Source organism: Colias philodice, chromosome 1, assembly GCF_061535455.1.
Source record: "Colias philodice isolate Cphi_HAF_F1 chromosome 1, ilColPhil1 Martin Lab GWU primary, whole genome shotgun sequence".
Lineage (NCBI taxonomy): Eukaryota > Metazoa > Arthropoda > Insecta > Lepidoptera > Pieridae > Colias > Colias philodice.
Genome location: NC_143086.1, coordinates 9,417,572 through 9,705,929, shown reverse-complemented (window position 1 = coordinate 9,705,929; position 288,358 = coordinate 9,417,572). Strand labels below are relative to the sequence as shown.

Sequence of the window (288,358 nt, the reverse complement as noted above, 5' to 3'; positions counted from 1 at the left end):
CTGCGATTTTTTTTTGTTTCAAAAATTATCTACCCTGGTGTATAGGTAAATTTTCCACATAAAATGTCCTTTAAATTATGTCGTATTATATTTTTAACCCCCGACGCAAAAAGACTGGTGTTATGTGTTTGACCGCTATGTATTTCTGTGTGTGTGTGTCTGTCTATGGCACCGTAGCTGGCTAACAGGTAAACCGAATTAGATGCGGTTTTTTTTGTTAGGCAGAATATTTTCCGACGCTGGTTCTTAGATAAAGTGTATCAAAATTGGTTCATCCACTTATTATACCTACATAAAAGTGGGAATGAAAAAAATGAAAGTTATAATTTATTTTTAAAGATCGTCGGGAAGTTTATGAAATTATTTATTCCTTTTTCTATACACTTTTCTTCGTCTCAACGGTTTAGTTACGTGCTCTCTCTCTCTTCAGCCTTTAGTTACGTGCGTGAGACAGGAAAGATCTAATTTGGATTTGTTTCTGGATTTGATAAAAACTGAGTATCGATTAAGCTGATCAGTGGCTACTGGCTACACCATAGATTATTAAAACATCCGTTTAACAAAGGAAGGAAATAGAATTTGCTCCTCTCCCCCCCCCCTGGTTCCTAAAAAATAATATGACATAATTTAAAAGAAATTTTACGTAGAATTAGTTACGCATTTCTTTTTTGATTTTCGATATTATATACTAATCATAATTTTTAATTACAATAATATGTAGTAACTATTTGGTATAGGTAATAGGTTAGGCATTTCATTTCTTGATTTTCTTTAATAATTTGGTACGTAAGTTTTTTAGCTCAGTTTAGTAAGAAATTTTAATAACAATTCTTTTAATTATTTATGGTAGTACAACAGTACAGTATGGTTGTACGTATTTACTCAATAATTGTATGTTAAGTAGTAATTCAGCATGGGCGTAGCCACGGTGGGGCTGGGTGGGGCGCTTACCCTGGCTTTGATCTGGTAGGTACTAATTGTGAAGGGGAGTGGGCGTGGGCGTGGGATTAGGACTGAACGTGGCATATGGCGTGGGAGTGCGAGTGGGCGCGGGAGTGGGAGCATGAAAATAAAAATGATTTTTTATTGTTGCCCCACCCTGAGCCCATGGTCATAGGTCCCATAGTCACTATTCCACGCGAACGAAGTCGCGGGGACAGCTAGTAGACAAATATAATCAGAAAGCTTTGAACTCCTAAGCTCAACCATAAAAGATAGACATTTATGATGTCGGGAGATATTTTTTATATAATATGGAGAACATTTCTTTCATACTTGATTTCTGTGTATAGCTTTAACCATTAAGATACACGCATTAAGAACGCACACGCGACGAAAGCTTAAAAATGGAGTTGCTGCTCTGCTCACGAATATGAAAAATAATTGTACCAAGTTTCGTTTAAATCCGTCGAGTAGTTTTTGTTTCTATAACGGTTATACAGACAGACAGACGGACAAACATTTTTGACGTCGATGTCGATCTCTAATCACCTCGTGATAGTTATTTAGGAAATATATTTCATGTGCAGAATTGACCTCTACAGATTTAATATAAGTAGGTATACATATATTTAGATTCCAATTTCCATGTAACGTTAAATTCGACTATACAATAACTAACAGACAACGCAGGTTACTCTCGTTTCCGTAAGTTGAGGCGGCTACATATTCGGTCCTAATAACATGACTTTTTGTGAACGAAACGACAGCGCGGTTTAATTCGATGGCAACACCATCAGAAAAAAGGAAATATTTTTAACTTTGAAAAAATATTATGATTTACACTATTAATACTATTTTAACATTAACACAAAATATAAGACTGTGAGTGTGTAAAAATAAATCCAGCTAGTTTCACATCACACTTATGTTTATAATTAGGTATACGACATGAAAATATATTAATTACCAAGCAATAATCATACAGATAAATACTGAACAAAAGTATTAACAGTCAAAGTATATTTTTACTAACAACACGTAAATGATGAAGGAATAATAATTATCAACGAACTAACCTTTTTGTATTAGAGTCCCGCCTCGTGATCGAATTATTAAAACACGAAGATTTTTAAAAATGTAACCAATGAACACAATCAATATTAGATTAACTGTAATGGTGTCTAGTTTGACTTAAAATAATATACATCTACCCTCACTTTTAAAAATGTAGTATATTCACACGAATTATATAAGCGCACCTTTATAGGGAAGGGAAGATTTATTATGGGTTAAAGAGTTAAATAAATAAATAACATAATTATATTTAAATTATTAATTTTTAACATTGTGTTCAGTAGTGATAACATGTAAATTGATTTGATTTTTACGAAATCTCATAGATGGCGCTGAATCAAATTTGTCTTTATAGTACTAAGATTCATTAAACAGTTTCTCTGCCCAAATTACGTAAATGACGTAGGTTTTATAGTGTAAAGCTAGATAATAGCATGGCTTACTCAAAAACAACATTTAAACATGAGTCTTTAGATTGTACGCTGTCGTAGTACACGGAATACGTAAGAAAAGTAAAGGTTCACAGCTCCTCCCCCGGAGGTGATAGCATGATAATATGTTTAAAAAAACCTCACACGACCTGTTAGTAATATTCATGCAAAATTTGAAGTCAATCTATGCAGTACTTTTCGAGATTAGCTCGGACAAACATACAGACAAACAGACAAACAGACAAACAGACAAACAGACAAAAATTCTAAAAACTATATTTTTGGCTTCTATATCGATTATAGATCATGGATTATGTATTCTTTTAAAAAAATATTCAATGTACAGTTTTGACTTTCCTACGATTTTATTATATGTATAGATACTTATATTAGATCTGTAGAGGTCAATTCTGTACATGAAATATATTTCCTAAATAACTATCACGAGGTGATTAGGGATCGACACTGACGCCAAAAATTTTTGTCCGTCTGTCTGTCTGTATAACCGTTATAGAAACAAAAACTACTCGACGGATTTAAACGAAACTTGGTACAATTATTTTTCATATTCGTGAGCAGAGCAGTAACTCCATTTTTAAGCTTTCGTCGCGTGTGCAACCTTAAGGGTTAAAGCTACACAGAAATCAAGTATGAAAGAAATGTTCTCCATATTATATAAAAAATATCTCCCGACATCATAATTAATGTCTATCTTTTATGGTTGAGCTTAGGAGTTCAAAGCTTTCTGATTATATTTGTCTACTAGCTGTGCCCGCGACTTCGTCCGCGTGGAATAGTGACTATGGGACCTATGACCATGGGCTCAGGTTGGGGCAACAATAATTGTTTTTATTTTCATGCTTCCACTCCCACGCCCACTCCCAGGCCCACGCCAACGCCCACGCCCACTCCCCTTCACAATTGGTACCTACCAGATCAAAGCCAGGGTAAGCGCCCCACCCAGCCCCACCGTGGCTACGCCCATGCTGAATTACTACTTAACATACAATTATTGAGTAAATACGTACTACCATAAATAATTAAAAGAATTGGTATTAAAATTTCTTACTAAACTGAGCTAAAAAACTTACGTACCAAATTATTAAAGAAAATCAAGAAATGAAATGCCTAACCTATACCAAATAGTTACTACATAATATTGTAATTAAAAATTATGATTAGTATATAATATCGAAAATCAAAAAAGAAATGCCTAACTAATTCTACGTAAAATTTCTTTTAAATTATGTCATATTATTTTTTAGGAACCAGGGGGGGAGAGGAGCAAATTCTATTTCCTTCCTTTCTTAAATGGATGTTTTTAATAATGTATGGTGTAGCCACTGATCAGCTTAATCGATAGGTACTCAATTTTTATCAAATCCAGCAACAAATCCAAATTAGATGTTTCCTGTCTCACGCACGTAACTAAAGGCTGAAGAGAGAGAGACGTAACTTAACCGTTTAGACGAAGAAAAGTGTATAGAAAGAGGAATAAATAATTTCATAAACTTCAACGATCTTTAAAAATAAATTATTATATCATTTTTTTCATTCCCACTTTTACCCCTATGTAGGTATAATAAGTGGATGAACCGATTTCGATACAATTTATCTAAGAACCAGCGTCGGAAAATATGCTGCCTAACAAAAAAAAGCCGCATCTAATTCGGTTTACCTGTTAACCAGCTACGGTGCCATAGATAGACACACACACACACACACACAGAAATACATAGCAGTCAAACACATAACACCCGTCTTTTTGCGTCGGGGGTTAAAAATATAATACGACATAATTTAAAGGACATTTTGTGTGGAAAATTTACCTATTAGAAGTAACCATAATGTTAATTTGACCCCGCCCCCCCTACTACCTCAGCTTACCCCTAAGGCCCAAACCCTTGGGGAATTTTGATATGATTATCTGGACATGTAAAGGAATAACTGTAGCGTATAACAGATAAATTACGTTTTATCGTACACTGTACAGTGTACAATAGAATGCCTTAGCAAATGTTCGCCGTGATTACTTATAAATTGTCATAACTTTTTTATTTATGAACCGATTGACATGAAATAAACACTAACTGTTAAATGAACATTACCACAATACATTAGTGAAATTCGCATCTAAATCAGATAAGCCGTTTCTGAGATTAGCGTGCACAAACATACAGACAAACAGACAAAAAAATTTTTAACTACAGTTTTGGGTTCAAGATCGATTTAATAATAACACCTGCTAATTTTTTTCTACATATTTTCATTGTACAGACATCGCTTTTCCACAATTTTATTATATGTATTGATGATGATGATGATTGATGATTATAACACTCTCAGTCCGTTTTAACTTAATTTTTATTTACTCGCATCAGTGCCACCTAAAAAATCTTTATATCGAAATTCGAGCAAAGCTAAGAAAATGAGAAATAAGAGTTCTCAAGGATCGTTAGAGGTAAGAGGCTTACTATTGACCAAAAACAACATATTGTGTTATGCCGAGAACCTGAAACCGCTTCACAACGAGAATTGCGGCTCACAGCTGACCGCGAACGGCATGTACTATCCTGTGAGACCGAAACCTTCACTGAGAGGGTATAACGTCTCACAGCTGATCGAAATTTTATCTCGATAATCTGAAACTTTTACTCAATATGAAGACCGATTGACAAATGATAGGGTGCACCATAATATGTATTATTCGATCTCTTGAAGATGAACATGAGCATAAGCAATGACTACAGTAGGGACGCGAATATTACCATTATTTGAGACAAGATTATTTGAGACAAGTACGATTAATAAGTTTGTTTATCTCGATAATCTGAAACTTTTACTCAATATGAAGACCGATTGACAAATGATAGGGTGCACCATAATATTATTCGATCTCTTGAAGATGAACATGATCATAAGCAATGACTAGAGTAGGGACGCGAATATTACCATTATTTGAGACAAGTACGATTAATAAGTTTGTTTAATGAAATATTAAGAATTGAAACTATTTGGTCTCTTGAAACGGACGAATAGCGAGAGGCCCGTCTTACTGTAGACAGATTTCGACAGTCTTAATGACTTAAGAGGTAAACATAGAAGATCAATCTACGAATTCGGTGGTGTGGTCCGACAAATATAAAAGTGGGTTTGCTTATAACCTCACAATTGATTACAGATCATCTTCTGTATAGGCGATATTAACGTAGTATATTCTTTTTGTAATGCTTTAAAGAGGAGTAAGGAGTCGGCTTTCGTTTGAAGATACACCAGAACCTTTGAAATCACTACTTTTAGAGGAACATGTGCAATCTAAACAGTTCTTAGACAATATTCGCTCTTATAGTATTGCGTTTTAAATGATCCTTTGGTGCTCAACAATTATCAGAGGATCCTTTCATGCTTACTTTTAAGATACAAGGTCAAGTTTATCATTTGATAGGATCCCTTTTGCCTGAAGGCCAACCTAAGTTTCTTCAAATATATTTTGTATTCGACTACAACGAATAGTCGAATACAAGAAATCAATATTTCTCGAATTTAAAATATTACAATTTTTTTTACAGTAGGGCGACGAATGTATTTTCGCATAGTAACGGAGGGGAACTCGCGGGGGGTCAAGTGACGCGGGCCACGTACCACAAACATGCTTAGTTTGTTGTACCGAGCGCGAAAGAAAGTCATCGTGTTTTTAGTAAAATTACTATGTAAACTAACGTAATTTAATACTTAGGTACATATTATATAATGATGCGCTCAAACTGTTAATCTACATTTAATTTAGATTATTATTTGAATTACTAAGCAATGTAGAATTTATATCAAATTCACTCATGTTTTCCTCAGATTTTCGATGTCCTCCGATTTTAAGATTTTCTTATCAGAGTATTCAATTTTAATGTAGTTTATTTTTATAAGAGACAATTAAGAACATTCAAAAATAAAGTGTCACGTATTTTTTTTAAACGACGAATGACGAAAAACAACGTAATCGCGGACGAAGTCGCGGGCAACAGCTAGTATTTTATATTATAGAATCTTAACATAGAATATTATAGTATCTTCACCGTGTGTGATGCGCTTTATAGCAGCAGTATTATTTCCAGTGTGGTAAAGTGATAGCACTAGACGACCTTATAGCGCTGTCATTTTTTCGCAGAGGAAGTATGTAATACTTCTTTAGTACATCCTCTATTCCATCCTATTTTAGTATTAGACTTCTAGTATATAAGATACTTTTATGATCTTTCCAGTTCTTTGTCAAATTTAATTAAAATTGGTCAAGGAATATCCTAGGTACATTTTGTACCTAAAATTATTTTTTTTAATCCACATAAAATACCTTTCTAGCACAGTGAGATAATGTATAAGTTAGTATTCGTATATGCCTAGGTCATGAAAATGGTGAAATATAAAATATTAATTAGAGTCAGTACTTATATCGTTATTAGATTATAGTATAATTAATCTATGTAATATTTATTACCTTAGTATTTATAAGAGGGGTTTTAGAATTAATAATATTATGTCGGTGTTTTTTGCTGTTGGTTTAACTTTAGAGCTACAATTTATTTGCTAATGAAGGTTTTTAATAAAAAATAAAAATCTTCACAAAAAAATTTACAAAAAAGAATTGAAAATCATCAAAAATATTTAGAACGTAGTATGTTTTTGATAAATTAATGAATAGTTTTAGAGATATAATATACCAGACGGAGGACTTGCGCTCTGGCTGGAGTTCACGATTTGGAGCGGGGATGGGGCTCCAAAGCCAAAACTCTGTATGATGTAGGTGACTTTTTGACAGATTTAAATGCGATTTATTCACAAACGCGCACGAAAATAAAATTTTCTGTGACGTGAAAATCCCTTCTTATTTGAATATAGTGTGTCTAGCCTAAACCACTGAATCGATTGGGACGAAATTTGGTACTAACACATGTCACGATATAGGATAGGTTTTATTATTAATATATATTATAATAATCCCTTTAAATAATTGTATAAATGTACAAATAGCTATTAGTTACTATACCTATTAGAAAGTAATTAGAGCTGCACGTGCGAATTGTTAAATAAGGTGTAAAATTGTTAAGTACACAAGGTGTAAGTAATATAAATTATACTTAAGTATAAGCCTAAAGGCATTAAGGCATTAGGAAATGTAATCTTATTTTTAACTGACTTCAAAATGGCCGGCGCATAATTATATCATACGATGTAGTTAGGAAAATTTTGTAGGTTAGAAACAAATTTCCGGGGGACTCTTAACCTGGTTAGGATGGTTGGAGTTCACGTTGGTAAGCGGGGCGGAGCTTCCAAACTGGTTTTATGAACTAGGCTTTTCCATAACACATTGACGATTAGAAAAAATTAAAAACATTTTAGCGCGCTCCATCTTAGGCCAAGCTTTCCATCAGGCGTGTTCGTGGTCAAGCGCTGTTCTAACACCCAATAAAAATGTATTATAATAAAATATGAAATGTAAACCAAAATTCGCAATAGTTTGATGGAAATTTTAATGTTTTGGATATTAACTGTTTATTAAATTTCAATTATACTGGGCCAGCGCTCATTTCAAAAATCAAAATCAAAATAAATATCAAATATCCGACTGTGCCTAATACGTTCCAAAAACTTATGCAAACAATGAAGTAAAACTTTCTTAATTTAAATAGGGAATAAAAAATAGGAAATTCTTTAAAGAAATAGGTATGAGTTTTTTATAGCACCTAGGTCATGAAATCAGTGATAAAGAAATTACTTACCGATATTTCGAAAATAGTCTCGACAAGTAATTTCTTCGTGTGATAGATTGATGTATGGATGAATGCATGGACAGACAGACAGACGAGCAACCGGATAGATACCTAATTAGATAGTTGAATGAATGACAAAAGTGGCTTATGAAGCTATCGTATGATTGTCTCTTATAAAGATGAATGATCTGTAGTTTAGAAAAAAGTGACCAACAATTATCGATAAAATTTAGCACATCTTAGAAAATTTAAAATCTGAGGGAGTGTACAAAGAAAATAGTTATCATTGTAAATATCATAAAAAAAAATAAAAATAAAAAAAAATCAAAAATATCATTGTACATAACCACAATCATTAAAATCTCATCGTAGTTAGATAATTCCATGACATTCAAAATCATTGCTCATTACTTGTGTCCCATTTCTGTACATTGCAATAGTTTCTCACGATTTGACATTAATGTCAATCTCCTACGGGGTTACTGTGACCCCTTATAGCAATACTAGCTGTGCCCCGCAGTTTCACCCGCATTGCTCTGCTTCTGTTGGTCGTAGGGTGATGATATATAACTCTGTGTATATAACCTATAACTTTCCTCGATAAATGGGGTATTTAAAACCGAAAGAATTTTTCAAATCGGACCAGTATTTCCTAAGTTTATCGCGTTCAAACAAACAAACAAACTCTTCAGCTTTATAATATTAGTACAGAGTGGGAAAGTGACGGCGCTAGAAAACTAGTCTAGTGCCGTCACTTTCTAACACTGGGATTAGTAATGCTATAAGAGGTAACGGTAACCCCTTGAAATCAAATAAATCGTATTGAAGTACAGTAAAAGGACATTTCATTACTTTGCAACAAAGCAAATATTAACTATGAATTCGTTCATCTATATATATAAAAGAAAGTCGTGTTCGTTGCCTACTCCACTTATTACTCAAGAACGGCTGAATCGATTTAGCTGAAAATTGGCAGGAAGGTAGTTTAGAGCCAGGAGAAGGACATAGGATACTAAATATGTACCACGGGCGGAGCCAGGGCGGACCACTAGTTTATGTTTATTATAAATATATATTATAAGATGCGAGGTGAGTTTCTGATATATTGAACGTCCATATTAATTAAAAATCCCCCGACTCCATTTTTATTTTCGGACATCTTGAATTTTAAAACATTTAACACATATTGAGGGAGTTGTTATTAAGTCAGATATATTGTGGCGGCCATCTTTGACCGATTTACTAAACACGGCTAAGAACTTCATGGCACCTGACTAAAAAAGCAGCATTCATTCCATCCTTTTGAGAGCTAACAGATCTACAATGCCACATAAAGATACACACACGGACAGTTATTTAGTCAAACTTATATACAACCCTATTTTTGTGTCGGGGGTTATAATGTCAGTATTATACTTATGTAGAAACATAGGTATACATTTTTAAGTTATAATAATTTCATAGAGCATGAATGAGTAATGAAATGTAATTGTATGTATGTCTGTTTATGCGTGATTTACTATGCGTGAGTTCTTATGTTATTTTAACCTTAATTCGATGATAATAAGACGGTGACAGTGAGATTATCATACTTTAAGCGTAAAAATATGGCCAAGTATCATCCTAGTAGCTAGTCATAATATAGCGGATATTTAATACCTAATCATCACAAAAATAATTAATATAATAATTTTAATATAAAAATTAAAAAAAAAACTGCACTACGACTAGGTAAGTATTCATAATATTAACATAAGGTGTCCGACTAACTATGGATAGGAATTTTATTTTGCGAGTCTTCATAGAACATTTCACGCTTCTAGACAATATAGGCTGTGCATTATCATTTATTGTTACTCATTTCCATAATACTCGGGTACCACCAGAAGGACGGTACCCGGATCTTTGGAAGGCTTACGTGGGGACACGGATCCAACACGCAGAGGCCCTTTCGAGAATTTTAATGTGTTGTGGGACACCAGCCGCAGCCTGCCCATGACTGCACTATAGAGATACAGTCCTAGGCAGTCCGCGGCCGATGTACTGACTATTGCAGGGTATGGAAATTTAATAACTGGGCTATGGATTGGGATGCTAAATGGACTGGTATTGGGGACTATGGGAAACTATGGCACCTGCCTTTCTACTAAAAGAAAGTAAAAATATGTTGGCAGGTGGTGACTCGCCCTCTCACTGTATGGGCCCCCGAAATAAGTCGCTGCAATAGTGCTACAAGGGGGCAACATATTGTGAGCAGCTAAGGGTGGAGAGGCGTCCCTGGACTTTAAACTACGATCACGCGCTCCCTGAGGGTCCAGCATCACGTGCCCACTCGCCACTTATGATTCGCATCCACCCTTCGAGCTAAAAGCTCTCGCGACTCCACTCTGGCCGGCCGGTTAAGGCAAGCCAGAGGTGGGGGGTCCTGTCCTCGTCAGGCTTCACTCCGACCGGCCGGTGAAGGCAAGCCGGAGATGAAGACAGGGGCCTCCCCCGGGAGCACTCGGTTCCCGCGGGGTCGCTACTCCCCGACACCCCGCCACAAGGTGTCCTGCGGGTTGACTGATTGCACGGGTGGAATATCTGTTGTCACGTAGACAATAGATATTCCAACCGCGGGCGATGGGGTCGTCACATCCCTACGCCCTTATTGTTACTTTTATTAAGCTTTTCTTATTACATATAATCCATACTAATATTATAAATGCGAAAGTAACTCTGTCTGTCTGTCTGTTACTCAATCACGCCTAAACTATTGAACCAATTTTCATGAAATTTGGTATGGAGATATTTTGATACCGGAGAAAGAACATAGGCTACTTTTTATCCCGGGAAAATAACGCAATCCTGGAAATCCCACGGAACGGGAACTATGCGGGTTTTTTCTTTGACTGCGCGGGCGAAGCCGCGGGCGGAAACCTAGTATGTAAATATATTATAATTACGGTGTACATTGACAGGGTCGAGCTGTGAAACTAATTTTGTGAACCAGGAAAATAGCTAACATACTCTTATAATCTTTTAAAATGAAAGTTGTATATCATTCAAGAATCCCATCCTTATAACATCTGACAGTCACAAATCGATACAACTTTAAACCTAAAATTCAAGTCTAGTTCATGGAAAGAGTGTTAGAGAAATTATTTCTCCTGTTTATTGAATTTGTACAAGTTTCGGAGTTGGACTTGTACAAATTACGATTTACATTGAGCAGTAATTTCTTAGTATACTAATTATGTAGTCTTGTGCATAGTGCGTAGAATTAGATTTCTATAACGCAAGTATTAGTAGATACGACGAAATTTTTTTTGTCTTCGGACACTAAAATTATTAATATTTTGTTTTTCTTTTAAAAAACCCTCTTGAATGGCCTAATGATTTTACCACTTTGCATTTTGTGTACTGAAATGAAATTAATTATATTGAAATAGATGGTAGTGTCTCGACGGAGCAAACCACGAGCAAACATTTATAACAGTGATACTCAAAAATTAACGAATCGATTTTATCTCCGGTGCGTGAAGTAATACTAAACTTAAATTTAAGTAATCCTCTTGGTGAATTATAATTTCAGTTCCTTTGCTAAAACTAACGTTATAGGTTGTATATACATATGTATAGCGGTAAGAATTAGGTACATTAAGATATAGAAAAGTTATTCCCCAACAGGCTACAGTTAGGTTAGGAAACTCGCATAAATTCATTGAATTTTTATTTCATTCATTCACGATCATAACACGTCACTGTTAAACTAAATGCCGAATAGGTTTAACAATAAGCATTGTAAATATCATTACCACGTAAGAATGGTACTTATTTTTCTTTTATATTTTAAAATGTTTTGTGTGCATGGCGAAATCATTTCATTGGGAGGACTCAAACACAGGATGTAGCGTATTGAATAGATTATAATTTACCTACGGATAGAGCGCGTTGTCGCGGTTTAGAAAAATCTATATCTATATATTTATATCTATATATCTATATCTATATAATATAATATATAATAATAATATTATAAAGAGGAAAGGTTTGTAATTATGTATGTATGTATGTATGTATGGTTTTCACGCATAAACTACTGGACCTATTTCAAAAATTCTTTCACCATTAGAAAGCTGCATCTTCACTGAGCAACATAGGCTAATTTTTTCAAATTTTTTAATTTAAAAAAAATTAGAGATCTTTACCAAAAATGCAATAATGTAACCCAAGGTGTAAAAAATTCCTTAATAAAAATTCTGTCATCGCGTGCGCTGCGGAATCTATTTCTTGAAGTACGAGGATGGTTCTTATGAAAAAAAAAACGTAAACATGTAGGTACCACGGGCGAAGCCGGGGCAGACCGCTAGTATATTATAAGTTACGTAAAAGTACCAACAGCAGATATAGGTCGTTTTCGATGATTCAAAACAACACAACCCTTTGGCACTTAACATGAAATATATTTTTCTGAACGGCCACAATGTCCACTACCCGCTAGTGTAAAATTATCTTTTCATTACGGAACACTCTGTATATTGGTTGGAGTTCACATCGGCGGAGCGGGGATGGGGCTCCACATTTGAGAAAAATTGTATAATATATTGTGTAATTGTTGTACATCTATACCTACATATAATAAATCTGTAGAAGGGTCATTTCTGTACATTGAAAATATTGAAAAAATAAATAGCAGGGGGTGTTACTGGATCGATACCAAACCCAAATATGTGATTAAAAAAATTTTTGTCTGTCTGTCTGTCTGTATGTGAAGACATCACGTGAAAACTACCGGTTCGATTTCGATGAAACTTGGTATAATTATACCTTATTATCCTGGGCGTAAAATAGGATACTTTTTATCCTGGAAAAATACGTAGAAAAAAAATTAATCTTAATTTTTCAGTTTTATCCATAGACTTTGTTCTGTAGAACCGCGAACACGTTGCGTATTATTATAGGCCTAGCCATATTTGGGTCCAATAGATATGTGGAATGGTCAATTTTTAGATTTAAGTTTCTCTATTTTATTGTTTTATTGCACCTTTGTTCTTAACAGATGTTTAGTTAAGATAGTTTAGAAAATAATTTGTATGCGTGGGAACGTAAGCATAGATTGCGGGGTGAGAAACCCAGGTAGTAAGTAAAGATTTAATTGTATGGGACTCGAAGAGGCAGTCCCTACTTAACTTCGATGTGCGACAGACGTCTGTCCTTTAACTCTGTCAATGTTTTCTAATAAATACTCACTTTAAATTAACCGCCCCGTGATTCCTAACTTATAACAACTTAATAAACGTTTAGTATCCTATCCTATAAATTACCGATACTACAGATATTTATAAGATGTCATTGTCAGAGTTACTCAAAATGGAGAAATAAACCATCCACGCGAAGACCGACATCCGCGCGGACGGAGTCGCGGGCGGAAGCTAGTATTACATATAAATTATTGTATATATAAAGTTGCTCTTGTATTTATTTATAAGAATGTGCACAGATAGTTATTTTAATATGACTTGAATATAAATTTCTTTTGCCTACGCGCTTTGTTAGTTATTTTATTATTGGTAGTTTTCTCTCAGTAAAGAATTTTGTAGATTACAAGGATATTTTTTCTTCTTTCCATTCATGCATCTGTGCCAATGACTTATGTTATATACTTTTTATTTATAACAATATAAGCGTGATCCGGGGGACTTGTAGATATGGTTGAAGTCCACGTTGGCTAGCGGGGCGGAGCTGCCAAACTAATTTCATGAACTGGTCTTTTGATATTTCTCAAACTAGACAAATTATAAATATCATGATATCAAACTATACAAGTGATAGAAATACTGCGAGCCCACGAAGTCTATAAACGCCAAATTTCTTCAACAGCCTGGCAGCATTAACAACGAAGTAAAATAAACACATGAATTTTTAATCCTAAGTATCCAAAGCCCGATTAAAAGAAAAGTTCATGAAATTATTGATAAAGAAATTAGGTTCATTTAGTGGTCACAACACCTACAGGAGAAAGCTACTATTGACCTGAGCAGTAACTTCTTTCGTAGAGTAGAATTCTTTAGTGAGTATTCTACTCACTAAAGAATTCATATATAAAGTATGTATTAGTATATTGCAAATCTCGAAGTCGTTTCTATAAAGTTAGTAGAACAATTGGCACATATGTCCCATTTTGATTGACACCCAAAACATCGGCGGTTCTGAACGCGATTTTTCTTACAACAAAATTAGAATCAAATTATCATCATCATCACCAGAAGGAAATCATCTCATCCTCACGGAAGATCAGCATGACACAGTAAGCTATACTATGATGAGTGAGGTGGCTGGAGACTCATTCTCCTATAACTGCAAAAATGTAATGATAATGCTGGCGAAATCGCGAATGCTTCGCGCAAAACAATGCGAATTGATACTCCTAGTGACAAACTACTTTAAGATTTACTGCATACTAATGCTGTTTGTAAATAAAATCTGTGAACCACATTATATTTGTAATTGTAGATATTGCATGCGAATAGTGAGTAGTAATTGTATATAAAGCGTGACGAAAACATGTCTAGGAGGACTCATGTACCTACATATAGGTAATGGTTGGAGTTCATACCGATGGAGCGGGGTTGGGGCTCCACGTTAAAGTTAACTGAATAATTCGGCTTGTATATTAATTATTTTGGTTTGTTTGGAACTTCTAGATATGTTTTATTTCACCCATTTGTCGATTAAAATGACATATATTGCATGAATATTTCAATCAAAAACTGTAAAATAGGCTATCAATGAATTTATAAGCATGGCATTTTTGTCTTATTATTTTTGTGCTATTGTGATAGTGGTTATCGAGAGGTCTTGGATTCGATTCCCGGTGAAGGAGAATAACAAAAATAATTTATAAAGTTAAAGAACACACTTAAACTCATGAAATTATTATTATCACAGATCATTAATTAAGTTTATCGAAATCGCGTAGTAAAGATACGGTTACAAATTATAAACTTATTTGTGAAGTTAAAAAAAGCGTGTTAAAAAGATCGTCGCCAGAAAACTGAATTATTAGTTCGCAAAAAATTGATTATTGAAACAAAAGTATACACGTTTGCCCTATATCTCTTAAAGGCAGGGTAAACGGAATTGCAAAAATATTTTTGTCTACTTAACCTTAATTCAAAAATGCGTATGTATGCTTCATTAATTGCATATGGAATTAGTTTATAAAAAAATAATTCCGGGGGACTTATTTTAATGGTCGAAGTTCACGTTGGAAAGCGGCGGTGGAGCTCTCCAAACCTTTTCATGAATTTACTTTCTTCTAGAAGGTTATAAATATTCGTGAAGAGGGAGCAAAAGTTATCAGGCATATTATTAAGGTAGAAGGTAGATTATATTATAAGATAGATAGGCTTAATTATACCTATATAAAATAAACATTAAATAAATTATTAAAAATACGCCCCACTGTTGTGCTATTTAAATCACATGTTATTTTAGACAAAACGGTGAGGTGTAATAAAAAATCACAAAAAAATTAAATAAACATGAAAAACCAAACAAAAAAGATTTATTGTATCCGTAGCGTATTATATAAATTTTAAGATAATTTAGTTACGTATTGCATATAATATGCCTGGTAATATAAAATTAATCATACTCGTAGAAATTATAAATAGTCTTAAATAACCCAGGAAAGAAACCATTTCTTCTTTCATTTAATTAAAGTGATCTAATAGTACTTAATAAATAAATTTAAGTATGTAATCATTTGTGTTTAAACAGATAATATAAAAACAAAATAAAAAGGCAAAAGTAAAAACCAAAAAATCTCTTCTAATTCAGTTCTTCTAATTAAGTTTGTGTATTGTTATATTCCTAGTAGATAAAATAAGTAGTCCATAAATGTAAACAAAAAATAAAATAAAAAGGAAAAAACGAAAACATAAAAAATAGTATATAGCTGAAGGTTTCGGGAGGACTCACGTTGTTTTAATTAGAAAAAATACGGAGTAAGGCTTCTGAATGACGTCTTAAACCCGTATGTTTCTAAGTAAAGCAAGGCATACCATGATGTCTCTATAACTGATTATAAAATGCAGAGTCAGAAATATGTGATGTCTCTCTACAAACTCAGATTTCGTTAGTGACGTCATGGCTAGATGGGTCGGAGTTCACCGTTAGGAGCGGGGCCGGGGCTCCTAAAACTTAATAAAACCACGGAATCTGACACTTAATGTAGGCAAACTACATGTAAACAATGACATAAATTATCATCGATTGCTATTGTGCGAGCAAGACAACAACAAGACGTATTTGTATTATATTATTTATTTGCGTATATTTTGATCTATATGCATATATATCTTTCTATTTTTTGATTTTAACTTGTTTATTTGTATGTATTACTACTAGATATTGCAAATGCGAAGTATTTCATTGATATTTGACACGTTCGAAACATTTAGAACGTACGACATTTTTTGCGATTGAATTAAAAACACTGCGCTGTGAAATGCCACAAACGTCTGTTATCTCCAATTACCTACAAAACATAGCTATAAATGTTTTTAATTGAATCGCAATGACATGAATCAAGCGACTTGAATATGCGAGTTGAATCCTTAATGACATGTGAGCGGTAGCGGGGCTGGCCGTAGTTTGTGAGGAATAAAAATGCGTTGGGGGCGTCGGGGCAAACATTTTTAATGAAGCTAAGATATACCTATGACTGATGTATTGCAGCGCTTTTAACCAAATGGTTTTATTGTACGCTAAGCATGACATTTGACATTAAAGTCAATCTCCTACGGGGTTACTGTGATCCCCTATAGCAATATTAAATCCAGTGTGGGAAGGTGACGGCGCGGACGCTAGAAATACCGTCTAGTGCCATCACTTTCTCACACTGAGACTGTACTGCTATAAGTTTGGCAGCTCCGCCCCGCTAGCCAACGTGGACTTCAACCATATCTACAAGTCCCCCGGATCACGCTTATATTGTTATTTGTTATCAATAAAAAGTATATAAGATAAATCATTGGTACAGATGCATGAATGGAAAGAAGGAAAAATATCCTTGTAATTTAAAAACTGCTTTAGAAGAGAAACCTAAGAGAGAAACCTACGTCACAAAAGAACAAACTACTAAATTATTTATAGTTATAAATAAATTTTATATTGTTAAAGCACTAGTACTTATATAATAATAAATAAAAATAAAAAAGAGTTTATTTTCTCACATTGGTTACATTAAATAAGTAGGTACACATTTCCATTACATATAAATAATAGTCCGGGATACATCGCCCATTTTTGCAAGTGATTACTATCAAGCTAATTTTTCGTGAGTAGCTTTATTTTGATGAGATGCCCAATAATTTCATGTACGAAACTCTCGATTGTGGTAGCTTACAGAGGTAACAAGGATAAAAAATTTTGATTTGACGGTTCTCAAATATTTATTACGCAATTTGTAGGATAATATGTCTGTTGAATTATATAAGTATTAAATAAGTGAAAATAAAAAAATCTGCTGGTTAGTAATCATTTATGATGACTTCGTTGTCGATACACATTGGAAAGGGGGACTCTTTGATCAAACCATAGATTTTGTAGGACAAATATTTTTTCGAATAATTTAGATAATTATCTTGAGATTGAACAAAAAAAAAAACTAGGGATTTAACGATACCGATACCGATACCGATATATCGGCCGATATATCGGCAAGCCGATATATCGGTATCGCCGATAATAAATCAACCGATACCGATATTTTTTTACTAAATTCTTTCTTTTCTTTTATGTTTTTGCATTGTATTCATTCATATTGTTTTATTTCTGTTTCTGTAATAGTGTTAAGGAAGAGCGGAACCTCCTGACACAAGCATTTTATTTGCTTACTAGGAGTGTTCCAATCACAAATTTGTTTATGTAAAGGAAAGAAATAAATAATTTTGAATTTTTTTAATTTTTAACGTGATAACGTTTTTAAAATCGTTTTAGTCGGGTGACATGTTCATAAACTCGTGTCACACCAAAACCTCACGAGCGCGATCGCAGGTATAACGAGAGAGAGACGGACCGATCTCCCGTTTCATCTCGAGCGCTGCCACTGCATTATGTTATCACGTAAACATCTCGATCGTAAACCTACTTTACAAACAACCAATTTTTTTGATATCAAATAATTCAAAAACCCGCGCCCAATGAACGATGCGGGAGGCCGCCCGCGCGTGCGCACTTTGTTTTCTGAAAAAACTCTACCAATAGTAAACTTTTATTAGGTACTGAATACTGATTGTATATTGTGTATTACTTAAACTTTAACTGACTTCGTAAAATAATAATACTAAAATAAATGGTTTTTTTTGTTTTTTGATTTGGCATTTTTATTTTAAAGAATACGATTAACAGTTGTCTCTGTTAAATGTTGGTAACTTTTTATGCATAATTCACTATTTATTTTTCTACCAAGCCATCGATATCGGTATCGGTATCGGTATCGCCGATACATTACTACAAATATCGGTATCGGTATCGTATCGGCAAAATCATGTATCGTTACATCCCTAAAAAAAACATTCAGTTAGTAATTAATATTTGAGAACCATCAAATCAAAATATTTTATCCTTGTTTCCTCTGGTAGCTACCACAATCGAGAGTTTTGTACATGAAATTATTGGGCATCTCATCAAAATAAAGCTACTCACGAAAAATTAGCTTGATAGTAATCACTTGCAAAAATGGGCGATGTATCCTGGACTATAAGTGTGAGACTGGTGCCTAAACTAGGTAATAAAAATTACCTGTATTTTAGGTCACCAGGCCCCCACTCCTCACTTCGTTGGATCACAGAAACGAAGTATGTATTACTTATTCATATTCTTGTTATTTATTTTGTGCCAAAAGTCACAAAAGAACTAACCATATTATTTAAAGTAATTAATAAATTTTATATTGTTACAGGACTATTATATTAATAAGTAAGTATGTATTACTTATTCATATTCTTGTTATTTATTTTGTGCCATCGCGTTCACGTTATCAACATTCCGTGACAACAGGGTTGCATGGAAAAGATTGCTTTTAGGAATTAAAACTTTTATTTTTTTTTAAATTTATGTACCTACATAGAGATAGGCGTGAATAATACAATTACAACCTGCTCACTTCACGTATTATACGTCGGCATACTTGATTAAGACATGGACCTAATAATATATTAAATGCAATGGTGACTGACTGACCAAAGATTGAAAGACCTGAACCGATCGGGCTGAAAGTGATGCAGGACTAGCGACTAAGAAAGCATTTTGATAAATTCTACACCCAAGGGGATATAATGGGGGATATAAGTTTTTATAAAAAGGAAAAAACGAAAACACAAAAAAATAGTATATAGCTGAAGGTTTCGGGAGGACTCACGTTGTTTTAATTAGAAAAAATACGGAGTAAGGCTTCTGAATGACGTCTTAAACCCGTATGTTTCTAAGTAAAGCAAGGCATACCATGATGTCTCTATAACTGATTATAAAATGCAGAGTCAGAAATATGTGATGTCTCTCTACAAACTCAGATTTCGTTAGTGACGTCATGGCTAGATGGGTCGGAGTTCACCGTTAGGAGCGGGGCCGGGGCTCCTAAAACTTAATAAAACCACGGAATCTGACACTTAATGTAGACAAACTACATGTAAACAATGACATAAATTATCATCGATTGCTATTGTGCCAGCAAAACAACAACAAGACGTATTTGTATTATATTATTTATTTGCGTATATTTTGATCTATATGCATATATATCTTTCTATTTTTTGATTTTAACTTGTTTATTTGTATGTATTACTACTAGATATTGCAAATGCGAAGTATTTCATTGATATTTGACACGTTCGAAACATTTAGAACGTACGACATTTTTTGCGATTGAATTAAAAACACTGCGCTGTGAAATGCCACAAACGTCTGTTATCTCCAATTAACTACAAAACATAGCTATAAATGTTTTTAATTGAATCGCAATGACATGAATCAAGCGACTTGAATATGCGAGTTGAATCCTTAATGACATGTGAGCGGTAGCGGGGCTGGCTGTAGTTTGTGAGGAATAAAAATGCGTTGGGGGCGTCCGCGTCGGGGCAAACATTTTTAATGAAGCTAAGATATACCTATGACTGATGTATTGCAGCGCTTTTCACCAAATGCTTTTATTGTACGCTAAGCATGCGAGCGAAGTCAAGATAAGTATAGGAGCTAGTAAGAAAATATATTTACAACTACAACTTTTCATCTATTTTCTTTTTATTTTCAAATCTCTTCTTTCTCTTTTGGTCTATTAAACTGATATTTGATGCCTTCAAAAAAAAATATTCTTGTAATCTTTCCACGGATTTGTTTTTCCTAATTTCTTTTTATTTTCAAATCTTTTCAGACTATTCTTGTCTATTAAACTGTTATTTTATACCCCCAGACAAACAGTTCTTATCACCTTTTCTACGATTTAGTACCTCTAGAGTCCAGACTTTATACTCTTAGTTTTAAATCATCAAGATTAAAGAGGGATGGTAGGGGGTTTGGGAGTCTAATGAATAATTAATGGACGACCCCATGACATAATTTGACATAATTGTGTGTGACATAATTTGACATTAAAGTCAATCTCCTACGGGGTTACTGTGATCCCCTATAGCAATATTAAATCCAGTGTGGGAAGGTGACGGCGCGGACGCTAGAAATACCGTCTAGTGCCATCACTTTCTCACACTGAGATTGTACTGCTATAAGTTTGGCAGCTCCGCCCCGCTAGCCAACGTGGACTTCAACCATATCTTCAAGTCCCCCGGATCACGCTTATATTGTTATTTGTTATCAATAAAAAGTATATAAGATAAATCATTGGTACAGATGCATGAATGGAAAGAAGGAAAAATATCCTTGTAATTTAAAAACTGCTTTAGAAGAGAAACCTAAGAGAGAAACCTACGTCACAAAAGAACAAACTACTAAATTATTTATAGTTATAAATAAATTTTATATTGTTAAAGCACTAGTACTTATATAATAATAAATAAAAATAAAAAAAGAGTTTATTTTCTCACATTGGTAACATTAAATAAGTAGGTACACATTTCCATTACATATAAATAAGTGTGAGACTGGTGCCTAAACTAGGTAATAATAAAACCGGCCAAGTGCGAGTCGGGCTCGCGCACAAAGGGTTCCGTAGCAGCAAATATAATAAATTACAGTTAAATCAACCTATCTCAAAAACTATAAGAGATACTTTGATCAAACCAAAAATCGTTGAAAGAGTTAATTAGCATGCATCACCTCTATTTTTTTTAGAATTTTATACCCCGTAGTTATAAAAATAGAGGGGGGGGGACATACTTTTTACGACTTTGAGAGCTGATATCTCAAAAACCGTTCACTTTAAGAAAAATGTTTTTTAGAAAACTTTATATCATTTTAAAAGACCTTTCCATTGATACCCCACACGGGTATGTACATCGAAAAAAAAAATTTCATCCCTCAGTTACATGTATGGGGGGCCCCACCCCCAATTCTTTTTTTTACTATTTAGTGTCATATTTTTGTAGCGGTTCATACAACACATATTCCCATCAAATTTCATCACTGTAGTACTTATAGTTTCCGAGTAAATCGGCTGTGACAGACGGACAGACGGACAGACGGACAGACGGACATGACGAAACTATAAGGGTTCCGTTTTTGCCATTTTGGCTACGGAACCCTAAAAATTACCTGTATTTTAGGTCACCAGGCCCCCACTCCTCACTTCGTTGGATCACAGAAACGAAGTAGGTATGTATTACTTATTCATATTCTTGTTATTTATTTTGTGCCAAAAGTCACAAAAGAACTAACCATATTATTTAAAGTAATTAATAAATTTTATATTGTTACAGGACTATTATATTAATAAGTAAGTACATGTATTACTTATTCATATTCTTGTTATTTATTTTGTGCCATCGCGTTCACGTTATCAACATTCCGTGACAACAGGGTTGCATTGAAAAGATTGCTTTTAGGAATTAAAACTTTTATTTTTTTTTAATTTATGTACCTACATAGAGATAGACGTGAATAATACAATTACAACCTGCTCACTTCACGTAGGTATTATACGTTGGCATACTTGATTAAGACATGGACCTATTAAACGCAATGGTGACTGACTGACCAAAGATTGAAAGACCTGAACCGATCGGGCTGAAAGTGATGCAGGACTAGCGACTAAGAAAGCAAGCGAAAAAACGAAAACACAAAAAAATAGTATATAGCTGAAGGTTTCGGGAGGACTCACGTTGTTTTAATTAGAAAAAATACGGAGTAAGGCTTCTGAATGACGTCTTAAACCCGTATGTTTCTAAGTAAAGCAAGGCATACCATGATGTCTCTATAACTGATTATAAAATGCAGAGTCAGAAATATGTGATGTCTCTCTACAAACTCAGATTTCGTTAGTGACGTCATGGCTAGATGGGTCGGAGTTCACCGTTAGGAGCGGGGCCGGGGCTCCTAAAACTTAATAAAACCACGGAATCTGACACTTAATGTAGACAAACTACATGTAAACAATGACATAAATTATCATCGATTGCTAGTGTGCGAGCAAGACAACAACAAGACGTATTTGTATTATATTATTTATTTGCGTATATTTTGATCTATATGCATATATATCTTTCTATTTTTTGATTTTAACTTGTTTATTTGTATGTATTACTACTAGATATTGCAAATGCGAAGTATTTCATTGATATTTGACACGTTCAAAACATTTAGAACGTACGACATTTTTTGCGATTGAATTAAAAACACTGCGCTGTGAAATGCCACAAACGTCTGTTATCTCCAATTAACTACAAAACATAGCTATAAATGTTTTTAATTGAATCGCAATGACATGAATCAAGCGACTTGAATATGCGAGTTGAATCCTTAATGATATGTGAGCGGTAGCGGGGCTGGCTGTAGTTTGTGAGGAATAAAAATGCGTTGGGGGCGTCCGCGTCGGGGCAAACATTTTTAATGAAGCTAAGATATATATATTAAACGCAATGGTGACTGACTGACCAAAGATTGAAAGACCTGAACCGATCGGGCTGAAAGTGATGCAGGACTAGCGACTAAGAAAGCATTTTGATAAATTCTACACCAAGGGGATATAATGGGGGATATAAGTTTTTATAAAAAGGAAAAAACGAAAACACAAAAAAATAGTATATAGCTGAAGGTTTCGGGAGGACTCACGTTGTTTTAATTAGAAAAAATACGAAGTAAGGCTTCTGAATGACGTCTTAAACCCGTATGTTTCTAAGTAAAGCAAGGCATACCATGATGTCTCTATAACTGATTATAAAATGCAGAGTCAGAAATATGTGATGTCTCTCTACAAACTCAGATTTCGTTAGTGACGTCATGGCTAGATGGGTCGGAGTTCACCGTTAGGAGCGGGGCCGGGGCTCCTAAAACTTAATAAAACCACGGAATCTGACACTTAATGTAGACAAACTACATGTAAACAATGACATAAATTATCATCGATTGCTATTGTGCCAGCAAGACAACAACAAGACGTATTTGTATTATATTATTTATTTGCGTATATTTTGATCTATATGCATATATATCTTTCTATTTTTTGATTTTAACTTGTTTATTTGTATGTATTACTACTAGATATTGCAAATGCGAAGTATTTCATTGATATTTGACACGTTCGAAACATTTAGAACGTACGACATTTTTTGCGATTGAATTAAAAACACTGCGCTGTGAAATGCCACAAACGTCTGTTATCTCCAATTAACTACAAAACATAGCTATAAATGTTTTTAATTGAATCGCAATGACATGAATCAAGCGACTTGAATATGCGAGTTGAATCCTTAATGATATGTGAGCGGTAGCGGGGCTGGCTGTAGTTTGTGAGGAATAAAAATGCGTTGGGGGCGTCCGCGTCGGGGCAAACATTTTTAATGAAGCTAAGATATATATATTAAACGCAATGGTGACTGACTGACCAAAGATTGAAAGACCTGAACCGATCGGGCTGAAAGTGATGCAGGACTAGCGACTAAGAAAGCATTTTGATAAATTCTACACCAAGGGGATATAATGGGGGATATAAGTTTTTATAAAAAGGAAAAAACGAAAACACAAAAAAATAGTATATAGCTGAAGGTTTCGGGAGAACTCACGTTGTTTTAATTAGAAAAAATACGGAGTAAGGCTTCTGAATGACGTCTTAAACCCGTATGTTTCTAAGTAAAGCAAGGCATACCATGATGTCTCTATAACTGATTATAAAATGCAGAGTCAGAAATATGTGATGTCTCTCTACAAACTCAGATTTCGTTAGTGACGTCATGGCTAGATGGGTCGGAGTTCACCGTTAGGAGCGGGGCCGGGGCTCCTAAAACTTAATAAAACCACGGAATCTGACACTTAATGTAGACAAACTACATGTAAACAATGACATAAATTATCATCGATTGCTATTGTGCCAGCAAGACAACAACAAGACGTATTTGTATTATATTATTTATTTGCGTATATTTTGATCTATATGCATATATATCTTTCTATTTTTTGATTTTAACTTGTTTATTTGTATGTATTACTACTAGATATTGCAAATGCGAAGTATTTCATTGATATTTGACACGTTCGAAACATTTAGAACGTACGACATTTTTTGCGATTGAATTAAAAACACTGCGCTGTGAAATGCCACAAACGTCTGTTATCTCCAATTAACTACAAAACATAGCTATAAATGTTTTTAATTGAATCGCAATGACATGAATCAAGCGACTTGAATATGCGAGTTGAATCCTTAATGATATGTGAGCGGTAGCGGGGCTGGCTGTAGTTTGTGAGGAATAAAAATGCGTTGGGGGCGTCCGCGTCGGGGCAAACATTTTTAATGAAGCTAAGATATATATATTAAACGCAATGGTGACTGACTGACCAAAGATTGAAAGACCTGAACCGATCGGGCTGAAAGTGATGCAGGACTAGCGACTAAGAAAGCATTTTGATAAATTCTACACCAAGGGGATATAATGGGGGATATAAGTTTTTATAAAAAGGAAAAAACGAAAACACAAAAAAATAGTATATAGCTGAAGGTTTCGGGAGGACTCACGTTGTTTTAATTAGAAAAAATACGGAGTAAGGCTTCTGAATGACGTCTTAAACCCGTATGTTTCTAAGTAAAGCAAGGCATACCATGATGTCTCTATAACTGATTATAAAATGCAGAGTCAGAAATATGTGATGTCTCTCTACAAACTCAGATTTCGTTAGTGACGTCATGGCTAGATGGGTCGGAGTTCACCGTTAGGAGCGGGGCCGGGGCTCCTAAAACTTAATAAAACCACGGAATCTGACACTTAATGTAGGCAAACTACATGTAAACAATGACATAAATTATCATCGATTGCTATTGTGCGAGCAAGACAACAACAAGACGTATTTGTATTATATTATTTATTTGCGTATATTTTGATCTATATGCATATATATCTTTCTATTTTTTGATTTTAACTTGTTTATTTGTATGTATTACTACTAGATATTGCAAATGCGAAGTATTTCATTGATATTTGACACGTTCGAAACATTTAGAACGTACGACATTTTTTGCGATTGAATTAAAAACACTGCGCTGTGAAATGCCACAAACGTCTGTTATCTCCAATTACCTACAAAACATAGCTATAAATGTTTTTAATTGAATCGCAATGACATGAATCAAGCGACTTGAATATGCGAGTTGAATCCTTAATGACATGTGAGCGGTAGCGGGGCTGGCCGTAGTTTGTGAGGAATAAAAATGCGTTGGGGGCGTCGGGGCAAACATTTTTAATGAAGCTAAGATATACCTATGACTGATGTATTGCAGCGCTTTTAACCAAATGGTTTTATTGTACGCTAAGCATGACATTTGACATTAAAGTCAATCTCCTACGGGGTTACTGTGATCCCCTATAGCAATATTAAATCCAGTGTGGGAAGGTGACGGCGCGGACGCTAGAAATACCGTCTAGTGCCATCACTTTCTCACACTGAGACTGTACTGCTATAAGTTTGGCAGCTCCGCCCCGCTAGCCAACGTGGACTTCAACCATATCTACAAGTCCCCCGGATCACGCTTATATTGTTATTTGTTATAAATAAAAAGTATATAAGATAAATCATTGGTACAGATGCATGAATGGAAAGAAGGAAAAATATCCTTGTAATTTAAAAACTGCTTTAGAAGAGAAACCTAAGAGAGAAACCTACGTCACAAAAGAACAAACTACTAAATTATTTATAGTTATAAATAAATTTTATATTGTTAAAGCACTAGTACTTATATAATAATAAATAAAAATAAAAAAGAGTTTATTTTCTCACATTGGTTACATTAAATAAGTAGGTACACATTTCCATTACATATAAATAATAGTCCGGGATACATCGCCCATTTTTGCAAGTGATTACTATCAAGCTAATTTTTCGTGAGTAGCTTTATTTTGATGAGATGCCCAATAATTTCATGTACGAAACTCTCGATTGTGGTAGCTTACAGAGGTAACAAGGATAAAAATTTTTGATTTGACGGTTCTCAAATATTTATTACGCAATTTGTAGGATAATATGTCTGTTGAATTATATAAGTATTAAATAAGTGAAAATAAAAAAATCTGCTGGTTAGTAATCATTTATGATGACTTCGTTGTCGATACACATTGGAAAGGGGGACTCTTTGATCAAACCATAGATTTTGTAGGACAAATATTTTTTCGAATAATTTAGATAATTATCTTGAGATTGAACAAAAAAAAACATTCAGTTAGTAATTAATATTTGAGAACCATCAAATCAAAATATTTTATCCTTGTTTCCTCTGGTAGCTACCACAATCGAGAGTTTTGTACATGAAATTATTGGGCATCTCATCAAAATAAAGCTACTCACGAAAAATTAGCTTGATAGTAATCACTTGCAAAAATGGGCGATGTATCCTGGACTATAAGTGTGAGACTGGTGCCTAAACTAGGTAATAAAAATTACCTGTATTTTAGGTCACCAGGCCCCCACTCCTCACTTCGTTGGATCACAGAAACGAAGTATGTATTACTTATTCATATTCTTGTTATTTATTTTGTGCCAAAAGTCACAAAAGAACTAACCATATTATTTAAAGTAATTAATAAATTTTATATTGTTACAGGACTATTATATTAATAAGTAAGTATGTATTACTTATTCATATTCTTGTTATTTATTTTGTGCCATCGCGTTCACGTTATCAACATTCCGTGACAACAGGGTTGCATGGAAAAGATTGCTTTTAGGAATTAAAACTTTTATTTTTTTTTAAATTTATGTACCTACATAGAGATAGGCGTGAATAATACAATTACAACCTGCTCACTTCACGTATTATACGTCGGCATACTTAATTAAGACATGGACCTAATAATATATTAAACGCAATGGTGACTGACTGACCAAAGATTGAAAGACCTGAACCGATCGGGCTGAAAGTGATGCAGGACTAGCGACTAAGAAAGCATTTTGATAAATTCTACACCCAAGGGGATATAATGGGGGATATAAGTTTTTACCATGAAAATTTACTTTGTCAACGCGGGCGACGCTGCTGGCAATAGCTAGCATATAATAAAACAGCAAATAACCAGACCATTTTTGTACAAATTTTATTAATACAGAGTAATAATAGCTACACAAAATTGTATATTTAGACAGACCAATGTTAGGGCTCAGTCTTTAATTTTTTGAGAATTAAATATTCGGGGTGGGTAACCGAGTCAGAAGTTCTTATCGAAAGGGGAAGACCAGCTATCCAAACCTATTCATGAATATGGAACTCTTCAAGAATCGTCATACATAAATTCAAGAACAGAGAGAAATAGTTAATCAAGCCGTCTTTAGGATAGAACTAATAGGTTATCACCTATGTCCGAAAAAAATATAGATATCATGACACAGGTGAATGACTGAAGTTACAGTAAATTACTTTTGCTCCGTACATGGAGAAACAAACACGTGAAAATGGAATCTCGAAATTTTTTTTTTTAATTTAAGAGATATGTACATATATAATACTATATAATATATCTCAAATATATAAAACACCCCACCGCTGCGCTCATCATGTAATTTTAGGCGAAACGGTGGGGTGTACACATATTATTCTAAAATCATGAAGTTAAAAATAAGAATTTCTTCTTTCATTTAATTATTACTACATAATATTCTTATAATGGTTAGGGAGCCAGGTGCAAATTTGGTTAACTATTTCCTCTCAAGAGATAATTCGTCAGACGCATGAGAGTATAGTATTATAAAGCCTCGTGAACGTCAGCTGGCGCTCGGTTGGGGGGGTGAGCGGTTGTAGCCTCCCACGCACATAGGAAAAAAAATACATTCATTCATTCATTTCCTCTCAGCTAAAAATTTGTCAAATTGTAGCTAACCCAATATCTCAACGAAAAAAAATAGTCAGCTGGTTACAACATGGTGTATTATACGTCAGCTGGTGTCTCGAACATGAAAGTTAAATTTAAAGAAAAATTTATTTTCCGTTATTTCCTCTCAAACAAAAATTTACCTGATGATAGCTTATATGTAACTGTGGATAAATATATATGTCAGCTGGCTGTATCTTGGTGAAAAACCGTCAGCTGATACGGGAGGCTACAACCGCTCTTCCCCCCAACCGAGCTCCAGCTGACGTTCACGAGGCTTCATAATACTATACTTTGATGCATTTTACTAATTACCGCTTGAGAGGAACTTGGTCATAAAATCTGCTGCTGGCTCCCGGACCATAACCAAAATGAAAGAAATATTGCATCTCTTTTAAAAAAATATTAGCTAAAGGCTGCATACATTATAATGTGGTGAGTGAGAATAATTATTATTATATTACAAAACAAAGACACTTTGTGGTTAGGAAACTTATGAGGCTCACTTCTGTAATTTTTATGTGTACTACCTATACTATATTTTAGTTTTTTTAATTAAATTACTTGTGGCTTAAAACTACTAATGCTTCAATCGAAAATATGTTTTGTTATTACATACAACAAGATAATATAGTATAAAACTTTAAGAAAAGATCCTAATCAATTTCCTATCCACAGTGTCTTCGTTTTATACAATAATTAGTTACATTCTCACTCACCACATAATTTTATTCATTTGTAAATAGACATGCGATATTTAGTTTATATGTATTTATAATATTATGGAGTAATAATTAAATGAAAGAAGAAATCCTTATTTTCAACTTCATGATTTTAGATTATCTGTACACCCCACCGTCCCGCCTAAAATTACATTTGATTTCATAAATATGAGCACAACGGCAGGGCGATTATTTTATTGATGATTTATACGTACTTTATCTTTTTTACTCCATATTCAAATAAACGTAGGAAAGACAAATAAGGAAAGCGTGTAATTTGTGTTAAATCTTTTTTTCATCTATGCATGCGATCTTTGAAATCATGATTTTTGGCAAAGTATCCTAGGATAGCATCTATCTTGGGATACTTTGGTCTTTGCCAAAGAACAGATTGAAAAATATCCGAGGAAAAATATTGGAGTTTATGCCACCAGGAAGAGTTACCTTATTGTTATTATCCATTCATTGTGCCACACCACCACATTATTTTTTATTCTTACTCCTCCTATTTAATATTTATGTGTATTAAATTTACATCTTCTACTTTTAGTAGCGAATCGAGTGATAATATTTAATTATTTAGTGTTTAGTAGTTAAATGCATCGCGACAATGGCAGAGAAATACAATTTTATTTCTTAAGGTTTCTATAGCAGTGGGTTGTTTCTTCAAATCGATATCTTTCATAACTTTTATAAACAGAAAATGTTTTTGTTTATATGAAATAGTATGTGTGTAAATTATTGTTCATGTCTATCTCTTTTGGATAACCGATTTAATGCCTACGTTAAAAAAACGGGCAATCATAAGCCGGTAATTGGAAAGCTATTTTCACAAAAACGGTATTACTTAATCCTTATTATTCTAAACATGTTTTATTAAATGAATACCTTAGGAAATATCGCAAGAACAAAATATTGCACAACGAAAATGTTGACTGTCGTTGTTCATAAAGTAGCAGTTTTAAAGTTAGTATGTTTAGGTACTGTAATAATTTCAATTTTCAAAAGTACAGACACGGGGTGCCCGCGTCTACCCGTTAAGAAATTTCCTCACTATTTTAAAATCTGGTTCCAAAATAATAATTACGCTCCATGCCCCTTGGTCGGTAGGAACAATACAAACAAAGTGTCTGATAACAACCAAACCCAATAGTAATAAAATATACTACCTATGTATATAAATGGTAGTCGTAAGTATGAAATAAAAAGACGTGTGGCACTCGGGGACTGCCGCGGTAAAGCTATTGCATAGCATGCCTTTAAGCCACACCTCCGTGTCCGTCAGAGTGGGGAGCGTGAGGTTTTTTCGTTACGGAATTTCTCGATTCGGTCCCTGCGCTCAAGGCCCGCGAGAGAAGCTATGCAATAGCTTAAAAATTACGAACCGATAATCAACTTAAACCAGATAATAAAAAGCACAAAATGTCATAACGCTGCGCTACATTCACCAAACATCCGGATTGAATGACGATAACTTCCAATTTCAGCCGATAGCTTAGAGCACGTAAATGATGGAAAACGTCGCCACGATTGGCAGGCGGATTGGCGAGCACAGTTATTGGTGCGGGAGATCATGCATAACGCTACTGTCTGTTTGCATGTAGAAACCCTTAGTCGCCTTTTACGACACCCAAGGGTAGAGATGGGGTGGTGCTATTCTAATCCGGCACCACACGGGAAAATACAAAAAATAATATCTACGTACGTACACAATAATTATATAAATCCGAGATAGAAACTCTCGTCGCCGGTTGTTGATCCTGCTTGGCAAATTCAAAATATTTTAAACCTTATAGTGTAAGCGGCAACCACTAAAAATATATGGACAGGATACCATAACTTTCTTGATAGCAATTAAAACGAAATGAAAAAATGGACTTTATAAATGGATATAACTAGACAAGTACGAGTAATAAATCAAGCGGCCTGATTGTCTGTAACTGGCCAATTTTTAACATTTATTTTTATGTCAAATCTTTTACAATGTACATAGATATAATCTTTGATGACAATTTATATGCAATTTATCTTTAAATTAAAATATATATTTTGAAGAAGATTTGACAAATTATTGTGACGGAAATATGTTATTATGTACTTCATTTCTTATATTTATATAATACCTAAGTAAGGATAATAGAAACTCTATATTTAAGATCAAGTTTACAAGAAAATCATTACAGACCACCAGACTCTTGGTTTATGCTTTGTCCAGTATCCAAAAATTATTAAGTAATTTTTTTTGCTTGTACTGAATCCTCGTCTTTTATAACGGTCATCGCTGGCCCAAAGATAAACAACCCTATTTCAATATTAGGATAGATTCTGTTTCTATACATAGGTAAGTACATATTATGAAAAAAAAGGTTAAAATAATTTGAATTTTCAATTCAATTATTCTTGATGAGTATATTTCTTTCTCACCAATGCCATTGCCAAATTATTAGTTAGTTTTTATAAGTTTTTCCTGTAACTATAGTATTTGTGTTTGTAATTGACGTAAATACATAACTGACATATTTGTATGCTTTGATTACAAAATAAAAGACAGATGGAGCGTTGCCGAACTAAACCGAATAATTTATCGTCATTTCCATAAAGCTATGTCTGCTGTCATTTCGCCGCTGCACTGTACGTACACGGTGCTTCTGTGTGGGTGTTATGTTACCAGATATTGAAAATTTTCCCAAAGAAAAACTTTTGCAGACGACTAGTATTCACATACAGATAACTCTTAAAGTGCAACCTACAATACATACCCTTTTGAATATGGTATATACGAAATGATGCATTTCTTTTATTACACGTATACCAGAGTTCAAACATGTCCTTTTCTTAAGTATAATTTGCATTGCTCTGCCAACGCAAAACTTCGATGTGATATAATTATTATTCGTAGGGACATACACGTAGCAATCGGCTTCGCTGGGTTTGGTTGAAATGCCAGTTATCAAGGAACCATGCAGAATAGCTCGGCATTCTGAAAAAAATGAGGGAACCACAATAAATAAAACGTACGTACGTTACGAACGTACTTTATAAAGGAAGTCATTTATACTCATTTATTACTATGAATCAGTAGTAGTAGTTCTTTCATCATAAGTTATGATAATTATATTTGATAGTAGGTATTAAACAAACACAAATTCTTAACTTATTTTAATTAAATCACGACAACAAACAAATCAATACTTTACATAAAAGCCTGAATTATAGGTTTATCACATAAGAGAAGAGATAGGGTCAAAAATGCAAAATAAAAGGTACCTAGAAAAACATACATTTATTACCTAAACGTTGTTCATTACGAATTTTTATATTATGCAAACAATTTAAAATAAAGCAAACATGCAATCCAACCAGCCAGTATGAACGAAGGTAGGAATCTTTGTATCTAAGCTCTATAATAGGTATAATAAAACTGAATTGCCAAATGCGCTTAGCGTAAAACAATGAAGATGCTATAATGAAGAAAAAACAAAAAGGGGATATGAGGCAAGGGGGCAACCTTGTAGGTATTACATAATATATCAATCCGACACAATATATTATGAAATATAATATCAATCCGACAATATATTACATAATATATTGTGGGAATTCTGTAAATATTAAGATAGTGTTCATGCATAAATTTATACTAAACGTTCAATAAGTCATAAATCATACGGCATCTCCTTATAAAAAAGCGATAATACTGAAACTATTTATTAACTCTATTTCCATAAACAACTGAGGTATTTAATATTTATCGCTATGCAATATCGACACAGTTTCAGACACAGAAGGCTTGTAACATTTATTGATACATATTGAGATTCAACAACCTGGCCAGCCAATCCGCATGACATTTTCCACATCAACTGCAATCTACGAGATCCTCGTTGCTGTAACTGATGGTATTCCTGAGTCTCAACATTTGATGAACGATATTCCCTTCGTAATTTAAGTGAGCTGGGCTAATGGTGAATACTGGAACAATACAAATACTGTTATTCTTCCATAAGAAATAAGTACAATATTATGTGCGGGGTTCTGGATTACAGCGTGACCCTACGGCCACACGGTGTCGCCGTTTTCTCTACCGTATCGGTTTTTTGCAGGTTAGTAGTTTACATTTTATTTCTTTTAAGGTGTAGTAGTAGTAAGTAGGTATTTTTAGATACCGATTACACTTTTATATTCGTTTTATTTTCATTTACTTGCATCAATGCCAGCTAAAAAACGATTATCTATATCTTGAAATTCGAGCGAAGCTAAGAGAATGAGAAATAGACGTTCTCAAGAATCGGCAGAGGCTTACTATTGACCGACGACAACTTCTGCTGTAAGATGGACGTCACAGACCACAGTATTACAATATTTCCTACAGTAGGGCAACGAATGTATGTATAATTATATACGCAGAGCAACGGTGGGGAACTCGCCGGGGTTCGGGATACGTAGGCCGCGTAGGTACCACAAACATAGTTTGTGGTACCAAGCGCGAAGGAAAAACGTGGTCATGTTTTTTGTTTCTACTAGCGTAATTTTATTATATTTAGGTACATATATTCTATAATGTTGCGCACAAACTTTCTGTGAATGGATGTTAATCTACATTAAATTTAGATTATTATTTGAAATATTACGTAATGTAGAATTTAAATCACAGCACTCTTTAATGTTTTCCTCATTATTTTCTTATCAGAGTGTTCATCAGAATGTACATAACGTAGTTAAATTTTATAAGAGACAATTAAGAACATTCAAAATTAAAAAATAAAGTTTTGTATAATATTTAGCAGTGCAACATATCAAGCACTCCAAGACGTGACGGTATTGCCACGACGCGACTTTTAAGTTAGATTATTATTAATCACAATTATTTTGAACTAGCTGCTCCGCGCGGTTTCACCCCCGTGGCTCCACCCCTGTTGGTCGTAGCGTGATGATATATAGCCTATAACCTTCCTCGATAAATGGGCTATCTAACACCGAAAGAATTTTTCAAATCGGACCAGTAGTTCCCGAGATTAGCGCGTTCAAACAAACAAACAAACAAACATACAAACAAACAAACAAACTCTTCAGCTTTATAACATTAGTATAGATTTACATAATATTAATAAATGGCTACATCGTAATAGTAATAATTAAAATTATTTTCTTTCCCATTTAGTGACAACCTTAGAATATGTATTTGCATGTGGCAGTGTAAGCGCATCAAAGGCATTGCCCTACTGTAGGATATATTGTAATACTGTACCAAGGCACAGTATTACAATATCTATACAGTACGGAAACGAATGTACTTGTGCAGGGAAACGGAGAGGAACTGGCAGGGGGTCGGGCGACGCGGGCCGCGCAAACACGCTTAGTTTGCCTTACCTAGCGCGAAAGGACGACGCAATCGTATTTTTGTGTAATAATTTTATTATACCTACATATGTACTTACATATTCTATTATGGCGCGCACAAACTGTTCCGTTTACGGATGTAAATATCTACATTGAAATCCCAGAAGGAAACAATATTTCAGAAAGATTGTATTAATTTATTTAATTGTATCTGTTGAATTAAAAAGCTATGTATATGTTGTCCTCATTATTTTCTAATCAGATTGTACATCCCAATGCGAATGCATTACTTAGTTAAATGTTATAATATACAATTAAGAACATCCAAAAATAAAGTGTCCACATAAATAATATTTAGCAGTGCAATATCTGTAATTATATATTTATGAACAAATAATTACATCAGATTTAATAATCGCAATTATTTTGAATGTACATATGAATAAATGATTTCATCATAATATTAATAATGACAATTGTTTTATTTCCCATTTGTTGCAACCCTAGCGTATTTTCGTGTGGCAGCGTAAGTACCTACGCTGGCGGCGGCATCGCGCGACATCAAAGGCGCTTCCTTACTGTAGGAAATAATATTGTAATACTGTGACCAAGGCTTCATCCACGAATGAAGTTCCACAGCTATCATCTAATATTGTGCGGTTCCGTATTGCGATATTTTTTAACAGTATTGTAGTTTGCCATAATATTATAAGTAATATTTCCCATTTCCCTACAAAAATATGAAAGTTAATCTTTCTGATACATCAAAACCGTATAAACCGTACCGATACCGTGAGGAAGGACATAGGCTAGGTAGGGTAATTGCGCTGGTTTGCCGTCCAGCTTCAGTTTTCGTCCATTTGACTTACCTGCTACAATCAAGTGCGTAAAACTTGAATAAAAACCTACCTTCCCGCGCAAGTTTGCACTTTTTACGGTCCATAATGTTTAAGCAATAGTACTATCAACATGAAAATTTGATTTGACAAGAAGAGAGTTCAAAAAATTAACGTAAAAGTGGCCGCTTCGCATCCGTGCGTTGCAGATGTCATTGCGCGAGAGAAATATTTGCCGGCGAGAAAAGTTCATGGTAAGTTAAATCACTGTTTAGCTAGTTTACGTAATGTTTTTGGTACGTATGTTTATTTATAAGCTTAATAAACGCAATTATAAGCGTTTATCATACTTTTTTTATAATACTCTTCGAAAAATTAAGTGGACGGATACTAGGTTACCAAATTCTCAAAATATTTGGTTTTCGTCCAAGTGGACGGAAACTCAAACAGCTACGTGAATATTTGTTAGGGTCATTTTACTTTATCGGACCTTTAAAATACTGAATAGTTTCTCCCGAAGTGATCTTTATTGCTATTAGTTTAGATTTTTTGGTTTCCGTCCACTGCTTTGTCAGTGCTGCCAAAATAAAAAAATATTTAAAGAAGTGGACGAAAACTAAATTTAGCTTTAAATGTTTTAGTTTTCGCCCATGAATGAGTATTGGAGTGGACAAAAATTAAAAATAGCTATTCTTTTGCATTACTTTTCGTCTTTTTTTACGTATTGAAAAGTTTTCTATTCAGTATCTTCCTTATAAATAATTGGTGAGGGCCAGAGTGTTGTAGGTACCTCAGTCATGTATCATTCTCCTTATGTGAAGTAGAGTCGATTATTCGTAGCATAAATGGGGGTAGGTCAGACATAATACACTGTATTTTTCTTGATTGTCATTCACTTGAGTATCATATTTTATTCTAGGTCTGTTTTGCCAATGCAGTATTTTTTTATTCTACTTACTCAACGTATCCTAAGAAAGATCTTATTGTTTTTAGATGGCCTCGAAGGAGTCTAAGAAATCTAGAAAAAAAACGCTACGTACACTGAAGAATCTTTAATAAAGGCTTTAACGGCAATTCGGAAAAATAAGGCATCAGTAAGACAAGTCTGTAGAGATTATGGGATTCCTAAATCTATGGTTCTCGATAGAATACACGGCAAAACAACTGATATTTTAAAGAAACGTGGGCCAGATCTCGCGATTATTAATGCCAAATAATAATCAGTAAGGCATAGTTTATTTTAGTAACTAAAACTTATTATAATGGCTGTGTTTAATATAGTACATTTCATTTGATAAACAAAGTATAAGAATGAAAATTTTTGTTGTTAGAATGAATATTTCTGTTTTTTGATGTTATTTTTTAGTCCTGTAATTATTACTTTATTCATTTACATTGTAAGGAACGCATTCCTTTCTTTATTACGAATAATTAAACAGTCATCACTAACGCATATAAAGACTGCCAAGTGCTACATAGATCTCAGTGTTGACTAGTTATATTGATTATTATTAGTAAAACTAAACCTGTAAGGTAGTGAGAAATTGTGATGTTGATTAAATAAAAGTATATATTTACCTGTAATTGGTTTTTAACTTAATAGTTGACCTTCCCTCCTTTTTCTACACGGTGGTCGAAAACTAGCTTACACTAGGACGAAAACCAGTTTTTTTGGACGAAAACTAGCATATACCCTACTTTTGCAGAAAATAATTTAAATTAAAAGATACGTCAAAATGATATTTTCACTTTATATTATCTTAAAGAAGACTATATAAGGACTAAAAAAAAATATTATATGTTTAAGGAAGGGTGCTCCAAAATATTTATTTCGCATCACAAAGTTGGCAACTCCTATAACTGGACGAAAACCAGCGCAATGACCCCTTTTTTTAAACGAGGAATGACGAAAAACGACGGTATCGCGAACGAAGTCGCGGGCAACAGCTAGTTCTAAAATACTTTGAAAGTTTTATTAAAACAAAATAAAAAAATTTAATTAACAACAACCTTAACAACAACAATAATGATGCCTGTCAATAAAAAATTAATGTCTGATGGATCTATTAAAAGCAAAAATTTTTAAATTACGCTTGAAAAAATTCTTTAAAAGTTAAGAATTTTAGGTACCTATGCAAATAAGATGCGCACTTATAAATGCAACCACTGCCGCCAGCCAGACAGCCCGGACTCTAACCGAAAGAGCCACCTATTTCAAGAGACCACTTGGTATTTGGATCCTAAATATAAAAAAAAAATTAGAGATGGAAAGGTACTTATGCGCCAATTCGAGCTGGTCTATAAGGTGTTTAAAAATGTTAAATTTTATTTTTTATAATATATTCAATAACAATAATAGATATTCAATTGCCATATTTAAATAAAAAAAAAATATAATTTCTGCAGGATGTAAAATAGTGAAATATCTACTAAAAGAAACAACAATATTTAATTGATCTCTTAAATAATAATAGATTTTTTTTTACTCAATGCCCTTTACGGAAATATGTCGATATAACCCTTAATCCTTTATATCATTTCACCTGATGCTTGAATCTTCCAATAGAAAACTCACCTCTGTTAGGGTTTCTCCTTTGTGGAGGAGGCTTTCCGATGATCTCTTGCTCACAAAGAGTGAGAATATTATGCCCTGCGAAGCAAATGTTATCGGAGGCTTGCAACGCTCGCTGAGCTCCTTCGGCAGTATAAAAGTTGAGCCAAGCATTACCCTGGGCGATCCCCTCAACCCTCAAGTCGCCGAACACTAAGGCGCGGGTCAAACACAAGCGGCGTGGGCGCGGGCGTGCCATAAGCGCACCTCTTGAATCTGTTTTGCACCACGTCCTTCTTATACATTTTGTATGAAAGAATTTTGGAAAGGCGACGAGGCGGCACGCCACGGTTGCGCCGCGGGCGTACCGCAGGCGTACCGCAGGCGCGCTTCCCCCATCGCATCCAAATAGAGGTCAATTCACGGTCATACACAATCAAAAACAAATCGGGTGGTATAGACCGGGAGATACTGACACAAAATTTCGAGTCATTTGTAACAGGATGGCGGTTCTACGGGGGTCTTAGTACGCAATGACAAAAACGAAAATGATGGTGTGAACGCTGGTACCGGTGGCTTAGTCGCGTGGGCGTTAGTCGAACTCGTCGGAAAAATAGCGAAAGTCAAACGATTTGTAACATAAAAATTTTAGAATTTACCGATAGCCCATAAAAAAGAAGTAGGCGGTAGTCTCATGCCATACTTTTCCGGTGTGACTTACAGCCCGCCATACCGACGCGAATGTGTTGATTTAAATAAAACAATTATTCAACCATTTGTACCAGGCTAACTTTTGCACAGGTAACCATCGTCATGCAGCCATTTACGAAAATCGCCATGCCATACTTTTCGGACGATTCCAAATGGTCGCCATACCGCCGAAAATCTGCAAAAAAATTTATTTCGCCAAATTTTTTGTACCAGTATTGCATTTGGATTTTTGGAGAGTATTTGATAAAATGTGACCATTGTTATATTTGCCATACTTCTAGTAGGGGGAAAAAGTGCTGTCATACTTAAAAAAATAATTTATTATTAATTTATATAAGTGAAAATTTCCAACACCTAGATCTTTGAAATTTTATATTTATATTCGTTGATCCTCAAACTTACAGGAAAAATAAGTGCCATACTGTTACAAATCGTTTGACTTTCGCTATTTTCCGACGAGTTCGACTAACTCCCACGCGACTAAGCCACCGGTACCAGCGTTCACACCATCATTTTCCTTTGTGTCATTGCGTACTAAGACCCCTGTAGAACCACCATCCTGTTAAAAATGACTCGAAATTTTGTGTCAGTATCTCCCGGTCTATAGTAGGAGACGGTAGCCTGTCAGTCAAAAATGTGTTCTCTCTGTGTGGAATTATATAGAGCTGCTATTACATACCCTTCTTCGTTTTGTTTTTAAAGGTGAATTGAATTAATCGATGAAATTATTTACACAGGTGATGGCAGTAGGGAAAGTGAAAATGAAGAAGAGCATAATGAAAGTTCCCATGTATTTACAATGTCAGAAATAAAGATAATCCTGATTTTGATTGTGTTTTTTATTTATTTGTAATTGTAATAATATTGTGGAATGATCAGTACTGTAAATACTTTTGAACTGAGATTTTAATGATAAGATTTAGTATATGGTTTAAATGTAAACCTGTGTTTGAAAACCATATTTTATCTATACTAATATTATAAAGAGGAAAGGTTTGTATGTATGTATGTATGGTTTTCACGCATAAACTAGGTACTGGACCGATTTTGATGAAATTTGGCACAGATAATCTTTAGACCCTGAGAAAGAACATAGGCTACCTTTTATTGCGAAATATGTACCACGGGCGAAGCCGGGGCGGACCGCTAGTACAATATAAATTTTGTGTTATTTTAACCTTCTTTTCTTCCATCATTACACCAGTACTACTTTAAAATTACTTTAAAAGTACTATAAAATTTTCCAAGTAAATTCCAACATTTCCAACAAAGATATATTTGCAATCGTGGGGTTATCCTCGCTATTTACTTACAAGGAATTATCAAAACAAAATCGTTACTTTCAAATTAACGTTACTTTCAAATCTCTTTTAGCACAAAAAACATAATTTTACTAAATTATGCATGAAGAAAATGCATTTAACCACTCTATATAAATATCATTTTCGGACGCCAACAGCGCGCCCGATGCGCGCCGGCAGCGCGCCCGAGGCGCGCCGGCTGGCGCGCCCGCGGCGCGCCGTCTGGCGCGCCCGCGGTGCGCCCGATGCGCGCCGCGCCGCTTGTATATGTCCCGCGCCTTAGAATGTCTCCCTTAGTGCTAACGAATGGGCGTTGGTTGCATACGGGGGCAAACCTTTAATTGAAAATTGCATAATGTTGAAAAATATTTCGCATATATTATGTGCATAATATACTTATTTATATAAATGTTAATACATATATAATTACATATTTACATAAAAAATAAGACGCCATATATTTATTTAATTCTAACTATGCGTCTCGTTTTTATTGTTGACATTTCATATAAATCCACAAAAAAATAATTCGCGAAATCAAGTTAAAAGCAATCGCAAGGTTCCTATTTAAAGCAAAGAAATTTATTAATTGCTTATTCAGCCTATACTTTGCTCTATCAATAAATATAATAACATCGCTTGGCATTTTTGTTTATCAAAAGAGTCATAAATATACTTATAGGAGCAAATCACTTTTAAAAAAGCAAAAAGGATAATTACCGTCGACGTATAGGCCTTCACACCTAAATTAAAAGCCGGCTTATCCAACTCGTCCTCAAACTCGATGGGCTTAGAAAAAGCCATCCTTTTTGTTAGTTTCAGAAATCTGAAAAATAATATAAGATAGCCCTAGAGAGTTGAGTAAGAAATTAACTGCATCGTTACTACAATAATATACCTATGCTTCCCCTACCTAGTCCAGTCTCATGTAATGGCCGCCCGATCGATCGGAGCCAAATCTACGAAAGGTATCCAAGTGCGCATGCGTGTTTTATAGCACATGATCAAAAATTAAATGAGTCTCTTCTTTTCGAATCATCATTACCTACACAACTGAAAACTATACCTAATTTTACTAAATGCAATTTTTAACATATGTATATAAGGTAACCTTACAGTATCAACCGGTATCGAGTGCGTTGTAGATTTTTAAAATACCAATATGGATAAGGATTTAATTGTGCCATTACTACATCTCCTCCCCCATTTCCCCACCCTATTGCACAATGTCCAGTCTGACGCAATGGCCGCCCAATCGATGGGGCTAAATTTAAAATACGTAGGTTTTTCATAGTAAATAATCGCCATAACACTTAACACGATTTAAATATTTTTATCGTTAAATATACACTACTGGACGTGCATATAATAATTTATCGGTAGGTCCTGTCAGTATTAAAAATATTGAAAAAAGTAATAAATTTTACGGAATATGGTATTAAAAATTTTGGAAACAGCTTTAAAATTCTTAATAATAATTATATTAAAAAATACATCGCACTGTTAAATCGCAAGCATTCAATTTAGCACATTAAAAAATAACGTTGCAGAAAGGTATTCCAATTTAAACAGAAAACATATTATTAAAGAACTCACTTTGGACTAATATTTTCAAGAAACAGCACCATTATAAATTTTCAAATAAGTTATTAGTAGATGCAAACATGCAAATGTAATTTGGCTCAAAAATTACGAATAAAAGACGACAGCAGACAAGACGACCCTAGCAACCCCCGCCTACTCCGCAGAATCACCGATGGAAAAATCTAGTTTCTAGACTTGCGCAGTAACGTGCGCAAATCGAAGTGTGTACTGTATTGATTTTCCAGAACCAACTCCCATGTTCATTTTATTCAGGCCAAATTTCGATAATTTGGTAAAAGAGACTTCTATAATAACACTTTACACAACACCGATATTACAAAGAAATATACAATTGATTAATAACCCGCACCCCGCTCCCCCTCCACCAGCGTAATCGACCCTGATATATTATAACACCAAAATTTTTCTAAAAATTATTACACCACCAAATACCACCAAAAAACATTTGAGAAATGTACACCACACTAAGGCCTACTGTACAATGCACTATAATATCACGTAAAAATTTAATATAAGGACCGTGAAAATAATATCACCTAAATTTAAAAAAATTACTGACGTACCAACTCGACTTTTTGGTAAATCGTCTAAATTAATCGTATTTTAAGTTTAGAATGCCCTAAATAACCACTTTTCTTACCTGAACTCCAGAGGTCAAGAAGCACGCGCGTAGTCTGCAGCTTCACGAATGCAAATGAAGCGACGCAATATTGCCAATATGTCATATAAATCAAATCATCAGACTTTGCGTGGGCCTGGACGTTAGAGCGCTTGCGTCCATCACAGCATCGATCCAGACAACTTGGATGTTACCTATAATTGACAGGTAACATTTTACAGTTTAACGTAAGGGTACGCTCACATGGTGCCGAGTATTTCTCTACCGAATCGTATTTTTTAGTATTTGGTTTATATAAGTGGTATCAGTATTTCAATGAATGCGTTCACACATGCATTCAGTCTCATGACACGGTAAAAAGTCGAATCTTGCTGGAGTTGACATCCGATTTTGCTACAATACAATACAATACCTACCTAAAAGATTTATTGCAACAAAACAACACAATGATATGATTATACCTACACTATAAGACACAGTAAAAAATACAAAAAATTACAAAAATAAAATAGCATAGGATCACAGAATACTTAATAGTAGATAACGCTAATATGATCACAATCGAATTACATCACTTCTGACAATTATTAATTCAGGCTTGCATTGTGGCTGCAAAAAGGCCCTGGCTCAGCATAATGTTACAGAGGCAAACTCCACAACGCTGATAATTCTGCCAGATACCCACATGACTAGATGCGCCTCTAAGATGAAAGGAGTATGAAATTAGATAATAAATTTAGAATACTAGACTTCCGCCCGCGGCTTCGCCCGCGTTTGTAAAGGAAAACCCGCATAGTTCCCGTTCCCGTGGGATTTCCGGGATAAAAACTATCCTATGTGTTAATCCAAGTTACCCTCTATATGTGTGCTAAATTTCATTGTAATCGGTTCAGTAGTTTTTACGTGAAAGAGTAACAAACATCCATAGACTACAGGCCCATGTTGAAAAAATTATGGGTCATTTGACCCACCACCTGACCTATCTAGAATGATATAAGAGCATAAAATAATAAGATTCAGCACTATGACGACACTCGTAAGCTGTCTCGTAAATTCCGACTTTGTGGTCCACAAAGTCGGAATTTATTTTTATTTTTCGACAGTTGCCGGGGTAAATTTGGTCATTTGATTTTGTATATACCGTACATGTTAGTGTGAGACCCATTTGTAAAAAAGTCTTCAAATAACGATTTTCGTGGGACTCACCTCCGTCATACGGACTACTGATATCCACTTAATCGGCATGTTTTTCTGAACACAAAAAGTGCGGTAGTCACTTCCTAGGGGTATGGAGGGGGGAGCTATGACGTAGCAAAGGTGGCCGTCGGGCCGTTCTATTGTGCGGTATATCTAGATAACTACTGGACCGATTTACTTAAAAAGGGTGTCAATTGAAAGATAATTAAATAAACATTATTTGATTCCTAAGATTCATTAATGTAAAACTAGTACCAACTGAAATATTTTCAAAAATCAACATTTTATGAAATATATATTTTTTTTAATGTAAAAATCCCGGTAACCGTTAGAATTATGAGAATTTAGCTTATTATAAAACATTTAGCTACTTTTATCACCTTTCTAATGAACCTTCAATAATGACAATCGAGCAGTAAACAACGAAACTACAGCCTATTAATTGAGCGTCGGTAGCGCCAAATTAGCCCTTTTTTGGTATGAATCATCTTGAAATTATCTTTAAACTAGCTTTCCGCCCGCGGCTTCGCCCGCGTTCTCAAAGAAAAACCCGCATAGTTCCCGTTCCCGTGGGATTTCCGGGATAAAACCTATCCTATGTGTTTATCCAAGTTACCCTCTATATGTGTGCTAAATTTCATGCAAATACATCCAGGGAATAAAAAGTTTCATACAAACTTCTATCCCCTATTTTACCCCTTTAGGGGATGAATTTTCTAAAATCCTTTCTTAGGGGACGCCTACGTTATGACATCTACCTGCATGCCAAATTTCAGCCCGATACGTCCAGTGGTTTGGGCTGTGCGTTGATAGATCACTATATCAGTCACCTTTGAGTTAAAACTGTACATTGAATATTTGTTTAAAAGAATACTTGGGGTGTGATCTACAATATATACCGAAGCCAAAATTATAGTTTTTAGAATTTTTGTCTGTTTGTCTTTATGTCTGTCCGGGCTAAACTCAAAAAGTACTCAATGGATTTACTTCAAATTTGGAACAGAGATAGCTTGAAACATGAGGAAGGTTAAAGGGTTCGTTTTATCTCGGAAATTCCATGGAAACGGGAATTATGCGTGTGTTTCTTTGATTATGCGGGCGAAGCGGCTGGCGGAAAGCTGAGTAAGGGCCGATTTTTCAATGCTTGGATAAAACTTATCCGCCGTTATTACACGATAATATTAAAATGTCACGTAAACTGTCAAATACGGGCAATTAGAATACGTTTTTAAAATGGCAGTTTTATACATTATTCGACGAATAAATTTTATCCAAGCATTGAAAAATCGGCTCTAAAATAATATTATTCTGAATAAAAAGTAGTTAGTTACGTCAATTTTATTTTTTTTTAATTTCCTGATATGTGAGCAGAAACGTATTACATAGATAGTATTTTTTTGTCCTCAACCTTTCAGCTAGAGTCTATGGGTTCAGAATTCAGAAAGCGTGGGTCTTTCTACGTTTGCATTCTGCCACTAAAATGCCTGGAAGCTGGCTCTTAGCACATGCAGGCGAGACGCATGTTGTGTAATTTATCAAGTTTTCTGATGTTCTGGAACATTGCTGCTCTCAAAACGTTAAGGATATCTAATTCTTTTGTTTGAAGTTCTGATGCCTGAATGGATATTTCTTTTGATAGAAATTTAGATAGACGGTCTTTGTTTTCAGTTGAGTGTATGAATCTTTTCCATCTAGCAGGCAGAACAAGTCAGTTCTAATAACCAGCCTTGGTTTTTGTCAGATAACCTCAACGATTTGCGTTTCGCCTGCATGCGCTAAGAGCCACCTACCAGGCATTTTATTTGCAGAATGCAAACGTAGCAAGACCCACGCTTTCTGAACCCATAGACTCTAGCTGAAAGGTTGAGGACAAAAAACTGTTGCCAATTACTGAAAATCAGTGCTGAGGTATTATGCCTCAGGTATCCTGAGTGGCTTCCTTTTTTAGCGCACGCAACCACACATATATATGTATATTATGTTTTATAGTACCTATTATTTATAATTTACAATGCTATTTTATATGTGTGTTAATTGTGTGTGTTGGAATAAATGGTTTCTTTCTTTCTTTCTTTCTTTCTATGCTATTTATTATGCTGATCTCATCAGAAAAAAAACACTGAAAATACTATCTATGTAATACGTTACTGCTCACATATCAGAAAATTAAAATAAATAAAATTGACGTAACTAACTACTTTTTATTCAGAATTATATTATTTTACACAGCTCTATGCCCTATTATACATTATACTCTTTGGAGAGCCCTCTTGAAGCATATGAAGGCAAAAAGGCAAACCTATTTGACTTTGACAGGCGACAATGCGCCCTCTGGATTTTGGGGTTAAAACTAATTCTATAAACCTACATACATACGCTCATATACGTACATATTTTTATATTTTTTTAGCACTTCTCTTCTGTCATCTGTGACAAACGACGCAATTTAATTTGAACAATCATTTCAGGCAATGTGCAGGCAATATATTTTTTACTTCATAATTGAAATCAAACTTCAAAATATGTGCCTGGAATAAATGCTCACATATATACTTGCGTCGTTATTGAAATAGGAGAGCGATATTGTTTCAGAGAATACAACTGAAATATCACTTATTTTCAACATTTAAGAAATAAGATTAGAAAGATCTAAATGATTACGAAATGGATGATGTTTAAAGATTTAGGTGATTTAAAAAAACTTTTCACTCATAATAATTACAAGATAATAATTAGTATATTATAAATTAAGTTTCATTATATGAATATTACGGAGTCTTTAAAAATAAGATATTTGGAAGTGCTAAATATTATTCAGTCAAATTTATTAAAACATATTGAAGTACTTACTAAGAATAATGAAGAAAACGACAATAAAAGAAATTAGTACTTTATTTTTTAAATGCTTTCACATATTGTAATCATGGACGTATAAAAAAAGACGGACGGTATATCGCCTAAACATTGAGTGAAGCCTAGTAATGGCGGCGAAACATCCATGTGTGTGTGCCATGTTGCCATGGCAACAGCTGTCCTGATGACAATGGCGGCTGTATTTTTTTCTATAAATTTTGCCGTAATAATTTTGTCATTAAAACATAAAAGAAATAACTTGCTTCCCTGTGGAATTTAATCCCTTGTGTTTTGTTATTTAAAATTGTACTGTTGCGACACCATTTTACCACGCAAGACGGCATTTTAAATATTTTTTGTGAAACAGTGACGCAGTTAATCAGTCGGTAGTTCACGACGTAATGGCGGCCGACTAGCTTACTATGGTGAGAGTGTGTGCGTGTTTATTGTCTTTACACGATCGCTAGCTTACTATGGTGGCTTCATGTTGTTTGTTCGTAATATGGCGTCCGTCTTTTTTTATACGTCCATGATTGTAATATTAAATTTTATATACCTAAAACAAAACTGTCCGTGCACATAATTTTCAGTAGAAAGTTTTGAAAGCCTGAACGTAGGGCTCGATTAAACGCACTTTCACTTTCTTTTTTTCGTTTTCGAGAGAAACTTCACACGATTATCAACAAAATGAACTAAATAAGTAAATAAACTTCACGTATCGTAGCCGCCATTTTATGACAGCAATAGGCTATTTGACAGTATAAAAAATAAATTACTTTTTTGTGCAATCCATATATATATAAGGTTTATGAAGCGATTTAAATTAATAGATTATATAAATAATAACTTATTTATTTATAAATCGTCGAGAAAAAACATCATATTTTTTAAAATTACCACGTGACCGAAAACATCCATGATTGGCTGCATCTGCCATGACGTCACAGCGGCGTAAATAACAAGTGATCCCAACGTTTACTCACGTCGTTGCTGAATTTCGCTTTTGGTTTTGTTTCTTGTATAACTTATTTCTTGTGATTCAAGGTGTCTGTAATCAGTTTTGTTCTTTATGTGTTATTTTTGTTTGTCATGGAACCGAATTTCGAAAAAGCAGACAGTAGAAATCCACCTAAAGTGGACGCTATATTGGTTGGCATGTTCTTTAAAAACAACCAAGATTTTTACGCTCCTCAATTGAGAAATGTGAAAACAGCTACGTAAGTTAATATTTCAATCGTCATTCATTACCTTTTTAGTTAATTGTACCTACAAACATGAATCACAATAGCACAATAATTATGAATTATACATTTTTTAGATTAAGTCCTTTGTTTTTCATTTCAGCCATCCAGTTTATAGGATTGACGTGTTTGTATTGATTATTTTCAATATCAATACAAACACGTCATCATCAATTTATATATATCATTATCTTACCTCAAGCAGGTAAGTAATGAGACGATTTATACTATGTATTGCAAATAAAATAAACTGCCTACTAGGTATTCAACACCATACTTACATCGAAGTGGTCTTCACAAAAAAATATAACTGTTTTAATTGATATATTATCTAATATCACTTGGATTCCTGCGAGCTAACTGCAACCACTTTCTACGCATTTTTATATCTTTTGGAGCACATATAAATAGTTTGTCAGGGGTTTTAATAGTTGTATTTCTGCATCCAGGAACTACACACCACCTATAAGAACTCATTTTCTGGTTTTTAAACAGATTAACTTAATTATACTATAATTAAAACAAAAACGAACAATAAGTACTAGGAGCAAGTTGATGTTTACGCCGCTGTGACGTCACCATGGTCGCGAGACGCCATATTCTTCAAAATTGTGTTTTGGCGGCGTATTTGAATATCATGTTTTTATTTTCCATTTTCTCAATGAATAACTACAAAAAATTAAGAAACATGTGTTTTGTGTGCTCTATAAACGTATCTTAATAATTTGAGACAGTTTTCAAAACCTTGTCAAATAGCCTATCAAAATATTTTCAGTTAGTCAATGTTTCCAATTAATAAATCATATTTAACACTTTTCATGTAAATTAATAAAATGTTTTTAATATTTATTTAGCCAGAAACAGTATTTTTTTATGTAAAATATTTTCCTGAATTATATTTCTATATTATGATACTGAAATAAAAATCTAAGATTTAAATTGTTCTAATTCATTTAAACTTTTAATACAGAAAGGTATTCATTTGTCTTATATAATATTTTACTACTTTGATTTCATTATGACAACACTGAGAAGCTTTCAGAAGATGTTGCAAGTTTATTAATTTGATACCATATGAAACGATTTAAATCGCAAAATCATGGCATGGCATTTGAAAAAAGGTAAGCTTCGCATTCGATCCAATAAAAAAAACAATGCTTCAAGAATACCTGCCATTTATTTAAATATCTATAAACAATTTGCAATAACTTCGGAAAGCGCGATGCCATCTTTTGGGGATTTAATATAAACTGATTAAAATACGTTTTTACTCGCCAAAGTATAGATGGCGTCGCTTTCTTTAATAAATGTCAGTTGACAGTTTGTTCCACAGTTTGTTCTAAGTGTCCCCCCCCTGATGACGTCGCATATTTAATATTTTCAAATTTCAAGTGTAAATAATTCCATTGTTAAACAATTGCAGAAACTTGCCGAGCATCAATTTATAACTATAACAGCGAAGCCGATCTGACTGTTTTTCACAAGGGAAACATCAAATAAGTGAAGGTTAGTTGCTCTTTCTTGTTATTTATTATAGTGTAACATTGTAACATCAAATATTGTTGAAAATAGACTGTAAACATCGGTGCAATTCTATGATGACGTGGAAAAATTTAATTATACGCAAATATGCTTTTTATTTATTGTGAGAGGCTTATTAACTAGGTACTTTTTGTTAAGCAAATCATTTTTAAATATAATTTTTAGGCTGCCTACTTCTAATAACTAGTATACTTACTAAACACTTAATAAACAAAGACAAAAGAATCAGAAGTTTATGTATTTAATATAAAAACTATATTACTATACCTACTTAGATTAAAACATACTTATAAATCGCAAACTCTATTATTATAATAATAGAGCTTTGCGAAGATTGATACCAATCTTTTTACGCTTTTTGTTTTTATTATCAATATTGGAGAGAAGTTAGGTAATTCTCTACACCTTTTCCGAGTTTTGCACCTAATTGTGCTTAAAATGTCAGCACTGATAATATTTTATTGATTTTGCCAAAAAATACATTACATTGTAATCTACAAATACATAATTAGACAGTATAGGTATCTCTTTAATAACTATAGTATATAGAACGATAATTTAAACATATTAAGTAAGTACTTACAAGCAATTTTTTTACAATGAAGTAATAGTAAATTATTTAAAAAAAATCTCTAAAAAACTGGGGTGTTCCAAGAAAACATTATAAAATTAATGTTGCTGTTTATTTGATTATAAATTTAAACATGCATTTTTCTTTAAGATGGCTTGGACGGGATATCAGAAGTTTTTAGCCCTAATGATGGTTGTCACTGGCTCCATCAACACTTTGAGTACAAATTGGGCCGATCAAATACATTCCAAAGGTTCCGATGGACAAGAGAGACTATTTAATCACCCATTTTTACAGGTAATGTTTGTGTTTATATATTACTTGGTTATGTTATGTTTTTTTTTATTTTTTTCTTAAATAAAATGCTAGTATGTAGCTACCCTGATCAATTTAAAACTGATCCAACTTATATCATTTGTTCACAAAAAGGTTTCTTTTTTTAGGCATCTGCAATGTTTCTTGGTGAAATATTATGTTTATTGACATTTAAATTGATTTATTTTAAAACAAGAAATACTGATGGACATTCTCTTACTTCAGGAAGTCAGAACTTTAATCCATTTATACTTATGCCTGCTGCTATGTTTGATTTGGTATGTAAGTCCTTTAATTTTGTTGTGTTAAGTATTATTTGTTAATTTCATTTTTTTTAAGTGAAACTTCATTTGTTGAGAGTAAAATTTCAAGGTCGCGTCATGAGAATACCGTCTCATCTTGCCAAAGAAGTTTCACTACTGAAACATGTGCCCGGCACATTCGCTTTTTTTTTTCTTTTGACCCTTCCAAGGAATGTGAATAAATAATAATACTTACCTATTAAAATACGTAGGTATAATAAAAAATAAAATCAAAATCACTGCTGAATAACTATTTTCTGAACCTAGTAAGTAAGTACTTAATTTTAACCATGTTTATATTTTTTACTAGTCCTTCATGTGTTTTTGTTATAAATATAAAGTTTCTGAAGTGATTATTAGAGTATTGATAAATGAATTATTATAGGATTTATTAAGATATAATGGACCCCTTTAATAAGATATGGTAAATATATAAAATTAATAAGATATGGTAAAGATATGGTGATACATAAATAATCATCAAGTATGAATTCCTATTGAATTTTGTAATTACAGTTGAGCTCATTGTTTCTGAGTACAAACTCAAAATTATGAAGACTTACAATTTGTTATTTGTATCAATTTTTATTATTTTTTATCAGATTTTGTACTTAGAATTAAAGGGAATAACTAGCCACTTTGGGAGTTGATATACAATTTATATTAGCTAAGTTTAAATTACTCAAATAAATTCCAGATTGGAACATCAATAATGTACATTGGTCTCAACTTGACATACCCCAGCAGCTTTCAGATGTTTAGAGGATCTATAATTATATTTGTAGCAGTTCTCTCGACAACATTCTTAGATAGATATATCATAAGACGTGAATGGGTTGGAATAGGTAATGTCTTATATTATTATTCTAATTCTAATCATAGTAATTTGTGAAAGTTTATGACGCAATGTGCAAAGTGGTGGTGCAGTTTAACTTAACTTTATAGAAACACTGCATACTTACTTGAGTCTCCACTAAAAAATAAATGCATAACAATAAAAATAAAGTTTAGGTAACTTGTTATCAATTTACATTTTCATTAAATTCATTAAAAAGTTAGTAGTAAGGTACACATTTTGACTAAACAAGTTCCATTACAAAAAAAATTATGTTATTTTTCAACATTTTCCTTGCAATTTTGATTTAACAATATTGCTAAGTAAGAAAGGTTTTCAATAATAATTCTAAAAACTAACATTTATGTTCAATCCCTCTTTTTTATACAGTATAATTTGTTTATTTGCATTTTTTAACATGTTCATCGCTTTGCACTATCAAATTGTTATTTCATGCTAATTAATAATGTGATACATGTTTGCATCCTTATTTCTGAATCAGCAGTAATTCAAAACATACAGTCCAACTGTAAACATATCATGTTATGATAACATTTCTCATTTGTACCGACAATCAAGGTTTATATGTGTGCAAGTGAATACATATTAATATTTGTCCTTTGTATCATTGATAACATTTGCATTCAATAAGCAGATGTATCAAAATGAAAGAAATATTTATGAATATTAATTGATTAAAAATATTTTCTTATGTCTACTCATTTATATATGTAGTTTTATATTTATACTGTCAATGCTTAATCCGAATGATCCATTTACACTGTTTATATAAACATTAACAACCAATAACCTCAATAGTTCCGCACTATGGATATAAACCAGCTGCTATTGAATCATTTGTTTCTATTCTAGATCAAATAAATATTTAAAATGAGTCACTACAAACAGCTGCTACCAAAATGTAATTCATTGATATTTTCAAAGTATGAATTTCATGCACATATCCCATGAATAAGACATAACATGAAACCTTTTATATCAATAAAGTAAGTTCAATCTGTTAGAGAGGATTCCAAATGTTTTATATTCCACAGCAAATGTAACAATAGGCCTTGTTATTGTGGGTCTTACCGATGCTCTGTACCAATCTCCCGGTGAAACTAAAGGCAGGAACAGTCTGATAACTGGTGACTTGCTGATTATCGTCGCACAAGTCGTGTCTGCTTGTCAAATGGTGTATGAAGAAAAATATGTTTCTGGTAAGATTCTGCAGGATAGGTGTGGAATGGACTATTTCAAAACTCAATCATAAATTTCTAGTGTTTTTTCTGTTTATTTAAATTTGACAACGCAGTAAATAACATTTTATATTCACACTAGCTTCCGCCTGCGGCTTCGCCCGCGTGGTGTTTTGATAAAAGGTAGCCTATGTTCTTTCTCAAGGTCTAAAGATTGTCTGTGCCAAATTTCATCAAAATCGGTTGAGAGGTTTAAGCGGGAAAGCGTAACAGACAGACAGACAGAGTTACTTTCGCATTTATCATATTAGTAGGGAAGTAGGGATTGATGAAAGATTAAGTTGTCTATGTTTATATAAATAATCTAATTCTCTATAATAGGTTATATTATCAGCCTTATGTAAATTGGCATTATGTAAATCAAAATAGCTTAAATCGATTATAAGAGAATTAGGTATTATCATAATGTATTATTTAATCTAAATATAAATAAGTAACTAAATTTGCAATAAATCATACTGACAACAGAATAATGTAATTTGCAACAATGTATTTAATTATTTATTGTATTCCTTCTTTATAGTTTTATGAACCTACAAACAACTGCACTTCTTTAGTTGCATTAAGTTCCAAAAAGATTTCAGCGATTTTTGTTTTTATAAAATTGCTTATAAAAATATGTCACAATTTATAAAACACAGATAACTTGATCATGGTTGTCTTTCCCAGGGTTGAACATACCCCCTCTTCAAGCCGTGGGATGGGAAGGGGTGTTCGGATTCTCAGTACTGTCTGTTCTGTTGGTGATATTCTACTGGGTGCCAGCTCCTCCCCACTTCGGCCACAACCCGAGAGGAACTGTGGAAGATGCTATAGACGGTCTCATACAAATTGGTAAGGAGGTACCTCTTGTTCATCTGAGTAAACAATTTTTCTCTCTATGCTCATCTATACTCGTATTAAAAGAAGACATTATTTGTTAGGACGAAACTAAAAATTTACTCAATCTATTTTTATTATTTCCTGAAAAGTTACATCTTACTTAGTAATGTAGGCGTTTTTCTTTACCCTGGATTAAACCGGTACAAGGGACCATCTTACTGTAACGAGAAAAAATGGGTTCTTTCGAATTATATTACAGACTTTTATTATCTACTAGCTATCCCGGCAAGTTCTTCTGCCTTTCTCTTGTCACTTAGGGGTATAAATAGATATTGGCGCAGATCTACCCAATATGCACACAAATTTTCATGAGAATGGGTCCTGCGTTTTTAGGAGTATGATTACTAACATTGTGACATGAGATTTTTTTTAATAGAGATGTATTTTCTTTCAGGGAACAGTCCATTATTGCTGTTTGCTGTGATGGGCACAATCGTGTCCATAGCGTTCTTCAACTTTGCCGGGATCAGCGTCACCAAAGAGATGTCAGCCACTCATCGGATGATATTGGACTCCATCAGGTAAACGTCTTATCTTATATTCGTTCTTCACTTACTAAAATTTTGGCTTTTATAAACGAAAATCTGTTTATAAATTGAGCAATTATAATGCTACAAATTGGGTCTAAACTGTGTGCTTCCATTATTAAAATATAGGCTTTGTTATAAACAAAGACACATAAATAGCTTTTGAAATTGCACTGCACAGTAGAATGCCGATTATACTGGTCTGCAAAAAAATTCAACCTCTGGTGAAATCTTTGAGAGTGGGCACCAGTTACTCTTTTTTTTTAAGTTTCAGTCAGCATAATTTCATTATTAGTCTTACATCATCGTCAGCCCATTATGTCTCCACTGCTTCCGTTTTTTTTTCGTTAATTTTTACGTAGTATGGAACTGTGTGTCTAAAAAAAAAATTTCTGTGCGACAGTTCGTCTTTGTTAAAGTCTGATAATAATTATTATATGTACGTATTTCAGGACGCTGGTGATCTGGGTGGTGTCGCTTGCCGTGAAGTGGCAAGTGTTCCACTGGCAGCACGTCATAGGCTTTGCGATTCTCATCGCAGGGATGTGCGAATATAACGGCATTTTGCCTCGCTGCTCCTTCAGAAGGGCCCCAGAAGACCAGGATAGGGTGGTCAATACTGAGGCAGATAGGCTTGAAGAAGCCTAAAAGCATTCTTTGAAAAAAAAAGTGTGTGTGTGCCGAGCACACGTGTCAGAAGTGAAACTTCTTTGGCAAGATTCAAAGATACCAAAATCGTCTTCTTACCTCATAACGTGATGGCCGTGACGCGACCTTGAAATTTTACTCTGAACGCGCTTAAAGAAGTTTCACTTCAAAAAAATTTTTGACGTGTGCTCTGTACACAATCACGACTTATTGGCAACCGGAGAATGGGTATTATGTATTCAATGTTGTAGAGTACGCTTAACCCGTACCCTGTTTATGGTGAGCGCGCTTCGACTTGTCTCTCTGTTGGTCAAACAAATGAAATACCAATATGATTCTATGTAAAACCAAGGTTTGAGGCCCAATATTGAAAAAATTGTGTTGAACATTTTTAGTATATGGGTGTTCATTTAAATAATATATTCGTCTTTTTTCCATAGAATAATCTCTTTAGTTGGGGACTAGATGACCTGTTATGTCTGTTTCTTAATTGTTTGCTCAAGATAAAAAATATATTTTGTAAGCATTATATCAATCGCGCTATCGCGACTAGTTAAGCTATAAATGTGAATTTAGTATTATTGAAATTATTTTCATATCATACTGGGAAAGTAGTAGCAAAGATTTATATTATAAAGGAGTTTATACATTATATTTATAAAATTTTATTGCAAATTTTGTATGCACCATTTGTAAAAAAAGTTTTATAAGTATTAATTAAGTGCTATGTTCATATTTAAGATGCAATTATTCCTTTATTACGTTTTAATATTAGTGTCTATTGAGATCTTAATTTTTCCGTTTTTAATTTTGTATTTTGTACAGATAGACCGGGAGATACTGACACAAAATTTCGAGTCATTTGTAACAGGATGGCGGTTCTACAGGGTTCTTAGTACGCAATGATAAAAAGAAAAATGATGGTGTGAACGCTGGTACTGGCGGCTTAGTCGCGTGGGCGTTAGTCGAACTCGTCGGAAAATAGCGAAAGTCAAACGATTTGTAACAGTATGGCACTTATTTTTCCTGTAAGTTTGAGGATCAACGAATATAAATACAAAATTTCAAAGATCTAGGTGTTGGAAATCTTCACTTATATAAATTAATAATAAATTTATTTTTCAAGTATGACAGCACTTTTTCCCCCTACTAGAAGTATGGCAAATATAATAATGGTCACATTTTATCAAATACTCTCCAAAAAGCCAAATGCAATACTGGTACAAAAAGATAGGCGAAATAAAAAATTTTTGCAGATTTTCGGCGGTATGGCGACCATTTGGAATCGTCCGAAAAGTATGGCATGGCGATTTTCGTTAATGGCTGCACGACGATGGTTACCTGTGCAAAAGTTAGCTTGGTACAAATGGTTGAATAATTGTTTTTTTTAAATCAACACATTCGCGTCGGTATGGCGGGCTGTAAGTCATACCGGAAAAGTATGGCATGGCACTACCGCCTACTTCTTTTTTATGGGCTATCGGTAAATTCTAAAATTTTTGTGTTACAAATCGTTTGACTTTCGCTATTTTTCCGACGAGTTCGACTAACGCCCACGCGACTAACCCACCGGTACCAGCGTTCACACCATCATTTTTCTTTTTGTCATTGCGTATTAAGACCCCTGTAGAACCGCCATCCTGTTACAAATGACTCGAAATTTTGTGTCAGTATCTCCCGGTCTAAGATAGATATGTATAAACTTTGATATTTATGTTAAATCTCAATATTTTTATATTAAAACTCACTTAAACTGACCAGTGAAAAGTGATTATACTCTACGTTAGAAGTAATGGTGCGTATTAGTTATGTACAAATATTATTGTCGTATTTAGTAGAACAATTTTTATTCAACTGTGATTATCTTTCAAATGTTTAATATGTAAGTCAAAGTACCTAGTAATTATCAGTTGTAAAAGATTGAATAAAATATGAAATTAATCCCTTCCTTTTTACTAAACCTAAACCTCGTATAAAAATGTCCCCATATTCCATTTTTAATTCACTCTAATTTGAGTACAACTTAATCGATCTTTTTGCACGACGCTTATTTTAAGTTTTATAATAATTTGTAGTTGCATCTTATAGAATGAATTAAAAAAGTTGTCGCTTCAGTCTACAGCCTACAGTGAGTTGCACAGCTATAGCCTACAGATTTCAGTAAAGTTTTAAAACAAAAATTAATGCGTTAAATCATAATCGGTTCGGTAGATTTTCGACTGTTTAGAATTCCGCGAACTATAAGCTAACAGTGTTAATCTTACGGTAACATATTAGACTATAATATTCTACGCAAAGACCAAGATTGGAGATGATTTGGCATAGGACTGGCAATATAGGAATTCGTTGTCATGTGAATAGAAGATCCACTCAGTGTCTAATCGTCCACTTGAGGACAAAAAGGGTAAAAAGAGAAACACGTACAATGAAAAAATATTTTTATTATACTGCATTATCTACATAATTTATTTTTGGCTTCTCACCAGCAGCTGTAACAATTAAAATATTATTTTTACTTTAAATCAATTCTTTGTCGAAACAATCGACTACTACCTGTGACTACTACTATTGGATACACTTCGGATATTAAATGTAATTAGAATAATTAATTAAGATTAGCATTAGGTACATAGGAAGAGGAATAATGACTGCTTTAGCTACAAGCCTACAAATCAGTACCTAACTCTGGACTTTGTCGCGTTATAGTACGTAGGTAGTGTTTAAATGTCATGAAACTAACATAAACTTCGAGTCATGATATAAGGGCGCTTGTGCACTACAAGGAATTTTACTGTCCGGCATTCCGATTTTTTACGGTCCGGTGTGGCATGAAAAAACCGATGAATTGCTTGTGCACCTGTCCGTCTTTACTCGGATCAGTGCGGTACAGTTCAAGGAAGTATGGCGGTATAATGCTATCATAAATGATTGTTTTCGCATTTTACAAGAAACGAGTAAAAATATAGAAGGTGAAATATTACATTACTTCGTTATAATAAAAAGTAAAGTTCCGTAAGAGATTTAAAATGCGTGTTTCACTTATTTATTTTAATCGGTTCGAGGAGCTAAATCTATTCCCACTTGAACTTTAACTTACCAACACTTACTTAGATAATAATTATAGGTCAATGCTTGGTCAATGTATATAAAATAACAATACCGACTTCTCAAATCTCATTGCCAGCTAAAAGAAAGTAAAACAAGAGCTTGCTTTCAATTGGCATATGCAATAAAAAGAGTAAAATCCAAGCAAGTGGGCACTCGAAAACAATTATACCTACAGCGACTCGTAAACTCAAAAAACCATCCGGAATAGGGAAAAGTAAAATGTCGGACAGTAAAATTACGTATAGTGCACAAGCTAGTATTTAGATTAATTGCGTGCTATACCGGACCGTAAAAAATCGGAATGCCGGACCGTAAAATTCCTTGTAGTGGACAAACGCCCTACGCAGTAAAAAACTGAAGAAAATCAGCTGTGACGATAAATAATGTTATTTAAAGTCATTGTTAAATGAACAATTAACATCAACAGTCCCTTATATTATAATATGTACCTAATAAGAGGGGTGTTATTCATTTTCGGCTTGCATCACCAACCAGCAAAACTTAAAAAGTAGGTAGATACCTACTTACTTACCTTATTCCTTCTTCTTTTGCACCTAGTAAATAAACTTTACCTAATTATTTATAAGTCGTTATCTATTTGTCGTTGTCATTAGTTCAAAATATAATGAGTTGACCTAGAAAATTATCTGTGAATTTTTAAACAGGGTATTATGCTGGATTTTGAGGTGCTCTGTTCGAATATCACTTCGCTGCCACGCTTATTTGAATGATCAGATTACTGAACTATTTTTGAGCCTTGGTTAAAATACTAGATAACTGGACTATTTCTAACAATGCTAAATTCAAAATATAATAAATAGCATACGGAGGACATCTCCATTCTCCCAATAGAAGAACCGGATTCCCGATACGTCCCGCTTAGCCGCTTCTTCCTTTAAGTTCGATTTGAGGGACTTACGCAATGTTTTCGCCGCAATATTGGAGTAGTTCACGTAACTTAAAAAAAAACAGAAATACTCAACCAGTTATAACTGATTAAAAGTTTGGAAGTTAACCTTTCCACGGATAACCCGATACTCTATCAGTAGTTATTAGCAAACAGCAGTACCATATATATAATTTGCCAATCGCATAAGTACATAGGTAATATTTGGGATGAAATAGTAGATAACAAAATGAAAAGCACTAATTGTGCTTTTATCGAAGCCAGTATCCCAGTCATTAATTTAATTTTGATAATTATTACATATCAAAATAATAATTAACTTTATGAGCTCATTAAACAGGTTCAGTTTTATGAATTCGTAGGCGGTCTAGGCATCTAGTTGAACAATGTGCAAGAAGCCAGAGCCATTATATTATGTTACTTTTTTTCTAAGCTTTTTTTATACAGTTAGGTACATAATACCTATATTACTTACCTACTTATATACTTAGCTATCTGATTTAAATTATAGACCATTATTTCTCAAATTATACCTATTTTGTTTATATTATTTAAAAATTATTTGCATTGCAAACTTATCTAATGTGTGTACACAGTAGGTACACTTACTTTAATCCAGCCATTCGCCAAGTGCTCATTTTTAGAAAAATTGTTTCAAGCCTTTATATACCCTGTTAAGTTATTATAATTATTGATCATGACCAACTACGTAAAACGTGACATATTTCAACAAAGGAAAAGTTGAATAACGCTTTACCTAATAATATTATGAAAGAGGTTGTAATATTTACTAAGCTATTCTTGAATAATTATTATTATACTTACAATAATTATTCAAGAATACATGTAAAAAAGTGCTCATAAAGCTTCATTTTCTCTGCTTGGATAACATTAATTTAAAATTATTGAATTACCTAATCTAGTGTATATGCTACAGTCAAAACCCTGAACCAGTCAATATCCTTATTGACGGTTATTAAGGTTATTGTCTATTGACTAAGGGCGTCGGTCAAGAAGCTTATATCTTATACACTGGAGATTGCACTATGACCATTAACTTGTCACAAGAAAATATAACCTTGAATGACGTCAGTGCTGTTTTTTGTCTCTGTCTGTGGGTGACCACACTGGTTTGTATATTCAGGATTTTTCGAAATGGAAAAAACTAAAAATCATGGTCTATAAATAATAACGACATATATTTTTAACAGTATTTAAGTACATACAATTTTAATTGGTATAGAATGATAGTTTAAAATAACATTTGGCTACAAAGCTTGGATATGAACCAATATATAGCATTAACATCCTTTGTAAATAGAGGAAAGTTGTGTTTTGCATCAGATGCTGTTTACCAAATTGTAAGCTACTCAGATCTTCTTTTTAAACGCGTTGCTTCGACGGGTCAATTTCAAGCCAAAATCATCAAAGAAAAACTGTTTATAGCAGCCTTGCACAAATTTTAGCTAACTTTACAAAGTTTATTTTTCAAAAGGTATTTTTTTCTGGGTCGTATCCTCAGTAATTTTACCCTTGATGGGCACATATATATCTTGGTACATGTTTTACTTTTTGGAAAGCTGAAATACGTAAAACCAAAAAATATGAGGTAAGTTAAAAAAGTATAAATTTCAATGTAAAAACGAACAATCTTATAAATACATGTGAGTGCAATACCGATGTCGTGTGTTGTTTCATTACTAGTAACAATCTTGAAAATGGTGTTCTAAATTTCATCATAATATTGTTATAATAAATTCTCTTCGCTATCCATAAATAGTTCAGGATCCATCGCCCATTTTTGCAAGTGATTACTATCAAGCTAATTTTCCGTGAGTAGCTTTATTTTGATGAGACGACCAATAATTTCATGTACGAAACTCTCGATTGTGGTAGCTAACAGAGGTAACTAGGATAAAATTTTTTGATTTGATGGTTCTCAACAATATGCAGGACAATATGTCTGTTTAGTATAAATATTCAGTGAAATATAATGGTTTCATGGTGGTTAATATTATAATATAATTAAAATTACTTTATCCACAGTTGAGACGCAGTAACAAGAATATACAGGACTTAGACAGCAATAAGATAACATGAAAAAAATACCAAAGTAACCTAAGTATAAGTTTTCAAGTAAGGGGTATTACTGAAAGTGAACCTTTTCTACGTTTTATTATTAAAAAAAAAGATAACTACTTATTTTTGCGAGGTTTTGGTTGGGTATAGACGGCTTAATAAATCTTTACAGTTATATTAATTTATATCTTACGTTATATCTTAATTTATCTTACTACCTCATACGTACCTATTATTAATTAATAATTAACTATGTCCCGTAGGTATATTATTTTCGAATTCTAACTCTGCAGATAGGTGACAGATAGGTACTACATATTATTATCTAATCTTAAGTCACTTTTAGTCTACACGTTTTAATGTACTTACATTATATAAATTTTGATACGGTTTTTTTTTGATAGCCAGCTATTGTTTATATTACAGTGTTGTGGGTCAAGTTCTCCATAAAAAAATTATCATCGTATTTTTGCTATTGGAATTGTGTCATTTCATTATTGCCAATGATGATAATATTACATAAAATTATTAAAACATAAAATTAACGTATATCAATACGTTCTGTTTAATATAAATTTACGGCGATGGCCTATTACTTGAAACTTTACATATAGACGATCTCTACTGTGAAATGAACGCAAAGCGTTCGGTTTAACTTTTAACGGACATTTATTTTGATCATCAAATGTTACCATTTGTACATGCTGATCATTCGTGTAATCTAAAAATAACATGCTTATTTTGCAAACGTTACCGAATAATAAAATATACTTTTCAGAGAATATTGGCCACCTCAGGTCGTATCTACCCGTCACCACGCTTATTGAAAAGTCCTGTATCACTCAATGATACCTCTTATTCGTATAATGTAGGTATATCATCGATAAATGATAATATCATTTAGTGGGATGTATTGCAAGAGTCCATATAAGTTCTCGCGTTCTCGTTTTAGAATGATAATTGCTCCCCAGACCCCATTCTCATAGATAGATACTATATTATATACTAGAGACCCGCCCCGGCTTCGCACGGGTGCAATGCTGATACCACAGACTAATAATAATATATCTACTGATACGTAGGTAGTTAATAATTTATTATTAATAACTAGCGGTCCGCCCCGGCTTCGCCCGTGGTACATATGAAAAATAGATGTTGGCCGATTCTCAGACTTACCCGATATGCACAGAAAATTTCATGAGAATCGGTCCACCCGTTTCGGAGGAGTATGCAGACTAACATTGTGACACTAGAATTTTATATATAAGATAATATTATATACATTTCCTAAATAGTATCGGAATAGTACACATTTCCTAGGATTTGTATTGGTACAATTCCTTGATTTCATAAATTTCCGGTAACATCACTACCTATGTCCCTATGTCGATGTCCTTTGTACGCTTAAATCTTTGAAACTACGCAACGGATTTGGATGCGGTTTTTTTTAATAGATAGAGTGATTCAAGAGGAAGGTTTATATGTATAATAACATCCATTAAATAGTGGAGAAGTACTGTTATTTTTGAGGTTCCTAATGTGATGTCGTAAATAATTACATTTTTTCCGCTTACATTGCAAACGCAAGCTGAACCCTACGAGTTTTATCATAATAATGTAATAAAGATAAGTAATGTACACATTGAAAAGGTCTACAGAAAAGTCTGCGATGGTATATTATGTCTATGTCTTATGGATAACCCACAATAACTTTTTTTTGTCATTTACTTTTTACGACAAATAATGGCTTTTTTTCGAAGCGATTTTAACAAATAAAGTATTAATCCTTAACCAATTAAATGCCTTGAATATATTGTTCATTTAATATAGATCCATATGGCCCTTTACACCGTATGATTTAAGTGAATATTTTCGAAGATATTACAGATTTAAAAATTGCGGGACGTAGCGTTTGCGGCGGTACCGGCCGGCCGCCCGGCTAATATTAGACCGGGAGATATTGACACAAAATTTAGAGTCATTTGTAACAGGATGGCGGTTCTACAGGGTTCTTAGTACGCAATGACAAAAAGAAAAATGATGGTGTGAACGCTGGTACCGGCGGCTTAGTCGCGTGGGCGTTAGTCGAACTCGTCGGAAAATAGCGAAAGTCAAACGATTTGTAACATTATGGCACTTATTTTTCCTGTAAGTTTGAGGATCAACGAATATAAATACAAAATTTCAAAGATCTAGGTGTTGGAAATCTTCACTTATATAAATTAATACTAAATTAATTTTTCAAGTATGACAGCACTTTTTCCCCCTACTAGAAGTATGGCAAATATAATAATGGTCACATTTTATCAAATACTCTCCAAAAATCCAAATGCAATACTGGTACAAAAAGTTTGGCGAAATAAAAATTTTTTGCAGATTTTCGGCGGTATGGCGACCATTTGGAATCGTCCGAAAAGTATGGCATGGCGATTTTCGTAAATGGCTGCACGACGATGGTTACCTGTGCAAAAGTTAGCCTGATACAAATGGTTGAATAATTGTTTTATTTAAATCAACACATTCGCGTCGGTATGGCGGGCTGTAAGTCACACCGGAAAACTATGGCATGACACTACCGCCTACTTCTTTTTTATGGGCTATCGGTAAATTCTAAAATTTTTGTGTTACAAATCGTTAGACTTTCGCTATTTTTCCGACGAGTTCGACTAACGCCCACGCGACTAAGCCGCCGGTACCAGCGTTCACACCATCGTTTTTCTTTTTGTCATTGCGTACTAAGAACCCTGTAGAACCGCCATCCTGTTACAAATGACTCGAAATTTTGTGTCAGTATCTCCCGGTCTATATATTTTATACCCGTGCGAAGCCGGAGAGGGCCGCTATGTTTTTATATTATACAATGTACAACGTTCACACTTCACAGTTTTCTATAGTGTATTTAGTATCAGTTGTATACGTAGTATATTATTATTAGTCTGTGGTATCAGCATTGCACCCGTGCGAAGCCGGGGCGGCTCGCTAGTAATATTATTAAATTATATTTAGTCATATATATTACTAATTATTTTATTAAGTATATTTAGGTATTTACCGTGATGGATGAAATAATGTTTCAGTAGAAATCGTTATGAAATTATCTAAGTAAATCATTGCAATTGCAACTCTACCACAATGTAGTAAATCTCAAATCAGGTTAGCTAATGGGAATAAACTTGCATAGTCCTAGAACTGAGTTTAGTAACGACATATTTTACATTGTGACATCATCATTTGAAACCAAGTGAAACTCATGATAATAAATTATTATGAGTCATAGGTACTTCTAGGTCTGTCATTATAATTGTGCTTCTACAATGTTTTATAGGATTGTTCCTTTGAAACCATATAATTTAAGAGTACATATATTGTATTATGTACACTGTACAGTATACAGGGTATACGTATACATATCACTACGTGATGTCAGAAGCCAACTACTTAGGCACTAAATAGTTATGAAATAATGAAATTCGATGCATGCATCATGTTATGATGAAACCGGTGTGAAATTCGGTGCTAGTAATGTCCGGGACACACGAGGCTAGATTTTCAAGCTAACATAGCAAATTTATCATTCATCATTTATCCTCTTTCGTGTTTTCTCTCCATAAGGACCTTGCAGCTTCCTTCCTTAACGTCTTAAAAAAATTAGCCAGTTTTTTGCTTAGCAACACATTTGGTGATTCATTTTTATTATATTATATAGAACTAGCTGTTGCCCGCAGCTTCGCTTGCGTGGAAAAGATAAATTTTCATTGTACGTAAACTTTCATCCCCTATTTGATTCCCTTGGGGGATGAATTTTCTAAAATCCTTTCTTAGGGGACGCCTACGTTATGATATCTACCTGCATGCCATATTCAGCCCGATACGTCCAGTGGTTTGGGCTGTGCGTTGATAGATCGTGCTATATCAGTCACCTTTGAGTTTTATATATATATAGATATAGATAGACAGAAGAAGATAAAATAATGCATTTTTATCATTACAATTAAATGATAATAATTATTGCTTATTATTTTTTTATCTTAGTCCTTGGGAGCCCATTGGGATTTAATATCAAGCTTTATAGAACGTTTTCTTTATATTTCGTAATAACAAGGACATAGAGATCTTGTAGGTATTTTAATTTTCTTGAAAATTTTATGTGTTCTTTAATATATCTACCAATAACCAAGGCATAACGCATTGCATTGTATAAAATAAAACGTCATAAATTCTATTGTTATCAATTACTATTATTATTAGCAATGCTGTAAAAAATTGATTTTTTTATCTTTAAATATACATTTCCAAGATATGAATGAGTTTGCACAACCACTCGATAGGCTTTATCTTTAATTGGTGTACCACGAACAGGTAAACCGATGCGTTTTATTATCACTAGTACAGCGTGGACGAAACATTTCATAGTGTCCTGTATCAAACGTGCAGTTGTAGAGGAAAATCAGCCGAGTCCTCTGGTATTTAGGTGGATTTTACGAAATACCGTATTGTTAATTCGGGCATGCGCGATGGCGTGGCTCCTAAAACGAATTGTTGAAGGTCACCTTGAGTAAACTCGCCGGCAACGAGTCGGCTCTACTCTACAACACCTCCAGCTGCCGACCCTACGTGACCTGCCGCACGAAACTGCAACATTTACCTGTAAGTGCACACGTATACTTTAGCCAAAAACATTGTAGTTTTGTGCCGCTTATGTGACTTTACAAAACTTTTAATCGACTTCTAAAAGTTCTGAACTTTAAGCTGATTATTTGTGTACCTAATAATTATAATGCTGTACCTAATAGATAATATTATAGAGATGTAAAGTTTTATTTGAAAACTTTTTTAACTCGCTATTTGTTTTTATAATGCGACCTTCACGAGGTCATTAACCCCAAAAGTGATGGATGTTTATATATTATTTGAGTTATTATCCTGGGAATATTATTAATAATTCAAGGCTTTGGCTATATACAAAGTATGCATTATTATTTTCCTACATTAAAATTGAATCATTTTTGTTATTTTTGTTACATTTTTGTTATTATAATGTAACTAGGTACTAGCTAAGTGTTTTATGCACTTATACTACTTTTTATTATTTAGGTATTTAAGATGTTAACTTATTAGGACTTATAATAAATAAATACTTAACATTTTTTATTTTAAACAGGGAGGTATTTGAATTTCTATTTTACATAAGTAAGTATAGGTAATTAATATTAGGATAAAAATATATTTTTATATTTTATTTCATTTAGTAAGTAACGAGATAATTATAATAATTTAGTAGGTAGTTAATGTAATACCTATGTGAGTAAAATCTGCTAAACAATTTTTATTAGTAGGTAGTTACATACTCAATACTGAGGGACCTATGTCCTATTCGTAAAAAGTACTATAAAAAGTTTCATAAGCCGCCCACGTATCTTTGTTAGCCATTCCATTATCACTGATCTTGATCATGACCTTTCGACATGACGCGTGCTATTTTTTGTCTGTGCTGTCTGCTTCTTTATTTATAAACTTTAAGTATTTACCTATTTATTTATTTATTTATTTATTTATTCATTTACTCTTTATTGTACAAGAGTCTTATAAAATAAAAGTATGTACAACAAAACCATTCAAAATGTACAAATGGCGGCCTTATGGCTCAAAGCCATCTCTGCCAGGCAACTTTCATTTTAGACTGATAATGCTCCATAAACAGTAAACCTATTTTAAATAAGGCACCGGCAGTGACTTAGTGTGTTGTACGTCCTAGAGGATTTCTAGGTGCCCTTCGACCTTGGTTTCTCCTTGCGTAAAGAGGTAGATAACTTGAGATAAAAGTTTATATGTGAAACTGTTAGTGTTATCCTCTGGGTGTAAGAATATTGCACGCCTCATAAGCGAAGCGTTGAGGTGGGTACTACTGTCACTTCGCGCAAAACATCTGATTTTTCAAACTTAAAATGTCTTTATGTATCATACATTGCACTTGTAAGATAATACAAACACACACATATTAAGAAAAAACACTATTTTTAACGTTCATGATATTTTTGATGTCATTTTTGTTATTTAAACTAGTTAAAAAACAGTTTAAAAAAGTTCTGTCTTGGACGTCCGTGTGTCTGTATGTGCGGATCCTTTTTCTTGTTAACACGATAGCGACCGAAATACTTTACTAATCGAGTCTTTTTTTTTCTCTTACGCTTGAGTATGCTCAGGAATAGAACCCTTTCATTTTTCAGGGTCTGATTCGATGTGGTTTAATTGTTATTAAATAAACAAAAATAATAATTAATAAATATTTATTAAAAAAAAATTATGAGGCGTGCACTTTTGGATTTTCCAAATTATTTTTAATTTTTATCATACGAATCGATTTATTCTCTTTATACCTAAGTCTAGTACCTTACAGAAGCTTAATTGAATATTCATTAATTTAATTTTTGAAAACCGTAAGAAACAAACAAAAACTCAAATCTATCCTAGGTCAATCAAATCTCTTTAATAAAATAAAGATCAATAAAATATACATAATTATAAATATTTAATAATTGACAAAATTTTATTTAGGTACATAATTATCAAATATTAAATATAATATTTTAAAATATATATTAAGTCAATATAATTTACCTAAGTACGTAATAAATATTATTTTGAGTGTTATAATTAATAAAATTTCTAAAAGTAACATCATACTTAAATAAAAATACCCAAAGTTGGGAGGGCAGAGATTTTGCTATAATATAAAGTGCGATTAGTTTTATATCATAGTTACCTACAGTGAAATAATAAAAAGAGTTATTTTTAAATCTTTATTTGTAAGGTTCGCTGAACTCTGAAGAACTTCGATAAATTCCATTTGCCGTCACGTAATGTATTTTGGAAACAATTTCTCTCTGTATATTTAGGAATTAATATTAACAAACGGAATTGTTTATATTCGAATTGGAGCATTTGGCTGCTAACCATATTTTTCATTATTAACTTCAATAAAATACTTTTTGAATTTGAGCAGGTGATACAAAAACGAATGACCGTTGTTTTTAGTAAATAGTATTAGATATTACCGTTCGTACTTTCATTTACTTCGTTTTATAAGATTATCTGCCTCAGTAAGTCATCTGATAATAATCATCAAACAATCAATTAATAAAAAATAGTGAAGCTTTTGCCTTATTTCACCTAAAAAGTTTTAATTACATCATGCGTACAACGTCAGGAGCGCTGTACTTTGCGCCTAGTTGTACTGTGTACCTACACTATAAATTATTTATACTTTTTAGTTTCTTGTTAAGTATCGAATACTGTAAAATGACTATAAAAATCTCATATTCATAACTTGTTAAATAATATGAGTAGGTTACTAATAAATATACGCGATTTTGATTTTATGACTTCTTACTCAAATAGAGTGAACAGGTACATTCTAGGGAAGTGCGTTCCATCTAGCTCCATCTTAGCTTACCATCAGGCGAGATTATGGCCAAGCGCTCCCCTATTGTACCTACAATAAAAAAAAACCTACCTATATTCAAAATAACCACCTTGATTTACTCAAATAAAGCCAATCTATAATATAGAATAATATATTAACTTTGTATGCAACAAAACTTTATCAATAGCACATGAGTAGAAAGACGGTGTCAACGAAACCATTTTGATTGTTTATCTCGTTTTGATTTTTATCGCTCACAATGTGGGTACATTTTATCGAAATATACACAACTTCCTTATGGCCAGATTTGGGGGCGGGGTGGGCGCACGATCACACGGTCAATTTGTATTAACATGTCGCGGGTGCTGTGTGAGACATGGGCTTTTTCGCTAACGTGCGTTCTGTCATGCGAATCACAGCTTCGGCAAACGAAGAGAGCACGTGAAATGGATTCATCCCCACCACGACGGTTCCCTGCGGCCTGCACTGTCGCGGGGTCCGCCACAGTCGCTCTCTTGGTAGTATTTAAATATAGTACTCCTGTTTGGTTACTAGTCAGTAGACAGTAGACACTAGCCAGTAGCTAGTCCGCGCGTTGTTCATCACATTCGGATTATCCTTAATTAAAGTAAAAATGCATAGAAACCACATGAACGGATTTGACCGTAAGTGATATTTTAAGGATTTTGGCGATTGTTTTATAATATTCTGCCTGCGAAAATATTTTTTTTTCATTTGTAATTTTTTTTTTTATAAAAAGAGAATTTATAAAAAAAAATATCAAATTTTAATTATTAATAATGCAATGCAATTATCTATGAGGATTTTATCATTTTAGTTATCCAATTAACTTTAACTTTTTTAAATTCAATAACAATAATTTATAAAATTTAAATCAAGAGATAAAATACTTATGTAGTTAATGATCAATTAATAAATTAGAATTTTTTCTTTATTCTGTAAGAACTGATTGATTTGTGATTTTTTATTTTATAAAGTCTTCGTAGGTTAATTAATTATTTTTTTTTAATGTTATTTTTGGTAAAATTATTTAAGCACTATTAGCCTAAGTAGGTACTTATTAAAGACGACCCCATATAATTAATTTTATTTTATTCTTCTTTTTATTTCTTATTCAAATTAATCTAATAAATAAAAAAAAATATATAGTTAATGAATCTACATCAAACCTACGTACAAGTTGATTATTTTAAGTACTAAGCGAATAATATTGTAATTATTTATAAAAGTTAAACATAACTACGACAACTACGACATTGGGGCCTTCAAGAAAAGAGCTTATTTGTCCATAAAAGGCCGGCAAAGCACCTGCAACACTTCTTGTGTTGCAAGTGTTTATGGGCGGTGGTGACCACTTACCATCAGGTGGCCCACCTGCCCCTTTGCTTGCTCTGACATAAAGAAAAAAAAAACATTAATTAACACACAACAGATGCTTCTGTTTTATAATTTAATTATTCTTTCAATTTGCAATTCAGCCAAGATGGCGACAATCGAGAAGCTGTTCCAGCCCATCCAGCCCAAGAGCGAGGACACCGGGAGCAAGATCACGGTCGTCGGGACAGGACAAGTTGGCATGGCCGCTGTCTTCTCGATGCTTACACAGGTACCTTGATAAAGACGCTAATAATAAAGGAACATATAATTTAAAAGTTAATCTACAAAACGAAAATTAATAATTAACATAAAAAACGCAGTTAACTCATGAAAATTATTTCATGAGTTAACTGCGTTTTTGGCACCAAGTTTGAATTAAATCTGTTCATTTATTACGGGTCAAAATCTAAAGAATACAGCTGAAAAGCTAATAGAAGCATTTTAAAAGGATAAGTATTAAGTCAGTTTCACAATGGACATTAGGTAAGCTTGCACCACTCCTGAAAAGATAAGGAAATAGAATATTGTGAATCTTTAACACTTAGAAGGATTCTTTCATATTAGATGACATTTTTACCTTTATGAATTATTCAACAATATTCAATCACTTGATAAAAACGATCCAATTAGATTTAATTATCACCTATGCTATGCCTATTCCTTACTTTATGTGTGTCTACTACGTATACATCTACGTGTAGCAACTAGCAAGGCAGGTAAAAAAAATATTGTCAGTCTCAAATGTAAAATGTGACTTATATGAAGCCTTTGTACGGTAGGTAAATAGTAGGTATACCGCTTTAAAATTGTACGTACATTATGATGATATAATTTTTGCCTACGTTAAATAAAATATTAACACAATATTAATCATATAGAGCATATTCCCCGGTAAATCTTATTTAAAAAATGCTATTCTATATAAACATCTATATATAAATTAATTCAATTGGTTTTTTGCGTGGCTATTCTTTTACATACCTACCTATATGTATAATATTATGTACCTGTGTTGCACTTTAGATTAGCTTTTATTTGGGAAGTCTCGCACGCATTATCAAGCAGTCATTATGATACAAATACAATGTAAAAATAGCCGCATGCCTACCTCGATTGTATGACTGTGTTCAACATTCTGAGAAGTGCAATGGCACATAAATTCTTAATTTCGTTTAGTCGTTTAATTCGTCTTTAAATAACAAACAGCTGCACCGCATAATAGTCACTCAATTCAATTAATCTAAATATAGGTACATAGCTAGCTTACGATATACTGTGTAGTTTGTAGTACCTATTCAAATTGAGATTCCATTACCTGAATGTTTTTTTTTTAAGATTGTGTAATTTATTTCACAATATTACAAAATATTGCGCATCACTCAGGTATAGTCACAAAGTACCTACATAATTCTTGTAAGAACGTAAAGTTATATCCTTGGTGCACAATGCTTCTTCCTGTCGAGCCCATTTGGTATGAATTGTATTACCTACTGTGAAAGTGTGATGCAATTGATACGGCAATGTTATTTTCCTTATTTAATATATAGGACCAAAGTAGTTATGTAGTTCCATAATATTTATGAATTTAACCATACACACAGGTCACAGAATACTTAGTAGTAGCTAACGCTTCATAAACACTCTGTTTGTTAGATCAAGGTTAGCTCATTACATGTCATGAATACTGAAAGAAATAAATATTTATTTATTTATTTACCTATTTATTAACAGGGAGTAACGAATAACATTGCCCTTGTCGACGTGATGGAGGACAAATTAAAAGGAGAAATGATGGACTTACAACACGGTTCTGCATTCATGAGGAACGCTAGAATTCAAGCGAGCACAGGTAAGAGTCAATATTTTTGCGGAATTTTTAAATTTGGGTTCTGTGAGATTACCTTTTTTTATTTTTAGTGGGGAAATCTTGCATTGTGAACCTAAACCGTAGTAGTACCTAGTGGCTTACGAGATAAATAAATAAAAAAGTGCATCATCTACCTACACTTCAAGGCAATTACAATTCTTTATTGAACTAGCTTCTAAGTTTATTTTCAAGCAAGCTTGAGCGTAAGCGCAAGGTTATCGGAGACAATAATTTGTGAATCTTATCGACTTTCTTATCTTACTACACACATAAAAAAACGCCAAAATCTGACAAACGTTAACACGAGACAAGCACGTGCGGTGCAATGATATTTAAAAATAGATAAAGATAATGACAATAGAAATAGATAAAGATGGATAACGAACTTTACAGATTACTCAATTTCCGCTGGGTCCAAAATCTGCGTAGTCACGGCCGGCGTGCGCCAGCGCGAAGGGGAATCCCGCCTTGACCTCGTCCAAAGGAACACAGATGTTCTCAAGATCATCATTCCGCAAGTGAGTATTCTACTATTTGGATTAACTGTATTAGAAGGGATGTAAAAAAATAATACCTATAGACGACAAATGTTGCTAATACAGATGAAAGAGTGGTCGGGTAAAAATGTAGGTAGTTGGTGTATACTAAGTCCAAAACTCTTTCACGTAAAAAATAAACATAGATTCTAATAAATAATTCAAACTCAAACATTTATTTATTCAATTAGACTTCATAGAAGCACTTTTGAAACGTCATTACATATTTTTAACATTTAGGTACCAATTAATTATTGAGATAATAGGTTAAATATTTTGGTGATACGAAGGTTAGAAAAAAAATAACCTAGGTTTAACTTATTGATTTTGTGACCTTTACTAATTTGAATTGGTAATAAAGACAAAAAAATGTTTGTAAAATGATAATATTATACTTAAATTATTATCAGTGTTACAGTTGACATTTAATTGGGTAGGTAATAAATTTTATATTGTTATAATCACACTATAATCATAAACAATTTTATTAGAATGTACTTACTTTAATGTAAAAATAAAAATATTCATTTATGTATGTATTAAAATTAATATTAATTTTAAATACGTTTAGCTAAATATCTAACCGTGCTATGGCCACTTTTACCTAACTACTGCAAAACAAACGAATAAATTAATGATCTGAAGTTCATCTTCTTTAGTCAATAACAAAAATAAAATAATAACTACATTAGTTACAATAAAAATATTTTTACGATCAGCAAAATTTGTTATTAAATTGAATAAGACAGTATAAAACTAGAATTCCCAACAATCATTGCATAAATTAAAAAATCCCAGTCAGACCACTTATACCCAAATAAATGATCGATACTTTCCAGCTAATGAAATACAGTCCAGACGCAGTCCTGATCATAGCCAGCAACCCAGTGGACATTCTCACATACGTCACTTGGAAGATCAGTGGTCTGCCGAAGCACCGCGTCATCGGGTCTGGTACAAACCTTGACTCCGCAAGATTCCGCTACCTTCTTTCCGACAAACTGTCAGTAGCGGCTACTTCCTGCCACGGATACATTATTGGAGAACACGGAGACAGCAGTGGTAAGTCTAAATTTTATAACAGTTATAAATTGCAATTTATGTTTAAATTGACATAGTCAATGTAACTACATACATTTTCCTCATGCGATTGGTATACAGTTCTTATCATAAGATTATACATATAATTTGATGCCCCCGAAGCAGTCGGTATTCATGATGAATTTCCTCACGTTAAAAAAAAAATATAATTTGATGAATTCAAAACAGATGAGTGGTGAGTGAGACCTAAATTGGCCGTAATGGACTATTCATTATTTGATTTCTTTTGCAGTCCCAGTATGGTCTGGAGTGAACGTCGCTGGAGTAAGACTGAGTGAAATTAACCCAAAAATCGGTACCGAGAATGACCCTGAAAACTGGAAGGAGTTGCATGAAATGGTCGTGAAGAGCGCTTATGAGGTTATCAAACTAAAGGGTTACACTTCATGGGCTATCGGCCTCTCGCTCGCACAGCTCTCCCGGGCCATTCTCACCAACGCAAACAGTGTACACCCAGTTTCCACGTACTTAAAGGTAATTATTAAATTTCTATAGTTCATTTGTCTTTTTCTGAAGCTGATATATTAGTTCCTAGATTCCTCATTCTACTTCAAAAGTTGAAAGATCAGTAATGTTTCCATCTCTCTGAATGTTTCATAATCAATAAAAATGTTGTGTGGTTTTATGAAACCACGGTAAAAGTGAAACTGTTCGAACGGTTCCGAACACTGCTTTGTGTAGCGCATATCGCGTGACGGTCGGCTGCCGAGTAGGTATACCTACCTACTCGGCAGTCGCGATACACGCGACATGCGCTACACAGACCAAAAAGTTTGAGACGATGTAATAAAAGTTTCACTTTAAAAAACAGGAATATATTCTAAACTATTCAGATATAACTATTTATTTATAACAGTATTCTTATTTATTTGTTTCGCAGGGCGAGCATGGTATCGAAGAGGACGTATTCTTATCTTTGCCTTGTGTATTGGGATCCTCGGGAGTATCGGACGTCATCCGCCAGCCTCTCACCGAAAACGAGCTCAGCCAACTGCGCAAGTCCGCACAGCTGATGGCTCAGGTGCAGGCCGGCATCAAGTTTTAGACGTTTATTAGTCCAAAGATTTTTCCTCTTAATGTTTGCTTCTAAATGTTAAGTCAGTGTAATTAGGTAAATTTTAGGTATGAGAATTTAGGCATCCTACAATTATTATTATAACACTTATACCTATTTTTAAATAGGTGCTTAAATATAATTATTTAATTTATATTATTATAACTATTATGTTACTTAAAGATAATTATTTAAGTTATAAAAATTTATGAAATAACTCTCAGTGAGCTGGCAAGTACTTGAGCCATTTTAATTTTAGTAGGAAGGTGTATCTACCATCAAATTTTGTTAAATTTACGTCATATTTTAGATTGTATAAACCAAGAAGCTTATATCTGCTGCTTACACTGGAGATTGCACTATGACCATTAAATACAAAAAACATACAGGCGTCATTCAACGTCATATTTTCTTGTTACAAGTTAATGGTCATAGTGGAATCTCCAGTGTATTAGATATAAGCTTCTTGGTATAAACTCATGACAAATTATGAACCGAATTTTAAATTTTTGTAATATCTACATGCATTTATAAATTTTTACCTACTAATTTCATTTTAACTATAAAATGTAAAATGCACGCAATGCGACCTTTATTGTGATCGTGTCTCTATGCTTTTAACGTTTGTGGGTGCCAATCTTCATATGCGATTATTATACACACAGATTATACATAATTGCAGCAAAAATAGACAATTAGTAATGCTTATTGGACTAATGCACCCTAGCTTATGCCTAATTCTAGCTTATCTATGTCACTGCCACTGATTACAGTGGCAGTGACATAGCTCGAAAAAACAAATATTTTTCATATCCGATTTCCTATCATGATTATTTTTAGATATTTTATTTAGTATTTAAGGTAACTTATATGCCATAAATCGAATATTGATAATTACTGGTTTATATAAATTTTTTAATACCCTGAAAGTATTTTTGTATTTTATTAACTAATGTAAACATGCACTCCAATATTTAAAATGCATTTTTTTTTTAATTTAATAAATGTTTCAGATATTAAATGTGTTTTATTTTTTTTAAGCCAAAATCCAAAATTATTGTGTTCCGTAGGTGCTAAAACTAAATTATTTTTCCTCTTTCGGACTACTAAGGGCTCTTTCAATTTATGCGTTTCGTATCGGACCGCTACAGTGCCGTAGCGGTGCGTTTGTCGTACGGCGCACGGCCGGTCGTTTGTTTTCATACAAAATGCACGGTGCGGCAGCAGCGCGGCGTCCGTACCGCGAACGCTCGATATCAGGACGGCAACGTCGCAAGTCCCATAGGGATGTCGAAAATGCTATCGTATCGATATGTATATCGTATCGATGTTTTTTGAAAATATCAATATCGATATTGATATTTTCATTAAAAAATATCGACATATCTATATGATTTGACAGAGAATATTCGTGCTCTAAAAATTAATTTTTTGGTCTAATCTAATTCAATCATCTTTTACAGAGGCGTAGTTTTTGTTTATTTTTTTGTTTGATGTTTATCAACAAGAGCACTAACAGTAATGTTTCTTCGTCAGAGTCCATGGCTTAACTGGTGTCAAATAAATTTAAAACAGCACTAGCATACAAACGCACGGCAGTCAAATACGCTTTCAATTTAAGCGTTTGGTAACGGACGGCTAACGTACTGCAACGGCACGGCAGCGGGTTATAACTAGCGGCACGGAAAACGTGCGGTAGCGGTCCGATACGAAACGCATAAATTGAAAGAGCCCTAAATCATATTTTAAGGGGTATGGTAAAAATAAAACAAGATTTTCATAAAATTATATATTGAATTTTATTATACCATAATTCATATAGATACATAAGTACTACAACGAGTCGTTATGCTAGGTACACTGATAGAATGCGATGATCGTCATGTGGGAATACGGCGCCACGACGCGACTTGTGTGCGGAATTCTTACCACTATAGCTATATAGGCGCAGTATAATAATCGTTATAACACAGACGTAATTAAAACTAAAAGGGTGTAAAGACCCATTTTATGAGTGTTCCTTTATACCACTCCAACCTTTGAGCTTGTATAAAACCAGATTTCAGGTATTTTATACGCCATCATTTTTGCTGTTTCTTTAACATGGCCGTTATTTTGAGATGAACTACGGTTCTATATTATATATAGAGTATCGCGATAAGGCATTTTGAAACGTACTGACAAAGTAAATATCATAAATTGAAGATTTAACACAATAAATATGGTGTAGAAGCCAGTTTTATAACAGTGCTAAAGGTAATAATTACTTCAGAGGTCTAATTATAATCTATAACCTTTATATCGTATACACGAAGTAATTAAACTATCGATTAACTTTAAAGCATATCTTTATTCTCCGGGATTTTCATGAGTTTCGGTTCAAGCTTTGATTATTATTAAGACAGTACAGAAAAAATTCATGCAATTGAGAAAAATGGATTGAAATGAATATCACTACAAAATCTTTCCTTACAGTAGCAAAGTCATTACAATATTTTACTCATATTTGTCACAATAAATACATTTTCTTAAAATTGAATTCATTTTAATTCATTATAATGATCACAATGTGAATAAAATAAGCGTACCATATTTTTGTTCATGTTTTCAATCTACAAAACGAACATGTAACAATAAAATTTCTAAATCGGATTTCTGAATTCTTATTTAAAATTAATTGGAACTACATTTACGAACAATAATATAATATGTCAAAAGCGGAATAGGCTTAGAAAATAATATTTCCCCGTAAGATAAAATTAAATTGTAATAAAATACATTTACATAATTAATATTCATTTGACTAAAGACTAAAAATCAGCGTGACACAATTATAATACTGAAATCGAAAAAATCATCGCAACAATTCATCGAGTGTACTGACCACTATTGTCTTATCAGTAATATGTCACCAATACAAAGTGATCCATTTTAAATTTCATTTAGGATAAATTTTGCAATTTGGTCAAAAACTAAAATAATAACTATAATATTATAATCGCTAAAACTTAGTGCTATATGTATACAATTAAAAGTATTTAGTACATAGGTAAAAATTAGGAATAAGCATGAAATATTAATTAGCAAAAATCACAGACACTTTCCTTAATACGGCCAGTTTTACGTAATGTTACCTTAATTTACTGTCTAAGTTAGGCCATCGGAATACATAAAATCTGTGAAGATTTCAGTCGAGACTACATGTCTGCTCGCGGCGTGCCACTGGTCCATTATAATCTACACTCGGTAAAAAGCGATTTTATTTGGCATAATACAATATAATAGACTAAATAAACCGTGAAAATACATCGCAGGGATTTCGCTAATACAACGAAACTGAGAGGTGGGCACAAATGACTATTCGATACACCTAGAGACGAACCTTCGAAGCGGCTCGTCGCGGCGGCCGGGCGTCGCCCTGAGCGAACGTCTGCGCGTTCATTCAGCTAAGCTCTTTGCAAATTAAGTCTTAGAAATATGTCGTCACAACATTGGGGGCTACGAGAATGCCTTTGCGTTCTGTCGATACAGAGTGGAGGAGAGGCCACGTGTGAGTGAGAGGAGACGGGCTCATCGTGCAGGCGTGCGGGGCGTGCGTCACGGGCTCGGGGGCGCGGGGGCGCCGGGTGCGGGGGCGCCGGGCACGGGGGCGCCGCTCCGTCAGGTGTCGTTGGGCGAGCGCAGCGAGTGCAGCGCGTTGCCGTGCCCCGACGGCCGCCGCCGGTCCAGGAACGTCTTCAGCTGCGTCGCCGACAGACTCGTGTTGGGCGCCTGCAACAATCACACATTTAGGCTTATGTAAAACAGAATTAGAATAACGTGTTTTGTGGTGGTATGAAAAGGTTATATGGCAATGTTAATTTGTATTCGTATGTGGGTGTGCAGTAGCGCGCACCTCATCGAACCACGTGTCGGCGAGCGCGTCGCGCGGCGTGCGGCGGCGCGCGGGCGCGGCGTCCAGCAGCGCGCGGATGAGCAGCTGCGCGCGCTCCTCCACGCCCGCCCAGTGCTCCGGCGGGAAGCAGTAGTCGCACTTTATTATGTTCGCCGTCGTCTCTTCTATCGACTCGTCCAGGAACGGCGACAACTGAAAACAGAGAAGGGCTTTATTAAATTGTCAGGTAAAACATAGTAAAAAAGTGAAGTATGTTATCTTCGAACAAAGGTCCCACTCGGGTACCGGGCACCGGCCTAGTGCGGGCCACGCCATTGCTGTGAGCGGACGCTGTTAGTTTATACAATCATTTAAAATATCTATGTGACAAGTGACAACCCTGCGCCTCGAAAGTTTAGGTAGCGTGTGTTCCGTGTCCGAATAAGGATTAATAGCATGAGTAAAATAAACGCGTTTAAATGTAGTTCAAAAATAATAAGAAAATGGTTGTTGTGCCTCACTCGACATAGATAGGTATAGTGTATCGCGGACATTTTTGTAGATATTTATAAGATCTACAATTAATCAAAACATTTTATAGTTCTATCTTTTATAGTTTATGCAGTGTACGCAAAATAAGTAATTTTTAACTTTTCTGGTTGATTTTTACACATTGTGTCCAAAAAACCCAAATATTTTACGGAACTCTATTTCTCTTTTTTTTTCAAAATAAGATATAGCCTATGTTACTCGTGGATCATGTAGCTTTCGAATGGTGAAGGAACTTTTAAAATCGGTTCAACAAACAAACTAACAAACAAAAAATCAAATCTTTCCTCCTTTATAACATTATTAGTGCAGATGTAGAAAACATATTATTCATTTAAGTGGATAAAAAATTAAATAAAAACAGCAAGGTTTCGATATTAAACTGGTCACGTCTAATCTCAGCTATTAAATATCTTATCTTTTTGATATATTTTGAATATTAACAATAATTGAACATATTATCATTTGGCCATATTTTAAATGTGCATAGTTATTATATTTTTTTTTATCTTATTGGATATTTACAATTTTACAGTAATTAAATGTTTTATCTTCCTTATTTTTATCGTTCCATTGTGATTGTCAAAGTTCAAACCGACGGCCTTTAACTTGACTTATACCCGGCGCGGCGAATGATGATCCCTATGACACTGACAGTTATTCTCAAGAGACAAACTTGTAATGGCGTCACCATTAAATTAGAAACGTATTGGAGGCGTCTAAAAATGGCATTTATTAATTTTTACGTAGCTTTATGCCATAACAATGATATTCTGTTGTAATTATAACAATTCTTAACATTTACGAGAAATTATATCAATCTGACTTTACGTTTACGTCCTACAAAATTTACATCGTTGGCATTTATCGACTAGTGCGGAAAGTATCGATAAACAAATTTCGATAATGGAAACGAGTTCACATTTTTTCCATGCTTAAGCTTTAGTTCATTCACTATTGAATGGAACAGAAGATCGCAGCATAATTAATTAATTAATTACCGTTCGCGTTAATTTACTTACCTATGATAATATAAGTTTTTTAGACAAATTAAATGGGGGCTTCCATTTTCACGATAAAATAATATACACTGTGTTAAACGGGTTAAAAATTACGTGAAAATGATAAGGCGCATTTTTATGTTTTGGAAAACTTTCGTTTTACTTACCTACTTAATCTATGCTAAAAAACTTAAATTAATACAACAACAACATAAAAGACGTTAAAAATTTTAGTTAAAAATTAATTTTATAATATTTGTAAAAACATGTTTACCGACGTGGCTGAATGCAAACCACGCCTTTGCCTATAAAATAGTAAAGTATCGACACGACCCATCATACGAGCAATCACTAAGACGAACTGTCATAGGGATCATCATTCGCCGCGCCGGGTATAGCTTTTGCTATCTTATTACAACAGAAGTGGATTTTACGGTCTTCTTGTCCTATACCCAGACTTCGTCCGAATTATATTTAGATTCATATTATTCTGTTTTAGTGTCTGTTATTAAAAAATACCATTAAAATATATCCAAATTAAAACAATCCCTTTTGCGTAATTTATTGGAAACACCTCAATGAACAGAATCTCATCTCAGTCATGTCGAGTGCGCTCACGCCACCAAGAATACGCTCGCAGAAGGTACATGGGTTCCACGCGGGCCCCGCCACGCGTCCTACGCACAGCAGTTGTGCGTAATGCGGCGGCGTGACATTGAAGGTCCAGTAAGGTACCAGTAAGTACTAGGACTAGTGATTGCACTCACCCCAGTAAGGAACACGTATAGGAACACGCCGGCCGCCCAGGCGTCCCAGGCGGGCGCGGGCGGGCGGCCCAGCACGCACTCGGGCGGCGCGAACTCGAGCTGCGCGGGCGCCGGCGGCAGCACCGTCGCGCCGCGCGTCGCCTCCGCCTCGCCGCCCGTCTCCACCGCCGACCCGAAGTCCACCAGCTTCAGTTGCGCTTGCGTGCCGCCCAGCTCCACTAGGATGTTCTCCGGCTACAACAATAATTCACAATTCTAACAATCATTACACATCAAATTACTGGATTCGTATTACGAATTTCTTAAAAATACAGGTATGTTGATATCTCAAGAACCACGTTGAATGACATTTTGTGATGACACTATTATCTGATACTTGTTCCAAAGGTTATTATTTTTTGCTTATGTGTAATATCCCACAAGTTCTTGCAACATTCGCAAGAAAGGCTTTTGTCTTAACTATTTTATTTACTTTATAGCCAGTTTCACAACTACTAGACGTCTTGTTCTGTGACGATTAAAATGGCGATCACTTTTTGTAAATATGCGGCAAAAAGCTATTAAAACTGATGAACTCACCCTGACATCCAAATGCGCGACGTTGTTCGAGTGCAGCCAGTCAAGCGCGGAGAGCAGCTGCCTCGTGTGCGCGGCCACGGTGCGCTGCGTGTAGGCGTGCGGGTTGGCGGCCGCCCAGTCGAGCAGCGCGCCGCCCGCCACCAGCTCCAGCACGATGGTGTTGGCGCCGGGCCGCGGCACCTCCGCGAACAGCGCCAGCGCGCGCACCACCGCGCCGTGCGCGCCGCGCGACAGGATGCGGTACTCGCGCACCGCGTCCGCACCGCGACCCGCTACCACCTGGGGGTACGTATGTTGTGTAGTGACAATTTACAGTTGTATTTATATCATCCTAATGTATATTGGAATAACAAAATTCTTTAGTTTTTTTAAGCAATGTAACGGCAATTTCAGAAAAATTATTTATGTTAAGGTTTATAATATACATAAGATAATATAAAAATACAGCAGACTAACCTGTTTTAAAGCGACACGTTGTCCTGTGCCGGTATCGCGGGCTGCGAGTACCCGCGCGGTCCGGCCTCTTCCGATCTCTTCTTCGATAGAATATCGTCGAGAGAACTGTTCCCGCTGCCAGCCTCCACCGCCCCCGCAGGCTGCAGGTTCTGATGCGGAACCGGCCGCTCCACTCCGCGCACAAATCAATCGAAAGCTGTATTGGCCGGCGGGTAATTCTTCTAACGCTAAGGTATTCGCCGCAGCCGGAGTCTCTGTGGCACGTCTCCACTCTCCTTCTCCGACGCGACAGTAATCTAGATGAGCCGCCTCCGGCTCGTCCCAATGCACAACTAGGCCACCGCCAGGGTGCGCCCGGACCGCAGGTATGCCGGGCGTGCCCCCGGAGCCCACGGTGAGCCTCGCGGAGGTCTGCACGCCGCCCAGCTCGTTGCCCACGAGGCAGCAGTAGACGCCGGCGTCGGAGGCGCGGCACGCGTGGATGGTGAGCGAGGCGAGCCCGTCGGGCGCGAGCGTGATGGCGAAGCGGCCGCCGTGGCGCAGCGCGCGCGTCTCGGGCGCCGTCTTGCGCCAGGAGGCGGTGGCGCGCGTGGCGTTGGCGCGGCACGACAGCACGGCGGACGCGCCGGGCGCCACCGTCACGTCGACGGCCGGCTCCAGCAGCTCGGGCGGCCGCAGCTCGGTCACGACGCCGTCGCTGGGCTCGCCGCCGCCGCCGCGCCGCAGCTTCAGCCCCCACGCCCGCTTCGACAAGCCCTGCCACACACACACCGATATCATCCCCGCCCGCTGGCCGACTTCAAGCGTTTCATGCAAGCTCACCGTTTTCTCGTATTCCCCGACGTCTCCCGCTCGCTAGATACTTTTTATACTAATGCAATAAATAGATATAGCTTAATTTAACGTTTTGGCGGCATTTAACACTTAACACATTTCGCAGTCGTCTTATCGATCCGCTATCACAGTCTATGTTAAAAATGCATTCCCGTGTATATCATACCTACAACAGAAGAAATAAAGAAAAGCGTTAAAGAACATGCAACAGAGAAGAAGTTATAATATGCTTGCAATTAAGATAAATATTGGCATATAAAAGTTACAGTTTTAAATAAAGCAGATTACGAAATACATAAGAAGCCCAGTTGAAATAATATAATATTTGATGCTAGTTCAAGCGCAATAAATATATTGCTTATATGTATCATTAAACAGGTGCGACCAGTAATACTTGTGATTTTTATTAATAAATATCCCATGTGTATTAGAACAACTTTTCACAATATTTTGTGCATTCATTGACTACATAAATACCCCAATAATTATGATTACAATTACTTAGTGATCTTTTTAAAATATATCCAACTTAACTGTCCCATATGCCTTGTAATTTAATCAATATTTAAGTATCTGATTAGAGTATATAGACTACCGGCCCATGCCAAAAATAAATGAAAATAAATGAGTCATATGAACCACCAGGTGACGTATATGGACGTTATAAGAGCATAAAATAATAAGATTCAGCACTATGTCGTCACCTGTTAGCTGTCCTACTGAGTGCAGGTGAGAATTCAAAAGTGCAGGTAGAGTGAGTACATTTTGGTCATTTATTTTGTACGGCATTTTTAGCATCGATAGAATAATTAAAAATAATAACAAAGCGCGTAGTGCCGTAAAAAATGGTGCGCCACGAAATCGGTAATTTTTTATTTTTGATTTTCTAACAATTTTCATGGAATTTGGTAACTTCACTCTGTACGACATTAGTTTCATACTGTTTAAATACATCTTCTAATCCATACCACCGCAGTTGGACAGCTTACAGGTGACGGCATAGTGCTGAATGTTATTATTTTATGCTCTTATATCGTCCTATATACGTCACCTGGTGGTTCATTTGAGCCAAGCCATATTTTTGGCAAGGGCCTGTAGGGTAGTACAGTGTATGTAACTTGTAATAGTGTGTACTCACGTTGGCGTGCGGCGGCGAGGTGGGACTGGCAGCGGGCGCGGTGGGCGAGCTGGGCGACGCCTTCTTGTGGTCGTCGCGCGCGCTGGTGGGCAGGTTGATGGTGTTGGCCTTGGCGTGCGGCCGCTGCGTGCGCCCCCCCTCGCCCGCCAGCCGCTCGCCCAGCGACGGCGGCACGCTCTCCGTCTTGCGGAGCCCCCACCAACAATCACTAGGGCCGGGAGAGGACGGGTTAACCAAACAAAAACAAAACTGGCCAGCTCGCTCCTCTATGCTCTATGCTCTCGATACGCTATTGTACGTTGCCCGATCGGCTAACGTGTGCACGTTTGTAACTTTTAAAAAACTAATTATAATTATATTATTTAGGTTTGAAGTTATGTTTATTTAAACAAATTCCCTTCGCTCAGTCCAATAAAAAAAACAGTTTGAATAAAAATTATTTCACTCTACGACTCGACTGATAAGAACTGTGATTATATCGAGTAATGCCTTTATATTTTCTGCTCTTGCATTAAAATATGAGCTTGCATAAATATAGGATTTAATTTGCGAGCAATTCTTACTATGGCTTAGCATTTGTATCGTGTGTTAGCTCTAAGCTGGCCCCATAAACAAAAATAAACAAATCAAAACCAACAAAAATTAAAAAAAGCATGCGGGACTAAAAGCATAAAACCATAAGCAATATTTTATTCACATTTATTGGTTAGTCATGTAAAATATTCATTGTTACTATTACAGTGATTTATAGAAGTTAGCGCTAGATATATATACAAATTAAGAATCGATAAAATATATATACAGACTAAGGTCCAAAATTATAGATACCATTAGAGTTACAAGAATTAGTTTTTAGACAAATACAATATAATATCCACTAGTATCGATAGGTCGTGCAATTTATATACTAATAAATACATATAACGAATGTTACAGGATAGAGTAAATAATATTAAGAGGTTATAGAGGACATACAGAGGACGCAGCTTTACTTTTTACATTCCATTCCATTCCATCCAATAACAGTTTCGATTTTATCACATAGCTATATCTTACAAAAGTTACACAACACCATGTCGTCGCAGCAAGTCACAAAACCTTAGCGTATGTCACTACCGACAGCGTCGCGCCGCTGCTCCTAACTTTAATACCTATGACACTGGAAAGTCATTAGCTTACGTGTTTGAATGCCATTTCTCTTATATTTTGTATAAAAACTTTCCTTCACCAGATGGAAGACAACGTTTTAACTCTTAATAAGACCAGATTTACACATTGCTAATGCACACTGTGCTCGAGTTATCTTTGGAAACAAACAATACTGGTACCTAATTCCTTACACAAAAATATATTCTATACATTTAGCTTTACCCAAACTGCATCTCTTCCGTCGAAAGTAGCAACAGCGAAATACTATTGAGTAGGATAAATATACTAGAGTATTTAATATAATATTTAGTTAAATTACATATTATGCGTTTCGTTTGAAAGTTATAGAATAAACAGACTATAGCTAGTTTTGATAGACAAATACATGTTAATAAATACAACCAATTTGTTTGTTAACAGAGCAAATGAAATACTAATCACACGATTGCTTGAAACATAATGAATACGTCAATGTGAAATTCAATATTAATTTCAAAAGAAGATTGTAAAGCAATTTGGCCCCGATCTTGAAAAACAACAGCCTGAATCAATTATTTAAATTCGTTTTTAAATGGACGTTACAAAATTTGATTACGACGCGGGGACAGCAATCGATAAACAAATGCAAATTACTCTATAGTAAATCCCAGTCTTACGCGGCTGGTTTTCGAAGCGTGGTCAATTCTATTATTATAATATTATAGCTAAAGAGAACGATGGTAGTAAGTTGTATATTTCTAACAGCTACATGCGTGTGAACTATCTAAACGCATACTAATGGAATCGAGTATCAATTACGTGCAAGTTACATGTCAACACCACGATCAGCGCATCGTATATCCGTAAACGACTTACATACTAAGTTTATAAATATCATTCGATATGTATATATCAATTACAAACATTAATAATAATTCATTATTTCAAATGCTGCCGTTAATGCTCACTATGGGTAAGTAAAGGTTAGTAAAAGCTAAACAGGGATGCTCATTGCTCACTTAGATGAAGATATTATTTTGAGATAAATTTTCATAAGCTAAAAGCTCTCGATTTAGTCAATGAAAACTATTGTTTTGATAAATTTTACTAAATAATCGCTTTCTATGCGCCCTATTGAATTATATTGTTTAATAGATTATAATATTGTATATTACTGTAAATAAGGTAAATTAAGCTTTGCTTGAATTATTATTGATATCGCTCTGAAGATTACTACATTTAACGGAGTGAAGTATCGTTAATTTTCTCCTTAGGGGAATCAAAACTATTTAGATGGCTTTATTGATTTGCATATTGCTCTCATAAAGCTAAATTAGACATGTAATATAATAATATCTATTTAAAGTGAAGATTAACAGCATTGAGATCGAAACTAGTAATGAGCGCACTGACACAGTCCATCGTAATTCAAACCGCGGAACACAATCGTATATCACATAACATCACACAAAACTTATAAACTAATACCGTCGTAACAATCACTTTATTTGGACCAGAATAACAATTACAATATAATATGCAATATCGGAGAGCGTATGAATGTTTCCTAGCAATCAGCTAAAATGATGATATCGATGTCGGCCACTATACGTGGATCGCTTTATCTAAACTATAATACTAGATCAATTCCATATATAGCTCCTACCCCTACGGGTACTAATTGAACAAAATTATTATATTTGATAACATAATGGCAGTATTCTATTGCGATTCCGTTTCAAGGTTCGTTCAGGAACGTCTAGATGGGCTCACGCTCCTTACATTTTCGGGCTATAAAAAATATAATAATAGCTAATTAATCGATATCCATTTTATTATCAGTAAAAAAGCATAATTTTCATATTGAAAGAAAAATAATTTAATGAAAGTGCTAATTCAGAATGGATTTCTGGTACTTTGTAAATGGAATAATTACAAATGCATAAATTATAATGCTGTGAATATGACTTAAATATTTAGTCATTTTTACACTATCTACTTATATCATGCATCCTCAAAGTTTTATATTACATCAAGTTAAATGCATGCAAAATTACAATAATTGTATAAAATATATTATTGAACATTCACATAAGGTATGTATCTATTATATTATATAAGGAAGTATAAGGATTTATAAATATTTCTCCTCTTACGAGTGCTGTCATTGCAGAAGGATTTTTAATAAAAACGAAATTATGTCAATAAAATTTGGTCAGGGTAAAATAAAAACATTCAATGTAACATTGAATTCATGCTTGTATAATTTTGGTATTTATTTTCGTTGAAACATTATATAAAATACAAAAACCGCTAAAATATTTATAATATATGTTCAAGAGTCATAAAATGTTGAATAATAAAATGATGGTTATGAGTTATGACCATTATAAAATTAAAGATACATACTAAAATATTTGGATTACATGCACATTCCTTCACAGTTAAAACAAAGCTTTATAAAATATATAAAGTACGTAAGTGGTAATAAATATAACCATGCATTTTAGAATAACACTGTTAGAGGAAATGGTGATTAAAATTACAAAATGAACTTAATACTATGCATACACTTATACATATGAAATACAAATAGAAACTTAATCTACGTTCGACGGTGACTAGAGGCGTACTACTTAAACCTTATTATAATTTTAATACATGCTAAAACTTTGTGCCTTATCCGACGTTTCCTTATTATCGATATTTAAAAATACATTTTATTTAAAATAATATACATCAAATCGATAGTTATTTTCCAAATTGCCTAAGCAAAAATTCAGTCTAAAAGTGAAGACAAATATAAAGCTTAAATGTTAGAAAATTTTAAAGGTTGTATAAAGAGATTAGTTTGAAAGAAAGAACAGAGTTTAGAAGAGGTGACAAAAGAAACGGAAATTTAAGTATTATTAATAGTTAAGAGTTGCTATAAATACAGCATACGACCTTTAAAATTAAACAAGTTAGAACCACAGGAAACGAATAATAAATCAACGATCCAAATTCATCAACAAATGAAAAGCGGAATGCCATATCAACGTGTTTCCGCGCCACTACAGTGAAAGCTACACTAGTTAGTTAGATAGTAATACATCGCGCCAATCATCTAGTCTAGCTGAAGTGTTTGCACCGTGTTTTGTGCATATAGTTTCTCCTATTCTAATCCGAGTAAAAATTTTAGTAAAACGTGTTTTATACAGACGACTTTGTACCAAATACAAATTCATTCGGTATCAAATAAGTACAAGTATGATTTACCGTCGTTCGCTAGAAACTCGCTCAGACTAGTCGAGTGGCGCGTTGCACGGCCCTACGAAGGCGAGGAGTGGGGGAGTGGGGGGTATAGGTTAAGCGCGCACTTACGCGGCGGGCTGCGTGGCGGGCTCGTCGTTCATGAACGCGCTCGGGTTCTCGAGGCGGAAGCCGAAGATGAGCTGCGACTCGAGGATGCTGGAGAGCGTCGAGATCCAGTGGTGGCGGCGGGCCTCGGGCGCGCGGCACACGAACGAGCGCGGCCGATCCTTGCCGCTCACCGAGTGCACCACGAACGCGCCGCTGCCCTCCTCGTGCTCCAGCCGCATCTTGTTCACCTGCAACTGTGCCTCTTGCTTACTACGCCGTCTTGCTGTCGGCCTAACCGTCTGACCCGACAAGCTTATATCTAATACACTATAGATTTCGGTATGAACATTAACTTGGAACAAGAAAATATGACCTTGAATGACGCCTGTATATTTTTTTATCCCTTTCACACCTAACTTGCCAAGTTCAAGGTCATATTTTCTTTTTACAAGTTAATGTTCATACTGAAATCTCCAGTGTATTAGATATAAGCTTCTTGGTCTGACCACATGTCGACCAAAGACACGATACATACTGACGCAACATTTCTCATATTACAAGAGAACGTCGCCGATTCTCCTCGGTTGAAATAATCTTCCAAATCGGTGATAGTTTTTGAAAAATTAATATTCATAAAACATTATAAAAATTTGCATAATTAATAAAAATAAATCGTTGCAAGGGTATGTTAGAGTACTTTTAGTTTTAAAAGCAAATGAGTTTATGGCAAAAATTTCATTGCTAATTTCTGAACGTGTTTCGTGTTTGAATTTTTTTTTTCATCACCACTAGGCAAAGGATGCGTGTTCTAATCCCAACTCATGATCGAATTTTTCTCTGTTCTATAATATTTATTTAATTCAATGCTAAACAAAATTTAGAGCTTTACGCGTTTACTCATAAAGTTCAGTATCATTGTGATGTATGGTAAAACACTGAAATTGAAGTTTTGTGAAAAATTATGATAAAGTACTTCAATAATGTTTTTTATTTAAACATAACATTTCGTAACGAACACATGTAGAAGAACGAACAAATGTAAGAATATCAAACATAAAAAAAAAATTATAACAAGCTGTGATCGAAATCAATTTGCCTGCAATCGTAGTAAAATCACTTTATTCAGTGTTTAGGTCATAGCACCGATAAATACCAAGGACTGAACATTACTCATCGTTTTACTAAGTTGAATACAGAAACTACTATAAACTATTCAATTAATATAAACAAATAGCATATAACGATGATATGCTATGATCGTTAATATTTTGATGCATTATATATTCTCCTGTTACGTATAGTAAATAATAATATACTTGGTTAATATTTTCCTTCAACATATTTTAACGTTATAATTCTATCCATATACATACGAACTAGATTCTACACATTAGTATGTAATAGCCATTTTCAAACGTTATCGGGGAAATAATCAGAAAGTGACAAGTTTTATAAATGCCAGTCAGCACATAAATGGCCAAACACCATTTGCTCTTACGTGAAATCGGTGAAACTAAACGCAGAAACGCGTTTCTTATATATTTTCTGAGTACTGGGTGATATATTATATACTTTAACGTTATTTATCTACACATTGACATTTCTTATGATTTTAAATCAGTAGGTAAGTCGTAAGTTGTGGCTATTCTGAGTTGATTGTATGACCAGCAAATAGACATAAAAGATAAAGTTTACAACTTGCTCACATTAAAAAGAAACGTTAAAAGTAAAACTTTTAATTTTGCATATTTTTATAATAACTAGCTTACCAGCCGCGGCTCCGCACGCGTAATCAAAGGAAATTCCCATGAGAGAATTTCACTGCGGTAAATAGTTACCTATGGGCTCTCTCTAGCCTCCTTATTATCTCTAGTCACAAAAAATATATTATGTATCTCTCTATTGCGAAGTGAAACAAACAAACACAATCTCACATTTATAATAATAAATTAATGAAGGGTGGTAATCATACCTACGTAAGCGTACTTAAAAGCAATCAAAAACGAACTAGACTCTCCCATCACCCGTACGGTTTAAGGTACTTAGTACCTACGTAAGCGCACTTTTAACCAATCAAAAAACGTAGCTCAATCATACTGTCCTACCATCCTACTAATACTAATATTATAAATTCGAAAGTTTGGTAGGATGGATTTGTGTGTGTGTATGTTTTTTACTCTTTCACGCAAACACTACTGAACCGATTACAATGAAATTTGGCACATATATTGAGGGTAACTTGGATTAACACATAGTATAGTTTCTATCCCGGAAATCCCACGGGAACGGGAACTATGCGGGTTTTTTCTTTGAAAACGCGAAAAGCTAGTCTTATTTAAATTTAGAACACGTCTCTCTCTCACACACACACACACACGGCTAATCACCTGCACGTGCGCCTTATAGTGATAGGTGGGGCTGGTGAACTGCGTGCGCTTGCCGACCGGCTCGGTGAATATCATGCACTGCTGGAAGAGGAACACGTGCAGCTCCTTGCCCTTGTCGCTCGAGCCCTCCGACACGATCAGCGGCTCCTGGAACAGCAGCTTGCCCTGCGCCGCTATGTTGCCCTGCGGAACGGTGCCACTAGTAGATCTGCTTAGTGTTACACATAGGTACATAAAGGTACCTCCCGTGTACAATAAGGAAAGGGGATATTCTTTTCTAGAGATCTTTTAAATTAGAAAACCAAAGAAAACCAAGAAAATGGGGCGGCTCCTTTTATTTTCGAAATAAAACATTATATGTATGTTGTATAAAGTTGATGTTCAACAATAACGTCATCCCGTTTTAAATCGGATCATAAGTATTGAAATACATGATTTGCATAATAAATTATTATAGAAAGATTCGCTATGCATTGAAAATATCGCAAGCCAAAAGAACTTATTACTAAAATATGAATAAATCGCAAGCTTTAAGAACAAACTTTAAGCAACTTTGAGAAAAAAGTTGACGTGTCACTTAAAGTGCAGTTCAAAAAGAGTACAAATTAAACACTCAACAGAAAAGTTAAAATAAAATAGGAATTCGCTGCAGCAATTTCAAGTCAAATTTAAAACACAAGACAAACATAAAAAATAACTAAAGCAACTCGGACTCTGGTTCCCTAATTATTAATTTATATTGTTGATAAACTTATTCATTAATTATTATGTCAAAGCGTAGCTGATAAATTTAATTTGACATTTTGTAAATGTGAAGTGCATCGGAATAATTATAGTCAAATTGATAGCGGATATCTATTAGTGCTAATATTAACTGTATCTATCCAATCAAAATCATTTGATTAAGCTCATTATGATATTCCACTCTAGAGCATTCGCTGCACAATAACATACAACAGTTAATCACAGTTGCGGTAGCGTCAAATTCAATAACAATTCGCAAACAACAATGTTATATCTACAAATGTGGCGCACAAAAGGAAAATTATGTTCCGAAATACGTCATAATAACCCCGTATGTAGACCGCGAGCATACACTATCATTAAAGTGACGGCATCGAACATAACTCCATTACCACGATACAGTGCTTTAATGAAGCAACTATAATAATGGGGAGAAACGTTTTCCGGGCTCTCGTGGAAAATTGCAGTCGAGAATTACCACCTCGGAGAATTACAAGCTCGAGCGGCTTACCTTTGTGAAATCTATTTTGTGGCGGTTGTTTGAGCGCCAATTTGCTTTGAATGATTTAAGAATGCTTACCGTGAAGCCTTGCAGGCGGCCCACGTCCATCATGTCGTTGGCGTTCTTGGGTATGATGGAGGTGCACTGCACGGCGTCACGCAGCGAGTCGATCACGTTGGGCGGCTCGTTGGCCATCTCCGAGTAGCTGAGGATCTTCTTCACCAGCAGGTGGTACTTCTGTATGCGCTGGATCGGCTTGATCAGCAGATCGCCGAGCTGAAACGCGTCCGAGTTCCATTTTATGTACTCACATTGATTAACTAACACCAAAACGATGCTATAAGCATCGCATTCGATCGAACTGTTCCAGCGAAATATTTAAAAAAAGTGAAAATAATATAATATTATTTGCTACTGTCTATAATTCAATACTACGAATAAAGTTCAATTTGTAAACCTGTAATTTTAAAAATAACAACGTTGCGCCAGACTAAATTTAAAACGGAAAATGTAGATGCAATATTTTATTGCCGTCAGATATTCAGTAGATTTCAAAAGGCGCATCCTACAAGTATCGGCAATTTTCTCACTCGACATCACGGAGTCGAGTAAATAAAATATCATTCATACGGAAATACACTTTTATTTATTTAGTTGTGAACGACGGGTTTATTATTGGCCATATTGTTTGTGTACAATATGAACAATAATAAACCTATTTGCTGTGCGAACAACTTTATTGCGAAAGTTTGTCATTGCAATAGAATATAAGATCAACTTTTTTATAAAAAATGAAGTCTCGAAATGTATGATTATTTTTTTTTATATAATCTATTTGTTGGTACATATTATGTAGGGAGATAATTAATTTAGTCTCCCTCAAGGATTTCCAGTACCACCGGATATAATATTATAGTATAATTCATATTATTTTTATGAAGTATGAAATGTAGAAGTTTAGTTTTAAATCCGTAATTTCCATTTTTAACCAGTTTCAGAGATATCAAAAAATACTATTATCACCGACGCGTTAATAACCGGGTAGATACTTTCACAAAAAAAGTCCATCGTACAAGGCCATTAAGAATAAACAATTCGGATTTGTTGTGCAACTCATCATAAATATTAATTGAAGCGCGCGAAAGCGTCTGTTCTGCGCCATACACGGCGTGTTGTCAGATTCATCAGTCGACTAGTCAACCGTGGGGTTATATTATACACGTTAACCGTTCACGCTTTAACTTGATGCAAATTGAGCTCGCACGCGTAAATCAAATTCATATTAATCTTCGCGCTTCTATATCAAATTAAGTGCCGGTGCGGGGTAGCTTTTCAAACGAGACAATGTATTATTCCAATAAATTAAATGTTCAAATAAGCCTACCTAATGTATTTTAAATAATAGCACAGATAGTAGTAGTTTATCCCTGAAGATTTTCTGATGAAACGCTAACAATTTCATGTGGGTATACAGTAAAACAAAGTATACGTACGCAAAATGAAACAGTGTGGTCAAGTAATTAGGCATGCCGGCGATACCGCAATACACGTACCTGCAATTTGTGTCCCAGTTTGTGCCTAAGGTCCTGGAAGTAATGTTCGTGTTCCGACACGATGTACTCAGACACCGGCTTGTTGCGGCAATAAGCTTCATACAGGAACATCTTCTTCTCCAGAAACCGGCGGAACAGCGGCCCCAACAACTCCGGGGACTCGATACATCCCTCCAGCTCACGGAGGAACTTACTGCACATATTATTACTTCGTCACATACGATCCCGTTTAAACCACATCATTCGCCAGCGAACGCCAATAATAAAAAATAGCACAAAAAATAAAATAAAACAATCGCACGGCGTTTAAGCACGCGAGCAATTAATATGGTATCGCAGGTGACATAAGTGCGTCTATATATCAGCGAACGTGCTCGTTAAACTACGTAACGTAAACTTGTATCAATAATGAGATCGTCGACGTCTCTATGGCCACCGGTTGCCAGGTTATCTTCCACAACGTTTATTATGTATAAGTACCTCGAAATAACATCGAATTCCGATGAAATATCGTTATATAATAGTTTATATATAATAGTTTTGCACTTATGACTATTTAGCAAATAGTTGCCAGCTACTTACTCGCGATGCCATTCGTAAATAGCCTCGATATTGCCAAAGATCATGCGTAACCGACGGTCGCGGAGACCTTCTGGGATGGGTGGGTCAGCGTTGGGATCCTGTACAAAAGTTGTGATCAGAGATAATATCTTCAAATACTAGTAGCGTTCAAAATTCATAGTTTATGATAATTTTTACAAATAAAAAAAAATAGCTAAATAAACACATACATTTCACAAACCCTCCAATAGAATAATACGTACCATCATGTGCTTCATATATCCCTCGCAGACGTGTCTGAGATCGGAGACGTAAACCTCTTCGGTTTCGTACAGCTCTCGAAGAACGTATTCCCGCTTCTTCAGAGTGCTCTCGCTGCTCTCGCCGCCCGGCGTTGCGGAACTCGGCTCTTCATCGCCTTCCGAGCGGCCTGAAGTGGTAGCCGCACCACCGTGCTGTTCCTATTTATACATACAAATATTTCACCAACGCTCTCAAGTCACCGTGTCGATATAACTGCCAAGTATATACGTTCAAATATCTAATTCACACACATTATTACTTTCCGTGGCAGGCAGGGACGCATACGAACACAGAAAGCGGGTACGATTTAATATTTTATACCAAGCTTTTTCACACAAAGGCGCACCGTTAAGCCGTAAAATTATGAGGCAAGGTAATGTTTATTGTTTTTATTCTGGTAAATGAAGTTTTAGGCTCACTCTCGGGAAATTAAGCCCGATGCTACCGAACCAGTTGCGACATTAACAATTAAACTGGATCTTTGTGAGTTTTTTAATCACGATAAAAAATGTAAATTCTGTATTTATGTTATCGCCAAATATACAGAGTATTTAAATTAAAGTTAATAAATGTGACGAGTATTTGTTTTTAGTTCCATACGGTGATAACATTTTTTGAAAAAAAAAAAATAAGTACCTAATATTTATTTAACATATTTTACCAGTTTTGCGTTATTTCAAACTATTACGATTTAAACTAGCAATATTATGAATATGTAATAATAAATAATGCATGCCTAAGTAGAGAAGCACATAAAGCGAGCTGTTCAAGCGAAGCGACACAGACGTCTAAAAATATTGAATATATAATATTAAATAAAATAATAATAATTAATATAATATTAACATATTTAATATTTAATATTAAATCGGCTTACATTTTTCGTATAATGCATATAACATTATACATAAATGCATCAAATGTGCAAAGCAAATAGCACAAACATGTATTAACTGAACACATTGCAATCACAAGCTGATGAGACATTTATTATTCCGACGATGAGAGCCCAAATAATACACGCCGAACGTAATAACAGGCTCAACAAAGGTTTGCGCCAAATTCAATTTTAAAACCACAAAGTCATCTATGAAACACACACTTGCTAGACTCATTTTCACTCTTTGTTCGCTCATCTAGAATGAATATATCCACTCATATCTTTTATACCTCGTTAGATTAATTATTGTTTCTGCACATACATTTTTAAGTCAATTCTCAAATAAGACCGTGCGGACATTCTTTTAATTAAAGAATTCAACCGAGTGCTTTTAGTAATATTAAATTTATGCAGTGAAACGTGAGCGTAGACTTTTAAAAAATGTATGCATTCTCTTTGACAAAGTTTTTGTACTAGAGAATTAACACTGTAAAAATAACACATAAAGAAGCGTCACTGTAAAAACGAATGCAAAATTCACAATATTAATTAGAAGGACGAAAACAAAGAGTGAAAACAAAACAGACAAAAAATCATGCACACTACATGCTTTGATGTGAATCGAACCATTTTTTCCTTGACAATTTGTTCTATCTCGGCGATATCCGCGGGACCACCGTTAGTTTCCAGCGCGTCCATTGCCAACGAGTTCTGAAAATGTCACCAACATCACCCTTAGTGTGAAGCACCTACGCGCACCTCGGTTAGTTACAAGTTAGACACGGAGCTCGAAAGTTAATCATTGGATATGGTATAGAATGTTAAGGATGTGGGGACAGGGTGGATGGATGTGGTACTCACGCGCGTGGTGGGCGCCGCCGCGGCCGCCGCGGGCGTGGGCGGCTGCTGCAGCACCGGCGGGTTCTGCAGGATACACAGCGTTACATTTACCTAGCTCCAAATATGGTGAATCCTAATCATTGTTTCCGATGATTCCTTATTTATATCAGCAATTGTATGATAATTATAAATAAGTGGTATGCAAAGCGTTTTGTCAGATTTTATCAATATAACGAGTACTAGTATCTACTAAAATTTTGAAGTGAAACTTCTTAAGGCTCGTTGAGAGTAAAATTTCAAGGTCACGTGCCATGATGCAATACCGATATATCATAGAGTAAGGCGACAATTTTGGTATCTTTGAATCATGCTAATGAAGTTTCACTTCTGACACCTCTGCTCGGCACATACGCTCTTTTTTTAATTCAGTTTCGCATTTTAGTTTAAAACCAACGACGAATTTTCAAGGTACACATACCATTATCGTATAGCGCACTCGATTGGAATTTTATTGGAAGGAGAGAGCGATGCGTTACGAAGGTCAGGGCTATCGATGAGCGAATTATTTCAAGAAATTGCTTCAATACATATCATTTATTAAATGAATAATTCTGTTTTTATAAACATTTATCATATTTACTACATGGGCTTTAACTTCGTGAATCATAAATAAAAGTTTAAAGCATAAATTTACCGCTTTTGAATTCCAAGTTAATAGCGAAAAAATTAAGAAAATGAAATTCAGTTTGAGACCTAATCAAGATTATCTGTTTGACAATTCCACTCCCTTGTGGTTGCACATATTCATAAATTCACAACTGCATCACATATTCACGTTTTCACGTTAATTCGATAACGTGGGGAAGGCCGACGTGACGTATTCATTTATACATAAAGGGCCAGTGATGTAATAAAGTGAACATGTATCCATTACATGGCGTGTAAAGCTCTTCTTTGGTTATGGCAACGCTCATTAAAATCGCCGGCTTTATCTCGCTTAATTAAGTCTGAAGTCTGAAAGATAATTGCGATAAATATGTGAAAACGGAACTCGGCCAAAAAATTACTTAAGGACGATCGGAGTAGTCTTACTTAATAGTAATGATCAGATACGGACAAAAATTCCCCGTAAATACCTCAGATAAATTATCGTGTTATTTTCATGTAAATTGGTATGAATAAAGAAAGGGCTTGTAAAAATTGTTATGACGTCATCATTGGGAGTTTCATACAAACAACACATGAAACGATACGGAGCGTTCGGTGATTGGCAATCAGTGCAGTCCCCTTCTACCGGACAAATTGAGTTGCGCTCCGCACCGAGGAAATACAAAAGGTGAAAATACCTATTCACATACTGCGTTAACGAACACCCAGAAAAAAAACGAACTTTTTTAAAAGCCCACAGTATTGATATTAAAAACTGAACGAGATATATATCTTTTAGGTTTCTTTATTGAACGTGTAAAAAAATTATGAATTGGATGGAGTTTCGGTATGTTTTTATAGAGTTGTTGCAAATATTCGCTGAAAGCACAGCGAGGCAGAGTTTGTTTATCTACTGGCAGCTGACGGTCATCGACCGCCGCTCCAGAGTATCGTAAGCTCATGGCATTCCTAGAGCGCGGTGATAAGGACGCTATTAATGTTATTAGTTATAATTGTACATTTATTTCTAGTACATTGTAAATTACTTCAACTATCATTTATTAATAGTCCGTTTGATATTGAGACTTTAAGAGCGAGATGAACGCTAAGATTTAAACATCATGGAACATTTAAAATGCTCCGATGCGTAATTTGTTTTTACCACGACGAGTCCCGATCGATTATCCACCCGGTATAGCCTATAATCGATTTAACCGAACAGTGAATGTGTCAACAACAAGTTGTCTTTTTAATTTCATTGTAAAGGGACTGGGATTTTCATTTAAGCTTTATAATAAAAGCACCCCGGGCAAAAAACTTCAAAATGAAAAATTATTTTTTTTAAATGCGTAAGCGTTTATAAAGAAAATAAAACACATGATTTTAATCGTTTCCCCTTTCTGTTAATGGCTTGCACATAACGACTTGACGGCGTCTGTTTGGAAGTCGTTAAGCGATTCTCGGTAACTTAATACAGATTATACTCGTACTCACACAGTGTCACTTTGCTTACGAACCTATTGTATAGTAAGTGTCACATTTACGTGTATTATAACACCCGACTAGATTCAGATATGCATTATTTATGTATTGATTTGGAAACGAAAAACACCCAATCGGTAAAGTGCGACGCCTTAACGGTGTCAGCGAAACCGATATCATAATAACATTTTGACAAATTGAAGAGTTCAAATCTTTAGTGTTCTATCCGTATCGGTGTTTAAAAAAGAAATACGGTGTGTAAATGGGAACAGCCGACACGACATTTTGTATCAACGGCGGAATATTTATAGATTTTTATTTTAGGCACCGGTTATTTTGGGTCTTAATTGATATAGAGAGCCACTTAATTAAAAGGCTTTTAACTAGCTTTATAACTTCACTTTAAGGTTAATTCTGTTCTCTACGTATCTATTAAATGCATAATGACATCATCGTACGCTTGACCCAAAAATTGTCTATCATAGCGATAGATAGCGGTTGTTGTGAATGAAGTTAATTTTAAACATTCGCCGACGCCTTTCAACGATGTTGCTAAGAATTTACGGCATACATTTTACGTATTATGATTTTATGTTTACGCTGCTGTTATTTTGGGTAGATTTTTGTTAGACTCGAAGGACCATTTTTCAATGTTACGCTACGTTATAAGATGTGATGTTTTGCGTTCCTATATCTGTAATATAGCGTTGTACATTGAGGTTCGGTGTTGTTCGGTGTGGTGTAGCGTGGCGTACTATTTTTGTATCGTGGTGTGTAATGTTGTTGTCTGTCGCGTACTATTGTGGTATCGTGATGTGGTGTGTCGCGTCGTGTTGTGTTGTGTTGTTACCTGTAGCGGCTTCATCGGCGGCGGCAGCTCGACGTCGGGCACGTCGTCCTCCCCCTCGTCGAGCGCGGCGGCCACGCTCCCCTCGCCCCCCTCCTCGGCGCGCCCGTTGTCCGTGTACGGCAACTGCACAACCAGATTCTATACCACCGGACGTACGTTACACATATGTGTTCACTTTTTAAATAAACAGTTTTTACACTAAACGTACATTAGCCATCTCGCAATTCAAAAATTCAAAATTATTTATTTGGAACATTTAAAAACATACAACGCAAAAAGTTTATGAACGACTATTAATAATAACGAGAATTGTGTGTAGGTATGTTTTAATTTAGTACTTTTATTGCACAAATTAAAGATTAGAGACATATAATTTGTGTGATTAATAATAATTATTCAGATGGAAAATAAAAATATAAATTTATTGTTAAACGCAATGCTCGAAATATCAATATTTAATGTTTTTATCTTTAGATGTGTATCATGTTTATTGTTATTTTCAATTAAGTCATGCAAAGGTGATAAGTGTATAATAAAAAGGAAGAAAATTTCGCTCAATAAAATAAATTGAGATGTACCTTCAGTTTCTTTTCAGACAACACTTTCTTCAGAGCCGGTTTTTCTGCGGGCGACTTGGCTCCAGCCAGCGCTTTTTCAGCTTTTCCTTGCGACTTGCTCGGACGCGGAATCCACCGCCTCCTGAATAAATTGCCAACTAATGAGTCCAATATTTATAGCGTTGAAAATATTAAGTACCCACAAATTGGATGTTAAATTAATTTATCAAATTAATTATTTGTTAATTACCATTTTACTACTTATTAGTGGTCATTATTTTGTAATTAGGTTGGTTTTACAGGTAATTCTACATAATCGATGTTATTAATATGAATATAATTTATAAAGTAAAACCGCAGCGTTCAATACATGTCGAATCATATTGCATTAGGCAATACACACACTATGTATTCAATACTTTTATATAGTCTGTCTTTAACTTCAAACACCGTGACTCGAGAATTTTATATATTAGAAGATAAATGTTGAATAATGTTAAGTACTTTATCATAAAGCATATCGATACAATAAACCTAACTTTAAGAATAAAAAAATAACAACATTAAAATATTTAATGTCCATTATATAAATAACTGTGCACCAAATTTTTAAGGTAACCTATTAAAAACTCGAATTTCTATTACCCGAATATTAAAACCCCGAAAACGGTTGTTAGAACTTTTAAAAGACAGATGTAATGAATGACAAATTTTTAAAATTCCTTTTTTAATTTCCCAGATGAATCAATTTCCAGATGCACCAAAACCAGATTTTTAAAAAGTATTTTTTTGTTTCCCGTATTTTCATAATACAGATCTCATTATACCAGATTCTCAGAATACTTTTTTTTGTTTCCCATCGTACCATTTTCCAAATAAACTATTGCCAAATTTTCATAATCTTTTTATTTGGTTCCCATATAATCGTATAACAGATAAACTATTGCCAGATTTTCATAATCTTTTTATTAGATTTCCATACAATCGTGATTATACCTTTACTATCGACTGAAAATAAACATGTCAGTAAGTAAATTTATTGTTTTACTTGTCCATTACAGAAAGGTTTAAGTGTCAAATTCGACTCAGTAGGTTAGGTTAGGTTTGAACTGTGACCCCTCACGCACGAGCCGAGCGAGCGAAGCGAGCGTGCCGCGGCAGCGGCCGGCGAGTGCCAGAACCGACTCGCTATTGTTTTACTTGCCCATTACAGAAAGGTTAAAGTGTTAAAATCTATTCAGTAGGTTAGGTTAGGTTCGTGCTGCGACCCCCAGGAAGGATTTCGTTTCGCTGGATATCGTTTTTTTGAATTTCAAAAATCTGGACATTCTTTGTCTGGATATCAATCAACTGTATTTCAAAAATTTGTGTTTTAAAAATCTGGCTTTCGTGCATATGGATAACGGTCATCTGGATTTTGTGCATTTAGATTTCGTATGTCTGGAACGCATTCGTCTGGATTGTAAAACGTCGTACAAATAAAGAAATGGGCAAATGAAATTCGGAGTTGCGATTATATGGCAAACAAAACTTCGAAATTTTAAAATTCGGGGTTATGAAAAAATGTCCAAACGTTTTCTGGATTATGATATTCGGAATATTAAAATTCGAGATTAAGATAGGTAACCAATTTTTAAACATGTCCGGAAGAAAATTCATCTCTGTATTGAATTTTTTGGTTAACTCAGATACAAGCCAGAGCCAATTAATTATTAGTAGTCCGGGATACATCGCCCATTTTTGCAAGTGATTACTATCAAGCTAATTTTTCGTGAGTAGCTTTATTTTGATGAGATGCCCAATAATTTCATGTACGAAACTCTCGATTGTGGTAGCTTACAGAGGTAACAAGGATAAAAATTTTTGATTTGACGGTTCTCAAATATTTATTACGCAATTTGTAGGACAATATGTCTGTTGAATTATATAAGTATTAAATAAGTGAAAATAAAAAAAAAAACAACTGGTTAGTAATCATTTATGATGACTTCGTTATCGATACACATTGGAAAGGGGGACTCTTTGATCAAACCATAGATTTTGTAGAACAAATATTTTTTCGAATAATTTAGAAAATTATCTTGAGATTGAACAAAAAAAAACATTCAGTTAGTAATTAATATTTGAGAACCATCAAATCAAAATATTTTATCCTTGTTTCCTCTGGTAGCTACCACAATCGAGAGTTTCGTACATGAAATTATTGGGCATCTCATCAAAATAAAGCTACTCACGAAAATTAGCTTGATAGTAATCACTTGCAAAAATGGGCGATGGATCCCGGACTAAGAACTTTTAGAGAGAGAAAAAATTGAAGTCTCACTTTGTATTAGAGATTATTTAAACTGTTTAATGTTCGTTAATCTAAAATGTAAGAAAAACAAATTAGGTTTAACTTAATACTCAAAATAACAAAATAATGGACTACACAACAATCCTGTACGTGTAAAGCAGATTTTCACCGCGACAGTAAATGGAATATTCTTGCCGAAAGTATATTAAATTTAACAATGAAATATCTTACACATCTGAGTATTCTCTCAAATGCTTCCATTTGGAAATATCAAATTTCCATTTTAAACTACAATTACTTTCAGAGGCGTTATTTCGTGATTATTTTAAATGATTTTGAATAAAAATGCATCGGATTGTAATTTTTTAACTTAAACTGTATAAGACTGTAACTGTATATAATTGAAATACTGTAAATAGCATACATTGTATAAGAAGGAATGTAATTATTACAAAAGGTATGAAATTAACATGTAATCAGAGAAAAGGCAAGCAATGTATCCGAACTTCAAGGACCGCTCGCCGCAATGCGGTCGAACAATGATAACAAATACCGTGGATATGTTTGCACCGCACTTCGATCCTTCATTGTTTTACTAGTATTGCGAATAAATAAATATCAATGCTCTATATGCAATGAGAAACAACGAACGCTCGTTAAATAATACTATATAAATATGAAATGTAAAGGTAAAATTCGAAATGTCCTATTGATTTTTGATAAAATTCTATTACTAGAGGAAAGCTTATTGGAAAAGCCATTGTAGACTTTAGTCAAAGCTAACAAAGTCGCGTCAATTTTCTCGTATCATTCAGTCGCTTCCTTTGGTGCTTCGGTCAATGGTCGATTCCAATCTCGCCGCTGAGCTCAGGTAGACGACAGACCCTTTAATTAACGTCTGACCAGGTTTGTATTTAATAGTCAATGCCGTTTACTATTCAATGAATATCGCAATCGTGTTTGTTATGACAAGCCCGGCTCAATTAGCTTAGCATGGTTTAGGATTGGGTTTACAGGAATTGCAAACATGGGGCGGACGATTAAGACGTACAAAAAAATATTTACGATTGGTAGGTACCAGTATGGCATTTAGATATTTGGAAAGTATATGATGCAATGTGACCATTATTATATTTGCCATACTTTTAATAGAGGGAAAAATAACTACGTTAAAAATAAAAAATAAAAAAGATTTGACATTATTAGTTACTACATATTAATGTGCTATTTATTAAATAGGTTTGATGTCGGTGCACGGGCTTAATACTAAGTGCTTAGTGCTTGGCACTTTGTTGGCACCGACTTATTTTTTAATGTACTTATTTTTATTTAATACTTTTTAGTGAATCAAAGTTACTTGCTACATTTCAATTAAGTCATCGAGATCAGACAAAATGCTCATAAAATAAAAAGTACTATGCCTATCCGAATAAAATTTTTATGGGACCAATTCAACACTATTCTGCATCAAAAAAAAAGTATCACGTTAATCGGTTCAGAAACCTCGGAGTAATCGTTGTTCACACATAAAATAAAACATACCGGCCGAATTGATAACCTTTCTTTTGAAGTCGGTTAAAAATTTGTGCCATACTGCTACAAATCGTTCAAAATCCGAATAAAATCTTACAATGAAATTTTATTATACACATTCGCCTCCTCCCATAAGTATGGCATTATCACACTTCTGTTTATGATCATTCAGGAGCTGTTGAAAATAAAATTTAAGGTGGTACAAATCGTTTAGTGAAAAAAATGCTGATTTTCGGCGGTATGGCGACCATTTGGAACTGTCTGAAAAGTATGGCATGGCGATTTTCGTACATGGCTACTGGAAGATGATTACCTGTGCTGTATAATTAGCCTGGTACAAAGGGTTTTTTTTTTAATCAAATCATTCACGTCGGTATGGCGGGCTGTAAGTCACACCGGAAAAGTATGGCATGACACTACCGTACCTCTTTTTTATGGGCTATCGGTAAATCCTAAAATTTTTGTGTTACAGATCGTTTGACTTCCGTAATCCGTAGACTAACGCCCCTAACTACTACGTACGTACTAAAGGTAGCATTCGGATCTGGGCGGTCGCGACCCGGCAGCCGCTGCCCCGCAGCCGCGACCGTGGTCGCGCCACACCGCTTCGTAGGGAATTGTATGCGATAGTGACCGACGCAAGCGACCGAGCCGCGCGGCCGAGGGGCGTGGCCTGCTCGCGACTTTGGCAGCGCCGCCGGACCGCTCCGGGAGCAGTACGGTCGCGCTGCTGGCGACGTTTACCGATGAAAACGAAGAGTTTTTAGTTGAATTAATTGCTAAAAATCCACCACTTTACGATCCTCGACTCAAAACCTATAAGGATAATGTTATGATAAAATAAATCGAATTTATTCCTCTTTGATGATAGTAAGACCAACATTATTTGATCGTCCTCTTCTTCGTCCTCTATCAGTCTCTTCACGAGTTCTCGCTTTCGTATATTTGACTATTATTTTGACTGAGTGCTGTTTGACTACTGCGCGTGGCAGTCGCTGCCCGGGTCGCGGACGCTGTTATCCGTAAGCTTCTGGCAGCGCCGCACAGCAGCGACAATGCAGGGCCGCGGCTGCCAGGTCGCGACCGCCCAGATCCGAATGCTACCTTAAGACCCCTGTAGAACCGCCATCCTGTTACAAATGACCCAAAATTTTGTGTCTGTATCTTCCTGCCTACTAAACATACACTATAATAAAATCGTAGGAAAGTCAAAACTGACATAAACGTATAGCAACATTTTTAACCGACGCCATTATAGGACGAAATTCTCAATTCAACTGAATTTTTTGTTGGTTCCGTTATCTCCGCACTTTTAACTGGGTGAACCGATGATTTCATGATTCATAAAAATATAAATTATATAAAAATAATTCCTTTGCAGTGACTCTCCGAGGAAGAAAGAAATGTTACAAATTTTAAAATCATACATAGTACATTTCCTTCGAAAAGGTTTTCTCGTATTTATAATCTACCGCCTGACAACTTAACCTCCCCTCCAGTCGGTTAGTTGTCAGTCGAGCGCTTACATTTTTTGAAGAGACGATCAGCAAGCCAATTGATCTTAAACAGCCGACCAGTGCGGTCTATAAGTGCCATAGTCGTGCCTTGTGATTTATTTAAGATTTAAGAAAACTATCAAGTGAATGTAGGTACCAAGGGAATAATAAAATATTAATTGTAACGAAGGCGTTTTTATTCTACAACCCAACATTCAGGATAATATAATAATCAAATAAGGCGTCATTATAAATATCATATCAGAAAAACAAAGGTTTTTTTCAATATTGTTTTTTTGTTAAATTTTTACTTCACGAAATATACTTACTCTTCAGAAGACGTCAACTCTCTGGAAAATCTGTTTAATCAGAGGATTTTAATAAGATACTAGATATGTCGCAGTCATCTGGAGGAATCTGCTATTTGATTGAAGACTAGAGCGATTATTGAATGACCACATTTAATTGAATGACTAAAGAACAACTCGTCATCCAACAATATGCCGAACGTTCTATCCGCTCTGTTCAAAGGGCTATATTACGATTCGCTAACTAGTTGGACGTCGTGAGTGATGCTTGTTAAATCAACGTTCGGCCTAGTCATCCAAACAAATATCAGATTTAATCAGATGACGGCGATGTCTTATAGACACAAATAATGGAAACAATGCTAAAAAACATAAATTTAAAGTTACAACATCATAAAAAATAGATTTGATCGGAGCCCTCAGTGCGCGAGTCTGACTCGTACTGGGTCGGTTTTATTTCCTTCCCTAATACCTTTAATCTTCAACTGTACTATATTTTTCCTGTTGCCATAACATGTAGTAGAGACTTTGCTTATAACGGTTAATGTTGAAAGATGAGTCTTCCTACATTACATTTATAACATACATAGTACACAATATTTACTATTCATAAATGTAATATGTTACTGCCTCTCAGAGAAAACATAAATTAGGTAGAAACCACTAAACACATTACGATACAATACGATACAGTTTACAATTCCATAATCTTTGGTCACTTTTACTTCAACAACGATGTATATTATAGAGGGCGGTTAAAAAACAAATTCAAATGTAGTGACAGAATCATTAAGGTCGTTGAACCGTGTAATTGCCTTAACGGTGATTACTAATTACCTAATTTATTTTATTATGCAATAATCACGTGATTTTACCAAACTACATATTATTTTAATACTATTGATGGTTCACATAAGAAAAAGAAACCCCTTTTTTGACTGTAAGTAAAATGTGAATAGGCGTACCTAGGTGTTAGTGTAACGAGTGTGCACATATAACAAGTGCGTACTTATTACTACTTACTAGGAGTAGAAATTAGAATGCATATTGTTCTGCGCTTGTAAATGTAGTACAGAGAGCGCGATAAGAAATGACAGTAACAATAAACACTCACTTCGCTAAAGCTATTTGGCTCCACATAACGAAATCCAAATACGATGTTGCACATCACAGTTTCACCACTTATTGTACACACTCAAATAATTATTCCACATATAATCTCGTTACTGTATCGGCGCAAATATCCTTATCGAGCCCAAGGAGCCTACGATCGCGTCGGGCAAATACGAGGGCCGCACTATCAACCGTCAAGATTACGATAGTAATTTTGTAATCTATTGGACGGTCGACGACAGGAAGGGCGGCGCAAAACATTGGCACTCGGCGCGTTCGCGCTGCGAGCGGACGCGACTGGGCGCGCGGCCGCGGCCAGCGAGCCGACCGACACTCAACAAACTAGCTCCCTATAATAATATTGCACATCAATTAAGCTCGTGTCCCTTGTCACCGGGCCAATCGCCGAAATGCCGTTCACTGCTCGCGTCACGCATGCGATGCCGACCGCCGAGCATCACCACTGCGCCCGCACCTCGCTGCCCATGCTCAATGCTCAGTGCCCAATGCTCAATGCTCGACGCTGACACGATTCTTTTCAAGTTTATTGTGTCTTATAATGTTTATGCATAACTTGTATTAAATTGAGTGTTGTTAACATACGACAATACGAAAGATTAGATAGCGTGAAGGAAAATAACGATAAGATATAACTTGAAAAAGGTACTGTGATAAATTGTTCAACAAAAATATAGATCCGATTTAGTTGTATTCGTTATTAGCATACCGCATTTAAGACACCTGCTAATTAATAATACAAACGCGTAATAACACGTACATGCGCTGCGAAGATACCAATTATCCAATATATTTAAAAAATATTACAAATTATTTTAACCTCAAATTCCACTTAATTAAATTCACTGATAAGTAATTCATAAATTTCTGTATCTACTCAAAGAATTTCATTAATAATTTTAGTATTTATATAAATAACTAATAATCCACAAGCATGTATCCGATTATTCATAGTAATTCCATAAAATGTTCTTCACCGGCATAAGGTATAATTTATGAAATTGAATCCAATTTTTAGTCTAAGAAGTGGGCGATTCTTTTGAATCAGAACAATGTATCTAATTTTGTTCAAATGAAGACATTATTTACAAATCTAGACGATAATAGCACCTGATTATATGGCAGCAACATTCAGTTAAGCGATTACGGTTGGCGTTCGGTCGATCTTCAAACATTTCGCGACTAGCTAGTAGCTCTACACACGCTGGCTCGAAACAAAGTAACTGCACATACTATCTGCTAAGGAATTAGATAACGAACGCGAAAGATAAGAGGTGACTAATGGGAAATAACGATCATACGCGATACAACTAGATAACAACTTAAGGCCTGAATCGGGTAGAATTCCCTTTTAATACCGAAAATTAACTCTAGTTATAACCGTTTTTCTTCTTAGATTTTCTATCTCTTCTTAGATATCTAAAAAAAAAATGTATATTAAAGTTTCGAATATGATAAAGGGCATGGTTGTTTTAATTTGTTAATTTTACAATCAGGTTTTTTGGAAAAAAATCATGAACTGAGGTCGATTTTTAGACTTTAAACCAAAACGCTAAGTCAATATAACGTCAATTATTGTAGTGTTTTTACAGTGTGTTTATGAAATTGAAACACAGGGCATGGTTGTTTTAAATTTTGATTCCATATCCAAATATCTTTTTAATAATTTTTATACGTACTTTTACTACGGTCTACGGTAGATTCGCGCCGGTCCTCCGATCCCGCCTTGTAAATCGTCGCCAAGGTCGCTAGCCCCTATTAAGGCCTTAAGTTTGACACAAGATTTTGGAGTGATGCGAGAACATATTTGAGTAAATAAAACTCTACGCAAGATCTCGTCACGAAATACCTAAGTAAGGGTTCGCTTTTAATGTGTCAGTTTCACGCGGCGTTATCATCGACATTTTATTTTAGAGACACGAAAATATATAAGACTAGTCACTCGCTCTGACATCGCACCGGGATTAGAAGTATGTAGTATGTACTATATGGGTATGTAAGTTATTAAACAGGTGTATGAAATGAACATTTTAGGCTGATGACATTTAAATTTCACAGATCTGCTTTTATTTGAAGAAAAATGTGAGATATGTATTGAATTCAATTTACACTATTTTCGGTTGGTATTATTACTATTGCATAGTAAAATAAAATAAAATCACTTTATTTATCAGAAACGTACAATAAACGTAAATACAATTTAAAATCTTAGATTAATGGTGTCAGTGTAAAGCGTGTACTCATACAACAAATTACTCACGGTATTATCCCCTTCCGATGTTTTCCAGGACTGGCCACGCTCACCGCCCCTCCGGGATCCGACGACGACGCCTCTGCACACAAATAAACTTATTAAACGACACATTCGATTTATATAGTAACTCTCACTAAAATAATATAAATGTGCACGGTTATTAAAACTCAATTAGTTTATGAATGTAACTGATTAAGTATTATAAATGTTCAAATTAAACATTCTAAGCCTTATTTATTGTCATTAATGTAACGTTAATCATATTTGGCTCTTCAATCAATTAATTAGCAGTAGTATACTAATTGTATGGAATATAGATGATGTATGGGTATAGAGCGGGTAACGAGGTCCATTATCCAGTCTATGTCACAAAACATATCCATACACCAAAGGACATCAACGTTCGAGATAATTGGCATCGGGCAGTCAGCGGAAGGCTTATTGTTAAATGCTAAGCCTATGAACCCTTGTCCGGATATAGGATCTAAATGACAATCAAAATCGACACATGACACGACACAAATAATGGACAGTAGGTTTCTGAAGAGGTATTTTACACTGTATACCCTGATAATACAATGAATTTGCTGGTTTATAGTATTCAAGGATGTCAATTTGATAGTTTGATGATTTGATGTTAGCTTAGTAATAAAAACATAGACTTAACTAACTTTTTGTAATATTTTATTGAAGATTTTTATTTTTTATTCGAAATTAAAATAGGTACTTGCATATCAAATTATTCTAAGCAATTTATGATTACTCATCTTCGGATACACATATGTTTCGCGTGGTGTATTACATTATAATATCACAACACTTAGACAAGAACACAAGAGGGAACACTTGTGACTTGATACAATCAATTACTGCCCCCTGCTATTTGTTCGAGTGAATTAGGCGATGTACCTCCACTCTAAACTAGAAATGGAGCAAGTATAAAAAAGAATGAACGAAGTTAAATCATAAGAATTTGGGGTGATTTAACAGAGCTGATCACCTCGTGACTGCACCATTGTACAAACATTATGGCGTCAAAATATTGCATTCGACTTCATCATATATGCGGAATGTAATTAATGCTGAATCAAACATCGAAAAGTAAGTCGAATGGAACTTTTAATATTTGATTACCCATTGACCGACACCAGGACAGGCCGAGCTAAAAATATAACACAAATGATGCGTTCAATACCGCGATACCAAGTGCAGTTTTTCGGTGCGGTGTGACAAGCGCCAATCTCCGACGTTTACTGATAATATATACAGCCATGTCACTATCATGGGACAGACACGAGTGGTCCGTTAATTAGAACATAGTGGAGTGTGCGTGCTCCGAAGCAATTCTATTAGTATCGATGCGAAGGATAAAACAATGACAAAAATTATTTTGTGGCACCATTACCGAGGCTCCTATTTATAAATATATAAGTAACATACGTTTCACTTCTGAAAATCCTTAACAACCCTTGAACATAATATGGGAATGGTGCAAAATCTCAATCTTTGTCAGTTTATGTGTTAATTTGACAGCTAATTGAACTAAGTATATTAAAATTAATAAAAAATCAACTAGTTACTTAAATTATTAAAATAAGTAATTTTTTTTATTTATTTTAATATTAATTATATCCATATAAGCAGACTTTAAGCTATGCGAATGTAGCTGCGAACAATAATCTGTCTCTAACCGTACACGTATCTGTTCATTGACTACACTCGACGTGGAAACTACAGATAACGATGGCATAATAATGCGTTCGGCGTCGTTGACCTGTCACTGATATTTACATTTGGGATTACAATAGTTTCAGATTAAATAACAGTTTCAGGTTTGGCAACATATAACCAGGTTTAATAAATAAGCCGCCGTCCAAGCGATAAATAAAGTGTGAGAGAAACGATATTTTAGTATCGAGTCCCATCAATGGCGCACCGGATGGTAAAAGCGTAACAATTATTGTCAGATTCAATATTCTATTTGTAACGAATCGACACGAAGAAACGAGCGAAGCCGGTTGGCTTTCGTCCCAATTGTTATTTTCTCACATATCTACAATATGCACTGGCAGTCAAATAAACTTCATAGTGCATACTAATCAATGTAGGATAACAAACTGTTAATAAAATAACTGTCAAGGATCTTACTACTCGTTGATTCGTATTTTAGGTTCTAATGTATTTTTATAGGGGGGTAAAATGGAAACGTACCTATCTAAAATCTCAATATGAATACTAGGTATTCATATGCATATACTAATGTAAAAATATTCCAAATCATAGCAATAAAAGATAAATCCATATAAATGTATATATTCTCAAACGGAAGGTCTCTCCTTTCGGATCACTGACGATACCGCCTAGTCGGAACTTGACCCTTAACATCGTGCACACGGTTGCTCTTTTTATCTTGTCACACTCGAATGAGTTGCTTCAAATCATACGGTTTTTTTTTCAATTCCGGCTTTCACCGAATTTTTACGAGATACAAGAATTGGAGGATGTTGTGGAAATACATCGTAGCCATAACGGGAAGAAGACAATATCTCGTCAAAGCTGACGAGAATGACCATCGCGTACACTTGCAAAGTTATATTTAAATCAGCGCGTCTATTACATTTATCTATAGCAATGTTAAGGCACAATAAGGTTTAATTCCGGAACATGCGCGTCACATTGCCATCGTCACAGTGATTAAAATACTGTGTTGACCTTACTTACTACGAGACAAGTCATACTTGTCATACTGCATTTATAATAATCGAGCAGATATAATATAAATTATTTTAGATAAAAGTAAGCTCAGTTACGCGTAATAAATTAATGGGAAAAATCATTAATCTCATATTATAATGTAATAATGCAATAATTGGCATGAATACAACCATGTCCATCAGTCTGCTTTGTATATTTTTGGCAGTCCAGATTTATGTTGAATTAAACGTATGCTAATGAAACTTTTTGTACGTTAGAAATCATTAATTATTAATTCGATTTAGGGCCGATTTTTCAATCGCGAGATAAACAGTCTAATAACTACCCCTCGAATAGATTTATTCAATTATTTATCTAACTCATTACGGCTCGCCTATTTTTCAATCGTGATTTATTTGAAGAATAACTATCTGACCAAATATTTCCATATTGGCAGCACTGCTCTCGGAGTGGCGAAACAAACATATTAAATTAGTCAGGTTAGAGCGGGATAGAGTCAAATCTTGCAATTTGTCAACAACCGTCATTATGACTCACGTCAGGAGTGCACTTGTCTTCTATGATTGTTGATTGTTGTTTTGATTCGAGTAAAGAGTTTGGTTAAATTTGTGTTTCAATTTATATATTTTACGATGGAAACGACATTCTTAAAGGCAGCGTTCGGCAAATTTTCAATGGCATGGTCATCAGTACTATCAAAAACATCAATTTCAATATGATTTTAATTGATAATAATTATATAGAAAGAGGTTTAATTGTTAATAATTCTACGCTCTATGTTATGACATACGAAAATATCTCAAATTTGACGCGTCAGTTGTCAACTCAAACGCCTAACAGTCGAATAGCGCGCTATCTGGCCGTTGGAGCGGCAAATAGATTTATTCCTCAAATAACGTAGTTATTGGATAGATAAGTCCTATTCGTCTATTGAAAAATTGAATATTTTGTTAACTGAAGAATAAAGTCTATCTAGCTGTTTATCTGGGCATTGAAAAATCGGCCCTTAAAATTCAATTTACAACTCTTCTGTTTAACTGAATTCTGATGAAACTTCAAAACCGGGATCAATTATTATTAAACAGATTTTTAATAGATAGAACGGAGTAAAACGAGGCAGGAAAGTTTTCTCAATGATGGAATAATGCCAAAAATAAAATTACGGCGAACAACACCGCAATAAATAGCCTATTCCAAATTCCTATATTGTTAAATAGTACTTGACATACCTTTTAAGACTGCAAATTATTAATTTACTTATTACACAAGAGTGATCATAAATATCACTACATATTTTGATAGTTCAGTATTGCCTTTTCAATGTCCTATATTTTTTACTTATTTATAGTGAGATATATAATATTCACTGTGCACTAAAACAATTCAAAAATGTTTTAATGCTTCAGCTTACCGAACAAATGCATACTTCAAAAACATCCCAAACAATACAAGAACGCAACGGTATAAACGGATTACAACCAGTCTATTGTTTTAAAAAACATTCGTAAACGGCGTGAAAATAGAAAATACGCAGGTACACAAAGCAGTTTCACAAGCTGGGAGTCCTCAAAAATTGTGTCACATAAAAATATTATGACACACTTCGTTGCGGATTAAAATAATTTAAAATCTAAAATAAAATATGTGGCGCCGGCGCCGATGCCATCTTGAATCCGGTCATACTCACTCGTCTGGATTGTTTATATTATGAAACACAATTGATATCATTTTACAGGATGGACACGTTTAAAACAAAATTTAACGAGGATCTACTTATAATTTATCGTGTGCAATTAATAATTATGCAATTATCATTATCCACAACAAAATGCAACCTTTTCAAATCTACTCATTAGTTGATCGTAAACATTTAACAAATTAAACATAAAGGGCCATTGACATAAATAATTTTAGAGATCTAGTAATAAATTTTCGTTTGTCAAAATAATTATTTGCAGGTTAGCATTAAATAAGGCAAGTGGCCATCAACGCTACGACGAGCTACGTCTCACACAAGCCGCCGGCTTAAATTTCTAGCGGCATTGTATAGCTACAGTAACGTGGGACAGGTTTTGTCGTGATCTCTGTAGCATTAGAACGTGAGAATGCTTCGTATCTGCACCGTTGCACATGGTAAACAGTGATAGCACATATTCCAAACATGCAGAGTCGAGTCACGTTTCAACGGGTTTCACCGCAATAACTCCATTTATGAATGAAAGTCCATTTAGCCGGGGTGTTACGCGGTTCGCAACTATGTAGTTTGTTAGTGCGGCACCGAGTTCCCGGCTAAATCAACGAGAGCCATTTACTGTTTGTGCGAATCTCATTTAATGCTAGAGAAATATAATTCATCAAGCGAAACTAAATCACCCGCTTTTATACTCATATTTACGTCCGACAAGTCTTTCTTGAAAATATTTAAAAGAAATTATGGAAAACGCGTTTTTAATTTATGTTTATTTCTTTATAGTTTATAACTACGTTTATATTAACTCTCAGTATTAAGCATTTTAAGATAAATAATTATTAGTCTCGATTTATAGATAACTATTTTATGGTAATATAATGTAATCATTTATGGGAATGTAATGGGAATGTAATCACAAATAAAAACTATGTCTTTATTAGATATAATTAGTAATTACCCTCACAGTCACACTGTCATTGATTTTAAAAACATAAATTTATGAAAATGACTTATTATAAGTGATTGTCAATTTACTCATCAGAAGTGGTACAGAAAGTAAATTCAATGATGCAGTTATAAAAAAAGGAAGATTTTGTACGAAAATTTATTGATGGATTATGAAAAACTACTACGTATTTACTTTAACAAAAGATATTGAGCTCGAGCAGTTTTAATATCTATGCACTAATTAGTCAAGGTAAAAATATCTCACAAAAGGTAATAGTCACTTAATTTAAATATTATTATTACAGGGAGTCGCCTTGCGTTAGTTAAAATAATTAAATTAATAGCAGGAACTAATTACACTAAGACATTACTGCAAGCATAGGTAAGGTTCGCATAATATTCCTTACGTCATATCGAATTAAAAGCATAAATTTAGATCGTAATTATAATAATTTGGGTAAGTACCTACGTTAAATAAAAAACCCTTAAGATTGGGGAACCTCAAAGCGGACGGCCGCGGCGGGGTTTAACGAGGCATGAATAAAAGTTAAATAATTAGTCTTACCATGGTGTTTGTCCATCAACACTAGTTTCACCATGAAAACGATAAGCGTACCGAAACGTAGCGTGAGTTTCGCGAGCCTCGGGCCCACTAGTCATACATTATTGTGCAAGACCCGTCCGAGCTCCTATACAATTTCGTATATGGTAGCAGTCGCGCACGCACGTCCCATTGGCCAGTTACCCAATCCAAACTAAACGGTCGCGAATATTTTCTTTGTACTTCACGGATCCGACACGGATTCAATCTTCACGCAAATATTTTGATAATTTTGTCCATACGTAAAGCATGTTAATGCCTTAGCAATAAATACATATTTATTGACTATTTAAAGATTTTGATAAATATATTCTTCTATGGGAACGACCTTAACACATTTAATATTGTTCTTAATATTAAAAAAATACCTATTTACTTTTTTTATAACTTTTCAAAATAAATTTCATACTTTAATTATAAAACGATGTCGCTACCCGGTAACATAGAATATCTTAACTCAAGGCTACAATATTATATCCTTTAAGCCTCAAGTATTATAGACGTAAACGTCAAAAATAAAAAAGGAAGCCGAGTTTTAAATGAAAATTGGAATAACGTTCATTCTTATAATCGTGCGAAAAAATTGCTCGTTAGGAAAACGTAGGGGTATCGATGATTAACGATAAGAATAGAGTTCAAGTTTTATGCAAGGTCATAATACCTCGGGTTTAGAGAGCGTGCGTACATAAGAGTGTGAGTCACGCATCTGTTTTGAGCAGATAACAATTTTATATTCTCCCGTAACTGACCACCGAAAGAGCGCGTACCGAGATGAACAATAACTTGGACCGGTAAGGAAGTTTTAACAACGACGACATTTATAGCGACCTACTGACCGATTGCCCGATGGAAATAAACAAACGAGGCATTCTGTATAAGACACATTAAACAGAAGAAATGAGTAAATACCGCATTATTAATGCAATCTCGGGTACGCGGCCGGCGGAACCAATTGTTGATTCTAATCCATACTAATATTATAAATGCGAAAGTAACTCTGTCTGTCTGTCTGTTACTCAATCACGCCTAAACTACTGAACCAATTTTCATGAAATTTGGTATGGAGATATTTTGATACCCGAGAAAGGACATAGGCTACTTTTTATCCCGGGAAAATAACGCAATCCCGGAAATCCCACGGGAACGGGAACTATGCGGGTTTTTCTTTGACTGCGCGGGCGAAGCCGCGGGCGGAAACCTAGTTTCTAATAAAAAATAACTTTGAAAGGCCTTTCGCTTATCAGTCACAAACAATCATACGTCCATAATATTATTAGAATAGGCTCGTTACAGACAAATTTAAATTATAATAGAATTTAACAATAACATTATTATTTAGCAGAGCGAAAATATTATTGAAACGTTAGTTAATTAATCAATTCCCAGCATGTCCAAAATGTATTTCCTGAATGCACTGTTAATAGTTCATTACATTTAACACAGTGTAGGTACATACATTGTATGCTGCACACAACAAATAAAAGCCAACGCAAAACTTGTTGAGATATACATCTAATATTTTTCATTTCTTTGAGTGAGTCGACCTACCTACCTACCTAACCGATTTAGTCATTCATATTTCATAACTAATGTTCCTGTTTTTTGAACAACTAGCTCAATTCATGCTTGTATGCAAATTTATTTTAAATATGCAATTTTAGAGGAAATTCTTAATATCGTTATGCAAACCATCTAGGTATGCGTCATAACTGCGATACGTGATAATCACTGTGGGGAGCTTAATTTTGATGAAGGCAATTTAACTCGTTCGCAAGAGCGGCCTTAATCAGTTTGCAGACTTTGATAGCTGATCAATCTACCACCGCGCTGACTTTCAGATATCAGATGAGATGAATTATTGAAATTTGCCCGCTACTAGAAAACTTTTATATGAGATTGCTTGCAGCTTTAAGTTTTATTTTTACGAACACACTTAAACTTTAATTGATACAGTAGAGAATGGATTGATATGGAGAGTACTTAATTCTTTAGAATTTATGTATAATGTATTAAAAAAATTCAAAAGTTTCACTTTAAAAAATTATAATCTTACCGAGATTGCCGTTGCCGTTTGCCATAGAATGAGAAATCATTTTAGACATCTTGTGATAGGCCGATCGCAAAGAAATTCGGGAGTTATTTCCGTTCGAGGAACCACTCGAGGTGGTGCTCGAAGATACCGCGCTCGAAGACCCAGAAGAGTCTATCTCAGTAAAGCCCTCCGTATCGCTCGACGGAGCAGAGTCCGCACAGGCCGCCATAACCACGAAGCACCACAACACAAAACACTCAACGGGTTTAATGAAGTTAATTCCCGAACGCGACGGCGGTGAAAGCGTAACTTATCGCGATCGCACAGTGAATGTACCGAGCAGGACGAGCATGTAAGCGAGCAGGCGGACCGGAAGCAGGGCTCGCTGTGAACGCATCAGGCGGCGTCGACGACCGTCGGGTTCCGGGTCAGAAGGCGTGCCCGGTGCATGGGGGTGCGTGCTGCACCGGGGCCGCGGGCGGCGCGGCGGGGGCAGCGGGTGGGTGCACGCGCCCCGGCCGCCCGCCCGACTGCCCATCGTACGCCCACCGCCGCCGACAACGAGCCGGGCCCGCCGCGCCGATTGCGACACGTCTCGCGACCCGCTAGCCGCTAGCCGCAAGCCGAGACACGCGTCACCGCCACGCTCACTCTATACCTACCAGCGCACACGCAACAGACGTATGTTTTACGACTCTCGTCTAAGCCAATTTTCTGTATGTCGACGATTGCAAATTTTCTTTTACCGAATCTGAAACAACATTTATTTCTCGCGTTGTCGTTTCTGTCATTTTGTTTTTTTTGAGCAAATATTTTACATTGGACGAAATATATAAATAACTCATTTTTTTATTTCGATACTAAACTGTATAACGGCGTATTTATACCATACTAATAGAGTATGTTTTTATATTTAAATAAATACTCCGTATGTGTGTGTTTACCTTTATGTCTGATACGACAAAATTGTATAAAACTATACTAACAGAACAATAACTTACTTAACTTTGTAATTGTCGGTTTGTTAAAAACGAAATAAATATGTAATAACGCAAATGTACAATTATTAACACAGTTTATTAGAAATCTGGTTTGTAAATAGAGAAACGTATTTTTACTAACCTCATAAATTACGGAACATTGCTTAGTTCTATTTCAACGATATAATATAATAAGAAGGAATATTATATTTATTATTATCCCTCTTCAGTATTATAACTGTAAAAATAATGTATTGTTTTCTTTTTGAGCTTTTTCGTAATCTCTATTGAATCTATTCTAATATTAATAAATATTACTAATAAGTACATAATAAGCAGTATCATTATTTCACGTTTAATAGGTTTTTTTTGTTACATTCCATTAGTGCGAGTGTATCCATATTGCTAAGCGTAGTATTAAGCATAGTTTAAAATATAATGCGTTAGATTATGTCAAATATTTTCTGGTTTACCTTCCAAGTTCATACTTCGATTAACGATTGCTCGTAAAAATTAACGTTCCAATAAACAACCGTCCATTGGTCTAACCATTGTTTACTTTATATGAAATTGATTTTAAAAAGTTGACTATTTTTTTTATATATAAAAATTTACGCTTAAAGCATCATCAATAAATAGTGTTTGATGTTGTATAAAATAAAAGATTTTGAAGTGAGTTTCCATTATTTTATATTTATTCCAATTCCTCTGTTCTATGACAAGTAGAAACTAAATCATAAGCTGTAAGTAATTAGAGGCAATAGATATTTATATAATGACCATGATAAGAAATGGGATAATGATTTAGGACGAGTGTAATGATTTAATCATTATTTAAATAAATATATAATTATAGTAGATTTCCCTAAAAATAATTACTAAGTCGAAACACAAATAGGTAGCTCCAATGGTAACGATAAAAAAAATACTACTTAAATCAAAACGAACACGAAATTCTGTCTTATTATCCTCTTAAACCGACGTTTCATTATTTTTTCGCTCTTAACAAGAACTCTTTAAGTAGGACTCCTTAATCTAAAACACGTTCCTTATTAGAGCGTAATAATATCGATTTCATTGTCTTCTTATAATAATCCCAAATAGTACATAGCCCGCACAATGCCAGTCGACATCAGCATAAATAAAGTACTTGAATATTTCTTTGTAAACGTTAAAACGGAAAGTCTGATGGCAAAGGTATTATTGCATCCAATCACCAATGTGCTATGCCTATGGATTAAGAAGCCGTAGAACAAAAGCTGGCGCCAAAGGCTTGGACCATTATTATGGAATAAGTCCCTATTACGTCGATTGATTAGGCTTGGGGAAACAGAGCCTTTGTGGGCAGGATGAAATAGGAGTCAACTCATCTATATACCTAGCTGAGATTAATCATCCCCGCAGTCTCGAAATAAGAGCCGAAAACAAACATATTTGGTACTAGCTGTGCCCGCGACTTCGTCCGCGTGGAATAGTGACTGCATAGTAGTTACTACTTAACTTAATTATTGAGTAAACACGGACTACCATAAATAGGTAAAAGATCTGTTAGTAAAATTTATTACTAAACTGTGCTAAACAATAAAAAAATAAATGCCTTATTAATTTTCTACGTAAAATGTCTTTTAAATTATGTCATATTATTTTTAGGCACCAGGGGGGAGGGGAGCAAATTTCTTTTCCTTCCTTCCTTGTATGGATGTTTTTAACAATGTATCGTGCAGCAACTGATCAGCTTAATCGATACTCAGTTTTTATCAAATCCAAATCAGATCTTTCCTGAATCCTGTCTCACGCCTGTAGTAACTAAACCGTTTAGACCGTGCAATAAAAATTAAATTAAAAAATAAAACAACGCTACGAAGAAAAGTGCATAAATAATAAAAGGAATAAATAATTTCACAAACTTCCCGAAGATTTTTAAAAATAAATACCATTTTAAATATTTATAAAAAAAACAAAGTCGTCGGGGCTGCCATGCCAACATTATCATTATATATTTCATTATCAAAATAAATGGTACTTAATTTTAAAGATCGTCGGGAAGTTTGTAAAATTATTTATTCCTATCGGTTTCTTATTTTCATGTAAAATTTTCAAGTGAGCGAGACCTACCTCTACTTCCATATTACATTCCAACATCATATTGATATCTATAAGTTTGTTGCTCCTTGACATATTTTAAGTTGGGCCGTAACCGTGCACAAATTGTAATGGACCACAGTGGCAAAAGAAGTGGTATATTTAGGAAAAAATATTGCCAAGGGCCAGGCCTATGTAGCTTTGAGTAGAGTTCAAAATTTCCAGGGTGTGGCTATCCTCTCGCTCCTATATCCCCCTCTTCTTTCACAGACTTTCAACCCTTCCCTTTCCACCCCTAGTAAATGGGAGAACCGATTTTGATGTAAACCATATCTAATTGTACCTATATGTACACGTCATATCCTGTCGTTTGATGCTCCATTTGGTTTATTTATCCCCACTGTCACCCCTAAAAAGCCCTAAATGTAATAAACGGATGAACCGATTTAGATAAAATATGACTAATTATTGTAATTCACACATTGGCCTTTCATATTTTGATATGCCGCTTGAGTATATTATTTGACCACATTAGATTTTTGTTCATTCCCACTTTTACCGCTGTAATCTAACAAATGGATAAACCGGATTGGATAAAAATATAACTAAGTGTACTTCACCCGTTATGCACTTTCATTTGATATGACACTTGGGTATATTTGACAACATTAGTTTTTTTCATTTCCACTTTTACCCATATATAATATATGTATAATAAATGGATGAACCGATTTTGATTAAATATGTCTAATTATACATACTTTACACGTCATGCCCTTTCATTTGATATGTCACTTGAGTATATTTGACAAAATTCATTTTTTTATTACCACTTTTATACCTATATCAAATAAATGGATGAACCGATTTTGATAAAATTTGACAAATTGTTACTGATAGGTCGTTCACTTTCATTTAATATATATATCACTTAGGTATATTTGACAATTTTCGTTTTTTTCATCCCCACTTTTACCCCTATATACCTAGGTATAATAAATAGATGAACCGATTTTGATACACTTTATCTAAGAACCAGCGTCGGAAAATATGCTGCCTAACAAAAAAACCGCATCTAATTCGGATTACATGTTAGCGAGCTACCGTGGCACAAACAGACACACACACACAGACACACATAGCGGTCAAACACTTATCACCCATCTTTTTGCGTCGGGTTTTAAAAATATAATACGACATAATTTAAAGGACATTTTATGTATAAAATTTACCTAGAAGTAAGCATAATTCTAATTTGACCCCCCACCCCAACCCTTGGGGACTTTCGATATGATCACTTGGACATAATAATATAGGAATAATAATTGAAACAGATAACTTACGTTTTATCGTACAGTGTACAATAGAATGCCTTAGCAAATGTTCGCCGTGAATACTTAAATAGTCATAACTTTTTTATTTACGAACCGATTGACATGAAATAAACACTAAATGTTAAATGAAGATTACCACAATATATTAGTGAAAACCGCATTTAAATCGGATAAGCCGTTTCTGAGATTAGCGTGTTCAAACATACAGACAAACAGACAAACCGACAAACAGACAAACAGACAAAAATTTTTTTAACTACAGTTTTGGGTTTGGGATCGATTTAATAATAACACCTACTCATTTTTTTTTACATATTTTGATTGTACAGACACAACTTTTCTAGAATTTTATTATATGTATTGATATGTGTTAGTTTATGTGCCTCATATAATACCTGCCCAGATAATTTTGTTGGTAAACACAATTGAAATTATATACCAAGCACCAAATATTAACAACATGTTTACAACACGCTCGTGTGTTATAATAAGATTAAACTAAATAATATTTCATTTTGTAAAAGGTGTCACAGAAATTATAAGTAAGAACATTAATATTTTGTGGACTGGAACGATACCTACTGTTAAATCACTGAATAGACGGATAAGTCGGTGTACAAATAATATTTGTAATATTTATTGTTTATATTATACCTACTACGTAATATTTCTGAGCTCATTTAAATTTAAAGATATGTATGCTATGTGCAAAATTATCAACGAATCAATATTTAACTAAAAACTATACAACAATAGACTAATTTTATCAAAAACGCTCACATTTTAATTAATAATAATAAATATATTACTTAATAGTTTTTTTTTTAATACTATTACTTTGCTACTAACGAGTACTCGGGAAGCAGACAAGTTCCGAGTAAAATATAAAAATAGTGTGAGTATAGAGAAAAGTCTTTAACAGACTATTGCAGTTGGTATGAAATGCTTTCAATTTATACTTAATTACAAAGGGCAGTGGCATGAGCAGGCAGACAGGAAAACAGCTTCAAACTTATAACAACCCACCTTGACAACAGTGCGACAGCGTGATAATTATTATTTGTACTGGCAAAAAGGTGGCGCTCATAGAAATCTAAATAACAAGACACTAGGTGACTTCCAAGCCACCAGTGCGTTCGTCGCTGTTCAGTTGCTCTTGAGACATATGTGTGTAAACATGTTGTATTTCAGCATTTCCCATTGCGGAAATTCTTCCATAAGTTGTAATTATACTAATAAAGGAATAACATTTCGTCGGTAAGTAAGTTTTTTAGAAATATTGCCGTTTTTCCATAAAATTATAGAATCATAGAGATAGTATGTACTACGTACGTACGTAGTACATATATCTCGATGTATAGAATATTTACAAGTATTACGAATGTCACCATTGAAATCTAAATAACAATGAATGACACAGTCGACCGTTCTTATTATCACGTTTAACACAAATATCAACCTTGTTTCTATTTGTTTAGGTTCATAGTTATATCTATGGAAAATTAACGCCCTCTGTTGTAGAAAAGCCGAAAAATTTTTTCGTATTGGAGCAAAAAGAAACAAAGCATCTCATGTACCTAGGGATGTTATTCTAAAATAAACCGTAAAATCGTGTGTCAGGAATTGTATTAAAAAGCTGAATTTAATATTTAAGTTAGTTTTCACTAAAATCAAGTTGTCCAATAAAAGGCATAATTTACATGTGTGTACTGTTTAGTTGTCGGTTTAAATGTGTTGATTTTGGCGACAGTGGTTTTCATACTAATTAGGTATGACATTATAGCAGTTCTAGTGTCTAGTTATTCAGATTTCTATGGTGGCGTTTATACAGTTCCTGTGTATTTTCTTAGTTCCCACGAAGCTTTCTGCAGCTTCACATTAAATTACGTTGAGATTATTGTACTTTTCCGAGTGCAGTCATATTTATATTGTAATATTTGCAATGAATGATTTCAATTGAAACGTCCGTTTCACAAAGGACGATGAAAGCGTTGTCGGCTACAAAGCTGTACAAATGAAATTGAGTGTCGGTTTTTATTTTTCAAAATCAGCTCATTATGTAATGTATAATGTGAATGCGGTGCTTCAAGATTTCAACTTGATTTTAATTTGAGACAGCGGGGGATTTGGAAGCGACTATCATTAAAAGACTAGCTAAATTAGAACAAGCTTGGTTAACTTTAATTTTGGATAGATAATTATTAGTAGATAGAGTACGTGACTGTTTATATCGAATAATCATTTAAAAAATAAAGTAACTCGGACGAAGTTGTAGCGAGGGTGCAAGCTGTTACATAATTATACAGAAATATTTCAACGATTAACTGTGCTTAATTTAGTTCTGTCAACGAAAGTTTATTTAAATCAATGCAAATCTAGTGCAGATATGAAGTCAAACGACAGAAGCTGGATGCACTCTATTTATTAGAAGAAAGTCTTCGGCGTCAGTGCGAGATGTTTGCGAAAAAAAAATTGTCTTTAAAGTCGGTTTACCTACTGACGATAGTTGAACGTGACAACGTCTTAAGGCCGATTGTGCTTCTTTGTCGGTCGTTCCGCGCTCTCGCTTGCACTATGGAACGCCTCAGAGCGAGGTAACGCCGCATGAGTCATGTTTTTTCGTGCGTCTAGCGGGCTCTATCGAATTATAAGACGTTGTCACGTCAAAACGTAAAATTCAGTTTGCTGGCGACGCAAATTGATTTAATTGAAGCAAAGTTAAAGTACGGACTAGTGCGGCGTGCGGTGAGCGGTGAGCGGTGTGCGGTGAGCGAGCGCGGCGCGTGATGGGCTTAATACAAAAAGACTTTTAAACTTCATTTCATGATCACTGGATGCCGAATTTCAAAAGCGTTACGAGAAAATTTAATCGCACGAATGCCGAGTTCAAAGGGAAGTTAATATTTAATTGAGCCGCGACGCGACGTACAAATGCTTTTTATTTAAATGTTATCAATTCATCATTACTGTTGTGTGTTTACTTTATCAGTGCATATTAATGTCAAATTATGATTAATGCGAAAGGTTGTGAAGACGGATGTATTAAAGTTGACGGCTACGAAATCGTAAATAAAATGTATATCATCTCTTAATATATATAAATCTCGTGTCACAATGTTTGTCCTCAATGGACTCCTAAACCACTTAACCGATTATAATAAAATTCGCACACCATGTGCAGTTCGATCCAAGTTGAGAGATAGGATAGTTTAAACATGTAGGTACCACGGGCGAAGCCGGGGCGGACCACTAGTAAATACATATATATCGATACTTAGAATAAAATCGTAGGAAAGTCTAAAGAATATTTTTGAAAAGAATAGTTCGGGCGTGATCTACAATCGTTACCGAAGCTAAAAATATACTTAGTTTTTATAATTTTTGTCTGTTTGTCTGTATGTATGTCCGGGCTAAACTCAAAAAGTACTGCATGAATTTACTTCAAATTTGATACGCATACAGAGATAGCTTGAGACCTGAGGAAGTACATAGGATAGGTTTTATCTCCGAAATCCCACGAGAACGGGAACCATGGGGGTATTTTTTTGACTACGCGGGCGAAGCCGCTGTGGGAAAGCTAGTTTGAAAATAAATATTTAGTTCTATAGCTACCGGCGTTTTATAAAATAATACATTATCAATTATTATCTACAATACTAATATTCCCATAAAGCTAAATTAAATACTTCCCCTTCAATGCCTATATTTCACAATGAAAACCAGCTACTTATTTAGTACAATTCCAACTTATATTTATATCGCATTCGAAACGGTTGTATCTGTACGCCATTTTGAATTTAGATTTCCTGTGACCCCTCTAAAAGTTAGAGGCAATTAAATTGCTGATGTGAGTATTTGCAATTCCAAAGAGCTAAACCGACTGGACAATCGAAATTAAAGGAAGGAAGAGTTGGCAATTCGATTGCACTTACTTTAGTGAGAGCCACTAAAAGCATAAATTTAAGTGATGAGTACCTACACAAACATCATGCGGACGTTTGTTCATTACAATTATCACCATTTCATTTCAGGCCAGTCGACAGTTCATTAAAATTATTATTAAAATATTACAGAAATGCTACCTATATTTCATGAGCATATTATACTCGGATATATTTATATATCAACCTCGAAATGTAGCCTGACAACTTTGTATACAATCTCTTTGTTTCGGGATAAGTTTTATTATTGAGTAATATTAATTATTATCGAAGCCAATATAATTCCTCTAGGGAAAAGATAATAAAGCGTTCCGGTCATGTAAGTTTACTGGAGCATAATGTGAAATATATTTCAATAGATTGCCTCACGAGTATTCAATCTAGGCCAACACCGGCTGAGCGAAACTTGGAAATTTTTATATTACTAAAGTTGATATATTTCTGTGCAAAAGTCTGAGCAGTTTGTGGAAGATTCAATTTCAATTGCTTGTAGCGACGACACGTGCGATAATGATGCATCGTTACTATTGCGACCCGCGACGATCAGAACAACTAACAATAAGAATGATATACCTAGCTGATTTGCGAAACAGGAACCAAACTATTACATTAGAACATAAATTCAATGTAACAAAATTCTTTTGATTGTGCCTGAATGCAGAAACTTTTGTAAAAGTTTTAAGAATGTTCGTCGAAAGACTGGTAGACTTTTATATTATTAATTTGTTATTCACTGACAAGATGCTATTTACTCGGCTATTGATTCAACTATTATATAAATGCATTCAAAGCTTAACTCGCTCGGTATACTTGACATAACTCTCCACCGACTTTATTGCAATAACACACAAGTGCAATTTATGCTAGAAACAGTTCAGGTAAAATACTTGGAAAAACTATCGAAGATATTCAGTTGACAACTTCAAAGAAGCACACACAGTACGTCTCCACGGTATTTCGAGAGGCAATTTCTTGAAAAATAACATATGCCTCAGATAACAATTTCAGAAACACACTATCGTTTTATTCACTGACTACATTTTATGAAGGAAAAATATTTATGCGTTAAACAGCAAATAGCTTTGAACGTAATAAGTAATAACTAATAACGAATTCAATGAAGTATAAAGATGTGTGTGTGTTTTTAACTACTCGTATTTGGTATTGAAGAACAAGAAATGAGAGAGTTAAAATGCAAAATGTTAAGTTATTTAATGAAAACTTTAATAATTGAAATATATTACAATGTAAATGGATAATTTAAGCGCTTTAGATGAAGAATAATTTGAATTCCCAGCTTTGGAGCTTAAATAATTTACTCAAAGTCGAGGTTTAAAAGGAATTGTTGAGCGTAAAGCGTTGTTATCGATAAAAATTGACTTCATTGACTTCACAGATGAATGAATCATTTCTTTATCCAGCGTTGTAAATAACCGTGCACGTTGTAAGTGTATCGCTGTGTCGGCTCACGGCTGTGTACGAGTTGATATTATGTTGTCAACGCTCGCCCTCCTGCACCCATTACGATGGCCGTAACGAAATCGTCTCGTTAACCCGTGTATAATGTTACTTCTGCGATAGGGACATACGTTCTCGACGTCTCATTGCTCACGTTTCTGTGTTGTATTTTTATTTACGGTGTTAGGAAAATTTTACTGCCTTATTAAATGAGTCACTTTACAAGTGCTTAATTGTGGTTTAAGACTGCTCGCATACCTGTCCCGTCCGAGCACGTACAGTAAAAGGTACTAGAGTGAGCGTTTGCCTCAAATGGCATTACTAGATAAGAGTACGAGACTTAATTAGACTGTTGTTAATTAAAATTTCGCTGATTAGATTACGGCCACGGGGCACACGAAAATAGAATGTATATAAAAAGCGTTACTAACCTATTCCGTCGTCGGTGGTGGGCAGCGGCTGGCGCGAGGGAGAGGTCTTGTGGTGGGGCTGCGGCTTGAGCACAATCGCGGGCACGGCGCCCTCCTGCGGCGGGTCGCCGTGGATGCGCACCAGCCACCAGTCGGGGCGCACCTGCCACGACTCCAGCACCTCCACCTGCTGCCCCTTCGACACTGTCAGCTCGCCGGCGCCGCCGGACGTGTGCTCCGCGACCACCCATGTCATTTCCGGTCCAGCCTGCAAGACGTTTCTCTTAAATAAAATGTACCTATCTGAAACCTAATTTCCGATACCTGCGAAAGACGTCTATGACACGTAGACGGATCGATTTTACAGTACCGTTTTCGCTCGAACGGCCAAGCGAAAACACGTTTTTTATATCTTTTTAAAAAGTTTATTCTTAAGTATACATTATAGGTAATAATAATAACTTGTCTTAGCATTGAAAAAAAATCCTAACATTATCCACGTCAATCCTTAGTTAAAATTTATCCGTCCAGTAAAGTATTACACGAACATTTTAAAATTTCACCTGTAAACTGTCAAATACGGACAATTAGAATATATTTTTGAAATGGTAGTTTAATACGTTATTCTATGAATAAGTTTTAACCAAGGATTGAAAAATCAGCCCTTAATGACACAAAAGAAAATGTTTATTAACACGTACATAGCGTGTCAAGTTTACAAACGCCTTAGCTTTTCACTCTTAAGCGTCGTGTTAGGTAAATTACGGGTCAAGATAAAAATGTATTCAAGAGATTTCACACAATTTTCTGGAGTGTACATTCAGTGTGCATAATAGACGGTATATTTTGTGAAACGACGTTGTTTCTGAAGTAAACGAACTGTTAAGACTTGAGAGCAATGGCGATAGGTTTTGACTGTAATCTCTCCTGCGTGAAGCATAACATAAACACGAATTTATTCACGGTAAATATTTGTTACGGAGCGACATGAAGGCATTATATTATAAAAGCGTTATTTGAGTTTATACTGTCAAGTTTAAAACAACGCGAAGTGCGAAGTGCTACCAGGTGGTTTACATTTAATATGCATCAAAATGAAACAAACACATGAGTAATTTTTCATATTATATGTATCAATTTGCCATAATAGACGGTCAAGAGCAGTAGGATCGATGTCAACTCTATGAGCTTATTGATAAGCAAATCAACTAATAAGATAACAGCAATGATAAGCTGTCTCTCAAACATATACATATATATATTATATAGCATTGTTTCATAATATAGGGGCAGTGGGCAAAGTGGGTGGAGGAGCATTTTATATGTATAACTAGCTGTGCCCCGCGGTTTTACCCGCAGAGCTCCGTTCCTTTTGGTCTTAGCGTGATAATAATATATAGCCTTATATAATTATATAGCCTTCCTCGATAAATGGGGTATCTAACACCGAAATAATTTTTCAAATAGGGAGATTAGCGTGTTCAAATAAACAAACAAACTCTTCAGCTTTATAAATCTTGTTTAATTAAGCAATATAACAAAATTGTTTAATATAACGAGGTTCAATCAATAGTATTGTTTGAATTCGTATATTTTGGCTATATTTTCATACATTCAATTGATAAAATATTAACAACGTTATGGGGATAAGTTACTATTTGACAAAAAAAATATTTTTTCATTTGCTTTTTGTTTTTATATTTATTCGTCGTATAAATCCGTCGTATCCATAAACCAAAATCCCACCAAAACCAATATCTACCAAAATCACTACGACATTCGAATCAACTCTCGGTAAAAACTACACTACAGATAGGGATATAAAAGTTTCAAAACAAGATTAGAGCTAGCGCGCACGAGCAACTTTGTCTCCGCAACTATTTTGTCTCTCCCATCAATTTGTATGGGGAGTTGCGTCGCTACGTGCGCGCACTTTCATACTAGCCCATATGCATAGGTGGGAGAGACAAAATAGTTGCGGAGACAAAATAGTTGCGGAGACAAAGTTGCTCGTGCGCGCTAGCTCTAAAACTAACGATAATCTTAAGATACACGTATGACGTAGTAGGCAAAAGATAAGAAAAATATTGACGACGAAGGCACAAAATTAATATATAATGAAGCTAATGAGACTTCTTATAGGGTAGGTAGGTACCTATACATTATAAAGTAGGTAACATTGTACCTTTGATTATTTACTTGTCGTTATAAAACATGATAGTTTATCACTAGATGCTATCTACATAAATATCATTCAAAATAACATACAAAGTTATCGCTAAAAAGTTTCCAATATTCCGAAATCGAAAACAATTGATATACCTAATGGCTGTATCCGATATTTAAATTCGTTTATTTCGTTATAAATGCGCATACAGAATCGCTACGGTTCAAGGTATTTTGCATAATTTCTAATACCTAAAGTAATGGCAGTCGCTACCAAATGTATTCGTGTATTAAATTTCATATGCGAGATTATAGGTAGTAAGTCATTGGACACCCGACTCATGTTCATAGTTCAGTTTATAGCACATTCAATAATTGCCAACGTAACCATTAATATTATTATCGTAATCGCCATCCGGTAGTTAAATTCAATTTGGTCAGTTTTATTCGATACACATAAAAGTTCAGATTTTCCAATATTTTATCCAGTCACTCGATGAGTTTGCTTTCGAGCCCCCATTGTTTTACACATATTCTGTTTAAATATTTTCTGTAAACAGAAAATCCATTTTAATCAAGCGGAGCTGACGTACCTACGTACAATACGATTTTAAATTTATTGTTTTCCTTATCATATTATGTTATTGAATAAATATTTATATTTTCCTTAAATGATATCGAAATGCTTTGACAACTGCTGTTTATTATTTGTACTACAGCTTAATAATATAATTATTATTGTATTAGTGGCATTTGAATATTATTATAGTAGTGCAGGAACCAACGCAGGAACGTTTCTATATTGTTTTATATGAATAGATATTTCGGTAAAATTGGAAACTGAAAACCTTCAATAATTTCAATATCAAATCCATTACGTTAGATGGATCGTTGAACAGACTATAATTATCTAGCAGATCCTCGGCCACTCGCGGACCTTGAACAGATATATTTCCATCGCAAAGAGTCGAAAGCGTCAGTGGCTTGTACATCTTTAGTTGTGATTGATAACAAAAATAGCGATCGCATGCCAATACATTGTTTTAACATAAGTTGCTTTCGATTTAAATATTCACAACGTTCAATACAAAATTGAACAGAATGTGGTATTCGTAACATTGTCCCGATTATATTAAAATGACGATAAAGACATAGTTTAATGGTGTGGGGTTTAACTCTTTATTTTAATGACTTAGGGCCGATTTTTCAATGCTTGGATAAAACTTATTCGTCGAATCACTAGTATAAAACAAAGTCACTTTCTCTGTCCCTATGTCCCTTTGTACGCTTAAATCTTTGAAACTACGCAACGGATTTTGATGCGGTTTTTTTTAATAGATAGAGTGATTCAAGAGGAAGGTTTATATGTATAATAACATCCATCAAATAGTGGAGAAGTACTGTTATTTTTGAGGTTTCTAATGTGATGTCGTTCTCCGCTTACATTGCAAACGCAGGCTGAACCCTACGAGTTTTATCAAAATAATGTACTAAGTATTATACACATTGAAAAGGTCTACAGAAAAGTCCGCGATGGTATATGTCTATCTCTTATGGATAACCCACAATAACTTTTTTTTGTCATTTACTTTTTACGACAAAATAATGGCTAATTTTCGAAGCGATTTTAACCAATACAATTTTAACCAATTAAATACCTTGAATACATTGTTCATTTAATATAGATCTATATGGGCCTTTACACCGTATGATTTAAGTGAATATTTTCGAAGATATTACAGATTTACAAATTGCGGGACGTAGCGTTTGTGGCGGCACCGGCCGGCCGCCCGGCTATATATTTTATACCCGCGCGAAGACGGAGCGGGCCGCTATGTTTTTATATACAACGTTCACAGTTTTTCTGTAGTGTATTTAGTATCAGCATTGCACCCGTGCGAAGCCGGGGCGGGTCGCTAGTAATGTATAAAACTACCATTTTAAAAACGTATTCTAATTGCCCGTATTTGACTTTTTACGTGACATTTTAATATTATCGTGTAATACTTTATTGGACGGATAAGTTTTATCCAAGCATTGAAAAATCGGCCCTTAGATAAATAATTTTTTTTATACTAGGTAATTAAAACAGTATTGGGATAGAGACTAAGGAAAATCGTGTACAACACAAACAGAGCAATCGAATAACGGAAACATTGTACAACATGTAGTATTAGCTATTTACAATTTTATTAAAACACATTTTATGGTTATTACGAAATAGTTCGTACACAATTTTCCGCATAGTTTTGTTTACATTTACTCTTTCAGCCGAATTGAAAAATTGAAAGCTATGCAAACAAACGGTAAATATTATATGCAGCCCTTTTACGAGTTACGATGTTCGTATTTTAAGTGGCGTCGACCTGTAAAGAGAACATATAAAGTTTGTCGGTGTATTTTTTGCGCAGAACAATGTCGGTGAGGCGATGGCATAATTTTGGTGCATTAAGTCGCAGTCACCTGGCGCTGGCGGCCGCCCTTGAGCAGGCGCGCATTGAAGGAGCTCGGCGTGTCGATGGTGTGCTGGCGCGCAAGGGCCGCGTGCGGCGCGCTCACGGAGCTCTGGCGGAACCACGGCAGCGAGATCTTGCGGCGGCTCTTGTGTTGTTTGGCGAGCGGCGGGGGGGGCGGGGTGGTCGTCATCGCGGCACGTGGCGCGCGGGGGCGGTGCGGCCCGCCTCGTCCGGTGCGGCGCGCGGCGCTGATGCCACTGCCGCGCTCCTCGCCGCCCGCCGCTATCGCTCGCTCCGCTCACTCACTACGCAGCCTCCGTATCGAGCTATCTTAACGAATTCATTCTACTCGAGTCCTTACCGAAGGACACGCTTAATCCGTCTATGTTCAATGACAATGTCGACTCCGAAATGCGTTACGCTCGCTTTACATTTTTTGTTTCCTTGATAAGGAAATTTCAAATTGAGACAAAAAAATGTATTCATAAAGAGTATAACCTACAAAGGAAGGTTACCGCGCAAACTGTATTCATTGTAGACTAAGCGTAAATCCCTAGTAATCCCTACTAATATTATTAATGCTAAAGTAACTCTGTCTGTCTGTCTGTCTGTCTGTTACGCTTTCCCGCTTAAACCTCAACCGATTTTGATGAAATTTAGCACAGACAATCTTTAGACCCTGAGAAAGAACATAGGCTACCTTTTATTGCGAAATAATATGTACCACGGGCGAAGCCGGGGCGGACCGCTAGTAATTAATATACTTCCAAAATAAAAATTAAACAACACAGAAACAATATCTTAATAACTATGGATAAAAACTTAATAACTATAGATGTGCGCATAACGTATGCCAATTATTTAAAGCGCACAAAGTTCATTACGACCAAGCAATTAGTTAAAAGTTGTTTAGTACTGGAAAACTCAGCTCCCAAAGTTCACGAAAGCGTTCAATTTAAACTTTACTTTTGCTAGAATTTCATAATTACAACAGATCAAGGAACACTATTATAAGAAATATAAGTTCTATGATAAACGGTTAATCTACGTCAATACACACTCACATTATAACAAAAACGAATGAGCTCAAGCAAAAACTTACAACTTTAATCACAAACATATTTTGTGCAGTAAGTATACATCAATAATTCGTAGCTCTAGCACAAATTGTAGCGGCGTAGTTTCACGGATTTATTTGAAATGTATTTAATCTATAATTATGCAATAGTATATTAAACTCCGGTATCACAACTATTTTCAAAAGCTCTTCTCAAACGGCTAAACCCATTGTAATTGTTTTTAGTGCAGTAATAGGAAGGTCAAAGAATAGGTATTTTCATCCCTATAAATGTAATGTAAGTTTTTTTAATTTTAAAACCTCTAAATATTCAGGATAAGCCCTAACACCACAGGTAGATATGTTAAAGGATCGGTGGAATTATCGCCACGCTCAAGCATGAAACTTTAAATACAACGGAGACAGGGACATACAAACGTGTCGACATAACTTTCTGAGCCAATTTGTAAAACGACGTAGAGTTCGCTCGTTGCATTGTTTCTAGCTAAGAATGGTTAGCTACATTCCGTTCATGAATCAATAAATTCTACTGCACGAGCCGACCGTCACCGTAATGGACATATGAATTGGAGTTATGAATTTCGGATCAGCATATTTGCTTCCAACGTTTCATACAATTTCGTAACATTTCATTTTACAAAATTTAAAAGCACGTTGGACATGTTTTAATCACAGGCAGGTGGATCCTTTATATGAAGAGTCTTTTGTATATTCAATGAATTGCTTTTATAGGAGAGTATTTCGAATTTAAATAGAGCAGTGGCTCAATAGTGTTAAAGGATTTCGGAGAATAGGTATTTCAACAGTTTAATAGTATCACTAGCTACAGTTTATAAAAGAAAGGTTTTCAATGTCTTTCAGTTTATAAAAATTCAGTATTGTGGACAATTATCTTATGGTGAAAATGTATGTCATATGTACAACATTCACCCTTGACCCCGTTCTAAAGAAAGCTCGAATCCCCATAGCGCAAATATTAGTCGACTTGACGATCGCATATAAATATACAAAATAAAGATTATTAATATAATTAATTTAATTAATTATATTAATTAAATTAATTAAATAAAGTTTCATAACAAAATACAAGTAACTTAAAATCGAAGGCCATGGAGCGAATCATTTCCAATACCTTCGGGGTAATCACGAGGCACGCGCTCATCACGTCGTTACACTAAACGCAATCGACCATAGCCATTCTTGTTGATTTAGAGAAAATTTTCTACGAAACGATTCATGCCGCTCGAACTTGGTCACCTTTATATTATGTATGTATAAACCGCTTTCTAGTAACTTATCCAGTTTTGCGATTTATGCATTTCCAATGGCCATTTGCCAATTATTTCATTATTCTCTTTGAAGCTTATAATTGGATAGCAAATTTTAACGTGAAGGTGGGAGACTGAATCCGAGTCTCGAAACTAAACTTTACTATAACGGCTTAAGTATCGTGAACTTTAAAGGAGGTCCTTCTAAGAATGTTATATTAATTATATAGTATGATAGCTACCTACCATCATACTTTTTCTGTCGTATTAAAAATGTAAAACTCAAATAAGATCAAAAATATACTGAAAAGCTGTGTGTATTGTTTATATTGAGTTACCAGGATATACAAATATTTTTTATTTCATTTAGAACAAACAAAAACAAACTTTTCACTGCGATCAAGTATCAAGTCATTAGTTTCACTCGTTATAGTTGCAGTACGAGGCGTTGTCGAATACTCCTGTTTCATATTTTAATCAACGCCAATTTTTTACAGGTATGATTTTCGTTCATAGTTTTTTTTACCCAAACATGAACAATCCCAAAATGAATTTTCAGAGAATACAAAATAAAAACGTTTCTGAATAATAGAGTTTACTTTGTGTTTTCATTCGTTGCATTAATTATATCCCGTTACAGTTTGTCTTGTTATAAATAAAGAGAGCAATTGCTCCATTTTACGACCACAACATTGCTATAAAGGTCAAAGAGCAACGTCATCCACCCAATTTGAACGTTACTAAGCTGAAAAAATCAAGAATAGATTCTCTTTGGTACATAGGTTTTTGTTTGAAATTATTTGTCGAATGCACAATTGACACTGTATCACACGTGTACATATAAAAAAAAACTTAATTTATCATTAAAAAATCTTTATAGTTAATATTAAGGTCAAGCGACAATAAGCTCGAGAGCTCTCACGGGGTCTGTTATAATGAAGCGCAAACTGATGAAAGCTTGTTCAGACACCACCATGTTGCTCCTCAAATAATCTTCTTTTTTAAGGTAGATGCAAACACGCTGAGCCAGGTTTACGAACTAATTAAAACTTGTTCCCGAATTGATTGTGTTGCAGAAACTTACAAAGTTTCCCTGCAAAACGAGTCATGTTTTCAGGGAAATTTTCAGTTATTTTGGGAGAGACGAAGCATCGTAAGCTTCAAACACAAAAAAATAAAGTTCATGCGCTCTGCATGTGCAAATGAAAAAGAATTCTAATCACCAGCTGTATTTATACGGTGGAAAAATAACGTCTATCTTTTTAAACAAACGTACTGTATGATATAAAATATTTTTGTTGTGTTACAACTTAATGAATTAATATGTGTCTAAACTTGTCTTCTTTGCATAAAGACAAATAAAACTTTCTTTATTATTTCATCTCTTAACACTGAGGCTTCTGACATAATTAAGACAGTTTACGTAATCTAATTATAACTTCTTAAATGTTATATCGCCACTTTATTGGAATGTCAAAAGTTTCACACAGTCTTTAAGCTACGTGAGCGTCGCAAGGAGGAAACGTAACGAAGACGCAACGATGTATAAAGAATGGGGTCTTGAGTACTTTTATAGTGCTTATTATAAGAATAAAATAAAAATACTTGTGGAACACTCAATATTGTACATTGTAGGAGAATGCTTTCGCCCGCACTTTGAAGATAAATAAGCTACAAAAACTTATTGCACCACAATTCAATTATAAAATGTAGTAAGAATGGAATGGTTTCTTGATGTTGCACGGTAGCTATTTTATATTCAAGAATACAATTATTATAACGAGAGCTCGCAAATTAAAATCATTCATCAGATAGCGTACCTACGGCGAACCATTCAATCAAACGTTTAATTTGAATTCACGGTCTATTATGGATATAGCGGATAGCTAATATACCTCTGAATACGTTCGCACATTGAAATGATATTGGGAATCGATGTCCATCCCCAGCGTTATTGCGATTGAAATTCAGGATATTTGTAGACTTGACATGTCCACAGAATTCAGTTGGAGTGTATGTAACGTGTTTATAGTAGAGCCATTTTAATAGGCAACATTTGACAGTTCAACAAAATTCAACAACGTAACCTGGTAACAACGACATAGAATAATATATTACATATTTTGTGTTGTTAGAACTGCACATTTGCTTAACTTTTTTCAATTACATACATATTTATAACAATAATGACCGATACAAGTACATAATTTTAAGATTTGATAAACCATTCTAAACATAATAAACAATTTCTGATTTAAAGAACTGACGTCGCTACAATTTTGTGTCAATAAACCTTTTTTGTTTTTAAATACCAGAGACGTTACTCTAAAAAATCGAAATCTGACATCTAGAATCGAATGCATTGATTACTTGTGAATAAAAATCATCATAAATTAATAAATGCGTTGTTTTTTTAATTATATAGATAGTACTTGTCTTATTTTGCTCCTTAAATTTACGAAAGAAAGTATATTACTGGGACAGGGATTTGCCTGATGAATCTTAAAATTGACATGTGTTTCAAGTTCGATTGGCAAATGTTTCAAGTCCGTATCGATTAATTCACTTTAATCGATGTTTTTAAGCAGGTTACCTCTCTTCGAAGATAAAATTGATAGACGTCAAATGTTGCCTTTAAATTGGCTCGACTATAATATCCGAACTGCATTCGAGAGCCAAATTAACGTCTCCTTCATTGTGAGTTTGTCTCGTCCGTCCAGATGGTGCAGGGGTTTGAAAGGATTCAATACGTTCAGTGTATGTTCACATATTGACTCTTAGAATTATTGAAGCAACATTATAGTTCCCATTTTAATTAAATTTATTTATCTGATTTATCCTTAACCGTAATAATATTACTTATACATACATTTTTACTCACTTTACCAATATTTAACTATTTTATTACTAATAAACCAAGGTTTCACCCAATACAGCAAATAGGCTTAATTATAATTAATAACAGCGTATGCATTGTTTCACCGCATATTTAATTATTTCGGTATAATAATTATTCGGCAGCAATCCATTGATAATTATAGAATGTACAAAATATTTTTAATATGGAATTTTTGAAATTCTATGAATAATCAGCCTACGTTTGTTTCGGTATGCCGCCCCTGTCTGCCCCCCGAAAATACCACTATCGAGCCCATATTATTGATTGAACCAAACTCATGAATCTCTCTGAATTGTGTAATAATCTATAGTACTTGCAATTGCGACAGCATGTAGCCCATTTAGATATACACTTTTTTTCTCATAGTGAAGAATTTCCTGACAAAGGAAAATCTAGATGGCTTGTTGCCATCGTATCTCTTTAGAACGAATTATTCATTTTCTGTAACGAGATTTTTTTAACAACAAATTAAAATTTCTATGCGTATGTCATATAAATTACACATTAAAATGTGTAATTTATATGACATACGCCTATAAGCCCAAATGGTATTTATTGGCTCAAAGTATTTAGGAGTTACTTTTTATATGTTAATAATATTAAAATCTCTTAAATGCAATAAAACAAAGCCTCGTATCGTTTATAAATCAATTCGATTAGGCATATAAATTAACGGTAATCATAGAACGCAAACATTTTACCCTCCTACGCTTTCAAAGAATTTCTCACCCCACAAGCTAATATGACGAATACCGACATTCACAACGTAAGTGCCTCTCTGAAATGGGGTTCTTATTCTAAAAGCAAACGTAAGGAAGTGTTCTATAAAATTCATTTACTTTACTGGTGATATTTGAAAAGCGATATTTTTCAATCCGCAGCTAAAATTTTGCATATATTTTAGAAATCTCTAGTCTTTCAATGTACTCACGAAAATCTGAATATCTCAGAAACTTTCTTTTAAAATATCATTTTCCTATCGGCAGAATATGCAAAATTATCTAGATCTTTCTTAATTGGCTTGGAACTGAGATATTCTTTTAGCTTATAAAGCGATTAAACTACTTGAACTCGATTGAGACTTAAAGTCTTTGCTATCCCTTCTGTCACGATCCGAAACAATCCAGGTCAAGTAATTTTTGTGTTAAATAACTCTTTGGTGACAAACGAAGGAAAGACAAACTTTTCGTTTCGTATCGTGTATTAAATTCTTTCGATTTATACACTTAAGATAGTAAATTATTTTTTATTGTATCATATATAGTAATTTAATATATCAAGTACATACCTACATGTGATATTATACCCAACTCACACAATTAGATGTACCATACATAGAAAAAATAAAGTACTAGTATTATCTATTGATGTCTCGCTTTATATTTTTTGTTTTATATTAATGTGAGCCGTAAAATTTTTAATCTAACAAATGCATGTTACCTTTCGTATGTTATTAACTCAGTATAGGGCAATTTATTGATTGATGCCGTACGTTTACGGCCAATAATGGAAGTGGACATATGTATTCATTAACTTTGTTCCTTGTAATGTAAACGTGAAAATAACAAATATTTCAATCGAACCCACTCAATATTTTATTCAAAAATAAATGCTCTCTTATTAAATAAATCATAAGATGGTTGAATAATTCAAAGAGAACAATCCAACTTTTAAAAATCTGCATAGCAATGAGGAGAAAGAGATTTTGCGCAAACTTTGTCTTATATATCAAGCGACATTAACTTAATAAGTCACCCCGTGTCCGTGGAACGATTTGCATTCTCATTTCTTATGCGAAGCAATGAGAGAATGGAATGAATTTTTACCCGGCTGTCTTCGTCTACAAAAACCGGGCTTATTTTATGAAACTGGAAACATTTTGAATGGAGCGAAGCTTTCCACTCTATGCATTTCGTCGTGGTTCATCGTGGAGGCGGGAATCACGCGGCGCCCGGCGCGATGCAAAACGATAAGTGTCGGCTCTGTACAAAAATCAAATGCGCTCCAACGTTCACTCGACTAAAAAATACCTCGTTGCACTTGGCACTGACAATCCGAAATGTAAGTTCTCGAAGCAATTTTGACGGGCTGAAAACTACGACCGAAAATATAACGCATTTTTCCCGTGCACCCGAAAATGATTAACACATTTTCAGCTCTTGTTTTCCAATGTTTTGAACGGTACTGTAATTGTTTAACGTTGTATGGACGCGTAGAACAATAACGCTAACGAATTCGTCATTAAATCTTAATAATTGTATACACACAAATGTTGATGTAAACATTATTCAATACCATCGAGAGATTGAAACTTATTTATAAATCGAGTCACAGTTCAATCAAAGAGCAGCGGTAAAAATAAATAGATTTACCTTGTCTGAGTCCGTAGTGTTCCCGCTGCCGAAGGAGGCCAGTGAATTGCGATCGAGATTTTCAGTGTCCGTGTCTTCGAAGTCGCTGTAGAAGAATACTTGAATGAGATTCTATTTAAACTGTTACATTACTAAGCTCTTGTTAAAGTTTTGTTACAGTTGTGAATTTTATGTTAAAGTTATTTCTGCTTTGGTTGTTCTTTTAGTTTCATTATTTACTATTTATTACTTATTAGTGTTGTATTCATACGTATGTATCCATTATTATAGTTTGATAAGGAATTCATTAAGATGTTGAATTATATTTTACCTGTCCATTTAAGACACAAATACAACATTTTCAAATACTTTTTAGTGTTTATATTTTTCAATCAATATTATATTCGATACGCGCATTTAATATTAATATTTAATACATACCGGCTAGACCTCTGAGAGCTCGTTGGCCGAACCCGCGCGGGACTGCGAGGCGGTTGAAGCGCTCCACTGAAGTAAGTTTCCTGTATAAAAACGTTATTTTTTAAGTACATTTTCTTATTATTAAATATTAATGACAATAGAGAATGAAATAATACATGTAGTTAGAAACGAACGTCAAACGCATTCTACAACTTCAAGAAAAATACAGAACATTTAAAATGATTATGTTAAGTGCTCAATAAATACTCAACGCATGTTATGAATTCTCGCATAAATATCTCTGAACTGTATGTTATTCTGTATTATATCGAGTGTACTACTTCATTAATATCGTTCAAATGATAATTGCAACAATCACCTAATAGCTACGAATAATGAAATGTACAATTCCATTTTCAAGTACTTGCTAATATGAAATACTTTGTGAATATACAAGCAATTTCTGAGCAATAACGTTAGTAAAGGTTGTGTAGTAGACTTATATTTGCACAAGGCACGCGTAAGCCTGGATTGCTATAGAGTTGACGTCAACTCCACAATTTTTTCGTGTATTTGTCAATATTTTCATTTCATAATATCACAATAATACTAGACGTTCACTTATAGTTACAATTTTATATTAAAGGTGAATATAATGTATTTTTTTACAATAACTACACCGACTTCAATTTTCAGAACTAAACAAAAAATTTAATGTGACCAGCCTGAAGACACTGGCTACCAAATAAAATGAAGAATTCGTGTTACTTTCTCATCTAGACAGAAAATCATAGAAATAGTTTAAATCAAACAGAGTTAGTGACATTTGTACACACACCGCTTAAAAATACTCATAGCTATGATTTTTCCTACAAAAGACCCCCACCATCCCGTAACACGTACCTGTATGACCTCCCGAAGCCGTCTGACCCACGTCTGCTTGACCTCCAGCGAGGGAGCTTTGAGCATGATGCGGCAGTCGCTCGCCATCGGCTCCCGCCCCGTCCACACGGAGAACTTGCACTCGTCACCTTCTATGTGCTCGGTGACACCTAATTCGGATGTCTGTGGAATGATGTAGAGGTTAGATATGTCATTTTATTTATTTATTTATTAACGTGATAACGTTTTTAAAATCGTTTTAGTCGGGTGACATGTTCAGAAACTTGTGTCACACCAAAACCTCACGAGCGCGATCGCAGGTATAACGAGAGAGAGACCGACCGATCTCCCGTCTCATCTCGAGCGCTGCCACCAATAAGACGTTATCACGTAAACATCTCGATCGTAAACCTACTTTACAAACAACCAATTTTTTTTATTTATTTTTACATAGGGTACCCAAAAGGTAAAACGGGCCCCTATTTCTAAGCCTCCGCTCCCTATTCAAATTTTACCTATTTGAACTATTTGAAGACACAGACTCCTGAAAAACAGTTTTTACTATATTGATATCCTGGGAAGACTTTAAATTTGTTAGTCGACTGTGTGCAAGTTTATTTATGATTCTTTGGGCAGTCCCTATTCGAATGTTTACTTTTTTGTACGTTCGTGATTAGTGTTACTATTGATAAGAGATATACAGTTGCAATATGACGGATCACCGGGGATTTTCTTTAATATTATATCTACCATGAATCACAGAAAGGGAAAAAATTGGAAAATCAAATAAACGAGATAAGAATTAATATGTAATGTTATGATGAAAAATAAATAATTAATGTTATACATATACCATAACCAGTATAAATGTAAGACGTCGATTGTGTGACTCAGTAAAATAAGATAGTCTTTTTTACGTTTCAGAAAAACATAAAAGAAATAAAAACGTACTTACCATTTAATAATACAACGTTTTTACGACATTTAGTTTTTAAATTTATTCATTATCAAGATACAGAAAGATTAGAGACAGTCAAGGAAAAAATAACACAACAGAATAAACTATGAATAAAATTCCTATGTATTTAATTTTTTCCAAGAAAATATTTTATTATACCAGGAGGAATTTTATGTTTTATAAAGCAAAATAAATTAATTTGTTATAAAGATAAAATAAATGAGATCCTGGCTTAATACTCTCATGCATCCCTACATATTTGGAATAAGCTTTAGAAAAATTATGAAAAGGAATTTAAATTTAATCTGGAGTTCAGTGTACTGTATCCGTGTTTCAGAGGATCATTATGGAATTTTTCATAAACATTGCATACACCTTATTCAAATCGAGTAAGAATTTCGCTCAAGATTGAAATGCAAAATAGCTCACCATAAACTTCGTCTTGTAAATGTATTTCGCCTTTCCGTGCGTGTCTTTGACCTCCTTGGCGAGGAGGAGATGGAGATCGAACAGGAACACTCTCCGCTCGCGGCACTTCTTGATGATCTGCCGCAGGTCCCACACTTGGAACGAGTCTTGGAGGACAACTTCGCCGAGACTGTCCGTTGGAACATCACAGCCCTCGAGGTTCGACAGGTGCATCGCATCGTTCGCCTTCTTGGGCACCGACAGCATAACATCCAACCCGTCCTAGTTAAGGAGTAAAACGTTAGTGTTTGAAGATTGCAAAATTAGGAACAGAGGCGGTATTTTATTTTTCACCGACTTTAAAAAAGTGTGTGGTTCAGTGTTCTTCGGAATGCCGAGCATATATTTTTTTCACATTATTGAGACATATTTCGGTTATCTTGTTAGTTCCTAGAAAACGTAATTTTCCTTAACGATCAACGGTGTAAATAAACATATTTCAAGGTGCAAAATATTACGATGAGTTGAAAAGAAGGAACAACCGTCAGTCGTGATTAGAGTATAGAGTTCCGAAGTGGCGTAAGACGGAAGTCCTAATAAAAAAAATCGATTGTTGAATTACTAAAGTACTTAAAGTTTATTACCATTACATATTAATATAAGATGTAGAACCAAGAGGTTAAACTCTTTTTTTCGTTATTTGATTTTTAATTAATTGACTGAACCCAACATCAGGAAAACCGCTTTAAATAGGTATTGTTTACCACATTTCAAAGTGCATAGTAATTTATTGACGTAGTAAATTATGAGATTACGGCGGACTATTATTCTTCGAAGGGACGCCCATCCCACGAAAATTAACTTTAAGTAGATCCATTTAGTGATTAGGATTATTCTGACTGCAATTTCTTCATTAATCCGCTATTATTATAATTATCATTACTTTATTATCTTGACATCTATATTTTATTACGTTTACAGGACCCTCATCTAACTAAAATTGACATTGAAATTGGTTACAATGTCAATTTTGGTTAAAAGCTGGTATCTATTATATTATTATTATATAGTTTGTAACTATTTACATTGACATGATATATTCATAACTAGCTTTCCATCCGCGGCTTCGCCCGTGCAGTCAAAGAAAAACCCGCATAGTTCCCGTTCCCGTAGGATTTCCGGGATAAAACCTATCCTATGTCCCGAGGTAAAAAGTAGCCTATGTCGTTTCTCGGGTATCAAAATATCTCTTTACCAAATTTCATGCAAATTGGTTCAGTAGTTAAGGCGTGATTGATTTGAACAGACAGACAGACAGAGTTACTTTCGCATTTATAATATTATATAGTACATACAACATTTTTACGTGCAGGTCCAATCCGATTATGCCGATGACTGTTTATATACTTTAACATTATCAGTAAGACACTATCGACACTTATGAGAACCATTCCATTGGTATTTAAGGATTAAATTTTACAAACGAACTCCGTGTGGAATAAACCACTCCACATCGAGTCCCCGATTGATGTGCAAGTAAGCCATGAATCATAAGGAAATATTGGTTTAAACCTACGGTTAATTACAACGAACTTGTTTGTTTAATCTTAAATATATCCGACGTTTGTCGTATATAACTGGAAATGAAATATAAACATCTCATCCGATAGGCGTAATGGGTTAACGCCATTACAGAACACAAAAGGTCGTTAGCAACTCTGATAAACGAAATATTAGTCTGTTGATTATGAGCTTACCCTATCTTTCCAATTATTAGGCTTACTAGCTTCACCCGGCTTCACCCGCGTTTTTAATGAAACATTTCGTAGGATTAAAATGTTTTACCGAGAGAATAGGTAAATCTTAAAGAAGTTTATAGCTCTCTAGCCTTCTATCTCTATAGACAAAAATAATACAATAAAAGCGCTCCATTACGACGTTAAAAAAAATAAACAGACGCACATTCACATTCAATTACTAAGGATAGTAAGTAAAATTAAATTGACTGGAAAGAAAATAATGTACACTTACGTCTTTTATAACACAATATATTATTAAATTTTAAAACAATACTACACAACAGCGACTCACACGCCAAATAATTAACAACAAGCTAGGTTCAAAATAAAATCAACACAGCCGATTGTTTGTAGTGACAATTAGAATATAAGCACAAGGTATGCTGGACTCTTATGGATTTATCTTATCACTGATCATAATTGACGCGTCTTTAAAAGATAAGAGCCGTGATTCTTGGTACAGTTTTGGTACATAACATAGTGGATTTCATCTATGTCAAGGTTGCTGCTCCATAAATTCGCACAATATTATACAACATTTTTAAGACAAAATAAATAACATACCTTGATTTCTCCTTGGCCCTCAGCACAACAAGCTTGCAGGTCTTTCAGAAGCAGTTGATATTTGGTAATTCTCTGCACCGGCTTGATCAGGTATGCTGCCAAGGGATGCTCTAATTTCTTACGACGTTGCACTCTATGACAAAATATAAAAAATAAAGGAACTACATTTGAAACCGACTTGCACTTGCGTTACTTAGACAAACATCTATGCATTAATTGCCTAAACGACATCTTTTAAAATGTTTATTCTTTACATTAAGTCAGCACTCCAGAATAACAAGGAAATTTACCAAAATAGTGCCATCTTGCGAGCAACGTCGAAAATATGTATAAAGCTACAACGTTCGCCTCACGGAAAACATCCTCTGACCTCCAATAGATGGCATGTGACACAAAAGCTATTTTATTTTTTTAATGTTAGTTATTTTTCTTTGATTTTGTTCTTTCCGTTACATATTCACCGAATTGATCTTACGAAGTTTTAATTAATCACACTGTTCATTTTTTAATAGCTTTGAAATGTATGTTTTAAATCAAGTTATGGATAAAAAGTGTTAATATAATGGTGACGTGACTGATGTTATCTAGAAATTAAAGACTTCTTATCGGATTTTAAAGGCGATTTTATCATTAACCCGATGCTTAGAATACATTACAATGAGTGTGGTCACGGGGAGACAGGGAGTTTTTAATTTTTTTCCGGTTAGCCTGATATGTGAACTGTTGGGTATAAAATCTTAAACTCGCGTCAGGACACGTGGCATGATCGAAAAAGCGTAAGTCGGATTTTTTTTTTAGCCCTTATCTTATATTCCATGCGTAAGACGGATACCATTCCAAAATATCAAACATGCTGAACGTTAATAATCAAGTTTTCACTTCTGCCGGCACTCCCGGAGTGCAACTTTTTTTTTATCTATACTATTTTGGATAGTTCGATATTCACTCGTACCTCTCAAAGTAGTCGCCCGCGTGTGTCACGACCGCCGCGTTGCTGTCCGGCTTGTTGCGGCAGTACGACACGTACATGTCGAACTGGCGCGCCCACGTCACGAAGCAGTGGCCCACGTCCTCGGGCCACGCCTCGTACTTGTCCAGCTCGCGCAGGAATATGCGCTCGTGGAAACGGTGGATCTCCTCTATGTTGCCGAATATCAGCTCCTCCTGTGTGCGGAACAATTGAAAATTGAGTTTTTTTTTTACAATAACACTGTTAAAATAAATACTTTGAATAATTCTGTTCCATAATTCTGTTTCATTCGACAAGAAATAACCATGAATTCTAATAATTATCTATGTAGTATTCGCAAAAATAGTCATAAAACACTTTTTTTTTTGTTAAAACTGGCAAAGAGCACGAGCTCTTTAACCACGAGGTCTTGATGAAAAATCTCAGACACTGGGTTACGTAGAAAGGGAACTGTATAGTATAATTATACATGTAACGGAAGTTACAGATAGGGACTGACTATTTCTGACTGACTTGAATTACAACCTAAAAGTCTATAAGACATTGATATTTCTTTACCTTGCCCTGTAGCGCTACCGGTACAGAAGCGGGATCAGTGCGCATCTCACGCAAGTATCCAGTGATACAAGTTTCCAGATCTTTGACATACGCTCGCTCCGTTTGCAGCAGCTCGGCCATGATGAATCTGTTCAAATGGCAAAATTATTAATTTCTGATGTTTAAAAAAGACCCAATTAGAGTTACTATACTACTGTTTAAAGCATACAGCTATAGTCCGATCAACATATCAAAAGTAACAATAATCATTTCACGGATTGTGACTTATTAAATGCAAAAATATGATTTCATTTTTCTTTTCACTATCTACCAGTATCTACGATACAAAAGTTTGAAATGCAAAGCTTAATTTTATTAATGTGCTTTTAAAGTATCGAGACAATTTAAACTATTTGAAGTTTCAATACCGCTTAGTATCAAATCTGTGGTTTTACAAACAGCCAAATAAAATCAATATCCCCATATGTACTCACTCCTTCCTCCTAGCGCTGCGTCTCTTCTCATCGCCAGCGGCTGATGGCTGCGGCTCGACTCGCACCTCGCTCTCCGATTGAGTGGACGCTAGTGAAGGAGCCACACCGGAGTCGCTCTCCACTTCCGTTTCACCGCCTTCCATGGAACCGCTGAACTCGGCATATCTGTTCACGATAGAGACTTGTTAAAGTGTGTTCAAACTCCTTTATAAATCGATAGGCAGGCGAAAGATGAAAAAAGAAGCCACTTTTGGTTTTTATCACCCAAACAATATTCCCAATCTCCTTACTGGATTGGATGTGATTGTGTAGTGTAAATGACCAATTAAAGTATTTGTATAAAAAGTAAAAACTGATAATTAAGTCCACTTCAAAATTAATTCTGACCAAACAAAAATTACAGCCATGTCTACTTTCTATCTTTTCTGTAACCAGATGTAACATCCACAGTTGCACTGTGGTAGTATAACGCACCTAGCATCCACAGCGGCCACCCACTCCTTGATCTGCACGGCATGCGGGTGCCCCTTCTCCACCAGCCCGTCAGCCAGCTGGGCCAGCAGCCGCACGCGCTCTCTGCTCTCGCGCGCCACGCCCGCCGCCGCGGCCGCAGCTGCCGCACCGCACCGCTCTTGCGTCTCGCGGATCCATTCCACGGCCGCGCGCGCTGAGCGCTCGAACAGCGCGAACTGCTGGCACTGCTCGAGGCGCTTCTTGCGCACAGTCCAGTGCTCCAGGACCTGAGACCAACATTTTTATTAAACTGTAAATATATATAAAAGCTAATATTAGAAATGCTAAAAAAAATACCGGTTGTATCAAAATCATAACAAACGTCCTCAACATTTAACGCGACACGAATGCTTGAGCACTGACCATTATCTGCCAGCACGAGGCCCGACTGATAGTATCGCGAAATAACAAAAGCTTTATTGTATGGCGAACCGTAACAGCAATGACACTGACAATGACACGCGATTATATATGCTACACAGATTTATTTCCAAACATGTGTGTGTGAGTGTGTGTGTATGTCACTCGAACAGTATAAAAATCAAAACATATCATCGGAAGGATGATAAACGGAGCCGCGTCCGATGACGATCGGAATTCATAGGTATTTGTTTGTTTACAGCACCGCTTCGAATTCACACAATCTAGTAGTCGTTTTGCATGCACCCGGAAAACAATTAGTACGGCACGATAGTGATAAAAATAGAATTAATTGCATCAGAACGGAGCCAGGCAGTCTAGCGGTCTAGCTCAGACGAGCTTTTATCGCTATAATATACCACTACTAGAATAACGAATTAATTGTTATGTACAATACAACTACTTACAAAATAATAATAATATCAATCTTATTAATACTGTAACACTGCAGGATGATAAATATAAGATGATTTTCCATATATTGCTCCCCAAATACAAACTGCATTGAACCAAAGATCAAATATAATAATGATTTTAGTAAAGAAGATCGAATTTATACTTTTTCAGTAGAAAGCAATATGCAAATGCATATATTCCACTAAATCTTATTTGAAGTATATTAGACTTTGATTTATGTGAAGTACGTGAGGTACCTATATGAAGTATATGTAGCTTAATGTTATATTGTGTGCACTTATTTGTAAACAATGTTGAATACAACGTATAACCGAATGGTTGTTTTATTTGTACTCCAAGCCTCTACCTCATACTTCATGGCGACCCTAGCCAGTTCGTAGAAAATGATAGCGCGTCGCCGGATGCCGGGCGAAAAGTGCAGAGTAGCCGCATGCCAGTGTGCCTTGTCGCACTAGTTTTAAACAAAATGATTTTTATAACATACCTGTCGTCCAAAACGCGAAATAGTACTTCGCAAACAAATTAGCGTCGAAAAACCAAAATGAAAACGAGAGATAAAAAAGAACATAAGGAAATCAAAATTGGCCATAAAAGGTGCGAAGAATGCGTTTACGGGTGTCAGCAGCAGGCAGGCGCGATCCTGAACGGGAAGAAGCAGCAGTTTGAAGTGTCCCTTTCCCCCAAATAAATTAAATATAGCGGGTGTAATCTAAAATATGGTGCGGTTTGCGTTGTGGTGTGAAATTGTGATCCATGAGGTTTAAGTGTGAAAAATAGTGCAGTTAAAAGTAAAAATATAATTAATCTATAATAAATAAATTTTAAAACAAAAGAACATTGGACATATAAAAAAATATTTTAAATATTATATCGTGTTTAATAATGTAATAAACAGTTCGTGGAAGTCCAGTCGACATGCGATACGCTATGAAGCGTCAGCAGAATGCTATCGTAGCGTATGTAACTGTGCTTCGAATTAGATAGAATTAATTTTAAGTGAATGAAAATTGAAATTATATGATGCTACTTGCTTTGTATTGAGTCTACTTAGTTTGTATCTTTAATTTTTAAGGTATGGTTTTAGTTAGTTATGGCCGATTTAATACTTAAAAATTATTATAAATTAAAAGAAATTAGGCGATATCTTATAAAAAGTATATATAAGTAGATATAAATATTTTTGATAAAAATTGTTCAAAATGGAATTTGATTTAAAAACTGCATGTGGTTTAATACCAGTTGTAGACGATAAGGAAAATACAACGAAACGATTGATTGATGCTGTGGAAATGTATGCTGACATGCTAAATAGTGCGGGTCAGTCCTTATTAATTAAATTTATTTTAAAAGGTAGATTATCTGAAAATGCTAAGCTACGGGTGAACAGTGATTATACGACTGTTACGGATATGTTACAGGATTTTCGTAGGAAATTACTGACTACAAAATCTTTTATTGCTATACAGGATCAGATACGTTTTAAGTCTATTGACGAATACGGTACACAACTTGAAAAACTTTTAACTGATTTAAATATTTCACAGGCTGATGGTGACGTAACTAAAATGAACGTGTTGAAACCGATTAATGAAAAAATGGTTGTAAAAAAATTTGCAGGTGGTTTGAAAAACGAGAAGGTCAGTACTATCATTACAGCGCGAAACTACTCATCGCTGAAGGATGCAATCCAGGCTGCGACGGACGAGTGTAGATCGTCTACATCCAGGCCAGCCGAGGTAATGAAGATGACTTTTACAAGAGGTACGTACTATACTAATCGTTCGCATTTTCGGGGACAGGGCAGAGGCCAGCCCCGTGGTCAAGGGCATTACACTTATAATAGCAACTGGGGTAAATATAATAATAATTATCGCAGCAATACGCCCAGATATCAAGGGTATTCGAGGCATTTTCAATATACCCCACGCGGTAGAGGTCATTATAACCGCCGTGGATATGCCAGGCGAGGAGTACAAAATGAAAATGATTTAATTTTAGTTAAAAAAGAAAACTCTCGTAAACTTGACTGTGTTTATGATGGACCTTATAAAGTTGTAGAAGATATGGGAGTAAATGTTAAGATTGAAAAGAAAGGAAAATTAGATATAGTACATAAGGATAGAACAAAAAAATATGTTACTTAGAATAAGATAAATATAGTACATAAGGATAGAACAAAGTGGTTCTTATACGTAGAAAAAACATTTTTTTTTTCTCTTTTTTTTTCTTTCGCCTCCGGAGGTGAAGTACGTGAAGTACCTATATGAAGTATATGTAGCTTAATGATATATTGTGTGCACTTATTTGTAAACAGTCTTGAATACAACGTATAACCGAATGGTTGTTTTATTTGTACTCCAAGCCTCTACCTCATACTTCATATGCATGAGCGCATGCAGTAAATAATGTCTAGCAATAAACAAATTGCAGTATTTGTAACGCGGAGCATGAATTACAAAATAATTATCTTTTGAAACACTTAGCATAAATAGCATGTTATGATATATTGCTGTTACTCTATTCCCGTATGGTTTTGTTCATAATAAATTTCATTTGACAAGGATGATTAGTCAATAAATTTCAGCAATAACATAAATAATAAGTCATTCGACTAATCTACTTATTTTCTAAGGTACTGTGCTGTTTTTATAATTTATGAAATATAAAAACATATAATACTATAACCACGCATCGAAATGTCTTGTAGTTCGATTAATACAGCTCCATAATTTATGTGATTATGTGCAACATTTCCGTTCCATGATTAAATATGCACTATTTAAGGTCTTTTAGTAAAAACTTACCCAACTCAAACCAAACGCTTACGACAACAAGCGTGCCTTATTATCCTTTCCAATAGCGTATGAATTCATGATGTGCTGTACTCGCACTCGCAATTTGTCCGTGCACTTGAGCGGACCTCTGCATATTTGAGGCTCAAACCTTACCCAAAAACGTAAGCTTTAAGAACCACTACAACCCAAACGTACCTTGTTCTCCTGTGCTAATAGCGTGTCAAGTATAGCGCGTGTTTGTTCATGATGCGCCTTACTAGCCGCCGCAGTCTGACCGTGCACTTGAGCAGACCTCGCCGCGTACTTGAGGAACGTCTCTGCGGTGCGTCGGGCCAGCGTGCACGCTTTGAGAAACGCCTCCTTCTGCTCCCCGTGCTTTACTATTAGCGCTGCGACCTATTAAAATGAAAATATAGTGTTATTTGTAGTTGTTTCTTTTTTGAACGTGATTAGTTTTAAATGTAGTTAGTTAAAAGGGGAGTAAAATAGTTCATGAATATTATATTGGTTCTGAATAAGTTACATATGCTAAAACTGCGAGAACATATTAAAGGATAACTTTCCTATTGCTAGATTTATTATACAGCATATCATGCTTCAAACATTTGTCATACTATTTTCGTATTGTATCAAACCGTTACCTGAGCAGCTTTATCCAAGCTCTGTTGTAGCGTTTGTGTATCATCAGAATTAGGTGTAGTGGTCGATATAGCGGCACCAGAGCCACACCAGTCTTCATCCCTTCTGTATTCCCGCTCAAGCGAGTCGAGTACGGAGCAGACTTGTTCCGCCGTCTTGTAGAAGTTGAGCGATGCGGTCACGAGCTTGTGACGTTCTTCCGCGCACGTGACCAGACGCTGCCATCGCTCGGTCACCTCTTCAGATATCTCTCTGAAAATGTATATTCACACGTTATAACAGTTTCATAAATAATTAGTTTATGCAGTTTCTTAGGAAGTTGTATGGACTAACCTAACATCAATCTCAACTCGCACTCCCATTTGCATTATAAGTATGCATGCAAATATTATATTAACAGAATTCTAATTCAAAACTATAACAGCGATTTTTTAAGGGTTTTATGTTTTCATTTACCTTATAGTATGCGGGTCATAATGATTAGCAGCACGTAGGGCGTCCGCCCTGTATTTGACCTGCACAGCGCTAGCGTGTGTTTTCTCTACAGCCACTTGGAACTGATCGTGTTCGCGCTTCAATTGTTCGGCTTCAGACAACGTTCCCGGTATAGAGAAGGACGCGGCCAACATTGCTTCGCCGTTCCGTATCCAGCTCACAACTTGAGCTGCGTCTTTTTGGAATTGTCCTATAAAAACGTTACAATAACTGTATTAAGTAATAACTGTATCAAGTATATAATATCATATTTATCTTATTGCTTACGATATAATTGTATAAATCTACTTATAAACTCTTCTTTTTACGGTTGAACAAGAAAAGAAACATGTGGACCACATGGTGTTCTTTAATCTCCTCCATCTACAGTAAATCATACGATAAATACACAATAATATTCAAGTATTATCCAGAACAAATTGCATCTTAGCCTTCATATTCCCACTTCTGAAATGTAATAACAAAAGCTAGTACATCAAATAGCACACTAAATCCACTTACCCAATTGGACGCACTGCTCGAACCTCGCCCGTCTCTCCTCAGCGAGCTCCTCCAGGTCCAGCTGCCTATCGTGCAGGAACTCCAGCAGGAGTTGAACACGGGCCTGCGCGTCTAGTGGTGCACCCTCGGAACTGTCAGAGCTGGACGCCATCACGTCTGACGCTTCCGCGATCGCTGCGGCCAACTCTTGGCCTTGTTGGACTACCTGTGGGTACAGTTACGATGTTATAACACGTATTTTTCTTGTTTTATAAGACCACACTTTTTTTTGACGTGATAACGTTTTTAAAATCGTTTTAGTCGGGTGACATGTTCAGAAACTTGTGTCACACCAAAACCTCACGAGCGCGATCGCAGGTATAACGAGAGAGAGACGGACCGATCTCCCGTCTCATCTCGAGCGCTGCCACCAATAAGACGTTATCACGTAAACATCTCGATCGTAAACCTACTTTACAAACAACCAATTTTTTTAATTAGAATAACTTTCAAATGAGGTATTTGAGCAAAAATTTTTTTCAAAAGAATTGTGTAAAAAAGTAACAAGTTTCAACAAGGAAATTTGACAGATATTAGACCATTGATCAATTTTTGTTTCCTGTAAAGTTTATCAGGGGTTACACAAATCTCTCACGATCTCGATCTTTTCAATAAGTACAAAGAAATAAAACAGAATAATTTAAATGAATTCAAAGTAATGTATGACCTGGAAGGTAGCATGTTGCATCCTAGCCACGCTCTCGTTGTGAGCCGCGAGAGCTTGTTCCGCCTGTTGCGGGTCGCGCGGAGGCTCACTGCGCTGCAACTCGTCGCCCCATAACTCAAGCCGCGACGACACCTGATGTGACACATGATTCATTACAAATGTACAGCTATTTCCTATTTAAAATATAGGGTGAAACTTGTGCTTTCCAACCTAAATTGGCTGTGTAAGTTAAACCCCAAATTGGAAAGCAATAATTTTTTTGTACCATTTTTAGGCCGACGAATTTGGCATCGTTTTTCAAACTCTATCTTGATGTATTTCTACCTTTACAAAAGACAACAAAAACATAATTCAATATTTTATTAAATTCATATTTATAAATATTATAAGCAATTCGCCTTGAATCACGCCTAGAAAATATGAGAAGTTAAACATTTAGGCTTTAGACAAGCGTAATTATATGCACTTGGATGCAATTTAGTACTCGACAGTGCAAGAAACCCGTTCGCTAACAGAGTTAACGATATTCATAATTATAACTACACATTTAGACAAGTCATGTTTTTGTCTGACACGATTTTCCCGTTTCCTTTGTTGAAGGTCATGAAGGCTACCTATTTTCGCACTTATACAAACGATATTATATTTTATTGATATTAAATATAAAGATTAAGCAACAGCCTATATAGTCAAGTTATAATTTTTTCGGGTTATATCTTATGCACGCCTCATTTCGTGGTTTCGGTTAAAAAACAGTTCCTCTCTACTTTATGAAAGTTAAAGTTAAATATGTAAAGTAATAAACCAAAGAATGTTTTTAAATTGAATGACTTTCTTTACAATGGAAGAAAATTCTCCCTTATCAATGCTGTGAATCATAAATTTCCAACGTCGATTGTACTATTCATGAAAAGCAGAACAAGCAACGTTCCATTAAAATAAATCTGATATTGATAACTACAGACGTCATACTAGTAATCGTCTCATAACCATAACGATGGCGATAGTACCTACAAATTATATTTCTCCCTGAGCTGCATATTTCAAAACGTTGCCTCGTATGGATTATCGTGACACGTGTAACCAACACTTTAAACTGTGTAAGACCTAAACTCACTGCGTATTAGTATACAGTCCTCACCTCTAGTGCATCCCTCTCGAAATGTCGCAATTGTAGAGTAAGCTCAAGACGCCTCTCGCGATCTGACCACAGTTCCTCGAGGGCACTCCGAGTTCCCCGCAAACGTTCCAGGGTGGTTTCCACAGCTGACGTGCTCGCTGTATCCGAATCCCCAGATGACCTATAAAGGAAGAGATAGAACTTTTTAAAATCGCACTAAATTAAAAGATCATCAAATAAGTATAAAAATAGTATAATCATTGTCCTGAAATATGTATTTATATTTATTTATTTAAGTCTGTTGATATAACGATTAGGCACAATTATTTGCTGATTTGTTTAATTGGGCAAAAATGCAACCCTTTCTCCTCATTACATAACGCATACAAACCTCCATCTTAAACATCGTACAGGTGACTTGTGCCTGTGGGAACGCCGATGATATTTGAGCATTTTTTTACACTAAAATGTTCATTTCACCGTCTGTTTTAACCACGTGAACTCACACAAATGTCTCGTTAGTCGCATAAACTTAACACTGAGAAAAAATAATATTACGAGCACGTTCAAAGTTTAAAAACAATTACATACGTATGGTGATTATAATTATAAGACCGACAGTGACCTACAATTCTCAGCGCCTACTGTTATGTTACGGTTGGTTAGCGAATCTCTTACGCCAGGCCACTTCCGAGCGACCAGTCAGTGGTCTGCGCTTCCATCGTTGCCATTTATTATTCTTTATTATTCAAAACAGACTCGATTGTTTGGAGTGTTGATTTTATTGATAAATAAATTACGTCACTTTCACAGTAAGCATGCGAGAGGTATTTAAAAGGGTAAACATAACGTCGAAATGCATTGTTTTAATATAAATGGCGTTGTACATATTGCCGTTTAAAATTATCTAGTTTGGGTGGAATGCAATACTTTATTCGTATTTTCACAACCAACACATATCAATTACCTATAAGCCATATAATTTGTCATTCAATAGGATATATTATAGCTAACTATTATACGGTTTTAATAAAGTGTATTGTACAAATCTAAGCCGTTTTGTCAGCAATGCCTAGGGTACATAGACTTGACAGATCCGCAATATCCTACTATTGTTCGGTCTCGTAATCTACAGTAATTACATCGCTTTATTATTTAGGGTTAATAAAATGGCCGTAAACAACTTTTGCGTAATGTTAACGGTAAAGTATATTTAAATAACAGTACAATTTCGGTGAAATCACGTTCTCAATTTTATTACAGTAATAAATTAGATTATTATAAATTTACATAGGCATCAATGTGCATTGAAAAGAAAATAGGTGAAAGTATTTCAAAAATTTAGGATAGTTCAAAAGTATTCTTATAGTGTGAAAATTCTATCACGTTGAATTAAATTTTAAATTATATAATCAGTTAGTGGTTAAAAACTTGTTATTTAAGTTGAAAAATGAAAGCTTTGTGAGAGCATCCCGTATCTCATAATAAATAACCGCGATGTTGCGATACCGCAGTGATGTTTCGTGTTAAGATGAATATTCCGTGAGGACGTTTTCTACTGTCGCCAGAGCGCGGCATTCCTCACGCGTCGGCGACCAATCGGAACCAAAGATATCCATTGTACCCTGAGAACTGCGCGGCTAACTTCACACTCGCAAATACTAGGAACTATATTGATATTCCAAAAGTGTCTCAAATCGGTAACAAACAAAGAGCCAATATATTTATCGCGTTAAAAGATCCAGCGTGACTTTACTGTCATCAAAGTGACGGCGAGATGAGCCTGTAGAGAGTGATGAGAGCACTTTCACAGCCTCTAAGCAAGTGGCACTTGAACGACCTTTCTCGCATAAAGGACATGCAAAAAATGATACGCGTACTCAAAAATTAAGTTCAAGGGTCATGGATGTTGAGAGTGAAAAAAATTATAAAAATAATAATGTTTATCCCGACAAAAATATATAATCATAACAATCATCAATTTATTTATCCGCCTTATAGCATAACAAATTTTTAATTTGTAACACGTAGGTACTTTTTTACATGCAAAAAAGGCATATATAATGTTAAAATGAAGCTAACTAAAGTTTTTTAAAGATTTAAAGAGAAAACTGAAAAACACGTCGTATAAAAATAAAACGAAACTCAAATGTTATGCCATCGCATGGCTGGATACTAGGCGCAGTTGTAACACTCGACGACACAGAGGATCGTTGTTCAGTAGACAAACCCGAAGAATCCCTAGATAACACACAAAGTAGCCAGTGTCGAGATGAAACGCATCGTCTCTGTGTCGCCATGAATATATTACTTATTCAAGATTAGACTACAACATTTATGCTGTGCGGAGACGTTACAACTCGCAGATCATTGAATGATGTAAATATTTATTCATGCATAAACTTAAAGTACGATATACGATAAGGAATTAGAATTAAATGAGGGATATGAACAGTAGTCAGAATTGCTAGCACATGATAAGCGATAAATAAAGACATTTACGTATCGTCAATGATGGCCCTATCGCCTTTTAAAGCTCCGTCGGCGGTCGGGCGCATGTAGGGAACGTTAAAAGTATATATTAACAGTGCGTTAAACTTTATGAGTATTTAGCTCGTAAATATTCAGCTCGTAGCGCACACCAATCCTCAAGGAAGGGATACTAAAACAATTAGGGCTCAGTGATAGTTTATGGTACGTTAAAATTTATTCAATTTATAACCGTTTTTATGAAGGCCTTGCGGCGCCTTGCATTTAACGTTGGCTTATAAAATACACAACTCTTAAAACATTATGTTTTAAGTATATTTGAAATATTACAATGAACGAGAACATAAATAAAAAAAATGTTGTGTGGTTTTATGAAACCACGGGAAGAGTGAAACTGTTCGAACGGTTCCGAACACTGCTTTGTGTAGCGCATGTCGCGTGACGGTCGGCTGCCGAGTAGGTATACCGCGATACACGCGACATGCGCTACACAGACCAAAAAGTTTGAGACGATGTAATAAAAGTTTCACTTTAAAAAAAAACAATTCAAATGAAAGTGAAGAAAGAAGAAACAAAGATGAATTGTTTTGTTCTTTTTTTGTATAAACAACATAGAAAGCGTCTGCCGTGGAAGGGTCATAATGTGCATAGATAAATTCGCATCGTACAGGGCACGAACCAACAGAGAAAGTGATACTATCGCGAAAGCAAACATTGAATACAAGCACTAATACATATTAACAATTCAACTGATATTTAATATAGGTACCCCATGAATTGCTATTTACTGTTAAAATGAAAATATAAAAAAAAAACTACTAATACTGCTCAATTTTTAAAGACGGTAGAGCATGTTATTATATTAAAGTCTGTCGTATAAAGGGGCAAATGTTCATGTTATGATAACGGAGACACTGGACCGGCGTCAGCATTGTGCGTGCTGACACCACGTCGATCAACTTTTTCAATACATACATTCCGATACTACAAACTTACATTGTCTGTCACGTCAGCCTGCAAGGACATGAGATATTGCAACAATATGCACGCCAAAAATCAATTTAGCTAATAAAACTGGCAATTAAATAAGCAGGTGTGTTTAGACGTAAGTATCAATTATATTTTAAGAACAAGTTCCGAAGGCTAATACCATATAAATTATTTGTACATAGAAATATTGTAGAAACGCGATACCGAGAACACTCTCAATAGTGCCGACGAGTTTAGAAAAATAAACTATTTGTGGGATCTTTATTTTTAATTTTGTGCTTGTTTATGAAACTTTAGAAAAAGTCTCCCATCTGCATCATAGCATCCACTCCGTTTAAAAACAAATTTTTTGATATACAATTCATGTACATATTTAAAAAATGCATAAAGTCATATAATTATTATTTATAAAGCGTGCGTAGTGTGCGCATCCGATAACTTTCTATAAAGACCACAACTCTAATCGCTTTAATGCGGATTCAAAAGAGAAAAGTTACAGTACTATAGAGTGTTATTTTAACAAAACTTTACTGTCATTTTATACCAGACTAGCTTTCCGCCTGCGGCTTCGCCCGCGTTTTCAAAAAAAAACCCGCATAGTTCCCGTTCCCGTGGGATTTCCGGGATAAAACCTAGCCTATGTCACTCAGAAATGATGTAGCTTTCCAACAGTGAAAGAATTTTTCAAATCTGCCAAGTAGTTTCGGAGCCTATTCAATTCATACAAACAAACAAACAAACAAAAAATCAAACCTTTCCTCTTTATAATATTTGTATAGATGTATAGATGTACAGTAAAAAAAAATTTACTGTACTGGTATAAAAATTTGATAATATTAAATCAAGTTACAGTAAGTGTAAATATAAATCATAATTGCTCTTTTGTAGTAATTAATTGTATCTTCTGCATTCTGATTTATTTTAAAAATTAAAATACATACAAGCAAAGTATCTTATTACAATCATACAGATAGTTGCAATAATTCCTCGAACATCTTAATTACTTTTTATCAAACATGGTCACGTTAAACAACATGCACGGTTAATTATTACATGTAAGCATACTAGTAATAGTGAATAAAATATTATTAATCGCAACTGTTGAAAACAAGGAACACGTAAGAAAGAGACACGCCACATTGTTGAAATATTTACATTAGCGTTTCAATTGATTTCACTAAATGCTCAATCAGAGCTACTTGTTAATTGTACAACAACATTTAATACAACATTGTATTGAAGGCAAAATATAACGCGGTATACGAAGGGAGGTTTGTATCTATTACAGAGAAAAAATAACTGGAAGAGCTGATACCGGATAAAACGTTTTTATTGGGAACTAAGTTTAAAGAATTTAATATTGCGGAGCGATGTCGAGTTCAGAGACAGGTTCAATATAGGAAAGAGTTAAGTGACGTTATTAAAAGTTGAAGAGAGCGTATAGGGTCGCTTTAAAATGTTAAATTATGCAGGGTTGGCGGAGAACCGAGGACTCTTCACTTAGGAAGCTAAGTACAGCATATGCAGCTACTTTACAATTATTAATTCCGTAATTGCCATGAAACCTAAACTAATTATAATTATACATGAAAAAAAATTGAACACAAAGGATAAGTAAGCATATTAAAATAAATTTCACTAGTCTAGGAACAATAATAGCAACTTAACATTAACACGCCGTATTAAATTAAGAAATTTTGCAACAAATTAAATACGAGACGATTTTGAGAAACACCGTGAAGAAGCTAAAGAATTATGTAAGTATTGGCTTAATCTGTGGGCAATACAATTATTATAAAACCGAAACAAAATAGCCGTGAGAGAGTTCGGATTTCACAGCGATCCGCTATTCAAGAATACAAAGGTCACACTAGACTGATTAGATAGAAGTTTAGTTTGACAATTTATCGATATCTTCTTTGTGCATAGGTATTTATTTTATGTGTATAGGTATTTATGAATATGAGAACAATTACGGGGTGTGGGAAGATTAGGGTCCCACGGGGCGGAGGGAGACGCGGCGCAGTCCCGCCGAATGCGTCTGTCCTTAACCGTAGGAGCGAGCCGGAAACAACGATTGTGAGACAATTTAAATCACTCGCGACCCATCAGCCATTGTTGTCGACTTCCCGACAACTGTGCAAGTAGACCCGATATAATAGCTGCCCGAAATATACCGTAGGCGACATACGTATACGTGTACATTTACACCTACATTACTTCCTCAAAAAAAATATCTATTCTTTATATGACTGAGTCGCTCTTTAATTAATGTAAGAGCATGGAAAGGCTTTCTTTGCAAAGATCAGTCTGAAGGAAAAATCGATCTGTTCAACTGACATACACCTTTACATATCTCTATCGTCTGTTTTCTATAGATCTCTACATTACTCATGTTGAAACGTTGGTCCCATTCCAATTTTTCTTATTTCAGTTCGATATTTGTATGGGAGGGCTATTGTTCATAAGGTATAGGAAAATTGTCAGAATATTGAAAAAAAAGCTCAAAGAATAAAACACCGAGCCAGCTTCCTATTATAACAATAAGCCTCCCGAGGGAGAGCAATGTAGCAGGAGCAGACTTTCGCATTGCAAATATTGACCAAGGCTAGCCAGGAGGGGTTCAATAAAAGCGATATCGGAGACTAATAACAGACAATTGCCAATATTGGAGTATATAAATTTGAACATTTAAAATTTTACTTGGTTTGTGTTAGATATATCGTTTTGTAATACAAAACGATATATCTAACACTACCCACTTGCCCCGGCATCATGGCACGGCATGTTCATCCGAGATAAAAAAAATTGTATGTACAAAAAATGCTCCTGAATGAGACAGTTTTCTGTTAGTGAAATAAGTTTCCTGATTAGATCAGTACTTCTGAAGATTACCCCTTATAAACATACAAATTATAAATTTAGCACCCTCTGTATTTGTAGGTACATCTTTATGATCTTAGAATAGATAATCTTCTACGATTATGCTAAATACTTTTGTACATAACTTTTCAAAATGATAATATTATATATAAATAAGTATGCCCATACCCTGAGATGCATCAGTAATTTGTGGGTTCGGATAGAATAGTATCGTATTATACTAAAAGACCCTCGTTATAATTATGTGTTGATGTTTTGGGGTGCCAGTCGGCGGAAATTCAATCATACCTACGGTAGTATATCATCAGAGGGGTCCTTTCCCTAATCTCTATTGAAGGTCGAAGTTTCTTTTGTCAATAAATATTTTATTTGCAGTTCTTAAATAAAAAATGAAATAATATTTATGCGTCCGTAGACACTCCTAATAAATGGTTATTTATATGTTACTTTTGTATTGAAAAATTTAAACGTAAGTAATAAAAAATTTAATACTTATATTGTTTTGTAGAGCTAATTTCTCTAATCATTAAAATTTAATAAAAACAAACGCCAAACATGAAAAAAATATGTTATTATTCCATTATTATTTCCATTATACAAACGAAAAAATCTTCAAAGATAATACGATTGAAATTCAACTTATTGAAGAAAAATTTAAAAACCATCTTGCACATCACCATACGTATAATTATATTTGAGTCAAACAATAACACGCTGTATAATTAAAAACGACAAAAAAAGAATAGTACGTTCGAAATATCGTATAGGCGCGAAACCGAAAACGCGTGCACAAGTCGCAGAGTGGACGTCGCTCCGCGCTGTTTCCCGGCAGCGGACTGCGCGGGATGCACGGCCCGCTGTGCTTTGGCCGGCGTCTCGTCGATCTTACAATCGTTTACGAAAGAAAATTAATTGCCTTCATGGAAAAGCGACCACTCAAAAACTGGTCGAGGGGTAATGCCTTTTGAATCCAGCTAGCTTTTTATTTATTATTGAATTTTGGCTGCGCGGTCCGCAGTGTTCTTTTTATTATTTGTTGTTATTCAACAACTTTTAAACTTTGCATAAAATTAGCATTTTGACGTACTTAAAAAATAAATAAAAAGTGAAAAAACTTAATTAATATTTTTGGAAAGGAAGCTATTCACAAGGTCAGTTACCGATTAAGACTGGCCTTATTTTAATAAAAATTGGTAACATAAATTTACTGACGTATAATACAATGCTTCAATAACCGTGACGTCTGTTAAATGTAAGTATCATAATTGGTAAACGTTCTTCATTAGATAATAACAGAAACCCAATGCAGTATAATATATAACATTATGTCGGCAGACGCATCTATGTTGATGTATGAAACGAGGGGAAGCGTTGTATGGACTCCGCGCTTCAAAACGTACTTAAGTGCTGCTTTTCAAGTGTCTCAACCAGTTGCCAGCAGCTACTGTATATATTAACAAATTCAGTGTTGAGGTTAGCAAACAGCTACACGACTATAAACATGTACATATGCACATGTACTCTGTAATTTTTACGCATAAAAATTAACTAACAACTTTTTCCTAGTAGTAAATTATGAAAGATTTGTTGCCTTCAATTTATTTTGGAACCTGTCCTACTTATATACTATTTTATACAATTTAATTTATTACAAATCCGTTGGATAAAATCGACCAATATATAAGGTAAACGATAACATAAACAACAAAATTTAATTAAGTATCTTCCTAACAAGAGCCTTGTTGTATTTTAGTCCTACCAAGAGCCATGCTAGTGCTCGAAACCCTAGCACTAGAAAATATATCACCTATTTTACATACATATGTGTATGTACAGGGCATATGTTTCATACATTTTTTAATTACAACTTCGCCCTTGTAAAGAATCGAAATACCATTGTCGGTAAATACAATAAATCGCGCACCCCATTTAATAGAACGATGTATAATAGAGCGTTTGATTTGTTGAAGGGCGAAACAATTGAACTTCTTATTACAAATACCATAATGATAAATGAGAGCTTTTTCTATTGCGTACGACGTGGCGGTACTTCAAACGCAAACTTAGTATATGGGATGGAAAATTAGAAATATAGTATAAATGCTAAATCATGCATACATACACATCCTACTAATATAATTGCAAAAGTTGGTGAGGATGGATGTATGCCCATGCATAGGTACATCAAAAAGTAACAGTTTCGTGAAAAGTAACAGACATACATATTATGTCTGTTACTTTTCACGAAAGAAATACTGGTCGTATTAGAATGAAACTTTACACTAATAAAGGTAATAAATCAGAATAGCACAGGAGCATTGAAATACTTGATTTTGCCCGCGCATTAGATTCAGCACGGGTAGTTGCTAATATACAAATTAATGTACTTGCGACTTCTCGTTACTTCATCGTCACACAATAAGATAATATTTGACGAAATCATCAGTAAATTCAGGCATCCTATAGTTGAGAGCAAGCTATAATATTATTCGTTCTTCATAATGCGTAGAACGTAATATATTATGTTTGATAACCAATATTGATTGCCTTCAAAATTGGTGGTTATCAATATTTTAGTTTTATAGAGTTGGTTAAGAGTCGCTCCGAAAATTTATTGTCGTTTGCTAGCTAGGTCTCATAAAATGTATCTTAGCTTACTGTGAGTTAATGCCGTTTGCAGGATTCCACAAAATTAGCACCTCATATTATTACTAGAATGTGCAAATGAGGTTGCTGATTAGAGGAAGGTCAGAAGAGACATGATTCAAAAGTGGTGTAAGGATTTACATAGACACTAAAGAAATATTATTAATCCATATTTGAGGATTTTTACGATATGTGGGTCTCATTTTACCTATATTAACGGTAATTATAAATAAAATGTACTATACAAATAATCCATAACTGCGGATTTACCGGCCACTCAAATTCTGCCATAAACATAATACTATTTAATATTTACACGACGATCATTCAATTAGTAGGTAGCAACTAATAAACCGTCTTCATACGTTTAACTGTTATTTTATTGTTTCATTCACGCACGCAATAATAGCTTTTTTACATGATAAATAGAAAGGAAAGTATCGTTTCGGCGGTGTATTTCATAGCATTGTAGATTCTAAATGTGTAAGTAGACAGCGTGACTTGATTACTAAGGTATTAAATGCTACATTGCGTAATTCAGTGTACAGTGTTCGTAATACGTAATTAATTATGCGAATATTTGACTACAAATTTGAAAGATAATATTAGATAATTTTCACAAAATACACTGCATGTTTTAATACGCTCAAAGGTTTTATAATTACACTGGTTACAATAGTAAAACCGGTTGAAACTAGTACTTGGTCTAAAAATAAGCTAATAAAATCGTGCTTTACTACATAAAAGGGAAAGATGTTCCCAGTCATCCCTAAGGAGGCTGGCGCCAGTGTTACCACAACTAGTTACTTTTCCTGTTACGGTAAACGAGTCACCCAGGACTGAATCATTTCGCTACTAAGTATTTTGTTTATAAGTGGTACCTAGGTGAACAGGGTCAAATAACAAGGAAAAGTAAAAATTAAATTGTGTAGTAAAACTACCCAAAATTCCATGAATGATTTCTCGATAGCTTTAGTTATAAATAAAAATAGACATCCCATCAAACATCATAACAAAAAAATAAGACGACAAAATAAAATGCTGGCAATTTCTGAAAATTAATTAGCCTACTAATTGATCAGTCTATTGAGCTACAATTTCCTTCATTAAACCCTATGTGACAGGTTGTGAAATCACAAGCAAATCACCGGAATCTGAGAAGCTGTTAGAGATCTAAGTGATAAATACTCCAAACGAAACATCCAGTTTTTTACGCGTTCGAGTAAGCTCTGCGTATGCGCTGGAACGTGGCGAGTTCCTCTACCTTAAATGGCATGTGACTGTATTTTTACTAAGTAGATAGGCGGCCACAAACTAAATCAGGCTGTAATACAACGCGTAAATTAAACATAATTATGTTTTGCAAAACTGCAACCGTAGTTCTTTAGTTAATTAGTATGTATATGCAACAACAATGGCATTCCTATTGCGTTCAAAGGTCCGTTTTCCAATAACGACCTATTTCCTTTTGGGGTATTCAAATAAAAATACATGAATTGGAAAAACACATGAAAACAAACATCGAACATCAAATAAAATATCGCATTGGAGAAGAATAATTCAAATTTAACAATGACTCTCGAAATGCGTGAATAAATATTGGAACAGCGAGGATCGCGTGTACCGATACATTTTCAGTGAAAAGCGAGTAGCGCATCTGCTATGTGGACTTAGAAATTGGGTCGCATACCATTGTGTAATGTCCCGTGGGCAATGACAACACAGCTATTGTTTGCATTATAATATAACTTATTATATGGTTGTGTTATGGATGTGATGTTTGCTGAATATTTTGTAACATATTACCGTTGAAATTACAATAATTGATAATAGGTTGGAAGCAACTTTCTCATATCACTTCCTAAATATATAACTCAGTCTTTATATTACAATGTATATTGAATTCAATTTAAAGACCCATCCATTCCCATTTCACATTATCTGAATACTTAACATTATTTAATGGAATTTTTTATAAGTAATTGCATGTTGTTTACTTTTGTTTTCACTCTTATGCACTATATATTATTGCTGGTTTTGGTTACATAGATTTGGTATTCAGGGCTTTTCAAACAGGTCTTGGAATATTTTTATATCCCAACGATTAGAATATTAATTAAATGTCCAATATATAAGTAAACTCAAGACTGCATGACATAGCCTTTAAAGACAAACTGCATAATTTTATACTTCTAAAAAAGTGGTTGTCCAACTGCTTGAACTTATTTTTTATCAAATAAGAAAATATACAATTTTCCGAATTAACGAAATAACTTTTGAATTTAAAATGAGTTAAATTTAATATATTTTATATAATTAGTAAAAACATGATATATATTTTAATGTGAATGTTAAGTTTATTTGTGCAACTACAGATAAATTTAAGAACTTTACACTCTAACACGTGTCTGTCAATACGTAATTTGATAAGTATTCTGAGATTTGCGTACGTTGCTTCAATAGAGCGAAACTATAATGGGAACAGCTGACATTTACGTAACATAATATAACTGCTCTAAAAGGGAAGCATTTAAAACTTTTGCATTACCAAACGTAATAGGATCATAATTAAAAATATTTTAAAATATCGAGACGTGGCTATTGTTGTTATTGTCAAAACAATATACTAAGTTGAATATTATAATAATAAATAATAGATAGGGAAAAACTATAATCTTAATCTTATATATAAAATTCTCGTGTCACAATGTTAGTCTGCATACTCCTCCGAAACGGGTGGACCGATTCTCATGAAATTTTCTGTGCATATCGGGTAAGTCTGAGAATCGGCCAACATCTATTTTTCATATGTACCACGGGCGAAGCCGGGGCGGGCCGCTAGTATATGTATATAAATCTCGTGTCACAATGTTTGTCCTCAATGGACTCCTAAACCACTTAACCGATTATAATAAAAATTCGCACACCATGTGCAGTTCGATCCAACTTGAGAGATAGGATAGTTTAGTGTAGGTAACACGGGTGAAGCCGGTGCGCACCGCTAGTATTAAATATATATTGGAATACTACAGATATACAATTATGTTTAATTCGACGTGTAGTACATATGCAATACGCATGTAAATAAAAATAAATGTATGTCCCCTTTCATTTATTCATAACCTAGATGAATACGCCTTTTTTCTCCCAAAAACAAAAAAAATATATAATACTGGTAAAAGAACGTTCAAATGCAGTACATAACAGTTTTTTATTCAATACGTACACAAAAATAAAAAATATTTAAGAGTGTTGGCTTGAAATGGCGGATAACAATAAATATTTTTGTCTGTCAGTAAAAAAAAAAATATTTCAAATAGAATAAATAACACCTGCTCTGTTCTGTTATAATGGTAATTAAATGAGCGTAAAGCCATGAGATCTTGCGTTATTTGTACGAAAGTTAAACAAAAAAAAATAATCTTGCATAGCCCAGAAGGTCAAGTATGTATCAAATATAAAATCTATATTAGACTAGCGGTCCGCTCCGGCGTCGCCCGTGGTGCCTACATGTTTAAACTATCCTATCTCTCAAGTTGGATCGAACTGCACAATATGGTGTGCGAATTTTATTATAATCGTTTAAGTGGTTTAGGAGTCCATTGTGGACAAACATTGTGACACGAGATTTGTATATATTAAGATAAGTACCTGAGGTCCTGCAGCAGCGCCTCGCCCTGCGCGATGCTCGCGGCTCGAATTAAGACAAACTTACAAAATACGTCAGAGATCGGGCGAAGCATCTATAATGCGGAGCCGGGGCGAGCAGATAGCATAATTAGGACGTATAAGATATATAGGTAAGTACCTGAGGTCCTGCAGCAGCGCCTCGCCCTGCGCGATGGTTGCTGCGCACGCGTCGAGGCTCGCGGCGCGGTGCTGCGCGCACTGCTCGAGCGCACGCCGCGCTGCCTCGGGGCTGTCGTCCGCGGGGCACACGCCGCCGCCGCCGCGCAGCGTCTCCAGCCATTGTAGTAACTGGTAAACGTATACATTGTTAGTGACATTATACAAATAGAGAACGGCGAAAAACTAATCTTTTCTAAAAAAAGGTCTGTATTGAGGAGAAGGAAGTCTCCAAGATTGAATAATGAGACGAAATAAAAATAAATCCCATCAAACACAAAAATAATCACACACCGAGAGACCGAGTAACAAAGCCCAAAAAAAGCCAAATTGATAAAATGAGATTGAGAAAATTACATTTATGAATAATCTGAGTCTTCTAAGGGCTGATTTTTCAATCCTTGGTTAAAACTTATTCGTCGAATAATGTATAAAACTCCATCCACTCCAATTTTAAAAATGTATTCTAATTGCCCGTATTTGACAGTTTACGTGACATTTTAATATTATCATGTAAGGCCGCCTTTACACCTGTAAGTTTTACTTACGTAAGTCACTTACGTAAGCTACTTACGATAAATTTTCAAGTGTAAACACTCGTTGTAAGTAACTTACTGTAATTTTTTACAACTTTCGTAAATTTAAAAATTACAAGTCTAAACGTGTTCGAGTTTGCTTACGGAAGCGACTCGCAGCTTATTGAATTATTTTGATAAGTTGAGAACTCACCAAAACAATGTCCTCTAAACAAAAACAAAATAAAATCTGGTCACCAAACGAGGTAGAAGCATTAAAATTACCGCTTTTGAAGCACGTCCCATACTGTGGGACTACAAAAATAAAGAATACAAAAACCGCGTAAAAACAAATTCACTACATGTTGAACTTAGCGAAATGTTTAATACCACTCCAGATGAAATCATTAGAAAGTTGCATAATTTGAAAGGACAATTTAGCCAAGAAGTGACAAAATTAAAGAAAAAGAAGAGCGGCAGCGGTACTAACGAAGTTTATGTGTCAAATTGGCGGTATTTTAATGCCCTTTCTTTCTTGCTGCAAGGAAAGGAGTATCAAAGAAACGCGACTGATACTTTTGTAAGTTTATTTATTTATTTGAATATATTTCATTTTTAATATATAAGTATCTAACTTGCATGTTGGTACTGCCATGAAACTTCACCTGCTGTTGATATAAAATATTCTATTTTTACTGATTTAATGTAAACGGGCGTGTAATAATTTATGTAAGTTTAAACTCACAAAAATTACGTAAGCATTATTTACTGTAAGTTTATTTTAAGTGTAAATGCAACCGTAAGTCAGTTACATAATTTTTACAAAAGTAACTTACAGGTGTAAAGGCGGCCTAATACTTTATTGGACGGATAAGTTTTAACCAAGCATTGAAAAATCGGTCCTAAAAATTATAAAAAATAAAGGTAAAAAATAATGAGAGCAAAACAAAATCTAACACTCCATTTTCCATACAACCCAACACACCATATCTCGAACACTCCGTACCTCCTTCTCATGCGTATACAAGAGCACGGCGAGATCCAATCTACGGCGGCGTCTATCAACCCGCGCCGCGAACGCAGCCACGTGCGCTTCGAGTTCCCGAGCCACGCCCAACACTTCCTCGGGATCACATTCACCAGAGCGCGCCAGTTCCTCCGCCGCTGATAGAAGCTTCTCGGCGTTTGTGTACGTGTTCTGTTGAGTACATTGTTTTAGTGGAACAAAATCGGTTAGTTAAAACTCCATTTGCGAAAGTATAATGTGTTTTGTAATGACTTTTTGGTAGAAAAATATTATTCAAATGCTTCGAATGACTCTACTACTTTACATAGAAAATCAACATGATGAACAATCAAATTTATTATGAGATTAAACTTACTTGCGCAACGTTTTCGAAATGTTCATGAGATTTCTGATACACTCTCGCTTTATGTAGATTTCTTCCGATGCCCGTGTTTTTCTGCAGGAACACTTCGCCGTGGTTGGTGAGCCAGTCAAGGACCTGATTGATAATGCACAATAACTATTAATGAGCTTCTCTTATACATAATTCATAACTTTACTGTTTAACCCGTGACACGTTCTACGCACAATATTTGTGTCGTAACGCAAATTGTACTGTAGCGTCCTGCGCACAAACTCTGTGCCTAACGCGGCCCGTGACATTGAAGGTCATCAGTAGAGACTTACAAGTGAATGTTTCCAGTATAAAAAATATTTCTCTATGCCTTAAACATTTATAATTCGAATCGACACGACTCCGAGACAGGCAATAGAGACCAAAACCACAAAATAAAAAAAAAAGTGAATCATTGATTGAGTTGCGTCATCGGCCATAGTTTGTGACATTTGTCTTGTTCAACGAATATTTGGATTGTGAATTATGCCGAGAGGAATAATTAGATGAGTGATAATTGAGACGTATATTACTGGAAATTGTACGTAGAATACGTTTATGATATTGGTTTTAGGGATATTTGAAGAATACTCAGTGAAAAAGTGTCTCAACTTTTCAGTGCGGAAGACGCAAAATGGCACTTTTTTTCTTGTTTGTGAATAATGGAGATTTGTTATTATTTATAGTGAAATACGTTGTGTTAAATGTGTGAAAACATAAGTGAATGTATTTGGCAATCGTGTAGTGATATGAAAACGTGAATATGATCATTTGATAACTCAGAATTATCATGTAAGTGTTAGTATGTAAGCAATTAAAATTAAAACAAAATTAAATCAATTTCTATAATTATATAGAAAAAATATATCGTCATGATTACATTTTTATGCTATAACTAGTTTCTTCTTCTTTCCAAAAATATATCATACATGGCATATAATTATAGAACAATAGGGTAAATAAAATTTTCAAACTCGGTAGTCATAAAAAAGCTAGATTTCGTGAACTCCCTTGACACTATCGGGATCGGTGCCGGCTGTGCGCCAGACGCGTGATAGGTTAATGCTATATACTCATTTTCATATTTACTCGTCTATAAATATCGCAGAGACAAAATATACTAAATACACGCAAATATTAAACTCAAATGATAATTAAACTCACTTGTCTACAATCCTCCTTGTACAGCAAAAGAGCCAGTCGCTGGTGCAGCTTCAGCCTCGCCTGGTGGTACCTGGCCTCGAGCGCTCTATGGTGGCCCAGTATCTGATGTATCACGGCGAGCACGTGGTTGGCGCCCGAACTGTAGTCAGCGGCCGGATCGCCTCCACTGCTGACCGCTGAACTTACTGAACCATCCTTCTGCTGAAAGCAATGGAATATGTAGATAAACTGTTCAATTCACTGAAGAAATTTTAAATGTGTTCTTTATATATTGCAAAATGATTGGAAAGATCTTATTGTTAGATAATTAAATAGTCCATTTTTGTTTTCTTTTAAATAATGTCAGTACATTACCATATCAGCAGGATCTGTCTGATGGCAAACTTGAACTAAATGGTCAAGTTGGTACAACAGTTTTTTGCTGGTCGAGTGAACCTGAAACAAAACATCAAGCGTAATACGTATACATCATCGGATAATTTAATATTATGTTATTATGTGACAATTACAAATTATTTTCATTTACATATAGAAATATTTTCCCACGTTTACAATATTTTTCCTTGCTCCTCCCCTCTTATTAGTCGCACAGTTGGTAGCGTAATTATATTATATTTTTTTCAAACTCAAACTCAAACATTTATTTATTCAATTAGACTTCTTCTGGAAGCACTTTTGATTTCATTGGGTTAAACTGTACATGTGACGTGTCTGATACATGTATACGCCTCCGTTGACTACTTGTGTATAGGTACATACCTCAGTGTACGCCTGGCACATGTGTTCGTACAGCTGTCTATGCCGTTGTGCGTGCTGCTCCAACGCACGTGGGTCACTGCACGGAGCACCTCCCTGTCCCGTGGCTAGTTGCAACGCAACTGCACACTGTGCGCCCCAACCGCCAACAGCTGATGCATACGCCTCCGCCTTGTGGTGGAACACCACCGATAGGGAGAGCACCGCTGAACGCTCTTCTAGACCTGGTGATATGAACAGATTTGGTTATTGAAACTAATTTGTATGAATTGATATTCTAGTGGGGGATTTTTTTGATTTGTTTTAGCAAGTTCCAGCAAGCGGTAGCGAAACGAATTTGTGTTATAATGAGGTTTCAGTGGACTGTAGAGGATCTCATGTTAGATCTTGTAATTTGTCTTGTTTAAAATAGTATTTATATTGAATGTTGTTTTTTTAATGATAGTATGATGATTTACTACTCTTTGTTGTTGCATATTTCTTGCGTAATACTTATCTATTCTGTTATAGATATAAATAGTCACGAACGTAGCATTGTCACAGATCAAGGATGCACGTAATAAGTTTGAATGAAATCTGTCCGTTTAAAGTGGATCATAATGGAGTCGAAAAGAGTTGGTTAGATACAAAACATACAAATTTACAAGTATACAAGTGAAAATAAAAAATAGCTATTAGTGCATAAATAGCGGCGTTAGAGATGCTTGTGTAAATGCAAATAATCCCAGTTAATGCGAAGTAATATATGGCTTGAATAACTGTTAAGTAGTAAGTTAGTTGGTAAATACTATTATGTCATAGAAAATCATGTACGAAATCAAATCATTTTAAAGGATTGAATATTCTTGTAAAAAATTCACATGTTTACTTTTTAGCTAGAATTAGTTTTTATTATTTTTCATAGATTAATTATTGACGTGGAAATACTTCGTACGAATTCGCATGCTTTTAGTATCACAAGAAGGCAATCTACAAGAATACATGGTTGCATTCTTTTAGAATTTAGATTGTGTCAATCATTCTATTTCCGATATAGTTAACTATACAATTTGCCATTTATTTCTGTACGCCGTGTCCATTGCCCGAACAGAATTCTCAATGCCGTTAACATAAGAGATCTAATAGTCGCTAAGTTACGTAAAAAGGGTCACTTTTATTGAATAGTTATCAACATACCTGCAGACAGTTGTTTATAAGCCCGTTCGAGTCTATGAGCCAGCGAGGTAATCTGAGTCTCAGCATAGTGTCGTTTGTCTGCAAGTCTCCGTGCAGCCGCCGTCACACGAGCCACACTCGGCCGACCACCGCCCGTGCAAGCTGCAGCGAACCTAACAAAAAATACACAATCTTACTTAATAATTAAATGTACAAAATAAAAGCAACAAGTAATTCGTCTTTACTTTTGTTATTTAGAAATAAAAAGAGCGTGTATGCCGAGCACATGTGACAGAAATGAAACTTCTTTGGCAAGATTCAAAGATACCAAAATATTCGCCTTACTCCGTGACGTGACGGTAGTGCCATGAAGCCACCTTGAATTATAATTTTACTCTCAACGCGTTTAAAAAAGTTTCACTTCAAAAATTATGTTTTAATATACGTATTTTACAGATCAATCTATAAAGAATATAATTTAAAATTCAACTTCGCAATTGTTCTTCATCAAGATGTTATCAGGTAACCATTGTCCTCGCCGTCGTATGAATGTATGCAATCCAATGATTTGATAAATAATGTTTCATATCGAAATAATTATAATATGAACACCAATGCCAATTCTAAAAAAAAAAAATCGGACATTCGTGTCAGCTGGATGCTTGAATTAAATTATCTATTCAAAATTTATATATTACAAAGATTATAAATACTATCATCATCATAACCATCACTAGCTATCAATATGCAGAGCATATTTAAAAGGGGAAAGATCTCTATACATGGAAGACGAATACTGATTCCGATAATGAGTTGTATTTGTATCCTCACGCATCAATCTTTTGCAATTATAATTGTATAACTTGTAAAGACTTATTTAGTCTTAGAAATATATTGGTTGATGGTTTAATTCTACGAACGTGGAATGTTGCGTGTTTCTGTCAGTTGGAATTCACTGATTACAGTCGGGCACTTCATAACCATAAGACATCCATCTACTGTACATTTGTCCTTGGTTATGTAAAAGGTCTTGCATAAATTAATGTCAAGTAGCACACATTTCACCGTTTCACGATCACCGTTGAGGAAACTCGATAGTACTAACGGATATGTGTTTTAGTAAAAATTAAATCAATAGACTCAATATTTATTGAAGCGTGAACAATGTAATGAATGCATTGAAATACTTTTTATGTATTATATAATAACATTGTTAACGAAATAATTTACATTAATGCTCTCTTTATGCTAAAGAATTAAATATTCAATCGTATGTTCGAAAAAGACATTACTTTTGAAAATGAAGCAATGTTTTACGAGTGTAACTGTATGATCTGCAATAGTAAAAGTAGGCTTATAAATCACGATAACAATCAATACGCCAACACTAAAATCAATATAGGAACAGGATGTTCTATAATTTCAGCATACAACATCTTCACAGGATACATTATCAATGGAAGTTAATTGAGCGTAACGTCATGATTTCACCGCAAACTATCCACTTCCCACCAACGTTATCGTTATCTACTGAATAGACTTATCATTGGATAATGTTAAGATCCGAATTCACTCACCTAGCGTGTTCTTCTTGGAGGCGTTTCGCTGCAGCACACGATCGACCGATTTCAACGTATGTCGACAAGAAAGCTGTGCGGTGGTTGACAATCCATTCGAGCATCTAAATTAATAAATAAAACTTATGTTATTTCACTGAAACACTTTAAGTGATAATCACAAATAGTTTAGGTAAATTTGGTCTAGTCAAATGCATAAGTAAGCTATGGGGAAGAATTAGATCACAAGACAGAAAATGAAAATGGATGAAGTGAAAGATTTGACAAAGGACACATTGCATTAAGCACCAGACCTTCTCACAGTCCTGTTCAAAGAGGCGCAGCTGGAAGCACTGGTCGAGCTGCATCTTCTTGTGCTGCCACAGCTTGTGCGCGTGCGCGTGCGCCGAGCGCACCGCCGACAGCTGCGCGCGCACCGCGCTCGGCGAGCCGCAGTGGAACGCCGACTCGCCGCCGCTGCCGCTCGCCTCCGAGCACGCGGCCTCGGCTGCCTCCAGCCGTTGCAGGACTCGCTCGCCTGGATTTAACATTATCGACTATCTTTCAACCGAATTTCAATTCCACTGCAACCACACGAGCTCCTTATCCGGATTCACGCTGTAATCCACCACGCTAGCCGAGTGCGAATTGGCGGATGTTACATTTATAATATCATTAAAACAAATTCACTGACACAAAAAAAAAAATTAACATAAGACGCAATCATAAAGACTCACTTAACATCTCACTGGTTCAATGTTTACATATAACACTACTTTTATATTTCATAATGATGTTAAAAATTAAACTGTTCTGAGTGAAAAAGCAAGTAATAGTAATTTTAACAACCGCGATTCTGGGGCAAACTTCGTGCTTTCATAATTTAAAAACCAGTTGCAATTTGCCACTCGTTAGTGGTGCGCGAACACAAGTACACATTAAAACTTTTTTTATATATTATGTAAAGCAATTAAAACATATGGTCAAATTAATGTATGAACGATTTTAAACACTAAAACTATTGCAGTAAAGCGCTTTGAAATATAAGAAAGAGCAATGGCCGGAAGGTTTGTGAATTAACATTGCAAAAAAAAGGATTATTCACCATTAGATAATAACAAATTCGTCCATGTAAAATAGAGGCACAATTCGTCATTGATATTTAATTGGTGAAATTAACACAAAAACAAACAATCATACCGTGCCCAATGTTGGATAGTAAGCAATCAAAGCACATGTTAGCATGCCGACATACTTTATCGTATTATGAAACAATCGTGAGCAATATTCACTGAAATATAGCAGACGGCTACTGAACGCAACGACGCGAAAATTTATTTAAGCTACAATAGAGTGCATTGCAACTATACAAGGCTTATAATCGTTTCCAATTATTTCAATCAAACATGATGCATGTACCGTGTCTTTATTGTTCCTAAATTATTAAGTCTATTATTTATAAAGTAAGTCAGTATATTATTAAGTATATTTTTCATTAAATTTAAGCCAATCCTCAAACTAAGCACAATAAAAACTTTTAGTATTTAAGTAAAAAATATATCATTAAATATCTCCGAAATTTATATTCGTTCTATAATACAGATAATACAACAGAATTTGGCATCTGTCAATAACAAGTTGGTGCAAAATTTTCGGTTAACCTCATTTCATTGTTACTTTAATGAGTCATAAAGACAATCACCTCAACATATGGCCATTGTTTATCTTTGGTTATCTCCCTCAGCCACTCCTGTTGGTCATAATCCCTGATGTTTTAAAATAATATTTTCATATGAAAATATATACATACATAGCTTACAAAACGAAAGATGTGTATGTAACATATATATTATCATGGTTAAAATTAATAACAATTTAAATATCATACCTTGTGACTCTAGTTCATCAACGGGCACTTTAGATAGCCGTTTGCTAATATCGGCGTGAGCGTCAATCGCGCGCCTCGCTCCAGTGACGTCATCAGCAAAATCAGCACGTGCGACGTCTTCCTGCAGATCGTCCAGGCGATCTAACAACTCTCCCGCTTGCCACATTAGGTCTTCCAGAGCCTACATTTTCAGAACATTTATAAGATAGAGCCACTTTTCGTACAATTAATTCTACTGTTTTTAATAAAATTCAGACTATAATATAATAGCTACTTACCAGTCTAAGATCTATCCATTGTGCATGATCATATTGTAGTGTACCATCTAAATCTGGTGTCAATTGAGTACTATCTATTACTTTAGGCAGTGCTTCTAGGCTAATCATCGTCGTCTGGAAATAATTTCATTGTCTGATAAATATTAGATTACTTTTCCTGATGCTTTATAGAAAAAAGCTTAAATAATTTGTTTCATCAAATACTAAATATCAACTTGTTATTTGTAAATACAATTTATCTAAGTAGTGCAACAACATATCAACAATGTTAAACATATTTAATTTGAATCATGCAAAGAAATTGAATTACACACTAATTATTATTTGATTATTTATTATCAATACTTATTGTTACCATACACTAACATTTAGACTGATGGATTACCTCAAACTTGTACTTATGGGATCCTATCGTTGTGCGCTGTTTTTGCCAGAAATTATCAGGCTTAACTACAAGTGCCTGATGGACGGATGAAGAGAAATGTTCTTGTAGAACTTTCAGTATTGGTTTTATTGCAGCCCATGCAGAACCTCTCATATCAATTAAGATAGTAAAGCCATGTGTCCTCACAGAATCACTGAAATGTTTAATACTTATAATTTTTTGTTGTATAAACTTAAAATTTGTGCATGTTCAGAAATATAAATGAAACTTGTATTGAAAACATACCTAGGTATGCTGATTAAATAATGCAACAATCGCCTATAGTCATCTGGAGCTACACGGTCTCGTCTTGAATTTGCTGGAAACCATACTATCGGCCCACCACGTCTGTCGCGGCCCCCAGTGAGAGCCGCCACCCGCTCTTGTAGGAGAGGTAGCACGTCCAAAGCACGTGCCCCAACCTCCATGGTGGGTTTCAATCAGAGAGGTGTTTGAAGAAGCCTGATTATCAAATTAATAAGTAGGTGTACACAGTATCAAATTATTCTATTAATGTACAAGCAAGCTACCTAGATCAATGATGAATCAATGCTTACTGCATCAAAATGAATTGAATTGAAAAGTAATATAATATACATAAAAAATTCCTACCAAAATATTATGATTCGAAAGTGATTTAAGAGGTGTTATTTAGTAATTATTATTTTATAATTACTACTTTATATGCAGTTCATAAAAATAAGAATATAAATAATTAATTGTATTTTTTCTAAATTAATGAATTGAATAGTGAATTATACAATAATTATATGATACAGTTAGTGTTAATAAACATCCTTTATGAATATGTATTTATCTAGACATAAGAAACAATACAATCATAATCAATCAATACAAAACTTCCTTTATATTTATTTCCTCCATTTATTTATGTTTGATGCAATATGAAATTTTTGTATAATTTTATTCAAATTCAAAAATTATTTATTGTGAGTCACAGGTATTATGGGTTGTTACATTAGGTGATCCGCTGTGATCTGCCATGTGGCGTATAATTTTTAAAAATGTTTTACACAGATTATTCATTATTAAACTGATTATACATTTATACCATTATTATTATATTATTGTTTATACCAAGCACAAAACAAAAGGCACAAAATATTATTGAATGATCCATATTTAAAATTGAAATAGGTAAATGTATGTTTATTATATTGTTAGAACATTACTGAAACACCTTATACGAATTTGGAAATAATATTCCAAATTTGTATAAGGTGTAAAGGTCGCCATTAGCATAAAAGTGGGTAAAACTGTACATTATAGGGCGTGGAATTTGGGGGTAGTGGGGGGTGGAGAGAGGGGGGGTGGGTACTAGGAACTTCCCCTGTAAAGGGGGGGGCGCGAAAATTAATAGTTTTCGAGATATTTACAAATTAAGTTTTGGTCCGCCTAAAGCAAAGGGGGCGCAAAGTAAGGACTTAGAAAATTTTTGATCTAAAGTGAAAATTGTATAGGAATCATAAAATACATAATTTTTATTCAAAACGCTAAAATAAGCATGTTTTATAAAAAAAACTTTTTCTCTAAAATAAAAAATGGCCGAGATATTCGCCCTCAAAGATTGATGATAAAACCTAACCTAACCCTTTCCCTATCTCCTCATGTCTTTTTTATATTGTCTCAGACACTGCCTTAGCTCCGGCGCTACGGGAAGTGCAGCCCTTCCGCCCTTGCGTGACAAAGCACGGTCGCCCATACTCCACTTCGCAGCTTCAGCTTATTGGTCGCCTTCGGCGACCAGCCTCAGCCGCTCCGCTCCGCATGGCTCCCGAGCTTTGTCACGGCGGGCGAGGGCTGCTCTCCCTCCGCGCCTCCGGCTTTTTACATACACTCTAGGGGTAGGGCAAACAAGACCACGTGGAATTCGGGGTTGACAGCTTCGGTTCTGTGGCAAGTCTTATGATAATGCAATGCTTATTTTAGCGTAACGTTTTTTAGCTAGATTCGGACTTTCGCAGCTTAATATTGAATACATAATATTCCATCATTGAAAAAATTTACATTTTACAATCCGTCATGTATCTTGGTAATTATCAAGTTTAGAGAAAAGTTGCCCCAACAAAACATGCTTTTATTAGCGTAATCTTTACGATAAAACAATAATAAATAGGTGTTATAATGATACCAACTCCATCAAAAATTTTTTAAGTCCTGCGCCCCCTTTGCTTACAATTAATATTGGACAGCGCTAGTCGTCCGCTAAACGGATGAATAAAATAAATTAGTCGTCCGATTACCGGATGAATAAAATAATTTAATCGTCCGATAACATCTATTTATCTATATAGTTAGGTTATCGGGGTTTCTTTAGAGAACTGCCGCACGTATTATAGGTTTTTTGTGGGGGGAGGAGGGCACACGTAGGTATTTGATTTTTTTTTGCGCGTCGACGGAGCCCCGCTTCGCGGGGCTCCTATTTCTGTGTAGTTTTTTTTTTAAAGAAACCTAACCTAACCTAACCTAACGGCTAACCTAACCTAAACTAGATTTTTTTTTGCGCGTCGACGGAGCCCCGCTTCGCGGGGCTCCTATTTCTGTGTAGTTTTTTTTTTTTAAGAAACCTAACCTAACCTAACGGCTAACCTAACCTAACTTGATTTTTTTTTGCGCGTCGACGGAGCCCCGCTTCGCGGGGCTCCTATTTCTGTGTAGTTTTTTTTTTAAGAAACCTAACCTAACCTAACCTAAAGGCTAACCTAACCTAAACCTAACCTAACGAATTGAGGGTGAATATCTCCGCCATTTTTGATTTTAGAGAAAAGTTGTTCCTATAAAACATGCTTATATTAGCGTTATCTTTACGATAAAACAATAATAAATAGGTGTTAAAATGACACCAACTCCATCAAAAGTCCTGCGCCCCCTTTGCTTTAGTCCAACCCATCTAGCTTTAGTGTTAAAAGGTTATCTAGTAATCCGAATAATCGGACGATTAATTTATTTTATTCATCCGGTAATCGGACTACTAATTTATTTTATTCATCCGTTTAGCGGACTACTAGACACTTCGATTAATATTTTTGTTAAATTATAAATTGCGAATATTAATAATTTTATTTTATTTAATCTATTTTACAAAAACTATACTTAATAATAATTATTTTTAATGTTGTTGTTAAAAAATATACAAATTTCATAAATAAAATTTAAATTATAATATTTTTTTTGTTAGATAGAAATGTTTTACCTGAAATGAAACGCGTTTGACAATCGCTGTAGGTCAATTTGACACTGTCATAACAGTAAGTTCGCGTTTCAAAGATAAAATGGAGTAAAATTTTCCGATTTTCAAAAATTCGTGTCTCAAAAACAAAAAGTTTTCGCGCTGTGAAATTTCAGATTTAGGTTCCATAGGACAATAGCTAACCACAAAAAAAATTTCGACTCTCAACTCCACGCCCTATAATGTACAGTTTAGCCTAAAAGTGTACAGGAATAACACGAAAAAATATACTTTTAACCCATATTACGAGTACTTCCTTTTTATGTTTATAATCCTATATATTATACTATTCTATTTATCTCATAATATATTGTTCAGTCTCAAAGAAGTCTATGGCGTTCAAGTGATATTTCTTCAATGTCCTTTTATTGATGGGGGAATGAATCATATAAGACATTACTCTTTAAAATAATATTTTAGGTAGGATTAATATTGATATGCATTATAATTAAAATACTTAATGTATAGCAAAATAAATTGTAGGTAATGTAATAAAATATATGTAGTTATTAGCAAGCCCTTCATTTCAAGTTCTGTAATTCTACTAAATATTAGCTGCACATTTTACATTATATTATAGTCTAGTGGCACAACAATTGATTAAATCCAATTATTCGATATATATACAGAAAGAGTTTTAAAATCCATGTTTATCAAATATTCTGCTATTAATATGAATAAGAATACATTTAAAAATTACTGTCTGTTTGTAATGAAAAGCTACTTTTTGGGTAGATTAACATACACTGCCTAAACCGATCGTAATTCTTTCATGATTTCACAAAGCGTAAGACCAACGCCAAGTCAGGATAGGGATGTATATTATGCACTTATTAACTATTGTTAACTAAAAATATTAAAAATGAAATAAATATACTAAAAAAAATCATATTAAAGTGCTTTTTAAGCTTTTAAATGCAATAACTTTTATTCTACGCCGATGACAAATAATTCAGAATGTATAACTACATGTCACAACAAATAACCTTAGAAGGTAATCAATTTGAACTAACCGTGATGATTCCAAGATGTTATTTAGTCGGGTATAAAAGGTTCGGCATGCATTATTGTCACAGTTATTAATCTCACTAAAATATATGTAAAAAATATATTCATTTGTGCCCTATAACTCAATAAAAACACACAAGCTGGTCATAATGACACACTGAGTAGGGATGCTCGATGAACATCGATGTTCGATGATCATCGATGTTGAAAGCAAAAACATCGCTGTTTTAACATCGATATTGCTATACGAAAAATATCGTAACATCGATGTTAACGGCATCTGTCATCGATGTTAACTCACGGCCTCACGCACGACACGACCAATCCAACTTACGAAGTTACGAAACAAAATATGTCTTTTATGAACGCATCCACAACACAAATCAAGTTTATTTTGAACTTTGAACGCGTATTCATTCATTCAGGGCGCACCCGTCTTTCCTTTTATCAACAAAGAAATAGATTAAAAGGTTCTTCTTTATCAAAATTACTCTTCCTGCAGTCAATTGATAAAAAATATTGGAATATGTAATCATTTGATCTCTTTCTTAATAAATTCCGAACTTTTACACTGTGTTTTATTTTTTTGTCAGTTATTATTGCATAAATCATCGATGATATCCAACATCGATGTTCAGTTTTCGATAAATATCGAATATCGATGTCGGGCTTTCGATTATGACATCGATGCCAACATCGATGTTTTTCGAATATCGATCATCCCTAACACTGAGTAACACTAATCAACCAGACATGAGACAACCACTGCACAATGGCGCGACAAAGGTCTATAATCATGAAAACCGGTAAAATAAAATAAATGAATAAAATAAAATGAAATCAAGCGAGATAATAATCTATTTCTTATTTTATTTCAATATGAATTGATCAATTAAAAGAAATTCACAGATTTTTAAACCTATTAATTAAATTGAGACCGTTATTCAGTTAAAGATGATGGATTAAATATCCAGAATATTATTTTTTTACTAATGTTTATATTTTTATTACGTCTTAACATTATCATGCCATAAAAAAAATAGTACTAAAACTTTGATAGAAAATTCATACTTTGCCATTATTATTCATTATAACTGAGCTATTATTTAATACCACATCTAATACGTCGTAACGTTTAAACCACACATTCGTGCGAATAGCGAGGCGAATAACGAATACGCTTAATATGTATTAGGTAATCAGTGTATATTGTATAATGTATTCGATATTCGCCTCGCGATTCTCGTATTTGTGTTAACAAACACAACTAATTAATGATTTCATTTAAAAAAAAATTATCTTGTGCACTTTATTGAGGAAGTTCGACAATGTAATGTGATTGTAATATTATATTATTAGTGCTAACTAGGTGTAGCTTTCAGCAAGGGGCCCATGGTATCTTGATTCTTGTAATTTATAGTTACACTTTGGTTACACTACTAGTTGTGAAAAACATATAATGAATACCAAAATGAGTTTGGTATCTTAGAATTTAAATTTTAATCTTCTAAACTAATTTGAATGAAATTATGTAAATAAATTTGTAAGAAATAACAATATTATTAAGAACATTTATATAATTTAAATAATTTAAATTAGAGCGTTTAAATTCAGATTAGAGATTTTAATTATAAGTTTAAAAATCGGAATACCGATATTTACGATTCATCCGTTGAAGAGCATGACTAGTCGGTATCGGTACATATTGATTTTTGAAAATTAGTGCCCTGGAATGGGAGCTCAGAATTTGCAAGTGTTTGGAGTTTACTTTTTCTATTGTAGAAAATTTACATAATTATGGTGTTAACAAGTCAGGTAAAATCCAAAAAAAGTATTGTTCTGTTTATTACATTTGTATAAATCATAGTGTGTTATATATATGGGCAATAATCATTCAATATATAGATATATATATATATGTAATATTAAGATAAAAATTCAGCAAAGACAAAAAAAAAACAAGAATATATTTGATTGCTTTTGCGAAGATAATTTTATTACCTATGCGAATTATTGACCTATACATACATAATGATGATGATGATGATGATGATGATTAATTGTCTGTAATTATACATCTAGAATAGTATTATAACTTTTGGTGTAAATAGTTCTAAATATAAATTAAAAAATAACTTCTTAGCCTCATGTAATTTAATATTTGTTTCTATGTATTTTTATATTATGATTGCATTAAGCGAATTTCTCTTTTTTAAAACATTGAGATAATATGTACTACGTACATCTCAATGTTTTAAAAGAGCAAATTTTTATATTTTATTTTGCTCTTGAGATTGTCTTAATTTACAAAAAAATTGGGCTGCGTGTATGTTTCAGGGTTAAACCTTAAAAATGGCTAGTCGCAACCAAATGCCTGAGATAAGGTGTTTGGAGCCAGAGAACTACAGGAAGTATTTCCGTTCTCTTTGTTGGAGCGGGAACAGGTAAGCATTAAAAAAAAAGAACAATCTCACAAGACTAATTTTATTTTAACAAATTATCAACCAGAAAATTAAAATCTACTTTTAATTTGTAACATTCAGAAAATTGGATAGAAGAATTGGTAAAAGAGCCCTCAGGAAAGACAGATCCCGAAAATCAAAAGTTCCAAATGCATTTGCAATATGTTTTGCACCAGCTCTTTTAGGAAATCCATCACAATTTGCTGTATACGCTACCGTCCGTAAATCTATCCTCTCTCGATGGCGACACCTACAAGGATCAGTAGCAGATTTATCAGATGATAGCGATAATGATGACCAGAACCAAGTTTCTACTATAAAACTTCCTAAAGTAAGTAGTTATATTTTTTAATTATTATTTCAAATGAATATAGTTTTGTGCTTGTATAAAATGGTTTTCTCATAGATTACAGGAATTGGTCTGCGCACAGTTTTCAGTCTGATTGATCAAGCGAGGTTTAAAGATGCAAGTCTCTGTGAGTCTGCTCTGAATGCTTTGCTTGATGTATTACAAGCTCACGCACCTGAGGATTTGTCCCATGAAAACACAGAAGTAAGTTTTAACAATTTATTTTATCATGAGTATTTTGTAATATAAACTGCATATTATTAATATGTATATTTCTTTCAGATCATCACAAATCTACATGATATACTTGTGGAGATTACAAGTGGAATTGGAGGCCAAGGCCGACCAGATGTTCCTTCCACACTTACTTCCATCAGCAGCTCTTGCTTGATTGCTCTGTCAGTTGCAAAGGGTGAATCTGAACTTATTCTGAATACTATCACATCACTACTTATGGTTTCACCAAGTCTATCCGAACAGCTTGTTCAGGTAAAGTACATAGTATATAACAAAGTTGCTGTTGCTGTTTGTCCAGCCCTATATACTATTTCAATTAAATTAAAAAAAATATAATTTAAAATTATGCAACTCCTGTTTCAGGTGCCAATGAATTTGAACATGTTACAACGAAGCGTACAATCCATAATCTTAGGATCTCCATCCCGCAACCTGTGGCTAGACTTTGGGGTTCCACATCAGTGCTTAGTCAACAGTTTTCCATTAGATCTTCAGTCAGCATCCAATAATTCTAACCAAGAACTGGTTGTCCGATCACTCGTGTCTGACGGGTGTTTCCTCTACGTCTTTACTTCCAAAGGCCTATTTAAAATTGGATCCGGATATGGTAATTCCGTTCGCCAACATGTATATTTGAACAAAGCAGACTTTTATGCCAGTGACCGTCATGGATGGTTGGGCTACGTTAAGGTAATATATTTATTTGTAGAAAACATATATATTTTGACATTGTAAAATAACGTAAGAATGTTTTTTTCTAGTTATTATTTCCTAACCAAAATGTTGTTTATCAATTTTTTTATTGTTCTTTTTAGGATAAATTATATGTAAGAATTGGTAGAAAGAAGACTGATATTTATGAAATAGACAAGGAAACATTTGAATTAAGAAGTACAGTGCGTTTAGATGCAGGATCGCCAGCTCCTATTGAACCAAAATCAGCTGTATTCAGCGATGGAAACAAACTCGGACTAGTCGTACTCTCTAACTATGTAAGTATCTAAATAATATTTGTATTATTTTCTATTACTATGTATATTACAATTGACACATAACATAATATTATCTTTATTCCAGGACTATTTAACAATCAAATTTTACGATGTGGCCGCAACGGCAGCCAATCGTGCAGAAGGCGGCACACACGTGATCAAGTCTTGTAGAGAACTGCATGTGCACCTTCTTAGACGATCAACACTAGCACTTGGTCGAGCGCCATTCGAGGATGGTGTTAATAGACGAATCACGGACTTGGACTCACCGGTAGCTGTGCAACTGGATGACAATGAGGAGGACCCACTAATCGCGATCAGCGCTGGTCAAGACTTTGGCCTACTCACTACTGCGTCCGGAAAAGTATGTTTCTATCTATATAATATATGTACTTGGTTCTTTCTTTCTTATACTATTATCACAAAATATAACTTGTTTCGTCTTTATTTTTCAGGTGTACTATACAGGAAAAGCAACCAGTTTGGGATACAAGATGTCATCAAGCTACACTGGACGGTGGACACTAATGAAAGAAACTTGTTTTCTTAGAAATGAACAGCCAAAAATAAAAACAAGGGTCATACAGGTGGAAAGATATCACTACATAGTATAAAACAAAGTCGCTTTCTCTGTCCCTATGTCCCTATATCCCTATGTCCCTTTGTACGCTTAAATCTTTGAAACTACGCAACGGATTTTGATGCGGTTTTTTTAATAGATAGAGTGATTCAAGAGGAAGGTTTATATGTATAATAACATCCATTAAATAGTGGAGAAGTACTGTTATTTTTGAGGTTTCTAATGTGATGTCGTAAAAAATTACATTTTTCCGCTTACATAGCAAACGCAGGCTGAACCCTACGAGTTTTATCAAAATAATGTACTATGTATTATACACATTGAAAAGGTCTACAGAAAAGTCCGCGATGGCACATGTCTATCTCTTATGGATAACCCACAATAACTTTTTTTTGTCATTTACTTTTTACGACAAATAATGGCTAATTTTCGATGCGATTTTAACCAATACAGCATTAATCCTTAACCAATTAAATACCTCGAATACATTTTTCGTTTAATATAGATCTATATGGCCCTTTACACCGTAAGATTTAAGTGAATATTTTCGAAGATATTACAGATTTAAAAATTGCGGGACGTAGCGTTTGTGGCGGTACCGGCCGGCCGCCCGGCTATATATTTTATGCCCGTGCGAAGCCGGAGCGGGCCGCTATGTTTTTATATACAACGTTCACAGTTTTTCTGTAGTGTATTTAGTATCAGCATTGCACCCGTGCGAAGCCGGGGCGGGTCGCTAGTTTATAATATTTTGCGCTTCATTATAACTCATACTGCTAAATATCGTCCTAATTAACCATAATATAATCTAATTTTTCTTGGTTGCACATAATACCTACTTATTAATTTTATATTCACAGGTTGCAGTTGGTCATGAAGGAGTTCACGCTATATTGGTTCTTGACAACGGGACAGCTCTCTTTACTGGGATTGCCAGACGTGGTGAAGATGGTGATGGTAATAAGCGACGATCACCAAAACCTAGCCGCCCAAAGAAAATCGCAAAGGTCAGAATGTTCTAGAGTTTATAATGCCCCTTATTTGCTAAAATTCCTTTATATACTAATTTATAATGTTTTTATTCAGGCGGAGAATTTCTACGTTGTATACGCTGCTTGCAACTACGGATCAACAGCGCTAGTGACACGACAAGGCCTTGTGTTGATGTTCGGCAAAGATACGCAGCATTGCGACCCCGCTGGCATCGTCACCGGCTTGAAACATGAAAGAATTGTGCAGGTGATACATTTGTTTTGATCTGACCTTTGAATTGTCCCTTATGTTTTCTTGTAAAAGTTGTGAAATGTAAGTATGAAATAAAACAATGTTATTTTATTATTTGCCTTAATTCTATTTGGTTCATTTGAACTGTTTTTCTTTTGTACAGGTTGCTTTGGGTAAAGCTCATGCCGTGGCATTAACAAATCTGGGACAAGTCTACAGCTTCGGTATCAATAACAAAGGCCAATGTGGACGAGAATTCGGATATACTAAAGAAAGTAAGTGATAATTTACTTTTAATGTATTTATATAAAGATGAGTTTCTCAAATGATATTTTATTGTTCTCTAGAACATTACCCTCTCGGAAAAACATCTTCCAAAGAAGATCCGGTCATATGTATGTCAGATCAACACACCTGGCTCACCGATTATTGCCGTATCTGCGTCAACTGCAGAGAATGTACCGGATTTGCTGGCAATTGCAGTTGCGCTGCTTTACCTAATCGGATACCTAGAGAGTAAGTATAAGCTTAAAAATATTCCTTATTAATTATAGAGTTTCATTGGTAACTTAACTCGAAAAATTGGTCATGACATATTATCTGAACAATATGTTCCATTCTCTTGCCATCAAATAATATTATGAATTGTTTAAAGCTAAAATAATTCTGACACCGATACTCGAAATGTATTAAATAAATCTTTCTAATATTTGGAATAGAACTTAAAAAAATAACGTAAAAGTGGTTCTTACATCCTCAGAACCTTAAGCAGACCGATATACCTACTGCACAAAAGATTCATAATTAGGTAGTTGATTTATTGCGTATTTTTTACATATTGTAATTGAAAGGAACTTGCCTTTTACTTCATCTAACTGATATTTTAAACATAATGTGTTCAAAATAATTTACTATAAAGATAGCAGTGCGACCAAAACCGATACCTGTCATACAAACCTGATTGCGTTTCCAGCCTATAGAAACACAAATTCGGTACAAGTACATTGCTATAATTAGCGCCAATTAGTACCTAAATTCACAAATCAATACTGGCGAGACAAAACATTTTGTAACCTTACGCGAACTAGATGGTGCTAGGATAACATTTATACTTCGAAAATTCTCATTCACTACACTACATATTTCGTATCGCGTAGGGAATGCTTTGGGATCGTAACGTAAAACGAAAGTTACTATTATAATATCTAACGAAACATGAAACAGGAAAAGTAATAAGGGAAAGCCGCATAATAATAAACTTTTCTACATAAGGACACAATTGTAATATAGTTTTAAATTTAATCGCTCACAAGTGGAGTATATTTAATTTAACCAATATTTTACGTTGACTTTTAAAGATATTATTATAAACCGAAATGTTTTTGTTAGAAGAGTAATATACAGATGTGAGATTAATTTACACGAAACTAGGTGTACAGCGCGCTAAACCCGCGGTGGGTATTTGTATTTTCTATAGCTTATGTGCTTTAGCAGTACATAATAAGCTACATCATTGATAAATATAATCAAAATTCGTTTAGTAGTTTTGTGTATATGTACGTACTTCATTCACACATTCATCCTCATAAACTTATATATTTATAATATTAGCACAGATAATATTATATTATACTAGTTATATTAGTAAGATTTAATAAACGTCATTATTTTAGATTAGTTTATAAGATACGGCTCAAAATCGTTTTCAAAAATCAAATAAAAAAAAAATATAACTATTCGAATTTACCTTTCAATTTATATTGTTTCTATATTTTGATATTTAAGTAATTCAAATCTGACTAAACAAGTATGGTATTACAGTTCGTTGATATGATTTCTGTATCCTAAGGATAGTTTGTATATAAATCCATAGAGCCTGTTCATATAAGCTGAACGAGCAGAACCTATCTATTAGGTCAATATATATTGTTTAATGTATATTTATTTATTTAACAGGAAATGCGGTTGCGGTGAAGGCGAGAGCGGTTGCAGCACGTGCGGCATTTGCCGGCGCTGCGCCGAAGTGGAATCCGCCTCCCGCGTGCCGGACAGTGAGGACGATGTGTCTGTTTATGATATCGCTAGTAGTAAGTTTTGTATCTGTGACGCTTTTCCGTAAATACCAACCCGCTCTCAGTGTGTAGATAGATAAATTGCTTACGCTAAGGGTTTTGTCTGATACAGGTTTTTAAAACGCGATTTAATAACGCTTTGATTTCGGTTACACAGAAGTAGAATTTCAAGGTAGCGTCATGGCAATAAGACGACGATTTTGGTATTTTTTAATCTTTCCAAAGAAGTTTCACTTCTGATACGTGTGCTCGGCACACACGCTCTCTTTTTATAGTGTTATGAACAATTTATCCGATAGAGCCTCCACTTACAACTACAACAGTTTTATATATAGTTTCTTTAAAACATGCTACGTAACTTAAACTTATTTTAAAAACATTTATGCTAGAGCTAAGCTAAGCTTAAAACCCAGCTAATCAACCTACCAATTAAATTGCTATTTTACCTTTGTACATTTTATTTTGTAAAGAGATCTGGCTACTTTGTTATCTTTATAGCATCTGCGCAAGCTGCGGAAGATGAAATGAAATATCAACAATATGAAGCACATTGCTCCAAAGACGATGTGGACAAGGATCCCAGCTTCAAAGGCAGCAGTCTACCACCAGCCCGGATCCCTCTGCCTGGTGGACATAAAGTAGAAGCCATAGCTTGTGGCCTGCATCATACCGTTTTAATGACACATCTTGGTAAGTAACTGCTTTATTTCCATAATACAATGGATTTTGTATTTAACATATTAAAAAAATGAGTACAAAAATGTTAGTAATATTTTATATTAATAATGACTGGTAAGTTAAAATTTGCTTATTATCCAGGTGATGTCCTAACATTTGGCTCAAATCAATACGGCGCTTTGGGAGCGGGAGACATATCCGCACATCATAGGATCATACGAGTCAGAATTCCTAGAGCCTCTGCTATTGCTGCTGGAAGCAATCATACAGCTGTCCTGACGAATGATGGCGAATTATATACATTTGGCAACTATCAGGTTTGTAATTTTCCAATTTTTGCTGAACATGTCATCATAATAAAAATTCACGTAAAGTGAATATAATAAGACTATAATATTTTGTATGCTTTATACAGAAAGGGGCACTAGGTCGTCCCCGCATGGATGAGCCACGGTCAGATAGATGTTCGATATGGTACGCAACTCCTGGCAGAGTACCACGTCTAGGCCCTAAATACAACTGTAAGGCCATTTCCATATCCGCATCAGGAGATCAAACATTCGTCCAAGTAAGTGAAATGAATCATGAAAGTATATAATTTTTGAGTTATCTTTAAAGCTAATCTAAATACATATAATAAATCTGTAGAAGGGTCATTTCTGTACATTGAAAATATTGATAAAATAAATAGCAGGGGGTGTTACTGGATCGATACCAAACCCAAATATGTGATTAAAAAATTTTTTGTCTGTCTGTCTGTCTGTCTGTCTGTCTGTCTGTATGTGAAGACATCACGTGAAAACTACCGGTTCGATTTCGATGAAACTTGGTATAATTATACCTTATTATCCTGGGCGTAAAATAGGATACTTTTTATCCTGGAAAAATACGTAGAAAAAAAATTAATCTTAATTTTTCAGTTTTATCCATAGACGTTGTTCTGTAGAACCGCGAACACGTTGCGTATTATTATAGGCCTAGCCGTATTTGGGTCCAATAGATATTTATAAGATGTCATTGTCAGAGTTACTCAAAATGGAGAATAAACCATCCACGCGAAGACCGACATCCGCGCGGACGGAGTCGCGGGCGGAAGCTAGTTATGTATATGATTTTTTATTCGTGTAATTGTTTTCAGGTTTCACAAGCACTCCTTAAAACTGATACGCTTTTCAGTTCTACCATAACGGCGAATAATAATACAATAAGTATGTATTAGCTATATTTATAATGTCTTTATATATTGTCGAGCCAATTTAATAGGCAACATTTGACGTCTATCAATTTTATCTTCGAAGAGAGGTAACCTGCTTAAAAACATCGATTAAAGTGAATTAATCGATACGGATTTGAAACATTTGTCAATCGAATTTATTAATTTATGATGATTTTTATTCACAAGTAATCAATGCATTCGATTCTAGATGTCAGATTTCGATTTTTAGAGTAACGTCTCTGGTATTTAAAAAGAAAAAAGGTTTATTGACACAAAATTGTAGTGACGTCAGTTCTTCAATTCAGAAATTGTTTATTATGTTTAGAACGGTTTATCAGTAAAATGAAATCTTAAAATTACTTGTATCGGTCATTATTATTATAAATATGTAGTCCTAATTGAAAAAAGTCAAGCAAATGTGCAGTTCTAACAAAACGAAATATCATGTTATTCTATGTCGTCGTTACTAGGTTACGTTCTTGAATTTTGTTGAACTGTCAAATGTTGCCTATTAAAATGGCTCTACTATAATTAAAATCCGGACAACAGAATTGTATTAAAGAAAATCAATTTATTTCAGTTGTTCTACCCAACAGACCAGAACATACATTCAAATGTGTAACAATTTGTAAAGCTGATGGGTCTTGCTACCCATGGTCTGGACCAGAGCAGGTCGACTTCATCAACACGCTCGCTTGCCTCGATCCTCTCTATGACGTGTTGTGGTGTTACCAACCACAGATGAGAGTAATAAAGTCCTACAACATCCTAACGTTCGATGCACACAAGTTACAGAGATGCTGCAAAAATGATCCAGAGGGTTTCGTCAATGATATTGACTTTGAATACCCACATTATGGAATCATGCGACGTCTCGAAGAGTTCAGAAATATTGAGAACTTTGAATGGATCAGCAATAGTGACGAGAAACCAACAGATGGAGTCGCTCTTGCAAACGTAACGATACTGAATCAGGATCTTGCCTTGCCGATCGCTAAGAACTGCTCGGTGACCAGGATTCATGCTGCATTGCATTTACTTGGGTGTATAGATTCGTTGCTGTACGTTCATGATAATAGGTAAATAAAATAACACTAAAAATATAATTACTTTTTATTCAATTTTTCTTAAAACATTTATTTGATGTTATTTCTTAGACTTACTCAAGTGGAATGTAAAAGAGATAGTCTGGCTTTGCCCTCGTCCCCATTGCGCGAAGAGTTCTTAACTGTGTACCGCTTTGAGAACCATGGCGGTGGTTGGGGCTATTCTGGTCATTCAATTGAAGCAATTCGCTTTATGAGTGACACGGATATACTTTTGGGCAAGTATCTTTTTTCTATACCATCATTATTAATCAAGTAATTGATAATTTTAAATTAATCTGTGCTTCTATTAAAAATTATAGGCGGATATGGACTCTTCGGCGGACGTGGAGAGTATACAGCGAAGATTAAACTCATCGATATTGGTACTGAAGGAGGTGATCAAGAAGGTGATGGTGAAGTATTAGCTGAAACTGGGGACATTCCGTACGAGTGTGCGCCTAGAGATCGATTCCCAATGCTCTTTGAGAATCCAATACCCCTCACTGTAAGAATACATTACCAACTAACTTGAAAAAATTGATTAAGCGTCGTAATTAATAAAATTCATAAAACCTTTATTTTTGTAGGCACAAAGGTGGTATGTGGCATGGGCATGCATAAATGGACCTTCTTCAGACTGCGGTTCCAATGGCCAAGCCATCGTTATTAATGACGATGTAGGCTTTCATTTTAAAACCTCGAAGAAATCCAACAATGGAACCGACGTTAATGCTGGGCAAATACCGTGTCTGCTGTATAATGTTATAAGTCATGATCAAGTGCCGAAACGACGAAAAGATCCAGGTGAACCAATCAACGTTCCTACGAAAAATATATCAAGGAAAGTTACCGTGGCTTGTTTCAAGTCTCTTATAACTTTGCTTCAATGGGGTTGGACTACTTTGAAGGAAATATTACTAGACACAAATAGCCAAATTCCGATAACTTATCACAAGCTAAATGTCATAAAAAATCAGAAAAGACTTGTATATATTATTCGTGCTTGTTTACGAATTGTGAAATCATACATCAATGAGATATATCCTCAAAACAACAGGAAGAGGAATTCACAAGAATATTTGGCCTATGTTGACATTATAGCGGACATTCGGAATCTTATTCAAGCTATAATGGCAGATCAAGTTCCTTCATGCAACATGTTGCCGCGTAAGCCGGGTAGAAGCAAATCACACAAAGCGTGCTACGTACAATTCGCTCTGGAGATGTTTAATAGCATAATTAAAGAAGCTCACGAAACAGTAACAGCTTGTTTCCACGCCTTCTATCCGACTCCCATTTCAAAGTGGCATCACTTGTGTGCACTGCTGTACAAGGTTTCGGTGCGTTATCATTTAAAGTGACTTTGTATATTAATATTTTTTTCCATAAAAGTAACTGCATATTAATTTACTATTTACGTTCTAGGATGGAATAGTGCCTGCCTCTCAAATCCGAGATTTAACAGCAACATGCGCTGCCATGTGTGGTTTCCGAAGTTTACGCGATGTGCTGCAGTACATCGTACCCGTGACTCAAAGCTGCATCATGTTAAATGAAACGAGAAAAAATGATAACAAAGTACGATATTTATGTCTGTTTATGAATTTAACACAAAATATTGAATAAAGTTTAGAAATAATGCATAACTTAATTGTAATTAATAAAATGTTTGTGTGGTTTGAACAGGTCGTCAAAGAAGTACCCAGTAAGTCAGCGACAGTTCCGCGCTCAGCGCATTCACAGCATTCTCCAAAACCACCACCGATCCCACCAAGGGCTAATAGAGACGCTAGGGTAAATATTTATTATAATGAATAAAATATATCTTATTATATTTACATATAGTATAATGAGTTGAAAATAGGACAATTTGAATGTCGTTGTAAGAAATACAAAAGTATAGGACGTGATACGTAATATTATATTAATGAAAACAAATTATGTTTTAGCAACTGCCTTCTACATCAAAGGCAAATCATAATGATTGGCATCTACTGGATATAATACCCAAGCTATTGGACATGGTAATTTCACCGATTAAAGAACAAATGATGACTCGACATTGTGGCCAGCCACATGAACACGGAGAGATTCAACAGAATGAGAAACTCACGGAATTTTGTTGCAAGTTTATCGTGCGCATAATAGCTGAGTTAGCTTTCAGTTCAAAGAATATCAAGGTAACTTTAAAATGAGTTAGAAACATCGTTTTTGCTTTTACAAATAAATATAAACAATAATTACTTAAGAATTTCTCCTATTAATTAACTTGACTCACGACTTATTTTCAATCACACAGGAAGACACAGATACAGCGTCAATAAAACATCTCATAACCCCATCGCGTTTTATCCGCGTGAATACCAGCCGCTCTTGGAACACCAGCAGCGGCAGTCCCGATGCCATTTGCTTCACCGTAGACCATCCTGGTATAATGCTGGTCGGAGCATGCGTTTATGGTGGCCCGGGATCTTTTGATTACACCCTGGAACTTTTACATGACGTGCGGGTAATTGGAGCTAACGAATTTATATTTTTGCTGTTCATTTTTCCTTAATTTTCGTTATAATTATGTAGATATGATTTGTCGCTTCAAAAGAGTTTGAATATAATTTTATGATTGTTTTTTAGTTACGCTCAGGGACTGAGGAAGCGCGAGCGTCGCATTGCTGGATGAGTGTGGAGGTCGTACATGGCACCTTCTCTGCAGGTGACTGCCAACATGATATGGTGCAAATCAAGTTCGATAAACCCGTACCATTAAAGGTATTTTCATTTTCCATTAACCTGTTTTACGATACAGATTTAAAGTAAATTTGTTATTAACGAAAGACTTATGTACTGAGATTGTAATGTTTTTATTATAGGAAGACTTACGCTACGCACTGAGACTTTGCAATAACGGAGGCAAAACGGCCAATGGCGACAGTGGTTTGGCGTCAGTAAAGGGACCTGACGGTACCACATTCCAGTTTTCATCCTGCTCTCTCAGTTTTAATGGTACCACTTTGGTGAGAGGCCAATTACCATGCCTCATATATTATGGGTAAGTTCCGTGATTTGCTTTTTTAGAAATGCGTTAAAGTATCACAATTTAAAGGTATAAAATATTACTAATATTTTTATGCTTTTAGTACAACAAAACCATTGAATTGTACCGACAATCCGGACACATTGATGGCCGCGCTTCGTGCGATAACTTTGAGAGTTGCCTCTATGGTGATAGACCGGGGCGCAGAGCTGTTTTGTGCACTCCGAAATGAGCTGACAACAGAAGATCTGAAAAGAAATGCATCTGTATTGCAAGAGTCACCAGTTCTTAATACCTTGATGCCATATGTATTGGCTAGCCTCGAAGGATTAGATGACTCAAAGGTGAAAATTCAACAAAGCATACGATTTTTACTGTACCCACAGAAATACATATTAATATATTTTATTCTTTTTTTTTATTTTAAGACAGTTTTGTCCTTTGTTTCCTTTCAGAGTGTGATACATCTTCTCGAAATTATACACAAATTACTTCCACACGTATCTGCAATGAATTTGCTTATACCAATTTCGGAAGAGATAAACACCACTACTACAACGCAATATAACACTCGGATCGAAAGTGACCATCCCTATAAACAGGCTACTGTTTCTAACATGAGGTAAAAATAAACAGAAAAAAATATTGAAACAGAAAATAAATAATTATGCTTTTCTTAATTGTTGTTTAATTTGTTTGATTGATATCGATCATATTCTAATCGCATCCTTTTCAGAGTGCTATTCCCGCCGCAAGTATCGTGGATCGTTCTAGACATGGATACCCGAAGTATAACCGCGCAACAAGAAGACAATCTGACGATCTATGCGGTGGCGGGGTCGCCGCGGCACAGATGCCACTGCTCGAGCGACTTCCGAGTGTCAGATCTACCATTCCGTAAGGTATATAAGGTAGTGCATCGTCCATCATCCACGCATTTGTATATTTTCCAACACTCACTTTCATTCACTCTTCATACACAAACAAACGGGAGATTACGTGAGTAAAGTATCTTTGGAATGGTTTGAATTTTGACATTATTCGAATTAGGACCTGCTTGACACCTACCTACTATTTTTATTATTGGACATACCTTCTCCATTATTATTTAATATTTCACCTGAATTTTTATTCTGTATATATTTTAACCTCATATCCTTTTAAGTATTAGAATATTTTAGTGTGAGAAATAAGATGCGAAGCTAGTTAAATATTAGTTTGAATGTAATAAGAATGTACTGCGATTCTACACAGCTACCTAATTGATGTAGGTAGTTGATAACAAAACGCAGCTAGTCAACGACTATTAGTAAAGTGAGGGTAGTTGGGTCGAACGTCGTATAAACAGCGTCCGAGCCCCTAGGCACGATTCGTACGAATGCGCCACGAGTCAAAGGAACGCGGCAATTTATAGTATGCGACAGCTAAGCATGTTCGGACAGGAAACAGTGACAACTACTCATCCACAAAAATATTAAATCAAAAGTTACGTCTAACACGGCCATACTGACAAACGTACGTCCTCGTACGCCTTTTCTCGTATTACAATACAACGGTAGTTCATCTCGGGATTTCAAAAACACACTGCCTCGGCCACACTGACCATACTTTTCTACGCACTCGTTAGTAAAACAGCGACTAGACAATACCTCAACGCTCAACTCCGACTAGCGAGTCAACTCACTACGGACATACAGACGGCGACTTGACGGTATATCTACGCTCGTACGACTAGTGAAATACATCACTACGATACGTCAGCGACTAGACAATACCTCAACGCTCAAATCTGACTAGCGAGACAACTCACTACGGACATGCAGACGGCGACTTGACGGTATATCTACGCTCGTACGACTAGTGAAATACATCACTACGATACGTCAGCGACTAGACAATACCTCAACGCCAGGGTTCGACTAGCGATTTGAATCACTACGAGCCAATAACATTCATCGTCAAAAAACCTCGGCACATGCTTCAGGACACCACTCGCCACGCCAGGGCACCATATTATGCTGTGCCGCGGCTTGAGTCTTCTTTCCGTAGTCACCACAACAAGTTTCAACTCGTATCGATCACTAGGCAGGATGTTCACTACTTCGTAGGGCCCTCGCATCCCTCAATCTAATTTACCTGTGAACTGAGAGGTTTTTATTACAAACACTGGACCGCAGCCCAGATAGCACACACAAATTCTTCGATGGACTACATTCCCGTTACAATAATCCACGTAACAAACTTTTACTTTACACAACGCACGAAATAAAAAAACACAAATGCCAGTTACAAAACTACGTAAACTTAAACACATTTAAAAATAGTGGGCTTGAATTCTATCCCAATTCTGATGTGAGAAATAAGATGCGAAGCTAGTTAAATATTAGTTTGAATGTAATAAGAATGTACTGCGATTCTACACAGCTACCTAATTGATGTAGGTAGTTGATAACAAAACGCAGCTAGTCAACGACTATTAGTAAAGTGAGGGTAGTTGGGTCGAACGTCGTATAAACAGCGTCCGAGCCCCTAGGCACGATTCGTACGAATGCGCCACGAGTCAAAGGAACGCGGCAATTTATAGTATGCGACAGCTAAGCATGTTCGGACAGGAAACAGTGACAACTACTCATCCACAAAAATATTAAATCAAAAGTTACGTCTAACATTAGCATATTATAACTAGTATTTCTGTATTATCTTTTTTATAGTTATATTGCACGCCTCATAAGCGAAGCGTTGAGGTGGGTACTACTGTCACTTCGCGCAAAACATCTGATTTTTCAAACTTAAAATGTCTTTATGTATCATACATTGCACTTGTAAGATAATACATACACACACATATTAAGAAAAAACACTATTTTTAACGTTCATGATATTTTTGATGTCATTTTTGTTATTTAAACTAGTTAAAAAACAGTTTAAAAAAGTTCTGTCTTGGACGTCCGTGTGTCTGCGGATCCTTTTTATTGTTAACACGATAGCGACCGAAATACTTTACTAATCGAGTCTTTTTTTTTCTCTTACGCTTGAGTATGCTCAGGAATAGAACCCTTTCATTTTTCAGGGTCTGATTCGATGTGGTTTAATTGTTATTAAATAAACAAAAATAATAATTAATAAATATTTATTAAAAAAAAATTATGAGGCGTGCACTTTTGGATTTTCCAAATTATTTTTATATTTTACATTTATTTCATTTATAATTAAGTAAATAGAGTATAGTTAAGTAGGTTTTTCAGACTCTATGCTATATAACAAAGAGCAAGGAATTGGATTTAGAGTGTGTATACATAGTAATCACAAAATAAAAGGCTAGTTTTGACAGTTCATGCCCACGAAGTTCTCTATTTTTTACCGATCGAAATGTTCTGAAGATATTTTTACATTTTTCAATGACGGGTACCGCTCACTCGGCGAATTGTTGTACATGATGATTTGATCATGTAAACTTGAATCGATTTATCGTGAGTATGGAGTAACGAGTTATATGTCTAGGTTACATTACTATACGAAATCAAATGTCAAAACGAATCAATACGGGCCTTTTATTTTGTGATGGGTATAGACATAGAAAGATGATGTATGGTGATGATAGATATTAGTCTGCTAGGCATTTAGTCACTTTTATATTGGTACTATTAATTATTATGTTATATATTCTATATTTAACAAACCTACTCATAAGAAAACTTTTTCAATTTGTATCACAAAAAAAAATACAAAATTTTCAACAGCTCAAAAAAGTATAATTATCAACATTGTTGTTTGTTTGTTGTTATTTATAAAAACGTATGGGTTAAAGTATAAACTATGGATAAAATTACAATAGTATACTTATTTATTATAGTATAAGATTACAGTATAGTGGCAAGCAGGACCTAAGCTTTCTAGTACCGCTTGAACTTAACTACGCTTGGATGAAACTTTAGGCTTTCAACAACACGGTTACGCGTTTGGCTTATGAACACAATATCGCGTTTCAGTTTCTGCTTGGGTTTGAGCTTGAAAATTAGAAATAAATTAATTATTTAGACGGTTTTCGGGTTTCGACGTGTGTCGTGTGTCGCGTGGCTTCGCATGAGATAATTTTCAACTTACAGACTTTTACAATATCTTTTCTATACTTCTTCTTAATAATTTATTTAAAGTGATGGTTGTAAATAGACATTAACTCAGGAGTTATTGCAGAGGTTAATCCAGTTAACATCGGATATGGGTGACGTAGAGGAGCTTGACGAGGGATGCTTTGAAGCACCGTGCATGCAATACAATTGTACTTATGTGAGCGTTACGCCTAGACTTTCCAACACGTAAGTACCCACAAAGTCCTCATTTGTAATGATGAATTACCGATAAAATGTTTATTACGCAATTCTTGAAAATAGTATTGACTTTGATACGATTTCATGTATTAATCATATTTTGCTTTGATAGGGCTGCTGATTGGCCTCACAAGGGACTATTGATTCCCGGGAACGAAGTTATATTTTCACTTGAGACTGCTTCAGATTATTTGAATGAGTACAAAAATGATGAAGAGTAAGCATTGTTTTTTTAAACTTATTTAATAAAATATATTAATTAAAGAAGTTTGATAAAATAAAAAAAGGCGAAACATTTTCTCCGAAGAATGTTATCTACAACAGACTTACAATGGACGATGTATTATTAAAATATATTCTTTTTATCAGGGAAAGATTAATTGTCACACATAAGGAATAAATGTTATACCTACCCTGAATTACTTATGATATGATAATGATAATTTTGTTAACCACTAAACAAAAAAAAATAAAGTTTAAAAAATTAAAGTTAAAATGTGTGGTATTTTAAAATGAATTCAACCAACAGGGCTGATGAAAGCAGATATGGATTCCGTTGCCTATGCTCGGGATACGAAGACCGTCCACTGACTTCTCAGCGCCAAGGCCTGGTGAACCTGGAGATGGAGCTGGTGTACGCTGGATCGGCTTGTGCTGCTCGCCTCCTGGCTCCAGATATCGATATATCACCCCTGAGTTACTGTAAGTATAGCTCTTTAAGTGGGAGAACATTTTTTTACCAGGGTTTGCTAACAGTGGAGATGGAACTGGTATACGCTGTAGCAGTGTGTGCTGATCCCCTTCTTTCTCCCGATATCACCCCTGACTGTAAGTATAGGTCTTTACCTGCGGCTACGTTTTACCAGGGCTTGGTAACAGTGGAGATGGCACTGGTGTATGCTGTGCGATGTGTGCTGATCTCCTCCTGTCTCCCGATATCACCCCTGACTGTAAGTATAGGTCTTTACCTGCGGCTACGTTTTACCAGGGCTTGGTAACAGTGGAGATGGCACTGGTGTATGCTGTGCGATGTGTGCTGATCTCCTCCTGTCTCCCGATATCACCCCTGACTGTAAGTATAGGTCTTTACCTGCGGCTACGTTTTACCAGGGCATGGTAACAGTGGAGATGGCACTGGTATACGCTGTAGCAGTGTGTGATGATCCCCTTCTTTCTCCTTATATCGATATACACGTGTATTCTTACCATTGAGTTACTGTAAGTGTAGGTCTTTGTCGGGGATTTTGTCTGGCATCATCAGATCCTAGTATAATTGGAGATGGAACTAGATAAACAACGGATACATTGTGGCAGCGTGTGAACTGTGATGCTAATCTTCTGGCTCCAGATATTAAGTATAGGAATTTGCCTGCGGCTTCGTATTCACTGTTCTATGCAAAAATATAACAATTCGGCTGGGGAATTACGACAGAAGAAGAGTATGGAAAATATTGATTGATATAATATTAAATATTGAATTCAATTCGTTGTTAAAGTTATCAAATGAGAGGTGAGTTAAATAAATTGGAACATTGTAACGATGGAGATTTAGAAGCATCAGCAAGTCACTACTCTTTTGATGTTAAGTATCGAAGCAAGTAAAATAACAGTTTCTTTACAGAACCAAGAGACTAGAAAAAAATCTAACGTCTAATTCCATTTCGTCTTAATCCTCGACGACGTAAAAAAATGTTAAGTCTATTAATTCTTAAAGGATATTCAATTACTACTGCCGTGAGATATTTTCTCTCGGTAACTGTTTTCGTTCTGCTTATGTTTACTGAATCACGTTCGTGTGACTAACAAAATGTGCAATAAATTTTTTCAATCGATTAATAAATTCCATGTGTACTTTAAACTTTCTTAAATTAATAATGACGAACGCTCGCGTGTTTCATTAGATCTCGTATTTCCTTTGCTCGATTGATCGTTATTAGTATTGGCAATCATCCAATAAATTTTAATGTAGACTGAAGTACCTTTTGCAAACAACACACCTATTCTGCAGTATTATGAAAGTATATTAATAATTTTCTAGGTCACTCGTATACCAGTGAGGCGGCGTAACAGCTAGCTAATATTTACTCTCGATTCATCATTATGATGCACCGCGGCGTGTCGTGAGCTGAATACTTACGTGCAGGTGTTGGGATCCATTGTAATCTTATTGCGACTTGATTCGACTTTGAAGCATTGTCACTTTCGAACGTGCTTCCTGGATTCGTTACGCGAATTTAATTGATTGAGGTTTATAAAAAAGCGATTGATTAGGAGAGTCGTAATTGTCCTAAGTATTATAAAAACCACACACACACACACACACACACACACACAGGCACTTCGTCCATAACAATAGCTATTAAAATGAAAGTATATTGTATGTGTAAATATATATATATTATGTCTGTATGAGGAACGGATTGAATTAATTTCATATTGAAATTGTACACGTCTATGAAAGTGAAATTTATCTACATATTACAACTCAAGTGGAGCCGCAGGCTAAAGCTTTAAGCTAGTAATGCAATAACATTAATAGATAGGTTTATTCATAGAAATCTAAATAACAAGGCAATAGAAGTGGTAAGCGCGCGTGACATTGTCGCCGCTCAGGTGGTTACCATGCCACATGACCATGACCATTCTTATTATCACGTTTAACACAAATTTCAACCTTATTTCTATGAGTTTATGTTCAAAGTTATATCTATTGAAAATTGACAACCTCTGTTGTAGAAAAGCCGAATTTTTGCGTATTGGAGCAAAAATAAACAAAACGTCTCATATGCTTAGGGATGTTATTCTAAAATAAACCGTAAATTCGTGCGTTAGGATACATATTAAAAAGCTTAATTTAATATTTAAGTTAGTTTTCACTAAAATCAAGCTGTCCAATAAAAGGCATAGTTTACTTGTGTGTACTGTTTAGCTATCGGTTTAAATGTGTTGATTTTGGCGACAGCGGTTGTCATACGAATTATGACATTATAGCACTTCAATGTGTCTTGTTATTTAGATTTCTATGGGTTTATTATGTTTTTATGAACATACAATTCATCATTTCGACATTGTATTAATCATAACAGTTGTTGGTACTTCGGTACTACTTTATACGTTACTAGCTTTCCGCCCGCGGCGTCGCCCGCGTTTTCAAAGAAAAGCCCGTTCCCGTAGGATTTCCGAGATAAAACCTATCCTATGTCCTTTCTCGGGTATCAAAATATATCTATACCAAATTTCATGCAAATTGGTTCAGTAGTTAAGGCGTGATTGAGTAACAGACAGACAGACAGAGTTACTTTCGCATTTATAATATTAGTAAAGTATGGATTATAAAACGACATAGATTTGAGATCAGATTTTTTATCATATTACGGTGCATTAATTAACATCAAACGAACATAGAGCTAGAGCTAGAGCAAGAGCATTCTTTCGTGATCTTTTAATGTAAACGAAATCTCGTAATCAATGTTGTTCAGTATTAAATATTGCATATAATATTTTCGAACGCATTAAGAACAACGAAAGAATGCTCTACATCTTTTTTTTTTAATCTTTATTAATGCTCTACGTCTTACACTAAATTAATTTGAATGAATAAATGAATGAAAACGCTTTATTGTATACCATTACAAACAGGAAAAAGACATACATATACAGAAGAGAGACATGCACAAATGGCGGCCTAATGGCTTTAGTAGACATCTCTTCCAGGCAACCAAACACAAGATAAAAAACATAAAATCATGACAGAGGGTGGTGGTAAAGCTGTATTAGATTAATAATTAATAAACGAAAATTCAAACAACAATATACATAAACATACACATATATAAGTACATAAAAATTATTATAAATAAAAACAAACATACATAAAGCATAAATTAAATAAATATCATATTAAAAATATATACCTAAATACAATAAGTTATCACTTTTTAATGTAATGTTTATTCAGAAACTCTCGAAAGTTTGAGCTTTTCTAATTGTGACAGGGCGATCATTCCACAGTTTCATAGCTTTTACAGTAAATTAAGAATTGAAGAAAGATTTGTGTGTAGGAATTCATGAGAGCGCAGGTTCAGTCCGTAAGTACATAAATACGGAAATTTATCTTTGAGATATGAGGGAGTGGTACACAAAACTTTGTAAAGCAAATGGAGTATGTGAGTATCCCGGCGTAATCTGATAGCCATCTGAGTATACATGGTCATATTCGCGTAACCCAAATATGAATCTAATGCATAGATTTTGAAATCGCCCGAGCTTATCCAATAGAAGTTCGGTGAGATCAGGATAGGATACATCGGCATAATCTAGGACAGGGAGACGGAGGAATTTGACATAGTGCGGTTAGAATGAGCATTCGCTTGTTTGGTGTTAATTCACCGTAACGTGTACCTAAAGTACATAAAAAAGAGTTTTATATAGTTTTATATTCAATTTCCAATGTAATTCTCTTTGTCCCGAAGTGACGGTAGTGGAGCTCCAAATGCTGGCTACAAACGGTGCCACTCCGAGCGGGGACGAAAGCGATGAAAGCGAGGCCATGTTCCTGTACCGTGGCCTGGACCTGCCTTCTCCGCCCAGCGTGCACAATGTGTTGGATGGCCAACCTCTACTGCGGTGAGTATTAATTATATATTTACAGGACATGTATGTAATGGACGAATTGCAAACAATGCCCGTGTCTTAAAAGCGACTTGATGGAAAAAAGTGGGGTTTTAGTTTGTAGGATTCCGACATAATCCACGGCTCCTTGCCCGGGACTGTGGGTATATATGCAAGAGTTCCTTGTGTATGTAGTGAAATGGAAGATTCGAGAATTTTAAGCTTCATTTCAGAGCATCAACGACGACTACAATCGACGAAACTGTAACATCAAATTAGCTACAAATATAATAAGAGTATGAAAACTCTAGCACATTAGTGTAACGATAAGATTAATAGTATTTTATAATGTTTTGTATTTGAGTCGGTGAATTGAAGATGTTTCATCTTTTTTTATTTACGCTACTAATACCGCACTTGCGCTAAAGTTTTACTTATGTGAATATAGTGACCTTCACATCTGGTGTTCAGCAGAAAATTATGTACAAAGGTAATGTATAAAAATGTTAAGAACAATTTATGTATGGGCGACAATTTACTTTGAAATTTGTTGCTTAAAGGTTAACAATACAACTTTGGTAAGTATGGAAATCTGAATAAAAGTTTACGCAATGTTTTAAAGAAATTCATATGTATTGTTTTGCACATGTGTGTGTTGAATGACGAATGTTGGTTTAAAAAGGAAAATATAGCAACGACTATCTCTCAATGAATTGATACAGTATATTAGATCTGTTGTATAAGTAATATAAGATCAACATAATATAATAAGTGCATGCCTTGTGAAGTGTCCGATAGCATTTGCTATCTGCATCTGTATGCATCAACACATTTATACAAAGTGTGAAATAGAGATAGCCAACATTATCATATACAGAAACAAATTCTATTCTACAAATTATGAGTATATACGAAAGAAAATCATTATCTTCTGTTATTGAGAACGTAGACCCAATGTTAAAGAATATACATAAGTATGCTGTATGAATTATTTCGCAGCGCAAGCAAATAAAAGCAGTATACTCTTAAAATAATGTAAATTGATTACAGGTAAGAGTAAAATGATAAAGAATAAATAAAGTATTAGGTCGTAAACTATAAAAACTCCAACGTTCTGTACCCTGCGTTCTCTAGGGAAATTCAGTGCTTCATAAAGCGTCAAACAACATTGTAGAAACATTGAATTTAATTCATTTCGCTGGTGCATGTGCTCTAAATGAATAATAGAAAAGCAGTAACATAGTTGTTCGCAATTCATTCCTTTGCAATTCGCAAGCAAATGTGTTACAAATCTTATCATATTCGTTTTTATAACATATAGCTCAACAATTATATTTAACCAACATATAACATTATAATATGTATTATCTTAATGATTAGCTTATTTTAACGCTTTTATTAATTATAAAAAATATGTTAGTTTGTTAGTAAATAAAACGCACAGGTCCCATCATCATTTTATTTTCTTATGAGACATTACTTCTTTATACATATTGTCTTTTGGTGGGTACGTAATTTTCTAATATTCTATTTTAGTATAAATACGTACTTACTTACTCCACTTTAATGCACTTCAAAATTCTCTACACCATCGCTCTACACTTTAATGTGGTGAATTAAAGAAATAGTCATATTCTACACCTTTGTACTTATTTATTACGTTCAACTAATATTATTATTTAGAATCTAAACATAAACGAATAAATTTAATCTAATGTATATAATACTGTTTAGAATTAATGTTATACTTGGCACTCTGTAGTTTGACAAAAACTTTGAGGTAGAACGATGATTTTTTTCTATCGGAATGTTTAAAATTACAATTAAGTTTTCCAAATATATTCAAAGCATACACATATTTTTTTATGATTATAAGTCTGTGGTTAAAAGCTCAGCTCTTTCAACAATAACATGAAATTCTGTTTCTCTATACGTTTTACCATCGGGCAATACAATTTGTAACTTCTTCTTCTTTTCATTATCTCTCTTGACTATAAAAAATATTGCAATAGCGGAGGCCAACAGTACAACAAGGATACCAACTAATACGAATATCCAAAAGTTTTGCTTGAAACGTCCGCATCGGATGCTGACGAATGTAGGCAAGGATATAAAGTATCCCTCGAGATCATACCAGCAGTTTATAATGCTACCTTGTGTGTTGTAAACTTCGCGCCACTCCTCTGCGAGCTCACAAGTGCACGTTGCGTTTAAATTCAGGCCATCAACGCGCAATGTAAGTGTCGTGTGGTTGAACAGCAAAGAAGACGGCGACAAGTTTGTAATAGTGTTGTTGTCGATTAATAATTCCTGACGTGCCATCACTGCAAACGTTTCACTGTCTACGGTTAAACCTAAGAAAGCGCCTTTTCTCAATGTGGACACCGTATTATTCCTAAAAGTTATCGGCCCTCTGGATACCATATGGAAACCGTCGCCCTCTATTAAATCTATCACGTTATTTTCTATTATAATTCTCTTTGGTGAATGGATGAGAAACGTCCAACTGGACAAATATTTAATATTTACTCCATCTAATCGAAATAAATTAGTTACTTCTACATCTGATAAAAATCTACTCGGTAACGCATGCATTGATCCACCACGGATAATAAAATTAGACGTAGTGAATTTTTTAAAAGTCTGTATGTCTATATTATTAAATACATTATTTTTAAGTTCAATATTTTTAACACCAACGAGACTAGAGAATGCGAAAGGTCTTAGATTGTCTATTCGGCTGTCACTAATGAGCACTTCGTTCACTCTCCCTTGAATGGCATGTGACGCTATTTCACTTATTGTACTATTTTGAATGGTAATTCTGATACCGGGATTCATTTCACTATCCCTACTAAAAGGAGACCAATTCAAAGCACGTTCACTTATCACTATGTGACCGACGTTCCTTAATTCAACGCTCCTGAGTTGAATAAGATTTCGAACGGTATCTTGAAGAAATGTAACACTCGCACAGCCATCTACGACGATGCCGGTCGCCATTGCTGGTACTCTGTATGCGCCGTCAGGCCTCAGAGTTACCTCCTGCAATGTGGAATACAGTTTTTAGATAAAGAGTTTTGATATACGTATATTAAAATGTGCATAAAGTAAAATGATATACATACTTTGGAGTCATTTGTGCAGCTACATATGACCCTCGTGAATGAGTCACAACGGCACGCTCCATCTTCGCAAATGGTGGGTGTGATGGTCTGTCCATTTGCCAAGCTTTGCGCTTGCAGCGCCAATAGAATATGCCACCAGCTCAACCAACGCATGCTCACCGAATCATGTCACCATCGCAAATGTTGCTCCTTCCTGAAACAGTATTATGATGATTACACAAATTAATCAAACATGGCGCATGAATCATATATAAACAACGACGGGAATACATATTATTGCCTGTAAAACACTTTACATTTTCAGGATTAAGGTATTTAACAGTCTAACGACAATTTACTAGAATAAAAAGACACAACACTCACTAGAATAGTTTCCTTATGAAATAATTTGAATACGGCGTCATAGAGTCGATTGCGCTCTGTACAAGTAGGTATATGAATGTGAGTCAACTAGGTATCGTTATCGGGCTGTTATCAGATATGCGGTGCGGTTAACGAATGGTGCTAAAGAAACATTTGTGTGATTTTAGCAAGGCTATCAGTGTGGAGATAGCGTCGGGTTCATAACACATTTAAAAATAAGCAATTAAATTTTACAAAAGGTTCATAAAAAAGCGTGTATAGGTGAGATAAGCCTATGATAAGAGTTCATTTTAAAAATAATAACAACATAAAATAAACATTGTTCTCTAGCAACCCTCGTTACTCGTGCTCGAGACTAGCTATCGTTCGAGGATGTATCTCAGTAAGAGGAGTTTATCCCTAACCCGTCTGCTAGCTATGCTAATTATTACCCGTGGCTCAAGTTATTTTCGCATTTTGAAGATGTTATTGGATTTATGTTTGCACACCGAGAGATTTCAGTCGCGGAATTCGCATTATCGTCTATTTTTACTTTGCGATACTTATATTTAAATCGATGGCACATAACTACAAAGAGAATTAAATAAAAGAGAGTTATTTAAGCTGGACTAGTTATCATTGTTGTATTAACCTTAGGGTAATAATGTTATTATACGCGTGTTATTTATCAATATACGAGTCTAAATTGCGTAGTATTTATTACAAAGGGCATCGCGGCTGCAGAATTATATAAGTGGGTAAAAGTTATATTCGTTTCATATAACAAAGTTACATTATTTGATGTCACATTGCATTTACAATAGAGTCTTTAACCTATGTTCAATAATAAATGCAAGCAAAGTGTTTAACGTCCGTAATTTGATCCAGCGTGTTGTGTGGTGAAATATTATATTTATTATGATGATGAAGAAAACAAGAGCCTGACTTGATTTCTTTGAATATAATCATAATATATGTAGTATTATAGCATGTTTTTCATTGAAATGATTAAAACGTTATTATTTCGGTTTGAAAATTCAATCCATATGTCTAGGAAACGGTTCGTTCCTATTTTCTATAAAAAAAAAACTTTGAACAATAATCAAAAAATAATTTATTATTGTATCCGCCAAGGTTACCGTAGTTGGCGAATAAAGTAATCTTATACTACACGATCTTTAAGTATTTATTGCCACTATTAGCGTATTTCGTATAATGTTAGATGTTGAAGGTAACAATACGATTACATCATACCATGAAGTAAACTCTATTTCCAGTTAATAAGGTCACCTTTAGCTATGTTTATAAAATTACTATTCCGATGTTTGTGTTTTATGATTGACATGAAAATAAATAAACAGGCATTTGGTTCGCTGATATATTTGGAAATGATATTTAACGAAATTGCTGCAATTACATTTCAATAAAATTTATCTAAACAAGAAATATGTATTTGTTGAAATTGGTGAAAGATAAAATAAATAATACAAAACCTCTAGAAAATATCATTTGTGTTGATTCTTGCAATTCGCCGCAAATGTGTGTAATCAATTACGCCTTCATAAATCATAATATAAGTGCGATTATGTAGATGAAATATTCATTAAATATAAAAACAATTATAGCACTTTGAAAACCATTTAAAAAAAGCCAAAAGGTGTGAGAACAAGTTAAAAGGACGGAAAAAACCCGTTTTTTGCAGTTACGAACCATTGTTATACATATAGAATAATATTAGTTTCACGGAAGAGATTACAAATTTAAGCTTTATCAATTCACTAGAACTAGATCCAACTCATATTTGATCTCAGTAAAGTGTTCTATTGAATCAAATAAAAATAAAGAGAATAGGTACTCGATTATGTAAATGGTAAAACTATGGAATAGAAGTTACAATAAAATGCGGAACGTATTCGTCGAAGCACGTACTCTTAGGTTCAATTGCGAACAATAATAGGGCTGCTTGGTGCTTATGAGAATTTTCATGTGAAATCGTATTCGTTTAATGTTCGTATTATTTACTGTAGGTAATACTTTTTCATATGAATAACTATATCAAAGAAAACAATAATTGTAAACGTTTTACCTATATTTTACAATTTTGGATTGCATCTGGTCGATACAGGATATTATCTGGCATGTGTGTTTTATTACAATTTTATTAACACGAACATCCGTTTAAATGGATTATTTGTCAATATATTGAATTCTTTGAAAATAAAAGTTGAGCAATTGATTCAAAAGAAATTTGTAGGGATAGGTACCTAAATGCTTAAGGCATAGTGTGTGATAGCTTATTATAATATTATGTTACAAGCACAAGCATTCGTAATTGATGTGGTTTTATGTCAAATTGATATCATATGAATTTAAATTAATTTGGGTTCGTTGTTTTTACAATTTCGATTTGATAAAGCGTTTACTAGTTTAAAAATACAAATGGAATAGTAACTGATTTAACTTCTTTGTGAAATTCACAGCGTAAAAGCAATTAACTCACTCCAAAACTTTAAAACCGGTTCACGTTGTTTTCACAGAAACGTTGTTGAGGCGAGATTTGTGATATCGTTACAAGGGACATGCATGACCCTTTTACTTTTTTTACATATGCATATTATTAAATTTAAAATTTCCAAAAAGATCAGGTTTCCTTTCTCGTATTTAAATGCAATGTGTACTTTCAGACAAACTTAAAGGTATGAAAATAGATTTTTTACGAATTCGCTTTCAGTGCTTGGTCATTTTATAATTATTATCTGAGAATATATGTTTATACTACACCCGGTTTATGTGTAGGGTTTGGAATTCGTTTCGTTAATGTACCTATATGAGATCAATGATGACTCAACCGAATCGAGCCTTAGTCAGAACCGAAAAATGTGCCTTCTTTTACTTTCAACTATGTACCCTATGTAGGTCCTATTTATCACAATTAAATGATACGATTTTATAGCAATGCTACATATCTATTGACCTGTACTTCACTGAAATTCAATACAATGATTATTAGACATTTTAACCGATACTGATACTTCAAATTGCAGGATACGTTGCAGAGATTTTATCATCTCGGGGATTATTCAGAATTCTATTATTTATCGTATTCCAATAAACTTGTATTTACAAAGGTTCAGTATAACAGGTACATTGCAAAGCATAGGTACATTCTGAACGTTTTATGAAATGATTTATCATGATAATTAATTAGATTGTATTAAATTTAGCAAAGATAGTTTTCATTGTTACTGGCGACCACCAGAGTTTTATTGCATGTAAATATTTGAGTAACAGTAACTTTATCGTCCCGTTGGCCGAGATGTGTCTTTTTGGAATGTTTAATGACCATAAAACGGATAAACCTTTCCAGTTACACTCTGATTCTCACTATTATTATATTTTTATTCATCGCGCGACAGATTTAAACTGAAGCTCATTCTAACTAAGCTGATACCAAAATATAAGTTGATAAACTTCCAAAAACTTAAAGTAACTAATATCATTTTTATCCCTCATTGTTTTACAATTTTTCAATAATATTATAAAGACGTGTAACATTGTAAATGTAATGTGATGCGAATTTCCGGTGATTTGATTAGAATTTGTTTAGTCAAGGAAACATTATAATAGAGTACTTGTAGCTATTGTAAATGTTATTCATTGACGTATTCCCGGCCCTGAAATAGCTTTTCTATGGTACCTATTCCTTTTTTTATCCAGTTTCATCTTTATATAAAAACTCACTGAAGTTGTGTATATTTTGAAGCAGACGATTGACGATCGTCGCGATAATTGAATTAACCGGTAATTCACCACTTCCCGCCTCCAACGTCAAAGTGTAATTCAAATGCAATCCTGGCCAAAGGACATTATACTTTTATAGACAGTTTTATAAGTTGAATTAAAGGGTACATTTCGAGGAGAAATGTACTTGTATATGAACGATTTTTATAGCATTGTTTTGTAGCTTTAGTATGGAAACTTGGATTTGCTAAACTTTATTTAACTTATATTGTAGCTTCAATTACTTTTATCAAAGTAACCAATTTTTTTTGTTGTATTTAGTCTTTACTATTTACTCTCTGTACAAAAAATCAATACGTCAAACTATACAAACTAGTGGAACATTTTTCGATATCTAATAACTACGTGCGATTCATATAGGTATACCACAGGTATACTATATGCAGGTATCATTATGTCAGTGATAATGGATATGCTAATAGTTTTTATGGTTCAATCGTAATTTACGGAGTGTCGTTGTTTACATTGCATAAATTAGTTTTCTAGGTTTTCTTCATATTTGAGCAAATAGAGTAATTAGTTCTTGTTCCTAGGTTCCTACTGTAAAATTAGTTTGAAATTTATATGCGGAGCAAAGTTTGTAGTATTTTGTGTTATAAAATAATATCATAACTGAAATTTAAATAAGCGGTGACTTGATTACTACATGTAGAGATGCCTGAGGCACCGGCTGCAACGCTGTAGAGTGTTCGATTTACCGTATCGGTACACTCTGATTTAATTTCATGTTTAAACTTTATTAAAACGATAAAATTATATAATAAATTAATATTATGTTTATACAAATTTATATGTTACATGTATTTATTCTATACTTATGAGTGGCTTCTCGAAACTGATGAAGTCAGCCTTAAGTGTCGGAACAAATATTTATACATACATTGTTTCTTATTACAGCCCATGTTTATAATAATTGTGATTACTAAAACTACTTCTCAGATTTGGCTTCAAGTTCCCGCTAGATTAGTTATGTTTACTCTACATCCACTCAATGCGTTTGTTGAAACAGTTCACCTTTTATGTTCGGGCATAGGCTATTATGGGTAGTATGACAAAACAGGTATACAAATATATACCTACTACAGGTATTATATTTCTGTATAAATAGCATAATATATAATAAATCTGTATAAAGCATAGTATATAAGTATATATTAATATTATTTATATTAGAATTCAGAGGAAAATATTTTGTATATATATTGAAAGTTCCGATGTAGAGACTGTGATCAGATTATAGGTGTATAAAAACTTTGGTGCTATCGCATCGTAATCGTGAAACATCACTACTGGTTATGTAAATACATTATACATTATAATATAATATGACGTAAAAACATATTTATTTTGCACTAGCGGTCCGCCCCGGCTTCGCCCGTGGTACATATTTACGTTTTCTCTACATAAAAACCATCCTCGTACTTCAAGGAATATAATAAAAAAAGAATTATCGAAATCGGTTCAGCCGTTCTCGAGTTATGCGCTTACCAACACATTTTGCGATTCATTTTATATATAAGAAGAAGAAGAAGAAGAAGATTAGAAGCTATTTATTTAATGTTCTTTTTTATTCAATCTAAAAGGTCGCTTTTAATAAAATGTTTTTGCGTAATAATAACGTCGAGGAATGTCCATGTCGAGAATAAAGCAGAAAAACGAATTTGTTAATTTTTTTAAAGTATTTTTAATTAAGGCTTTCATAAATACATATTATTTTTTTGTTCGCGGAAAAAATGAATCCTAACATTCTTTACAGTGCAATATAGACGTTCTTTGAAGCGTGCATTTGCTTCGGGCTTTTTAGCATTTCTACCTAGGTTATTAACTTATTACTGTGCTTTTATATATCAAAGCATAGCGTTGAATTTGTAGAGAGAACGATGCTTTACTATAATCTCCAGTTTCCTATAAATAAAAATATGAGAATTCTTATGAACACTGAAATTAGTTGTCGCACAGTTAAGTTGTTTATACAATATTCTGCTTCAGAGAACTTGGATTAAATAACTTAATCCGTACAGAAATAAATTTATAAAGGGATGTATTTTTAAAATAGCTGCTTATTTTCTTAGCAATTATATTTCATGCAACTAGATTCATTTTGCAATTAATTAAATAGATTGTATGTTTATTTTTTTTTTCATTATCTGTTGAGGTGGTCGAGGGGCAAATAGAGCGTTCCACCTGTGTGTGTTTAACTGTTAAACTAGACGGCTCTTGGTAATATTTACTCTTTTGAAACACGTGCACCATGCATTGAAGATACCTATATCTCCTCGTTACTGGCGTATTGAGATTTGAGATAACGAGATAAACAGTTTTACAACGCGAGCTTTAGGATCGTAGATGAAATGAGTTAATTATTTATGTCTCTAAAACGTTTTTGCATGTATTAACGTACTTACGTAGTTTAATTATTTCATTAAGAACTAACGGTAATCGATATATACTCTATAATGATGGTAAAAAAGTGAATTATTTTGGTTTGTTTAAATTAGGATCCAAATTTGTAACCTTTGATCTTAAAGTAAATAAATAAACTCACCTTGCGTTACGTAATGATAGAGCTATTAGAGAATTATTAACTTTTAAGGCCGCGTCATTTGGAAATATTTGGCTTCATTATTATAAAATAGAAAAGTGTAGATATTATTATGTGGAAGGTGTATATTGTAAATAAATTGTGATAAATTACGTGTCGCAAAATAATAACGCCTGTCATTGCCGGCAATGTAAGTGCAAGACGTATAATTTACTTCACGCGCACTCGAATTCTCCGTGTTCTAACAAACCTTGAAGCACGATACTAGTACTTATTATATTCTAATATTTTCAAATAGCACGTGTTTAACTCTAGAATGTTGATCTCACGCCAACTTCATCCAGCGACTTGCATATACCGTAAAACAAGGAAATGTAAATAGTAAATACCCACCAAATTCATTGATTTGTTTCGTTGCGATGATTGGACGTCGCAAACATCTTCCACGGAAAACTATTATTTCTCAACACACATGATTTTAATCCAAAAGTTGTGAACGGTGAAGTGTCCACATTAATAACGATCGCATTGACCGGCGTTGCGCGTTTGCGAGTAAATAATATGCACAGAGCAGCACGTTGATCCACACGCGATCTCCTGACGACTGAGTCGTGCTCGTGAGTCGCTCCGGCTGCGGCGGCGCGCGGCTTGCCGAGGTGCGCGCGCGCTCCTATCGGCCTTCACCAGACATGAGCAGGAGGCACTAGATATGATTTAGCTCTTTGACCATTCGTTTGTGATAAACTTATGCAGTTTAATGAATCTATATCTAGTTCATTAAATACATAAACTGTCAAAATTTCATGTAGAGATAGATTTGTGTAAAATCAAGTAGATCATGATTCGTGACGGGCTGATATAAACTTGTTTCATGATGATGTCATCGCTGTTTGTATTAGAATTTAATCTTAATTTATTGTTACAGGTTTCTTTAATGAACTATCTATAGAGAATCCTTACTAAAACATAAATTATGCTTTTTTCGAAACTCATTAAATATACATTTTAATTCTGAGGATCAGGGTTTTCTGAAGTTTTCTTAGTATCAATCCTTATCAGCAACAATCCAGTATAAATTCCCTATACGATGAAATAAAATTTCCCAAAGGAAATATAAATCTAGCTTTCGTCTCATTCAATAAGGTATATACACAATTATTATTATTTTTATTTCGACGTCGTTATTTGGTACAATATACTTTTCCATCATTTATGAGATTGGATATTCTTTATCCATTTTCGACCTTAATGCGAGAGGCAAAGGAGTTAATTAATTGCAAGTTTGCTCTAACTATATTATGTCCTTAGTATACCTACGTCATGTGATATGGAATTATGGATGATACAGTGCCTCATACCTGTTTGCTCTAATAATCGCAGATTAGTGCATAGTTAATCCTATTTGAGATATGTATATCATTGTGTGCTTACCTTTAACTTAAAATCACTCTTTGTAGAGGTGAAGGTTTTTTTTAATGTAAAGGTAATAAGCTAATAGCTAGCAAGCTAAAGCTTTACGTATTTAAAGTATTTTGTTTCGACAAAGGGCTTAATTTATGTTCTGTGTCATGGAAGTAGAACCTTTTTAATGTGAGGATGTACTGATATTTTTTCAGTCCTTTTGTAAGTGTTGAAAAGGAAAACTACAAAGAGGTATTCATTTATTTTCAATTGTACAAACTAAAGGTATTGAATAATACGATCCGACCTTCAATTTGGATCATGCATGCGTGCTCCGTTTGATAGGCAGTGCAGACACAGAGCAGGTCCCCGGCAAAGTAATTGCTGCATTGAAGCCCAGTGCACTGTTTCATGGATTTCATCACTAGCAGCGTGTAGTGTAAACGCACAGTCCGATCTACACTAATGAATGAATTGATTCGCGTTTGTATACGAGTCTGGTGGTAATGAATAATGATACCATGTGTGATGATGTGTGACGGTGTTTTTGATTGGTTCACGTTTCAAAGCTTTGTCGTCTTTTCAATATTTTTTTCAGGTATTGTTCTCATGCTCGGGTTATTATTATTTAGTAAATATTTTATTTTAATACTGTTGGTATTATTATTTAAAAAATCGTGAGAAAATTAATAGTTCTATTAGTTCTCTCTAACAGTTTCTTACAGTGTTTTTTATAAATATAATCACATTACGTACCTACTAATTAAAATTTAAAAACCTATTGGTATAGATTCGGAGATATTGCACTTAATTCCCTATGACTTTATATTTATCATAGAGCCAATTCCGACTAAACGCTACCAACTAAGAGCATAGTTTTCTTGATATCACCTCTTGAATCTAAAATGCGCTCTCGTACCGATTGAGATTTACAGTGGTATGAACGGCTGGACGTAAGTCACCGGATGCTGTATATTTTCGACGTGACGCGTCGGCCGAATTACATACACACGCTTATTAACGCACTCAAATGCTCGCTGTACTGTCTTACAATATAACTGTGCTTGTTTTTTGTCTGCTTAGTGCTAAGTGCTAACTTTTGAATTAATTATGCGTTGCATATCATTGACACTTTGAATGTAACACAACACACACTTTTTGCGCTTTGAACAGCAGCATTTTTTATGTTTTTGATGTAAAGCAATCTTTATTATTTAATATTTGTTAATGTTATGAAACGATTTTATAGGATGTTGAAGTCAATACTAATTCAATAGTAACGTATTTTTTATTCTAAATTAAATAGCAGAGTTCTAGAGACTATTGAAGAATAGTGTAAATAATTAGAAAAAGAGGTTACAGAAAAAATTCACCTATTTTGAAGGAACGCTCTTTGTACGATGTTTTTATACCTTTTCATATTTGTCCTAAGATTCTCAGAGTTGTGTCGAACAAAATAAAGAATTACAAAATAATTCAAGACTACATTCTTTACATTTTCTTCTCTTGTTGTACTTTCATTAGACATGGTCGGATTTAGGAATCAAAATATTCAATATTGCCTTGATAAATATTTGATGTAGTTTCAGATGTATTATTATGGCTGTGTTAACTGTTTTGCACTTATACATAAAAATATAAATAATACACATCTGGCACATTCAACATTTATTTCGTATTTATTTGAATTGGAATAACATGTAGACAGTAAATTTACTATATTACAGAGACCAAACTATACATCTATAAGTATTAAATGAAAATCAAGATGCAACACGATTTAAAATGAACACAAAGGGCGAATTGACTCGCGGTGTTCATATTTACTACAATTTGTAAAATATTTAAATGCAAATAAATTAGAATATTATTACATACTAACATTTCAACATAGCAACACCTCTACACCACTCTACAAATTGATTTACCTTATAGGTAATTCAAGGAACAGTTACAATTTCTAACAGCCAATGTATATAGAATAATAGACATCTACTCGCTATTTACTCATAAATAACAATCTTACTAATTATAGACATAAATATTATAAAACATTAAATACGAGTAAAAGTTCTACATTGAGATTTTTTCCTTTTTTCAAATAGATAGATTTGATAGATGAAATTTTAAACATGTAAACGTTATTAAAATATACATCAATAGGTATATATAGAAGCTCATTTAGTTACGAAAGATTTATATATGTTTATAGAAAATAGAATTATATAGTAATAATACATAATAGTATGATTAGGGTTTAACGTTAAAGAATTGTCTTAAGTAAGAAACTTTGTTAAAACCTCTCACTAACCTTTGGACGATAAAGATAGAACGGTAATGTAAGTGGGCAGATATGCTACTTACTAAATTACTAAACAGCGCTACCTCACTACTTATCAATTTGTTTAAATGCTTTCACACTCAATGTATTGTCTTTTAAATTTAATTTTTAATACAAGTCAGTGGGTAACTGTTATTTGGTACACATAACACGTATATTTTTTTGTCTAAATTTAAAACACATCTAACATCGAATAAATATATACAGTACATAGAAGATCATTTCTCTAATTGTGCGATAAGCGGCATTCTTAGAATTTATACAATCATCTCCTTTCTAAAAGTTTAAATAATGTGGCACGATATATTACTTTAAACTTAAAGCTTAATTATTACACATGAACAATTATTTACAAATACAGTCACATCTGGCATTATACAAATATCTTGTATTGAAATAAAATAATAATAAAAACAAACAAAAAATTAATATCACAGCAAAGAAACGTATAAGCGATTATGGCGCATATCTTCCGGTACCTACTCAGTTTCAAGTTATCCCGTGACGCAAGGATCAAGAGATAAATAAAAGTCCATATCATCAGTATCCGGTACTAAAGTCAGACCTTTGCGCTTTTTGGAACGTTTCTGTCGTTTTCCTTTATCAGGTCCAGATTCAATCTCAAATTTGGCCATATCTCATCCGGTTCGAAAAGACGTGCCCTCGCCCGGGTCATTGATGGTAGCTGGTTTTTCTGGTAGAGGCCTGTTTATCATCTTGCCGGAATTATTTGAATTAGTCGATTTGTTGGATTTCATCGTTGAAGTTTGTTGAGGGCTGCCGAAGGACGTATTAAATGGTTTTTGCGGGGAAGTTGGCACACTCGAAGACATTTTTTCGCGAACAGCACGTAAATATGGTCCACGAGGTATTGCTTGTTCTGCAATAACATCGGGCATAGAGCCCAGCAAGCTTTTCTTTTCTTTATCATTGTTCACTATCTCAGCATACAAATGCACAGCTAAGTCTTTGGGCTCGAAGTATTCATGAGACAGTGCTGGATGCCTATTATATGGAGATAAAGGTGTGAGTTTATCTAGAGATGGAGCTCGAGTACCAACACTTATCATTTGTTTTTTATTCTTACCCACACGTGGTGAGGTATTTTGGAAGGGTAATTCATATATATTTTCTTCAAGTTTGGTTACAGTGGGGCTGTTAGTATTGCAGCTTTCTTCCACTTTAATAAGTTCGTAAAGATGTTCAATCATTTCACGAGCCTCTACATAATTCTCGGGATCTTCCAATTTTTCCTTTAAATTTTCTAAAAGTTCCTTAGTTAATTCTTCTGGAAGGGTTTGCGTGGTTTTATCTTCACAAGGTATATCGATATCGTCTACATTCTGTGCTGCCGGTATTGTTGTTTCTTGAATCATGTCTTGGACACGTGGCTCATTTAAACGATGGCGTTCTGAGTATTCATTGACGGATAACTGTGATATCGATGCTGCATTATCGAGACCATTATTCCCACATACACATAATCTGTCACAGAAACCACACGAGGAATGTGAATTTCTAAAGAGATCTTTCAAATTTAAACAATGTCCTCTGCGTCGCATCCACTTTATGAAACTTATAAATAGTGCAATAATTATACATCCAATAATAGTAACTATAACTATGCCAATAACTTTTTTGTTACGTTCACTTATACCACCTTCATCATCTTCCTCCTTTTTATGTGGAAATCTTGGATTTTTAATCTCGGTTGCTGCACCTTCACCATGAGCATTATGAGATTCACATTTAATACTCATTTTATCGTTACAAACATGTCGTGAAAATTTGCTAAATGGCATATTCTGATCAAAAACATTAAAACACCTAGCGAAAAATTCATCAACAGTACAATAACTTTCATCTATAAATGGCTCACCAGATTCCGACCCAAGACCACTTGCAAACCATGATGACATATTACAGAAACACGGTTGCCCATAAAAATTATTTTTATAATCTATATACATTCCGTATTTTGTAAAAGCTTTACCTAAAAAGTCTAAACTTCCAGGATTCATTGCTTCTATTTCGTTATCTTTAAATGCTACTTCGTGAATACTTCCACTTGGGCCGACAATAGCATTAGGGGCTAACTCGTCAAAAGAGTTTCCAATCATATATAGTTTATTCCACGATGATAGTTCAAATCCTCGTTCTTTAAATGTGTGAAAAGTGCAGTACGAAATATCAACTGATACTACAGTTGAATTTATAGCGCCTGTCTCTACTTTATCAATTCTGAAAAGAAAAAAGTTGCACAGTCAATAACAGTGATTATAATAATATTTTAATATTAAATTCTGGTTGATTCAATAAGTTAGTTTTAGAAGAGTTTTAAAATATTACTTAATGACTATATACTTTTTCTCAGAATAAGAATCTTGGTTTAAGTGTTATTCATCTCTTAGCTTTTGAATAGACATTTTGCCATCAGGTTTACATAAAGTAAACTTACTTTGTATGTGATATGTTAAGCTTCGCGACGGCAGACTGTAGGGCTCCAGATGCTAGTTGATGAATTGTACAGCCATGGAAATGAAGATTGTTTATGAGCGACTTTTGTGTGAACGAGTCTCCTTCGATCAGGTGAAATGAACAATTCATGGCCAATACAATATTGTAGGTGTTCGCAGAAAATGCTTCAGGACGGATGGCTCGGACTTGCACTCCTTCCATAGATATTAATGCGGCCGAGGAACCAAAAGTTTGTCCAGGAAATTCGGGCACAACCAAGTCCTTCATCTTGATCTGAAATAATATCAATATTAAATAAAGTTGATCCAAGTTATTGATAGGCGCTTCACTTCTTATTTGTATGCAATGCGCTTCGCTTTGCTAATTACATTATAAACACTAACCGTCATTCCGGGGCCATGTTCTCCAACATTAGCCGCAGTGGGATCTAGCATGAAAGATCCACTTCCCAATTGTAGCTGGCCCACGTTATCAATGTTTATTGACAGTAGCCAAGAGAAAGCTTCGCTCTCGATCGAAACGTGTTGGCAGTCTTTTAGCGTAACTGATAACGGACCTGAAATTTTTAAATTGAGTTAAATATTACTTCAATATATTAAAACTCATACAAAACGTAAGTTGAAAACATCGGAAAGTGTTTTCATAGCTTTATGTTTGATTGTTATTGAACACGTGTTGTGTTGTTACTTCAATAGCAATATTTCATGTATACCGCTCTCCAAATACATCCCTATTGTCTACATTCACGCTTTTGTATAAAGTTCGGTTTGCTTCGTGAGTCATTATCCTGTAAAACACGAATACCGACTCGGGGAAACGATATTTTTAGATAGGTAGCAATCCGCATACGTCTCTCGCTGCCGGTTAACCGTGTCCTATAAGGCGCTCTTAATTTGAGTATTATTAATGAAATATCCAAGTACGATTTTAAAATAAATTCCCTGGACTACAATTTCATAACGGTGTAAGTTCCAATGAGCACGCAACTCTTGACAACTGAGATTGTGTCCAGTTATACAGACCTCTCACTTCGCGCACTTGCGGATAATAAAGCAGGCGGTTAATAAGTTAAAACGGGTCTTCCATAAACGGAGACTACTTAATACCGAACGAGAACAGCAATAAACGTTTACAAACAGGTTTCAATGAGACTTCTAAAGCATATATGTCAATTTCATCACATTTTACGTGATTTACCTTAATATCATTAAATTACAATGATCTTAGGCGTGAAAAAAGTTTTATTATATATTGTTTGTTTACATGTTATATTCATACTTAAGCTATGAATATTATGAATTTTCGATAATTGATTCATTAGTCATTAGAACTCATTGAATATGAGACAGTAATGCGCACGGGCAGCCAGAGCTCAGAAATAGTTTAGAATTAGTCACCAAGCGTCAGACCTGCACACATTAGCCATATCTTGATACTTATATAAACGAATATGATTACGATGCTTGTTTTAAATATTTGGTCTTGCTTTTTTCTTATATTGAAATTTATTAAATAAACGAAACTGGTTACGTAAAATTATATAAATCGTCTGCTAATATGATAAGGCGTAATTATTACTTAACTCTGGAGACACCTGTGATATGTTATTTTTTATAAATTTGATTTATGGGTAAGATTGTGATAGAATATTATTATTGTTATCCACTTTCTAACCATATACATATATCTAGTATTCTGGCGATGGTCTTGTTAAAGTAATAGAGTTTAGTATTCTGTAAATAAGTCAATTATCTTTGCGTGTTATGTTTAGGTACACTTTATTCACGTTTTCTTAAAGACAGAATTGATTATTAATTGCATTAATGAACAGACTTGTTTCATAGCAGTGTTTATACTGGTGCCAGTCGCTCACTAAACTCTCTTTCGAACGATCCTTGACATAACGTAGTATTTTATTAGTGGTAGCGTTTTAATATTTTTCCATATCTGTACATATATGATAGCTTCTTAACTCTACAATTATCGTATTTTGTGAAGGAATATTATTACAAACTCTTCCTGAATTTATCGTTAAGGGATATGCTATTTTTATATTAAATTATATAAAGGAAAAACATGACTGAGTGTTTACACTAGAAGGTTGAACATTATTATACAATACCAATAATGTGACCTTCGCGAGAATTGTTTCAATATGTCGTTGGAGTGGATTGTAATACATCTACCCAACGCTACAGAACATTTTGAAAAGTAACTACCAGAACGGTATTGGTAAGTCGCAAGTTAAACAAACTTTGTTTTTTATTCGAAAGTTGTCTGTGTGCGTCACTGCACAGCTTCTCTCCATATGGTGGCTGGTCGGGTCGTCATTACATCGTATCACGTATGCTACGACAAATTCCAGACTATTTTTTAACACTCACTAGGTTATCTCAAAGACCTTAATTTCAATTAATAAATTACATACTAGCCGAATATGGATGGTTCAAATACCTTGTATATCGTAACTTTTAAATAATTATTGTCCTAGTTAAAAGAATCAGATCATAGTATAATTAATAATATTAACATTTCTATTTACGAACGATCCGAATTAGCTTTTACGTGTAACCCAAAAATTGAACGTGGCATTGGCAGGACGCGTGCTAATCACAGAATTTATTGGCTATTAGCATTCGTTCGGCTGTTGCATCACATAAAATATCGATTGAGATATACATATATGCTATAGGTTGAAATTTGAATAAAGCTTGACAGTGTGGCTTGAGTAGGCGTGCACTCGTTCGTGGTCATTACATCTGACCCCATATTACAATCTGCTAATGGACTCGGTTAGACGTATTATATTAGCATAAAATATATTTCGTTTTATATTTTATGCTAACTCCTTTAATCCGTTAAAAAAATAAATAAGGGCTCGTTTGAAACGGCAACTAGTCGGTAATGTATTTATAATGTGATGAGTTAATAGTAAACTATATTAGTTCTGTTTACCTAACAAAATGATAATAAAAAATGATGACCGATTATATCTCATTTATCTATTTGTTAATAGACAATGGACAATAAGACAAAGGTTAACAAATACTCTAGATTTAGTTAAAATTGAATGACAACGACCCGATAATCGAGCTCATCCGGCGAAACGGCAGGCGACTTCTCGCTATCTAGACCGGTTTACTATCACAAAATAATACTTTTTCCATTGGTTTCTATCGTTTTATGTTCTTATGGGCAATGTGCAAAAGTACATAAATCGTATTCTTTCAACCTTAGTTGAGTTATCGCCCTTAAAAAGTTGTTTGTTTCTTGTTACAATTATAAAAAAAAAATACAAGCACTCATTAGTTTTTGCTATACATGAAAAATACAATAAATAATATGAAATGCATCATTCACCGATATTATTATAAAACATACGAGTAAACAAGTAAAAATTCCACAAAGACATAATAATTCATGAAATCGCTTAGCTCACTAGGTGTGAAATACGTACAATATAGCTGGTGCACATGAAATACATTTCACATCGCATTGAACAATAAATACTTAGATAATATACATCGAAGAAACTTAAAAACCATTGCTTTCAGAGTGAATTACAATTAAAAACAGAATATAATATAATGAATCTTACCTTTTATATTGACAAAACTTCGCTCTTCAATGCGCAGGACGTTGCACTTGCTTATGTCAAGATATAGGTTGACGATATTCATTTGCATAGCAGAAAACTTCCTCAGAACGACAGCTTTTGTGTCAGAGATATGGACGAGCCTTGCGTCGCTAAGGCGAGATAAAGCATTCGCGTTGATCATCACTGCCTCCGCTCCAGTCACTATCAGATCTGTTGTGGTCTCGGGGAGGTCTCCCTCGTATATGTCCAGTTTCTGAAATTAATTCAATATATTAAAACTTATAACTAAATTATAGTATTTCCATTACACCAAAAGTACAGAAACTTGTTACGTTGTTTCTTGCAACGTCCACTTTCTCATTTATTGTCTTCTTATATATTTTCTGTTCCTTTATGTATTGGATAATGGCTAATTTCGTTGTATGTTAAATTATAAAACAGTTAATAAGAATGTAAACGCATTATTGAGTTTACATTATTATGTCACATAATAGGGTGCACGGAACCGGTGGTCCAGTCAAAAAGGGGTCTATAAAAGGATACGGGCTGCTGATTGAATTAATGCGGGGAAAGCGAATTACCGGACTACTACTTTAGCTTCATCTGCATGATAGTATACTATTCATCAAGTTATTTGTCTATTTTTTGTATATTACAACTTTCAGAGTTTTTTCCTAGCCAGGGCGTTCAGAATGTTGTGTTTTAAATAATGTAAAGAGTATGTTCATATGCAGATATGTCTTTATGAAAGTGAGAGTATATACCTCTTCGTTTTTATATAATCGATACAATTAAAGTATATGATTGATACCATTCAAATATATGAATAGAGTTCAGTTTTGGGCATATGATCAATAAACATAACAATATGAATTCCTCCTACACCTGCGTCCACTTGCGTTTCGAGAGCAACACAAAAAGTGAGAGTGGTCCGCCAATTGCCTATAGACTATTGTTACCGCTAAGCCTGACATCCGCACTTTCGTACTTGCTCCGACCAGCTGACATCCGTACTTTCATGCTATCATTTTAAAAACTATTCAACTTTAGAACAATAGTTTTTGATTACAGGCCGTTATAGGATGAATGTTATCTTTTGGGTATGTAGAGTTTCGATAAATATTGGTTTCTTGTATACGTTCGGTAGCTCTTATCGAGCCGCTCACATTCATATTGCCACAGATAACGACCGTGACTCACTAATATGTACGTTCGTAAGGAGCGTTGTGTTCTCGGTAATTGGTCTAATTTTTCGTCCCTAACGTTAAATTACCTTTTGCGTTTACTTTGTTTAAAAGTACATCAAATAGAAAGCCCTTTTAGGGACCGTATAAGTTATGTTTCATATACTTATTTATATTTTGCAAGAGACGTAAGAACCTATTTGATGACAGGTCACATTTTTTACTGATATTTTAACATTTACTGTATTTCAAGAGTGGCTTAAATACTGCCTTGCGTTTAAATACAATCTTACTGACTCAGAATCGAGTTTTGTTTTGCAACTGCATACAGTAGAGCTGTGATTGCCTTTTAAGGAATGTAACAGATGACCGCAATATAATAAAATATCGACACATACATATTTTCCAAATTTTCTAGGGATTCAACGTGCAATTTAATACTAGAGATTATTAATGTATAAGGTTTAGATTATTTAAGGTAAAAATAATATATGTAACATTTCCGAGCTTAAATCAGGACAGACCTTGATCTATATTTCAAGTAGAGCATAAGAAAATACATCTAATACTTTGTTATTTTATACGCCACTGTAATAAGTGTCTTAGAACAATAGATGGGTGTGAGTGCAATTTAAAGATAAATTCGACGTCTGCTAGTATTTTATTTGTTAACAATATTTATGATTCTACCTTAAATATGCGTTTTCTGTTATATTCAATGATGTCTAAAAAAAGATTGCATTAGAAAAGATAAACAGAAATTAGGTAAACTCATTTTAACAATATACACACAGTCATTCAACTTTTTAATACAAAATATATTTAGAATGATGCGGCTGGTCAGTGTGTTCTTTGTCGTTCTCGCGTTATAGGTGTAAACCTTAATACGCAACAGGTTCATAACATTGTTATATTTATACAATGTGTAAATGGATTGAATACTTTCAGTGCGTCGTCATAACGCTCAAATTTGAATAAAAAGCTATTGTATGGAACAACATCGTGCTACTTCCATTAACTGCATGGGCTGCTGCCTGTTATGAGTTAATATTGTTCACTGGAGCAGAGTTAACACAATTTAAAAAATATTCTCTATGTATATTTTCAACAACAATGAATATAATTTTATATCTACTAACGCAAAATAATTGAATTCGAGGAAGTTGTTGTTTACTCGATACTAATAAATAACTTGGTACAGCATGGCTTTCACAGTAATAATCTAGGTTGGCCACTATCGGTAAGGTTTCGGGAACATCCCAGTTCTGCAACTTATTAAGCCAAATACCAGCTGCACATAGTTTTCAAATAACTGAGCACTGTGTGCACTAGATATAAACTCATGCTATATTTCATTATAAAGTATGTATATATTATGTAGGCACCTAAGTATATTAGAATTTAGAAGTATTAAAAAAGAACTGAAATGTTATTCTATTCTGTTCTATCATTGATCTACGTTTCCATAGTTTACGTATATGTATAGGGATATTAAGCTTATTTTAATATCAGACTAAATTCCGGGAAAACGAATGTAGGTATTCGATTCGTTACAAATAGAAATGAATGAGCGAGGCATGATTAAAAATAGTTATGTATAGTGGCCTTACGATTTTAATCATATGGACCATTTCAATATTTTCCTTACATGTAATATCTTATTCAGTTAGTATATCATAAATTTAATTTAAAGTACGGTTTGAAAAATTGAGTAGTACTATAATACAATAGATAATAATAGATTAAATAAAGTAATAATATTGCTTTATCAATTTCTTGTATTAAATATTGATTGATATCTTATCTTCGCAAAATGTTTTTAGTATAGTATGAAATCTTTTTCTTTATTATCAAATATACTTATTATACGAGTACCTACTGTATCGCGTTATAATCCAATGAAAGTAACTACAAAAAGTTTCTGTTAATCTATGGCGTGCACGGTTAGCCCGACGCAGGAAGTGATATCTCATGATGATTTTTTTGTGGTTTGTTCGTTGCTCCCGCTGCACTCTAGTTTTTAAATACTCATTTTGTAAGCAGCATCATTCTGTTTACGACCTTTTTAATCTTTCTAACTACATATAGAGTCTTGTAAAGTATTGATCAGATATCCAAAGATACATATCCTATCTTAGAGGCAATCGAAATGTCAACGTGTAGAATATAAATTGTTTTGTTATTTATTTTACACGAGTCTCGAACGATTTAAACTAAACACTGCTCTACGGTTACACGCTCAACAGGTGCAAAGCGAGCTCTTTATTAACGCGTGTCTTACTTGAGCTTTGACCATGCGAGCACCTATTCATAACTCATAAGCCACTCTTTTTCATTACTTCATCGGGCATCGGTTGTTGAATTGATCCAGTATAAATGACTGTGTAATAAGATGAAGTATAAGATGTGCGTCGAGCGGGTATAAAGGAATGTTGCACACATCTGTTTAATGTCAACGTGACGCAAAACAATGCAATCCTCTAGGGGAATACGACAACTATAGGGACAAAGCTTCCGGCATTGAGTTCTAGGACTTGTCTTATAATTCGCTAACGCGGTCTTTTATTATTCGAAACAAACCAACGCATGAAATGAAATGTTTGATTTTAGTTAATGGTGTGATCTTTTAAAAATAGAGGTGGTTTTATTAATAATATGCTCTGTTTGAAGTTTCTGGTTAGTTAATTTTTGTGAGTAATTCGTGGAACGAATATGAACATTTCCTTTTTTTACGTGCAAAACTTTAATTTCATTGCTATCATAAATCATTTAAAATTTTAATTAGCAAGATAAGTTGATGTAAATAACTTTACAACTGGTATTAGGTACTTACAGCCCTCATTTGTAAACTCACAGCTGAGTAATCCTTTATGTTTAATGAGTTAAATTGTTACGTGGATGTCTTATCGCCGTTGAGTCATTAATAAAAATAGTGTCATATGCAAAAATCTGCGGTTCAACGTTTCGGTTCGTAGAAGTCATTTAAACTCCTGCGCACATTAATATCTATTATTAAATTGTTATCTCTACCGTTTCGCTAATATGGTTAGAGGGATATCATTGTTCTTGAAGGAGACCACATTTTCTCGTTATTTGTAGTACGAGTATGTCATTAGACAGCGAAATTACAGTGTATTTTTTCCATTACCTAGCGTCATACCTCGAAAAACAGATAACGCTATTAAATGAGCGGTCTTGGCAATAGAATCTTGTTATATTATTAGGCAAAAAATATGGAGCAAATATTGAACTATGTATGTATTTTTGTAAGATATTATATATATATGTATTTATATATTTTAAATCGTAGTTTTTTTAAGTTGTTGCCAAAAACTAAACGAATTCGCAAGCGGTAAAGCTGTAAATAGAGTGCCCTGTATTCTAAACGGCTCGACATACTGTTGTCTTTTTCTAATTTATGGCTCGTATGAGCGAGATAGAGACAGTTTGTGTAATTATATAGAATATTTAGAACGCTACGCATTGAGAAGGCAATAAAGTCGTCGGAATTACGGGTTTTGTACATTTCGAACTTGGTCCGATGGAAGGGCACAATGCCGGAAAATTTCATTAAATCAAATAAAGGCCAAATATTGATATTGTGTTTCTCTATCCAATTTATACAAATACTCTGGAAAGTTATATAGGTTAATGTATAAAGTACATACTAGTATTTCCATTAAGCATGTTTAAGATTATTAATTCATAGCATGTAGACACAATGAACCATTTCCGTAGTAGATGCGATCGGACAACTTCCGAGTTCCGACTTCCGAGTAAAGTGTAAACGTCGCGGCCGCGGCAGGCGTCGCAAACTCTATTGTATATTTCAAATTTATATCGCATTGTAGAGAAACATATAACATTAACGATCTGATTATTATCTGTGCCTACATTTGTAAACCGCATTTACTATGATTGCTACACTCGCAAATATTAACTTAACACACTTCTTTCTATTTATATTTATCCCAAAATATAACTTTGAACTTTAAAGTAGGCCCAAGCTCGGTTAAAATAACTTGTAGCTCGAGTTCGCGAGGCGATGTCTCTGTCGAGATTGGAATAACAGCTTGTTTATACGATCTGCCGAGATGACACACAATGAACATTTGAGGGCAGGTAGTAATCTCTGTTTTTTACTTCGTCCTTTTTTATTTATTAATTATTAGACTCTACAAACTGTGAAGCGTGGACAATTTACGAAGCGTTTTTAACGTGATAATAAAAGTGGTCATTGTAATTACTGTTTTTTAAATCACGCAATGTTTTATTATAATTATATTAGGTTTCAATTAGAAGATTTAAAAGTAACCTAGAGTCACTTTAAGTAACTTATAGATATACCTATGAATATTCTCTCTATTTTTTTGTTACTCTTTAATTAATATTGTTTACATGGACAGTGGTTAATTATTATCAGTAAACATATTATCAAAAACATGTTTGTGTTGTAAACAATGAGTATAATTATTGGTGATTCCTGAGGCGTAACCTCCGGGTGGCATTATTCCCATAACTAAGAGACGATACCTATCTTAGAGATATCTGTCCTACTCCCGACTCCTGTAACCAACGTTGTCCAAAGAAAAATGACAGCATGTATGTATCTACTCGCTGACGTCCGGTTGTTTATTAATACACATTCACTTTGTAAGTATATTATACCTGATTATTCGGCACAGTGCAGTTCACGACCATCCAGTTCGGGTGTCTCGCGGGGGTACAATTACAGAATTCTCTCTCGCACAAGCTCGGCTGGTGATCGGCTGAAGCAGTGGTGAATGCGAGGAGCAACGAAAGCACTAGTAACACAGGGGGGCGCGACATGTTGCCGCGCTCGAGCGCGACCAACCGCGCGCTACGACCGTCATGCACCGACTGCCGCCACTGCTGGCCGCAGATCGCGCCCTGTGCTGTATCTAACACTAGTGATGCCATTTATTAACTCGCTTTATTATCGATGTCGATGATCAGATTTAATTAGCGTTTATTATATAGTAATTGGTTTCGGTCGTGATTTGCGAATTAAATTAGCCGGTTTACTTCGGACTTGTTAAATAAATAATTTTAAACGTTAAATCATTTTAACTGAGTCGATTCGATTTTATTTTGACTATTAGAAGGAAGCAACTTAAAATGAGACAATTAAATAGATATTTTAAATTTATATTAATTATTTTGTTGTGAATATAGATATGTAATAATAGGTGTTCTTATATAAAAGTTCAAACTCCATAGTCCCTACTCCTACGAAACCAATTTTCTTATAGGTGACTGCTATAATTTGTAAAAATTATTTTATAGTTACAGAGTATGGTATATTTTTGACGAATTCTATATATTTAATTACTTTTATGTACTAAGACTTAAAGTGTCACTGTTAATGAAAAAAAAGAATCGAAGGATTTCTACGGCATTATGAACAATCGTATATCGAATCGAATGTTGACATCACTCCATTTGTTGTGAGTAACTTAGCCCATAAGGTCGGACAGCCGCTGCACTCCGCGCCGCGACCTATCTGTTCTTGCACTTAAGTATTTGTCAAGTATTAGGCATTTATCGAGTTTAACTATTTCTCTACCTAGATTGTTTGTTATCGATATATTTTATTAAATTCTTTTTTTCATGAATTAACTACAGTTTTAAACTCTGCAACCTAACTGAACACAACCAAAATATTTTTCTGCTGTTTGAGATTACTCCCAATAACGATTTAAATAAGATAAATACAATTTGTTTTATGTAAACTGTAATTTAAAACATTTTATAAACAAATATAGGGGGAACTTCAGTTAAATATATGTATCATCCGATCGTTATGTTTAAATGAATATTTGTTTAGAATTGTACTGGATTAAAAAAATACCATCATTAGGAAATAAAGCAAGTATTCAATGAGATTGTAGTTTTTTTTATATAGATAGACTTTGAGAACAAGTCTATCTATGTAATTAAGGTTTTAGAACTTTTAGAATATAATCTGATAACTTTTAGTCAAAGCGGGCGAAGCCGCGACGGAAAGCTAGTAATATATGTATAAGAATACTTAATTACCAATACATTTCTTCTTATTAAGGTTAATCACTGCGTAAATACTTGTTCATTATATTTATCAAGGATCTATGGAACCAGTTCAGATTATCTGTATTGTTTATACACATTTTTTTTTTTCTATTACTAAAATATTGTCCACTCATACGTCGTGTAGTCATTTAGTGGACAGTACAAAGTCTATAATTGTATCGAATGCATGTCGAACATTTTCAATTTTGCCGTAAAATGGTGTACCGTCGACTCATCCAGCACAGTAATCGTATTGTCCGATATTGCTCTTCTAAGTACCTTTTATTTTCAGATTCCTGCAACAGCTTTGGAAAGAGACGTTTTCCAACCCTTTTAAAGCTTTTAGAAGTTAAAGACTTTACAACCGGCTCAAAATACAATTAATTCATTACTTTATTGACTCTACCAAGATTCGTAATGCATTTCAAATTTACGTGAAAGTTAAAAAAAAATGTCTTCTGGTCTGTTTTATCTAAACTTAATTATTTTCGCGTCTTTCTATTTATCTTTTAAATTTGATTATAGTTCTAAATAAATGTGTTACATTTTCAGTGTTTCTTTAGAATACGTCTTAACTCTTAATATATGAATTTGATTTTGAATATTATGACATAACATTTTGTAGTAATCCATACTAATATTATAAATGCGAAAGTAACTCTGTCTGTCTGTCTGTTACTCAATCACAGCTTAACTACTGAACCAATTTGCATGAAATTTGGTATAGAGATGTTTTGATACCCGAGAAAGGACATAGGATAGGTTTTATCCCGGAAATCCTACGGGAACAGGTTTTTCTTTGAAAACGCGGGCGAAACCGCGGGCGGAAAGCTAGTTGTTAAAATATGTCTGAGTAATTAAATTATAATAAATCAGTCTGTTGTTATTTTATTTTTTGCGTTGTCCGTAAAAGACTTGACGTACTGAATATATGTCATTAACTACCCGTTAAGCGTAGCTCAGACTTTAATACACAAGCGCTGCTAACATTGTAACGAGAAAGCTATGATGAGTATGCCCTAAATCTTTAACATAGCTTACGCCGAGTTATTGGGTCATCCCGTCGATTTCATTCTGAAATGAATTTTGAACTCGCGTCAATATTCTACCTGTATGAATTGTTTTGAATTGTTATTGCGATGCACCTACGATGCATTACATTTAAATAAATCCAATGAACTATTTTGAAAGATAAAAGTTATCTTTATTCTTGATAGGTGCACATCAACTGAGCGCCAATTCTTGTCGGATTTTGTGGCGGGCGCCGAGAGCACGGCTGGCGGCAGGCTCGCGCGGTGGCTGGCTCCGACTCCTCGCGTGGAGCCCTCCAAATGTGATCTTAAAGCGCCGAGCTCCCCAGTCCTCCCGTCGACTCACGTCAAAATGCCGGTCATCGTTAGAGATCAATACGGCGACGTCGTGACTTCTTCAGCTTTAAACGTTGAGGTAATTATCAACTTGGCTTGATTGGTTTCTCCATTCGTTTCTTTCGTTACAGCTCTATGAGAAATGATGAATTCACTTATTCATCATCTGTTTCTAATTTAAAATAATATAATTTTCTACATATTTTTTTATCTAAACAGTAAATTTATCTAAAGTTTTGTTGTCATCGCGATCGGTAGAGACAGATATGTAAAGAGTAGACCCGTCTGTCTGTACTAGTAGAGGTAACGAAGATACTAGTGGAGAAACTGTCAAAAACATACCTTTTGCGTCATTTCATCAATTTCCATGAAAAGCATGTTATTTATATATTATATGAAAAAAGTGAAAAAGAGAGTGAAATTATTCGCAAAAAAGCAACACTGTTTTTAAGGTTCGCAAACACGAAAGAAAAAAAAATGAACCCTTATAGTATCACTTTGTGGTCCGTCTGTCTGTATGTCTGTTTGCTTCCGCCTGTTCCTTTAGACAAAACTAAAGACATTTATTTACATATTAACATTTATAACCTACGTATGAAGCAACAAAGGAAAATTTGTGAAAAGCATAAATTTAATGTTAAAACATACAAAAAAGGTAAGTACAGAACCGTCGGTGAGCTTTTCTTTTGCAGTCACAAGCATAGGAAGGATTTTTTTTTGTACGGAGAAGAAATCGTCATTAGAAACTGTATTGGGAATGGGGGGGTCGAAGCAGAGCATTTGAGGATATTTACCACTAAAACCTTCTTGGTGGCAAATACCCAAGGGTATAAGCAGGAAGATTCAAGCTAAGATAGCTTTGCCAAGCAGATATATTTTAAAACAGCAGTAACTACTTATGGGAAATCCGGAGAAGGAGCTGTTTCACGTACTGACACACCGCAATATATATTATCAAGATCTGCCATACTACTTACAATTTTTTTGAATTTGTTAGTTAGTCGTTACACGCAATACAGCATCATATGTCAAATTCCATTGAATCGGAGACCTAAGACTTAAGAAACACTACAACTCATTTGTCTTTGCGCTTGCCTAACTTTCGTTATATAGCAGATTAATCAGATCTGAAGATAAACGTCCTCGATCATACGAAGATAAGTAAGCATGTTATCATAAACAAGGCCTTCTTTTACTGTTCCTCAGGTAGTTAAATTTTTTAACAGTATCAAGACTTATAGGCAAAGCGTCGTTTAATCTGTTAGTTGCGCTTTCAGAAAAGCTTCGAACGCAATGTCACGTATACAAATGGAGAGGATGTTCAACTATAGAGTTGACTGTCCAAACTGACTATCCGAGAGATCACCGAACGACACAAATGTTCATTAAGACGGGTGGCAAGTATTGTCTCAAACAATTTACCTACCTAATGCAACAAACAAGTGGGACCATATGCAGAGGGGGAATCTTCAGGCTAGATGAAAATCAATAGAAAAACACCACATTTCAGGCAATTACTGGAGCGATGCAATAATCTACAGTTTAACTCTAGGCTCGACAGGAAAAGGTTTTTTAATAGATGGAGTAGGTCAAGAGGATGTTGTTTGTGTATAGATTGTGAAGTTTTAGACAACGTGGGCGAAGTTGCGGGCGGAAAGCTAGTTTAAAATAAATTCAAATGGTTTTGATATCGGAAATGTACGAATTAATATTCATTGTATGCATTCAATGTTAAGAAGTACATTTCTCTGCAAATGGCCATTTTTAAATAGACTCAATTATTCCTTACTTCTATCAAACGATAATTAACTTAATTGACAAGAATTTGGCCTTCGTGATAGGAAAATTTTGTTAACACTCTATCGATTATTATATCAATGAATCTTTCACGAGCATGAATGACGTAAAGGTTCTTAGTTTTAAATTAATTGCACAGTGCACCGGTCTTCGGTATGAAGGTAAGAAACATCATCCATTAATCCTGTGATCATTAATTTTGTATAAATTCTCAATTCACGTTTTATTCCAGGTTATAGTACAGAATTTGGCGATGTCTCTCAGCATGAATCGGCCGACAGAAGCCGAGCAGGCGAGAGGGATCCCTACTGTGCGCTTCGCAACTACGATAAGAGAAACTATGCGTTTCCAGACTATTACCATGATGAAGGTGATTCTATATTCGCGTAAAAATATTTTGGCTCAATTGGTTTAGATCTTCTCAAAGCTTAATTGTTAAAATTATGTAATTAAAAATGCAATTATTGAAATGTTTGTAGCCCTATCAAGACTATTCATTGGAAGAGCTGCGATTCGCGAGTGGATTATGGGGGGAGGCAAGGTTGAAAGGTCTGGGCATGTTAAAAGTCCCTACAGAACGTATCACAGTGCGTCCTCAAACGGACGGTTCCTACTCTGCTCTATGGATCCCACGCGCTCCAGGAAAATATCTTTTCAGATGTACGCTGGATGACCAGCCTTCGCCGCAGGTTTGTGTGCTTATACGCCATTGTGATGATTGACGCATTTCTAGCAACGCGATTGGTTTAAGACGTTGAGGCAATGATTGTTGGACTTGCAGAATGTTTAAAAAATTTTCTTATTAAATTTTACACTTAACATTGCCTCAATGCCTGAGAATATTTGAAATTCTTAAGCTGTTCTCGATTCATAGTTTATTATAATTTTACCAGGAAATAGTAATAGAAGTACCTGAAAACGAAAATTTGGAGGAAGAAGATACTTCTATACCGGCAGAGGGAACCACCACAAAACTGAAGCGTTTCGTGACTCAGAGTAGCGCCGGCTTGCGCGTGCGAGCCAGTCCCAGTCTTCAAGCTGAAGAACTTGGCAGGATACCGCCGGGTGCTTATGTGGCATACTTGGAAGAAGTACGTTGACATATTGTAGTGATGTGGATTGCTCTCTGGAGGAAGAGAAGACTTTCCAATATAAATATTATTCATTATAGAATTAGACGAAGAACAAATAAGGTATAATATGTTTAGCATACAATTGAGAGCACTGACACGGAGGCTTAAAGAAGAACCCCAAATCACAATAACCCAATCAGTCATGTATCGGGTGGTGATAAAAAAAAATTATACACTGATTCGGCTGAACTTGTAAATATGGGCTGATAAAAAATGTGATAATTGTAACTATTATTATTGGAGAATAAAATTTTAATTTTAATTTAAAATTTTAATTTGGAGTCAAGTTATTTATCATCACCCACACTTGGATTGTCGTAATAAAGTTTATAATATTTTACTTATTAATAATTCTTGTCCTAGGTTGTAAATAAAGATGGCGCCTGGGTTCGTTTGACTGGTGACTCGGTTCAAGCGTATGTAGAGGGCAACGTGGATGTAGCATGGAGTATGCAATATCATCGGCAACTAGACTGCGCCCTGTTAGGCCCAGTTGAAGATGTGCCAGTAACCCCTCCCGTAAGGAGTTATCAGTGTTATATGTGTTATTGTATAAAAAATTGTGTTAAATGTTATGTACGCTATTTATGTTTTTCAAAATTTTATTAGTAGGAAATTACAAGAGTTTCGGTACGTGTCTTCCAAATTATTAATAAAACATGTACATTGTACATCTTGTAGTAGTATTGGTTTCGTCTTGTAAGGAAATTCGAACATAACAGGATCTTAACTGCCCGCAAATTATAATAGACTAATAGTGTAGGGATGTTGTCAGCGAGAATAAACGTAGCAGACACAGTTTACGTCATTGTCCGCGTCACTCTAAATGAACACCTTTATAGTTAAAGATTGCGTTCATTTTAATTCTGTTTTATGCTTGTTTTACACAAATAAAATGCCTTTTAGGAAGAAGATCCTTCTGGATGGAACAGGTTAGAAGCCCAGTCAGAACTTCCAATGTGGCCCTTAGATGACGTCGTAGAGGCCAGTGGTCAGTACTTTCCCTTTTATTTATAACAAAACAGTAATTGATTTTATGGATTATAAATATTTATATGAAGTTACTGCATAAAATTTATTAAAAATATTAAATTTACAGATGTCGAAGAGAGGCCTTTTCCGTTTTCCATTCAATGTGACCTCCCAGACGTAAGCTTTTCATATTTAACTGTACTGTTCTTGTTTCATTCACTTATACAATCATATAATAATATCGATTACGTAATCGAATAACATGATTTTAGGAGGAGGATAGGCGGAATCCGGCTGAGCCGAGTAAACTTGCTAGAAAAATGAGGAAGGAAGCTGCTGCTGCAGTGATTAATCAACCGGCTATAATACCTCTGTATGTAAATTATTTAAGATGATTTGAAATAATAATTTTACTTATACTCTATTAAAAAATTAAATTATAATGAATTTTATTTGTTCAACCAACGTAGTTAGAAGCTTTAAAATATGTTTTATTTAGGGAAGAACCTCGTAGAAACAATGGTAACGGTGACGGTGAAGATGAGGACCCTGCGCAGGCGTTTCAAATTCTTGCAAACAACGAACAAGATGTTGCCAAAGCTATTGCAGATGCTAATGATGCAAATAATGTTAAATTTGCTGAAGTCGTGGAGCTAGTTGATGAAAGTTTGAAGAAAATAGAAAATGATGCAAACGTTCAAGATGATTCAGTTCAAAAGGCACAAGCAATACCAAAACCAGTGGTCAGTGTAGAAGATATCGCAGACAACAATGAAGCCAATGCCCTTAAAGGTCCCTATTTAAATGTGGCTGATGTTAAAAATGTAATTGAGGCCGTCAAAGTAAGGAATGCCATAGAAGCTCATGTTGAAGATCCAGTGGAGGCTAAAAATAATGCAGGCCAAATTCCAGTAAGTAACTTATACAAATTTCTCACAAATGTTAACATTATGATCTGCCCACCAGTAAAATGGAATATTTTATAGCCCGACAAAATAGAAGAAGAGAAGATTGTCACTCAAGCCGCTACTCAGACTTCACCCGAAACGAGTGTACAGGTTCAAAGAAATGATCAACCTACTCCTGGCACATCCAAGGTAAAGTGATATTAAACTGTCTGTTAATGTGTAATACAAATATATACTTTTGAGGCAATAAAATATTCTGAGTTTTACTCATAGTACTAATTTGTTATTTAAATTACGTTTCTTTAGTCTTATTATAAAAAATACACAAAGACAATCGGTACAAGGCATTAAGAAGGTTCTTTCTTCCTTGTACTTTTTTTGGGTTCTGAATTTGATTGTATGTTTTTAAAAGATAATTATATTTTTAACGTTTAGCCAAATTTGGCTAATGACGTCGAAAACGCTATTTTGTTCATTTTTTCTAATACGATATATTTTTATAAACTAAAATAGAAAGTTAGAATGTAATATATAAAAAACAGGATGAAAAGTTTACCACGCCCCGAGAAAGAGTGTCGAGCGTGTCGAGTTTCAAACGGCCATCTTCACCGCCGCCGTTGCCCGCGCGCAGCAAGCCCGCACCGGTGAAGAAACAAGCGCAAAGTCCGGCTCAAGCTGAATGCTTACGGTCTATTTTTGCTGCGCTATTGTGGCATGAAGGTACAGCATAATTTACACCGTTTATATTCGTATGCATAACGTTGCTTCCAAATTGCTAATTAAGATGCTGTTTGTGGCGGGCTGAACATGTTTTTTATGGTGATTTTACTAATCTGAATTCCTTGGATATTCCTGTTGTGTCCGCAGGACTCATTGTAAAGACCTGGGGTTTGTGGAATTCGTCTAAAACTATATCCATAGTAACCTTTTACTCGTGCTTGCTCTAAACACTTAATTTCAAATGCTAACGAACTTGTGAATAACTTCATAAAAATTTACAGAATGTGTTATTAATTCAACGTTTTTACTCAATTTTTAGCTCTGGTATGCATTAATCATATATTGTTTTTTACTATGCTATTTTCGCATTATTTACTATTATTGACGGTAATGTTCAGGCATCGTACACGACGCGATAGCGTGCGCAGCATTCCTGAAATTCCACCCGCAGTTGCCAAAGGCTGGTGCTCCTGTTGTGACGCGCGGAGCTCCTCATGATACACCAATACCTAAGCCTCAGCGACATTCCGTGGAGGTTTCTAATGCTGGTAAGTACAAGTGAATATTATTAAAAATACATATTAATTTTTAAGGGAATGTTCAAAACCGTGTTCACTTTAATAAAACCTGGTATTTGTTATAAAGTTCCACTCTTTGTTGTAGGTCAATATCTCCGCATTAATCCTTCTACTTTGGAAACGCTCACTCGTTCAGGTACGGAAGCCAGTTCAAGTAGAGCTCGTAGAAGTGACTTTAACGGAACCATACGTGAAGAGGACTCACATTCACATAGTGGAGAAGCGGGTTTGTTTTATTCAATGGAAATTATTATATATAGTTTACTTTATCAGTTCTAGAACTACTAGGTGAGAGCAGAGAAAGATGGTGTTTAATTAGATCAAATATTATGATCAGCTTTTTATATTATTACTAGGTGTCCCGGCAAACGTTGTTTTGCCTTACTCTTATCACTTAGGGGTATGAAAAATTGATGTTGGCTGATGCTGAGACGATTCAGCTGCGCGAATTTAATATATAAAAATTGGTTGTTTGTAAAGTAGGTTTACGATCGAGATGTTTACGTGATAACATAATGCAGTGGCAGCGCTCGAGATGAGACGGGAGATCGGTCCGTCTCTCTCTCGTTATACCTGCGATCGCGCTCGTGAGGTTTTGGTGTGACACAAGTTTCTGAACATGTCACCCGACTAAAACGATTTTAAAAACTTTATCACGTTAAAAGCGAAGAGATTAATTATTGAGCTTTTTGTTAAAAGGTCCGTCAACATCAGCGACTACTACATCCATAGTAAATGTGCTACCGCCAGCGTTACGTGCACTTGTTGCTCTGTGGGATTCTCTTTGTGACGCCGATCAATTGAATGCGGCTACTGACAAGTAAGTGCAAGGATATGAGTCATATTATATTATTATATGTATACTATACAGAGAAAAATTAAATTTCCTTTAACGTATAAATTCGATATAGGCTGAGGAGGGACGAAAATAACGACAACGACGAAATTGGTCCGCTTGGTCCTGTATTGCGAAAAAATCGCAATTGGAAATATGGACCTTCCATGAAATTGCCATACACGGGTAAGTTTTTCAGCATTATTATATCAAGCTTACATTTTTAAATTCAATTGATTAAAAAATATATATATATATATTTGTATAAATATTCGTAAATATTATGTCTTCTCTGATATTTTCTTTGGTGTACAATATAGTTATTATTATTATTATATGTCAGTACGATGCGAGCTGTGTGGCGGCGCAAACGTGACCCCACCGCTAGCAGCGCACATGCGGACCGCGCACCCCGGCTGCCGCAAGCCGACTACCCGCGGCTACGACCGCGCGGGCGTGTACAAGCACACCGAGCCGATACCCTCCACGGCCGACTCGCCCGCGTCCACGTGCGGACAACTCGCACAAGGTATGTACGAGCACGGATACACGTGCGTGTAAAGGAGTATAGAATGTACACAATTGCACTTTAAACGAGCAATATTGTAGTGTAAATTAAATCTATACTCTATCAGTCTATAGCATGTAAATTACTAAAAATCCACATAGACAGAGCAATACAAGAAAGATTTTTACAGTGAAATGACTACACTTCATTGAATTACATTGAATATACTACCTCACTATTGTTATATTAGTTAAGTAATGCTTTATTATTAGATTTAAAGTCACATAAAATAAATAAATAATCCCTTCGTTTTATTAGATCATTCCGAAATACTATATATTATATTTATATTAATTTTATACCTTAATTTCTTTTTTATATTCACTATTGCTGCACATTTTTTCAAGTTCATTAATTTTCCTTATAATATAGTATGTTTGATAATTTTGCATGTCTTGTCTTGTGCATGTGTTAATTGATTTTCTATAATTTCCGTTTTATTAATTTTTATACGTTTTGCGATTTCGTTGACCATTTTAGACCTCATCGGTGTGAAAATACGCGCTACGTTAGCAGCATACCAACTTTGGTACTTATTCTGCGAGAAATGCCGGGACAAGGCGCTGAAGACTAGCATCGCGAGGCCAAAGAAGACCGTCACTATAGCGGAGGTCAGCCGTCCCGAGAGAGTCGAACCTGAGATCGATCACCTCACAATGAAGGACAATGCTATTTTCCTCCTGGACCTAAGTCCATTGAATAATTCAGGTACAATTGGTTTTATTCTTATATCAAATAAATTTCTTTTTAAAATTAATTTATTTGCTTATAGATATTCTACAGTGCTGACTTTTAATTATATTGTTTTCAGAGGCCCCAAATGTTTCTCCATGGCAAGACATATCATGTCGCAGTCCTCCAACGCCTCCAGGCAGTCTGTGGCAGCCAGCACCACCATTCCAATGCTTGCCTGCACTGGGTGTTGCCCCTAAAAGTAGTGCGGCTGATGCAGCAAGATATCACTCTCTTGGCCGACCAATGCCTGCTGTCAATGTGGTGAGTAACCCAAATCATTGAAGCGCTTAACACTGAGGACTATAACGAAAGGAATTGGGATTTGAAAATATATTTTTCAGAATAATCCGTTTGTTCCAAATGAGATATCGAGTTCCCAATACCCTCGAGTGCATCGCTCGGTGTCTATGGGCCAAGCGGGCGGCCGCGACCTGGCCCATGCTGCAAGACCACCACTCGCTAGATTTGAGCCTGATTCTCAAGAGACGCTTTCCGGTAAGTTTTGAGTCTTGTATAATATCGATATAATTTTATTTTATTCTCCGATGTAGCACATTCATCATAATAATATTAAGAAATATGTTCGAAATGCAAAATTAATCGCTGGGTAAAATGTCAGTTTCGAAATTAATTTTATTAACAGGTAAAGAAAAGCATGGTTTATAATGTTTTATTACTTAATTTTAGGAGCTGGATCTTCTCTCCTGTCGCAGCCAAGTGCTGCTCTACAGAAGTTGGTTGGTTGCGACTGGACCACTGAAGGCGGTGGCGTTTCGGCATTTTCAACCCCACACGTGGACCCTGAGAGCTTAATCAGGACACCAGTACTTTCGTTTATCCTGGCCAAACGAGACTTACAAAGTCATAAACAAAAGCTTGACGCTATTGTCAGAATTAACACAATACGACAATACGCTTTTGAGGTACGATCGCTTTAAGCGTAATAAGTTTAATGTTACTTTAAAGATAATAGTGGCTTTCTGATTTCTAGTACTTGTTTATTAAAAATTATTGGAATAATCAGTTAAATTTATATTATTTTTATTTTTAGGCAATGAACTGGTTACTGCGTTCTACCAGCCAACCGACATGTGTGCACGACGTCATGTGGTGGTTCTGCAATGCGCTGGACTCGTATGCGCGTATTGTACGGCCGCCTCACCCTGCTGATGATAATAAGGAGGTTTGTTTTATAAGTTTTAGATATTTTAGGTCATTTAACATGCTGGCTTAATTATTACTATTACGATAATAATAATTGACACTTAGTTATTTCATAATTTATTTATTACATTTTACATTTCATTGTAAGTAAATAACAAGTAATAACAACAGATAAATAAATGGAAAACATGAACATGGTAAGTGTACAATAGGCAGCCTTATTGATTAAAACAATCTCTTTCGGGCAATAAATCTTATTCGAGCTCTTAAGTTTTTTTGGACACTTTACGATACATTTGGATTTTAATTACTCACATCACGTACTAATACTGTACACGTAGACATACTAAAACTGTAAAATTTGCTTTTGTATAAATTATTATTGATGTACTTATTCGTAGCTGTGTCATTGATATATTTCTGTATATTTTAATAACCTGTTTAATTTTATAAGTATATTAGGTGTACAGTTATGTAGTGACACAGCAGTACGAGTTGACGCTATCGTTCCAGAACGTACTGCACGAGGCAAGCCGCGGCATCACCCCGACCGCGGCGACGTCCGCGCTGTGCCCCGGCGGGCGAGCTGCACGAGGCGCCCGGGCCGCATTCCACGCGTTCCTCGGCTCGATCAGCGCGCTCGCACCCTCGCTGCCGCCGGGCAGTGCTGCCAACCTGCAGGCGGTGCGCTGCTGGGAGCTGCAGTACTCGCAACATGACCGCGCCTTCTTGCACAGGTATGCGCACGAGTGTGCTTTGGAGCTTTCGTTACGTGATCAATATTTTTTTATAATAAGATTATTAATATTAAAGACATGTGCGTTGACTAAAAGACAGAGTGTGTACATAAGATGTTTCATAGATGTACCAATTACCATGCGCGATGTATTAATTTTCTGTATTTTGACAATTCAAAAGGACTTCTCACCGAAGTCAATTGCATAAATAAATGTTTGAGTTTGATGTTTTATACAAAAAAAAACCTGTTCTCCTATTTTAATGCTGCTTGGAATTAGATCGCAAGTATTTAGCGTGATCAGCAAGATTCTTTCTCATACTGAGGACGGCGCTTACGAGGACGGACTTCTCGGAGCTTTACATGAAAGCTATCAAAGCTACTACAACAAGGTATCACTCTTACATAATATCATGATATTACTTCCCATATTCAATTTAAGAAATTCTTGTAACAGGTATAAACACATTCTATTAAAATTTCATTCTATAAAATTTATTTTCTATTTAAAGCCACAGAATTATGTATGGAGTTGCCCAGACGTGACCGGTTGGTGCACGATTACCGTTTCTTCGAGACAAGGAATGGCCGGTGCTCTTACTGACAATAGTACCGAGACATTTTGGGAATCCGGCGATGAAGACAAGAATAAAACCAAATGGATCCAGATCACTTATACTGGCGGTTCTGCTGAAGACAAACCCCATATTATCTGCATCCACATAGATAATACTAGAGATCCTGCTGTAAGTACACAAGTTTATGGTTGTTTTATAAACAGCTCCTTTTTTATACAAAATTGATACTTTTGAGTATTATTTTTTTTGCGTTTTACTTTTAAATTATTACCAAGTGTTGCTATTGATTACAATAACATTGTATTAACATTGAAATATTCATGTTTTAGACGAAAACTCAGATGGTGACGTTCTGGTACAGCACTGGATCGACTGATCTGCTTCAAATGATGGATGTTGATGTGGACACTAAGAACGCTCATTGGGTTTGCTACATAATACCCCGTAAGTATATCTAAATCATCGTGCATAGTTAGAACAGTTTGTATTGTTTCCTAAGAAATTTGCTTTAGGAATGATTCATTTTAAAAATAGGATGACATTCACAATTTGATAATTAAAATAACTTAAATTATTATTAAATTTAAGATTATACTATATTTCTGTTATGTGTCATTTAAATAAGGTGGATTTCAAAATACAGGCTGTCCTAGTTCACAAAATTTGTAATAAATTATTTATTATGAAGTTTTTTGTATATATAGGATCATCAAGTACATCAGTGCGTGTGCGTTGTGAGCTCCGCGGGCCAGACCCCGCAGTGCGTGTTCGACAAGTGCGTGTACTTAGCGGACCGCAGTTGAACCCGTCGCAGTGCGTGCAAACACACCCCCTACATTCGCTAACTGAGAAGGATACGCTGCGTGTGTTCCGCTTGCTCACTTCACAAGTATGTATCACTTATAAAATAAAGATAGAGATTGAAATTGACGCACAGCTGGCAAACACCCCAGTATTAAACGATTGACTATACGTGTAAAAATAGACGGAAATATTGAGGTACTGAGAAAATAGGATAGCTGCCATTTTCAATCTCTTCAATTTATAAATTTATGTCTATTAAGTATAGGGAATGAATATTTTGTGTCTCTAAAATATTGGATTGATTATGTACGTTTTGTACACATATAAACAAAATGTCAAACAAAATTAGCCTTAAATACGTTTTATTTCGTCTCCTAAATAACTATTTTGTTACTAGGTATTTGGGAAGCTTCTGGAATGGGAGCATACTGGCGATGCTGACGGTATAGTGGTCGGAGAAGGCACAGGAGATGACAGTGATCTGCGTGAACACGTCGTCGGTATACTGTTTGCAGGACATAAATTGACATCGCTACAAAAACAGGCATGTTCTATTATGCAATTATCTAAGTTTCATGTTTTAATAATATAATTCAGATACTGTCAAAAGGACGTTAGAAGTAATCAGTAGGAAAAATTGTACATTAGGCCATAAAGTATTGCCTTTGGATTGTAAAATTTTATATGAAATGATTACTAGGTTATGGCGCATATTGTATGTGCGATCGGTTGCGAAGCTTCGCGCGTACGAGACGACTGGGAGACAGCCTTACTTTGCGCTGAAGCCATCGATAGAACTGACGATGAAGCCCAGCCCAGACTGACACATCAACAGGACAATTACTGCTTTGAAATGCTTTCATTGGTATGATCACAATTCAAAATTTAAAATGCCATTCATATATTTTACCACTCATATTTTTACACAGGGGTATTTTAATTGCTTTTTTCTGACAGGATAAAAGCTATGGTTTTTCTATACGGTATCTTTATAATACAAAAATGAAATTGTTTTAGCTCTTGGCACTTAGCGGTAGCGTGGCCGGGCGTTCCCATCTCGCACAGCGTACAGAATTATTGGCTGACCTGTTGGCTCTGCTTCACACAGGCAGTGAACGTGTACAACGCCAGGTAATTATTATATTGACGTAACTATTTATTTTATATACATTTTTTTCTTGTTTATGATGATCCTTATATATATATTTTTCTATTTCTAGGTATTATCGCTCTTGCGAAGAATGATATTTGAAGTACCACCACAAAAGATGTTAGCTGCTCTCAACTATGGTGCAGATTTAGGTGCAGGATATGAATCAACGTAAGTTTAACAAATAAAAAAACAAGTGGTATATAATAGACTTGACATTCCTAACCATTGCTTTTAAATTAATTCTGAAGTGAATAGATATGGATTACTTCCTCATGCATATTTTGCCCAATTTTTAGTGTGACATTACTGGATCACCTCGTGTGCTACGTGGGCAAAGCGGTGACAGTGCAAGTGAAAGTCAAAGGTGCAAGTGGGGCATCTTCCAACACGGTGACGATGGGCAGCACCGTGACTCCAGCCCCACCTGCTGCCTGGTTCATGAGGGGAGAAACCACCAGGAACCATGCTCAGATTGTTGTCAGACTTCTTACTGATATGGCTGAGGTGAGGTCCCTATAAAATTGTATTTATATACACTATATAATATATTATTTATTTAACTTACAGTAATTAATAAAATTTTCGCATTTAACGCAATACTATTTTATCGTTGTGTAGTGAAAATGCAAGTTATTTGAACTATTTATGTAAAATTTGTGATAATCTAGAAAATGACCATCCACAGCATAAATAAAACAAGCTTACTTTAATAATATTATATTCGTTTAACTGTAATTATACTTTCAGGATAGAGTATCGCCTGCTTGGGGCACAGCCACGCGCATGGCTCTCGCTGAATACGTAAAGGCCGTGGCTGATATGGAAGAAATGGATCGTCGCCCTCAGAGGTGCATCGCTCAACCAACCATTTGGTTGGCTTTAGCTGCATTGTGCATTTGCGAACAAGAATACATGGATCTGTAAGTCGATTTTAAAGTGAAACTTTTATTACATCGTCTCAAACTTTTTGGTCTGTGTAGCGCATGTCGCGTGTATCGCGGCTGCCGAGTAGGTATCTACTCGGCAGCCGACCGTCACGCGACATGCGCTACACAAAGCAGTGTTCGGAACCGTTCGAACAGTTTCACTTTTACCGTGGTTTCATAAAACCACACAACATTTTTTTCTTACGTCTAAAATGAAGAATGTTTCATATTTTAATTGGATTCTATTTTATAATTTTGCAACTAACCTTCATCTTCCTCAAGTCTCATTTTCATTTTATATGTTCGTTTTATTTTATTTTTTTATCTGAAACTGTATCTCATAGCCTACTCATAATAGAAAAATTATTTTTCTACTACTACAAAAACGAGCGATTGAAACAAAGAGTTTGTAATAATAATATACATATTTCAGGATAAACAACTCCGGTCGCGACTCTCGTAACCGCGACTCGATAGCGGACTCCCGCCAGTTCTGCGTGAACCACGACGATGGCATCACCCCAGCGGTTATCGATTGCCGCACTTGTGGCCCTCTTTGCTCGGAGTGCGACCGATTCTTGCATCTTAACAGAGCATCAAGAACTCATCACCGACAGGTAATAAAGTTTGAACAGCTTTAATTAGTTGGAAAAATGGCGCATATTCTGATTTGCACAAAAAATATTGATAATTTGTTCTGCAGATTTGCAAAGAAGAAGAAAGCGCGATCCGCGTTGACATTCACGAGGGTTGCGGTCGAGCCAAGCTATTCTGGCTCCTGCTTCTCGTGGACCGGCGAACTCTCAAGGGTTTGGCTGAGTTCCGTTCCGTGGTGGTGTGCGAACCTGGGGAGGTGGTGTGTAGTACCAAGAGCTTGGCTGGTGTTTGTCGCTTCTGCGGCACTCGCGGCAATTCCGGATTGCTCGCTATTGGCAACGTGTGCGCTGATGCACAATGCCAGGTATGATCAAAACGTATACTTATTCATATTTTACGGTCTTGGCTAATTTAATAAATACATGCAATTCTTGAGCCACTAGTTTCCATACCATTTGATAGTTCCTTAAAAAATTGTTATTTCAATAAATAATGTGATTTTGTTTAAATATTTATATATATTATTTTCACAATTTCAATTTTCTTTGTAATACTTATTTACAACATATTCCAACAACTTTACTTAGAATACCCTATAAACTTGTAACTACCCCACAAACAGGAGTACGGTCGCGAAGCGTGCGCGCGCATCCTGCCGTGCGGTCACATCTGCGGCGGCGTTCGCGGCGAGCGGACGTGCCTGCCGTGCCTGTTCGGGTGTGCTGGAGCACATACGTTACGGCAGGACGCGGACGATATGTGCATGATCTGCTTTACTGATCCGTTGCAGGCTGCACCTGCTATACAGGTACGTGCTTGGTTTACTATTGGGTTAGGAATTTGGTGCGTGAAATCATGGGAAGGTGTTCGCCGTAATAAGTAGTTGAAAATTTTTGAAAAGGTATTTAGTTCGCACTAAGTATTAAAAGCATTATGTTTTAGCATATTCAAAAAAATGTCTCTCTTTTCACGATATAATTTTAGACTCTTGGTCAATATGAGTGACTTATTTTTTTTTAATTTATATAAAATACGTCTAATTTAATCTAATCGTATTTTATAACAGCTATCCTGCGGCCACGTATTCCATCTACACTGCTGCAGAAAAATACTCCAAAATAAGTGGAATGGACCTCGAATCACCTTCTCGTTTTCGAAATGCCCCATATGCAAAGTAAGTAGCATTTATCTGTCGAATGCTTTGTTATTTTTCTTTTAGAAATTCATAATATATATGAGCAATTTTAATGGTATTTTTTATTATCAAAATTACATGACCTTAAGAATCTGGAATACAGATTTTATTGGTATTGTTAATCTATTTGAATCGTGAAATTTCTACCTTAGCGGTACCTAGGCGAAAACATACAAAATACATTATTTACGACTTCCCCTTAAATTTCGTATCCAGGAGGACATAGTACACTGGACTCTCGACGACCACCTCGGGCCAATACGCAAGCTCCGAGAGGAAGTACGTCGCAAGGCCCTCATGAGGCTGGAGTATGAGGGTCTGGCCAGCAGCTCCAAAGGCAAGACATTGGTGGACCCCGCTGGGTACGCCATGGAGAGATATGCGTACTATGTGTGCCATAAGTGCGATAAGGTACGTTATTTGAATAACTGTTATAATAGCTAGAGAGCTAGCGCAAAGCTACCTGTATGTATTTGACCAGACCTGGATTTTTGTGTGTTGATTCCCCTATACCTACTATACATGAGATGAGGAGTCACTAAGCCCAGAGTGGTGGACGGGGCGCGCGCTCAGGTAAGACGGGTGGAAATTTTTGGCGAACTTTGAAACCATTTGACCACGTCTGCCATTTTGATATTTGAAAATAGATTATTATTACTATCGGAAAATAACAATGGCAGACCATTATCACGCGGATAACATTCTGGCAGACACTTATGAAAGTGCGGAGAAAAATACAATTTTGAAAGTATTTGACCAGATCTGCCATTCATATATTTTATTTATTAGGGTCTTAAAAACTTATTTTCGAAACGGCAGACATTTTCATTGCGTACAGACTTCAGCAGACAACAAAACTTTACAGACTTCAGCAGTCAACAAGACTTAGCTTCTACATGGTCAGATGTATATATGTATTACGTTCCCTGACCTTACATCAATGATTTACTTTATTAATGTTTTTATGGTCATTTACATTTAATTTTGAAAACTATGGAATAATAAATTTGATGATACAAAACTAAATACATTCGTAAAGAATCTCAAATATAAAGTTGTGTTGCAAATAACAAATCATCATTTAAATATTTAGTTAATTTCTTTATTTAAGAAACAATTAACAATTACAAAACAACATAAAAAAAACACGCATGCATTTATTGAAATGTTCATTCATCATCACTATCGTATGACTCGTCTTCATAATCCATTGAATCTGATTCTGTAAAAGTAAAACGTAAATTATATTATAATAAAAGAAATGAGTAAATTCAAAAATAATTATTAAAGAATTAATCATTGCAAACTTACCTAGTAAGGCAATGCCTTTGATGTCGCACGATGCCGCCGCGCCGCCAGTGTAGGTGCTTCTGCTGCTACATGAAAATATGCTAGGGTTGCAACAAATGGGAAATAAAACAATTGTGATTATTACTATTATGATGTAATCATTTATTCATATGTTCATTCAAAACAATTGCGATTATTAAATCTGATGTAATTATTTTATCATAAATATATGTAATTAATAATTATTATTAATTACATAATATATTGCACTGTGAAATATAGACGTATCACTTTATTTTTGATGTTCTTAATTGTCTTTTATAAAATTTAAGTGACGCATTCGCATTGGGATCAACAATCCGATAAGAAAAGAATGGAGACAACATATACATAGCTTTGATTTCAATTCTACAGATACAAAATATACAATCTATCTAAAATGATACAACGGATGTTTCCTGCGTTTTCTCGTCAAAATACCGAAACAACGTAATTATTGTATAGTAGTTGGGCGTGAAAGTAAAAAAACAAATGAAAAGTTTAGTAACCGAGAATTCAGAGAAGGATTAAAGAAAATACCTGCCTGATCATTTTATCAAACTCTAAAAGAATTATGGTTATTTCGCATCACTCGGTTTATTAGTTTAGTAATAATTATTAAAGGTACAACCCTAGCCATTGAGTCGAACGGTAGGCAACACAATATCGACTTTGTGCGGGTACATATGGTACATTTCTTCTTGCTGTGAAGCGTAATTATTATTATTAAGATTTTTTAGGCTATTTATAGCGTAGTAATTTTCACTTTTGCATGGAAGTGATGTATCTGCTAGTATCTAATCTGTACTGAAAACATCTGGCAATAACCGTTAGAGTGGGAACCGAAAAGAGCCCTCTCAGGTATAAAACCTAGACTATTTGAATGCTAGTAACTATATAAAATAAAAATACTATAGGCTAGAGTGAGAATAATATTGATATATATGGAAAAAAAATAGCTACAGAGATAGTACATGCATAGATCTGACCATGTAGTAGCTAGTTTTTGTTGTCTGCTGAAGTCTGTACGCAATGAAAATGTCTGCCGTTTCGAAAATAAGTTTTTAAGACCCTAATAAATAAAATATATGAATGGCAGATCTGGTCAAATACTTTCAAAATTGTATTTTTTTCAGCACTTTTATAAGTGTCTGCCAGAATGTTATCCGCGTGATAATGGTCTGCCATTGTTATTTTCCGATAGTAATAATAATCTATTTTCAAATATCAAAATGGCAGACGTGGTCAAATGGTTTCAAAGTTCGCCAAAAATTTCCACCCGTCTTACCTGAGCGCGCGCCCCGTCCACCACTCTGGGCTTAGTGACTCCTCATCTCATGTATAGTAGGTATAGGGGAATCAACACACAAAAATCCAGGTCTGGTCAAATACATACAGGTAGCTTTGCGCTAGCTCTCTAGCTATAAGTGAGCTCACTAAATATTTTAATGTTATTTTATTGTAAAAAAAATATTATAGGACTTCCTATATGGCTCATAAAGCTGATGTTCATGTGTTATGTCTTAAATTTAATAAATTGACTATTTTCTACTTCTCAAACTTTATACATCCTTTCGCTTTTTAGACTCCTAATTAAAAGTAATAAATTCTTAAATATTTAAGAAATTTACAATTTCTAATCAAATATCGAATAGAATAAACCTTTAAACCCACTATATCTTAGAAAAACGACCTTTTCGACCAATAATACAAATTTTATTCGTCCACAGGCCTATTTCGGCGGTTTGGCTCGTTGTGAAGCAGAGTCGAACAGTTCCTGGGACCCCAAGGAGCTAGTCTGCGGCGCCTGCAGTGATGTGGCTGGAGCTAGGATCTGCTCCAAGCATGGCTCTGACTTCCTTGAATACAAGTGCCGATACTGCTGCTCGGTAAGGAACATTCGCTAAGTCCTTTCCAATGTTTGCTATCAGGTAATATCAGGATTTAAATCTCAATAGTTGAACAAAGTACATGTATAAATCAAAGAATCCAATAACTATGAAACTTTAAAAAAACCTACTAATTAAACGTGCAATATTGATGTTACAGGTCGCTGTATTCTTCTGTTTCGGCACTTCCCACTTCTGCAATGCGTGCCATGACGACTTCCAACGCGTGACTAACATCCCACGTCACCAACTACCCCAATGCCCAGCAGGTAAAGGAACTTAGGTCTTATTCCTTTGTATTACTCATAATATAATGTTATCAATATCATTTTAAACTTATCTAATTCTAGATATCATTCAATGCAATTAACCATTCAAGTGTCTAATGAATACATAGAAATATGTTTAGTGCAATAATAAGAGTACAATTCCCGTTCCAAACTATCAATTTTAATAGTAAAACTAACTTTCCGCCTGCGGCCTTGCCCGCTTCCTCTAAAACCTAACATACCTTACCATACCATAACCTTTTTCGTCACTGTATTAAAAAATAACGCCATTAATATCAGTAATTTTAATGATCTAAACATATAGACGCATAGACGGCGCAAAGCGTCTTTGTTTTATACTATATAGTCGTGTATACTTGTGCTACATTCGTCTTGACTTGAGCTTATACTTACAATACAATAAATTTAACACAATAATTAAAAGCCTTTCACTCGCATGTTTCCACTAAAGCTTTTAACTTCTAACCTGCGTTAATACGAATAAAACAATTCAAATAGTACCTTTTCATATAAATTCCGTTCATACCTTAGATCATTAAGTAATGGATAACACTCGCAGGCGTTACCCCTTTGGCCGAGGTATAAGATTATTCGAATCGAAAAATCTTATGCTTTCATAAAAACTACTTGCGTAATCGATTACAAACACTCTGCGTATTCGTAAAACATTGAAAGGACGTCTGCGAGTGCTCCGCTAAAAATACCGTTTTGCACTGTCAAGTCTTGCAAGCAGTTCAAACATGTCGAATATTAAAAAAGATGGAATAACCTTTAATTTGTGTATATTTTTTTATTTTTTTAACGTACATTTCTAATTAAATGCAATTTATAATAATCGTCGATGTATCGTTTAGCGATATGATCAAGACAAATAATCGAGTCATGTTTAGAGAGAGAGAGACGAGACTATCATGGAAAGAAAATATACAAATTTAATCTTTATTAACTAAGAGATAAAGTTGAATTTAAAACGCGATAATGAACCGCATTCCTTACGAGACTATCTTTTAAAGAAATACAAATTTAATCTTTATGATATAAGTTATAAAGTTGAATTTAGAACGCGATATTGAACCGCACTCCACACGAGACAACTTGGAATGAAATACAAATTTAATCTTTATGAACTTAGGGATAGAGTTGAATTTAAAAACTCGTCGCTTAAAAGGTCGTAAATTTTTACGACTTTCGTGACACAAATTATTTTTGTGAATGTGTGATTGTGTTTCAATAGTGTGAGTTACCCTCCCCGCACCAAAATCAGCAGAAAGTTTAGTTAGAACATTTGCCAGCGTACTCCATCCATTACTTAATGATCTAAGGTTCATACTGACTGACCGGTTGGCTTGGTTGGTAGTGGCCCTGCCTTCCAAGCCAGAGGTCGTGGGTTCGATTCCCACCCGGGGCAAATATTTGTGTGATTAACATAGATATTTGCTCTGTGTCTGGGTGTTAATTATCTATATAAGTATTTATTTAAAAATTATAGATGTATGTTTATCAGCCATCTGGTTTCCATAACACAAGCGAAAGCTTAGTATGGGATCAGATCGTGCCGTGTGTGAAAATTGTCCTGAAATATTTGTTTATTCATTTATATAAACGTTCCAGGGCCCAAAGGCGAGCAGCTAGCAGGTACAACAGACGAGTGCCCGCTGCACGTGCAGCACCCGCCCACCGGCGAGGAGTTCGCGCTCGGCTGCGGAGTCTGCCGCAACGCGCACGCATTCTAAACGTACACCAACCAACGGACACGCAGCAAACACCTATACACTTACAGTTAAGTTCCATTGTTGAAGTGAAACTTCTTTAAGAGTAAAATTATACCGTCTCGTCATGGAGTAAAGATTTTGGTACCTTTGAATCTTGCCAAAGAAGTTTCACTTCGGACACGTGTGCTCAGCACACACGTCTTTTTTAAAATTATTGCCAAAAATTATGTCAACCCAATGCTACCAACATTTTTCGAAACTGAAATGTTAAAAGCTGCGTGAAGTTTATTTTGTGAATTAAACGGCCCTAGATCACGTATATAGAAATAGTATCGATTGTTAAGTACAGACTGTATATAAAGTTGCGCAGGGTAGGGCGAGACGGTATGGTGCTTAGTATGTAAGGTTTTACGTAAAATACGTGACAGCCGAGCCACATTGTACCTAACTCCTAGTTCCGGCTCGAACTGCTGACCCGCTCTCAGAAGGATGTTTAGTAGGATCAGAATGCTCCTGTGTTTCGTTCGCTTCTTCCCAAAGCGCCCAAGAGCGCCCTTCCATTATTCCCTTTTTATATTATATAATTTGAGACTATCAGTTACCTTTTTCGAAATCTGTTTACTCTTTCACTTTATTATAATCGAGGGCAAAATTCCTTTCCCTGGCTCTTCTTTTGCAAATAAAACAAATAATAAAAAAGGAGAGAAAATTGTTACTTCCTTATTTAGGTCTTCTAAATTAATAAACATACATATTTTGTTATACAAAAACAGATGATCTAAAAACAGCACGTTTTATAATTTTATAAATAAATATGTACTATTATAACTATCGACTGGTTATCCCTCCATATTTTACTTTCTTATATTGTAACGTTTGAGAATATTAATTAGCTTCGACTAATCTACAATTGTTATTTACTTTCATACGCTTTTTATATAGATATTCTGAAAGTTTGTAATGGATATAAACAAATCGGGAATTTGATATGGTTGTAATGAACGACGCAATGATAATTTGTAATTGTATGTACTATAAAGATTACATCTTAAAGTCATAATTAAAATTGAATAAAAATAACATTGTAAAAAAAAAACAATAACAAGCTCATCTTACAGTCGTAAGTCGCTTGTAAATATTAAATATTACCTCAAATTTAACTACAATCGCACATTTGAAACTACACAACGTCCATTACATAGTGCTCGTAATTGTGATCATAATTTATAGAGTCAATAAGGCTAGGTTATGGAACCGTTGCAGTTAGTAATATTTTAATTTAGTAAAACTAAAATTTCATCGTAATAATATGAACTATAATAAAAAAATGTCACAAATTTATAATCGCTAATCATTATAGCTCGGATCTTTCACAAGGCGTCATTAAATTTCCTATAACAAAAAAAAATTGACATAATTTATTTTCCCCATCTAAGTGAACAACTAATATTTAAATATGAGATTTCAATAATATGCCGTTTTCACGAGGACTATGTTAAAGCTTCGTTATTGGCATTATTAAATAAGACAATGAGAAAATACTTGGCTATGGTTCCGATTATATCTATAACATAACGATAGGCGCTACTATGGACTCGGCATATTCATTGCGTACTTGAAACACGAAGTTAACTTGGAAAATATTTTGTTTTGTGATGCTCGTCTAAAATTAATTTTCTTTAAATCTCAAAATTGTAAACATTACCTTCAAATATTTCTCACAGGAGCGGCATTTTATTGCATTATTTCCAATAATTATAAATCATTCAAGAATTTTATTTTTATAACAATACATATTTTCTGCAAAATTGACGACAGATAAATCGCGTTATTCTTAAATTTTGGTGTTTTCTAAATTTTCGAATGAAATTTGAATCAATAATATTAAAGGATTTTACCCACTACAACTACTACGACCGTAACAGGAAGGTGTCAGGCAAAAAATGGTTATTTGTATTGAAAAGTATGAGACTATGCCCACTAGATCGTTATATCACCGATTAGCACAAGCTTTCCGATCCTAATACGTTCCTCTTACGGTCATAGTACGTTGTAGGGGGTAGAGCTGCTCTTAATGCGGAAAATTGAGCATCGAATATTTAATTTGTAATTAGTTGTAAATTAATTATCGTTTCTCTTTTTCATATAGGTTCTGCGATTATTTAAATCTGCGAGTTACTATTTAAGTTTCATACATTATTGCTAATGTTCCTCTAATTGCTTTAATACACCTATATTTTTGTTATTCGTAATTATATAATTTGATTTCGATTCTTCAACTATATATTCATCGTAGTATTGATGTATAATCGTAATATCTAGATGTAATAAAGGTAAAATCAATGTTGTGTATTCGTTATTATCTGTGTCTAATATAATATCGTGAAATATATGTTATATTTGTCAGTATTTGTGTTAAAATGTTAGAATTTCCCTGAAATACATTCATAGGGCGTATTCAGAAAGAAAGCTTGAAACTTATAAGCGCTTATAAGCGCTTATATGAACATGCGCCGATAAGCGCTGATCGGCGCCGACAAGTTCCAACAGTAAAATCAGCGAAATTGTAGCATAGTATCACTGCTTATTATTTCCCCAATTTGTATAATATTGTTTATATTTTCCTGTACCGAAGTTCAATTTTAAGTGATTATAATATAAATGCGTAAGTTTTTAAGAACTTCTTTTGATCACATAAAAAGGTTTTGTTGAGTTGAGTTTATAGAAAATATTCATACATATTTTCATAATCATAATTTTGGTTATTTCCATTTATCATTCTAAATTTTGGCTTAATAAATAACAAACATTTCATATCGCTAAAAACTTCGCATTTATAAATTTAGACAATTTCTGTGGATATATTTATTTAAGTTTAGTTATTTATTTAGTCTTATTTGTATAAATTTCATTTATTAGTATCACTTAGATATTGCGTTTATCCCATTATTGTATTATTATTTGCTTGCAAAACTATAAGAATATTCGACGGTGTTGTTTCCAATCGATGTCGTAAATCTAACCGTGTAACATTTTATGTATTACAATTTAACAGTAGAATCGATGTGCAGTTAGTTGAAATTCAATCTTGATGTTCAATGTGACTAAATGTTAGATTAAAAATGGACGTCGAGCAAAAATCATTGCAAAGTGGGGAGGATTGAGCTGATTGCGCATTATATCTAGACGTATGCAATTAAAGGAAAGATCTATTTTGCTCGATTGTCGTCGTGTGGTTAATTACCTTCTATACTAATAACATATAATTGTATCTAATGCTCTATCTTCATACATAAAACTCAGTCGATTGTGAAGGCAGATAACGACATTTTTTTCCTGCAAAATTTGTTACACTTCATAACTCTTTGGGACGCAAGTAATAAATTGTAAAAAAAATATTTTGTTTAAAATCTTTCGAAATAAGACAAAACGGCATAATATAAAGAAATCACTTTTATCAAAATTCACCATTGTACCATTCCCATGTCGTTTCATTATGTAAAATTCGCACATCATTTGACATTGGATGCACTTTAGATTTCTCTATCTATACAAGTATTTTAATGTAACAGAATAGACTAAGAAGTTTTGAAATAAAGTCTTAGAAATATATTATCTTTTATTCACTACCTACCTAGCTACTTAATAAAATAAATCAATCAAACATGTTGTTGAGCTAGCAAAGTTGAAAAAGCTACGAACAACGAGACCCGAAAATGCTTATTACACAATACATAGTTAATATCATGAAATTATTAATCGCTTGATCGTAAAACATTAAAAATGTAACACAACACACGTAAAGCACTTGTAAATTGACTCGGGTGCAGTATACTGCTTATATATTAATCGCAAATTGAGAGCAATAATTGTGTGCGAGAGTAAACACTAAACAATTACGGTCATAATAATTATAAAATATATCTTCGTCGATCAATGAAATAAAGTAGTTATTATTTACAATTAGTATGGTATGTGTGAATTGGTCAGTGCTGGTGCATTAGATTAGCAATCGTAGTTTATTATCTTTGTGTAAACAAGCAAGAGAGACACTTCACTTTCATATCAAAACGTCGAAAGATTCGTCCGTTGTAGTCGATATCTTTATCTTAACTATATCTAGAACAGGCACCAAAAGTCACACATTTCTAGCACATCAGTTCGGAGGATTGTTTTTATGTGATTTGTGTTGGTTTTCATAATGATTGACTTCTATAAATTAAAGGTAATGTCTGTTTTTTTTTTGTAATCTGTAAATAAATGGATGGTGCTTTGTGCTATGTAAATATAGGCCATTAGTTTGTTTATAAGCGCATTATTAATACGATGAAGAAACATCGATATCACTATGATATTTATTGGGCTATGTACTAGGAGTACAAATATTGAATCGTCTATCATTATTTGTCAAAATCCATTAATATTTTAATTGATGAAAATAGTGTGGAAAGTTTATGTGTCGAGTTTAAGTATCATCGAGAATGATTAATATATACTTGATAACTATATTTCCTCTTCGTAGCTGATAATTAATTACTGGATGGGTCAAGATAATTCAGTATATTCAATAATGTTGAAATAGGTATGGTTAATGTGGCCGCAAATGCGTGCCCATCTCTGCACTCTGGCCGTTGCATACAGTTTGAACAGCACGTGGCGCGTTCCTCGAGATGGCTTCCGTTTTGGCGGAGTGGCTTATGGTCTTGTGTTTACGTTGGCAATGCTCATAGTGGCTTTACCAGCCGTCATACTACAATTGGCCACTGGACAATTGAGCCAGCAAGACGCTGTTGGTGTATGGCGAGCAGTGCCTTTCTTTAAAGGTAATTCCCTATCTTTATTAGTAATGTCAATTCAATATTACATAATATATCTCTACATACCTCATGAGAACATTTTAACTAAGAATGTTTAAGAAAATATGTCTATCTTCAGGTATTGGATACATCAGACACCTAATATCTTACATCGGTGCTGTGTGCGCAATTATTTACTTGGCGGTGTCGGCTACGATTTTTATGTTCACACTAAACAATACAATACCATTTAGTGATTGTATAGAGCTTGTGGATGATGGCGTGAGTTTATTATAAAATGGATGTTACAACTTACAAGTTTGTTAGTAGTATATAGTTTTCAGAAATGTGTCCGGAATGAGCCTTCTTTCAGGATTGCATCATTGTCATACATTCTAGTTTACCATATTTATGTTAAACACGAATTATATATTTATATTGATATAAAAAAATATAGGTACCCTAAATTTGGCTAAGTGCAAATCTCGAGAACGTACGAACTCATTGAAAACTTTTTAATCCTTTTCCATCCATTAAGTTTTTTACAAACTAATATTTACAGGGTCAAGACTTGGATGTTATCCAAAATGCTACATTGTGCTTCAAGTAAGTTATAAAAAAGATATTTTCATTAAAAAGAACGTGTGTCATTTATAACGATCCTGAATAATTACTGTTCTTTACTTTACAGTCAAACAATCTTGGCACCGATTAGCGAAAAACCAGAATATTACACCGCAATAGTATTGGTAATTGTTTTCCTTTGGATACTCTTTCCTTTCTTGTAAGTATGTAATTTATATTACAAAGCTTTGTACCTATTCTTGTAGTACGTTAACAGTGTATTACTATATTACTTGCCTATTCAAATTATTCTGTATATGTAAATGTAAGTGGTTAGTGCTTATTATTATGCCCAGCTGCCATAGTGGTTACCGGCAGTGCCAAAATTGACGCGTCAAATAAACGTATTGTTGATAGATGATACAGTACAAATGTATAGCTATAGAACTGATTAAACACTACAAATTCATTTGAAAACGCTCTATTTCTAACCATTTACACTGCAACTGCGAATGTTCTCAGAATGAGGAAAGAGCGCGTTAGTTGGCAACAGGAATCTGCTACTTTCTACAGAAAATTGTTATAAACCAGTGGCGTATTCAATATTAATGCCCAAGAATACATAACTTTATTTATAACTTATAGATACTAATGTATTAATGCAAGGTATTCCGAATGGGAGGTGGAGAATCAGTTGGACAAATAATGTGTCAATTAACCTATTATTCATCGGTATGTATTTATTTAATAACCTATTTTATTTTCAGACTATACAGTCCAGTTAAATCTATGAAGCGAATTTTCTACACATTGGGGCCAGCCTTACAAGTATTATGGATTATCATAGTATGTTGTATCGGAGATAAGGCTGGATTAGCTTGGTTAAGCAAGAAAGAGGATTGGGCGAATTTCTTAAGGCCTGAGATATGGAATATTGCCATTTCTCGAGCATTGTTAGCGGCTCAAGTCGCTGGTGGCTACTTAATATCCGCTGGGGATTCAATTTATGCAAATTCGGATGTGGAATGGTATGTATTATAGCAGCAGCAGTATAAAATAAATAAGTTAAACCTACATCCCTAATTTCATTTTTCAAAGCGTCTTGGTGTTAGTACCTACAAGTCAACAAAATATTTATCCTATATTCCTCTATTCAAAGTTTTGATTACGCAGACAAAAATTAACGTTCATGCTTTTTTTTCAGGACACCAATTTCATTCGTCGGTATAAATATTGTGACAATTTGGTTTGGTCTTATTATTTGGTTTGCTCTCGGAAGTAGTGATAATGACACTTCAAATTTTGCTGTACTCGCACAAACATACAATATTACTGTAAATAAAAATCTGAGCGCTATTTGGCCCCTTCTTATATTCGCAACTTTGTTTTTATCTGGAATCATTAGCATGGTAAGTTGTAATAAAATATATATTTTTGTTTTCTTACTAAAAAAGTCTTCATGCGTCTTATAATATATCCTCCACACTGACCAAATGGCAGATTTATCAAGTTATCAAACTCTACTTTTAAGTAGTTAGTTTAACTTAACTTTTTTTAGTAGTTTTGCATTTGCTACTTCAATCTAAGTCAGAAACCTTAACCAGCATTAATCGCTGCTACTCTCTGCATAGTATTACTGATTTCCAAAACTATTGTATTCTTTTGGTTGCTTATTTCAGATATCCTTGCTATATCCCATCTATGATCGTTTCCGTCGTATCGGTGGATACAGGTGGCGCTACATTTCAATATGCAGTTCTCTAGTTGGTTCCGGGATAGCCGCCGCAGCACTGATCGATAACTCCATGCTTACTATGTTGGAAGACACAATACTCCCGTTCCTCATTAACTTTACAACTGGTATTGAAATATTAGTCTTTGTTTTCATATACGGTACGTCTCAGTAAAAGATAAATTAAAAGAAATTACCGGTATTGTGGAATAAGATTTAATTGTTCGTATTATTTACTTCTAGGTTGGAAGGTACTTTCAGAAGACGTAGAATTTTTGGCTGGCAGACAGTTGATGAAGTATTGGGTGTGGGGTTGGTGGGCTGCACCTGGAATTCTTATTCCATTTCTAATTTGGTGGTACATCGTGAGGTTTCTGGACGATCCCCTGTGGAGCGAGCCGCCTTGGGACTCCATTGCCCTAATTGTCGCGACTTCAATCTTTGGACTTATTGTTATAATATTTGCCACATTTTCTGTTGCCAGACAAGTGCAGTATGATATTGTTGGGGTAATTATATTCACATTTGTATCGTTATAATAATTATAATATGGTTTGCGAAATATCTGTTTATATCCTACTTCTCGAGCGAATTTATTAGATTTTCCGCAATTCCGCAACTGTTTAACAAAGGAAAAGGCCTTGCAACTTTAACTGTTAATAAAACAAATAAGTATTAAATGTAATTGTTTCTATGGTATTTATGTGCAATTTTCAACAAAGAAAAAAACGGGAAATATTATCTTGAATAATTTATTTACATTCTCTATTACAGAAGTTAAAATCATCATTTAGACCCTCGCGGCATTGGGGCCCAAGGGATCCCATAGCTCACTATTATTGGCTAGCGAGGCGGGAACAGCTGGATTACCAAGGGCCCCGCTCTCGGTACCGCAGAAGGCAGTTGGGTCAGTTTTCGGGAACATCAAGCATCTTAAGTATTTCTAAATTACAAGAAGTCAGTAGTGGTACATCGGTTGAAGTGAAAAGACGATCCAACTCGGACGATTGGTTGTACAGTTACAGAAAGGATTATCTGTCAGAAATGTTCGACATTCACTACCCCAACAAAAGGCGATCGAAGTCTTTAGACTGGGCTATCCCGCACATAGTACCCAATGGAGGATACAAAAAGTATGAGAATACACCGAGTTGCGATACTACTCCGAGTGATTCTTATGTTACCGTTGAAAATATCCCAGTCTCCAATACTTAGAGTCCTCTAACTACAACATGAAAGATGACTTCTCTCTCAATAGAGAAATTCAATAATTTAAATATTGTGGATGTCTAGTCACGACTATTAGTTTTAGTGAATGTTTTAAGTACCTCATAATTTATATATCTAAGTTAGTTTGATTAAAGTTTTGTTAGAATTTAATCTATGATGTTGTTTTAATGAAATCCTAGAGCATTTGAAATCATATGCGGCATGATAGGTTAAACCACCAAGCAAGGTAAATAACAAACAAAAATCAAATAATGTTTTATATATTGTTTGAAGAAAATAATTTATTCAACTGTTAAAAAACATCGGACACTGCGTGAATATCCTAAATGAGTAATGCCCTTCGCAATGTGTATTTTCCCTAAAGCAACCTTAGCAAACTTTTCACAGCGCCACAATTTGACCAGGAAGTGAATCAGAGCGGCCTCCTCTAGCGGGGCTACGTGACTCTTGTATCTGTGACCTTCCTTTAGGAAGATGACTGTGCTACCTTATACGGTTTAGCCTATGCTTTGTTGATACGAGATTGACCGATATAATGTATTCCGGGCGTATCGCACATGCGTCACATGCTGCACCGAAAGCATGTCGAGAAAATATAATTGCTCATTATATTTTGCCGCGGCGCACATTTACATAATGATAGCTGGATATGTTTGTAAACTTATTGTTTTACTTTGGTAATCGGTAGCTTATGCTGGGTAGGTATAGGACCCACTTACAAACATTGTGATTGATGATGAACCGAACAGCTATAGCAGGGGAATATTAATTATCATAGGCAATCTCTATTTCATTATTATTATTTATCTTCTTATTAAAAGCAATAGCGTACCATCGAGTTTTGTTGTTTGGTGTGGTATTATCATAATATAGTAGCTAATATTAGCACAGATATTAGTCCCCTTATGAAGAGGAAACCGTACGGACATGCACATTGTACAGGTAATAGGGAATGATAAGAAAGCCCTAAGCGTAGGTCGATTTTTTATTGAAAGCAACATTGAACCAAGTCAATGATTTGTACAAATCTTTATGGCATCAATGTGGCAGACATTGAGAACTATGACCTTAAATTTCGTTAATTAATTGTTATGTATGAAGTAATTTTTATGAATACAAGAGCTATCTATATATTTTTAAATGTAAATATAAACGTTATTTAAATAATTGTTACAATAAAACAAGACAAAAACTTCACATTCAGTTCAATAAATTATGAATATATCTATCAATAAATTAGTAGATAACTTTACCTTTGAAAAGATCTCCTTTATGTCTAAGATTCTAAAAATATATAAAGTAAATAGGTAGGTTCTTATGTTATACCTGTTTAACAAACTAACTGCAGACAAATAAGCTAATATTGAAATAGAGCCCTAACATTGACAACATGTTAGTAAAACATAAAAAAATCTGAATTGAGATCAATAGAGGAATTTCATAGGTCTTTAATTGAGGAAAATAATGATTTTTATGCTAATATGATTGTTACATAAAATCTTCCATTGCCAAATCATGTAGAGATCTAGACAAACAAACAGCGATACAACACATTATAAAGTCATTAATCACAGATTAGTACAACCTTTTTACGAGAACGAGTAATCTCTACGCATGACAAGTCGCGCAGAAACGCAGAAAGCTGTTGCGCCCGCGCATTCTGGTTCGAACCGCGCGCGAAGCAGATCGTCCTGCGGTTACGGTCGTGCGTTTGTGTTGTACTTACTTACTAGTGTTTATAGTTGATACATATAACTGGAGATGTCGAAGGATGCTCCTCGTCTGAGTCGGCTGGGGGTGCTGGCTCCCGCCGCCCTGTCGGCGTGTATGGACGCCTCGGTCCTGGCCGTGCCAGCCGCTAGCGCCATCGTATCCACGGTCCTTAAGGAACTAAGCAAGGCTTTCATGTTAAAAAAGTAAGTATTCGATTTGCGCATTCCATAATATTATAAATGGGTGAACTGCAATATAGAGCAGTTAACATGAACTCGAAAACGTCACCAAAACTGGAAATGCTGGAATTTAGATTTAAAATTCCATTCGTTTTGTGTATCTGTTATTTACTTTGCATCCTATGCACCTTTTAATTTAGATTATTTCTGTCGGTAAAAATCAATAAGGTCTGAAAAGAAATAATAATAGGTATATAATAACATAGTTAACTTTAAAAATAACTATTAGGTAACTATTAGTCCGGGATACATCGCCCATTTTTGCAAGTGATTACTATCAAGCTAATTTTTCGTGAGTAGCTTTATTTTGATGAGATGCCCAATAATTTCATGTACAAAACTCTCGATTGTGGTAGCTACCAGAGGAAACAAGGATAAAATATTTTGATTTGATGGCTCTCAAATATTTATTACTAACTGAATGTTTTTTTTTGTTCAATCTCAAGATAATTATCTAAATTATTCGAAAAAATATTTGTCCTACAAAATCTATGGTTTGATCAAAGAGTCCCCCTTTCCAATGTGTATCGATAACGAAGTCATCATAAATGATTACTAACCAGCTGATTTTTTTATTTTCACTTATTTAATACTTATATAATTCAACAGACATATTGTCCTACAAATTGCGTAATAAATATTTGAGAACCGTCAAATCAAAAATTTTTATCCTTGTTACCTCTGTAAGCTACCACAATCGAGAGTTTCTTACATGAAATTATTGGGCATCTCATCAAAATAAAGCTACTCACGAAAAATTAGCTTGATAGTAATCACTTGCAAAAATGGGCGATGTATCCCGGACTATATATTAAACAAAATCGTCATAAATTGTAATTATGTCAATAAAGATTTTTTATTATTTTATTTATTTATTTATAAAGTATACCACAAGAGCTTTACTTTAATTAGGTATGCCATTTGCATTATTTTTCTCGCAAGCTTTCGTAAATTCATAATAATTTCAACATTTCTTATGTAGGTACCTAACTATCTAATATTACTATATTTTCAACCTACAGAGCAGTTATACCATATATGTATTACTAGTGGTCCGCCCCGGCTTCGCCCGTGGTACATATTTTGCAATAAAAGGTAGCCTATATCCTTTCTCGGGTATCAAAATATCTCCATACCAAATTTCATGCAAATTGGTTCAGTAGTTTAGGCGTGATTGAGTAACAGACAGACAGACAGAGTTACTTTCGCATTTATAATATTAGTAAGGATTATCTCCATATTTTTTTTCTGTAACTATGTTTTCAAAGACTTTTCCGGAAATTTGTAAAATATTATAATATCAAAGGGATTCACATGACTTCACAGGGCAAATGGACACATCAGAAACTTGTTTTGTACTGCCTAGTTTGTGCTGAGCAATCGAAGAATATTTTTTTTGGGTTAAAGCTCTATCTCCAGCATTCCCAAATTTGGTGGATTTCACAAATAATAAATAAACTTATCTTATGTAAAGTTGGATGACTTTAATTTTTAGACATTTTTACATATGCTCGTAAGAATAAGTTATATTAACTCCGTTACTTTTATAAGGACTCCGTTCTTTGAAATATCTCAAAATTCCTTTTAAGTATGTATGCAAAGTGAATTATTAATATTGATAATTTATAATTAATAATTCATCTCGATTAATTAATTCTAGAGTAGGTAGGTACTAGGTATTTCTATGACTAAACCAAACAAAAGAAAGATTTTCCATTAAACAGTTGTAAATTTTCCCTGTGAAACATAATATTATCTAGCAATTCCCTATTTATTGAGAAAGCCCTATGTAATCATTAATGACTACATCCTTGACGCATCTCTACATAATTGGTGCAAATCCACGACGTCATATTTTTTTATTGCATCGGATTTACGCGTGTATTGGCATTGTAATTTTCCTCATACATATAACCGTACTTTCATAATATCTGTAATTAATTGCCTTTCGTCGTAAGTCAAGCAAGAAAGTTCAACTTTCATGATCTGTAATGATATACTGAGAGACTAACTTATAAATAAGACGTTATACACATAATAATAATTAACTTCCTTTACCCACACGGATATTTGAGTAGGACCTGTTTGTTTTATATGCAATTTTAAACCAATTTAAAAGTATTAGGTATTATACGATACAAATTATGTGAAGGTTTTATTTGTAGTGATTCATACGTTCGTATTTTAGAAATACGTATGTCGTAATTAAGCCATTAATGATTAATAAAAAAACACCTACAGAAGCTGTGTAAATTAGATTAATAATGTCGTAAACATCTTAAAGCGTAAATATGCTTTAAGATTTAGGTAAACTTAACCAATTTTCTTCGATTATTATCTATATATTCTAACGTAATAAACTATTATAACACAGTCGGTCTGTGGGTACACTGTACATTAATATTTTGTTTATTTAAACCATTACCATATGAAGTTAACGGAAGTAGTTTAGTTACCTAAATCATAAATGTAATGACGGCCAAATATGTGCACGAATACTTACTGGTTGACTTAAAAATTCATTCTTGACTATCAACATTGAGGTTTCTAATGTGATGTCATAAATAATTATTTTTTTCCGCATACATTGCAAACGCAGGCTGAACCCTACGAGTTTTATCAAAATAATGTACTAAGTATTGTACACATTGAAAAGGTCTACAGAAAAGTCCGTGATGGTATAGGTATGTCTATCTCTTATCCCACAATAACTTTTTACGACAAATAATGGTTAATTTTCGAAGCGATTTTAACCAATACAGCATTAATCCTTAACCAATTAAATACCTTGTATACATTGTTCATTTAATATAGATCTACATGGCCTTATTTTCTAAGATATTACATACAGTTTTAAAATTTGAGGAACGTAGCGTTTGCGGCGGTACCGGTCGGCCGCCATTGCACCCGTGCGAAGCCGGGGCGGGTCGCTAGTACTATCATCATTTACATCGATGGAAAGCCGTGGAAAGTACGTGAGGAAGAGATAACCAATAAAAATGCTGTAAAAATGTCGTAATTTGTAAACGTATCTGTACCAAATATCATTATCAAAAATAATATACCCATGCTGAAGAATGAAGCTGAAGTAATCTCGTAAAGCTCACTACAATAACAGCATATCCTGAACACATTTCGCATATACTGGATAGGTAACCTCTCTGACTTTCTTTTTTGCAGCGTTGCTATTTCCAATTGGATTAACAGGTCGGGCAGTTACTGCTACCTATAGCTTGCACTAGATCGAATGTTTCAAACTCCTTACGTTGAGCTTGAGTAGATACGTAAAATGTATGTAGGTATGTTTTTAATCAATGTTCCCAAAACTATTTCAAGTTTCTTATTTCGTATTAACTTCATAAACCTGCATAAATTTCAGTAAAATTGTACAATAAAAATATTCTCGTTCTTATTATGCGTTTACAATTATCAAATTGATTTGAACCTTTTTTATATCCGCCAACCTTCCAAGTTTGCAGTCTTTGTTATGGTTGTAAATATCAAAACGACAAACTGTGACGATGACAAAATATCGATGTAAGAACTTCCTAATCGGGCGGCAGTGGGCTGCGATCGTGACGAAATATGAGGTCGGCCAGGCGGTCACCGTACTAAGGCCGTTCTGCTGTCATTCATCTCAAACATCTCATAGATATGGACATTTTTTATTATTGTCCACTCGTCTTATATATAATATTGGTACAGGTGACCTCTCAAGTTTGTTATTCTAATCTATTGATGTGCGATGTGTATTTTATCATATGTTTTCTTTATTTTACTAAATAATTCTTATTAGGTAGGTACACAGTTAATAGGAAAATTATCATGTCTTTATTGAAAATGTTTAATTATTTAGGAATAACTTATTTAATAAATTAAAGTTATTTTTAATGCATATTTAGACTTTAGAGTAGCTATAAAATGTTTAGCGTGTTCACATGATATCCTAAAAACAAAAAAATATTAATATGTAGCTAATTCAGTATTATGTAACCAATTTGCACATAATTATGACTTATTCTTAACTTATTTATCACAAATCTTAGTCGATAACCGACGCCCGTCGTTTAATCTTCATCTTCATCACTAATATTATAAAGAGGAAAACTTTGTTTGTTTGTTTGTTTGTTTGATTGTAATGAATAGGCTCATAAACTACTGGACCGATTTTAAAAATTCTTTCACCATTCGAAAGCTACATTATCCACGAGTAACATAGGCTAGGTTTTATCCCGGAAATCCCACGGGAACGGGAACTATGCGGGTTTTTCTTTGAAAACGCGGGCGAAGCCGCAGGCGGAAAGCTAGTGTCTTATAAAATAGTCACATTGAAGAACCTTTATCTACTGTTGCTACCTGAAAATATCTTCCTGCCATAATTTCGCATTGCCTTTTCGATAGGTACAACATAAAAACCTTAAAAATTCTTCCATAACGATGAAGCACTAGTGCGGGTGTTAAACATTCCTAAAGCTAATTACTGTTCTTTGCATAGTTATTTCTATGGAAGGTTGCATTTTCATTTGTGATATTTTAAAGTCTTAACATTTATTAATAGGATTTCTAATCTTCGCCTCAGTATGTTTATTAGTCAAGCGGAAAAATATTCTTCATACCAAACATAACAAAATGAATAAATTGCGTTATAAATCACGATGTTGACTTAAGGGGGCGCATAAAGCAAAATAACCAATCTTCTATTAGATGATACGTGTAATATGCAAGACCAAATCTAAAAAATAAAATATATATCGAACTAGATGATATGTTCAACGATTCTGTTTAATCATAAACATAAAATATTAAAATTTACTCGATAAAAAAAAATCACCAAGTTAGCTCTAATTTTCACTTTTATCGTGACAAAATCAAACGTTTATCTCGAGAAAAAAAGAGCGCCAAAAGGGGTTTATCGCAGATAAAACCAAAACTAAAAGTAATTACACAAAATGCTCTGACAAATATCTTGCAAATGTTTTAATATAATTGTTTATGAAAAAAAAATCATAATAAGTATTACCATGTCAAGTAGAAAACGTAAAAGTGTGAAAATTAGAGCTAACTTGTTGATTTTTTTTTATCGAGTAAATTTTAATATTTTATGTTTTTGATTAAACAGAATCGTTGAACATATCATCTAGTTTGATATATATTTTATTTTTTAGATTTGGTCTTGCATATTACACGTATCATCTAATAGAAGATTGGTTATTTTGCTTTATGCGCCCCCTTAAGTAGGTAGGTACTAGGTACCTACTGGCGGTTCCTCTGTATGTAAAATACGCCAGTTGCCCAGTTATATTTTTTTATTTGTTTTATTTTGAATTGCCTCAGTTAATTATATTTAATCGTCGATTTAATTAAAAAATTATTTATATTATATAGAATATCGAATCGATGTGTTAATTTGGTACACAGTCGAACGAAAAGTTAATAGGTACCTAATGAAAATTATAATGTTAATTCGGAATTATACCAAAACTAGCGACCCGCCCCGGCTTCGCACGGGTGCAATGCTGATACTAAATACACTACAGAAAAACTGTGAACGTTGCATAAAAAAACATAGCGGCCCGGCCGGCCGGTACCGCCGCAAACGCTACGTCCCGCAATTTTTAAATCTGTAATATCTTCGAAAATATTCACATAAACCATACGGTGTAAAGGGCCATATAGATCTATATATTAAATGTACAATGTATTCAAGGTTCAAAATTGGTTAAGGATTAATGCTGTATTGGTTAAAATCGCTTCGAAAATTAGCCATTATTTGTCGTAAAAAGTAAATGACAAAAAAAAGTTATTGTGGGTTATCCTTATGCTAGATAGACATACCATCGCGGACTTTTCTGTAGACCTTTTCAATGTGTACAATACTTAGTACATTATTTTGATAAAACTCGTAGGGTTCAGCCTGCGTTTGCAATGTAAGCGGAAAAAAGGTAATTATTTACGACATCACATTAGAAACCTCAAAAATAACAGTACTTCGCCACTATTTGATGGATGTTATTATACATATAAACCTTCCTCTTGAATCACTCTATCTATTAAAAAAAACCGCATCAAAATCCGTTGCGTAGTTTCAAAGATTTAGGCATACAAAGGGACATAGGGATATAGGGACATAGGGACAGAGAAAGCGACTTTGTTTTATACTATGTAGTGAAATATAAATGAGGATGCATCATGCGATGCATAATTGAAGCCCAATATTAATTAATAATACATATTATTATTAGGTATCTTAATTATTATTTAGAGTAGTTTCGATATGAGTACATCGTCAATCCGTGGAAGAACCTTAATTGATCTAATTTATTAATTACGTATTGTTATATTTGCTGTAAACAATAAACATGTTGTAAATAATAGTGTGGAAACACTTATTGCTTGCTTTATAGGTTTGTTTTTGAACAACCTCGCTTATTATCTAGACAATTTTTCTTTTAAATACTCATTGTTACATAATTTGCGTACGTCCTGAAATATAACAAAGGTACCTTATACCAAGTGAATTATATCCTCATTGCCCTTCCTTTACTCATAATTCCAACGACTATTTTTATATAATATCTACTTAGTCAATGTATGTAATCGGTCAAACGACTTCCTTTCTGTTTTTTATAAGTGTATATGATATATCTAAATGTATCTCATTCTGCCGGTCAATATAGGTACCCTAATTGTTTATGAACACTTCAAAGTAACTAATTGAAATTTGAAATGCAAATTTTGGTCACAAAATCCCACTTTAAATATCGTACATTTGAACATAAATTTGCACTGTATGTAATAATAATAATAATAAGGGCGTAGGGATGTGACGACCCCATCGCCCACGGTTGGAATATCTATTGTCTACGTGACAATAGATATTCCACCCGTGCAATCAGTCAACCCGCAGGACACCTTGTGGCGGGGTGTCGGGGAGTAGCGACCCCGCGGGAACCGAGTGCTCCCGGGGGAGGCCCCTGTCTTCATCTCCGGCTCGCCTTCACCGGCCGGTCGGAGTGAAGCCTGACGAGGACAGGACCCCCACCTCTGGCTTGCCTTAACCGGCCGGCCAGAGTGGAGTCGCGAGAGCTTTTAGCTCGAAGGGTGGATGCGAAGCGTAAGTGGCGAGTGGGCACGTGATGCTGGACCCTCAGGGAGCGCGTGATCGTAGTTTAAAGTCCAGGGACGCCTCTCCACCCTTAGCTGCTCACAATATGTTGCCCCCTTGTCGCACTTTTGCAGCGACTTATTTCGGGGGCCCATACAGTGAGAGGGCGAGTCACCACCTGCCAACATATTTTTACTTTCTTTTAGTAGAAAGGCAGGTGCCATAGTTTCCCATAGTTCCCAATACCAGTCCATTTAGCATCCCAATCCATAGCCCAATTATTAAATTTCCATACCCTGCAATAGTCCTACATCGGCCGCGGACTGCCTAGGGCTGTATCTCTATAGTGCAGTCATGGGCAGGCTGCGGCTGGTGTCCCATATCACATTAAAATTCTCGAAAGGGCCTCTGCGTGTTGGATCCGTGTCCCCACGTAAGCCTTCCAAAGATCCGGGTACCGTCCTTCTGGTGGTACCCGAGTATTATGGAAATGAGAAACATAATAATAATAATAAATTCTTTATTGCACACCAAATAAAATAACAGAGAAGAAAACAGCGCATAGGAACAATGTACAAAAGGCGGTCTTATCACTTACAAGTGATTTCTACCAGACAACCGAACACATTACGTTTATGTAGTGGAAGTAATGTTAAGGAAATAGGCTCAGTAAACAGTGCGCCGCATTCGAAGTCGAATTTACAAGGATGAAGGAAGTCAGGCCATTATTCCAATCTTATGGGGAAATACCCAATACCTTAATTATACCTAATTGGGCAGAGGGTGCTAACAGTAAATAAAAAGTAATCGTATATGAGTACCTACATAATATAATAATGATAATTAACTCTTTATTGTACACCAAATAAAGCAATACAAAAGGAATAGCAGCAAATAGGATTATTGTACAATAGGCGGTCTTATCACTAACAAATGATTTAATATAATAATATCTACGTGCTCCATCCGAGATCCGATGTTCGATTTCAATATAATATTTATAGATTGATACATATTTCATAATTATGCAAATAAATGTATGCTGTAATATGTATCTAGCGTGAATAAACATCATAATATAAAGTTAATAATATATCGTTAGTAATAAAATTAAAATGGTAATTGCCGCGGTAAGTATCACACATATCATGTAGACGTATTAAATTATAAGTACCTACAGTAATTAATTGTAGACTCGGCTTCGGTTATAACTTAGAAATTAAACGCTACAGAACGGACACTCTCCGCCTCCCGCCAAAATTAAACACTTACCTCACCCCGCACGATCATGCTATAAATTGTCCGCATTTTTCTGCAAGGACGATACGCAACGAAGATTGACAACATTAATCAAATTGATTTAAAGTAATTTTATTATTTTGGATTTGTGATTATCGTTTTTCGTAGAAAATGGTTAGATATTGTGCTGTTTACGAATGTGTTTCATCAGAAAAACGCGAATTTTTTTTTACGCTAGTCACAAATGTGCCAATCATAAAGCGTTAACACACACATTTGCAGTCTCTACAGTGTGACTGTCAAAACGGTAATTTTGTATGGAGTGTCCGGGGTGTGCCTAGAGTTTAGGCACATATTTCATAATCATGCTATATTGGCAATTAAGTACCTACCTATAACTTAACGCGCCGGACAAAAAAGTGTAATGGTACTTTTACTAAATGACGAGAATTTTCCAGATGGTTCCATGGCGTTATGTCAGCTAAAGAAGCTGAAAGTCTCATCATGGAAAAGGGGAGAAACGGGTCGTTTCTAGTGCGGGAGTCGCAGACGCACCCGGGGGAATACGTGCTGTCCGTCAGAGTGCGGGGCAGGGTCAGCCATGTGATGATCCGGAAACAAGTAAGTTTCTTTAATTTACAGCATCATTTCTTTACAAAATACAACTTTATTGGTTATATAGGTATTAATAATACATGTAAAACATAAGTACTTCAATAATTATTTGATCAAACTATTATTTTAAAATAATACTACAAGTTTTTATTAATTGATAAACTAAATCTTATACGTTTTGTGTAACACAAAAAGTGGTCTTGTAATTACATATATAGAACGAACTTAGTGTAGGTGTTATAATTTTTGTAAAACAAGGCCCGATTGTTATGTTATGTTACAGTTAAGGCTAATCTTATTTTTTAGTAAAATTGATTACAATTCAGGGTTGTATTTATAAAGTAAAAATGACGCAGGCTAAATATAAACCTTGGAATCAAGCATATTATTCCTATTTATAGTAGTTACCCATCTAAGTTGTTGTAGCGCGTAAGCTCAGTTAATTTAAAATGCGATCATGTAGGTATTTGGTCAGGTGTAAACTCCAATTGTATCTTAAGTATGTGAGTTGCGTGCGCAAAATAATTATTGTTTGTGATTCCGCTTAAAACAAAACACAAGGAAATATGTCCAAAATTGTAAAGGAATAATGTCGGCGTTGTCTATTATTTTTTACCTCTGTACCAAGTAAGTTTGATAAATTACAGAGTTTGTGACGAGTTTTTTCTCGTCAAATTTGTTCTAATAATGACACCCACATGCGTTTGAATTTTATAATAAATCATTCATCGCCGCTTTGTTTTAGGGAACTTATACCACACTTATACTCAACACACGAACTCTTTTGTTTCGCTTAAATGGGATAAATGAAGCAATAAATTGTACATGGAAGTACCTAGGTAATTTGGAAAACCTATCATTGAATTTTTAGTCTTCGACACAAATCTAATGCCTAGATATAAATATGATATTATATCTTTATTTTCCAAATTAGAGAAAATCAATACATATATTTTCAAATATTCGATAGGTAATTAAAGTAAAATAACTGTGTTTTCAATTTATTTCAAAACTGCAAAATTGCAGTATTAAACCAAAACATTGTTTATTTCTCATATTATATTTTATAAAAAAGATAGTTTTGCTGTTCATACACTATAGAAAATAATATTTGTCAATTGTTTTATTTAAATAAAAAATCACAGAAAATATTCTTTTTGTAATAATTTACTGTTAAAAATAATAATAGCATTATGTGTGGGCGACATTCTGTCAATCATTTCTGGTATAAGGTATGCTTGCTTGAGATGGGTTAATTTAACACGCTGGTCATTGATCTAAGAATATTTATTATATCAAATATCTCATTAATTTAAATCTATATAGAATTAGCAGTTTGCATTTTGAAATAAGTAATGAATGTTGAGACTTTAAAAAAAATCAAGAGTCTCTACATAGTAGATAGATAGGGGTCGTTAAATTTAGGTTATACCTAATAGTCGATACGGTACTATTACGAAACCTAGATACCAGGAACGCATAGTGTAGAGAAGGTGACTACAATAATCATTGATCGTAGCTCGTGGGGGGTGAGGGAAATCAGAGGTTGCATCTCCAGCAGAACTGTGTCACAGTATCTATCGCACACACATTCACTGTAACTGCATGTTTGAAAGAGATAGGACTCATCCTCACTAAAGCCTGCATTCGAATAGGAAACTAACACATATACTGAAAAACTTTACTAGTAGATATTTAAAAATGTTCGGGAGTTCGTCACGCTTTGTAAATTTATTAAGTTCGGAAAGCGCCTATATTCATTTTGGCAAATTTAAACAACGCCGTTTTTTTAACATTCTCTCTTTTTACTGATTAATGAACATAATTGCTAGTTACAAGTGCCAAAGCTAAAATAAATAAAATAAAGCTCATTTGAAAGTGAATCGGCGGTGAGCGGGTAGTCTTAAACGAACAAAGCAAGATAGCCATATATACAAATGAAGGCGTAAAAACGGGAGAGACATATAGGATGAACAGTACTTTAAAGTTGCACAAAATACACAACTACCTATAGGAAAACTGCATTTACCTACTAAGACAGCATAAAATTCAAGTGATGATAAAAGTGCACTATGGGTTAACACTTAACAGGGGCATAATGTACCTAGATACTTACAAATTTAATCTATTTAATATTATTTAAGAAAATATAGGTACTTCTTCTCCAAGTTCACTTAGTAAATAAGTAAGGTTATACAGGCATAATCAAGTTTAATACGACTATAAAAACAATCAGAAACTGAACGTGTGTGCAATAAGAATTAGTGGTGGCGTCAGTCAGTCCGATTGTAAGTAGGTACTAGGTAAACAATTCTCTGTAGTTATACATTTTTCGAGAAACTTGGCGACGGTATTTACATAGCTAGTTACAAGTGCCAAAGCTAAAATATTTTTAATTATATTTAAATAAATTAAAATTTATCAAGACTCGAACGAAGTAGTAGGTATCTATTATTTAACAATGTGTCACGCATCATAATATTATAACTTTTTAATTGCCTTGCAATTTTATTCATAATATGGTGGTACAGCCTTGTTTAAACTTCACTAACCCTTTGGTTTCATCACATTTAGCCTAAGTAGGTACATTAAGTTACCAATGCAGGGACAGCGGCTTCTACCACGCTAGCCAAGTGCGGGTTGGCAGAAGTTGCGGGTGACATGATGATTCCTCACAATTTTATTCTTCACTGTTTCAGGCAGTAGCTATGTGAATAATGTGCAAGTAAATTGAAAATATATTTATTTCTTGTACGCTCGTCCGGTCTCGAACTTCCGACGTTTCGCTTTTAACACCGAAGTCCTAACCACTGATCTACCACTCTTTCTATGGGATATACTTTATTAAGGACCGATTTTTCAATGCTTGGATAAAACTTATTCGTCGAATAAGGTATAAAACTACCACTTTAAAAACGTATTCTAATTGCCCGTATTTGACAGTTTACGTGACATTTTAATATTATCGTGTAATACTTTATTGGATGGATAAGTTTTATCCAAGCATTGCAAAATCGGCCCTTATTCAAATATAATATGTGTAGTGTTTTGAGAATAGTTATTAAGAAAGGAATTAAGTCTAACACTATGATTTGTAAGTAGGGGTTTGTTGATCGCAAAGTTATTCATATTTTTGATGTGATTTGCAAAATGAGTCATGTGTACCTTGAAATTCTTGGAAGTAGCCTTTGAATATGTTGATTCAGAGGATCTTTGGAGTAACGGCGTGTTGCGGCCTTATTAAGTTATCCTTAGCTAAGATCGTTATTAGAAGTGTTTATATGCATCCAAAATATTGTTTATATTTTTTTGGACTTATTCTAAATTTTCATTTACTTATTTATATTTAACACATACCAATTATTCAGTTTATTTATATTATTACAAGTAATAAGAAATCAGCACTAATCGAATTTGTAGGTACAAACTATATCCACCTATAGGTATCTAACATAAGTTTTGTGTCACTATATGTCAGATCACACAATATTGTTCTTTATTAAAAGGACCATAATTTTAAACCCACTTGAAAATCTGGCGCGCCTGGCGCCGCGCGCGCCGCAGCTGCGCGACCTGCGCCTGCCGCCCGACAGAGCCGCGCCCGCGCACAGACAGGTGACGAGCCTAGTGGCAGTGTTGCCTACTTATTTTCACGAATCAACAAAGTTGCATTATATTGGCGGTTGAGCGACTCATTATAAATGGAGATCAGTTAAATTATCTCGCTATCAGAGTGCTTCTGTGTCGATGGCGAAACGTGGCTCAACACCGCTTTAGTGTAAAATATTCGCACCATGCTTACCAGGAACTCATGAGGCTCCGGAAAGTTAAATGTGCATGCTCGCAGGTGCATCGGAAATGTTGCATGCCAAAACAGACAATTTCCCTTTATGTTAAGGATTAAAATACCTTAATCGTGCAATAATAAATAAATAGAATAAATAAATATTATAGGACATTATAACACAAATCGACCTAGTCCCACAGTACCTAAGCTCAATTAAGGCTTGTGTTGTGGGTACTAGGCGACGATAAATATAATATTTAATAAATACATATATAGATAATAACACCCAGACCCAAGAACAAATAATTGAGTTCATCACACAAATATTTGCCCTGACCGGGGATCGAACCCGGGACCGTCGGCTCAGTAGGCAGTTACTTTACCACTGCGCCAACCGCGTCGTCAAAATCATGCATGCGTCAAATAATGCATGTTTTATATAGGTAGGTAGGTCTTTATTTTACAAAATTGTACCCCAAATTTGTTATTGTAGAAATATTTACCTAAATACAATACGTAGGTACATAATTAATATATCACTATGTGTGCGATATTTTTAAAATACACTCCTTCTTGTTTTAATTAACAGATGATGTCATTATTGCTTGTTGCTCTACATATAATGTCGAGATAATTTTACAAAATTCTGCATTTTAAAAATTATAATCTACATAGGTATGGGTAATAAAATTAACTGTGGATCAATATGCATGTGAAAATGATTAAAAGAATTTCGTACCAAAATGAAACATTAAAACTAGGTACTTGAAAATAGATATTTATTTTAAATAGTATTTAATAAAACGAGGTGTTATTAAATTAGCAATCACTGGAAGTATTATAAATTACAGAAGTATTTACTCAATTTAATATATTTTAAATATAAAGCGCGTCCCACACGGTGAAGATACTATGTATAATATTTTATGTTAAGATTCTCTAATATAAAATATAACAGTAGGTATCTTAAGGTATCCGGTATCAGCGTTCTGACCATCATTTTTCTTTTTGTCATTGCGTACTAAGACTCCTGTAGAATCGCTATCCTGTTACAAATGACCCGAAATTTTGTGTCAGTGTTTTTGTTTGTTTGTGTTTTTTTTTTTATATTTTATATTAGAGAATCTTAACATAAAATATTATAGTATCTTCACCGTGTGTGACGCGCTTTATACATAGTTATAAATAAGGCAAAAATAAACGTATTTAAATAAAAATAAAAAAATAAATATTAAATAAATAATAAAAAAATAAATATTATTAATACTTAGAAATATCTATTTCTCTAGTACATATTTACATATTTTAGCAAAATGTTATAGAATGAGTGATGATGAATGAGGAAGACTAACGTCGGAGTATCAAATAATTTGGAAAATCCAAAAGTGCACGCCTCATAATTTTTTTTAATAAATATTTATTAATTATTATTTTTGTTTATTTAATAACAATTAAACCACATTGAATCAGACCCTGAAAAATGAAAGGGTTCTATTCCTGAGCATACTCAAGCGTAAGAGAAAAAAAAAGACTCGATTAGTAAAGTATTTCGGTCGCTATCGTGTTAACAAGAAAAAGGATCCGCACATACAGACACACGGACGTCCAAGACAGAACTTTTTTAAACTGTTTTTTAACTAGTTTAAATAACAAAAATGACATCAAAAATATCATGAACGTTAAAAATAGTGTTTTTTCTTAATATGTGTGTGTATGTATTATCTTACAAGTGCAATGTATGATACATAAAGACATTTTAAGTTTGAAAAATCAGATGTTTTGCGCGAAGTGACAGTAGTACCCACCTCAACGCTTCGCTTATGAGGCGTGCAATAGTATATTAGTTATGCCCTCAAATAAATACAAACAGGAACGCTACATAGTTACATGTCTGTATAATGCTTCTGAAATACTAGGAGAGCAAAATCAACCAGAGATGAAAACAGGGCATGCGCGTTAAATCTAGATTGCAGAATGGACTTCTAGTGCATCCTACATGACCTAACTTCTCGTATGTTGTTATACGAGATGCATAATATTGCATTTAGAGTACCAGGATAACATGGCATAAAAGAAGTTTGGCGGGCAATACTTGCAGGCGTTAGAATTGCATCGTGCATCTGCGCAATAGGAGACTCATTTTTATGGTGCATTGGTGTTCTTAGCGAATATTCCTTCAAACGTTTGAGATTTATATCGTCGGTGTAACGCGTATAAGTCAAGGTGTTTGTAGTGAATCTGGTGTTTTGATTGTGTTCAATTGAGGCAGTTTGAAAGGAGCGGTTGTCCTCACAATGTAATTATTTTTGTTATTAAAGTATTGGAAAAATACTAATGGCCCAAAATGTTATAGAAATAACGTCTAGACGTTTTCATCTCGTAAACATCACTCAACATTCAATAAATTCATATCTTCATTTGAATTTGAAAATAGCCATGTATAAAGTTAGTTTTATTTTCAGACAAGTTATTAGCACATATTTTTATTTGTTATTGAAAAGGTAAAATAGTCAAAAAATAAAGAAAACTCTTAAAAGTTTTATTAAAACCGAAAATAAAACTTTAGCCACCAAATTTAGTTTCGATACGATATTACAAAACACAAGAAATATGACAATTCATATATTTTTGATGGAGCGTCCGATTAATATTTACTATAAATTTCATTAGATATTTATATATTCTTCATTGCATACACAAAATATAAATTTTACACATAAGCAGGACAATATATAAGATGATGATCGCTCAGTCTGCAGACGATTATCAGATTCTTATAAAATAACAAAGATTTTTCTTAAATTTCCCCTTGAAATCCCTTAAATTTAATAATTTGTGAGGTTATATATCGAATATGTTTACGTACATTGAGATACGTTTTAAACTCAAACACGTTAAATTTTTATCTGTTGTTATATATACTGCAGGTTGTTTACTAACAAAAGCTTTGATAAACTTATTAGTGGTATTCGTATCGCCAAATGTTGATTTTATGATTGATGGCTTTCGAATAAAATAAATGAGCTTGACAAGTGTTGCCATAGTTTACTGCACTGAAAAATTTATTAAACTTTTGTCACGAAATTTTATCGGATAGAAAAATTAAATTTATCTCGGGTTGGATTTGTTGGATATTTAAAAATAATTCGCATACGATATAGCTTCACAGATAAAATATGTCAAATTTTGAACGTTTGAACATTCATCTAAATTTGCATCTCCATCAAGTGATATGGAATGCAACAGTTCGTTCAATCAATACAGCCTCACTCGCACCGGCCGTATTGATTCCAGTCTAGCTCGTCCGCTGTACCTAGACCCGGAACAAATATCGTTATCATTTTAAAGCTGATCATTTTGAGTGTCGTTTGCTCGTGCCATCGTGAAAGGTAAAATTTGTTGATTATCTTAACAAATACGAATCATATTTAGTAGTTCGCTTCACGGTTTTAGATAAAGCTCCCATGATAGAGTCAGCCATTGCGTCGTTAAAGGATGCGTACCTAGATGATGGCTTTCATTACGAATTCTAAATGAATATTAAGCAAATTGATTATAATTGCAACGTTTTTTTAAATATTCTGCATTTTAATCGAATAATTAATTGATTTGTGATAAGTTTTGAATATCTATCCGATATCTGATATAACGTATAAAGCACAAAGCTCTTAGGAAAATTCCGACATTTTGAAAAGTCGATTCACGGAATGTTGGCGAAGTGAAGGAACGCAACAGGTTTATGGTCCATTAAACTTACTATAGATTCTGCTCTTGTCTCTGATAAAAGGGGAGATTATATGTGTAAAGACGCAACTTCAATGCCCTTGCCATGATCACCCCAGCGATGGTTATTGCGTGAATAATAGGTACCTAGATGGTTTTATTTCACCGAATCATACCTACTTATTCAAACTTAATCGTATTTTATTGATTTATAAGGAAATAGCTTTCCGCCCACGGTTCCGCCCACGTTATTTATAACTTAACAAATTGTATACTGAAACCTTCCTTTTGAACCACTCTATCTATTAAAAACTACAAAGGGGGAAGCTATAAGCTTTTTTTTAATATATAGTGATGTTTATCTGAAAAAATAAGCAGTTTAAAGTATGTATCATTTCGTATCATGAAACATAGGAGGAAACAAGATGGCCGCCATTCAACAATCATAATCGATATCTTCGTTTGATTGGTAATTAGCCATGTTTTGCTGAAACGATTTTGTTGTCTTTTCAAGGGACTTTCCTGTTTAGTGTTACTGATAAGCGGCCCGAGTTTGTCTTTCTTTAATGAACGTCTCGGTCGATGCGATATAATAGTGTGAGTTTGGTATCAGGAGATATTTAGGAGGCTAAAGAGTGCTATTATTGGCTTTGATTGTGACAATTTAACCGCGGGCTGTAGTGCATAATAAATTCGATGTGCTGGTAAAACCCCAATAAATCCGTATTATCAAAAGAGGCGGAAAGGTATAGGATTCCAAAATGGATTAAGATATTAAAAGCCGCCATTTCTCTCATAGCAAAACAAGTACGACGTAGGAAGCGGAGAGCAGTTCGACGATCTGGTCGGATTGATTGAGCACTTCCGATCCTACCCTATCATAGAGAGCTCCGGCGACGTGCTCCGCTTGCTGCAGCCCGTGTCCGGAACTTGTCTCAGAGCGCAGGATATCGATCGGGAAGTTCAGGTACGTTCTATTTTTAAACAGCGGCTAGAGCTCGCGGTGAATTCGATGGCCTCGTTCGTGTAGGAATTAAAAAAAACCGATGAGACGCATGACGGATTATTTTCACTTCTCTGATTGCAAATACTTAGCAGTTTTTATATTTATAGGAAATGGATATATTGGGAAATCTAGAATTTAGAATGGTGGACCACGATAGCGAGTACCGCACCGCGTTAAAAATAGATAAACTTAATACATTAACCTACGTTGAAGCGGCCAAGTGTGAAAATAACAAGAAAAACAGATACCGAAACATAATACCTTGTGAGTTCATTTTTATTTATATAGATATCATTTTCATTATTTTAAATTATAGATATATATTTATATTTTTTTAATTGCCGAAAAAATGCAGGTAAGAGTAGACGAGACTGAAAACCGATAGCGTCAGGAGTGTTTGAAAAGAACAAATGTTTTTTATTGCTTTGCAAATAAAATGAACCATCCCTTACAGCTCCAATTTCCCTAGGGGGCTCTATAGAGGAATGCTTGAGCGCAATTCCTTTTTTTCTGACTGTCTGTCTTTTGATTTGCTTTTGGATTGAAATCTTTTATCCTACTTACTTCTAATTCAAAAGTTCTATAATAATATTTGAATTTATTGACCATCGTAACTATATGATTTTTTTATATATTATATACCTACATTAAAACTAAATCAACTGCAATGCATTTTTTCTGTAATTTCCATTGGTTAAGTTACTACTGTACTACATTTTATTATACCTATACAAAATTTTATTCCAGCGCGAATCCAAGGAACCAAAAAATTATTAAAATTCAATTTACCTTGAATCATAAGTTGTGTAACTATCAAGAATTTCTATCATAATAAATTTGGATAATTTGCAGATGATCAAACTCGCATAGTATTGCGCAAGCCGCTCGGTCGTCCAGATGCTTCGGACTATATAAATGCTACATTCATACACTCCTATTTACCGCACAAAAACGGGATAATCTATCGTCGTAAGGATATTTTTAATTTTGATATATATACACAATACACATATCTACATATTTAGATACACATGTTGTGACTGCATAAGTTTGTTTAATAAAAATACCAAAACAATGAAAAAAATTTAGATTAAACAGATAGAAAAAAATAGACCTATAGAAAAAATCATAAAACTCAAGGATCGTTATAGTAACGTATTCACGATTACATCAAATGCTGATTTAGTTAAAGAAAAACATACAAATGAGGAATATAGTTTTTAAACACTCAGCGTTGATAACATACTGATGAGGTTAAAATAGTGAATACAGTCAACATACAAAGAAACCTTTACCCAATGTTTAATCAACTAATAATTGACCGTACATTGGCAACATCAACATAAGATGTTGACCGTCGCGGTCGTTGTCAATTGGAAAATTGATGCAATTTTCTTTGGTTTTAACGATTCAACACTTTCATAGACAGACTGTTAAGCTACAGATTTAAATTCTTCTCGATTAATAACATACCAAATCAAACTAATTTTATATAGAATATTTCACAGATTTTAAATGGGCATTAAAGAAAACCCGAACTAGAATAATGATATGTTAAATAAAAGTTTTGATTGTGTGTTGTGTTCTTCTTCTCTTTGTCCTTCCTTTAAAAGTATTTGAGTCTGATAAATGTCTTAAATAATAACTGCAATGCACTTTTAGCTGTTTTCCTGCCCAATCCTAACAACCCTGATGTGCCGTTGATCGCAACGTACAGGAACGCTCACGTTTGTAGGGAGGGCCAGGGTTACATCAAGTTGGACCCCAACAAGTGCACAAACTTGAGTAAGGATGTTTAAATTCTTTAAACCAATATTGAGATTATAATTTGTTATTAATTGTACGTCCGATCATTTAATTGATAATTTGGCATCTTTGCAGTCAGGGATAAATACTACATAGCGACGCAGGGTTGCCTCCCGAACACTATTGATGATTTTTGGCGTATGATATGGCAAGAAGATGTGCGCGTCATTGCCATGATCACTCAGGAGATAGAGAAGGGAAAGGTAACGTACATTCTGATCATATTAGGAACTATTTCTACTTTATTGTCATGAATAATTATTATTTAGAGCAATATTTAGTTTAATCAGGTACGTAAAGCTGGCGATGAAAATTAGCGAAATTAAAAAAAAGCAACACCAGAATTTGTTGCTTATTTGTTGCTAATTAGTTGCTATAATGACGATTTTGTTGCTCAACCCGTTCGCTGAAAATCAGCAACAGTTCTAGCTTAACATTAAGGTAGCGTGAAGAAATCGGAAAAAGGGATGGATTGTTGCAAAAATGCAAGTGAATTTGTTGGTTATTTGTTGCTGTATAAAAACAGTGAAAATTTTTTTTAAACATAAAAAAATAATTTGTTGCTGCTCACATCGTTCACTGGCACAGTGTACAGAGCCAGCAACAAAATAGAAACCGGAAGTAGAGTTAATTTTGAAACCGGTTTGCTAGAAAATCGTCTACGCCAGCTTAACTGTAAATTTTCGGTAGTTAAAGTTTCAAAATCAACTCTACTTCCGGTTTCTATTTTGTTGCTGGCTCTGTACACTGTGCCAGTGAACGATGTGAGCAGCACCAATTTTTTTTTATGTTTAACTATCGCAAATTGACAGTTAAGCTGGCGTGGACGATTTTGTAGCAAACCGGTTTCAAAATTAACTCTACTTCCGGTTTCTATTTTGTTGCTGGCTCTGTACACTGTGCCAGTGAACGATGTGAGCAGCAACAAATTATTTTTTTATGTTTAACTACCGAAAATTGACAGTTAAGCTGGCGTGGACGAATTTCTAGCAAACCGGTTTCAAAGTTAACTCTACTTCCGGTTTCTATTTTGTTGCTGGCTCTGTACACTGTGCCAGTGAACGATGTGAGCAGCAACAATTTTTTTTTTATGTTTCACTACCGAAAATCGACAATTAAGTTGACGTGGCCAGTGTTATTTTTGGCGCCAATGAAAAAAATTTAAAATTTTCACTGTTTTTATGCAGCAACAAATAAGCAACAAATTCACCTGCATTTTTGCAACAATCCATCCCTTTTTCCGTGCTGATTTTCAGAGAACGGGTTGAGCAACAAAATCGTCATTATAGCAACTAATTAGCAACAAATAAGCAACAAATTCTGGTGTTGCTTTTTTTTAATTTCGCTAATTTTTCATAGCCAGCTTTACGTACCTAGTTTAATCCTTTGTGACTGTTATTAAAGTTAGTGCGCGATTCTCGTTGATGATTGTAAAATATTATAAACAATTTAGCACTCAGTCTAAATTATTTTTTTGGTACCAGAGGCGTTCTTTCTTATTTTATTTAAAATTAACTTTAATATTATATTTCACCCAAGAGTAAATATCCAGATATTATGAAATAGGTACACATACAAAATCTACACAACATTCATAATATTATGATAACTTTTTAGCGCAAATGCGAGCGCTACTGGCCAGACATTGGCCAGGAAGTGAGATTCGGTGGTATTCTGATAAGATCCTATACGGAGAGCATCTTCGGAGACTATCGCGTGAGGGAGATGGAAGTGAGTCTGAGGAACAAATCCAAGAGGATTTACCAATATCAATTCACTGTAAGTACACAGTATTTTATTGGATTCATATATTTTTATTTTGTACTTTTACTTATCAGCCTATAAAATAATTTATTTATTTTGATTGATCTAGAATTGGCCAGACCATGGAATACCAAGAGAAGCCGAAGGTATTCTGAACTTCGTCGATGATGTAAACAGAAAGATGTATGACATCTCGCAGCGCAAAAATGCTCCCGCGAGGGTAAATCCTTTAACTCATAAAATTAAGAGAGTTTTTATATTATTGCTTTATTTCAATGCTTTTTATTTTAATACTTATCTATAGTATTTCGAAAATGTAAAATTAAATTGACAAACATTTTTAAAACGTTTACGGTACTTTTACATATCAACTGTTTTTCCAGAGCGTTTTGTGCGTTCATTGCTCGGCTGGGGTCGGAAGAACTGGCACTTTTATTGCCATCGATATGATCGTCAATAGATCCAAGGAACATGGTAAGTTATGCTACTTATATGTATTATTTTCAGATGTTCTTAGCATTGCAATTATTCCACTCATGCGTGTGTTTTCACTCATGTGTCAACGGGGACTAAAAATAGTACCTATACTGGATTGACTGAATTATTTTTCCTATCTTTCAATTACTCAACAAACTAAATATTATATGGCAAGGCCTATTATTATTTAATTATTATTTACCTTTATATTGAACTAGCGGTCCGCCCCGGCTTCGCCCGTGGTACATATTTCGCAATAAAAAGTAGCCTATGTCCTTTCTCGGGTCTAAGGTATCAAAATATCTCCATACCAAATCTCATTCAGATTGGTTCAGTATTTTAAGCGTGATTGAGTAACAGACAGACAGACAGAGTTACTTTCGCATTTATAATATTAGTATGGATTAATGAGTTATGATTCTATTGCTAGATTCTGATAAAAAAGGTACTTCTGCTTTGCGATTGTCCACTTATGTTATCATTGCAAGTGCTTTTCATTTTTATTTCTTCTTTGAACTCTTTAGCTGCGATTTTACTATAATTATAATTTATTTAACGTTATGTTATTTATGTACTCCAATTTAACTGCGAAATAAACAAAGTTACATACTTACCTACCAACAAAAATGCACATGTGAGTACTTTACTTTTTTAGTTTAGTTTTTCTTTTATTATTAATTCGTAACGTACGTTTTGACAAAATTTACATAAATGTGTAGGTATTTAAAGTTTAATTATTAATAATTCACAGTAGCTAGAAAAATTTGTATTCATATTCGACCAATAGACCTATTCTATGGGTAATATTAAAAAGTAAACAAAGATATTTGCGGATTACTTACACCTTGTGTTTTTTCCATTTATGCAATTAATTAATAAGACTTCTGGTGTAATAATCTTCGGTATTATGTTACGTAGTTATCTAAGGTGAATATCGTGTTATTATGCAATGTCTTCTATATTATGCTCGTTCACATAGTTTTTACAATTGTTCTTGTTTTAGGGTTCAGTAATGAGTTATACGTATTCGATGCTGTCAAGACACTCCGCTTGCAGCGCGCTGCCATGGTGCAAAACCTGGCTCAGTACAGATACATACACTTTGTTCTGAAAGCCTTCAATCAGTTAAACATTAGTGCTGAGCGCAAGGCACAGTTCATGGAGGGTGGAGGATTGGCACGTGTAAGACTATTATTTACCTTATTCATAATACTTACATACATATTATTATTATATAAGTGAATTTGTTTACAAGCTTGTCTGCGAATGTTTACTTTAATAGCTTTTCATGAAATCATTTAAGAATTATTTCATGCAGTTATAGAAAGACTTAAAATGACAAATGACGAACAATTAGTTTGGAATAGTCTGTTACTTCGCTTTAACATAGGTATTATATTTGCAACATTTTTATTTTTACAGGATGAGCAACCTCGGGCCTAAGCGAAGGAGTCTACCAAAGCGACAAGTAGAATTAAGATGTTATTTATTCCTCTTTTACAATTCATTGTAATTTGTCGTTTACGTACATATAAATGTACCAGGATGTCAGTAGTTGAATGACATTGTAAACATGACATTGTAATGATAATTAAAGTATTAATAAAGTAGTATCGTTAATATTTTTATACTCCGTCACTCTAAAAAGTAGGTATCCCAAATTAAAACAAAATCTTAGCTATTTTGATCAAAGTTTTTATGCATACCTACTTATTATGCCATAAATACTTACCTAAACGTTAAAACTAAATCAAATCAGTTATGATATCGTAGTTAAATGTTTCCTTGGATAGAATAGGTAATATCCATATACATATGTCGGCACTAGCGAAATTCGGAACTAATGCCGTCATTTGATGACAGATTCTTGTGTATTTGATACAGTTATTTATTTATATTTATTTATTTATTTATTTATAATTCTTTATTGAACAAAATATGAGAAAACAATAGTATGCAAAAAGAAGTAGAAATACAAAAGCATAATTTGCCCAAAAGGCGGCCTTATTGCTAAACAGCAATCTCTACCAGGCAACCTGGCGGTAGAGGAAATGCAAGAAGATTATGGGATAGTGCAAAAATACAAACAAAGTATTAATGCAAAAACAACAAAAATAAATATATAATTAGGTATATAAACATACACCTACATAAAAATAAACAAATACAATATCATAAATACAATACTACAAATACATATAATATTAAATATATATTTATATATATTATTTATACATACACATACTAAATAAAAAAAAAATAAAATAAAAATAAAACTCAAATAAATACAACGAATAAAACAATGATTGGCTTCAGAAGGCAAACAGGAAAGCAAGGGAAAAAAAAGGAATATGTAGTAACAGAAAATTGAAGAAGCTACTGTTGGGATAGGTAATAGTCTTTGTAGCTTTTTAAAGGAGGAGAGTGATTGTGCACGTCTGATATTTTCAGGTAACGCATTCCACAGCTGAATAGCGCGCACTGTGTAGGAATTATTAAAAAAGTTAGAACTACGGATAGGAGTACTTAATAATAACAGATTAGTAGATCGAAGCGAGATAGAATGATTAGAACTTAAATAATTGAATTTATCTTTTAAGTACGGCGGGGTCTTAGGGCTAAATAGTATACAGTATAAGAGATGAAGCACGTGAGTATCCCGGCGATAACGAATAGGAAGCCAGTTTAACCCTTTTCCTGAACTCTGAAACATGGTCAAACTTGCGTAAACCGTAAATGAATCTTATGCAGAAATTTTGAAGCTTCTCAAGGGTGTCCAGTTGATATTCATAAATATCAGGATAGCAGGAATCGGAAAAATCGAGGAGAGGAAGGAGAAGAGATTGAGCCAACGTAATTTTGGTAGAGATCAGAAGAAAGTTCCGTAAGCGCCGTAACGAAAATGCAGATGAAAATACCCTTTTTTGCACTTGTTTGATTTGCTCGTCCCAAGAAAAGGTTTGATCGAGCGTCAAGCCTAAATTTTTAACCTGAGTGCAATAAGGGACAAGTACATCATCAACGATAACATTAGGTAAATTGGTCCAGTCAATTTTTGAGACTAATTGCCTACTTCCGAATATAATAGCTTTAGTTTTTGTTGGATTAACTGTTAAACCATAGTTCTTGCACCACTTGACAATAGTTGCAAGATCCCTATTAACTTGTAAAATCGCTTCAGGTAGTTCGAGAAGAGAGGCATGTTTACATAACTGGAAATCGTCCGCATACATGTGGTAGGATGATACAATATTAGTGGAAATTGTGTTGATGAAAATGGAAAAAAGGAGGGGAGATAACACGCCACCCTGAGGAACGCCAGCAGAGATATTGCACCATGTCGAAGAAAGCTCCTCGATCAGCACACGCTGTCGACGTCCCTCCAAGTAACTATGTACCCAGTCTATGGCCGAGGCAGATAAATTAAGAGAGCGTAGTACAGCTAACAATACATCATGATCGACACTATTGAAAGCGTTGCTCAGATCTAGCAGTGTGAGTATTGTAAGCTCCCTGTTGTCGAAACCTCGGCGAATATCGTCTGTAATTTTAATCAGTGCAGTAATAGTGCTGTGGCCTGGTCGGAAACCTGACTGGAAAGGATTAAGGAGTTTGTGATGATTAAGGAAAACCGTTCAAGGACCTTGGATAAAAATGGCAGGATAGCAATCGGTCGGAAATCGGATGATATAGAAGGATTCGGTTTTTTGGGAAGAGGGACAATGTGAGCATTATGTTTCAAACACTCTCACTATCTACATAAGTTAATAATTATGCAATCATAATTTCATACGCTACATTAACTGAAGAAAATTAGCTAAAGTTTCATAAAAATTCGAAGAACAGCTTAAGATGTCGTTTCTAAATTCCCTGAAACCAAGGAGATTTTTTACATCGGCATACAATTATTATCTATGCCTTTTTTCACACCAATGCTCTGACAGTCTCATCCAAGTGCTGTAGGCAAGAAGCTTATATCTAATACACTGGAGATTTCAGTATGGACATTAACTTGTAACAAGAAAATATGACCTTGAATGACGCCTGTATGTTTTTTTATCCCTTTCACAGCCACTTGCCAAGTTAGGTGTAAAGCTTCTTGGCTGTAGGTACCTATGCTTTTGACAATTATTAGACAGGCTTATTTTTGTTATGCGAAATAATCTTATTAAAATATTATGTGGCTACTTTTTACTTTTACATTTGTGTCTTTGTTGTGATTAATACGAATGTCTGATTGTGTATGCATATGCAATTTTTAAACCTAAAGCTCAGCGAATGTTTATATGATAAACACAATATACCTACCTACCTACATTATTAAACAATCTTTATATTTTGCAGTATTAACTATTTGTGTGTTACTTATCTATATAAAAAAATATAGGTATGTACATTATGTTTTATTGTATACATTTCATTGTTGGTTTTAATTTGATTGTTTTGTGTTAATTTGATAGCAGGCATCACGTCCACTATTTAAACACTATTATTATAGAAAGTAGTCGTGATTGAAGTAAAGTTATCCTTTAGGTATATAAATATCAGAATTATGGAGGACAAAGAGAAATACTTATCTACAAGCACAGAATAGTTAATAGTACAAGTAAGTATTATATTAGAAACCATGAAGTTTATGTTGAATAAAATACAATTAACCTGATCATTTTTAAATCCTAAATTAAAAAAAAATTAAACGATTTCGCAATAATGCAAAGAATCTACATGCAAAATATCATTATTGAAATTCGATATTCAATGAGAGATGGCTACACCATGTTTGAGAGATTAGATTCGAGCAGGTTCGACAAACTTTAGTAAAAAACAGTTTCCAAATAATTTCTATCAGGCAATAAAAAAAAAAAATGCCAACACTCAAGTATCTTATTAAAAATGGTTAACTACCTACAAATAATAATCGAAGATATTTATTTTACGATGTAGGAATGCAATTCCTATAGAACCACATTTAATAATAATTTGATTATTTTGATGTATCACTGTGTTTCAGATAATTACAACACCACAAGTAAAGAGTACGTACCTACCTACAGTAATAGATCGTAATTTTCTATCCAGATTAATTTCATTTCTATAGGAAGCATGATCATGCGCTATCTGCAGTGTTCAATCGAATCGAACTCGATTGAATGAGATCTCGATAATGTCGAGAGTAAGCTTGAGCTTAGCTACTATTAAGTAGGTATTCTGTGCTTGAGCATAATGTTTTTTTTACATCTATCTACCAAATTTCGCCATTAAATTTTCATATCGGTTAACTAAATAAATTTATAATTCTGTATTTTTCAATGGCTTGTAGAGAAAAAGAAGGCATTTTTATAATAAAATTTGCCTTATGTAGATAAAATTTGCTTAGTAGTACTTAGGTAGTAAAGTAACCGATTACGCAACAGTAGACCTTGTGACGATGTTTTCGAAATATTGTATAGTCTTTTACTAGATAAAATAAAGACGTAGTTACGACATTTTAGTTT

The 288,358-nt window shown here is 34.6% G+C and overlaps 8 protein-coding genes across 21 annotated transcripts; 5 read left to right on the top strand and 3 right to left on the bottom strand.

Annotated features, from left to right (window-relative positions):
- Positions 1–49,052: 49,052 nt before the first annotated feature.
- Positions 49,053–54,764, top strand: Tango9 (transport and golgi organization 9). The gene is made up of 8 exons (XM_089715095.1): positions 49,053–49,195; positions 49,953–50,099; positions 50,246–50,395; positions 51,117–51,264; positions 52,310–52,474; positions 53,183–53,347; positions 53,790–53,916; positions 54,375–54,764. The coding sequence occupies exons 2-8, from the start codon at positions 49,953–49,955 to the stop codon at positions 54,568–54,570; spliced, it is 1,098 nt and encodes a 365-aa protein (XP_089571221.1). The 5' UTR covers positions 49,053–49,195; the 3' UTR covers positions 54,571–54,764.
- Positions 54,765–65,041: 10,277 nt separating this feature from the next.
- Ldh (Lactate dehydrogenase) lies at positions 65,042–74,143 on the top strand. 2 transcript variants are annotated; one of them, XM_089715088.1, is made up of 7 exons: positions 65,042–65,311; positions 69,587–69,714; positions 71,217–71,334; positions 71,746–71,870; positions 72,728–72,950; positions 73,222–73,463; positions 73,870–74,143. In XM_089715088.1, exons 2-7 carry the CDS (start codon positions 69,592–69,594, stop codon positions 74,032–74,034), a joined length of 996 nt encoding a protein of 331 aa, XP_089571214.1. In that variant the 5' UTR covers positions 65,042–65,311; positions 69,587–69,591; the 3' UTR covers positions 74,035–74,143. The 2 variants fall into 2 exon arrangements, with proteins under 2 accessions (XP_089571214.1, XP_089571209.1); XM_089715083.1 differs by lacking the exon at positions 65,042–65,311 and adding an exon at positions 68,594–68,752.
- Positions 74,144–75,817: 1,674 nt separating this feature from the next.
- Positions 75,818–179,488, bottom strand: trio (trio Rho guanine nucleotide exchange factor). Of its 12 annotated transcripts, none has more exons than XM_089696685.1 (47): positions 179,335–179,488; positions 175,318–175,533; positions 175,033–175,225; positions 174,648–174,761; positions 174,370–174,550; positions 172,796–173,019; positions 172,503–172,606; positions 170,947–171,098; positions 169,774–169,994; positions 169,369–169,449; positions 169,015–169,215; positions 167,833–167,955; positions 167,457–167,648; positions 165,898–166,067; positions 153,102–153,261; positions 151,961–152,092; positions 151,255–151,459; positions 150,715–150,943; positions 150,261–150,510; positions 149,815–150,015; positions 145,949–146,214; positions 145,475–145,639; positions 145,002–145,128; positions 144,426–144,637; positions 143,474–143,606; positions 141,132–141,392; positions 139,766–139,927; positions 138,884–138,963; positions 138,464–138,548; positions 126,246–126,492; positions 108,040–108,112; positions 99,040–99,160; positions 98,462–98,599; positions 95,503–95,565; positions 95,269–95,352; positions 93,722–93,919; positions 93,480–93,577; positions 92,898–93,090; positions 91,423–91,620; positions 90,099–90,281; positions 87,733–87,965; positions 83,242–83,449; positions 81,270–82,025; positions 80,814–81,092; positions 80,235–80,468; positions 77,939–78,130; positions 75,818–77,814 (listed from the first exon to the last, which is right to left on the bottom strand). In XM_089696685.1, the coding sequence occupies exons 2-47, from the start codon at positions 175,497–175,499 to the stop codon at positions 77,704–77,706; spliced, it is 8,415 nt and encodes a 2,804-aa protein (XP_089552811.1). In that variant the 5' UTR covers positions 175,500–175,533; positions 179,335–179,488; the 3' UTR covers positions 75,818–77,703. The 12 variants fall into 12 exon arrangements, 11 of the variants coding, with proteins under 11 accessions (XP_089552811.1, XP_089552836.1, XP_089552846.1 ...); XM_089696710.1 differs by having other exon boundaries at positions 87,733–87,959; XM_089696720.1 differs by having other exon boundaries at positions 98,462–98,584.
- A 2,193-nt stretch (positions 179,489–181,681) lies between these two features.
- hiw (MYC binding protein highwire) lies at positions 181,682–251,172 on the top strand. The gene is made up of 74 exons (XM_089698553.1): positions 181,682–181,773; positions 181,873–182,122; positions 182,198–182,344; positions 182,423–182,629; positions 182,741–183,067; positions 183,193–183,369; positions 183,455–183,733; positions 183,825–183,956; positions 184,810–184,956; positions 185,036–185,188; positions 185,337–185,448; positions 185,521–185,689; positions 187,130–187,260; positions 187,744–187,935; positions 188,065–188,240; positions 188,339–188,491; positions 189,062–189,131; positions 189,720–190,218; positions 190,297–190,463; positions 190,548–190,732; positions 190,815–191,567; positions 191,653–191,805; positions 191,914–192,021; positions 192,177–192,407; positions 192,527–192,736; positions 192,859–192,993; positions 193,095–193,273; positions 193,362–193,602; positions 193,714–193,880; positions 193,995–194,169; positions 197,453–197,574; positions 197,699–197,803; positions 198,116–198,288; positions 202,059–202,212; positions 230,299–230,527; positions 232,478–232,615; positions 232,725–232,934; positions 233,139–233,336; positions 233,742–233,897; positions 234,285–234,369; positions 234,478–234,527; positions 234,623–234,723; positions 234,850–235,261; positions 235,337–235,447; positions 235,801–235,978; positions 236,377–236,526; positions 236,642–236,782; positions 237,256–237,376; positions 237,468–237,577; positions 237,735–237,920; positions 238,440–238,667; positions 238,771–238,955; positions 239,036–239,189; positions 239,382–239,617; positions 239,746–239,877; positions 240,372–240,595; positions 240,875–240,986; positions 241,107–241,340; positions 241,502–241,616; positions 241,877–242,061; positions 242,374–242,520; positions 242,677–242,841; positions 242,994–243,107; positions 243,197–243,297; positions 243,426–243,633; positions 243,877–244,049; positions 244,489–244,672; positions 244,759–245,016; positions 245,275–245,460; positions 245,719–245,826; positions 246,064–246,258; positions 248,907–249,065; positions 249,226–249,334; positions 250,967–251,172. The coding sequence occupies exons 1-74, from the start codon at positions 181,682–181,684 to the stop codon at positions 251,086–251,088; spliced, it is 13,281 nt and encodes a 4,426-aa protein (XP_089554679.1). The 3' UTR covers positions 251,089–251,172.
- LOC149491291 (uncharacterized) lies at positions 203,626–212,662 on the bottom strand. Of its 2 annotated transcripts, none has more exons than XM_089697916.1 (3): positions 205,689–205,853; positions 205,326–205,518; positions 203,626–205,242 (listed from the first exon to the last, which is right to left on the bottom strand). In XM_089697916.1, exons 2-3 carry the CDS (start codon positions 205,476–205,478, stop codon positions 204,067–204,069), a joined length of 1,329 nt encoding a protein of 442 aa, XP_089554042.1. In that variant the 5' UTR covers positions 205,479–205,518; positions 205,689–205,853; the 3' UTR covers positions 203,626–204,066. The 2 variants fall into 2 exon arrangements, with proteins under 2 accessions (XP_089554042.1, XP_089554038.1); XM_089697912.1 differs by lacking the exon at positions 205,689–205,853 and adding an exon at positions 212,404–212,662 and having other exon boundaries at positions 203,627–205,242.
- LOC149491290 (uncharacterized) lies at positions 215,553–227,907 on the bottom strand. The gene is made up of 5 exons (XM_089697467.1): positions 227,681–227,907; positions 221,829–222,081; positions 218,614–218,786; positions 218,211–218,503; positions 215,553–217,993 (listed from the first exon to the last, which is right to left on the bottom strand). Exons 1-5 carry the CDS (start codon positions 227,840–227,842, stop codon positions 216,391–216,393), a joined length of 2,484 nt encoding a protein of 827 aa, XP_089553593.1. The 5' UTR covers positions 227,843–227,907; the 3' UTR covers positions 215,553–216,390.
- Positions 251,173–255,153: 3,981 nt separating the features above from the next.
- Positions 255,154–259,374, top strand: LOC149491288 (sodium- and chloride-dependent glycine transporter 1-like). The gene is made up of 10 exons (XM_089699324.1): positions 255,154–255,292; positions 255,650–255,890; positions 256,003–256,145; positions 256,426–256,469; positions 256,555–256,647; positions 257,195–257,455; positions 257,632–257,836; positions 258,107–258,320; positions 258,403–258,668; positions 258,934–259,374. Exons 1-10 carry the CDS (start codon positions 255,269–255,271, stop codon positions 259,372–259,374), a joined length of 1,932 nt encoding a protein of 643 aa, XP_089555450.1. The 5' UTR covers positions 255,154–255,268.
- A 1,575-nt stretch (positions 259,375–260,949) lies between these two features.
- Positions 260,950–284,473, top strand: LOC149491287 (tyrosine-protein phosphatase non-receptor type 11-like). The gene is made up of 12 exons (XM_089697787.1): positions 260,950–261,305; positions 270,144–270,306; positions 278,610–278,777; positions 278,924–279,080; positions 279,669–279,785; positions 280,479–280,601; positions 280,698–280,825; positions 282,240–282,401; positions 282,496–282,606; positions 282,770–282,860; positions 283,867–284,045; positions 284,286–284,473. Exons 1-12 carry the CDS (start codon positions 261,151–261,153, stop codon positions 284,304–284,306), a joined length of 1,575 nt encoding a protein of 524 aa, XP_089553913.1. The 5' UTR covers positions 260,950–261,150; the 3' UTR covers positions 284,307–284,473.
- The last annotated feature ends 3,885 nt before the right edge of the window (positions 284,474–288,358 follow it).

Bases quoted from the DNA above. Each gene is read 5' to 3' on its own strand.
- LOC149491290 (XM_089697467.1), bottom strand. From the start codon at position 227,842: ATGTCGCGCCCCCCTGTGTTACTAGTGCTTTCGTTGCTCCTCGCATTC. The intron at 222,082-227,680 runs GTATAATATACT...AATTAATTTCAG, and splicing joins GCACTGTGCCGAATAATCAG to AAACTGGACATATACGAGGG. The intron at 218,787-221,828 runs GTAAGATTCATT...TAAAAATTTCAG, and splicing joins AAGTTTTGTCAATATAAAAG to GTCCGTTATCAGTTACGCTA.
- LOC149491288 (XM_089699324.1), top strand. From the start codon at position 255,269: ATGATTGACTTCTATAAATTAAAG. The intron at 255,293-255,649 runs GTAATGTCTGTT...ATGTTGAAATAG, and splicing joins TTGACTTCTATAAATTAAAG to GTATGGTTAATGTGGCCGCA. The intron at 256,648-257,194 runs GTAAGTATGTAA...TTTTATTTTCAG, and splicing joins TGGATACTCTTTCCTTTCTT to ACTATACAGTCCAGTTAAAT.
- LOC149491287 (XM_089697787.1), top strand. From the start codon at position 261,151: ATGTCGAAGGATGCTCCTCGTCTGAGTCGGCTGGGGGTGCTGGCTCCC. The intron at 282,607-282,769 runs GTAAATCCTTTA...CTGTTTTTCCAG, and splicing joins GCAAAAATGCTCCCGCGAGG to AGCGTTTTGTGCGTTCATTG. The intron at 284,046-284,285 runs GTAAGACTATTA...TTATTTTTACAG, and splicing joins AGGGTGGAGGATTGGCACGT to GATGAGCAACCTCGGGCCTA.
- trio (XM_089696685.1), bottom strand. From the start codon at position 175,499: ATGGAGGTTGGGGCACGTGCTTTGGACGTGCTACCTCTCCTACAAGAG. The intron at 167,649-167,832 runs GTAAGTTTAATC...TGTACTCAACAG, and splicing joins ATTTCGAAAACGTTGCGCAA to AACACGTACACAAACGCCGA. The intron at 93,091-93,479 runs GTAAGTAGCTGG...TAATATGTGCAG, and splicing joins ATTTACGAATGGCATCGCGA to TAAGTTCCTCCGTGAGCTGG.
- hiw (XM_089698553.1), top strand. From the start codon at position 181,682: ATGGCTAGTCGCAACCAAATGCCTGAGATAAGGTGTTTGGAGCCAGAG. The intron at 192,022-192,176 runs GTAAATATTTAT...ATTATGTTTTAG, and splicing joins GGGCTAATAGAGACGCTAGG to CAACTGCCTTCTACATCAAA. The intron at 240,596-240,874 runs GTATGCGCACGA...GCTTGGAATTAG, and splicing joins GACCGCGCCTTCTTGCACAG to ATCGCAAGTATTTAGCGTGA.
- Tango9 (XM_089715095.1), top strand. From the start codon at position 49,953: ATGGCTTGGACGGGATATCAGAAGTTTTTAGCCCTAATGATGGTTGTC. The intron at 51,265-52,309 runs GTAATGTCTTAT...TATATTCCACAG, and splicing joins ACGTGAATGGGTTGGAATAG to CAAATGTAACAATAGGCCTT. The intron at 53,348-53,789 runs GTAAGGAGGTAC...ATTTTCTTTCAG, and splicing joins AGACGGTCTCATACAAATTG to GGAACAGTCCATTATTGCTG.
- Ldh (XM_089715083.1), top strand. From the start codon at position 68,722: ATGCATAGAAACCACATGAACGGATTTGACC. The intron at 71,335-71,745 runs GTAAGAGTCAAT...CGAACTTTACAG, and splicing joins TAGAATTCAAGCGAGCACAG to ATTACTCAATTTCCGCTGGG. The intron at 71,871-72,727 runs GTGAGTATTCTA...GATACTTTCCAG, and splicing joins TCAAGATCATCATTCCGCAA to CTAATGAAATACAGTCCAGA.
- LOC149491291 (XM_089697912.1), bottom strand. From the start codon at position 205,478: ATGCGTTGGTTGAGCTGGTGGCATATTCTATTGGCGCTGCAAGCGCAA. The intron at 205,243-205,325 runs GTATGTATATCA...TCCACATTGCAG, and splicing joins GCTGCACAAATGACTCCAAA to GAGGTAACTCTGAGGCCTGA.